General features: G+C 43.4%; 2 protein-coding genes across 22 annotated transcripts in view; one reads left to right on the forward strand and one right to left on the reverse strand.

Moving 5' to 3' along the window:
- The first annotated feature begins 17176 nt into the window (after positions 1-17176).
- On the forward strand, positions 17177-199032 carry MECOM (MDS1 and EVI1 complex locus). Of its 12 annotated transcripts, none has more exons than XM_042042215.1 (16): positions 17177-17523; positions 152206-152340; positions 162618-162720; positions 164497-164713; positions 167770-167917; positions 168943-169099; positions 174485-175847; positions 177956-178043; positions 180891-180917; positions 187990-188156; positions 189496-189573; positions 191321-191490; positions 192590-192734; positions 195446-195682; positions 196234-196420; positions 197355-199032. In XM_042042215.1, exons 3-16 carry the CDS (start codon positions 162672-162674, stop codon positions 197487-197489), a joined length of 3168 nt encoding a protein of 1055 aa, XP_041898149.1. In that variant the 5' UTR covers positions 17177-17523; positions 152206-152340; positions 162618-162671; the 3' UTR covers positions 197490-199032. The 12 variants fall into 12 exon arrangements, with proteins under 12 accessions (XP_041898149.1, XP_041898150.1, XP_041898151.1 ...); XM_042042216.1 differs by having other exon boundaries at positions 168946-169099; XM_042042210.1 differs by lacking the exon at positions 17177-17523 and adding an exon at positions 150065-150177.
- A 36437-nt stretch (positions 199033-235469) lies between these two features.
- LOC121670956 (multiple epidermal growth factor-like domains protein 6) overlaps positions 235470-288358 on the reverse strand; it is a 192580-nt gene continuing 139691 nt past the window's right edge. For 2 of the 10 annotated variants that reach the window (XM_042041961.1, XM_042041960.1), the window contains 27 exons: positions 287497-287619; positions 286511-286633; positions 285409-285561; positions 282985-283116; positions 280328-280456; positions 280008-280136; positions 278766-278900; positions 277644-277778; positions 277076-277201; positions 276649-276780; positions 275621-275749; positions 270897-271025; positions 264932-265060; positions 259724-259852; positions 257995-258123; positions 257371-257496; positions 256260-256388; positions 255962-256090; positions 253429-253560; positions 248361-248489; positions 247363-247488; positions 246812-246940; positions 244488-244616; positions 244065-244193; positions 243275-243400; positions 240595-240723; positions 235470-240199 (listed from right to left, as the gene is read on the reverse strand). In XM_042041961.1, the coding sequence (XP_041897895.1) occupies positions 240120-240199; positions 240595-240723; positions 243275-243400; positions 244065-244193; positions 244488-244616; positions 246812-246940; positions 247363-247488; positions 248361-248489; positions 253429-253560; positions 255962-256090; positions 256260-256388; positions 257371-257496; positions 257995-258123; positions 259724-259852; positions 264932-265060; positions 270897-271025; positions 275621-275749; positions 276649-276780; positions 277076-277201; positions 277644-277778; positions 278766-278900; positions 280008-280136; positions 280328-280456; positions 282985-283116; positions 285409-285561; positions 286511-286633; positions 287497-287619 (3455 nt within the window). In that variant the 3' untranslated portion in view covers positions 235470-240119. Of the gene's footprint in view, positions 240200-240594; positions 240813-243274; positions 243401-244064; positions 244194-244487; positions 244617-246782; positions 246941-247362; positions 247489-248360; positions 248490-253428; positions 253561-255961; positions 256091-256259; positions 256389-257370; positions 257497-257994; positions 258124-259723; positions 259853-264931; positions 265061-270896; positions 271026-275620; positions 275750-276648; positions 276781-277075; positions 277202-277643; positions 277779-278765; positions 278901-280007; positions 280137-280327; positions 280457-282984; positions 283117-285408; positions 285562-286510; positions 286634-287496; positions 287620-288358 lie in introns of those variants that run through there. The other 8 variants (XM_042041962.1, XM_042041965.1, XM_042041963.1 and 5 more) reach the window with 8 other exon arrangements.

Consider the following 288358-nt stretch of genomic DNA (forward strand, 5'->3'; position numbering starts at 1 on the left):
CGCAGTATTTAATCTAATCAGAGAAAACTTCCTCATCCCATTATTTGGGCAATTTTGGGGTGGGGGAGTGGTTGTTTTCATTTGGGTTTTATGATTTATACTCCATTTTTACGGCATGTTTGTTCAGGAGGAGGATTTTTCATTGCTTGCCTTTGTAGTGATTGTTTTGTACTTTCTTGGGACAAACCCGGCTCTTTTGAAGGTCTGTGTGCTTACGTGCAAAATATTGGCAGATCTCTGAGGCTCAGGAATGCAGTGGAAACCGTAGTGCATCCTGTGCTTTGATTTCTGCAAATCTCCTTGTGTTGGTCATGGTTATGAAGCTGAGTTTCTTGCTTCTAGCTCTTAATCTACCTTAACTTCTACGATCATTTTTATTCATATTATGTTTCTCCATACACACTGTGTGCTGATTCAGTTCTAGTCTGGACTGGGTTAAATTAGCCCTGCTGTAAATGCTACTGATGGTTCCTGATAATCAGGGAAAATTACAAAAGGTTTGCTGGTTTGGTTGTCCAGTTTGAGGCAGCTGCGTGGATTTCTGGACTCCTGCCATGGGCAGGATAGGTGCTCAGCACCTTAGGGAGCCAGGGAGAAAAGGAAATTGAAGATTTGCCCATACATATATAAAATATGTCCTGGGCATGTTCTTTTCAGGGAGCAGTGGGACAAAGGTGTCTTTGTGGGTTGTGCGCTCTGTTTGTCTCCTTGAGCTTGTGTGTTTAACTCCCTAAGAATAAAATGGCTTTACTTGCATGAATAAAAATTAGATTTAAGTGACAAACCTCTTGTCAATAGGCATGAAGATTTTATGGTTCAATCTTTGGTTTTCCTGCTACCAATGATAATCTGCACCACCCTTCTCGATGTGTTTGTCAGCAGAGTGCACACAGCAGCTCAGCTGGTCTGGAACTGTGTTTTATGTAGCTTGTTGGGATTAGAGAAAAAGAGGATGGTAATACTTGGAGCTGCATGGATTTCATCTGATCTGGTTGCATCTTCAGACATAAAATTTAAAAGCAGCCATACTGCTAAAATCAAAAAAAATTTACCACTTCTTGTTGTTGTTGTTTTTGAGGAGTTTCAGGGAGTCTTTAATTAAGTGTTTGGGCTTGGTTTGTTTGTTTTTTGCTGTTCTGTGTAGACCAGGTTAATTTGTCTAAACTCTTTTTTCTGTTTATTTTTACAGTTGCTTCTCTTCTAAGTGTTAATTTGGGAGTTTGCATCTTGTTTGTTTTCCAGTTGTATGAACAACTTCATCTTGTTTTTTGTGTTATATTCAAAGGAAGTGGAAAAGATTAAAATAATGTTGTGCCACTGAAAATAATACAAACTTTGAGCTCTGTGATGTCTGTGCTGTATCATCAGGTGGGTCTTTTGCACTAGGAGAAACAGCATTTGCAAAAACCAATATCCAGCAGGAATCCTTCCGGGGGTTAATACTTTGAGTTTTGTCATCCTTCATCCCTGCTTTCCCATGCAATATGTCAATGTGCAAATTTTGGCAAAAGCACAATAATGCACTCAAAATTCATGAGTTAAACTCCCCCCAAACACATACTTTTTAAGGAAATCCTACAGTGTTCTACAATGAGCGTTTTTGTGTACAGCAAATCCCTCCCACCACGTGGGTACTTTAGGAATTCTCTCTTTCTCCCCCACTCCCATCAGACTCTGATACTTCAAACTTCTTAATTTTATTAATCTCATGGAGTCTGTCAACCTCTGGCAGTGGTGATAAGAACAGGACACTGGATGTTCTCATTCCAACAGGGATGCATTGGTCCCCTCTTCTGCAATGAGTGCCTTCAAAAACCCGTCTCTTATTGCTGGCATACTCTTGCTGATTTTGGCTTTCTCAGGCAACCTCCAGGTTAGGTACTAGTTATCTAGGATGTTTACATCACTTACAGTGACCATTTGGTGCATTTTTTTCCCCCAGGAAATAAGTTGTGACGTATCTGTAAGCATCTATTCTCTCCATTGCCATCCCACATCCCTCTGATCGTTGTGTTAACACCGCTCCTCGGGATGCGCCAGCATCATAGGCCTCCTAATTTGTTGCATTTGTATTTTTTTTTAAATAGTCTCTTTGTGGATATTAAATAGCGAGCAGATGTCTATCAGAATATGTGCTTTATAGGCACTCATTTGTTTGACAGAACTTTGAGGAGTGGATACGCGTTGCCTAGTAGCTTTTATTTTTGACTCATTCATTTTAACAAATCAGAAGTTGAAAAAAAGCTGACCCTAAAAGATTTAAATATAGAAGTCCACCAAAATTATAATTTAGATTACAAATCATTGTGTTAGCCAGTCATTCCCTGCCCCTTATTCATTTTGGACTTATACAGTTGGACAATCTCTCCTTAAACACACTTGTGTACATGTGCTGAGTGAACAGCAAGTGCACCACCGGTCCCTAAAATGGTCACCCTGAATTAAACCTGGCTGTTTCACATCGGATGGCCTTTTGGCCACTAATTTCAGTAGCTGTGGACAAAGTCCTTCTAGTTTGGCTGAAATCCAATGTCTTGATTTTGCCCAGAGTGCTGCTGTTGTCTGAACCGAAACCTCTTTTGCTCGAGCATCTGAGTCTGGATGAAACTTTTTATATTTTAATGGCCTTTAAACTAAATTTGCCAAATTACTTCCTCATATCAAAACTATTTTTTTTTAAATTTTGGCTGTTACTGGATGACACCACAGAAAATCTGCTTTAAAGCAGGGCAGAATCACAGAGGGGAGCTCTTATCAATATATTTCCCCAGCGAGAGACTTATGTGGTATTTCTGGAATCAATAGGAGATTTTTCATTGATTTCAAGAGGAATACCTTGCTTTAAAAGAGGAATCAGACAAATCCCCTCTTCTCTGTAAACTTGATATATGACACAGGATGTGCAGCTTTCTCTGGTGCTTCCCAAGTTCGTAATTTGTATTTCACCCTCATGCCACTTTGTGAATTTATTGGCAGCCAGAAGCACTCCATCGGGATTACAGAGTTTTGCCTACCTTTTGGTGGATGTAACACTCTTTAAAAACAGTGTTTAGTTATTTTTAGTTAAGAGCCATGTGGGTGGGTTTGGTACCAGCCTGCCACCAGAGCAAAGTCAGATTTTTAAGAGACTAGAATCCATCAAAACTCTGCTAGCACTTCCATGGGTGGGGGGATATTCGGTTAAATAGATGTTTATCTGGGAAAGTCATCATCTGGCTAGCAGCATGCTGAATGTTTCTAAGCAGCTAACTTATGTATACTAAACAAATTTGGTTTGGCTGCAGCTAGAGCTGCCCTGTGGAAATTCTCAACATACATTTGTTTGATTGAGCTGTCATTTTCAGTTGATCTGCTGATGATCTGTGTCACTTTGTTTAAATGTCCTGGTGGTTTTTTTCTTTTTTAATACAGTGCAAAACCAGTCTGCTTTCTGTGATGGATTAAATTGAGGTGAAATTTGAGAGTTACTCCTGTTTTTGATTTCTGTGCCCTGAGACAGGTGGGCTGGAATGACAAAGAACTTCACACACAAACACATTAAAACTAAAATGGAGTGGATGCCCTTATGATTTAAAACATCCGTAGATGTGTCAACTACCAAATGCTCCTGTTCAAAGTAGTTGCTGGGATTTGCACTTTAAACAACAAATGGTTTTTATTTGCTCTGTCCCTCTCAGCTAAAATACCTGGACAAAATGCACGTTGAACCCTTTTTCTCCTGCAAAATTCCCTCTGGGTACGTAAGTGTTGGGGTTTTGGCCTCGGTGAGACAACACAAGGTTAATCCTGAGATGAAGACCCTGGTGGGCAGCAGGGGATGGAAATGGGCTCTCCAGCACAGTGGAGTCTAGCAGGCCAGTCTGGGAACTGGGCAGCATCTCTGGTGGTCTCAGCCCTGGAGATGTCCTTTCTGCAGGCACTTTCTAAGAGACCAAAGCTCCTTTCAGACCACAGCACTTGGTTCAGGTCTTTTGGATTTCGGGAACTATTGCTCAAGCTTTGGGCTATCGGTTGTGCTCCCTCAGGCTTGGTTCAAGTGAGATTCTGGTGCTTCCACTGATTTTGGGGAGGAGTGGTGTTGGCTTCAAGAGGGAAAGCAGGATAATGAGATGCAAGGTGCGGCACTGCTCTGAGCAGAGTTCCTTGGAGAGGAATCCCATAGCCAGGCTCATCCTGGTGCTTGGCCCCTAACTTCCCCTCCTCCAGCTGACCTTTCCACAGTCCAGAGCCCTCATTACAATGCACCTTTTCTCCATACCAAACATGTGCTCTTTGTGCAAGGCTCACCACATTTCAGCCTTTGCTCTAGAGCTCTTGGAAGGGTCACTTTGCTCATCTCCAGCTTTTCCCATGTGGGCTGTGGGCCATACATGAACTGCAGCTCTCTGGAGAGGAACCAAGGGGTGAAAAGCCCAGACAAATTGCTTGTTTTCCAAACACGTCACTGATTTGTTTTGTGATCATGGGTTAGTTCTGTTCACCTATGTGGCTGTGGTCAGCAAGATGGAGACATTAATTGCTTCTGAGAGCTCTTTCAACACCTTCTCATGACAATGGTTGGATTTTTTTTCCTCTGATGTGCCTAGATTTGTGCATGGCTCTACCAAACTTGCTGAACTGAGGTTCACTGGAGTGTGGAGAAGGTCAGCTAAGTTGCCAGTTTGATGCTTGCTTTGAAAAGTGCTCTAGGAAGAGCTGCTTTTATTTGACTTGAGTTTCTAATGAGCTTACCAGGGAAAACTTCAAAATGAAATTTGTTCCTTCCACTTCCTCACCCTGGAAGTGTCTTCTGTGAGCAGCAAATTGTATCACTGCAATTCTCTCTTTCCTGGTAGAGACATAGGTGCTACAATAAAGGGTATCTAACACAAGATCTCTTTCATGACCACTTACGACTCTGTGAAGAGTAATGGTGTAGCCTGAGAATTTCTGAGCATTTTTGGCTCTAATTTTGACAGAAGGAATTCAAGCCACTTTCTGAACAATTTCAGGAAAAGCCACATTATTTTCCTGACATAAACCCTCAGCTTCTCGAGCCATTTTTTCTCAAGGACTCCATCACTTCTATGATTTAGGATGTGTCTCTGTGTTTATATATAAATTATATTACATATACATGTTGTATATATACATCCTTGTCATTATAAACACTACTTAAATCCATGTCTGTAAACATAAATAGATATATAGTTAAGTACTCTTTATAACAGAGGATTAGTCCACAGTGACATAATAGGTAGAATTAAAGTATATAACAACCGCCTGTTAGTTTGAGTCTGAAGGGTCCTGTGAGATCCTTGGGGATGGAGAGCACTGCCTGGGCCAAGGTCTCTAATGGCATGGCATCCAATTACATGAAGGCTGAATTTACTCCATTAAGAACTATGTATTTATTTAAGCTGTCATATATCAGCCTGCACATGAAAACAATAGAGCTTGTGCAGATTGCCAGTTTGGAAATGGGGGAAAAAAAAAAGAAAAAGATTATTTTTCAAATTTTCTTCCAAGTTATTGGGATGAACCAGAAGCTTTCAGAGAGCTGATTTATTGCTCTCTCCGCTCCCCAGGACCCCTCTGATTCTCCAAGATCAACAGCTTCAGAGAAAGCAATACAAGGTGTACGGAACAAAGAGGGAAATAAATTACATTAGCAGTTAACTTTCTTTACAGTTAATATATATTAATAAATATCTACAAAACATTTGAGGCTTTGACCAGGAAGCCATGTAAAATAAACTATAGTCCCACTCTTTTTTTTTTTTTTTTTTTTTTCCTTTTTTCTAAAGTCAAAATAGATCTAACTGATGTTAACTGTTTCACAGCAGGGGTCTCGTTCTGGTTTCACACTGGTGTCACTGTTGATTTTGGAGGGGGGATGTGATCAGAATAAGGACTGTCACTCCTCCCGCCTTCCAACAGGCTACTGGTGCTACGGGAACACTTGGCATTTCCATACTGTCCTGCTTTGCATCTTCAAAGCACTGGGGAGAGATGAGCTATTCACCGTGGAGCTCATCTGAGGCAAATGAGATAATATGATCCGTGGAAGAAATGGGAAACCCAAGAGGGAATCGGGGAATTTGTTACTGGATATGTTTGCAAAAGCAGCTGAGTGTGTAATGTCAGAGCTACCCGCTCCCAGTATAAGCAAAGACTCTGTGGTTTGATGGACCAGAGAGGTGAGAGCCCAGGAGGTCTTTCCTGTTAGTCCTACGTGTGCTGAAATATCTTCTCGATCTTTTTCTAACTAGCTGGACTTGGAAAACTCTGGGCTTTGCTGGCCAAAAACTCCCCAGTGGTTTCTGTGTCTGTAATATCTGTCTGTGGAGCTTTGGCTTGCATGGAGCTCCCCAAACATGTGAGACATGGGCAGTCTCTTGGTCCTCGAGAGATGCAGTGGAAATTTTCCCTGTGAGTTCAGCAATGCAGATGGATGTTATCCATTTTTCTCATTTTCCTCCAGAGAAGAGGGAAAAGGGGTGAACAGAGTGAGGTGTTGCTCTGTGTCCAAGTGAAGGGAGTAGCAAAGGGCTTTTGGCTGAGGTTGAAAATAAATATTAAAGAGAGAATAGGCAGCTCCCAGCATCGACTGTGGACCCACCAGCATGGGAGAGAGGCAGGAGTGGAAAGCTCTTAGATAGTGTTGGAAACTTCCAAGCACTGAGCCACGGAGAACTCACCCTTTAGAGATGTGCTAGGTAAAAATACAGCCAGATGAACACCCTTGGAGGAGTTTCCAAATTACATGAGGAACAATTTTATAGGAAAGAGGTGACAGCATCCTGGATTTCTGCAAAGAGTTTTCTTTTTAAAACAAGTCTCCTGATTGCTCAGCAAAACTCAAAGCTCTAATATTAGGAGTCTGGGATTTTTTTTTCTGTAACTTCTCTGAATGTTTTCCTTTTTCATGATTTTTTTGGTAATAACATGGGAAAGAAAATGAAACAGCTCTGAGAAAAGGAGGGGAAGGGAAAGAAGTGGGGGAAAAGAGGAGAGGAAATGAAGGATTTTCAGGGGAAAGCTAACTTCTGTTTTGCAAGCACCTTCCTGCAGCAGAGGATGCAGACAGGGCATGGGGAGGGAGCTGTGGGCACTGGCACTGAGGCAGTGCAGCATGTTAAGCTGAGCTGAAGCACATGAAGCCTGTGATGATGGAAGAGCTGGGCCCTCATTTTATCTCTGTATAGATGTCTTGGCTGCAAAAAGCCTGGTGTTTCCCCTTGTCCTCTTATACAAAGGCCAAGAAAAATAATTGCTACAGATCCTTGTAGCTCCTCATGCTCATGTATGCCACGCTTCCCAGAAAAATAAACTATCTCTAGAAAGGTAACAGAGAATTTAGCTGTACTTTATGGGTGTAGTTTCCTTTTGCCTCCCTCCTTGTCTAAAGTCATCCTACCATGGAGTTTGGGGCTTACTGTAGGGCAACAAATTGTTATTTCTCAGTTGTACTTGGATGCCTGCAGTAAATTCTGTCAGTTCCATGGGCAAACCTTATCTGCATCACCACTGAAAGGATCATTTTGGTAAACTCAGACAAAAGTCCCACTGACATTAAGATAAATCCTGTTTGCTGGGACAGACCAACCTTCTGAAATGGGGCAGGAAACACAAACACATTTTGTCAGCCATGAATATTTTGTTGAGATTAAAAGTTAATTAGTGTTTATTTAGAGTATGTGGCTGGCACAGGTAGAACTTGGTTTGTTAGAAAAAATTGTGGAATTGCTCTGAGGAACGGGCAGTGTCTGGAACAAATTGGTGGTGGAGATAATGTAGATAAACCCAATTCAGAATGTCTTTTTTTTTAATCTGGAAAAAAATGAAACAAAGATTCTTGCACTCTGAAAATGTGTGGTGTTTTGAGTGACATAGCAATGAGAAGAAATTGTGAAAGTGTGCCAGCCAAGGCCCTGGGTTTCATGGAGACAAACGGGAAAAAATTTTCATTCAAATTTCACAGTAATGCCACCCAAAACAGCACTGTCATACAGGAATAAGTGTGTACACACATACAATGAAATTTTCCCAAAGGTTTTTTGTAAAAAATAGAAAATAGAGTGGATATAAACATGTACTGATGGCCCAGAATGCTGCAGAATACACCTGCACACCTGACATGAAGTATAGTTGCTCTTGAGATTCATGATTTTCCAATCAGCTAAGTATGTCCTGCCTGTTGCTGGGTGACCTTCTGCTGAAAATTCGCTTGCAGGAAAAATTGTGGCCTTGTATCTCCTCAGAAACAAATGCTGGAAGCCAGTCTTGCCAGACCTTGAGTTTTTGAAGTGGACAGTATTGTAGGATTAATTATCCGATACTTTTCCTGATTAGTGTATTTGTTATGAGTACTTCTGTTAGTGTTTCAAGGACTTAACTACAGTGTTTCACAGTGTCACTCGAGTATAATTAATAGTCTTTCACTGTAATTGCATAATTAAAAAGCTGTCTGCCTGCTGGTGCGAAACTCTGCTCTACAGCAGCTTGGTTTTCCAAAAGCAGCTCCCCAAAAGTCCATCCCTCCCTGGAATACCTGGGCATAGCTCAGGACCAGATACACCCTTCTCTGATAATTCCTCAGCTCTTGCTCTTTTATCTCCAGAACTTTGGGAATGTCCTGTGTAAGGCCAGGAGTTGGACTTGCTGATCCTTGTGGGTCCCTTCCAACTCAGCATATTCTGAGCTGCCTTCTCCCTTTTGGTCCCTGTTCCCTGTTCTTCCCAGGTGGAGTGCAGGCTCTTTGGGGTTCAGGCATTGCAGGTCCCCTCCCCAGTGTCTTCCACAGGGCCTTTTTGCCCTGGTGGTGTGACTGTACATGAGAGAGGGGATGGGGTTGCTGAGCCATCACTGGTTCATTCTTTTTAAGCTATTGGTGCTTAGAGTGAGAATTGTTCAGCTTCTCAAAGCAGATGGATGGATGTTTGCAGGCTAGTGCTGAAGTGCCTGCTGGCAGGAAGGGGTTAAATTCCTTTTTATTCATAATGTGCTTTTGAAACAAAACTTCATGACCTGGCTTTTTTTCCCCCGTCCTTTTTTTTTTTGTCTTCAAGTGATTACACTTTGCCGCATTATAAGGGAGCGAATGCATTTGTGTCTCGGGACCGTACTCTACCAGATACTGACATGTTCAACATCTCCTGTGGCTTAGCAAACACATCAGGGATGTGGACCTCCCTCTGTTTTCTCATTATGCCAAATAATGAAATGTGGAAATAATTCTAATCCTTTCTTCTGGTTGTGCTGTACCTCTGAAAATATGATAAACTCAATCCAATTAAAAGTCATTACCTCTACAAGGCTCAGTCTGTATCTATAACCTTTGTTTTATAATTCACTCTGTTATCTGTCTTCATTATAATTTGGTGGAATAGTCATCTTTTACTACTGCTTTTTGTTGGAAAGAGGCATGTGCTTTCCAGTGCTGCTTTGTGACACATCTCAGGTTAAAACAGTAAAGGTCCACTAACGAGTAAAAAGAAGTTCAGTCACACTGATTTATTACGTCGAGACAAAGTTTCATTTGTGTTGATTATAATACTATAGGTTTAAGTAATTGTTTTGGTTTAAAAACGTTCTTTTACAGCAATAGTTTTTCACTGTGGCAGGGACTGTTAAAGTGCATTACCTATTCTGTCTTACCCCAGCTGATACAGATTTAGTTAAATTTTGTTCCTAATCGGTATTTGCTGTGTACAAGTGGCTGATCTCACTAATTTACGTTTAACCTCCCTGTCCTTAGTTTTGTCCTGAGCTGGTTGGCTTTTTGTGCCATGTCAGTGTGAGAATATATGTCGTGTTTACTATTATGGCAATCAAACAATGAACAAAAGCTGGTTCTCCTAATCCATTTTTCCTCCCTTAGCGGTGACCAGTACTCAGGGCTAAAAGTTTCAAGGCAGATTTTTTTTTTTTTTCCCCTTGGGTCTACTCCATATAGAGAATCATGAAGGACATTAATGAATATGTGTTAGCTGCTGTAGCTCCCCTCAGTTGAAATATCTTACCAAGATACAAATTTAAGCTATTAGTTAGAATTTCAGCATGCTTTAGGCTGCCTCCCAGCCAGTGTGGATCTCTCCAGACTCCTTGCTAGCTGCAGATCGGGCTCTCAGTATATCAAATCCTACAGCTGGCATTTCCCTCTTCTCTTACCCCCCACTCTGTGTAACCCAGAAAAGGTTTTGAAAGTCAAATATATATTTATTCCATTGAGGAAACTTTATCAACCAGCACCGAAGTTTATTGGCACTAGCTAGTGATATAATGGGTAGTTTAAACCCTGCTAACTGCAAATAATTTTTCAGCGGTGTTTATGATTGCAATAGGCTCTAACAGACCAGAAGTACAGATAACATAAATATTTCTACCAGAGATGATTGTACTGGAACTATAAATAAAATTAGACTTAACTTGTAAATAAATTCAGTGCGTGCCAGCCAACATTTATAAACCTTTGTTGCTGTGTGTAGTGCAGTAATTTGTATGGAAAAGTGCACAGGAACACAAGCAGCCAAATCTTACTTTTCACTTATGCAGGTGCAACATTACCTGCACATCAAGGAGGGCAGCTCCTGTGCAAATGAAAGTAGAATTTGACCCACAGTCTCTCAGTACTGGACCCTAATTAAAAGCCAGCGTCTGGTCCCCATCAGATGCTTTTGACTGTGTTACTCAATTAGACATGAATGACACTAGACAGAGCACCAAATGCTACTAGTTATTGTAGGGGCTGATGGTGAGAATTGCCAGACACCACAGGCAGGTCCCTATACAGTTACTATATTATAACTTTACTGGTCTAGTACCAACACTTGGCAATGCTGAAATTATCCTCTCTTAAAGACCTGATGCTCTAGACTATGTTTAGCTTCTTTTCTCACTTGCCTGTGGACGGATTTCTCCCGAGCGCTTGGTGCTCATCAGGAGCTCCCTTCTGCTTCCAGTATGAGCCTCTTATTTCAGGGTTGTTTTCTGCAGACACTATGATTTGAGAAGCAAAACTGCTTCCCATGCAGGAAAGGTTTTAAATGTGAATTGTCTGCACTGGTCTTACTGATGTGCACCTTGCTATGAGGCACAGCCTGAAGCCACCCAAACTCCTCGGCATGGGGTGCTCCAGAGGTGACCCTGGCTGAGCTCCCTTTGCATTTCACGTAGATCCTGCTGCCCACGGTGCAGCACCATGAGTAGTTGGTGATTTATGTACTTCAGCCCCAAAGCCGTGCTTGGGCTGCCTTGAGCCGCCTTTTTCTCCAGCCTTTGTCTGTGCAGCTTTTCCTACAACTCCCTCTTCTGCCAGCAAGCAGAAGGGTTTGCTCGCTGTGGCTCAAGGCTGAGGTGTGGGATCTTTGCTGGGAGAATGCCCTCTGAGATCAGCAGTGTCACAAGCATGAAGGGAAAGCTGAAATCTGGGCACCACATTTCCCTCTCATTTTGTTATATTAGTGTCAATCCGAAGAAATTTGAGTAATTTTGGTTAACTCTAGGACAGACACTGATCTCTTTTATTCTTTGGTGGAAGTCTAAAGTAATTACTTTAGATTTAACAGTTGTGTAAGAGAAATCAGAGTCCGGCCTTTGGGGCCACCACACGGGTTCTTTGGTCCCCCTTGCTCTCACTGCATGAGCGTGGTTTTTGGGATTGGACCTTTTGAGTGAGTTTTGGACAGCTTTGGTTTTCTCATGCTTGTGTTAAGGTCAAGTAATACAAATATGCAAAATCCCCATGTGTTTGAAGGCTAATGGTTGTGAGAGTATTCTTGCTTGGTAATTGAAGTAATGATTCAGAACAGATTCAAGTGCTGTGTTTATCTCTAAATGTGCTTGTAATCTCTTTTGTTGTACAATGGAACTTGCTATTTGTAAAACAGTGTTTCCCTCCCGTGTTTTATGATTTTCACCTAACTGGGAATTACTAGCACTAGTCTGGTTAGAATCTAATCTCACTTGATTAAGTCTGTCTGATGCTTTTCACAATGGGGTCCTGCCCAGGGGTACCAGGCTGTGTTACAATACAAATAATAATAAATAACTGCCAATAGGTCCAGCTCCACAGAACAGTTCTGTGAAAAGGGAGTGGCACAAACCAGTTTCAGGTACGTTGACTGATAAAGTGTTCAAGTGGAGTAATGTAGCCCTTGGCTGGAGTCCTTCCAGTGCCTGGAGATAGTAACCCAATCTCTGAATGTTTCTAAAGCTAAGGATCCTTCTTTACGTCTCCTCTGGCCCCCTCTGAGTTGTGCCTACCTTGTGTGGACAGTCAGATGGCTCCCATTTTGTTCAACACTGGCTAAGAGATCCTTTTGAAGCTAGTGGGTTTTCTTCTCTTAATTTGCTGCTTTTCTTGACCTCCTGTGTTCTAGACTGATGTGGATGTGTTTTGTAATCAATCAGTCTCTGCCTGTAACAGGTTTTTTTTTGTTTAATAGTTGTTCAAACAGAAATTCAGATAAAGGTGTCCATTTGTATGCAACAGGAAATGCCTGTCTCCTTTTCAGATATCCCTGTAAATACTCCAGGCTGATTTCCTCTACAATGAAAGGTAATACTAGGTCAAACAAATATAAATGCTCACTGGTCTCTTTCAAAGATCTGATTTAGAAGTTTGTGGTACGTTCATGTCCACCCTCGCCTCCTGCAGGAGAAGGGATTAATTCACCCGATCCTACCATGTTCCCAAAAGCCTTCATTAAAAAATTGCCTGCATCCTTGCTGAAGGTTTGTACAACGCATGGTCTATAGAGCTAGTGGAGCTCAAAGCTCCTGGCATGAGATGGAATTCTCCTATCAGGCAGAGTTACATCCTCAGGGTGTCTAATCTTTGGGACCAGAGGTCATCTCACCCTTGAGAAGCTGCAGGCATGAAACTGTGTGGCTCTTCTCACTGCAAAGCACCACTTCGACATTTATCTCAGCTCTTGATTTATCCCGCTCAGAAGGTGGTGGCATTCTGAATTAGGCTCTCTAGATGCCTTTGTTTTCAGCCTGCCTCTTTCCTCCGGAGTAATCCTGTTTATGATTAAATCAGTGGTGGCCACGTGCACAAATCCAAGTGCAGAGAGCTGCATTTATGTGCTAGAGTGTTTATCAGTCAATAGTCGCTCTGGGAATGTATCTCCTTAGGCACAAACAGCCTGGGGAAAGGAAGAACAGGAATTCTCTATGGATATGTTTGTTTGTTACAACTGGCTTTGGCTGTGGAGATCTGGGTGCAGATGGGATCCCAGGAAGACTTTGTGTGAAGTTTGAGTTTAAGGCTGCCCTGAAACACAGATAAGTGCAACAGCCAGCATGTCTGCTTACCGTGAGGTGCCATGGTGTGTCATTTCTGCTGCAGCCAGGTACAGCCCCACTGAGCATGAGGCCCATTGTGCCTCTGACAGCAGCATGAGTTGTGCTCAATCTCTGCCTTGGTCGTTAGTGCCTCTTACCTAATTGCTCTTGGAGAGGAAAACTGGGCTGAACTAAGAAACATTCTAATGGAAGGAAGTCCTCTCCTCCTCCCAAGCATGTACAGAAGGCCTCTCGGTCTTGGAATGACCCCAGGCCCCGGAGCTACAACAGGAGCTTTGGCACGTTGCTCTCCCGTCCTCGTCAGGCACATCCCCAGCACACGGCCACGTGGGCTCTTTCCTGCTGGTGGGCAAGGTTGTGACAAAAGTGCAAACACAGGTGTCCACCCTGGTCTTTTAGTAGCAATTAACCTTTACTCTTGGGTTTCCTTTGAAGCTTGCTCATGTTTTTATTGTAAAATAGTGGTGAAGAATTTTATGGAGACTAATATCCAGCTTCCACATAACCTAATCTCATCTGTTCCGTTATCAGGGGCCTCATTTTTTATTTCATCCCATTTCTGGTGGGGATAATTAGTGGAATTTAAAGACGCTATCTTGAATTTCAAAACTGGAGTGCTATCTGTGTGAATGATTTGCAGTTCACTGTGAAATGATGCTTATCAGCACAGTCCCTGTGTCTAATTCTAATCTTGCAAAGGTTTTCTATCAGTCAATATCCTACAGTTTTGCTGGAATTCCCTCTGATCCCTGTGGGTGCAAATTTTAAGAAGAATAGTCATACACCCTTTGAAAATTAGGACCAGAACCTTGGTTCATCTACATTGGTTTTAATAGAGCTGCTTCTATTATTAATTTCACTAATATGTCTTAATGGTCTTCCCATCTCTTGGTCAGTCATAATTCGACTCTGTGTCTATTTTGAGGTTTAAAAATATATTTTTTGCTAGAATACATTGCCATTTTAGGCAAAGGACTATTTCAGTAGTCCATTTTACCCACACGTAGGGCTTTGGGGCATAGAGGCATATTATATTTTCCAGAGCTTTCAAGCTGAAAGCCTGTGTTTAACGATGACATCGGGTGTGGCTGCTGGAAATCAAAGGAGGCACAATAGACCCAGCAAACGGACTTGTCTCCCTGCCAGGCTTCCAGAGGCCAATTTATCAGCTGCAGGTTTGACCCTATATGGCTAAAAACGAGCGTAGCCAGAATGACTGAGATAAGTATAACTGAGGCCTTTGAGTCTGTGAGAGAGAAATTAAACTGGACTGTCCCTGGGGAAGATGAAACATCTGTAAAGCTGTGCTTGCTAAATGTTTAAGGCTCAGCTTGTGCTGGCTTGTGGGCAGGCACTGCTGGCAAGTGGAGCTGAGGAAGGTGACCCTTTGGGACAGACACAGAGCAGGTCATCGCTTGCTGTGACTTAAATTATTTGGCTGAGATACCTTGTTATTTTGTGAAGGAGAGTTGACTATGGGGCACAGCCTTGGTTTTATGGGATACTGCTTGGCAGGACAGGGACAACAGCAGTGACTGTGTGAGATGGGCTTTTTAAGGAGTTTGAGTGTCAGGCACCCAGCTGTCATGGAAAATCAGTGGGATTTAGATGCCTGAAGTTTTTAGCCCTGCCACCCCCCTTCCAGTGAGCCATGTGCTTATCATCATCCAGATCACTTTCCTTGTGTGATTTCTCTTCCTGTACCCCATGTGTATACATGGGTTAGGGTTTTTTTTTTAAACCCCCGTTTCAAAAACAGCTGAAGTCTTTTAGGCAGGACTGCAATCTAAACAGTTGGGGGAAGGCATCTGAAAGGGAGCATGCCTGCCCCATGGTGCACGCAGCATTGCTGCTGGCCTGTGAAGTCAGGGAGAACATTCAAGTCTTGGGGGATGCTCAGGAGGTGTGGATGGACCTCTGTCACCTGTCCCACCATGCTGGAGCAGGACTGTGTTTGGGGGCAGCAGCAGTGCCATGGTTGCTGAAGCAGTTGTCTCAGTGCAGGGCAAAGTGGGTGGTGGCATCCAGGTGGAGCTGTGTCTCTATCCTTTCCATGCCCTCTTTCCTGTCCTTTGGAGCCCAAGATAAGGGGTGCTGTGGGCAGGAAGGTATGGCATGGGCTCATAAGTGGTAGGCACAGAGCAAGCTCTCTGCACCAGCACTTTCATGAGCCCTTGAGCATCATTGCCAAAGTCAGCTATGATAGGTAGGTGTTCTGAACCATAACCAGTGGAAAATCCCTCTCTGTGTCCTTCTCAGTGAAATGGTGGAGTCAGTCAAGATTTTCTACTTCAGAAAGCCAGATATTAGGAAAGTGACAAATTAATCAATATGGGGTTCAGTTGTTAAAGTGCAGGCAGATTCTGCCAAACTGGAGGCTGAGGGAACGGGTAGTTGAACCTTCTTGTGACATGTATGAGGTCATAGCCAGTGCCACATAAAAGAAAGAAAAACAGTTCATGGCTGTGAATAAATTGCTCACAGATGAAGAATCCAGTTTGCCAGTCCTGTGATGGGAGCAATCTATTCCAATGATTTGTTATGTCCCAGTGTTTGTCTTAGGCAGTACCAGAAGCATGAAAGTACAGATATAAAACCGTGAGATAATATGTAACAAAGATGTGAGAGACAATGGGCTATGACCAGTTTCCAGTGGAAAAGGCATACGGTGCTAATCTACCATGGATAGTTTCTTAAATGAGCAAGAAATTGAAAGAATATTTTAAAGTTTCCTGTTTCTTCACTGAAACAGAGTCATTCTGAAAGCCAAGCCCAGTGTAACACTTTTGTTTCTGGGTCAACCATATTATGCAAATATCTTCAAGCTCAGGTTTTAAATACCTGATCTCTCAATTTCAGTCCTTGGAGTGCAGTATTCCCACCTCTTATTTATGTTTGAATTAAGTGGAATGAGTTCTGGTGTGTATAAAAACCCAATAACATTAATAAGTTTAATGGATATAAATTGTCAAGGTGATTTTTTTGGTTAGTTTTGCTGTTTTGCTCCTTTTGCATGTATTGTTGGGTTGAGCACGGTATTGCTGGTGCAGCTAAAGCCCTTGCTGAAGTAACTCAGCATTACTGACTAAAAAGAATTTATAATTAGTCTTACATTTTAGGCTGTCAAAAATAGTGAGTTTTTCCTTTTTTTGTCTTTTTTTTTTTTTTTTTTTTTTTTTTTTTTGTTGGCTAAGCCCCAGAGACGAAGGATTTTTTTTTTTAATGTGTTTTGGATCTGCCCCAGGATTTTTTGCAACTGTAAGAGGAGAAGGTTCATGTTCTCCATAAGGTGCTGTTTGGATCCTGAACTTATTTCAGACCATTGCATTTCTTGGAGGTCAATGGTAAGACACTGATTTACATCAACTGAAGCTCTTGCCAAGAGTTGTGTGGTAGGCTGGATCCTTTCTCCAAAGACTAATTGGAGGCCATCAAACTTAATTTTGACTACTTTAGGTTCAATCTGTCTCTCCGAAAGACCAGTGAAGCTTTCCTGCTTTTCACTTCTCTTAGATTTCAGTTGTAACATATAATGCTGGCTTTCAATTGTAATTTCAAAGCGTGTGCGAGGCACAGCGCTGTATCCAGACCCGACTGGACAATGGGGCGTGCCTGCCTTTACATCTGTCTGCAATTCCCTCGCCTGTGCTCAGTGATGCAAACCACTTTTGATGTCAAGAATATTGAGAAACACTGTGTTACCCCCAGGCCTACACTAGAGAAAAGGCTCAGCTCTGTCCACACTGAGGCTCTGCAGCAGGATTAGTGATTGATGAGGTCTCCCAAAGTGTCCCTTCTATTCCATGTGCAGGCTGAAAGGGTTTCATGTGCAGACTCTGTCAGAGTGTTTCAAATCCTACTGTTTGGCTTTCTTTTCCAGGTGATGAGTGTTTGTACGAGAGCTTTCCAGAACTTCCCTTGCGGGAAGCGCCAGAAACTGATGGAGAGACTGCAAATGTCCAGTGTCCAACATCCATCAGCATCCAAGAGCCGTCATCTCCGGCAACCTCCAGTGAAGCTTTCACACCCAAGGAGAGCTCTCCTTACAAGGCTCCAATATACATTCCTGATGACATTCCCATTCCTTCAGAGTTTGAGCTCCGAGAATCCAACATTCCTGGAGCAGGATTAGGGATATGGACCAAAAGGAAGATTGAAGCAGGGGAAAAATTTGGCCCTTTTGTAGGAGAGCAGCGGCCACACCTGAAAGATCCCAGTTACGGTTGGGAGGTAAGATGCTGTACGTTCTTTCGGTCTGTTGAGTTCTTGTGTATCTGTAAACACAGAAATATTTGCAGAATTTGAGTCTTATCCTGTGGCAGCCAAAGCATATTTATGTGCACAAACTGCTTTGGGGCCTTTTGGGGTTTTCTGGATAGAGATGACTGTAAATTGAAAAAGAAAAAAAGTCAAATTAATATTGCTCTTCATGCATGAAATCTGTCTGGGTGGATATTGGCAGGTGATGCTTCTTTTGAGGAAAGTGAGGAAAAGTTGTGTTGTTGGAACATTTCTATACCATTTTTAATCAGGTCTTGGATGGTCCTGCATTATGTCTCTGGTTGAGGGATTTGCAAAATCGCTGCATAATAGGTTTGAAATTAAACTGGGTGCTGCTTTCAGGGTTGTGAATTGCCATGTTCTGTCAACAAATACCAAAATAGCCCTAAAATCCGGTGTTGTGTGGCTAAAATTGCTATTGAACAACCTTGTGCTACTAGAGGCTTCAAAAGCTGGGGGGTTGATCCTGCTTCCATTTAACTTAATGGGAATTTTGCCATTCTTTTGGTGAAGCAGGTTTGGATGCTGGTGTCATACCCAGCACACACAGTGGTGTGGTTCATATTACTTCTGCAGATGCTTTGGGAAATGCTGCTTTTCATGAAGGAGCTCGTGGACTCCTTTGGCAAGTAGAGGTGTTGGATCTTGCTTTCTCTGCCTTCAGGAGCAACATTTTCCTCACTGTGTTATCACTGTGGATCTGTCTGAGCTCCTGGTCCATGGTCAGGTCAGGGATTCAAACATCAAGTGGTGTTGCTGTTGTGTTATGATGTAACAAATGTTCCTGTATGGTTTTATTCATTGTTTTAACAATGTGCTGTAGGAACAGAGCACAATCTTGGCTTTCCATCTGTACGTTTCCTTTGGCTTCTGATAAGGGGAGCTGTGCAGGGTTTGCATGGCTCTCCAGGGGCATGGCTGACCTCTGGAGAGATGGGAGTTCATTTTCCCAGGAAAAATGGAGTTTCACTGTGGAGCAGAGCCTTGCAGATATGGTGGAAAATGGAAACTTGATTTGCTCTTAACTATCCATAAACACTAGGGCAGTTCACTCCGAACTTTCCATCCAGCTGTTTAAACTCTTGTGAGACCTGTGACAATGTGACAGAATAGTGTCAGGAGAAGTCATAGACTTGGCAGCACTCTCCTGAGTTAGCAGACTGTGATGCAATATAATTGCTGGTGAGAAATCTTTATTATTTGAAAAAGGCACCAGGAAACCATAAAATCTGACCTTTAACCACACCACAATTAAGCTCAAATATTGATAGCAGAAATTAAAGCAAAACTGTTGATACATGGCTGTACTTGCAGGTTTAACATATTCTAAAATTTTAGGGTATTTTAGACTGGACACTCAAGTGGAGTAGGGAAGGATAACCTAACTAAGACTGAGGGAAACCCACCTAGATTTTCACACCCTTAGATGCTGGCAATATGCTATGATATTAGAGACTGGTTTTCCTGCTTGAAATATTTAAGATTTTGGGGTCTGTGATATCCAGACAAGAAATGAATATCTTGATAGTGCTGGAAGCCCAGCTGGCAGCCTGAATCCCTTTCCAGCTGCAGGACTTGTACCATTTGAATAGTGTTATTTATTTGGGACAGCTGGGGCAAGCTATTGAAAAGTATTGGAGCAAAATCACACAAAATCAACAGTCAAGTCCTGCTGCAATTTGGTCACTCACCCAGAAGTATTCTGTGATGCTCAGAGGAACTTGAAACTGAATACTTTTCCAAGTGAATTAAATACATTTACTGTTGTTGAAGGGAGACAAAGAAATGCTGGTTACCAGAGTTTGCACAGTGAGTAAAATGGCACATAGTGATGGTTAGGGCTAGAGGAGGGATGTGGAGGAACCTGGTAGTGCTGGAGATGACTTTACTGATGCACCTTCCACCCCAGATGCTCATCATCACACTCCTCAGGAATCCACCACGTCCTTGGCTCATGTTTTCGATATTAAAGGGGGAAAGAAGCTGATACTGGTATGTGGGCTCAGGCAGTGCTAAAGGCAGCGTGGGATGGTGAGCGAAAGTATAATTTATTGAGGTTTAAGTATGGTCTTGGGAATCTAAGTGATTATGGTACTGTTGTTTTCTGCTTAAATGGGCACTTTTGGGCAACAAGGTGTATGTCCAGCCAGGTGCCAACAAATGGGAATTCATTCTGCTGTTGCTAATAATCCAGGTGAAATTTCATTTAAATCTTAAATGGAGGAAGGATAAAACCAAAGATTCTGTGTGGTGCTGGGTGCAGGTTTTAGGTGACCTTGTAGTATGAGAGGTTTTAAAATCTTTCCATAATGATACTTGTTTGATGAGCGAATTGCATTGATGTGGAATGTGGCACAGTACTCTCTTATGTTTGATTACCTGTAATTCCTAGAATAATTCATGGTACTATGGAGGTCAGCTGTGTCTGGTGGCTTCAGAAGGAGGGATGTCCCAACCTGTTCATGCTGCTCCTGGTCCCACAGGCCAAAGAAAGTGTTTTGCTATGTCCAGGCTCACTCATTTCTTCACCTCTTGTGTGTAGTTCTCCAAGAAATACATAGTGGGGTTGCACCATTGCTACTATTTGTGTACTTACCTCTTGAGTAGATTCCCCTGTGGCGGCAGAGAGAATGATCAAGTTATTGGAAAAACAAATATTTTCATTTTATCTGAGTTTAAGGTAGAATGCTGAATGTCCAATAGTGTTTGGCTTTCAAAGATGATGGAGGATTTTTTTGAGGAAAACATAAACATTGAAATAGTTTTGGTAGGAAAGATGAACAACTTCCTCAGCCTTTTTCTGATACTGCATATATTATCCATTCTGTCACAAAACATTTGCTCCTTTTTTCCAATTGTTTAGGATTGCTAGGCAGTCTACAGTCTTACACTAGAAAATTTTAACCCCAAACCCTACATTCACATTGGAAAGAAGAGTTTACAGTTTACACGCAAATTTGGACTGTAACTACATTTTTGGAAAGGACATTTTTATTCCCTTGCAAAGGGTTATCATAGTTTTGGGTATTTAGAGCTGTGGGACACTTCTGACTTCCAGTTTTTGTGGCATCCATCTGAGTTGATACTGGGATTAGCCTGTGGCAATTGGGAGAGAAGTGGAAGCTGGAGGAACTGCTGCTGTTAAATTCTGCAGCCAGGCAGTAGACGATAAAGAAAAATTTTCTGCAGGAGACTGAGGAATTTCATGGAGCCTGTTCCAAAGTTCCCCTATAGCAAGACTCCCTATGGGATCAATACAGAGTTCTGTCAGAGCAAGTCCAGGAAAACAATGTCTATTGTGTCCATTTATACAGTTCAACCATAAAACACACTCTGGGACAAAGAGAATTTGTTGTGATATCGTCGTGCTCGGGTCATGATTAGAGTGCTGTAGATCAGTTTAAATGAAAAGCCATAAATTTGAATTTTATCTCATTTTGTGGGGCTGGAGCTGAGCATTATCTAATCAGGTATTGGTTAGCTAAAGTACAAATCGAACAGGGGGTCACCGGACAAGGGGAAAGGTCGAGCTTTTTTGCAGTTTGTCACTGGGGTTTTAGTATTTGCCGGCAGCCCGAATATCCGAGGGGGTCGGGAGGCTGCTGCTCGGTGCTTGTTGGAAAAGGGAAAATTGACTGCTGCTTAATCAACAAAGAAAACAAGCTTTTAAGGGATGGCAGTAATTTTTTTCAAACAAAAGCAAGGGAACACAAATTTAGTGATTTCATCATGGTTCATGCCCTGCTATGAAAAACAACTGGGAGAGTATTTCAAAGCAAGCCTTTGAGTGGGTCGCCAAAGCACACGCACCTACCTTCGACCAGGGGACGGCCAATATCCAAATTCAGGTCTCTTGCTGCTCTAGCAAACTCAAAGTCTCATTCATAAGAACAAATTCTTCACAGCTCTTTTGATCCTAAACTTTTATTTCTTTACTAGGAGGGCAAAACCAGGAGCAATAAACTCCAATAAATCAAACCTGTCACAGAAGTAAAAAAATAGTTTAGAGCTTTATAAAGCAGCATATAATCTGTTTATAGAGCAGAGTATATTTTCCTGTCATGCCAGTGAGGCTGAAAAACAACTCATATTTGGTAGAGTATGCTTGAGCTGATGCTATTACTTCTAAATGGAAATTAGGAGGCCATTTGGCTCTTTATTTATGTCTCCTCTAACATTTTTCATGTGAGTCCTTGGAGAAAACTGCAAAGCTTCCTAAAAAATTGTTCTGGAGTGCAAGTTTCCCACTAGTTTGTAGGGACTGAATTAGCTGCAGTTTGAAGCTTTAATTCTGCACTCTTTTCCTGTCTTTTGGCACTTTTAAAAATTAAATTTATTTGAGATTCTGGGATCTAGGTGTACCATATATTGCTATGAAAATTAAATAATACCTTTAAAAAAAAAAAGTATAGGCTTTTAGAGATGAAATCTAATATATATGCTCCCAAATCTGGGTTGTAGCACCTAAACCAATAGCTTGGTTTTCTTAGCTTCCAAAAACTTCTACTGCAATCAGTGGGAGTTACTGACCAATTCCTATGTACAGATGTTAGCCCCTGCTTTTGGGTCCTCCGTTGGAAAAATCTACGCCAGAATGTTGAAAGCAGGATTTTTTGATTGTTGTTTGTTCTGTTTTTAATACAAACAGAACAAAAAGTCTTGTTTTCTAAATAACTTCATGTGGAATTCACACATCTTAAAACTTGAGTTAAGCTACTCTTAAAAAACAGTGACAGTGTTGAGGGAAATAACTCCCTCGTAGTCAGGAAAATCACTCTGGGAGACAGCAGCAGATAATGGGTTTTTTTGAGAAAGGAAAAATAGAAGGAACAAAGACTTCATCACTTGTGAATATTATTCTTTGGGATATGGAGTGTGTCCTAGTGTTAAATAAAAAACCTCTTGATTTTCTGCTGTTGTCTGACACTTTCACACTGCCACTGGTCTGTGACTTTTACAGACTAAATCTTGGCTTTTTCTTGAATTGTTTTCAACAGCATTAACGTGCAAAACAGCACCACACTCAGCCAGGTGGTTAGAAAGCAGGGAAGTATAATACAGATTCCTTGCCTATATTTTCTCCTTGCATATGGATTTCAGCAGTATAGAGACTCCAGGGATTTTTGCAAAATTATTATTGAAGCAAAAGCAGAAACAAGGATGTGGGTTATTCTGTTATTTGGAATTAAAAAGGAATGATTTGTTTTATAGTGGGAGGTGGGACTGCTTTTTGATCAATACAAGACCAACCTAGTCTTGCAGAGAGCGTGTTCTCCCCCAGATCAACCGATCATCCACTGCTGGCAGCTGCAGGTGGGGGTGACATCCTTACCTTGTCTTCAGCACATAGGTGATGTTTTATCCCATTTGGAGCTCAGCTTTGCAAGGCATAGAGCACTCTGGCTGAGATCCAATAAAGCACTTAGGCGCAAGCTTATCATCAACAGGATTACCCAGGTGTTTGAGTTAAGCACGTGCTTAGCTGCCGTGTTAAGCTCTCTGTAAGGGACACGGTGTTCGGTGCACACGGGATGCAGTTCATGCCGAATGTCTTGCATTCACACACTCACTGGGGTGAGTGTGCATGAGGGTGCTTGAGATGGCCCCTCCAGAGCTGTGTACAAAAAGGACATTGCTGCAAGGGTTACCAGTCTGAATTCTTCTGTTGTTTGCATCTGGGTCTTGTGGTGAGGCTGTGCCCGAGTCAGACACTGCTGCAGCAATAGGAGACCTGTGGCAATGCAGGCAGATGCTGCTTCATGAGCAGAGCATTGCCTTCAGAGTGGATGTCAGCACCATACCCCAGCCAGCTCCCTGGGCTTATCACCAGCTTTCTGCCTGCCTGGAGAACACAGGGTTTATAATTGCAAATGAGCAAATATTAGGTCCTTGAATAGCAAGATATGAGCAGGTGGACTTGTCATTCCGTTTGAATTAAATGTATTGACAGAAAAGGGGATCTGCTGGTCCTTTGGGTTGTTTCTTGTGGATGGAAGAGGGTGAGGACAAGAGGGATCATTCAGTGTTGGTCTGTGTTGTCTTTCTTTACTATTCCCTACTTCCACTCTTCAATTCCTCTAATTCTTTGATTGATATGATTAAGCAGTCTTGCATGGGGTTGGTGGGATGTGATGCTTTGTTCTTTTGGATAAAGACCACAACCTTCTCTTGGTCAGGCAAAGCTGCTGCATGCTTGAAGGGGAGCGCAAGATCTGCAAAGCTCCCTCCTGGGCCGGCCAGGGAAGCTGCTCTCAGAAAACCTTCAGATCAATATCACACAAGGGAGCTGAGGGGCTGCAGTGGGTGCTGGAAGGGAGGTGCCACTCACCCCTGTCCTGAGCCAGCTCTGGCACTGTGGCTGTGCTCATGGGACTGGTGAGTCTCTGAGCCAACCCAAGATCAACGTGGCAACAGCATCAGGAGGAGGTTTTTAGCCAGTGCAGGAGGCTGAGCAGCTGTTGTCATGGCACAGCTGTAAAATCTCACAAAAGCTTTTGTCTCAATGAAACCTGGAATGGTTTGTGTAGAATGGACTATTTCTCCACCCACAGTGGATGCTCCACCATGTCCTTGACCTTGAGGGCAGGAAATTGCACATTCCATGGCATGGTCTAAAGCCACAGAAACCTCTCTGTAGGTCTGTGTGTGTATTGCCCACAAAGCCACTGAGGTTTTAATTTAATCAGGAGGAGCATTAACTCCTGAGGGAAGCAGAGTGAAACCATAAGGGTCAAGTGGACTCAGAAGTAGGAAGGGGAGAAGGAAGTTTTGTTACCTTCTTTGGAGCAGAACCAAGAGGATGTTTCAGGAATTTGTAGTTCTCTTCAGAACAAAGAGATTTTTATTTATTTAAACACCACCAAGGTAAGTTTTGAGTTCAGTAACATTCTGTCCAAGCAGGTAAGAGCATTAAATTAATAGAGACAAAAGCTGCCGCTGGACTAGATTTGAGATTATCAAATTACAAAGAAAAATAAATGAGATATGCCAGACTTCCTTTTAGAAGACAAAACTGGTAAATTGAATTTAGCCATTAAGAAAGACAACATCAGAAAGAAAAATAAAAAATATTAAACTGAAGAGAATAATAATTGCATCTAATAGAACTGACAAACAATCATATTTCTTCCCATTAAATAAATATGTTATAAAAAATTTATTATGAAATGCCACATTATGCAAGCCAGGATTCAAAGATGAGTTCTTTGCATTAAGTACAGTAGATGCCATTAAGGAAAACAGTCAATATGTCACTAAGCCACGGCCTGTAAAATTAAATTGATTTGGTAAATGTAAGTAAGATAGATCTGTTTGCTTTCATCATCAATTTTGAGAGGGTGAACAGGTGATGTCACCAACCTGGGAGCGATAAAGATGCAGGACCATCTGGAAAGCTTTGTGATGGATGGGCAACTGCTTTTGGATAGTGACAGTGCTGTGGTACTTTGTCACTTGGGATGCAGTACTTAATAACTTTTCAATACCATCATAATAAATTTCACTGCCTTATTAATATAGAAATGGTGAGTTATTACTGTGATGGCTATTGTAAATAACAAGAGATGCAGCTGTCAGAAGCTGATTGTTTGGGCATGTTTCTTTAAGCAACACAGTTGACTTGGGATAATCAGTGTATGTCTGTATCAGCAGAGTTTATTGCTCTTGTCAAAAGAAAAAGCGGCATTATTCAAAAATTATATGAAGTCCATAATAAACAAGTTTAATATATTATCAGACTTTTCCTATAAGTTTCCTAACATGGAACAATAAATCACTTTTAATAATGCCTTTCTATGTACAATAATATCCTTATGCTGTAATAATGTCCTTTCCTAACTATTCACCAAACAGAACTTCTGAAAAAACATAAAGGCATCTCGCACTCATCAGAACACTTACAAAATTAAATCTCTCTATTTCATTAAAAGGCTTCTTCTGATATAAAGCTGATGGGCTCTAGCTGTGTCTTTCTTTTTTCTGTTTTAATTGAACAGATGTAGTTAAAAGTAATCTACAACAAAGAAATACAGACAAAATTATAACCATGTGTCCCTAAACACTGGCAGGAAAGAGCATCTGTGGGTGTTTTATGAAAGCCCAGCACTGCTCCGTGACATTGCTGCTAATGTCATCGGGCTGAGGACTGGAGAGAAACAAAATGCATAGATAGCTGTTAGCAGAAGATGAATTACCAGATCAATCATTTAGCACCATTCAGAGTATTACACCATTGTTCCCTGGGAAGATAATTAAATCAATGATGTCTTTCTTATTTGTGTAAAGAGCCACGAACTTGTAAAGAATATCCAAACCTCCTCAAACATATTATTGCTGGATTTTTTTTTTTTTGTCTAAAATCCTACTGACTTTGCCTTTCAGGCTCTAGCTTTGTCCCTCTTTTCAATTAAATGTCTCTCCACCATTTCTATGACTGCTGAAAAGAGAGCCAGCAGTCTATTAACAGGCAATAAAGTTCAGGAAGCCTAAGACTAGTTTCTTGGGTCAGAGGTGAAAATTGCATACTAAATGAAACAAAGGTGTGTCTTGATGGCTCAACAAGCACTGGAGAGACGAGCATACATGTGGGCAGGAGAAGATGGTCCTCATTAAACAGAAGCAAATGAACACAGGATTTGGGGTATGGCAAGATGCTTATTAACCCAGCTGAATGCATGCACTTCAGAGGACACAGCATTGAGGTTTGATGTTTAACAATAGCATTGCAGTCTGGGCACTTGGTCTAATAAAGACATCACAAAATTTGAGCAACCAAAGAGAAGCCCAAATTTTGTTTGCTAGAACCTGCAGCTCAGGATGTGTTCGTCAGGCACATACAGAAGTATACTTATTTGGAAGCAAAAAAAGAAAGCAGTAATTGGCTAACAGGGTATTCCTACCCCAGAGAGCATTAATATGGAGCTTTATTGTTGTGACAGCCCTCATGTTTCCTGGCTGAATGGTAGGTGGCACACACGGGAGTGAGGACAGAGGTTGTCATAATCCTGCCTGACTTTGTGATCGCACAAACTTTGGCGCATACAATACTCATTAGTTCAGGAAAGAAATACAAATGTTAAGTGGCCCTTCCTTTTAAAGCATAGACCTCGTGTTTAGTGTGGAAAGACGTAAAAGAGCCCACAAAAAGCATAACATTTCATCAGGTGAAGCCTATGGCGTAAAGGGCTCTGGTGTATAGTGGGTTTCCCAAAGTGTTGTTCTTAGTCTTAACTTGATGAAGTGTATTGGCAGCACACACAGAGTGGGCTGGGCTGGAAGCTCGGCGTGGAGCTGCTCAGGATTTCCAAAAGGAACCTTCCTATCTTCTTGAAATGGCCTCATGTGGCTGATGGGCTTTCCACGAGTGTAGCTATTTGCTACACGGGTGTTTTACTAAAAAATAAATCTGAGTATTAATGTTTTTTAAGAGATTTGTGGTCACAGTATTTCAAAACCATGGTAGTAATGTTGATTTTGTGCAAAAAAAATGTGAAACTCTCCTGGAGGGGAAAATGGAAGTTTGGAGATGGGAAAGTTTCAGCATCACTGCATTTACAGAAAATATCCTGTAAAGGTGGATTATAAGTACTGATATAGTGTTAACCTTCAAATAAGGCAAAATTTGCTTGCAAACACAGAAAAAGTGATTTTTCTTTCTAGTCTTAACTTGGCACCCACTTGTTTGGAATATCTACGTGTGTAGGCAGCCAAATGAGCCGTTAGCAAGGAGGAGAGAAAACGATTTTTCAGTCTTTCTTTAATGCTAAACCCAGAAATGACCCCACCAAACCCTCTGTACCTGCAGAGCAAAATGCTGTTGATGGCTGGGCTGAGCAGTGATGTGTTCAGTGCCTTGCCTTTGAAACACACCTCCTCTCTTGCACAGAGAGCAGTATTTTGCCATTTCCCCCCTAGTTCAGATGATGTGAAGGAGGCCTTTTTTATTATTTGTTTGTAGATCTCTGGTCTCAAATTGCATTTTAGTCTACCTGCTGACCCTGGGCTGTGCCCTTCTCTTTACTTCCTTCATCCCTGTTCTCCTTCTCTCATAACTTGTGCTGCTGTTCTCCATGTTGTTCCAAAACCTTGGAGTCAGCTGGAATCCTTGTTCAGCCTTGTGAAAAACTTCCTTTTTCCTGGCTTCTTCCATTTTTTTGTGAGACCCATCTCCCTCTGCCCTTTATATCTGGCCCTCATCTTCCTCAGTTTATTTTTCAGTGGGGCAGTGCCATAATGGCATCCAGCACTGGCTGTGCATGTGGTTTGCTGACCAGGCTCTGTCTGCCTTTTAGTGCCTGAGCATATTTTAGTTTTCTACCATATCTTTTCCTTTCTCAGCTCTCCTCATGTCAAAATCTCAGTGTTCCTCAGTTCTTTTAGTATTGGGACTTTACTTTTGCTGTGGACACAGTCTGCTCATTCCTTCCCACAAACTCTTCCCTCTGCTTGAAACACCACCAGTCCCACTCTTGGCAAAGCAGCTCAATCCCTACCAGTATGGACCCTCGCTATTCCCTTTTGGAAGCTGATTTTCTCAAGTCACCTCACCAATTCGATGGCTGGCATTGTTGCAAAAAAGGCAACATCTTAACTTCCCTCATTAAAGCCATTTTCCCTCACACTAATGCAAACAGGGATGAATAAAACATGTTTCAGGCAGATTTCACAATAGTTTAAATAATTATTAGAAGATTATGGCTTTAACAGAAGTTTCTGTGTGTAAAGAAACCCTCGTGGTAGGTATTTAGCTCAGGGAGAGTGACTTGTTTGGCATTTTCATTCAAATACTTTTGTGCTTCTCTGGCATTTTTAAGACTGGACTATCTGATCCCACCACCCATGACAACAATGCAGAAGTAGAAAACGAAAATTCTGGTTTTCAGCCCCAGCATTCCTGAATAAAATTTAGCTGATTGCAACAGTATCATTTTGGGTGTGATTTTTAGTGGGTTTGAGCTTGAATGGGTTTAGAATAGGTGCTTGAGCAGCTTTTGTCCCCATGCTAATGCCCCTGCAGCAGTGGGAGTCAGGAGGAGTGAAATGATGACCTGAAATAGCAGATGGCTCCAAACAGAGTTGGATTAATGTGAAATGGGGCCCTGGTCCCATCCAGCCAGGAAAGCTTCAGTCAGCCTGGAGGCTCCCGTGCCCCATCCCACCCAACATCCCCACAATCAAATCCAACACCACCGAGCCCCTGGTCCTTCTGCAGCACAGAAATCCCCCAAATGGTCTCCAGCAGCCCTGACAGCACCATGAGCCCTGTGCCATGCTGAACACAAAGCAACAGAGGGATTAAACCCCAATTTGCCCGTATTTTGATGGGCTTTGTAGAATTTTTTACATGTAACTTATACATTTGATGTGTTTGGAAAGGCTCAGTAGTACTGTTCCTCCTCCTGTGATATTGCCAGGCTTGCTCTGTAATGCTGAAGAAGAAAAAAAAAACGGCCTTAGTGTTGGGAATTATAAATAATTTGATGCAACAGGTTTAAGTTACCATTTTTGTGGTGAAAAGAAAAGCTTAGCATGATCCAGATTTTCCTTGGTTTCCTCCCATTCTGCTGAGAAGCAGAGGTATTCACATTTCTTTGTCTAACAGTTTTATAATGTCTTAAGAGATTAACAGTGAGCATGAATGAGGGGCTGAGGATTAGACGACAAAAAGCCCGAGCCGTCCACTACCTTGTTTGCACATTTTACATTTTTCAGCATTGCCGAGCGAGTATAGAAACTAAGGAAAGATAATAAGGACCAGAGTCCCAAAAGTGTTTAGTGATTCAAAAAAATTCAGATGCCATGTCAGAACTGACAGAATGATGGAGCATTATGTGGCAGGACCCACTTTTTTGTCTTAGGGTAAGCTCTCGCCCTGAGTGAATGCAGATGTTATCGCAGGATCCCAGACAGACAGTCAGTGAAATGTGACAAGCTGTCAGCAAAGTTACACTACGTTGAGTTTGCTAAAATATCCCAAAGCTTTATATATGGCCTTTTTTTTATTATTATTATTTTATATATATATATACATATAAAACTGTTAGCTCAATCAGTTGGGAGGTTAAAAAAAAAGAGAAAGGATGAAAAAAGAAATGGTTACAGTAATCTTTCCAGTCGGGAATCCTTTGAATGGTTCAGACGTGGCTGTAAAATTTTTTTGAGTAGGGGGAAAATGATTATCTGAAGTATTTGGAAGGTTACATTGGCATCAGTGAGATTTGTGAAGGCAAAGCGCAGGGTAAGGCTGTTAACCACATGTCATACTGTGTCAGTCATTCCCCGAATGATTTGGGTATTTACCCCTGTGAAATGCTTAGTCAAATCAGTAATAGCAGCCAGCAGAAGTAAACCTTACCCGTGCTCAGCTTGGTTTTCTCTTTAGCAGGGTATCAGCTTCAAAACGGGGGAGTTATAAGCAATTATAATTCCTTTACTGTTTTTTTTTTTTTAAACCTCAAAATTAGACGCAAACAAGCTGGTAAAATTGCAAACTGAATAGTAAAAAGGATGTCAAGTGAACTGATTAAAACATGCTCCAAAAATAAAAATATATGTCAGGGCAAATCAATGCAAATGATCTGAATTCAGATGCTCTGAAGTCATAATGAGGCTCAGAAAATGACTTTTGTTTTGAATTTTTGGCCTTTGAGAGATATTTGATTTGTAAATATTGTAACAAGATATAAGCTTTTAAAATTTTGTGTAGAAAAAGAAGGGCCCCGTTCTCCATAATCCAAAATATTTAACTTTCAAGGAATGTGCAGGGAAGTGATGTGCTCGCCGTTTTCTTCTTTTAATACTTCATTATGTAGAAAATAAAAATATAATCTGGGAAAGTCAAATATTTTTACACATGCAACTGATTTTCACTGTTGAATTAGGACTGACTCAGATTCAAGCTTTTACATAATTAGAGGACAGGGAGCCTAAAATACTGATGTTTTCAATTTATTTCACAGCTTTATTTTAAAGGTATATTTCCTCATACAGGCGAGTAGATTTTGATTTGAAAATACTAAAGTAAATTGCATATCTCTTTTGTAAGTAATTATATTTATCACTCAGAGAAACCCCTTAATAGTCTCTATTCTTGTCTTATTACTGTTAACTTAAGCCTAAATTTAATGAGAAGGCTGTTTATAGTGGCACAAACTAATATATTTGCTAGAATAGGAGTTGCAGTACGTTTGTTCTCCTGGAAGTAGAGCAGAATAATGCGTGTGATTTATAATCAATTTAGGTCTGCTTTGGAATAAGATGATCTTACATTATTTGTTTCCATACAGCAAAAATATTAATTTACTTCTAGAGGCAGGGGAGAAAGGGAAACGTAGGCAGCCACAATTTAGTGCAATTTGTGTTACAACAAAATATATTACCAGCCAACACAACAACCTTCCGGACTGGGAAAAATGGGATGCAAAGACACTTAGGAGATAACATCTCCCATAGTGTTTTTGCAAAAAAAAACCCAACAAACCCTCGAAGTAAACAATCCAACTAAATTATGCATATGGAGGAAATGATTGAGAATATGTTTAGCTGGTAATCGCACTCACGCCGAAGTTTTAAATTTCATCTGTCTGCTCAGATCTATTGTGATCCATTAAGTGGCTTCCTTTTTTTCCGACAAATTGAATGCTGCAACTGCAAGGAGCTCTTTTGTTCTTTTAATTCAGTCAGCATGGAAATGATTTTCTCATTTCAGGCCCTTTTCTGTCCTCTCTTCATTGTGTCAATAAAATAGAGTTGTGCAGAGCTGCTCTAATCAGCTTAGAGTGCTAATTCATTGCACTGGGATGCTATCTGGGTCCGGCTACAGGTGGGCACTATAAGGGGTCAGTCTCCAGGGGAGTCTAATTGTGTCTCTCTTGGGTCTTGTTTGTGGAATAACTCAAATCTCAAACCCTGGCTTAAGAAAGGAAGGGAAAATGCACAAACAGCGGCATGCAGGGGCACAAACCGTCTCTAGATCCACCACTCGGTCTCAAAGTTTTTTCTGTTTTGACACTGGGGAAGGGAATGCTTTAGTTCAGAGGAAAAAAGATTGATAAAAAACTTTGTAGATCAAATATAAATTTGTGAAGGAATGTGGTCATTTTGAGATACAGGTGTGCAAGAGGGAAAGGAATGCTTTGGTGCTGGCGAGGGGTTTTGGGGGAGCCTTGCCTCTAAATTTTTGAGGCTTTCAAAAGGCTAACTAAAACCTAGAAAATATTGAAATTACAAATCCCCTCTGCATGTGCCAGTGGTGGTCTTGAGCAAGCTTTTTGCCAGGTATAAGGGCATGTGGACTGTGAGGGATTCTGCCCAGCCCTGAGGAGCCCAGGGAATCCTCAGGCAAGCGAGGCAGTGACCCTGGGTGCCCCAGTCCCACTTCAGTGCCTGATCCCCATGGCAGCCCTGTCCTCCCAGTGTGGAGGGGCTGTGCTAGCAGCAGGAGGTGATGCTTTCTGCTGGAGACTTCGTGTTTTATGTTGGGTTATGTCAGAGAACAGATTGGGAATGACCAAGAGAGGATCAGTGCAAGGGGAAGGGAAACCTCATGTTTGTCTTCTGCCCCAATATCACGCAGTTTGGCCTCGGAACTGTCCCTGACACACGACAAGCCGGCTACAGGCTTTGCTGGTTTGGTTTTGGTTTTTTTACTAGATGTATTTGTGTTTACTGCTAACCACAAAAAAAATCTGAGAAGAGACACTGATGGGGAAAAGGAGAGGGGAATGCCCAGTGAATCTCCTGTTTCTTGCCACCTTGTCCCAGGGTGGGGGTGCGGGAGCATCTCCCCTGGGCTGTGTCCTTGGCTCTGCCAGTTCTGCATCTCTAGGACAGCCCTGGCACCTCTTTCATCAAGTACTGATCAGAAACTGCCCAAATTTCCCAGACAGACATGCTAGATGCTGCCAAATATCTTCCTGAAGCAAGGCCAGCAACCCCAGCACAGCTCTGCTCCCAGCAATTGCTATGCAAGCCAGCAGAGATGTACATAGATGAGTTATAGGTCTCCTACCAAAAATTTCTCAGTGTCTTAAGGATGGCAGAGCAGCCCTGGCACATCCCCTGGCTGGGGAGGAAGGGCATGGCTCATGGCAGAGCAGCCAGTGACTCTGCAGAAAGAAAAATGCAGTAAAAGTGCTAAAGAAAACTGAACAAATCATAAATTTCCTTAATAGTGCAGCAAGAGGTGAAAAGCTGTTTATTTGGACAGCATTTTGCTTTTAAATTAGCATGAAGATTTTCCCACAGAATGCATTTCCCTTGCCCATAATTGTTCATTCGAAAAAAAAAAAATGGGCACTTCTTGGAATTACTTAAAAAATCTCAGTTCTGAAAAAAAATATTGGGTTCCTCCCAGACCCTTTTTCTCCTCTGTGTGGCTGAGGTTCTCCATGGTTTGTGTGGGGGAAAAGTGGGCAGGTCATGGCTGTGGCACATGGCCCTGGGGCAAGAGCAGGTCCTCTCCTGGAGCACAGCGGGTTTGAGGAACGGGGATGTGAAAAAGTCTCCCAAAAGCTGGTGCTTTTCCTACAGAGAAGCAGTGCTGGCTCAGAAATACAAAATGAGCTCTGCAGGGCATCAAAGCCTCATCCTTGGCTACTTCCATGACTGCAGTCCTCCTTCACTCCTAACTCAGCCTGAGTTTGGGCAGGACTGTTCCCCACTGGTGGATTTCCTATGGGAGATGTTGATCTATTGTGGTTTTGTGGCAGAGCCGCCACCGTGAAAATTAATTAACATACCTGAAGACACCCCTGAGCAGGAAATCATAGTGCTGCTCTGTGATTCAGGGGTGAATAGGATCTCTCTATTATCAAAAACTCCATCAGGGAAGAGGAAATTAAGTTCCTAATTAGACAGTGTCCAAAGGAAGAAGTGAGGCATTGAAGAGATGAAGAAAATTGAGAGGTAGCTGATGCCCGTATCAGGCTAATGATAGAAAAGGAAATAGTAGAGCTTGAAAGGTCGCTGACCTTATTAGGCTTGGAGAAAAGTAGTAGATCTTCAAAAGCTTTCACCTATGATAGGTTGACAATGTGTGAAGTTCTCAAGATGGTCAGAGAGGAAAGACAGCCCAGAAAGAGCATGGGAACAAATTAGGTAGATTACAGTGAACTGCAGAGATACAGCATGAAAAGCATATTTGGAAAAGAGACGAATTCAAAGGAGAAACAGCCAGAAATGTTTCATTTCTTGGTGAGATCTATTTTCACTACGAGTACAGGATTTTCTTTCCCACTTAGTAGTTTCATTTTTTTTACCATCAATTAAACTCAGTAATGATTCCTCACCGGGTTTAACATTTCCCTAATAAAGTCTTTGCTTTCTGCTAAACTGAAATATTTCAGTGGTAGCCAACTCTGAATATTAACTTCAGTGAGATGAAGATAGTGTGTTGCTAATAATAACTTCAGCATTAGTTTTTGAATATAAGAACACTTAGTGAAAGTATTTTAGATCCCTTAGTGGCAAGAGACTTTTACCTTGGTATACCAAACCTGGCCAGCTGCAAGAATTTTAAAGGCTGTTACAGGCTATTTTCTCAGTAGGTAAAAACTCCCTGGCTCTTTAAATGAGATATTACAAGAAACAAGTCTATAGCAAGTCAAATGAAATGCCCCTAAAGCCTGCCTCCTCCCAGCCTCTCTTCCTGCAGCAGTTTCGTGCTGTCCGTAGGTGATTTCTCGGAGCCAGCAAGGCCTGATTAAAATCCTCCCTGCTGGTTCATGTACAAACATGGCTTTGAGTTTAGAAGTAAAGTTGCTTCTCTGTCTTTCTGGTAAATGCTTAAGTTTTCTTGTTCCGACCGTTGGTATGAAAGGGGGAGAAGGAATGCAAAGAAGAGGAAATTAAAAATACAGCACTGCACATTTTTCATGCAACAGGACCAGTCCATTTACAATGTAACATAACAGCAGTTTTTCAATCAAAATAAATGAGGACAAATTCTCTGCTGGTAAAAGTAGATGTAGCACCATGACTTTCCCTTAGTGTAAGCAGAGCGCGATCCACTCCAACATAATAAACTCAATGTAAAGACAGAGCATGAAAAAACCTGAATTTTTTCTTTTGCTGGGAGCAATTTTAATGGCTTTTTTTTTTAAAGCTATGTGAATAACAGGCCTGTTTTTAAGTAAACTCCTTGTATTATGAAATTAAACCCCCCCTTGCAGACAAATGCTACCATGTGGCATTTGACAACTAAGACAAAGATGCTTCCTGAATTTAAAGCTAACACTTTTATCATCAGAAGGAAAAAGAGACTTGAGTGCACTTCCTATCTTTTTCTGGAGTTTGTGGTCCCTTCCTGAAGCAGAACCACCTTGAAGGACTCCAGCCTGGAGGCCAGAAGTGTTGCTGTACCCGTGGCCAGGAGCACAGCACGTACCTGCTTCCCTTGGAGGGCTCTGTGGAACAGATTCCGGGTGCTCAAGATCCCGGAGATGGGGAAGGGCTGCCATCCCTGATTAGATGTGGTTTGTAATGGTAGCGTCCTGTTTTCACTCACCACGGTAGAACATTTCTACCGGGCTAACAAGGCATGGGGTAATGAGAAACATGCCAAGTTTAAGGGAAAGAAGAGTCGAACCTTCGTACAGGAAACAAATGTGATCAATTACCCCAAGTGCAGAGCTCACAGATACCTTATCTTAAGACTCCTTAAAATAAGAACTTGATTGTTTCCAAATGTGTCTAAGAAGTTAGTGATAGAAGCACATTAATGCGGGAGACACGGGAAATTTTATTACCTCCAAAAATTGTCATTATTACTTGCGTCTAAAGATATGGAGGAATCAACACAACTGTCTAACACAAGATCGTGGCAATAAATCCACAACTCCCGGGGCATGTGCAGGCTGTATGTAGAAGCAGATTTTCAGCACTATATTATTGCAGTCATTAAGCCATATTTCAAAATCTACCAGTATTTATCACAACATGAAAACCCTCTTTTGTAGTTTCCTTTTTGGTTTGGTTTGGTTTTGTTGGCATTGGACTTGCTTCTTTTCTTCAAATATATTAAAGAAGTTTTGCTGGTTGACTACTCTCTTTGTAGGTGCTACACCATCTGTAGAAAGCTACTGAGCTTGGGCTGATACTGGAGATCATTAGCTGAAATATCTGACAAACAGGGTGTTTTCTAAAAATGCATTAGGAGCAGGGAGAAATGTGCAATGGCCAGCTCATACTGAGGTATGAGCTTTGACCTGAAGATATGTGACTCTCTCCAACATTTATTTTGTAAATCTGGAATGCTTAAGACAGGAATATATTGTTTTTCATGGAAGTGCTACTGTAGGTAGGGACATCACCCATGGATGAATTAAGAGGAGAAGGGAAGCCACTGCAGAAAATCTAACGTGCTCTTCCCATGCTTGCAATTCCCTTTGGCATCAGCAGGAGTTGTGTGCAAGATCTGATGAAGTATATGACCTAGAAATCACAATTCTGTTAGAGTAACTCTCTGAGATGAACATGATACCTTGTGTGGGTGCATTTACACAGGCTGAGACCTCGTCTCCAGAGCAAGGCAGTTTTGCCAGTGGTTTTAACAGGAGTAATACCAGCCTCTTGCATTTCTACCCACAATGGTATTCCTCAGGAAAGCAGTTTAAAAGCTGGGCTCTCAGGACTGATGCACCAGGAGAAAAAATCAAAATACAGTGTTAGTGGGTTTTGTCAGTAAGGAGTCCAGATTGGATTTCAAAGGTGTCTGTTCTCTTATACATCCACACCTGATCCACCTTTGCATAACGTGTACTGAAATGAGGGCTGGAACATTTAAGTTGTGCTAGACATCTCTTGACATAGGTGTTGCTGTGTGAAGGGTGTTATTGCATCATTCAGCAGGGGCTTGTTTCCTTTAAAACCTGTTTGCCTCTCTCCTGGCATCATCTTTAGCATGGTATTCTGTTTGGTGTTGTTGTTTCATGTTGACTTTTTCATGTTGACATGAAAAAGTAAGTTGTTTTAACATTCATGCACATTTGCTAATTCCAACAGAATGAAGTGTTCATCACGAAGAGTTGTTTAGGTGCAGCTAAACCCTTCAGACATGCTTATTACAGTGATGCATGTTACAGGTGGGCATTTCTGGGGACAGCACTAAAATGTTTAAAAAAGAAGTTTCAGGCATTCGCCTGGAATTATATTCAATACCAACCTGTTATAGTTTATTAAAGTTCTGCACTTTAGCCTGGAGACATTTGCCAGTACAAAAGTAATGGCTGCTTTAACATCCGTGTACAAAAGTGGAATTTAAGAGATTAACTTGCATTTGACCTACTTCAGCTCTCCTGGTAATGAGGGATGCAGAGGCACAGAATTAATTTCTCTCAATTTGTGGCTCTCAGGGGTGCTGCTAAGTTTGAGAGTGCTTGAATTTTAAGAGTCTCCTGGTGTGTTGAGAAGGTTTTGTTACTGCACAGAGTTCTGTTAGCGGCAGGGACTGAAGTGCCAGTTTTATCTATCTGATTAATAGCCTGATGGAGTTCTAGTGTATCTTTGAAAGAAAAAACCATATTTTCTCTCCCACTTGAAGGGCATTTTTTCTTACATACCCTGATTCTCTTTCACCTCCCAGTAACAGCTCGAAACAGCCAATGGACTGAGAAATGTCTGCTGGGCCTAACTTTGTCTGCAGCTCTCACACCAGACTTGTCTCACCTTTCCAATAATCTGGGCTTTAGTCAAGATCTGTTGAACCTTTGCTGTGTGTGATATTAATAGGCTGCTTCTAGCAGGATGTACAACTCTGGGTGATATTATTCGGACTGATGTGATTTTAAAAGTCAGCAAATGACTGTGCGATTATTACTCCAGTGCTGCATCTTTACCTCAGCATTAATGCACCCGAAGAGATTTTTGGCGAAGCAATTTATACTCTCATGAAATTGGCTGTAACTACTGAATGTACAATGTGTCCTTTTCTCCCCGAGTTTGAAAGGTCTGGCTTAGTTCCTTATCAATACACTTCATCCCTCCTCTTCCTCTTCAAATAAGTTCTGTTCAGTGGAAGCTTTCTTTGTGCAGGATCTATTCCGACAGGATGTGGTTTATTCCAAGCTCACTGCAGTTTATCAAGGAAATAAACAGACAAAGCAATAAGATGGGTAGGTACCAACCTGTATCAAATATACTTTTGGTATAGGATGATAAAGAGAAAAGATTTCTAAAGCTTTTAAAGTAATTTTTTATTGATTTATCACATGGGTATGGTGGTATTGAGAGTTTATCTTTCCTAGAAATTTTTAAATAAAGGCTACTTCTGCTTCTCTGAGATCTCCAATAAAATTATAGCACAGGGGAGTCTGGAGAGAGAAATTCATGGGAAAATTTACCAATAAGCACAATATTAGGCACCTTCCACTTAACAGCAAAAATCTATATTATTAACTGTGGTGAAAGAAAACATAAATGTTTGTGTCTCATAACATATGTAAGGGAACCAACAGATGTGCCAGAACCCATATCAACATGTGCAATGCCCTTCTCCTGGAATGCAGTTGTATTGTGCAACATGACCCTATCAATTTAATAGAGACTAACTGTCCTCAGCTCCTTTTGTGGAAGTTCACAAAGCCTTTGCCAGGTTTCGGTGTCAGATCCTCCTCCCCAAAACCTGTGAAACACAGCTTCCCTTTGGGGCTGTGATCTGTCAACAAACTGGTTCTAGTGGCTTTTTTTCAGCAAGCCTGGCCTGACCAGTGCTTCTCCCTTAAGGAAAGGGCTGATATTTTTATTTCCAGGCTTAGAAATTCAACATTGCTGAATTCAAGAGGTTTTATACGGAGAGCTCTTCTGCAGGCCTTCCTGTACTGGGAGGCACACAGACATACCTCGATGCAGTTGCTTTTGATGTGTGTTTTCAGAAAGTCATGAAGGAGTTTCTTGGCTTTTCAAGAGGCAAAAAAAATTTGACCATTTTGATGCTTTACTTTTAAAACATAAACTAGTGTTTCTGGGATGAGTTTTTAAAACAAGTGTCAAGACTGCCTATTTCAACTCTGCAGAAGCATACCTTGCTATGACGTGCTTTCTTGATTTTGTGGAAATTTTTAAAGATTATGTATTAAAGTTTTGTAAAAAAAAAAAAAAACCTTGAAATTTTTTTATTTTAAATGTGTCTTACTCTTCTTTCATCTGGTGGAAAGCTTTAGTCATTGCCATGCATGCTTCAGTGAAAAGCAACAGGGCCAGTGCCCAACCCACTGTACAGAGTTAATGTCCTGCAATTTTTCCCTGCTCCTGAGAGTCGGAGGGAGTTTCCAGCTCCACTTTTCCTAGCAGCTGCCAACGTTGTCAGCACTGATCTGTCAGAAAGGATTTTTCCTGGCAAAACTTTGAAGCTCCTTTCTGACATCCCCAACAAACTAATTGTTGTCTCCTGCCTCTGAGAGCCCTCTGAAGTCCCAATGAGTTAGTGTCTTCTCAAGAGATGAGAAAGGGGACTCACAAAATCAATTTATCAGGCTATTACGCATTGTCATCAGCCAAAACAAAAACCTGCTAAAGACAGGAGAAAAAGAAGGAGAAATGGGTCTCTGAGAAAAGGTTACAGAACATCCATCTTCTCTCCTCTTCCGATTGTTTCCTTTCTTTACCCATTTTCATACCCATTTCCCTCCACTAAAAGACACTTTATGACAAGCATTGTAATCTCTTTAGACCGGGGGGAACCTCTTCTTTAGGACCAAATCTTTGCAAGGCGTGAGTGACAGCGGGAAGGGGTCCAATTGCCACTGAAGACACTTCGGCAATAAATCATCCACCCTGGCATCAAGTGGCTGGACTCGTCCACGCTTCCCGATGGCCACCAGCTCCTGGCGGTGACAAAACATCCATTGTCAGCGCCCAGCAGCCCCATTCCCTCCTTCTCCCTGCCGAGGTTTTAACTTCACCCAGGGCATAAGAAACAGATTATCGTGTTGGCAAAGAAAAAGGGGGAAATTCTGCCACGGGTGGGAGAGGGGACACGCGAAAACGACGCTATGGCCACGTACTTCTGTAAGCTCAAAACAATAGTGGAGAGTGGAAAAGTGCCGTCAGGGCTTTATTGGTAATTACTAAACTGTCTTTTGAAAGCCTCCAGCCCAGACAGTGATTTTGCTGGTGTGTTTTAAAGACTTTCCATTTCCAGGTGACCTCTGGTGCTGTGGTTACTCTTTAACCAAGGCAAGGCAGTGATTGGAGGTGTGTGCTGTTCTGAGCACAACAGCTCTTCACCAGACAGAACAATCTTAAGGAGGAAATACTGGATGGAAAAATAAGTGCTTCTCACCCAGATAGAAAGATTGGAGCATGTTTTGGATTCTTTCAGGCCAAACCCAAAGATCTTTGCATTGTCAAGTTATCACACCGAATACCATCACTTTTTTATCATTCGCAGTTAAATTGCCATGAGGGGAGCTAAAAAAATGCACCTGGTTTGTCCCACTGAGGGGTCTGTGCACTGCTGTTGCATAAAAGACATTTGCAGATAAGTTGTAATCAGCTCAGAGTTACATATTAACCGATGAATTATGGTAAAGAGGGGAATAAAAGACTGTAGTGGATGAGTCTTTAAATCTGAAGCCCCTCAGAAGGTCACCAAAGGATAAGAGTAGCAGAATATTTATCACAGCTGCATTTTTATCCTTATTGATTTTCCCCTCAGTGTCATTGGGGTGTTTTCTTTAAAGAAATGAGCTGGACAACACTAACCATTTATTAATTATTGTTGATGCTTGGAAAAATGACCCCTTCTCTCAGGAATGCTCCTCAGCTTGGTGCACTTGCTAAATGCAATGCAAGAGAGGAACTTGACTCTGGAAATTTAAATAATGAATTAGTTAACGTGCCATTGACCCCCTTAATCTGTTGTGGCAAGTGGAAACCTATGTGCATTTGTTTCTCTATGTGCTGTTGTTCTGTGTGTCCCTGTTCTCAATGATAAGATCCATTTTGGGGTATGAGAATGCAATAGATATTAAAAAAAATAAATGTCTGGAGCTCCATATTCAGGCAGACATGACTTTCATTATCATAAGAAATATAGAGATTATATCATCCTTCCAAATATCAACTAGCCTGGAGGTGAATAGTTTTTGTTGAGTGAGTGAGTAAAACATCATTAGTTTTTTCATGATCACCATGGGAAAAGCTGACAAGCAGATTTTTCTGTTGGCTGTTATATTTTTGTGACAATTTTGTAAGGCTGTGTTATACAGTTCTCCACATAATGAAACTCCTTTGTAGTTTAGTAACAAGGAAAAAATATTATTCCTTTTCTTTTTAACTGTAAATTGATTAGGCTTCTCTGAACCTGGCAAAAGTAACCAGCACACTCTGTTTTAACATTTTGAATTATTTAATGAAAAGCCTTTAAGGTCTTTGGATTCACAGTCAAATCGCTACAGAGAGTAAATGAGATGAAGGTTTTTCTAGGCTCCATGACAGGTCTATCCCATTTCATCATCTTAACTAAAAAATAATCCTATCTAACTTGAAATCCACAGCAGCTGTAAGTAGAAAATAAATCCAAACCGCAGCTCAGACTTGTAACCTAACAGCCATCATAAATAATCAGAATCTATTTGAAGGTGGAAGATGGGACATTAGAAGCTATTTACACTACTAGAGTGATGCCATTGATCAGTAAGAGCAACCCGTAGATAAGACTCATATGATGTCATGGTTATTTATGATGGGAACTGACAGTAAAGCTACTATAGAACTTTCTTCCCGACAGCTTCATTCATTTCTGTTTGTGATGCATTTTGCTGTTAAAGAAGCAATCAATAGCAAAATTGTGGTGATAAAAGTTATTACTGGTTAAATATGTGAAAAATATGCCTGTGTGTGTATACGTATATAATGCCAACTATGAAAACATTAAAAAATTAAGTCAGCAGCATTTATTTGATATTTTTTAGTACCAATGTACAGTGGAGCCATTTTGTGTTCTTTGATGGTGCACAGGTACCACAGTCTGATTTATTTTCTAATCTCATCAAACTTACTGTGACCATGAGAAATGCAGCGTTGCAAAGATTTAACGTAACGTTATGGGTTCTCTGCAGTTTGCCTTATGGCTCACAGCATGTTGGTGCAGTTCAAAGAGGAGAAAAAAGCCCTTTCAAACCAGTGTCAGGCTTGGGATTCTGCTGTTTGTGTCCAGCATTACCTGTCTGCATCCAGTAATTAAGAGGGTTTTAGCAGCAAGCAAAGACCTGCACCAGGTCCAGTATGCATGCATGAAAATGCCAATTTTATTGCCTGTTTAACAAAAAAAGAAAGGCAAGAAACAATTCTTTTCTTCTTATGCTCTTGGTAGGAGATGGATAATAAAATAAAGGTGAGATCAAGGCTGAGTTAATTTTCCCTATTGAAGAACTGATAAAAAATACATATGGCTTCAAAATTACCCTTATTGAGTCTAATTTATAAAATTCTTCACTAAGCTTATTTTCCTGTCTATAGATTAAATCTATCTAAGATTTAATCTTCCATGATATGAATCCCTAACCCCAGAGGAACAGGCTTATCTTTTAAACAATCCAGGCTCTATTTTGTAAAGTTCCTTTATGTATATGGTTGTACGTACCCAGCAGGTCAAAGGCAGTGCTTCCCCAGACCATTGTTGGCCTGGAACAATAAATATTAGACTTAATTTAAATGGGTCAGAGTTCATTCCCATCCACTGCCCAACTATATGGGAAAACCGTCTGGTCAGTCACTTAATTGAGACAGAAATAGTCAGTGTCAACAAACTGCTGAGGAAATAAAATGTATGTTTGATGGAGCTTCTTCTAAGCCATGACAAACTGACCTCTGATGTTACACACGTGTCTCTCTACAATGTGTAGAAAACAGTGGGGTTTTTTGAGCTTTGCACTTTGCACCTTGGAATGTGGTTATCCAGTTAAGTAGTGACGTACCTCTTGGTGGGATTTCTTTTTTTTTATGTGATGAAGAAATACGGCCCTTATCAATATTTCACACATTTCAGAGGTAATAATACCTCTATGACTTCACACTGTTCTCCCCATATGGTCCCCAGGTTGCACTCAGGAAATGTTATTACAAGACTTTCTGTCGAGTTTTGTGGAAGGATGGGTTTCTGCACCTGGCTGGGAGCGGGGGGGGTTGCACTGGAATTTCAGCTGCTCCCTGATGGCTGCTGATTGTCACCTACAGGGGAACAGCAGACTGCTCAAATGAGGGAGGACAGCTGGGTGGATCACAGACATTATGTAGGAAACAGGGCAAGCCTTCATTTCAGGGGAGCTTAAGGCTGGTGCTGTATTAAAACCATCCCCGGGAAAAGTGATTTGGGATGGCACAAAATGTTTTCCAGTGGCACTTTGCCTAAAGTGTCATGACTGGGCAAATTGCCTGGAATTTGGAATTCTCTCTTTGGAAAATGAGGGTAGCGCTTTTTTCTCTTACAGCATCTTCCAGCTAATGTTTCCAGGGCACTTTACAGATATTCTATTTCCCACCATCAAAGTGTTGTCATCAGCATTTGCAGTATTTAAATGTATAGCAGCGAAAGAAACAGAACGTAAAGGGATTAAAATGACTGGTTTCAAACTTGCTACCTAAGGGTGTTAGGTTTATAAACTCTATTTCTCTATTTTTCCGTGTCTGAGCAGGCAGCCCAATTCTCAGCGCTGCTCAGCAGCCCCCATTGACTGCAGAAATTATGGGGTGGATAAGTTTGCCTCTTTTGTTTTCAGTGTTTCAGAATGTGCTCGACTCCAGCTGTGTTAGGTATTTTTTGGGTTATTTATGCCCAACAACAGTCATATGTTAATGACCCATCTGTGCTTTGAAGCCAACATGTCTCTGAGGTGAACTGGGTGACAATGGAGGCTGCTTTTGGGGTGTTAAATATGTGCTGATTGTGTCAGAAGGAAACACAAGGATACACCTTCATCCACAGGCTTTTGTCACTTGTGAGGGTGGCAGATAGAAGCACTGTCATGCAAAGGAAGTGGTCAAACCTGCAGCACCAGAGGGTCTCAGTCCCAAAGATTTTACTCTTGCATCCAAGCTGTACTAGTTATTATTAAATTTTTACTTGGATTTTCTCTAGTCACTAACAAGGCAGTCCTGTTAAATACAATCAATTCAGTAGAAAATTGCTCCAGTCGTGTTATTCCAAGTGGATCGGAGTAGAGAGGAATTACCTACCTCTTAAAGGAAAAGAAGAAAAACCTAAAAGCTTTTTTGTATTTGTATTAAAGCTGGATATAGGTCGTGCAAGCTCATCCTTCCTAGCTGAACACTGAAATTCTCCACTGACCTGGATAATCACCTCCTTTGGAAACAAATGAGCTGCTCCTGTGTGATTATAAACACACTTTACAACAGTTTTAAGATAAAAACACCCTATCTCCCATCTCCTTTGCAGGCAATAGCGCAAGTCCCTTGAGCTCAAGTTCTCAGAAGTTGCCACCAAGTTCTTCCATGTGATGTTTTTTAGCAGAGCCAAGTATCCGACTCCTGCAGGGACTGTAACCCAGAGCTGCCGGGGTCAGACCACTGGCCAAGTCAGCTCGTGCTGGCTAGAGAAATAAATCCCACTAAAGGAGGTTGCATCTAAAAATGTACCTCTTGTACATATGTTTTTTCATCTGTAATCAAAGAACGCATTAGGGTCTTGGGGTTTTTGCATGATTGACTGAATTAATAATGTAAAAATTGATTGAAGTATAAGTTCTTAGCGAGAACATGCCATGTAAGAAGGGGTCTATTCTTCATTTTGAAGACAAATGTGTCATAGATCGCTTCAGTTTATAAAAATGCCTTTTTCATCATTTGGAATGCTCCAAATTTCTAGTGGAACTCATGCTAGGGCTGATTTTGGGAGCCGCTGCTGGCACGAGCACTGCTGAACGAAGGGCACACCTTGCACAGCAGCACCAGATCCTGGATCCAGGATCCTGGATCCAGATGTGAGCTGTTCCACTCCCTTCGCTGAAAAACACTGCTTAAAAAGGCAGGAAAGCTCTGAATGCTTAATATAAAAAAATTAAAAAGTTGCCTTTGTCAGCATTTATTATTAGTAGACCACGTTGTCTATTATATTGCAGCATATAGGTTGTGGCCCCTGAGCTCACATCACCTTTATTCTTGGGAAAGACCACTCTAGGTTAAAATCTCTCTAAATTACTTAGCCCCAGTCTGAGTAAGGGCTTCCATGGCACCCTCTGTTCCTTTTTTTATTCTGTTACATTTGCCCTCAAGTTTTCTTGCTTTCTTAACTACACCCATATCTTTGAATAGGAGGAACCCCAATATAACACAGATAAGCTGCAAACAAAGATCTCTGCAGCTCAGGGAATTTGACCCAGAAGCCTATTTATCTGTGGATGTTTCTGCTGCTCCTGCAGTCAGGAATTTGCCCCTGCAGATTGGTGCTAACAAATGCAGTTGCCCAGGGTGCCCCATTTGCACACACATATGCATCTATCCAGATGCTTGAAACACATTTTCCTTTTAACAGTGTGTTGATGAATGATGATGGTGTATTTTGACATATTGAGGAGGGCGAATTTTTTCTTACGTGAAACAATTGGGAGAAATGAAAGTGAAATGTAAATGCTGGACAAAATAGTTAGAGGAACCTGGCTGGGAGGTGGTCCTTGCTCAGAAAGGTGCTTTGAAGGCAGAAGGTGTGCAGAACACTCCTCCCGGGGGCTGCAGGAGCCTCAGCACCAGCCAACATCCTCCAGAGATCATCAGTGCACCTTCCCTTCTGCACGAGCTGCTGCACTGCCTGGAGACCTGACTGACAGCCAGGAAAGTTGATAATTAATATGAAGGGTTGGTTGATGCAATGTACCTGTTTGCTGCTTTATCTCCCTAAGCCTTGTCTGCAGGTGGTGGCCAGTCAAGTAAGTGCAGGTTCCCAAACGCTGCATCTGTGTCTGAGCTCAGCAAAATGAGCACTTTAAGGAACTTGAAGCAATTTTTACTTCTGCTTGTTCTACTCTTGGGTCAAGACACTAATTCTAATACCTCACACTGTTTCCCTTTCCTGCCTACATTAGACTGCATTAATCTTTTCAAACTTTGGAGAGTTTTTCGCAAGGCTACACTTCCAACACTAATTTTTTTCCGAATTTTGCCTTCCTCAGTTTCCCTAAATTGCAGAAATTGAAAGATTATGAAGAATGCAAAATCCTCCTATAGAAGATGCAGCCATAAGGAAAAATCTGGGTTACATTGGAGTCCTTTTCAGATGCATTTTAAGCCATCTCTACAGTTTGTGTAAATTACACACACAATATGGGCATGTGAATGCATTAAATATGCTCTCATAGGTTTGCCTGTCATATCATAAAAGCAGCAATAAAATACTGAGAGTATATTATACTTATTAATGTATGTTTATAATATACAATCATTAATCACAAAATACTAATAACGGACTTTTTTATCGTGCTGAGGCAAAACTTGCCAGCCCTGACTGTTATGGTTGACTTTACAACCACCTGCCTGTCAGCTCTAAACACGGTGCAGGGAATATTTCATGGGGAAAATGCAAGGTCCCTAAAACATCTGGTTGTAAACCTGCAGTAGGGTCTGGAGCAATAATAAACTTGTGATGGATGAGTCACGTGAAGCTTCCTTCACCGAAAAAGCTGTTGCATTTCAGGCTTATTCTTCTCTAATAAAAGACTTTCAGGACCTGGACAATAGCTGGAGCTTTCCCCTTATTCTCAGGGGTGAATGGCAGCATGGGCAGGGCACAGCTCTGCACTGGGGCACAGGAGATGTCCTGCTTTCCCAGAGCCATGGGATGAGATTGTTCCCAGCCTCATGCTCATCCCAGGGCCACTCTCATGGCTCCAGGTGAGACTGAGACTTGTGCAGGAGCAGGAATCCCCCCTCCAGCTCCTCCCATACCTGCCAGCCCTTTGCATTTGCTAAAGGCTTCCTCCTGGACGGGGACAGAGACCTGCCCTTAGATTTGGTGGTTGCTGCCCCACAGCCCATTTTCCCTCTTTTTCATCCTCAGGGGTGACCACAGTGCTGGAGGGTGGATGAGGATTTTCCTTTGGGTGCCACCCAACCCCTGCTGACTCTGCTGGGAGCAGACCCCAGAGCTGTGGGCTGGGGATTTACCTCTGGGATGGTATTGTTAAGCTGCTGATTTATTAATTCAGATTCCATTTCTCTCCAACTGGCCTTGGATTCACAGGATTTTTATCTGTTTGAGAGTCAGATTCTGTGAAAACACCTCAAGGAACACATCTTACAGCCAAGTGGAGAGTTTTCCCATAGCCATGTGTTTCCTATGTAAATGTGTGGTGACCTTGGAGCCATCTAAATCCCTGTGCACATCTCACTTGCCCACTGGTGCTTTTTTTTTTTACTTTTTTTTTTTTTTTTGGATGAATCAGGAGCAAAATCAAAAGCCTCTTTGAGGATTACTGAAAAGGAATTCCACATGTGTTAGTGTGTGTGCACAGCCCATTTATTTCAGAGCCCAATCTCACTAAAATCAAAAGAATATAATCTGAATATACTTTTAAAAGATTAAAACCCCAAAAGATGAAACTGGAAAACCTTTTGAGTTTTTATAAGAGACAAACAATTTATGTGGTCCATCATGTGCATTTTCAGACCAGCATTTTTAGAATAACAAGACAGAACTGGAGTTCCATCATGGATTACAGACCTCAAAAAGATACAGCAGTCCAAGCAAAATTACTGAGGGAGAACATGCAATTATCCAGTATCAGTATGGATCTGTTGAACTGGCTGTGCTATTTTCTAGAGGTATAATGCTCTTTTCTGATAATGAATTTTCTTCTCACAGCTAGATGTACTGCTCTGATATCACTGAGAATATTTCTACTGCCTGAGTTTGGAACAGGACACCTGTGTTGGTAGAAAATGCCTAATGTGCTTTAACCACTTCTCCCTCAATGTCCAACAGATTTACAAGGACCAATGGGGTGGTGACAACCCAGTTGTTTGGCAGAGTAGGTGACCCATCTCTCTCAACAATCAGGCAAGTTGCTATTCGCAAAAATCTCCGTCATGCTGGGATGGTCTCACATATGTAGCAGCACCACAAACACTGTTACTTCCAGAGAATACTTTTTTTCCCCAAGTATTGAGCAAGATTATGACCCAGAGTGAGTCAGCACATGGAAGTGTGATAGGGACGCTCCCAAGGACGCCCTGGAGTCAAGGTAAAGGTTAGTGGAACAGACTTACATTGTCATTCCCATCTGAGACAAGGGTTTTATCTGTGTAAACCACATCTTATTGCTCCTCATTAAGCATCACCGCTTTGGTTGGAAATCATTTTATCATATCTACAGATAATGCAAACACTGCCGCACCTTTCCCAGAAACATCACCTTCCTGGAGTTGGCTGCATTCTCCTTGCCAGATGAGCAAATTCAAGTGTCTGCTGCAAAGCTGATTGCCTGCATGCAAATAATCCCAACCAAGTGCTGCCCAATCTGCATTTGGAAATTATTATTTTATTATTAACAAACATGAAGGTTGAAAAATTCGTTTAGATAAGTCTGTTCTTCTGGGTTAGTCAATCTTCAAGCCAGGAAACACCATCACTGGTCTAATGGTGTTTTATGATTTCCTGAAGCACCCTCTTATCACAGTTATAGTTTGTGAAAGACACTGGACTTTCTACCTTCTGATATAAAAAGGATAATGTCTATTCAGTGCAAGCCTCAGCCTGTTTAAACTAGGTAGAAGCAGCACATCATCTGCCCATCTACTTTTTCCCTATTGTTTGAATTTTGGAAGCATGTATCAAGCTTTTCTCAATGAATATAAGAAAGTTTCTGCACTTTGTGTGACCCTGCTGAACTCTGCAACACTGACTTCTCAACACCCCTGCTGAAAAAAGCCACTAATCTTACAAACTATCTCTTTGTTGTCTCTTGCTTTTTCCCAGCCCCTCCTTCCAATCTTACCCAGCCAGTTGAGCTGCACTTTTCACCTCCTCTGTTGACATGAAATGAAGTAATCACATTTATTTGAATATTCACTACAGATCTTGTCATCATCTCAGTTTATTAGCCAAGAAGATAGTGTTTCAAGAGCAAGTCTTAAAACTTTACAACATGGATCCACTCAGTCGCTAAAAGCAAAATAAGTGAATTAAAACCTCAATTCATTAAGCAAATAAATGTCATGTAGACACACCACTGAAATCAAGCCATGAAAGCTAATGAGCCTGCAAAACAGAAGGACAGAGCCTGGAAAAGGTCCTAAAGCCATCTCCAAGGAATCCCAGGTAGCTCTGTTAGGATGCTGCCACAGCAGAGCCTGGTTCGCTCATCCACCGCAGGGAAATGGGGAAATCCACAGGCATGAAGGAGAGCACTTCCAGCTACAGGCAAAAAAGGTTGGGAAATATATGTTACCTGTTTAAGCACACATGGATGTAAAAAAATTAAACACAAAGAAATAGCTACTGCTTTTGGGGTGCAGTGAGTGCTGTGCAATGGTTTATAAATTTTCTGTTTCCACTGCCATGTTACTGACCTTGGGATGTAAAAATCACTTACTGAAGTACTCACCTAAATACACAAAAAAGAGAGACAGATATAGAATGTTAATTCTTCCCTTGTTGTACAGGCAAAATACATGATATACACGTTATACATAGCACAGTCTGTGGACTTTAATTTCTACAAATAATTTACAATCTACACAGGAAATGTTGGATCCTATCTTTGGATGAAATATTGCTAACTCTCTCTGCCAGACCCATTCACTCCAGCAGCACATCTGCACTGAATGAAGACTACCCTGAGAGAAGATGGAATTTAGAGAAAGCAAGAGAAAACCAAATTTTAAACACCTTTGGAAGAGCACAGGGTCATGACCTTGATTTGTATCTGTTCTGAGGACAGAGGAGTCAGTCTTTAAGTCTGTCACTAAAGCACTTTCTTCAATTTTTAAATTTACTGGGGAGTTGTTAAGATAAGGACAGGGAGCATGATGAGAGGCAGGGCCCATTCCCCTAATAAAAGAAGTGAGAGTGTCTTTCCAGCTGCTGTGTTTGTAATATTTACACAAGACCTGAGTAGAATTTGAATCTAGAAGATCATTTCTGGAGCTTCCAAGGGGGGCCAAAACACATCTTTTAAATAAAGACTGGTGGAATCAAGCCATCAGGATCCAGAGACTAGGGAAGATTAAGGATGCCATGCACCTCCCCAGAAAGAGGATAAAAAAATTTAGAAACTTTATAAAAGTTTAGTTGAATAGTTCACACTGTAGATCTGAAATACAGCAGTAATAATGATGCTATGACAATAGTGAGAACTCAGTTAAGTGGGTCGCTCTGGACTGTGGGACCAACTCTAAAATTCCCCTTTTCACTTACCCAGTCTTCAAATTTCTCATGAGCCCAGCATAGTGATTGAGTGGCGTAGCTCTGCTGTCTAAACCTGAGTGTTTAGGCTGCTTTAACATGATCCCTTTTGCTCTTGGTTTTTCAAAATCAAAAGGGAAGTTTGAAATGCTGTCCCTCTCTCTAAGACAGCAATTTCAATTTCAAGGGAGTTTTTATTCTGGGTAATGTACAGAATAAATGCTTTTGAAGCATGGTCTTGTTTTTCCAATTTACAAACAAGCAAAATGAACCATTGTTTTAACAGTGCTGAGTAATTCTAAACACAAGGAGATTATTTCTGCAGTTTCTTGTTCCATCAAATGAGTGTTAAGGGTTAACAGTTCCCCTGCATGTAACTGACAGTGGTAATATTCTCCTTAGTCCAAAGCGGAAGAAGAGGGGAGTTGCTTGTTGTTATAAAAGCAGGGAATTTCTGGATCTTAGTAAAATAAACCAGGACTTTGTTTCTTGAGGTAATTATTCTCTGGAGAGAGTATAGGAAAGATGGAGGCAATTAGGAGTGACCTTGCATCACTGGATTGTTGAGAACTTCTGGATCAGTGGCTGATATTTTCATAACTCCATTTAAGCAAAGCTTTTTTAAGCTGTTCTTGCCACCACTAGAGAAAACAGAGCATTTAATGGCTGGTCTGGAGCCTGCTGGCATTCAGGCTCTCACCATGTGCTTGTGGGGCAAAGTGGGGAGCTGGGAGGAGCACAAGGAGGTTGGGATGAGCACAGGAACAGCTCTCAGGGGCCACAGTTGCCCCACAGGGAGAGGGAGATGAGCTTCTGCATAGTCCTACCCTGCACAGGGCATCTTTTTTGGGTGCTTATCCCACCCCAGGCTCTGCTAAGGCAAAGCTGTGCAGGTTGTTGTGTCCCTTGGGTGGCCGAGGTCGCCCCGTTTACTGGAACAGCCAGGAGAAATAAACCTGGGAAGGAGAAACAAACCTGGGAACACTTTTCTGTGACCTCCACCTAACCCCTTTTAAGTAGACATTTGTGTTCTGGTGGGTATTTTTTTTGTCCTTCTGAAAACTGTCTTTTGAGTGTTATCATTTAAGAAGCGTGTTTAACTTTTATGTGTGAAGTTGGCAATGAATTACTATAAAGCAAATAAAACTGTCCTAGCAGCCTGAAAGTGGTGATATAGCAGATAGCATTCACACCCTCATCTTTGTATTCCCTTCCTTCAAGGATATCAGTAGGCAAACAAGGCTGAGTCTCTAATATGTTTAATAAAGGAGCAATTTCTTAAGTTTCCTGACCCAGCTGTGGCAAAGGTAATGCACTCGTCCCATTGCTCTGCTCCAGACTCATTCCCTGGGGATGGTGGGATGCAACCCCTCTCGCCCCTAAGAGCCAGGTTTTGGACCACTGATTTGGGAGCTCTTTTCTGACTGATGAATAAAATCCCCAAAATAACCAGCAAGTTGTAGCCCAGTAGTGCGAGCAGCTTCAGCAACATGAACACACCTTTCTGCAGCGTTTCTCAACTACTGTCACTTTTGTAATGTGATACTGTCAGAGCCCAGGGGAGTCAAATGAAATCTGTGTCCCTGGATGGCAGATGCATGTAAGGACCTAGCTCTGTATCACATACTGCTGCAGAGGAGGTTACTGTGCAAAAAGGCATGCAAATTTTTTTCATAGCTTTCATGTTGTTTGGTTTGTTTGATGTTCTTCTAGCTCTGGCAGACTGCAGCAAATGGTTTTCTCTCACAGAGGCCACCACCTTTTGAATGATATAAAGGAGTTGCTCTGTTCTCCTGAGTTGTTTTTCTGCTATATATTTACTTAACAATCTCATTTTCTGAAGAGTTGTTGAAAGAACAGGAGTTTGTAAATTATACAGCACTAAGCAGTGGATACTGTCCATGGCTTTGAGCCCAGACACTGTCAAATGCTTCTCCTCATTCTGGCTGGTTTGAGAAAATCATTGCAAATTACAGAAGTATCAACATTTTTTTTAATATTATTTAAATATTTTGTTTCTTTGTTTTTGCTTAGTATATTCTTTCTTCCCTCCCTAGCTGGCAGTCAGTGTTCAGGAGGGGTTGGAACTGGGTTGTTGCACATATGGAAGTGAACATCTGTGGTCTCAATTATTGAAAAACTAGAAAGTTTAAAAATAAAAATAAAATGAATGTTAGATCTCCAAGCTCACTCTCTTGCTATTTGTTTTCTTTGTGCATTAGAAGTAAAAATGCCTTCTGTCATAATAATAATTCTCTGCACTATTATCCCGGGATCTCAAATTACTGGATACACATAGAAGTGTTATGTTTTCTAACACGCTTACAAAATTAAGTCTTATCCCCCCCTTCCCACTTTCCAGATGGGAAAACTTTGCTACAGAAATGAATGCACTTAATGCCATACAGACACTTCCAGAGAAACTGGAGAGAAAGCCGCCACCCTTCCCTGCTCCCACAGGACGGGATCTTCCGTCCCAGCTCCGGATGCTGGGAGCAGGGCTGTGATGCCCTGGGGAGCGCTAGGTCAGGGATGGTGGCTCTGCTGTGGAGCTGGGTGACAGGGTCCGGCCCTGCCGAGGGCTGAGCTGGCACAGGGACGTGTTTGGGGCTCTGTGTGTGTGTGGTGTTTCCCTCCTGCGGTCCTCCCGCCTGGCCAGCCCCGCGGGCTCGGCCCCAGCCTGCGCCATCTGGAGCATCTTCGAAAATTGCTTCGGACATCTCGCTATGAATCATACCTGGATCCTGTTTCTGCCAGCGGAAATCACGGCAGGGAAATCAGTCTGTGCTTCTGGAGTTGTGGCTGGGCTCCGAGGGTGCAGGAGCCAGCCCGGGCTGTTTGCTCAGGGCTGCACGAGCCGCGTTTGGGGCACAGGCGCGCTCATTTTGTCCTCGTCCGCATCCTGGGCTATCAGCCTGTGCATCTCTGCACTGCCATTTATGAGAATTAATGGTGCTTCTTTCTGTTTAGGTAAACACTTTATCCGTCTGAGATGGAAGGTTTCTCAGCTTTCCACTTGGTTTACAGATATATAACTTAAAAGTTCCATTATTGTGCGTGTTGCTGCGGACTTTTCTGAACTGAAGCCATTGTATACAATATATCCCCAGCTCTTCTTTCACTGTATAATGTTAGAACAATCCATCATCTGCGTGACAAAGATTTTTCTTTATTTTTCTTTTTACATTCTTGATGCAAAGCTGGGAAATTTCCTTCCACTAACAGGCATAACTGAATGTAACGTCCCTCCACCAAAGCTTTCTGTGGCACTGAGCATACATCTCTGTCTACAGCTATTTAATTATATAATGATCCTTTCCACCAAACCACTCCAAGTAAAGAGCAGGAGTAATGCATACATCAGTGGCAGTGAGTACTCATTGATAAGGAGATTTGATTTTGTAGAAGAAATAAGTAATTTATTGTGTTTGTAGTTGTTACTTTTATAGATCATAAATTAGTTCACATGCTGGCAGAAAAAAATCCTTACCAGCTAGGTGCTTATAAATAAGTTTTACTGAAACAGGGTATTTTTAGGTCTACTCCAGTAAAACTTTCAAGCACATGCCTGAACAACCTGCTCCAGACACTGAGTTCAGTGCTAAGGCCAGGCTCACACTCAGTATTCCCACTGACCTGCTCTGCCACAGGCACAGTTTCCCTCCAGAAAATAAATTATTAATAAAATCTCTTCCTTTAGGACTATCTTGGTGGTGAGCTGGCCTGGTTGTGCTGGCTCTGGGTCAGTGCCTGTGAGTCACTTGTGAGCTGGTGACACCAGTCTTGTGTCTCTCCTCCCTGGCAGGGTTACCCACTCACCTGCAAACTGAAAAACCCCTGAGTTTTCCCCCTGGAAACTCCACCAACAGGCACAGATCCACTCAATGCATAACAGGGACGTGGTTAACATTTTTGGGTGTGGGAATGATGAGGAGCCTCTGGTCCAGGGCTAGGGAGAAACAGGGGCAAGTGCAGAGCTCTGATTAATGCCTTGGGCTGGGGCCTGACTAACCTGGCCCTGATTAATGACATCCTGTGTGTGCCTGAGTCACAGAGCTCTGTGCCTCACCTCCTTGGGATGCTGAGGATAACACCTGCCCTGCTGGGCCACTCTGTGATCACCAAGGCTTGGGAGAAATGGCTCAGAGATCCTCAGGAGGAAGCAGTCCCACAGATGTGAGGTGTCTTTATTGGTAACAATAAAAGGGTTTTATCATTTCCTCGTGCTGAGTTGATATGGGCAGAGCACAAAGTCACACTGGTCTTTTTCTAATGAGTAAGTGGTGCAATTTATAATAGCCCCATAAAGATAGTCTTCCTCACCCACATTAAAGTATTTTGCAAAGTAATCATAACCACACTTGCAACTGATTCCACTTCTCTATCAGGTAATGATAAAGTAACCTTCAGTCTCACTTTCTGCTTTTTGATGTGATTACAGGTAGAAACACAGGAGTTAAGCTCAGATTTCAGTGCATTTTCCAGCTCAGACCTAAAACTCTGCAGATCTAATATCCTCTCTACTTCATACAAAGCATCCTCGGTCCCGTACTTGGTGTGGGGAGGAGATGCTATAATTTGCTTTAAATCATATTTGGAATTTTGTTTACTTAATCAAATTTACTTGTGAATGCAGACCAGTGTTTCAAGGGGATTGCTTTTGTACCTGCTGTTATGAAAGTCAGCAGAAAAATATTGTTCTTGGCTACTGTCCTGATTAACCCAGACATTTTAATGTGTGTTATGATAGGTCATTTGATGGATAGTCACCTGTACCCTGTGATCAGCTCCGAGCTGGCTGCCGGGGCTGAACTTTAGCAGCTAGGTGTCATAATTTCCCATCTTTTGCTTGATTAATGTTTCCTTTTGAGATCTAAAGGGAAAGTGTCTGGAGAGATCTTTCTCCATTTACTATCCAGTCTGCGTTAGTGGGAAAGAACTGCAGGGGCTTTTCAGTGAAAAGATCCCGTGAAAAATATAGAGTGGAGAATCTTTGTGTGTTGGTAGCTTTCCTCCTGGTTTGTAGAAAGGGAGCCTTGCAGGGTTTGTGTGCTCAGAGCAACTCTAGCATGCACCTTGCCCTTGTGTGTACATTTGGGTTAAAGTTCTGTGAGTGAAACACTGCATGGCGATGCCTGAGCTACTGCAGGTTCTGAAAGGGGCTGGGAATGATCCTTGGGAATTATTTGGGAGCGACAGAAGAGTTTAAAAAGACAGGAGAGTTTAAAAACTCATCCAAAGGGCAATTGTCATCTTTTATATTCTTCAGTATTATTTTCTATAATTTTAGGCGATCCTAATATTTTCCATGGACTTCTGCTAGGTAACTCCTTCCTGATTCCATTGCTCCTGGATTCCAGAGGACTTTTCCATTCTCCTAGCTCAGACTCTGAGTAAGGAATGCAACATCCTCAGGGCTCTTTGCCTTAGATCAGTGGATCCTGATGCCACTACTTTCAGCAGTGTGTTCAGACACCTCTCTGTTCCTCTCACCTTAAATAAATCCTTGATTTTCACAGTATAATAAAATTTCTTAATAGTCACAAGCTCTCACTGATCACCACTCAATAGCACAGATGTCTGCAAATAAAGCAGGTGTTTGGGCACCCATATTAAAGCCAAACAAGCAAATGCAGATCTTTTCAGATCTCAGGTTAGTTATTGAGGTTTTCATCCATGTCCACCAGCAATGAAACAAGTGGAATATTATCGGCAGGAAGCAGCAGGGGTATAAAAAAATGCTAATTCTAGCTTAAAGTATGTATGCAAGCCCATTGAGCTTTAAACAGTTTGGCTGGAGGCTTTGAATTCAGATCTCTGAGTCAGAGTTAAAATCTGAAGTCTGAAGTGTTGGTTCATTAAAATGAGAGGGTGGAAAAAAGGCCTCTTGTAACAGGTGAGCTGAAACAAGAACAAAGGGACTATAAAAAGAGCCAGGTGAAACACTGAGGAGATAAGGAATGATCTTCCTGTGCATTCACTGCCATAACTGAAAGGATATATATATTTTTTTAATAGGTTGGGCAAGAAATGATACTCAACCCTCTTCCACAAGTACGGTGCTAATCATCTCTTCCTGACCCTGGGAGAATCATCTCCCGCCGTTCAGTAGGCTTGGCTTGAGACTTGAATTACTCTTGTAAACCCTTTTAATTTGTTCAAGAGTTTATAGCTCTGTCATAAACACTGCTCCCAAGCTGCTGTTCCCCCAGTAAGATCCTGTACAATATTCCTTACAAAAGCTGCCAGTATTTTCTTCCTTCGTGAGGCTTTGAGTATTTTCACCTGTTTGCACGGTGGAGCTGATGCATGGATCTGGAGCCAGCCCTGCTCTGTACCACACCTGGATGCGGTGGCTTGAGCCCTGATTGCACAAGGATGGGCTGAGTTTCCAGAGCCACATTGCTCAGTGTTGCAGGTAAGATAATGCCTGGTTTTAATTAAAAAATACAGCCTTTGGGGCAGGAATATTTGGAAGTGTGTGAGCAGAGGGCTTTCCAAAGGCACTTTCACAGACAAAATGCTGCCCTTTCTCTGTCTAATTCTTAGGAGAGTTTTTATCCCCCATTAGTTCCTCCCTTGGAGAATCAGGTCCCATCAGAGCACGTGGTTGGTGACAAGGGCCTTGTGGGCATACGGCAGTGCTGGGTCTCACAGCAGTGGGGAGGAAGAAAGGAAGAAATTCAGGGAGGCAGTTGCTGGAAGGGGAGGCAGTGCCACAAAACCGTTAAAACTTTATTGGCAGTGAAGCAGGATTGTTTGGGAAGGGGGATGGAAGGCTCCATGTGATTCATAGGACTTGAACGCTGTTGTCTGTTCATCTGGTCGCATTATCTGTGCCTTCATCTGGCCGAGAGAAGAGGTGTGCTGCAGGGTACAGGGGCAGGCTGTGTGCCATCGTCCTTGGGCTATCTCATATCCCTCTCTGTGAGATCTTGTGACAATTCATATTACCGTGAGTCATTGTTTCTTTAAAGCTCATTACTGGCAAGGGCTCGTAGCGACACCCCGAAGTGGCATTGTGTTATCTATGCTTAACAGGGCTATTAATGTCTGTCACCACTGAAGTGTCATCCAGCAGAAATGTAATTCTGGGTTTCGGGTGCTGAGTTGCAGAGGTATGTTCAGCCTTTGTGTCCAGCCAGGCTGAAACTCAGCACTGTCAAGTGGTGTCTCAGCTTACCACGTCGGTATTAAAAGGTTTTGGTTGCACTCTAATACATCTGTATAGTCGTGTCAGGGCCAGGAAGGATTGAGGAATGTTCTTCAGAAATCAGTTCTCAGGTCATATGAGTACCAAATCTTTGCTTAACAAAATCGACCATGGTCATCTCTGCTGCTTCTTTGTTTGAAGTTTTAGTCTATAGTTCTGTATTACTGGAAAAATGAGTGTCACAATGCCTGGAGCTTCACAGGCCTCTCTTCCACCATGGGCATGATGGGAGAAGAGGTTTGTCAATGTGCCATCATCATAGGGATACACTCAAAACCACTCCTCAGTGCTTGCAGGAGCACGGCCTGCCCTTTACCCAATTCCTCACTTCCTGTTTCCTTCTTTCCCCCAACATTTCCCAGCACCCAGACACTCTCTAACAAATTACTCATGGGTCATTGTATTACGATTTTCCACCTGAATTAGGATTTTCTTAGGCTCCGTCCATCAAGCATTTGATTCCTCTAGAGTACAGATAGAATAAAATTAGTCTGCCATTGCAGAAGAGGGAGTGACCTGCACATTTCTCTTCTAAACACCATCATCTTAATAGATCCACACACCTCCAGCCCTCCTGCCAAGGGTCCCAGGAAGGGGACTACAGCACTTGAGAGGCACCAGCTTCCCAGAACGACCTCAGCAGAAGGTCTTGCTCGAACCAAGGCACAGTTGGGCAGCTGCAGCTTGGGAAAGTTTCTGCGTTCTTGCCTCTTTTTCAATAACTATAAACTATTTTCACACCTCTGCCCAGACTTCTTTCACACTTCTGCCTACATATTTCTCTGCTTTTTACCATTGCCTCCAACACATGCCTCTGAAAACACCTTAGACTGGTCGTAATTCTAGAACACTGATACTTATCAACATAGCATTTGTTTTTCTTTGCAATCTTCTTTGAATCCAGAGCAAATTTTCTTTTTCTTTCTTTCTTTATTTTTTTTTAAAGGTCTGGTGTATGGCTAAAGACAATAAACTTGCCCAAATATTTGCTGTCAGAAAAGATATTCTGGCATTGACTGCCTTTTCTCATGTTCACACAACAGAAATAGAAAAAACAGCGAGTAGATAACACACATTAGTACAGCAGTTACCTTTGCATTTACCCTCAACTTTTTTATTTTCATGTGTAGGTATTTTGCCTTCTAAAGCAATTAAAGGTGGGAAAGCATGATAAGGCTTTTTTGTCACCAATAATGGGATATTTTTCTAGCAGAAACTTGGGGCCTTTTGCTAAACCCCTGAGGCGATTGTTCTGGTGGATTTAGAGGTTTTCTTGGTTTCATGTAGGGTTAGGATATCCAAGTGCCATCTACAATAACTTCCTTGTTCTTCTGTAATTTTCCTTTGGCGTGTGTTTGATACCAGCAGGCTTGTCCATTCCCATCTGCTCTGTATTGGTTTTATGCAAATTCTCTCTCATCCCTCTACAAGTCCTTTCAAGTTAAATTATTGCTTCCTCATGCCCGCTTATATTACTTGTAATTCCTGCACAGTGACCTGCTAGCCACCCATATATTGGGCACAAAAGGCATAATCTGTGTGAATCAGATATCTCTTATCTCATCCCTGTTTGCATTATACATTCCCCTCACAATACGCTTTTTCCACAATGCTCATCCATTTAATGCCCAAATACCTGAGGTCTCTTATTTCTGTCCAACATGCTCGTTGGATTACTCATGGGGAGCTGATGAGCAGGGAGATAAAAAGACTTTCTGTAGGTGGTACAAGGATCTGTGTCCTGGCCAGAAAAGAAAATAGCTGCTGGAGTCCCAGCTCTGTGATTTCACTGGGTTTAACAGGAAAACTCTCCCTCTCAGTACAGTTGTTCCCTGCAGCAGCCCTCTTTTGGGTGTAAAGCCAGCCCATCACTGCAGTGGGAGCAGATGACCTTTTCTGTATGAAGTTCTCTATTTTATCTCCTACAGAAATCCTAAAGCAGATTTTTTTTTTTGTTGTTTTCTCTTTGTGGTAAGAATATCTCCTAAAGCTTGCTTTAGATTTCAATAGTATAATGCTGGTTTGCCTTGAAAAAGTTTAGATGGCCTTGAAAGATTGTGTTAAAAATTGTGGTATTCTGGCCTGTACAGATTTGAGCAACTGTGGAGACACCAGGGGGAGAGCAGGGTTTGCTGTCAGGTTAATTTACTGAATGTTGCTGCTCTTAGATCTGCAAAATCTGTTCTCTTATTAAGTTTAATGAACAAGAGCAAGTACCAAAGGTAGAAATAGCTTATTTTAATCATAAAGTTTTGTTAATCACTTGGTTGTATTTGTTACAGGATAGGAGAAAAAAATTAATCTGTGGCATAAAAGATGTATTATATAAATGCACCATATCAAATAATTTCTTCCACTTAAATTTTCAGAGAAATATACTTGCCATGTTTTGTTACATTGCTTTTTTGTTGGACTATTTTATAAATTTGATTGCTTCTAAGAACATTACTGTTGATGTCAAAAGAAAAGCCATGGGCAGTCTAGATTTGGTATCAGTACTACTAATGCTTAAATTACCAGAAAAAGGAAAATATAGGAATTTATTTAACTACTTTGGTGCCCAACAAAAGACAGTCTGCTACTATGTCAAACACACTGTGTGCTCTTTAATACCCTGGCTGATCATAAATGCAGTTTTAGGCTTCAAAGAAGGGCCACCACATTTTAGAACCAGAAATATGCCATTAACCACAGGGCCATTTCCAGAATTTTGCTTCCACTCTTGGTTATTATCAAGAGATATGGATGTACACAGGAGCTTACCCCAGATGTTATTCATGGGCATAGAGTTTCTAAGGTGAATGGCTCTGATTTTTTTTTCTTGTAATGGTGTAAATTTGAAGTATTCTCACAGAGCAGAAATGCAAAAATTGTAATATTAAGCAAAATATCAGATGCAAAATTTGATAATGTTTCCTTCTGGCGTTAGTATCCCTGCCTTTAGGAGTTCCAGTACTGTAATATAGAAATAAATAAGGCAAGGATGATTCTGACTTAATATTCTTTTCCTGTCTGAATTCTGTAACAGAGTTGCAGACTTGCCCTCGCTTCTCAGCTACCTCTGTGTAGATGGAGCATTCAGTAAATATGCTCAAGATATATGGACTGCAATTAAAACAGCCTGTAAGAATGTAAGAGCCTAATGGTCTAATTTTTCAATTATGTCAATGTCTGTGGGAATTGAGGCTGTGCTTATTATCTTCCAGAAGGCACCTTCCAGACAGCGGGGCCCGAGTCAGACAGGAATCTGGGTTTGCAGGAAGCACAGATTCAGCTCCAGAGACAGCATTTTAATGTGAGTGCTGCAGTGTGCCCTGTCCCATTGGGAAGGGCAGCACACATAATGCTCACAGCACATGCAAAATTCACCTCTCGTGCCTCTCAGCAGCCAGTTTCTAGATCAGGTTTTGGCCCTTTTTTTCCAAGAGAAGGTAGCATCTGGATTAACCAGCGTAAATTTGTGAGACTCCACATAAGTGTAGAAAGGGAGGGTGGTTTTGGATACAGAAGGCAAGGCCATGAGACGTGTACAAGAGATTCCCCACTTTGCTACCCACCAGGCCCAAGCTGTTGGTCACCTACAGTCCACCCCAGCTCTCCGTGTGTCATCTCAGGGCTTCAGGTTCCCTACAAACCTCCCTCCATCCCCTACAGGGTGTTAGCCCGGGGCAGCACCAGAGGCATGGAAACCAGTCTGGTGCATGTCTGGGACAGTGGGGAAAGCACAGTGTTCTTGTGTCACTGTTTGGCACATATGGTCCTTACACATCTCTGAGGGGCAGAATAGCTTGGAGGGAGAAACTTCTGTCTTGTCCTCATATAGCCTGACTTTTCCAAGGCTGAGTGTTTCCCCTAAAGCTGGTCATACAGGATTGGTGTCAAAGGGGTGTTCAGATGTTTGGGGCTGATAAAAAGCAGTTTGCCAGCATTCAGAGCATTCAGAGTCCATGTTCAAATTAAAAAAGAGACCAGCAATGTTAAAATAGTTGAGGTACAAAAAGAAAAAGGAAAAACCTCCTTGGTTATCTATGATAACAGTATTGTTTTCATTTTTTATTATCTTGCTTGTTACATGCCAATGAGAAACAACCACAGATCGTCAATAAGGTTTTTAATTGCAAAGATTTCCTGTGACGTGAGTGTTAACGAATGTCAAGACAATAACACAAAAGACATTACTTGTTTAATGATTGATAGAACAAGAAAAGCACGAGGTCTTTTGCAGGATAAATGACTACTGTTCTGTGTTCCTTTACATTAGCAGTATCAACACTTAGATCACATGGCAGGAGATAATGGTCCAGGAGATAAAGTACAGAATCACAGTCTGTTATACAATAACAGACACAGTAATGATAATTAATGTGCATTTCTTTGGCAATTCTCATAGTTGTTAGTGCTGAGCCAGGCGGACCAGCACTTTTGACTGAAGTGGGAGCAGGATGGGGTGCTTGATTGGTCCCAGAGTTTTGGACTTTTGCTCTGCTGAAAAGAAGTCAGACCTTTAATGCTTTTCTTATCAGATGGTTTAAGTGGACAGTCACGTATGTAGCAGATTTTGTGTGTTCTAATAGTAATGCACCTTAAATGCCCAGACCTGTATGACTGGAAAAAAGGGTGTTAGAACACAGAGTGTGATGGGAGACTCAAAATAATCTCTTGGACTTTGGCCAGGAAGGATCAACATCATGACACCCACTGAAGGCTCATCATTTTTCTCTTCACTAATAAACACATAAGATGGGGGCTTTCACAGAAAATAAAAAAAAGAGGAAAATTCTGGCCAAGGCCTCCTTCACAGTCAGAAAGTAACAGGGAAGATTGGACAAAATCCGGTTTGTCTGAGCAACATTTCACAGTGTGGGCAGCAGGCCCTTGCAAGTTTTTGGGTATGAACTCCATGGAAAAGTTGTACAGCTTTGGTTTGGTTTATATGGTTTCTGACACACCAAGTTTTGTGGGACAATACACACTTGGCAACTTTTTACCACTTTGCACCACAAGGTTTTGAGAGCCCCTGGAGCTCTGCCGAGTGAGCAACTGTCTCCAAATATGTGCTAAATCCGAGAAAGCCTTCATGGTGAAAATTAGTTCATGGTTTGGCAAAATGTTTGGGGAGTCAGAAAAATATTTGGATGGAACCTGTATGGTTTAGTTATTGGCCTTGAACCACAAGTCAATGGAGCTGCACATGGCCTTTGGTTTCCGAATGTGGCACTGGATAATGTTTCCTCGTTTTTGAGAGCTGTGCTGGTTTGCAGCTACCAGTGTTGACATGGAGCTGCTGCTTGAAAGCTGCACTGGTAAAACTGTACGTGTTTCTTCCAAAACAAGAATGTTATTCAAATTAATGATATAGTTTACAATGTTTTAAAATATTCTCTTGAACTAGATCATCTCAACTTACTCCAGGTTAAAAATTCCTGAGGTTATAAAAATCCCTTTGTTACTGTTGCAAGTAGGATCACGTTTGTCAGCTTTGAAGTAAATTGTGCAACTGGTTTTTGTCCTCTGAAAGCCCACCAAAGCTGTGTTTGAGCTTTACTCAAGTAAAGTATACACAGCCTTGTGCCATTTGGCTTCTTTTAGAAAAGGCATCTTCCAAAGAGTCTGTCAATAACCAGTTTGACCCACGAGTCTGCGTTTCCAGGTGTCCCTGCCCCAGGTAATGTGGTGTGGGTCTGGAGAGGTGGTCAGAGGCTCTTGGACAGCCTGAAGGGGGATATAGGGAGCCCTGAATGGGCTGGGTTCAGATTTTGCTCCTCTGGGGTACAAGACCTTCTCCACTATCCTGCTAAGCTGGTTTTGGACAATGCTACACCATTAAAACTTTCCCAATCCTGGCTGTGCGTCCTCCTCTCCATCCCCTGTGAGTTTTGAAGTTTCAGAGCTCAACCCCACTTTGGAAGTGACTGAACTGTGTCAGGAGCAGCTTGTGTTGAAGGCAGGAAGCAGAATAACAACTTAAAGAGGTTTGGGGTGTTTTTTCAATGTTAGACTTGTTTAGCTGTGATGCCAGGGAGTGCAGCAGAGCATGGAAATTGTGAGCGAGTGTCTCCTGGGGGCCTGGGCTGTGCTCTGTCCTGCTGCCTGGTCCTCAGCCAGGCTTCCCCATCTCCTTGTTGACCTTCCAAGAGAGCCTCAGAGAGGCTGCTTGCATCAAGTGAGAGTCATTAATGTGAGCCCATCTGTGCATTTTATTTAAACAAGTTAGCAGTCACTCAAAAAATTCTGGTAGCCTTTTCAAGCGGCTCTGCAGAGTCTACACAAATGCAAGTGTCTACCTGGGAGGTGTGCACTCAGAAAGAGTCTGGAAAAAGGGCAATGTAAAACAAATGACTGAAAAAAATTGGCTTTAAACTGTTCCTTCAAAAATACTTTGATTTAGACTTTGTTTTGGCTGTTCTGCTATGAAGTACTGCAGAGGTAACCCCTTAAAAACATGGGGGCAAAAAAAGCCCCAAACTTTAAGAGAACTCTAAGAGCTTGTGTACCCCTACATAAAGCCCTGCACAAGATATTCTGAATTTCACTTTTCTAAATTGCCTTCTAGTCAATTTTAACCCTCCATGCTTTGATCTCCATCCTGCAGACCAAGTAGTTTTTACGTCTCTTTTTCACTCGCAGCCTCAGGATGGGTGATTGGTGGGTAAGGGAACTTCTACCTGTCACTTCCAATTTTAGGATCAGGACCTGGATTCAGGAAATCACTTAAACATGTGCCTGTCTTGCAGCAAAAATTTCCTTGTGTGGTGGTGCCCTCCCAAAAGATGTCCTCCTCTGTCTCCCCAAGTACCAAATGCTTGAAATTTGGCCAACCCAGGGGAGTTGCTTCTTCCCTTGCACCATGAGAGGATCAGACCCCTGAGAGCCCAGAGACTCAACCCCATTGACTTCCCGCTGCCCTTCCCAGGGAATAAAGGTTGGGAGAGCAGAGCACCCTCCAGGCGTTTCTGTTGCCCCCTCTCCGGAACAGCGCCCGCCGCTTTCCTTGTGGGAGCATGTTGAGGCATTAATGAAATGCACAAAGCAAAGAGGCTCATCCATATAAATGGGTGATTTAAATAATGAGGAAAGAGGAAGAATGTGGTTCAGTGTCAGTACTGATTAATTAGGGCATAAAATAAATAACCCTCCTAACAACATTGGCTGCTTCCACTATAACTTACTCTATTAGCGGGTGATGGAGTTAATACAAGTGACAGTGTAATTACAGGTTCGTTAACTGCCCTGTTATGATGTTTGCCTAATTTTAGGGGATGGACCTATTTACATGCTCACATTTTCCTATTGCAAAGAAACCCACAGCAAAGGGCTGGTAAAAGTTGGTTGGTAATCCTGCAGTTTCACCGCTTGTCAGGCACAGTTTTTCTGCTCCCCCCTTTGTGGAAGTCAACCACGCCGATGCCAAAAGCCTGGAATAATTCCCCTGTGTGCTTGTTTGATGTCACAGCTGAGGTCAGGGCTGGGTATTGTGCTCTTGCGAGTACGCACGGTTATCTAACGTGTGGCCGCACAATGAAACGATGAACAGATGTGAACAGTGAGTTTTTGACATCTTAGCTCCTTTGTATGGAAGTTTTATTGAAATGTTTTGCCTGTTAACTCTATGAGTGTCAGGCAAAAGCAAGAAAATATATACCAGGATTTACAGGGTTTTGGAGTGGATTTTTAAACCCAGCATTGCTGCACAGCAAATAACTGCTGAGGTAACAAGCCATTTACATTTAATACTTTCATGGCTGCTGGCCAATGCTTCCACAGCTTGCAGTATGGATCACAAATTTCTCACAGAAAGAGAACAAATGCAAAGTTAGATCTCCTAAATTATAATGCATTGCAACCCAAACTTCCCATTAACAGAAGCCTTCAAACACGACATCAAATCCTTAGTTTGTTTAATGGCTCTGTGAAAGCCCTGAAGCTATTCTGAAATATTTTTAGCAGTTGGTCAGTGCTTCTCATTTTTTTCCTGTGGGGTGGGAGGAAGGGGGATGAGGAAATCAGAAAATTTTCCCATATCACGAAGATGTGGCAGTGGTATTGATATGATACACTTAAATTCTCTTTAGGTCAGCTGAAAATGAGATCTGTAAATGGGAGTTTGTACAGCCTTAACTACAGGTGATGCTGCCAAAGCCACATACAATATTATTGTGCAGGGCTTGTATAAGGGCCAGTACCTAAATAATTAGTCTACTTCCCAGGTTATTGTGATTTTTTTTCTAAATATTTCTTTTTTCAATATTATCTAAAATACATTGCAACCTCATCGTGCCTCAGTTTCTCTGCTTTTGAGTTATTTAATGCCTCCAAAATGCTCTAGGATTTGTGGTAAAACATCCAAATGCTATACATTGTCATTGCAAGAGCATCAAAGTTTGATCCTTCAAAATTCAAGGCAAATATCCATATTTCTATTTCAGTGCAAGTTATAGCATTATCCTTTTTTTGCAGTAAGTCACTTTTTTATGTGTTATAGCAAGTCACTTTGAATTCAAATATAAAATGAGGCCATCCATCATGTTAGCAATTTAATTACCTCGGTATATATTTTTTCAGAAAAAAAACAAACCCCAAACACAACAAACCACCTCTATTATTTGTTGTGTGTATATATCTTATTACAGATTCATTGCCTGAGGACAGGCAGGGCTGTCAGAAGGGCAGTCCTTGTGGTTAGAAATGCCAAGATGGGGAGCAGATAAGACATGAAGTCCTTGTGCCTCCTGTTTGGGTCCGCTCCGCTCCGTGTTTGCTTGGGGCCTTACCTGTTAGATTCCCTGTAATCTTTGTTGCAACAGTGAAATGATGCCTTGTAAAGCAATGAAGCGTGACAGGGATATTGAAAGGGTCGAATGAGGTAGAAATGTGATATTTTCTATCTTCTGCGGGCCCAGGAAATAGGAGTCTGGCTGCTGAGCTGGGGTTGGGCATTCACCGTTGCTTTCGTGGCAAGAAAGTTGTGAGATTTATTGTTTGGTGCTTACAGAAGAGACAAAGTAAGCAATGCCCGTGATTTATCTAATTGTTTAACCATCTGGTTTCACTGCGACTGAAGATTAGGCATTAAGGGAACTGGGAAACTACAAATGGCAAGGCAGGGTGGGGACAAGGGCCTTTATTTATTAAACTTTTCCTGGTAAAACTGTGGTGTTCTTCAGTGGTAGATACAACTTTCATTATTTGCACTTTTTTCCTTTTTTAAAAGGTCAGATAATTTCATGGCCAAGAGAATATAGAGTAAGAAAAGCTCATATGAGAAGTGTAGTGAAATGACATGTTTTAGGGCATGAGTGGATCCAAGAGTTGGCGTGGAAAAGGAGATGCCACTGCCATGCCCACCTCTCATAGCACACAAGTTATTTATATTTGTTTAGCTAGAACAGATAAGGGACATCATGTTCAACAATATATGTGATATTAAGAAAGACTCTGGTCCCACTTAGGTAGCCCCAGGATGGGCTATTTTTGGCATTGAGCTGTTTTTCTAATTTTTAACACATTTTCCACAACAAAAACTGGTGGAAACAAAATCTTGCCACTGTCCTAGAGGACATTTTTCCTCTAGGTGCTTGAGTGGGAGCTGAGCTTGTGTCACATGTAAACGGGTGCATAGGTAGGACTTGGCTGAGTTAGCCAAGCCATTGAGTAAATCCTCAAAGCTAAAGATAAATAACTTTTTCTGTGAAAGAGGAAAGACTGAGATTTCCCAGTTATATCCCTTGAAGAAAACATCTTGAAGATGAGCATCTTTAGTAGGTCTTGAAGGAAACAGGGAAGAACACACATGTGAGATGACTTAAGTGGAAGAAATAGAAGGATAATATTTAAAAAGGACACAACTCAATCACTTTAATTCTCTTGGGCAGAAATCCACCCTGTGGTACAGATGAGACCAGATACTCTTTCATTCCCCCCGTTGTCCAACATCCATCTTCATTAGGAGTTTTGCCCTACCAGGGTCCAAAGATCTCAGAGTTTTGATTAGTTTCAGCTGGGCTTGAGCATCAAACCTGAAAAACAGTTATTTTGTCTGCACATGTTACTTTTCCATTAGCAAAGGCACATCCTACAAATAAAGTCTTCGGGGAGGTTTAAAACTGGCCTGCAACAGCAAGAAGAGAGAAACAAGCTGGCTTGCTTTATAGGAAAGACTACACAGGTATCGACCCCAGAAAATTTGTCAAGTCAACACCTAATGATGGCTTAGCTGCTGGGCTTGGCCATGCAATATTTAGATCAGGCTCTGTTTTTTTACACCTTGGTTTTTCACATATGGAGCCCGAATGAGTGAGGAGAAACAGAAGCGCCGTGTGAGCGTTTCTCCCCGGGATCTGGCATAGCTCTGCTGAAGTTTGGCCATAAACTCTTTAGACTGCCAGGTCTCTGGGGAAGGCTGGGGCGAGCGTCCCCACATCTGTCATTGGCTGTTAAAAACCAATCCTCCCGGAGCTTGTAAAGCCCCACTGGTGAAGGCAGAAGACTTTCCAGAGACAGGATGCTCATCACAGGCAGTAGGCGGTGTAGAGCCCAGGGTGGGTGGGCAGACCGGTCCCAGCAGTGGGATGGTCACTCTTAGTCCAGGGCACTGGGAGCAGCCAATAAATAGCTGGTTCCTAAGCAGGAAGGTGCAGCCTCGAGGCAAAAACCAATGTCCAGCCTGGAGCTGTTGATGATTCTCCTGCTTGAGAAAGGAAGTTGTTTTCTATCAGAAAATATGGATTCATTAACCCCAAGAGGTTTTCATGAGAATATTCTCCTTGCATTGAGGCTTCCCTTTGGAAATGTGTCTCAGGTTGGGTGTGGTGGTCATAGGCACAGAAAATGTGACTACCCTATGGGGTGAGTGTGTCTGCAGAGTGCCAGACCTCAGCTGAGCTGGTATTACCTTTCCATGAGCCAACTTCATCTTGGTCAGGCGTTTGATCCAGAGCAGGGAGTTAAACCCAGCTCTTGCATATCCCAACGCATGTCCGGACCACCACTGTCTGAACACACCTACTCTCTCCTTGAGGTCTTGGTCTCATGTGGGAGAAAGACTAGAAATAATAGGAAATTCCAAAAATTGGTTGACAAATATGAGCATGGAAGTTTTTCATTTTCGGCACGTGGCTTCACAGCCACCTGAGTCACTGAAGGCATGAAAAGACAAGGTGGTTCCATTCCCCTTCCAGGCCTTTTGATTCATGAGAAGCAAAATGTGCATCAGGTGCTATTTGTCGGTTTTCTTCTGAAAGAAGGTGACTATGCAGATACCAGGGAATATCTGGTACTTCATCCACACAGCACCTGATGGAGATATTGTTTCACTGTAGGGAAAATCATTGAGAAATCTTCCAACAGAGCACCAGTGATTTGTGGGACAGTGTCTATACTTCCACACGTTTAATGGGAAATTTGAAGCAACTTATTTAAAAATTAACATTTGTTTTCTGTTTTCCCATTTTGTTTCTCCAGTGTCAGCATATTTCTTGTTTTGAGATATATATATATATATCATAGAATCATTTGTTTATGCTAAATAGAACTTTGTAATGCAACAATTTTTCTCTTAACATTTTTCAGGCTTTGAAATACAAACTAAAAGTGAATGGACTTAACCTAAGAAAGTTTAAATATTAAAAGAAATATTGACTTATGTGTTTAACTGTCTCTGAATCCAGGATTTTTTCCTGAGTATTTCTTTCAATGGAAGCACTGGCCTTTTAGCTTTCAGCTCCAATTTAGAGGTTTTTTCCTGAAAATTGAAATTTCCCCTTTCTACGCAGCTCTGGCAATTATATAAACTGGGATTTCCAGGGTATGAAAGAGTTTCATAGGCAGCTGAAACACAAGGAAATATTGTGGTAGAGTTAAGAACTGAACCTAAGTTTATCTTAATCCCAGTCCAGTGACTAAGGCAGAGGGATTTTAACATTTCTTCTCCTTGAGATCACAGATAGTGCCAAGAGCTGGATGGGAGCTTTTACTGAGTGTAAGAATAGATGCTCATGAAAGGTGTTACTGATGTTGTTTTAGTAAAACATAAAATCTGAGCCGTGCTCCCTGCCAGGCTGATGGGGTGGACTCTGTCAAGGTTTTCTGGGCTGTGCTGCAGGCTGGGAGGTTGGGCTGGGAAAGCCGCGCCGGCTGGATGCAATCCAGGGAGGAACTCCGCTCAGAGCACAGCCAAGGCTGGAGAACTCCTTCCACCTCCTTTAAAGTCAGAGCAGGCCAGAGCTGGAGCGCTCCACTGAGCTAACAGGGAAATGGGATTTTGGGGAGGTTCTCCAGCAGTTTGGGGGGCACTTGAGGGGCCCTGGGTCTAGGAAGCTGTCTGCAGAGGCTCCTGGTCAACAAAGCAGATGAATCACTACAGCAAACCTGCTGGTTCATGGGTACATTCCTCATCCCTCTGGAGCTGTGTGCGTTCTGGATGCATTCGAGCCAAATCCAGGATTTTCAGCTTTTTTCAAGGGTGCCTGAGTAAAATGCAATAGTCTGAGCAGTGCAGTCACATGGGATAGCTGCTTCTGCCCTTTTGTCTTGTGAGTGTACTAATAAATCAGATTCAGTGCAAGCCAGTATTTGAGTTGGCTATTTGAGTACCCAGTAGTAGTTTTTAAGCCAGGCTGATTGTCAGCATCTCTGCCTGAATGGAATGCTGCAGTATTAAAACTGGGCAATTTTGATACTTGGGCAAAATATGTGGGTGCATTTACAAACACTGTCATTTTTTTTAATGACAGCCCTTTGGAGGGCAGTGGAGAGGGAGGATCTATCATTTGTTTTTCTTTTGGATAATGTCAAAGAGAAAGAAACATGCTGCTTGTTTAAGCTGACAACTCACAGGTTTAGCATTTGAGTCAGGCAAATTTGTACAGTGTGTTTTTGAAACCAAGGAAGTATTAATCTTACCCCATTTATGCAGTGATCCAAAAACAAATATAGCTTTTGTAGCCAAAAATTAAGGCAGGCTTTTCCAACTCTCAGTTGTGACTGTTTCAGATTCAGTATCAGACATACAAAACATCCCATTATTTTTTACAGATTAAAAAAATAAAAGAAGAAAAAGAAAAGTTAAAGGAGAAAGTAGCATGTCTGTATTTTCCTTTCTCACGCAGAAAGCAGGGAAACACACTGGGCTGAAATCTCATCAGAGAGAATGTGAGGTACCATTGCTAACAAAATGACAACTATTTGATATTAAGGTTTTATAAAAATGACTTTAAAAAAGAGTTTGAGTTCAAGGTGGGAAGTTCACTAATAGGTCTGAAGCAAACATGCTCCTGATTACACCCCATTAAGAAGGTGGAATGCAGCGAGTGCTGCTTCCCCTGAGGAAGCCCCAGCACACGCGATGTGGAGGCTGCAGCCAGCCCAGCAGACGATGCCAGACCCGCTGACCCTGGGAAGCTTGCAGTATATTTTCAAAGATAATGTGTCTTATGGGCTTCAGTGGCAGGGAGGGGAAGAGGGACTTCACTGCATGGATTTCGAAAGGGTCTGGAATAAGATCAGTTAATTGTGTGCTTTGTTCTGGGATGCATTTGTTCATCTCTAATAACATGTTAAAAACTCAGAAGTGTCTTAAGCTCTGCTGTATTTTGGCATGCTCATTTGTTCCACGGCTGCCTTGTGCACATCCAAGGCAATGATCCTGTTCCAAGTGGTTTCTGGTGAGGCAGAGCTGTACGATTCCTTTGAATCATAACATGAGTCTGGTATGAGTCTTGTTGTGATGTGTCCCTGTCTGTGGAATATGAGAAATTTCTTCATTATTTTTCATCAGACAACCCCATGGAAAATAAAGTTCACGTGGCGAAACTGCAGAGGCAGAGTGAGGTGATATTCCAGGGACACTGTACATGCTGTGCCTGTTGGCCTGTATGCCCAGGGAGAGAAATGCATCACTAGCTGGTGATTAACCATCCCTGGAGGTGGCTGGGAAACCTGCACATGCTGGTTGGGAGGTAGGACGAAGGCAAGGAAAGCTTGGGCATCTTATCAGAAATCACACCACTAATGCCATCAGCATTTCTTGGGAAGGCTGGGTTATAACTCAGCTTGTGTTTGTACCTACGCCAGCCATCCCAGGGGGTGCGGATTTTAAATGCACACACATTTCATTCTGCATGACAACACCTTGAAACGTAGGTTAGTTAAGACAAACCGCCGTCAATTAAGTTTATTGGATGATGTCAGTGATGTAGGTGATATATATATATACATAATCATGGATTTAGAAAAAGGCCCACTCATCTCTGGATCTGCAAACAGTTTGTCAATAACAGGAGAAAATTTACAGTGACAGTCAGTGTGATTTTGCAATATGCAAAATGGACTTAATTATCAGCATGAGAAATCACTGCATGAAGAGTAAGGATTTTGATTTGTGCTTTTGTTCTTTGTTTTGAAAAAACACCATCTGCCAATAGCAGAATTATTTTCAAAGCCATTTCCTATGGACGTGCTAGAAAGAGAGCCATGTACTGCCCTTCGGCTGGAGCTGGTGGTCCCTAGCAAGGTGCACACAGAAGCAGCCATGCCTGGTCTGTTGGACTTTAATTATAATCAGACACCAGGTAGTTGCATTTTCCCTGATGTTATTTTTTGCCAGTGGTAGATGATGTTGCTAACAGCTGGCACTGAATTTTCATAGCATTTTATTTAATTGCAAGCTGTGAGCAGAGACAACGAAGAGTAAAGGAATGAAGACTTCAGACACTATCCCAAATTATGTGGATGTTCTGGCTTTGGTAATTCAGTTTTGAATTTCTGAAGGAAATAATTAAATTGTTATCTTCACAGTCTGAAAATTATTATTCTTAGATCTCAGTGTGTAATTCCTTCTGCTTTGGACTACAAATGTACTTGTGACTTTTTCGCCTCAGGTGTCTTCAGCTCAAATTAAAGCCAAAAAGATTGCATTAGCATTCTTGTCTTCCACAGCCTTCCAATGGGACCAAAAATGACACTGGCTTTCAAAAAGAATATGATTCAAACTCATATGAGGTTAAATAGATTTCAGTGTGACCAAGATATGTATTAGGTATTATAAGGGGTATAAGTTTAATTAATGACATCTGTAATTGTTAGAATATTTTTATAATTATTACTAACAGCTAAAATATTAGAAAGCAAGAGCAATGACCTTAGCCCCAATGCAGGATTTGCAGTGTAAGCCACTGGGTACCCTGAGGGATGTCCCATCCACTTTCACACTTAGAAATAAGGATCTGGTTTGCTCACTCAGTTGGAGTGGTTGGAATGCAGGATTTAGCCCTTCAGTTTTCTCTTCTTCACCCCTTCTGTTTTTCCCCTCGGCAGGGTGGGGGAAGGCAGCTTCAGCGTGTTGGGGATTATCTAAGGGCTCAGGCATAGTACTGAAGTGTGCTCTCTAGGAATGATTTCATATTTGATCAGCCTCTCAAGATGGGTTTCAAATCCAATATTGATGCATTTTTTTCCCAGAATTGTAAGTTGTTTGACAATTCCTGGGAGCGACTCTTGTAAGGGCTTAGCCCCCTATTTGCTTATACAAGTAAACAATTGCAATAACAACGTCAGTAACTTCCAAATCCCTACTTCTTAGTATATTAAGTTGATCCAAACTGAGCACTGCCCCTTTCTCTTTCAGGCTAGTAATGCGGGATTTGTGTGTTGGATTTTGAAGCTATGTCCATGCTTTTAGCAAGCCTGACCGTCTCCCTTCAGTGTGTTACAATTCCTTTACTATTTGTTCTAATGTCCTCTCCTCAGCTTGACTTACACAAGTCTGTGCTTGGATCTGGCTAATGGTAATTGATCCAAATGAAATTAAATTGGAGAAAAGCCATTGCTTATGAAGAAAGATCTGTGTGACTTCGGCTGGACTGATGGGTTCTCAAATCCTCGATTTTTCTTACAACCACTTCTTCCATAATATCATCCCAATTTACCAAATCAGGTCTTAAATTATCTCCTCTGCTTCTGATCCAATGACTTTTGGAGTTTATTTTCATTTTTCCAGTTGTTTTGCTCCTTTCTTGGCAGTCATGTTCCAGCTACAGCCTTGTTCATGGGGCAAAGGTGCCTAATATTACACGTACTGCACGCTTCTTCCATTGGGGCAGCTGTAATTTGCACTGATGATGCTTATTTTTTGCACAAAGTAATTTGTATTCTTGCAGGGGTTTTTCAATACTGATGGAGAAAGGAGCTTCAGTATCTCAGATGCATGTTTTGACATATGTTTTCTTACAAAGTGATCTGTGGTTCAGAAACAGGCTATCCTTGTGGGTCAAGAGCTGTTGCTTTAACTAGTGCTCATGCCTTGTATTCATGAGAGGCTGTAATTGATTCCCATCTCTTTTATGGAATAGTCCTATTTTCTCGCTGAATAGATGCTTCTGGTTCTTTTAAAGGCAGCATTCATCTCAATCAGCTCACTGTTGCTTTTTCACTACTGTCACCCAAGGAGGAGCCCCACCAACCTCCTCCTCCCCACTTCAAATCCTAGCATTCAAATATTAATTTTCTTGTCTGGGTAGAACTCCAGACTCGTGGAAGAGCTTCTCCCCAACCAAGCAAGAAAAATACCAAAGGCTTTGAGATTTAAGATAAAATACTAAAAGTTGGTACCTGTGCTTTAAAGTGTCTTTGAAATATGTGCAATTTTTGGGGAGGAAGCTGAAGATGAGCTAAGCTGAGGGATTTCCAGAGGCTGTACCTAATAACATGGACTTGTGCTGCAGCCTCAGAGCTTAACACTGTAAAACTGCAGAATAAAAGGGCTAATAGAAAAAGTTAAGTGCAAACTGGGTAAAATAAGGGGAGATCAGTGTTTGTAACCTGCCATGAAGAGAGCATTCAGTCTCTTTGTTCTCCTCTTGCATTTTGGAAATCTATAGGTACCTGGGCTTCATGCCCACAGGATCCATAGTGAATAAAGCTGCATGTTGGGAATAAAAATCCCCAGTTCACATCTAGGAGGTGTGGGTTTCCCCTCATTGCAGCATCTCTAAATACTGCAAAAAATATATAGGTTGGCATTGGTTATTTATTTTTACTGTTTTCTACCAAAAAAGAAATTAAATGTTCCTTTGGCCACCTTTCTGCAGTCACTGACTTTTGGCACCTTCTTTGGAGCTTATGGGACAACTTGTTTCATAAAAATTTACTCAATGGGGATAGATACAGGCACAATGTGGCATTAAAACAAGCTGCTTTTATCAGGGAACGAGAATGTCTTAAGATTTCTACTTTATCTCATCATGACATGTAACTCCATAGTGGAGAAGGCCAGGAGCAATAAGAATGAGAAACCAGAGCCCTGAAAAATGCTTGCCAGGAAACCTGCAGTCCCATGGAAAGTGCTGCCTGTTGAAGGCAGCTGTCTAGGCTGAGGTTTGCAAACTTTTTGCACTAGTCTAAGCTCAATTTTCAGTAAAATCTGGCCTGATTCATCATTTCAAATCAAAGCCAGGTGGGATTTCATGTGATTGCAGGTGAGATCCACTGGCCTCTCAAGGGTTTTGCTTCCTGAGCTGAGGCAATGGAACCCTCTGCCAGGTAATGCTGGTTTGGCTTTTTTTTTTTTCCCATGGGCTCCTGCAAATTGACACTGGCACAGTTTGTGTGAGGATAAGGTTTTGGTGTGTCTGGAGGGCAAATTTCACTAGAGCAATGTTGTGTGACAACCGACCTGATGTTCTCCCTCACTGTGGGGCCTCAGCCCCAAAGCTGGTGTGATACCCAGGGCGTGTGTTATAGCCTAGTGTGATATAATCTGTGAAAGGGCCTTAAATCTGATATAACTGCAATTAAATTCTTCCATAGTGGGCATGCCATAATCCCATCATAATTGCCAGCATGGGTTAGTAGCACTGCTCATACGGCACATAAACAGCAGAAAATGCATGCTCCAATGGGTTTTCCTTTTTCCCCTTCATATTGGCCTGATAAAGTAATAGGCAATTAGGAATAGTTCAAAATTCCCTTGGAATTTACCATTTAATTAAGATACTCATATTAAATAGCCCCAGGCCACCAGCATGTGCACCAAATCCTCAGGCTCTCACTGCCTCCCTTCCCAAGCTCCTCCATTTCCTTGGAATTTGGCTGGAAGTTTGGACACTGGAGGCCCCAAGCTCTGTTTTTAAGACATTTTTCAAAGGGTTCATGGCATTTTGTAGCACTGGTTTTAGTGTAGAGGTAAACAAGTTGGTCACACACTCCTGTGTTAAAACAAATCGATGCCCTATATCACGCTGTTTACGTTATCACCAGGGTGGAAGGTTGGAGAGGTGGGAATGGTTAGGGAGCAGAGGAGGAGGGAGAGTGAGATGTTGAAGACTCAGGTGAGTTGAATTTCCAGTGAAAATACCTCTTTGACCTGATGGATACAATCTTATCTTCTGAATAGATTAATTCATGAAGGACCTGATTCCACCTTCATTTTGCTTACAGCTCTCACTGATGTCATTTAAACACACATTCCTAGGGACAGGCAGGATATATGTGCCAGGATTTAAAAATCCGTAAGGATCATTAAAGAGCAGAGTTAAAATATTCATTTGCCCATGAATGGCACACAAAGACATTAAGCCTTTGATGCCTTTAGGCTTCTCCAAGAGAATCAGGGATTAAAGTAGATTCCACAAATAAACAAATAAATAATCTCAGTAATGTCTCCATACTAACGTGTTCAGACTCAGTTGAACTGTTCACCACTAGAAATATGTATCTTGACCGAGGTTGATCCTCCTGCTGAAACCATGTTGGGGTAAACAGTTTTTGTAAAGTTTAAGATTTATGTAAGAAAGGCAATCAATAAATGCCAGGCTGTGGGAAAACCACGTCAGCTTTCCTGCAGTGGAACAGCTACTGTGGACTTCAAACTCCCCTGGCTGCTGGCAGTGGGAATCCACCTGTACCAGACTATTTGCCCACGATTTTATGGGGTTGGCTGTCACAAACCTTCCACACACTTCAAAAGGTACGGCTTTACCTTGGTACTCTTTGTCCCAGAAAGGGTTTACAAGCTGACTTTAGCAAGCTCATGCTATTTCTGGTGCGTTGTCTTAGAGTTGCTCAGACACAATTGAGAGCTGGGTAATTGTTTTATGGGTTACTTGGCAAATCCAGGCATATTTTTTTAGCATAAATACGCCGATAAGTGAGAACTACTGAGATGGTACCAGAGTTCTGTGCATCTCCCCAGTTCAGTGCTTTGCCACATAATCTCTGATAGAATAAGAAGGATCTTTGACATCATACTGTATGTTTAAACTAGCATCCTGCATCAGTCACCGAATTCCTTAAAATAATCAGTTGGGGGTCAGACAACTGCTTTAATAAATGTTCTTGAAATGCCAGTTGGTCTGTAAACAGCACTAAATGATATGACAGAAAATGTAGCAGCTCAGTGGAGAGATGGTGTGTGTCTGTTCTTGATATATGCTTGGCAGATAATGACAGAAAATTGGATGTACCTTTTGTAGACTTTGATAGTTCGTAAATCTATTCAGCAAGGTAAGTTCCATCATTAACCTTTAATCTTTTAGAAGCAAGCTGGCTGGAATCTATTTACTTTAACTAGCTTGTTCACTGATAATGCATGATTTTTAAATGTCCTTTTGTGCATTCCTTAGCTGAAGAAAAACACAGCTGTGTGTGAGACAAATTCTATTTATTTTCTCGTTAAGAAAAGTACAAGAAGATAGTATCATTTGAAAGCTAATAATAAAGAACTACTAAAGAACGCCCTTCATCTGTTTGCTCTGCCACTTTACGAAGGCTTTCCAAACAGTCTTTTCAGCTGTATTAATAAGGAAAGATATCTTAAAAGTCAAAGGAAGACAAAGTTAATGCATTTATAGAAGTACCATTTCAGATAACATTTTACCTGAGTGTTTAGATTAGTTAAATATTAGAAAGGTAGGGATAATAGCGTTGTTTGTATTCATAAATGTGGAAAGTTGCATTTTCAGGGCAGTGAAGTGTAAGGCATATCAAAGGTTTATCATCCTGGAATGTGTGGGGAGCTGTGTGCCCATCCACACCGGGAGGCTGCGGGGTGCTCCCTCCTGCGCTCGCTCACCAAAACCCACTGAAGATCACGAATGCTTTGGTTTAGATTTGTAAATACCTTTCTTCTCAGTTTTGTTCATAGTTAAATGTTGGAAATTAGGAATACCACTAGTTAACTACCTTCCTGGGCCTAGTGAAGCAGTGCAAGCACCGAGGGAGATTCACTGATGCAGCAAGGAAAATGAGACCAGGAAAAGTCTGGCCGTTCTTAGGGCTTTCTGCAAACCCCATTTGTAGGACAACACCTTCTCTGCTGTAAACAAGATATGAAACAAACATCCACAAAGCAGCCTGGAAACAGCCAGCACACAAACATCCCTCCAGGCACACACAGGCATTCACACACGTGTCACACACAGCCCTGCCAGTCCAGCCACAGGGCTGTGTGTGTATGGCAGGGGGATGGAGGAGACATGGCCTGCACCTGCATGGGCACATTTGGGCACATCGAGCTCCTCTGGCATTGCCATCTCCCCTCTGCTCATCCAAACCTGAGGACAAGCCCACAGCCTTGCAGAACTGACCAGTGGAAATAGCCCACGTGCAAACTTCTTGCACAGGGGTGCAACAATCCTGCCAGCAATCCCAGCCACTCTTTTTCATCTCGTTACCATCCTCACAGGCAGATCTTCAAATATATGTGTTGAAATGATCTGACAATAATGGCCCTGGCTAAAATATGATGTTGTTTTGACTGAATGTGGTTTAAACTGCCATCTGCTGGCTCGTACTTTTCAGGGCCAATATTAAAAACAATGTTCCCTCTTACAGTAACCCTCATTCATATGAAAATAAAGCAGGCTGAGTAATGCCTTCCCTCCTGCAATGCGCAGCTGAAAATTGCACCGAGGAATACAAATGTTGCCTAGTGCAAAGACAAATCCCAGTGTTTCTAGGTAGATTCCTCAGGGATTTGTTTCCTCAGTTTTTGTTCAATTTACACCCAGAAGAGAAGTTTTAGTTGCAGATGCACGTGTGCAACTTCCCCCAAGTAAATGAGATGTGCACATACACATGGTGAGTTCAGATAGTTGCTCACGGGTTTCTTTGCCTATAAAAGCAGCTTCCTGGATATTACCTGGGACTTTTACCAGAGCAGGAACCAAAGATGGCCTAACTCATTCTATTCAAAGTTACATAACAAAGTTTTGCTTTTTTCCCCCCCCTTTCCTAGACTGTGAGAGAAAACACCAACTATTTGGCTTGAAATCTGGCAGCTACTTGCAAAGGAGGAGTTTGATACCTATATAGCTGCTTTGAATTATTTTCCCATTGGTTTTCTTCTAAAGCTTTTGAAACATCACGGTGTCACTGTCACTTGTTGCTCAGAGGTGTTGGCAGGATCCCTGGAGGACATGAGTAGTGATGGGGTGATGTGCAGGACCATGACGTGAGCTCCGGCTGACTGTCCCTGCCGGGAATGGAACAGGATGCTTGGCTGGAGGGTGGAGGGATCCAGTGGCAGAGGATGTTACTGTCTTGTGTCTCTCCGCTCCCCAGAAATTAAAAAAAAAAAAAAAAAAAAAATCCGTAAGCAGAGAAAGAAAAGGGAGAAATGGAATGTTTCGCAGGTTAAAAGCAACAGAACTTGTTCTGCAGGTTTGGGGAATATTGTGTATCCTTGAGAGAATAGCAGGGAGAAGGATGAGCATTGGGCTAAGAGGCAGGATAGGCCAGATCTGCCAACACCAGCAAGGACCTCATTTGCAGAGTCCTTCATCAAGCCCGGTAAACCTTGCCTCGTTTGTTGTAGAATCATAAAATGGTTTGGGTTGGAAGGGCCTTTAAAGATCATCTCGATCCAACCCCCTGCCAGGGCAGGACAGCTTCCACTAGAGGAGGTTGCTCAGAAGCCCATCCAGCCTGGCCCTGAACACTTCCAGGGGTGGGGCATCCACAATTTCTCTGACTGCTCTGTGCCAGGGCCTCACTGCCCTCACAGAGAAGAATTTTTTTCTATTCATGGTGGCAAAGTGAACTCGCAGCACTGTGGGCTAGCACAGGTGCATCCTGCAGCCTGGGTGATGTTTGACCCCACTCCCACCAGCAGGTGCAGGGCTGTCCCACACCCCAGCACACCAGCACGTGGCACATGGGCACCTCCAAGGCCACAAGAAAACCCTCCAGGTCCAGCACTGCTGGCTTCTCTTGTTGGCTGATGCAGTCAGGACAATCCAGAAGGGAATTTTAAACCACATTTCACCCGGGGGATCTCAAGGTGCTTTGCAAACATTGAGTCACTAATTCCCCCAAGTGCCCCTTTGAAGCTGGCAGGTATTGGGGGAGCAGAAGAGGGAACAGAGGCAGCTGTGCAGCTGCTGGGGCAGAGGAATGCAGTGACGACATCGATGACATGACTAATTTATTTAGCAAACTGAGTTTAGCATGGTAATGAGGATGTATTTGCCATCATCCCATCATTCATCGGATTTATGAGGCTCTTTAGGCAATGAGCACTGCTGTGACTAAGTTTAGTTTGATTTGTTTAATTAATTCATCTAATTCATTTTGACTGAAGAAAACCCTGTAAGATTGCTTTGCAGATTAGAGAGACCCCAGTGCTATAAATGTGTGTGTATCTACCCATGTGCATCTATTTATCTATAGAGAGACACGTGGCTAGGGCTGTCTATGACTATAAAGTGCACTAAGGTTTTATATTTTACTGTAAATCAAATTGGTACATAAACTTCTTGGTTTTGGCTCCATAAATATTAGTGTACATGGTCTAATCTAGACTGTTTCAAGTTTAAGCATAGGTTTTTTGGTAGCATTCCTGTTCTTTTTTTGGGTATAATTCACCATCCATAATACTCAGCAAAGCAATATGAAAACATTCAGGTTTTGTGTCCCATGAGGAGTAAATGACAATGCTGATCCTGGTACCAGAAACACAGTGTGGCAGAGTTCTGGCATCACTCTGTAGTGAGGCCAAAGGGACCTCTGGAGCCCACAGTCTCCAAGGACTGGGGATCGCTCTGGGGTCTGCTTTGACAACATTTCTCCAAATATCTCCCTGAGGGTGAGGCAGGCTGTGCCTGCAGCCTTGTGCCCAGTGCTGGGCAGCTCAGAGGAGCATCCTGATCTCCTGTGGACACTCCCAGGAGGTAGCTGGGGGCAGGATGTTCCTCTGGCCTTGCTGGGCACTGAGGACGTGACACAGTAAAATCATAGAGAGCACCAAAAGCAGCAGAGGGTGGATGGTGCAGTCATGTCCTTCCCACTGCACCTTTTACACTGGTGCCTTTTTCCATCTCTGCTTGCTCATCTCTGGGACCACTGGTGCATTGGGGTACACTGGTTTTCCCAGCATGGCTACAGCTCTCAGCAGCCTCTTTCCTTCAGCTCTGAGTAGTTAAAATAGTAGTTAGGGCGTAAGATGATTTGAAACACAAGGATTTTAAACATGTTTTGGTGTTTGGAGGCTGAATGCACACCTGTAGTTTCTTCAGATATTTTAGCCAATAAGATGTTGCCTTTCTACTTCATGTTCAGGCCTGAATTTTCTTTTTTTTCCCCCCCACACTTCTTTTCTTTTTTGCCCTTCCCCCTCACTTTTCATCTCAGCATATCCCTAAATACATAATCTGGTGCTCAGGAGCATCCCATGAGTTTACAACAAGCCTCTGATGTTGTGGAATCCAGAACCAATGAGTGGATCACGCCAATCCATAAATGTCTTCTTATTTCTAGTGTGACTAATATTGCTAATATTTTTCTTTGTCTCCGGAACTTTAGGGTACTGCCTGGGGGAGAACAGGGCTTCATTGTACCAAGTTTAAACCAGGTGCCAACACCAGCAGTCTGGGTTTGTGCCACTGCTGGTCACTGCTTGTACAGTGGAAGCTTCTGCAGACCCCAAGCAGAAATGAAAGCTCAGCTTGTTTGTTGCTGTACAAAATCCAGTGCCCTTAGAGTTTACAATTTCTGTCACATCTCTTTTCAAGTGAATTTTAAAAATTTGCATGTGAATTATTGAATTCATCCTCAGCAAAGGTGAAGGAAATGAAAGTAAAGTTCTGGTGAAAAAGCATCGTCTTGACTTCTCTCTGATGCCAAATATTTAAACAGAGACAAGAAGAAAAATTTCCACTCGCAGTCTCATGTGCTGGTTTAAATCAATCCTGTGCTTATACATATTTTGAGTTTGTCTTCTCAGCAACCAGCCTCCATCTGCAGTGTTGAAACATTTCACCTGTTCCAAATCAGACAGACACAAGTGGGGAAACGATCGCCAAAAAACTTGTGCCAAGGCCTCTCTGCAGCCCATGGATTTACCTGGCCACTGCCTGTGGCAGCAGTGCAGATGCATGATGCAGGTTTTACAGGAAAATCTGTTCATGGGAACTCAAAAAGCAGATTCTGTTTGGGTTGTCACTCAGCACAGAGTGTCAGTAGCTCCTTTAACAGCAGATCTCTGCCCTGCTTGTAGCCTTTAGCCGAGTAAGCATATGGAGCCTGATAAAGAAATCAGTCTCCAAGCCATGCAGGATGCTCTAAGAGGCAGCCAGCAGTGAGGAGTTGGAGGTATAATCTTCACAGATTTAACCAAGAACTATGACACTATTTGCAACCAAGGTGCACAGCCAAAAAATATTTGCCAGAGTGCCAATGTGCATTCCCTAGTGGGTAATCAGAAAATGAGAACAACCTGTCAAAGATTAGCTCAATTTCTAAAGCAAGCACAAGACAGTCTGATTTTGTTTATGCAAAAGAGGCATCTAATTACCACTCAGGTTTGGGTTTCAGAGTCAGTTATTTGGAGCTTTTGAGTTATATGTACACTCGTTATCAGCATGGGGTTACAAAGCACGGCAGATTCCAGCCAAGGTGGGTTTAACTCCACCAGAGCCCAGCACAGCATCTCCCAGGCTGGTGTCTGTCTCCCCCTGACATCAACACCAGCTTTACAGAAAGCAGCTGCTAATGCTCATAGGTTTGAGGGATTCGGTAAAACTGGTTTTCATTACCATGTTTATTTTATGAGATACATAGTATATTCTGATGAGGGCTTCTGGTAGTAAATCTTCAGGTTTTGGTTTGGCTTGTTTCTTTGTCTGCTGTGATAAGGCTCCAGGAGAAAGCTTTTCCCTGGATCTTGCAGGGGGATGGGGAAAGAGGAGGCAGCTCAGGGACAGGGGGCAGAGCAGGGGTTGGTCCTCAGCAGCATTTGCAACTCAAATGTGACCCCCCCCCGAGATGCTAACAGGGATTTACATCCTTAAACCCACACTGGGAGTGGAGTTGTGTGCTTAGGAGCCACGTGAAAATTCAATCCTGCCTTAGAAATACCCCTATGCCTGCTGTGAGTGTCACATGTGTCTGTGGGTGACACAAGCTCCCTGTGATGGGCATCTCTTGCCATCACATGGTTTTTAGTGGCTGATGGCAACACATCACTTCCAATAGCAGGCCAGCAGTGAAGGATGATGCTTTTATGACCTAGAGAATGAAAATGTGTTATTTTTGTGTTATTTGATACTCTCCTGTACATTTAGGATGGCGTTAGGTGAAGTGTGAATGTCCCTTGGGTGTCTGAAGGGGAACCCTCCCATTTACTGGTGGTACACTTGGGTTTTTACCTGGTCCCTGTCAGTGTGCAGCTACACTGAGGGGTCATACACCTGCTGACAGATCTTTTTTCACTAAGTCACTCTTCTGGTTTTCTCCTCAAACCCTTGTGTAAAGCAAAACAGGGCTGATGGAACGGCCATAGGGAACACGCCCCTTGCTAGGAAGGGACTTATGCCATCATCAGCAGGGTGATGGCAGCTGTCATCCCTGATGCTCCAAATCCTTCCAGGCGCCAAAATCTTTGGGTGAAAAGCAGGTTTTTCTGCAGGACACTCCAGCTTTGTTGACATTTTGGCACAGGGTGACTCACAAGCCCTCAGCAAAGGGAGGTGCTGAGGGTGCCAAGTGGATGCTTCTTCTCACAAGCAATTAGAGAAGTTACTAAATCATATCACAAGCCTAAAAATTTTTGTGAAGAGAAATTGGGGTAACTCTTGCTTGTTGTGAGAACATAGAAATGAGTCTCATTTCCACAGCAGTGGCAGACCCCATTATAAACAGAAAATTAGTGGAGGTATCTTCTTCTGCTGTATAAATCTTGGGTTCCTCCTTATCTTTATGCATAGTCCAAAAACCTTGGAAAGATTGTAAATGTAGGTGACTGTCCTGGGCAGCAGTTTGTGAGGGAATGAAAGCCTTCCATCACAGTGACAGCCCTGGGAGAGCAGCAATGCCCAAACTTTTGGAAGCTGATAGTTTGGACAGGATGACCTCCCCCATCACTGGAGATGGCTGTGTCTAAGTGGTCTCTGTCTGGAAAGAGGGGAAAATACGAGAGAGGAAGATCTGACTACAGACTTCTCTCTCTCCCCTTGCTTATTTTGTTGCTATTAAAGGCACCCAAGGTAGGATGAAATTCTGCCTCTCAAAAGCTTGTCCAGCAGTGGGAGTGTCACTCCCTTCACACCGATGCCCTCTGATCACGTCACAGTCCAGCAGAAAGCAAAGTGAGATTCCACCTTTGCAGGACAAATTTTGCAGTGTGACAGCAGGAAAATGATTTAGCTTTTACTGCAGGATCTACTTCTGCTGTGGCATTTGTGCCCAAGCTGTGATGCCCTCAACTTGCCAAAGGGACTTTGCTCTGTCCCTTCCAGAGCAGCCACTGCCTGCAGCTCAGCCCGTGAGGGTGGGGGGACCAAGGATGTCCCATTCCCCCAGCTGTGGGTGGTGGGAGGTTCCTCTGCCAGCATCCCCGAGCTGGGCTGAGACAGCACTGCAGCCAGGCTGCTCCTTACAAGGCTAAACCTATCACCTCCATGAAACATCTCCTCCTGCCAGAGCCAGCCCAGGCACTGGAATCTATGTGCTTGTCACCAGAGCTTTTGCACATAACAATACGATGCATTGCAACTGCGTTATAAGAACCATAAAAAATCCTGGCACGCATAACACATTCACTTCATATAAATATTTCCAAAAAAATTCAGTGATTGAAGACTCAAATCATATCGCAGTGCAGTCTTGTTTATTCCATAACATTATTTTTATTGCAGGATGACTTATACATAACCTTGAATTTCAAGTTCAGTAGAACAGACAAAGTATTTGTTTAGAGGGCAGGACGATTAGAACCATTTTTTTCCCTGTTTGAATTGGATAAAATTGTAATATATCCTTTACGTCACAGTAGCACCCTAGTGGTTATCATATTGCATGAGTTACATGAGTTTTCAGTGAACATTATACAGTATATACTACTTTCAGTAAATAGACCAGTCATGCTCATAGTTACATGGAAAACTCCAGGAAATTTGTGATGACATTCCCTGCAGGTTAGTAATTCTACCCATTATTTATACTGGTTTGATTTGAGCTTTAAAATAATCTGGTGAAATTAGATAAGGATCAACATTCTGCAAAACTTTTATTTCAAACAACTCCAGAAATAGTTTAGGCTAAATATTTGGGATTTATTGAATTCTAAGATCAAGTAAGTAGTCCTCATACCTTTGATACAACAGATTAAAAAAAAATCACCCCAAGCTCTTTGAGTAACATAATTGCTGATTTTTATGTTGATTTTTTTTTTTAATGTCCTTCTGCATCATTAAAAATACCATAAATGTAGAGTAAAATTTTTTTTCTAAGTGGGTTGGGAAGTGAAGTTCTCTGGGACCAAATCCTTACTAATCCCTCACTGTGTGCTCTGTGCCTGACCAGCATAACATACAGCAACATTTGTTCTGCAGCCCATCCTCAGCGAGCCACCACCTGCCCAAGTAACCATTACAAATGGTATTAAATAACCCCTGCTCCAGCATGACCAGAGACCACCCAGCATTCATGTAGCAACTTCTCAGCCTCAGGTTTTATTGCCCACCCGGAGCTCCCGGTGCTCCCATGGGACCCACCTGCGGCACCCACGGGCATCACCTAAAATTGTCCCAGGTCAGAGTTTGTGCACAGGATACAGGCACTTCCCATTATTCAGTGAATCCACCAGAGATTTTGCACGAGGCAACAGTTAAAGAACACTGTGCACTTAACACATGTCTGAGCATGTCCATCCTGATTTTGCAGAGCTCTTAAGTATCTGCTCAAATTGATGCATATACTTAAGCTTATCCCTGTAGAGTTAAGCATGAAAAGTATGTATTTAACCTTAAACATATGCTTAAATGCTTTGCTGAATGAAGAACATAAGGCCTAATCCAGTGATCATTTAAACCAGTATCCCATTATGTCGGTGGCTGCCATGTGCGTCCATTCACCGAATGAATACTGGAGACAGATGAAGGAAAAGGAGCAGATAGATCAGTGTTTTGTTGGTATGGACCCCTCTATATGCAAAAATCTTACATTTTGAAATATTCTTCTCAGGGCATTTTAAAAGGACAGGCAGTGTCAATTTTTTTTTCTGCATTGCTAATATTCCTGAATTTTTTATCAGGTTTTTCTGGTGTCTTACTCTACGTGGCCTCTGCATTCCTACACACAGCATCTCAGTTCTCTTTAAGAAAATAGCCTGTCTCACTGTGGAAGAAACTATTTGTTAGCCCTGCAGATGTCTCATGGTGTGTGGTTTACTGACAACTCTGGCTGAAGCAGGTGACTTTCCAACTGGAAAAAAGGAGAAGAGAACCCTTATTGCCACTTCTGCCTCCGTGCAAAGCTGAGCTCCTCCACCTGCCTGGGGGCTGCAGTGGGCACATGTGGGGATTTCAGTTTGCCAGGGCAGTCCTTGAGTCATATTTGCTGTGACCTGTGGGTTTCTTAATGGATACACAGAGTTTTTCCTTGCTGGTGTCTACCTTAGTCTTCCCCACCCCTGCTGCCCTGAGCCTGGGGAGTGGTCCCGTGCCCCAAGTGTCCTGCACATCCCTGCCAGCCCCTTGTGCAACCCCAGACATGTGGAGACCCTGCACATTGATCCCCTCATCAGCACCAGCATAAAGTCATAAGAAAAGGCTCAACTCCTGTCCAGCTGAAAACCTACCCATCCATCCATCCATCCATCCGTCCATCCCATATCTCAGGTAACACCAGTAGCAGGTCCCAATGAAAATGTTTTAGGGATTAGGTGAGGTTGGAGTGACCCTTCCTTTGAAACACTATTTTGGTTTCCAGTGATCCAAGACAGAGGTGACACCTTTCATTACAGCCCTGGGTGGACTTTAGGTCCATTAACTTGCCTAATTGTGCCTCTTGGCTGATTTCTACTCAAGCTTCCCGTTGTGCCCTAGTGCACCCCAGAGCTGCAATCCCTAATCCTGATGTATTTGCTGTGGGCGGTGCCAGGTCTGTCATTGTGCCATCACACACCAGCAACCAGGGCAGGGGCACTTATCCCCTTCTAATCCTCCTCTCCTCCTCCCATGCAGAGGGTAAAGCAGCCTCAAGGGACCTCGATCATCTTGTAAAATAAGGTTGCTTATAGATGTGCCCCTTTATCAAGGGCTTTGGCACTTACAGACAAAAGGAAGCTACTGTGTGTTATTGTTTGTTGATTGAGCTGATTGGTCAATACTCAGCTACCAACACCCTGTGATTCACAGAATTTGGCTGCAAGTGGTAGAGTAAGGGAAGAAAAAGCTTTTTTTGGCTTTTTTTCCTCTTCTGTAATTGTCACCAACAGCTGAGTCCCTAACTGAGGGAGGTTGGCAAAATCTCCCTGATTCATTGGAAATAGCCAGAGGGGGATCATATTTATGTGTGTTTGTAATTTAAATAAATTTTTTAAAAAATCCTCAGCATTTTATAACTTATATGCTAATGCTATAGGAAATAGGACAAGAATGTATAGCTTTGTATAAGTAGAAGCTTCTGTTAATTTTCAAACCTCCCAGAGCCTTTCTTTTGCTAAAGAGAGATAAACCACGTTTTGTTTAGCTTGACAAAGTCGTTCACTCCCAGGCTGGGAAGCTGTACGCCAGCTTTCAGCCTGAAGTGGCTTTTTGTGGCTGAGCTGGAAACCCTTTAAAAAGGTTTGTAATGGAAATGCTGACAAACAGCACGAAAAGTGGCACTAAGTGAGCAGCGCTACGATATTTCCAACTTTCTAGGAAGTTCATAGACAGCAAGTGGTGAGTTAGGCTGCCTGGAAATAGACTTTTAGCAATCCTGGCTCTCGTTTTCCTCCAGTGCATGAGCAGAATTTCAAGTTCAAAGGTAGGAGCTGGAGTCGGAGCTGTGGTGTTGCCCCGGCGTGGGGTCTGGCCCCATCCCCAGCCTGGCACAGTCACTCCAAGACATGCCACCACTCCAGCTCACTCCCCAGACCTGTGAAATCAGGTTCATATTTCTGTGTCTCTCACAGGACTACCTGTTGTAGCTTTTATACCAGCTCTCTAAAACCTTCCAATGATGTTTAATTTACTGTTTTATTTCTTGGCAAGAAGCAGCTTTGTACTCTTAATTGTCCTTGATTGAACACTGTCTTTTATGTTGGGTACATTTTAGCCTGTGACATACATGTTAATTATTTAATATACAGATTACCACTGAGCACATCATTTTATAAAGTAAGAAGAGTCTCTTGGTGAATAATGGTGCTAATCTACATAGACATGTCACTAAATATTTAGAGGGGAGGATACCAGGTTGCGCAATATGGATATTGTGGGTTAGGATGTGCACAGTAGGATGCTTTTACTGCCACTAAAGTCAATATTAGGTCTCATAGGTTTTACTGGGAAGAGACATGAATTTTTAAAATTTCCCATTAAGAGCCCAATCCTGCTACCCCTGCTCACATATGAAATCCCATTGATATCAGGGAGTCTATTTGCCTGATTAAGGACTAATTCTGTGAATAAGGATTTGCAGGAAGTGGCCTTATCTCCTCTGCATACCACAGATCCTGCTCTCTAAAAGTGTTTGCTGTAAGCGCTTATCGTTTATGTAAGTGCCCTTCAATGGACATTTATATAATGGGGTAAATATTTAAAAAGTTGTGCAGCGCTTTAGCTATGCAGGGCTAAAGGACATGAGTACTCCTGGCTGGAGCATCAGGCACCTTTTCCCCAAGTGCCAGGAATTATAAAAGGGAAACCTGTGATTGCAGCAAGGTTTGGGAAACACGGTGCCGTGCAAGAAAGATCAAGGTATTTGCGTTTTTAAGTGGGATTCGTTAGGACATAAAATCCATCTCTGCTGAAAACCCAGGTAAAGCCAACTCAGAAATAATGTTGTTGCTTCATAGTAAAAGTTCTGCTGTAACTTGGCTTTCTGGCGAGCTGTCAAGTGAAACTTCAGCCATATAAATAATGGTGTTTCAAAAGGAAATGAAGAGGGTGAAATGTTTTGAGGAGATGGCAAACCCTGAGTAGTGTGTCTTTCCCTGGAATATAGATATGCCATTATTTACAACCATTACTGGAAAAACACATGCAGTGGCTAAGAGGTTTGTTGGGTTTTTTTTTAATTTGACTAAACTCTTTTGCATTGTTTCTTCATCATCAGCAGAAACTACAGTTACCAAATTAATGAAAACCAAGTGATGCCTTTGAAGAATTTTTAAATGAACCTTAACCGCTGCCTACGGCGACTCACTCAAAGTGAAGGAAAAAAAAAATAAATAAAATAAAATTAAGGTGAACTAGCCACTGTTACTAAGAGTCAATTGACAGAAGGCATGGGTCATTAATTTTGTGTCCTTTGTTTTGTCAGTTTGTTTTCGTGAGGCCTGGTAGAGAAAGTAAAACCAGTCAAGCTGAAAATTGTCTGCTCTGTAGCTTATTTCCCCTCCCAGCATGCCCTGACCCAGGGGAGCGGCTGCGGGGCCATGGCCCTCCTGCCCCTCCTGGCCCACATCCCCATGGCAGGAGGGGTTTGTTAGCAGAATGTTAATTCTGCCCCAGCTCAGCTTTAATCATGTGCAGGTTCTGGACGTTGGGAGGAATGAAATGTCCCCCCGTGCTCAGTAACTTCACTGAGGGAAAAAGACCCTGCGGTGCTTTTGGCCTTGGAGTAAACTCTGACCGAAAGTCAGAAGGAAAAAAAAGCCGTGACCAAAGGCAAAAAGAAATGTATTGCTAATTTTCAAACATCCTCACAATATTCCTCAGCCTTTTTCTCCTCTGCCTGTGCATCTTTCCCACTCGTCTCCCCTGGGTGCCCGTGTGGGGCTGGGATGCTGCAGGTGAGGACCTTGGTGCCCCAGCACTTGGGTGGGATCTCTTCTGTCACCAATACCCCAGAAAACCTCTGTGAGGCTGAACTCTTATATATTTACATAAATCCTGGATATCTTCACTGAATAATCACAGCTAGTCCTGTTTTACACAGATAGGAATGTTTAACTCTCTGATTGTGGTGGGTCCTACAGCTGACACAGGCCTCATCCCTGCACGGTCCATCCACAGAGGAATGCCTTGCTCTGCCATAGCTTTCCCCTTAAAACACAAGAAGAGTTGGTGGCATTCAAAGAAAGCAAGTATTACACATTTACTACCAAATCCCATAAAATTAGCAGTGAAAACACTTTTCTTTCTGTGCCAGAGATGCAGGAGGTGATAGGTAGACATCGGATACATGAGGCAGATGCTCGTTGTTTTGCTTTTCACATCAAGTGCACCCACGTGAGACCCTCCAGCGTGACCACTCATTTCCGTGGCCGCCCAGCTGAACCCACATAATCTCTCCCCGAGATGTAAAAGATAAATGTGAACCTTTGGTACATGATTATGCCAAATTAACTTGTTCCCCTGTGCCTGTAAGGTTTAGGTGGATAATTGGATTCCTCTTTGTTTTTGGTTTGAAACAATCTTTTCTGTCATTAGGCTCGTTGCCAGAAGTGGGTGTTTGTGGCTGGGTGTTATTGCAAGGGCTGAGGGCCAGTGTGCTCATAAACAGAGAAGTGACATAATGTCTTTGGTATAATGAGACAGCTTAATGCAAAGCACTGCAGGAATTAGGGGACACGCTTCAAGAATGGAAATGAAACGTATGGAAAATGTACTGTTAGTGCTCTGTCAAAAAGACACTAGAAAAAAACACCACCTATTTGATTAAACACTCTGGGAATAAGTTGTATTAAGAAAAATGATTGCTTTAGCTCCATTATCTTAACGTTCATTGGAAATAAATTTCCATTAATTGAGTAGCCTTTAAACCAACAGTTAAAATTGATTTTGACACATGCCAAATCCTCACAGTTTCTGGCGTTATCTCCTAGATTCTGGATGTTGGTAGGAATGTGCTGAAAAGGTCTCTTCCTGTTGAGAGATGGCTAACTTTTGTTGTTGTTGTATAATTTACCATCGGTGTTGCTTAATATTTGTTTTTAAGAGACCAAAGCAGTTTGCTGAATCACTTTCATGGTTCATTAAAGCAAAAGTTGCAGCTTCTGTTCTGACTGCCCAGATAACATTTTCAGATAAACACAATTTCCTGGAGTTTGTGCTTTTTTTGTGCTTGTTTTGTTTTGTTTTGTTTTCTCCTAGGTCAAGCCCAGAACCTTTACCTTATGAAACAGATTACGCTTTCCAAATATTGTATGTTAAGTGTGTGTTGTTGCTTGTTATCTATAAATCAGATGCAGAGTCTTAATACCCAAGAATGTTCCGTTAACTCTAAAGAGAAACGTTCACTTTTATATAGGAAAAAAGTCTTGGCAGACAAGTTGGAAGTACCAGATGGAATAGGTTGTGCCACACGGATTATAAGATTTCCCCCCTCCTCCCTTCTTATTGATGTCTTAAATTGAACATGTTCCATCTGTCTGCTCTCAATAATGAAGAGTAACTTTTTTTTTTTTATTGTAAAGGTAACAAATTCCATATAGAATAAATTAATTCAAGCATGTAATGAAATGTGCTAGGAGTGTGTGTGTTGGAATTACGTGTAGAAATCTAATATAGTTCGTAAACTGCAGCAGGTAAGACTGGTGGCAGAATTGACAGCTACTCAGGGAAGGGCAGGTAAAAATTCCTGTTAAAAACGATGCCAGGAGAAGTTCGCAGTAAGAGCCTCAGGATCTCACAGGATGAGAAATTCAGTTGTGCCACCAGAGTTTACTCGATTTAATAGTGCTTGGATAAGGGGCTTTCAGTCGTGTCAGGTCTTCTTCCAGCATGAAGGGTCTGTGAGTAGGTAGAAATGTGGTGTTTTACCTGTGTCAAGACCCCTTTGTGCTTCTGAAGGAAACAGAAGAGAGTGTCCATTAGGCTCCAGTTCCCCCTGCATCTCCTGCAGAGGTTGAACATTGCGCTGTTAGACCAAAAGCACTTTTAATTTCTCCTCACTGGAAAAAATCCAAAGGATATAAACTTAAAGCAAACTCAAGTGCACTGTACGGTGAAGCAAAAACAAAGTAACCTTTTAATGCGGTGATGAGCTGTTGGGCTTCAGACTGATATGTTTGGTTTGAGATAAATCCCTGCTCCTGCTCGAGGCTGCATTTTACTTTCTCTTCTTTACTCTGTAGTGGCTTGAGATAAAGGCACTGTGCCCTTTTTGCACATGTTTCTATAAATAGAGAATTAAATACAGAGCTTTAAATACTAAAACAGGCACACTTTTCTGTTAAAAGTTGATTTTATTTTCATCTGAACACACAAATATATGTATTTTTTTTCTTGTATCAATGAATTTTAAAAGGTTGGCTCTTTAAACTTTTGGGAACAGTTGGTTTTGATTTTGGATGTAATAATCTTTTCTTTCTGTGACAGGGGTTTTTATCTGGAATTGGAAATTACTCTTTCTTTACTTACAGATAATTGTTGCAGACCGAACTTGTTAAAGTCAAAACAAACAACTCAGTTCTTTATTACATGCTTATGTGCTTAGTCACCGACTTTATATTAGATTCTGCAAATGGTACAATTTATGCAGTGACATGTCGGAGACTTAATGTTGTAATTTTCCTGTTCCTAATGGAGAATTAAGGACCCGGAGAAGCTCGGAGGTTCACATGCGCAGAATCCCTACTGCTCGGGTGCAGAGGTCTCGCAAAAATTTAGTAAGTGAGAAGGAGAACAAAGATCCTTAGTCGGGGGGGAAAAAAAATTGGATAGCCTGTGGCTGAGAAGCTGATTGGGACAGGTAGGCACAGTGGGGCGCTGGATAATGAGGCACATGGCAAATGTGATGCACAGATGTGAAGCCAACTGTAGCTTTGGTTCCAGGAGCCGCGCATGCCACAGCGCTGCGCCTCGGGGCTATGTCTACACCAGAACATTTGGAGCAGTAAACGACGGGCAACATTAGGTTCAAATTAATCTATTACTCCAGAGCTGTGAAATGTTGGTTGCTTGTTGCGGAATTACATTGCCTCTGGGTGAAATGTTTTAGGGAGATTTTAATGCATGCTCATGGCTCGCAGAGCAGATTAAGAGGAGAAAGGGAAATTAGAAGGGTTAGGAGGGCTGTTGAGGTGCACATTTCTGGTTAAAGTATATGAAAAGGGTATTACATATTTCACAAACAGGCCTGCTCTCCTGTTGGCCACCTGCTGGGACTGAAATATCCTATGCCATAATGAAGGCAGGTTTGCAGAAGCCTTGTAAATAGTTTAGAAAGCAGATAAAGCCAACGTTGGCCTTTCCGGAAAATTTGGCACCACAGAACGTTTCTTCTATCCCACTCCAGGATCCCTAAAACCCTGACAAAGACAATGCCAAACTTCAGCTCTTAGCTATTTACCACTTCAGTTTTGACCACAATGCTAAATGACAGGTAGTCTCCTAAAGTTTCACAACACGTTATTAGGATTAAGTAATCAGATCCAAGCTGTTTTCCCCTGGTACCTAAGTGGTCCTGGCAGGCCCCTTTAAACAGAACCATGGTCCAAAAGGATGTGTATTCCAAGTTGTAGTGTAAGATATTCTAAATCCCCGTCAATTAAATAAACTTTATTAAATCGGCACAAACTGTTTGGAGCTATCTATAAAGAATATATCCTTTTACTATATTGTTGCTTTTCTTATAAAAAAACACTTAATTGAAATGCCTTAGAGCTGCCTGGCACAAAAGTCAATAAAAAGCCTAGAATAGAGTTTATAGGGGTTGTCTATGCACATAATTAAATCCTTCAGGCACTTTAAAACTCTGCAAAATAAATGGTTATGCAAGAATGGCCTGCTGAGAGAAGAAATGCTTGTATCAGCTTTAAGCAGCTGCTCTCTGCTCGGTGTTTCTGTGCTGGAATGAGAAAGCTATTAGAAGAGGGGACGACTGTAAGACCCATACAAATCATCTTTGTTACTGACACTTCAGGGAGTGCTTTATGGTGGCTGTCAAGCCCAATACAGAACTTGGGCCGTGCCTGCAAAAGTCAACCGGTGTTATTTGAAAAGGAGATGGTCGTGACAAAACCAACATCTCTGCCCAAATAATGTTGGGGGCCAGGATGGAGGGAGCTGAGGCAAGAGTTAATGCTGGCTGCAGCCAGGCACTGCCGGGCGAGCGTGCGGCTGAGGCCTGGGTCTGATGGAATAACAGAGGTTAATTGCTTGCAATGGTCTATTGCTGTAATAGGAGTAAAAGGGGAGGACTGTACTTAGATTTGATTTCACTGTTCTTTAGGGAATACAGATCGAGGGGGTGGGATTGTTATTAGGGGCAAAGGAAGTGGTGCTAAAAAAAGAAGAGTTTAATGAATGTAACCAATAGAAAAATTGTAGGTTTTTTTCTCCCTCTGGCCCTCAAAATTATGATAAATGATAGCACGAGGAAAAGATAACCTACCATGAGAGTAGGATCACCAAGGCCAAATACTAAAACTCCCAGCTGACTGCCCCATACACTGCAGCCTCTGTTCGTGTTTATTTTTTCTGCTCACTCTTGGTTTCGTCAATCAGTATGATAGACGATAACTCCTGACTAGAGCAGCCTGTGTCCTGCTCTCTCACGGTGGGTAGCATGTTGTGGTTGGCGCCGTGCAGTCGGAGGATCACCCGCATCAGAAGCATCAGGGGATGAGGTAGGGAGCAGTCTTCCAGCAGCCCTGCTCCTGGGAGAATAGCAGGCAGCGGTGTTATCAGCATGCAGCCACGCTGCCAAGAAAATGACCACACATTAGTAGCTTTGTTTGGGTAGAGTCTAGGGGGGATGTCGCTCGCAAAAATTGAGACGCTCTCTTTCTGTTAAATCATCCCGGTTGTGAGTGTTAAAAGATAGCTTGTTCAAAAAGAAACCATACGCGGCTTGCCCAAGGCGAGGCCACGACAAGGCTGTGGGAGCAGCTCGGAATTTGTAGCGCTGCAGTCTCGGGGGCAGACACACACCCGTCTGTCTCCAGAAAGCAACAGGTTTTCCTCTTGCTTCTGCACCGAATCGTCCTCTGCCCTGCCCGAGGGCGGCCTTGCCTTCCCTCCTTGCCATGCCTTTCCCAACGCCTCGCCTTGCTCCTGCTTTGCCCCTGCCTTGCCTTTCCTATGCCTTTCCAGGGAACCAGCAAAAAAGAAAATAGCCTTTGCTGGCTGCTGACATGTGAAGAGCTGCTTGCTAAGCCAACAGCTCATCAGATGGCTGGAATTTCCTGCGCCCGATCCGCGGATCGCTGGTGTTGTTTATCTCCTCTCTCAGCACCAATATTTGCCATGTGTGTTATCCTTGAAGGTTTTGCTCCTATTTTGCTAATAAAGGAAAAGAGAAAGTGTGTTTACTATTGCTGAAACCTCAGCTCTTTTGGGGGGTTTGGGTAGCGCCTCTGGGGCCATTTTATTTTGAGCTGAGCACCCCCTGCCTCCCCTCAGAGAAGGAAGTAGCCAATGTGAAATTCTTTTGATATCTTGTGATGTAGCAGTGGTCAAACATTTCCTGTTCAACATTTTTTCCAGTGTATTTGTGGTTCTTTTCCCAGGAACAAATGTCTCAGGATTTTGGTGGACTGGGCTTTACCAGGCACTTTGGGCAAGGCTGACAAACGCATCCACCTCGGAGCAGGGCAGCTGATGACACCACAGTCACTTGGAGCATCCAAATGGGCTTTTTAGGAAATAACCCCTCTGTGTACATTCCCACTCGGTGTAAATTTCTTAAATGAAACACATCTTTCCTCATTCTCACCGGCTTCTCCCTAATAAGTGCTGGTCTGTGTTGAGGTGAAATTTAACACTAGAATATTAGTTTTATTCCAGCTAATTATGTTACTGCTCATGAACCCTTGGATTTAGGGTTGGTCTGTTTCTAGTTATCCTGCCAAGTTTTTTACTTGACGGAGGGGGTCTGTTTCATACTACTTGGCCTCCCAACCTTTGTAACCCCTGGTTTCCTCTCTTTTCTGAATCACAAGTTTATGTTCTCCCCTTCTGTGAAAAGATTGAAAGCTTGCTCAAGCACAAACTGACCGAAAAGCAGCAGTAATTTTTAGTAGATCTTTTCTTAGCAAAACATTTTTGCTGAAAAATAAGGTAAATGCAGTTATGACTGCTGATAGAAAGGAATCCAACTATTAATAAAAAGCAGAGAGGGATTTTGAAACAGGGCTTCCACTGTTACAATGGAGACATTTTCTATTACTTTATTTAGTGCAACACCTGTGGCTGCTCACATTGCTCGTGGCTGAAACAGTCCAGGTCTACGTAGAAAAAAATACTGCGGTTTCATTAACTTATTTGTACTTTATGTCAGTGTTGTAGCGAGGACTGGGCTTGCAGGGACCAGGTTTGGGAGGGGGAGGGGGGCCAGGAGCAGAGCCAGTGTGTGGTGGATGGGACCTGGAAAACAGGGATCCTGTGGAGGGTGCATGGATGAACCCAAATCCACATGCCATGAGTGAGTGATCACTCGTGTGACCTACAGCTGGAGCTCTAATCAGAGGGGAAAGTGGGGCTAAAAGCACAGCAGATGATAGAAAACTGTTAGCTATCTGTGCACTCAGTTTGTCCCAAGAAATATCCTTGAATGATTAAACTTCCCTGGCTGAATCACTTCGTGCTCCTGCTTGCTGTAAAAGAGATGCTCACTGTTTTCCAAGGCAGATATTGCTGCTTAAATTGAATCGAAAATATGTGGTCTGAGTTTTGGCTGCTCCCTGTGTGCCCAGACCTCTGGCCTGCTCCTGCCACCCCTGATGCCACAGGAAGTCATCTGCTTTCCTCTGCCACTGGCATCCACCTCGCTCCTAAGGACAGTCAGGTTACCTCAGTAGGATGTAAGCAAATGGATGTATTTGCTAAATTTCATAGTTACATTTGCCATTAGGTTTTAGTCACTGACTTGCCAATGTTTATCTAGACTGTGGCTTTGAGCACTGTGTCTAAAAGGTGTAACTGTCCATTCTACATCAAATACTGCTGCAGAGGATCTGAATGGGGCATCTTCAGAGTCAGGCTATAAGAGGTGTGTGGGAATGTTTGTGCAACACAAACAAATTCTTTCATTTAAATACTGGGAGCAAGAGGAACTCAGGTGTATATCATGGCTGTTAGACTCTAATTGCTCTGAGCACAGGAGGACCAGCCAGGGGTGCTTTATTTGGGTTTGGATGAAAGTGGATTTCGAGCATATTCAGGAAGTTTTAAAAAGGCAAACAGGATTCAGGTGCTTACAGGCTTTAAATGGGCCTCATTGGACTCTCCTCTTGGTTTCCATAAAAGTTAACTATTGAGTTTTATCTTGGAAATAGAACGATGTGTCTAACAAAATAATTTACTTTCTGCTTGATAAATATGTAGACAGTAAAACACCACTGAGCTCGTCATTGAAATTAGGGGCAGGAAATGGGATTCCAGTCTTTTGACACTGCAGTGAAAGAGCTCCTGAATCCAAAGCGTGGGAAAAAGTTGATTCGTCTCTTTATTACTGTTTCTGTAGGCAAGATGAATTTTAACAAACAGGTTTAATCACAAGAAAATAATACAGACTTACTTGAGATAAATTAAAGCATGTCAAAAAATTATATATATCCAGTACTAAACTCAATTAATTGTCTTGACCGACATAATTTGGTGATGTGCGCTTCTTTTAGCTCGTATTTCAATATGAGTTTTATTAGCTTTTTATAGCCCTGCTCAATTTAAACCAGAACGTGCTGGGTCTTTCCCAGCCCTGGCTCCTCTGGGTCCAATTCTGTTTTTCTTCTTGAAGATCTGATTCTGCTCCCATTGTATTCAACGACAAAACCCCCAGTAAAGTCAGGAAACCAGCAGCCTTTATTCCCACTGAGGCCGGTGGGAAGCAGAGCTGGGTAGGAATTGCCAGGTTCTTCTGTTTTCTTAAACTAAACAATCCAGGATCCTTTGGTTCCCTCTCACAGATGGTCTGTCCAAGTAACCCTATTGTAAACCTGTTCCAGGCTGGATTTTGTTCTCCGTGGGTGACTCAGTCGCACGCGGTGTCCCTGAGAACACAGCAGTGTGTTGTGTAACACAGTGAATAATCCCTTGGCTTAATTTACAGAGATATGCTTTGGTCCTTATCGAGGTGTGCCTCCTTGATACCACACAGTCATCCCTAATCACCACTCCACGAGCCTTTCTCAGTCCTGAAGGGTGAAGGATGAGTTTCGGTTTTGTAACAGATCACTTGCTATTTCTATTACTAGATGTCAAACAACTTATACCCTTTTTGTTTACACAGCCCTACTCTCTGATAAAATCACTAATGAAAGGATTTAACAAGCACACAGGGAAAATTGCCCTATAGAAAATTCCATTAATAATCTTCCTTCAGCCCATACCCCTGGCCTTTTCCTCCCAACAACAACTCCTTGACATTTCCAGACAAGCTGGAAGATAACTGAAAATCATGTAACAGAAATCCTGCAATAAATGTAAGTGTTGCCTAGTCTTCAACATGGACTTGCAGATCCAAGTGTCCAGTAAGCCTATAGTGAAAGATTTTATAAGTGAGAAGAGACCTACCAGATCTGATTCCTCTTCCTGAGGAAGCAAAAAAGCCAGGAGGTTTCTCCAAAGGGACTAATGAAGATGAGCCTGCATTACTGGAAATGCAACATATATGCTTTATTACTTTGCAATGCGTTTTTATGAAAGTCACACAAAATCTGTTCACCCACAAGTGAGGTGCACTTTTTTGTTTTATGTGACATGCAAAATTGCACCTTAAAATTTGAAATCTTTTACTATAACTGAAGGAACGCAAAGTTTTGACCATTCTATCCAGTGGCTTTCTCTGCATAGTCTTTCTTCCCATGAATTTAAAATAGTTTGCTTCCAAAATGTAAAATCACAGTGAATTCAAGTAAAGTGACAGCATGCACTGGTTCATTACATTACGTGTCAGAGCAAATCAGAGGTCCCCCAGCTGGTTTTTGTTAGAGAGCTCCTCTGCGATGGCTTGGCAGATTGGCACTGCTCCTGTCTATCTCCCATGTCACCTTGCTTCCTACTCATGTGCAATTACACTCTGCATGTGAGCTGCTTTGGCCACTTGCTTGGCTTGAGGTCCCTGAAATACCAAAGAGAAGCTGCTTTGCTTTCAAGGCACCTGACGCCGAAACATTCTTAAATCTCTTTTAGATCCTTCTTCCAATCTCTGTCTTTACCAAGAAGAGAAAGGGGACAAAACGCATAGTTTGGGGCTTGCTCTGGGTTATAAGTTGTGCCTGCAATATTCATGTTATACATTTGAGGATTGTTGAAAAGAATTTGAATGTGCAAATAAACAAGGACCATTAAAACACCTGCACACTTCGAGGTTACTTGTGTATGAAGATGCATGTGCTGGAAGTTCCTATAAAGACCTCGTCCTTCTGTAAAGCTACCACCGACCCTGAAATTTCACCTTTACTGGTACTTCGTATAGGAGAATTATTTATGTTGCAATAAATGGATAACTTCACACAGCTGTAATCTTTGTTGCTGCTTCTGCTATCCCCTGTGCATGCCCTGCTCTGGATTTGGTACTGACAGAGCTGTTCTCAGCTGAGAGCACCATCTCAGCCAGCTGATTTACCAAGAGTTTCCTTATCATGCTCTGTCACACTGCAGTGACGGCTGAACGTCACTTTGTGTTTGAAGCCTTTAGGATTAGCGTTGGCAAGGAGGGGGAAAATGCCTCACGGGAGGCTTGCGGTGACAATTCAACACCTACAGTGAGAGGCTTCTGCTCATTTTGGTGATTTTATTTGGTAAGACCCTCCCAGAGCTTTGGAAGTCACGATATTTTGTACGGGTTAGTGGATGAGACTCATCTGTAGCGGAGTTGGAGACTGTGCGATCCCACATCCCTTTCCACTGCCATGCCTCAACACACAGGCACTGATATATGGTTGTGGCAACGTATGATGCACTTCCCACTGACGAGATGCCAGCCCTGGCTGGAACAAAGGGACATATGCAGGGGTGAAGCAGGATGCTGGGGCTGGGCTCCTGCTCCCCAGCCCCTTGGGCTTCATTTGGCGGCAGCGTCTCGCGGAGGCTTTGTTTATTTGTTCCACGATTACGTGTATGAGCTTCCAGAATTTATGAGATCAGAGGTCAAGTGAAAGGTCACAGTTCACAGGTCAAGTGAGAGGCTAAAATTTGTGAAACCAAGGAAATGACAGGACAGTGCCAAGTGAAAGGTCAAAAGTCAAGTGAAAGGTTCAGTGTGGATGAAAGTGAGCAGCCTGAGCGCCGGCCAGACCACACACCCAAGTGGATCCACACTGACATCCTCAGCATCAAAACGCAGCCGAAGTTTAACTCCCTGGCATAAACCAGGGCAGGAGATGGGCTGAGCAGGTGCCACTCAGATCAGGCTCCAGCGCTGGCTCTGGTGGTGCCCTTTGAGGGTAACTGAGGCTGATTCCATCTTAGGACTCAGACAGATATTGACAGAAATGAATTTTGAGCTTTTCTCACAAAATTTTCATCAGGATGGGACAAGTCAGAATTAGATCCTTGTTCTTGCCAGCAGTTCTAGATTTATTTCTCTAGGATGAGTCAGTGTTGGTTTGTCCTCCTCATTTCTTTTACTGTATTTACATGCAAAATCAGTCTTGTATGTATGTAGACAGATCAGTCAAGACCACTCTTCCACGTTTAAACCCTGTTGCATCAGAGAACAGTAATTACCATTTGTTTCTCATTTCAGCATGCTTCCCTAACAGCAGCTTGAGTCAGCAGGGCACACACTCACTGCAAGCTCCTGATTTGTGCATTAGGGATCTGTAATTGCATGTGCAAAGTTGTCTTACCTGCTTTATTTTTTTTTTTTTAATATAAAGCAGAAAAAAATTGATGCTGGTCAAGACATCAGTTTATCTAAAATTGTTTCTTTTAGCCTCAATGCTGTTTTGAGATGACTTTGTCCTGGGGAGTGTAAATGAGTGAAGAAATCCTGTGAGCTCAGAAAAAGAAAAAAATACAAGGAAAAATGATGTCACCCTTCCCTTCTTCCAGTTGTCCCTTTCTTCAAGAAGACTACAAACAAAGAGTGAAGCCTGTTTTTTAATGCAGGACATTACCTAATTAGTGGAACACAGTTAATATTGGCACACCTTCTAATGGTGTGAAGGATCATTGCAGTAATTAGGCTCCATATTAAAAAAAATTGAGAGGCCTCCTTTCCCTTCCTAAACTGCTTCCTTGCTTCATGATAAACCATGGTCCCCAGGCACACGATTCCTGGAATCTTCCATTTGTCTTCTGTTGAATTGCACCCCTGAGAAGGGGACTCATCTCCTGGTCAGAAAAAGAGAGGAAAACAACAGCTGGGACAGTAGGGGAATGCAAATCAGTGCTTTAGTTCCTTGAGTTGATAGTCCTCAAAATGCTTTATCTTGCCTACACCAGTTGCATCCTTTCTAGATTAAATTTCAGCCTCCCAGTGTTTGTCCAGCTTTCCACCCCCCTTCAGAAAAAGTGGGATGTGGAGTGAAACATTGTGTGCTTGATAAGGGAGATGTAGATCTTAAATGCCAACACGTCTACTCACAGGCTTCCTAGAAAAATGGGCATTTATGCTGATTCATAGCAACTGCAGAGAAGTTGGATGACCTCTGAAAATCCCTTCCAACCCACACCATTCTATGATTCTGCAAAAAAGAGGTTAAAAATTGCAAAAGGCCACCAGCTGGTCTTTGATTTACACCCAACTCCAGAGAAGGATTTAGATTCTGCAGTGCTGGGGTCTTCAACATCTAAACATCTGGCTCCAGCAATAGCTTTCCAGTAGCTGTGTAGAAGTGATCTACTCTGAGCAGTGTCCCACAGCCTCTGGACCCTCCCAGGTGCCCCCAGTTGGGGTCTGCAAAGCCAACCCATCTACATTCACCATCAGGGGCCACAATGACATGTGTGATACGTTAAAGCCCTCTCCTCTGCCTCCCAATGTTGGAGGATTAAGTTGCTTTAAAACCCTTTGATTATATTAATTTCACGTTTCTTCCATGGGGAATGCAGCCGTCTGCTGTCTGGAGTTCTCCCACTTCAAATTACATGGAATGTATTCTTAGGAGTCTTGTCTTGTTGGGAATTACAGTGAATCACAACACTGTTCTCATTTGCTGCACATTTGTTATCTGCCTTGCACGGTTCCCAGCAGTGTGGGGACAGTTTGTTGAGTGGCATGTTAATACCATTTATTTTTTTAAGCCTAACTAGGGGTATAAAATTCCTCGTCAAAATTCTGTCACGTTCTCTGGGCACTGGTAAATGAGTATCTCCTTACAACTGTTTTCTTTCTAACAGAGAAGCCTAAGCTGGTGTATACATGTAGGAGTGTTCAGTGCTCTCTGGGAAATGGGGCTGACAAAGAAACCTCTGAAGTCATCTGAGGCCAAATTCTTTCCACAGAAATCTGTATGTATGGGACCCACTGAACTTGCACATGTATATCTGAGGGCAGATTTTGACCCTAGGTAAGCAAACAGCTATGACCAACGAGCTGTTTACTTTTCCTAAGTTTTTGCCTTTCCTGATTATTAATATTACTCTCATAAATTTTTTTGAGCTACACTTTCAAAATGCAAGACTCCAGGCCCCAGAGGATGAAATACAGCAGCCCAATAACACAACCAGAGTCAGGCTCTAAAAGCCAGGAGTTTTTGAAAGACATGAACAACGTTTAGAGAGCTGGTTAATATTAATTCCTTTGGGAACTATAAGTCTGGCCATTAATAGGCTTAGAGTGATAAAAATGGCAATATGGTGTGCACGTATAGATGATATTGTCAAAAAGAGGCAATTAGTAACACTGAAAGCACATGCACATATGGTGAGCAGGTTGAAATGAGAAATACTGCCAGCAACACGATAACAGAGCTAATGGCAAAAGAAGAATGGAACAGTAGCACAATTTGTTCCTCAGCTAAACAGAGTGAAGATTTTTTCATCCAAACAGATTTTCTTTCTCATTCTCTCTGACTGTTGCTAAGGTCCCAAGTCAAGACATCAGACAAATGCTTCTTTTCTACCTTCCTACATGCATTTGACTGAGACTAGAGAATGTGATTATTTGCCTGAGAATCTCTCAGAAATTCGGGTTGAAAGCCACGATCTGAGTCTCTCTGGAGTCAGTAGAAATACTGCGAATGACATCCCAATCTGAAGCTTCCCCCCCACTCAGGTCTAACTTGTCAACTGTTTTAAATTGGCCCAATATTATGTTCCCTACCAACTCTTCTGATCTTGGCAGAGGAGTATTTGAGCCCAGACTCGCAGACTGACAGGCTCTGAGATAATGATTTCAGCGTGTGTCCAGCAGGTACTCAAGGACCGGAGGATGCTGTGCACAGAGCCCTCTCTGATGTTACAGATAATCGACTGACTTATCTCCCAAGTGCATCCAGTGCCTCGTACAGCTTCATCTTTATCTCATTATGCTCTTTTAGGGTTAAAAATGAGGGGTTTACAGGGCAGCTAAAATGCTCCCTGTATCCTTGGGTGGGGACAGTTATCATAAACACAGCCCTGCCAGCCTTTGAGCTGAGTGAGAGCTTTTGCATTTTGGCTTTGGAAAGGTACACACCTGTCACTCTAAAATGGAGCAGATGGGTTATAATCTTATCTGCTCTCCCTAGATTTGTTGTCAGAAGGAAGTGAGGTAAGGGCAAGTGGTAAATGCAATGAGGTTTATCTGTGCTGCAGGCCACAGTTTTCCCTCAATGCACTGACCGAAGAAATTGGTGAAGGGGAACATTTTGGCTTCCCCTGAACAATTGTGTTCTCAATTCTTATCTTATGTTGTTGAATAAATAATTGATATTATAGGACCAAAAGGCCCTGAAAACAAACTGGCCCATTTTACAGTTTCTTGTCATTTGAAACACTATTTTGATTACTTTTCTTATTCTCACTAGTATGCTTTGGCTTGTTCACTCCACTGACTGCTACTGAAAACCTCAGCATTTGTGAAATATTTTGGCAAACCAGTGCCTAAGATAGTGCCATTCTCCTCCTTTGTACAAACCTCATGAGAAAAACCCGTGCACCCCGTGCACCCCGTGCCAGTGCTGGCAAATAATGACTTTTCAGTAGCATGAACTTCTGCTCTGTCCTATTGCATTACTCTTCCTCTTCTTCCTACTAATTATTCAGAGTTTATTGCACAGATAGTAGAACTTGAATGGTATTAATATAATAAAAGGACTCCATAGTAGATATTTGCTCTTGCTGCTCTGCCTCTGGAATTGTCTGATTGTGCATGTGGTGAGAACTACTTGTGCTTTCCTTAGGAGTTTGTCTTCTAAAAATTGCGCACAACTTTAGAGATCTAGGCCTGATTATAGGGTAAGCAAAGGAAAGGATAATCACTCAAGCTTCAGTGGGCCTAATCACTCCCTGTGGAGTGATAATTACTGTCCTTCACCACACTTAGAACGCAGGCAGTGTCTGCTCTGTCATATAGCTTTACTTGCTTCCTACCCTCTATTAGAATATTAAATCCTCCAACTGGCAAAGCATTTTGACTCTCTAGGTTAAAAAAAAAAGAGAAAAATGCTGTCCATTGGAGCAGAGCACTGAGATATTCACTCAATAAAACCTGACACCTTATATATCACGCACTGAGAGAAGCATCAGGAAAGTTTCCAGCATGAAAACTACTGAAAGCTATGTCAAATATGGGCATTTATCATTTGTATATAGAAAACAGGAAATTATTTGGCCCATCTCATCCCAGATGGAATGTGGAAGACAAATCCAGGACAGCAGAGCATAATTATTTACAACTCAGCAAATGAAAACCTGCACACCACTACTGAAAGCAGGCCAGGAAATAAGTAAAATATCAAAATGATCTGAAAAGGAACAGAAGGTGCCAAAAGGTTGAGAGATTGTTAAAAATTGTCCTGCACTCAAGGGCTTCATAAAAAAATTGAGAAAGGATTGGAATAAGTTTGGGAGAATTAGAGGAAAATATAAACCTGTTTCCCATCTTGGCAATTGGAAAAGACTGGATTAAGTTGTAATTTGTATTTTTTTATCTACTGTAAATATTAAATATCTTATTAGTTTGTTTTATTTCTAATTTTTGTTGCACAAAAATGGTAGCAGTACCCCACAAGATAGGAATACTTGCACATTGGACATGATGATGCTCATATCCCAAGAATCTGCCATCTCTTAGTTTTGGGTCTAATCTAAGGGTCACTGGAGTCAAAAGGAGTCTTTCAGAGGGATTTGGATCAAACTCTTTTATTCTATGTTTATGTAATTACAGAGCTCTTATGGTGGGAGCAGTTCAATAATGGGCGAGCACAAGCCAAGGTCTTCACAAATTTTTTCTACTGCTTATTTAGAGAAGGTCTATCCCTCTCCAGTCCCAGCTCCACTTTTGGCATTTTGTTCCATCCTACAATATTTAGGTTGTCTGATTTCTCCAGATCCTGCAGAATCAGTCTTCCAGCAGTTAAACCTGGCTCCCAAGAAAATGCTGATTGTGGTTTGCTCATAGCACGCTTTGGAAAGGGAGCAAATAGCAAAACTGAGCTGGTGTGTGACAAAAATGTCAATTATGCTTTCCAAAAATCCCACAGCCGAGATGAAGTCTTTATATGGCACGATGGGAGAGGTGTCACCTCACTAGGATGTAAATAAGGTTGCTGATATGAGCAGATGTGGAGTAATCCTGGAGATTTTCATGCTTGAGTTAGGAACTGAAAACCTATGAAAAGGTTCAGGGTGGGATTCATCTTTTGTAAGAAAGGCAGTGAGAACTGTTAGGAAACACACCAAAAGTTTTAAAAATGGATGCCTAAAGTTGGGCTCCTATGCCTGCTTTTAGAGTTCTGAAATAGTTTGTTTTGATTTAAAAGAATGTTGGCACTGGGGATCAACATGTCCAGTTAGGAACCCTTCCCACTACATTTTAATGAAAAACGAAAACTTAGAAACTAGATGATGTCTTTCACAAAGAGGCATCTTTAAAAGAAAGACTTACTCAGCAAAGCAACTGCTGGAGCTGCAAAATGACCTTAGGAATCCACATATTGCAAGTAAATATTTATTGCCGTTAAATCGTTGGCCCCGAAAGCGAGCGTTCATATTCTGGCGAAACCATGTGGAAACTGAGTTCATGCACATGTTGTCAGCCATGGGCCCTGCACCACATCATCAATCTGAGATAAGTATTTGGGAGGAAGAGGCTGGGTGTGTGGGGAGGCTGCGCGCTCAGCCCTGCGGCGTGAAGGGGAAGATCATGTAGTAACAGAGAAATAGAGAGGGTGTTGTGAAAAACAAGCCACTGAGCTCCAGCAGCAGGGAGATGTGTAGTAAAGTTTCTCTTCTTTTTCTACCCACCATGAAAGAGCTGCTGCAACAATGATAAATATTTTTTTTTTGTACAAACATCTGTTTTCACGGCACCCACTGTAACACTTCAATGAGCACGTCCTCCTCTGAAGGAGCAACATCTCCTGAAACTTCAGTTGTTTCCTCACCACCTTTTCCCTTGTTATTCACACACTTATAAGATATCCTGTTAGTTCTGTCATTAATTGATAAGCTTCACATATGTATTATACGTGTCTTTAAAAGTGTAATAGAGTTTTTGAAGTCATTTCATCCGACTGTGAGACTGTTGATTGCCATCTCTTAATGAGCAGCTGGAAGAACTGATACCACTGTCAAAATCAGTGAGTGCAAGATTTAAAAAATAAAAAATAGAAAGGGAGGGGGAAGAATTGGACTAAGATTACCTTGAACTTTTTGAGTTTCTTTAAAATTTTTAGTAATGAATTAAAATTTAGTAATGAATTAAAGCAGAGGCTGCAGTTTTATCAAAGCCAAAAATATATCCCCGAAGTACTAAATTGCCTTTGTTCTGAGTTAAAGCAATTTGTTATGTTATCTAGAAAAAAAGAGAGCCATTTTGGTAGGAGATTATGTAGAACATGCATTTACTGTTTAAGGGGTTTAAAAGATGGTGGCTTTGGGCTCCAGTCTGAGGAAAATGGAAGAGGACAGTCTTGTATTTCCCCTTATGTAACAATTGTAGTACATTTAGGAATTGCAATTTATGTTTCATGGAAGTGCTAGGGCTGAAGCCAAGTCAAGCACTCCAATCAGAATCAAGATCTGTGCACATGGGCAGCACTTTCTCTGTGCAGTTCAAACCTCTTTGATGTTTATGGTGGACTCAACTGAGTGAATGGGGGTTACAATATTAAATGAGAAGCTGAGTTTTCCTGCACTACTACTGCTGCTTTTTCATTTCTGGCTGGTGTTGTGACCATGTACTAATTTCCATGGGTATCTGTTCTCTATCATTAGTAAGTCTTTCTGGTGTTTTAATACCCATTTCCCATGAATGCCTCATCAAAATTAGTATTTTAAAAACTGTATTTTCTTGACGAAAAATCATTATTATTTGCTCATACAAAACCTATTAAGGATCCCTTACATGGCAGACCACTGCTAGGAGAAGAAAGGGATTTTTCCTGAGCTACCGCAGCTGAAGTATTTGTACAATTGTTCCTAATCTGTTGGTGTGTAATCTGCTATTTGCTGTGGCTCTTTCCTCCATCAGCCTGAGTTATTAACACTGCCTGTTGGCCAAGGCAAACACTATTCCAAACATCTCTGGAGGCCTCGTTCAGGCTTTTCTAACTTGTCCATTTTGGAATTGAGACTTTTAAATAGTTTAATCTAACACAAAATAATAGGAGTGAAAGAGCTTGCCCTTGTTTCAGTGAGAACTGAGTCTGGCCCTAACCCCATACAATAACTATTTCCTGGTTTTCTTAACAAGGGCCTTGCTGGTTGCCCCCCATGATCAATATTTGCTGCAAGGAAGGAGTTCAGGGCTGGAAAGTTGCAATCTGAGATGATGTATTCATTGCCATTGTGATTGGTTAGGGATAAAAGCTGGTGGAAAACAAAATCCTTTTGAGTCTTAACTACAGTGCTGAACACTATAATTATTTTAAAAAATACATATCCTGACTCTGCTCAGAAGCCTGTTTGCTATAATTCACCCCTGTGTTAATAGCCTCCTAACATATATGAATGTATGCTAAAATGGGTTTTAAACTACTAGATTTATGGCTTGGCAGACTGGTAAATGCACAATTATAGTTCATAATAGGTAGGTATCTGCTGTCCATTGATTTTTCTCTTGTTCTATTTCCTCCCAGAGTGATGTCATTAGACATTACAGGGATGACTAATATTCCCAAGGAATGACATTCACGTGCCAGAATGCCACATGTCGGCGTTCCCATACGGGCTCCGGCACCTTCCACCATAAGATGGCAAAAACGCCCTAAGAATTCCTGCTGCAGCAAAGCCTCAGCCTTGCCAGATCTGGGGTGGATTGGCAGCGCAGAGACAATTCAGCTAGGGGGAAAAAAAAAAGAGATGAAACCACAAAAGCTGTTTAGGAGCTCTGGATATCTTTCTAATCAGATCGCTGGGAGTGCGTTTGGACTTGTATCTATTCATTCAGTGGTGACGGAAGTAAAGGAACTATCCAGTGAGCTATCTGGTTTTCCCAGAATTGTTTGTACTGCTGACCTTTGTATCTGCTCATTTATCCTAATTGTTTTTAGCTGTTTGAGGAAGAATCTCAGATGAGAAAAGCAACTCGGTATGTATCAGAGATCCTATCTGCTGCAACTTTTGTTTTAATTTAAAGCAGACCCAGCATCATTTTGTGCATCAGTTGCGTAGCACCAAAAGCATGAATTTGTTGTGGGATTTTTTAATAAAATCACAGGCCCAAGACAGAGGTCCCTGGACACAGGGAGTGTGAGCTGGGGGTGGGGTTGCTTAGACTCCTCTTGCCCAAACGCATTTCCTGATGTTCCCTGGCTGGGACAGCTTTTGATGTGGTACTTTGTTGCAGGAGAGTGGGGAGCACCATTATGGGGAGGCGGCCAAGCTGGCTTAGTCAGCTTTGCCTGAGTCCAGGATAGGGGAAATGCACTGCCAGACTGTTATAGCGGGAAATCTGGCTCTTGATATCCATAAAACTCCCTCTCCAAGTGGAATTTCCCAGATTAAATGAGAATATTGAGTTTTCTCTGTATGCTTTGTATGAAATTGAAGTTGGGCTGGCTTTACCTCTTCCGGGGGATGTATTAAATCTATAATAGCCGTGTTTTTCTTCCTCCTTCCATCCAATCCCCCATCTCTTGGAAGGGAGTGGGAGGCTTGTGACATAGACAAAGTGTTTGCTGATGACTACTAGAAAAGAATCTGGGTTATCCAGTAAACATGCCCCAAACTTTCAACTCATAGGGAGCTTAGGTTCAAACAGTAGCTCCGACTACTGCACGGCAGTTATGGAGCAAAATAGCAGAGTGATATGCAAAAGCTCACACTAAGTATATCACTTTGCTTCAGAATTCCTGCATTTACTGCTAATGCAAGGAATAGCCTTTGAACTCTAATCTGGTGTCTCCGGAGTGGTTCATAACCAAAGGCACTTCTTTCATCGTAACAGGGTGACAGTGATCCAGACTTGCAGAGCATTTGGTACAGTCCTAAAGCAAGATAATAAAGCAGATAATACTGTAGGCTTTCCATTTCTGAGCATACCAGCCCTTCGCAGAGACGTTGCAGGGATCCTGCCTCGCAACTTCCTCCTGACACAAAGAACTATTGGTGTCATTGTCTTGCATGAAGAAATATGAATATCACTGTCTTGTAAACAAGGAAAAACAAAACAAGGCATTTTTCCCCTCAGTTTGTGAATTAAGCCACCGGCAGAAGTATTTCTTCAGATTTTTTGAAGGCAAGGCAGCACTAGAGAGTAAAGTGTATGTTTTAACACTGCTGCAAAGCCATCACCTGTAAGGATTAATTTACCTGTTTAAACTACCAATTATCCTGTGGTTATAGTCACCAGGGGTGATCATTAAGCAAGATATTTATCTTAACCACCTAGATTCTAGGCAAGCTGTATGTTCCTAATACTTAGTTGACTTCACCTTGAAGTATCATAAAATATTATGACATGATCTGTTTTTTTCTTTCCATAAGAAATACAGTTCCATCTCCACTTGTAAAATGTTTGTTTGCCCTGGTTCAGGTAGGAGAGGTCTCATCTTTCTCTTGGCGGTCCACTGGAATATTCGGCTTCCAGTGTCCAGGGTCTGCAGAGGTCCACCCTGGTGTGACCCTGGTGTAACCCTGTGCTCACTCAACCTGGGGAAAATATTGAGATTTTAGAGTTCTACAAGATACCTCAGTTTAGTTTTATACACCACCAGCAGTTTTTCCTCATCCCTTTAAAGGGGTGCGTCGTTTCTGCTTTCATTGAAAAAATTTTGTGACCTCACTGTTTAGTTGGGTAAGACAAAATTCCTCCATAATAATATTAATTTTTTATTCAGTTTTTATGGTCCCTCAATTTGATTATGAAGACAATAATGTAATTTGAAAAACCTTCCTTTTTTATTTCAGCTTCAGCAGTGCTGCTAAACGTGGTTGTAGATAAATGACCACAGGAAAACTTCACAAAATTACTGTTTACACATAATCTGACAATGAGCCATAATTTGATTGCTAAAAAAACCATTTTGTGTACCTCTGCCCCTATTCTGCTGGATAATGAAAATTTATATCTATGTTTCAGACATCTGGGGAGGATGTGACAGCTTTGGGGCTGAATGAAAGATTATGCCACAGTGACCCCTGTCAGCATTTCCTCACGGACCGGTTACCCGAAACCCAGCAGCATTTAGGCTACTTCTTTTTCCTTCTACTCTTCCTTTTCTCATCTTTTTTTTTTTTTTAATTGTTTTTCTCCTTCTCTTTTTGTTTTTCTCTTTCTCTTTTTTTCTCTTTCTTCTCTGACTTTTTCTCCTCTTTATTTTTTTTCCTCATTCTCTGTCTTTTCCATCTTTTTATTTATTTACTTTTTTTTTTATTTTCTCTTTTCTTGTGTTGTTTTGGTTTTTTTTTTTCCACCAGAGCAGTCTCTTATTTTATTTTGGAAGGTTAATGACACTGTAAATCTAATAGGCCATTTTAGTGCCATCATGTGGGTATTAAAAGTCATGTGACTGGTCAGGATCCCATATGGAGTGTTTTGGGGTTGTCTTGCATAGGAATGGCAAGGCTCTTTTATGGCTGTAAGAGCTGGGTATGTTTTCAATTACTTCCTAGGACAGATCTGCTTTGAAATTAATTTGAAGTCTTTGCCTATGGTTGTGTTTGCCACTTCTCTCAGATTATCCTTAGTAAACACTCATGTATCAAATTCACCTTTGATTCTCTCTAGAGATAATCTGTTCTGTTTAATTTATTTATGCCTCAGGACTCAGAATAAACATTTCTTTGGGCTTGAGGTGCACAAATGGATCAGAAAAGGAGGATTTTCCCAAAGTCAGTGTATTCCTCTGCCTGTCTCAGCACACGCTCCTTGTGCTCTATTTTCTGTCCCCAGATCAATGCACTTCCCACGTGCCACTATGGGAACATCCATTAAAGACCCCAGTGCTTCCCAGTTGCACTGGTGGAGATGTTTAAAGTCTTATGGGTTGTTACATGGGCTTGGAAGGCAGGGGGGAAATCACACAGGTGGGAAACAGGCAGAAAAATGGCAGGTAGAGGGTACTGAGAGCATCCTGTGGAGGGAGAGGAGGTCTGAAGAGCCTGTTGGGATCAGCTGTGAGTCCTCGTTTGGTGCAGATAAGTGTAGACCCAGGTTTGCTCTCGTGTGCACAAAATACATCCAGTTGTTTCCAAGAACAGACAGATTTTAATGAGGGATTTGGGTGCCAAGGCTCACCTTCAAAATTTGTGTTTCCCTCTTTTCAGTGACAAAATATTGAGACAATAGAGGTTTTAGATGTGTTGTGTTCGTTTGATTCACAGACCTGTTCAAAAGTGGGGGCTTTTCTTCATAAATATCCGTTTTGTTAAATCACTCTGTCTGCCACAAAAATTTCCACTAAGCCCCACCAAAATTTGTTTACTTTGGGAGGAGATTCTCCTAAAGCATAAGGATGATATAGAGTTCAAAAATGTGAATGATGTGGTAATGAAGAGAACTCCCTCATGCCTCGTACACTTGGATATTTCAAAGAGCAGTGACTGTATCACTTCCCATGGATGTGGCTCCAGGAAATGAATAATGCTCAGGAATGGTCAGAGATGAGCCTGCAAAGATTCACCCATCTCCTTCCCTCCTTTGCTTCTCCCCTTCCACCTTGCATTCATTATTCTAAAATGTGTTTTTCTGTGGGAAAGAGGAGTTTGGAGCCTGGGGAGTGGGATGGTTTCGAGGCCCTGTGAGCATTCCCACTGTTCCTTCGATCTCTGTTGTTTCCTATTTAAGTGGGTAGGTGCACAACGGATGCACTGCAGATCCAAAGGAGAGTTAACTCCAGATCTCAAATATTCCTCATCCAGGGACTTCTGCCTCACCTTTCCCTAAGGGACCTACCTAACCTATTTGGGAGTTTATTCGGCAAACCTGCTGCTTGGAAGAGACAATTTGTCTGTAATATGCCAAATCTTTTTTCAGTCTCTTGCAACCTCCTGTGACCCCAAAGGGAGACAAGCCCAAGCTGGTTCCACCATCTGGGTGAACTCATCCATCAGGGAAGCCAGAATGAATGTCCTGCTGCCCACACAGCTCAAGGTGCCTCCTGAAAGGCTGGCTTTAAGTTCAGCCAACATCAATGAATGGCAAAGGTCCTCATCCCGTGCTTATCAGGTCTCCAGCGGAGTGTCCCATGGCTCCCAGGGGACCACACAGACGGATTTCCTTTCCAGAAAAAACAAAGAGCGGAGACATGGGACATGTCCTGAGTCTCCCTGATATACTGCAGGATCACCCACATTAGACACAGCCAAATAGCTCCTCAGCAGGACACACACTCCAAAATAAGAGACCTGATGGCCTCAGGTTTTATGGAAGAAGGGACAACACTGCCTTTGCTGGCAGCCTCTGGAGTGGCTCTGGCTCAGCATCACTGTAACAATGCCACCTCTTCTGTTTGCTGTCCTCACTTCTCCTGAGCAGCTCTTGGCATCTGCTTTTCATGCTCACTCCTCATCACTTGCCTGGAAGCTGCTGCTTCTACCTCCAGAAGGTCCAAAAATTACAGTGTGTGCACTGGAAATGAACATCCAGGTCATGGTGCTCTTTTGCTTTGAACCTACCCCCTACCTACCTTGATCCTGCCCACAACTGGTCCTGCAGAGACACATATTGCACTGTTGTGGTGGTTCTGCAGTGCAAACACTGCAAATGCTCCAGTCTTTTTCGTGGTGTGTAATGTTTAAACCTTGATCTGATGTTTTTTCTATCAAGTACATGATATCTGTACTTTTCCAGCAGTGAGAGCAATGGTATCTCTTCACTTAAGCTTCCTAAAATCTTTTTAGCAGATAGAAGTTCCAAGAAAAAGGACAAGTGTCAGCAGTAATCGGTACCTTCCCATATACCACACCTGTGACCTAAAAAAATTAGCACTATCTGTCATAAAACCAGTGTATTCGAATGCTCGTTTGTCGTTTTCTTTTAAAGCTTTTATTTCTGCAATCTCTGTCAGAATGAATATCCCTCACTTTCACATTCACAGCCTGTGGTACCAAATTTCATCTTAGCATGACTTAAAATATTCACACTATCAGGTCCATAAGCATTACATCCACATTTTTTTGGGGAGGAAAAAATATCCAAGTTATAAACCATAGAAAAATAGGGCTTGTAATGAAAATGCTGACAGCACATTAACTGTCACTGGGCACTGCTATAAACAAGTGTTATGTTCATGTGCAGGAGAGAAAATCCATGCAGGGCTAGGCTTTACCAACTTTGGGGACCAGCAGTGCACAATTACACAACATATTTATTTGTTTTTCCTGAAAAGACGCAGCACTGCGGTACTGCATGGTAATATGTTGCTAATTACCTAGTGCTCCACTGTAATGGTGACTGGCTCTCTGGATGCCTCGATTTCCAAATTGGAATTTGGAAAGCCATCTGAAAATGAGAGAAAACAAATTCTAAAGGGCATTTAATTGCTCTCCTAAACTGCAGAACAATTAATTGTTCTGTAAGCAGTAATCCATTCCTCACTTTCATTTCTAAGTCAGCTCTGACAATTTGTTTTGCACCGGGAACCTGGCATAATAGGCAGTACTAAATGTTTTAACTGTGCCTGTAAATTTGAACCTGTCATTTTAAACTTTTCTTATTGCTAATTTTATGATTGAGAAGGGAGTTTCTGCTCCTTTGCCAAGTGCTTAAGCCTAGGAATTCCTGGGGTGCTCTGAGGGCTCTTGAAGTCAGCCCCTGCCAAGGCCAGGCCTGCTAACCCTGTAAACATCCCTCAGTTTTTGGGGAAGCCTCCTCATGCATCCACCCTCCTGTGGTGGCCAGCAGAAGGTTGGGTTGATGTTGGGCTGAGAGCAGATGCGAGGTTCCCCCAGTCCTGCAGCTGGTTTCACAGCTGGGGCTCTGTGGGATGTTTCCAGTGCAGCCAGTACCATCTCCTGGCTGCATATTTTGGGGCAAACATCTGCTGGGAAAGGTGGTGGTTGCCTTTGTGTGTGAGCCTGGCCTGGAGAGCAAAACCATTTACAAACAGATCATTTCCATTTTGGATTGTCACAGCTGGCAGCAGGAGGAGGAATTTTAGTGAATCAAACAGCCACTCAGAGGAAAAGCTCATATTAAACAACACAAGGTGCATGGGGCAGTTGAGTAATTCTGTATTTACATGAACGTTGCAGCAAATGCCCTGTAATAACAACTCTTTTTTTTTTTTTTTTGAGCTCTTTAGGTTTTGTGTTATGAGAAAGTATGAAACATAAATCACACAGAGCTACTTCTGGCCTTAAGCCTTCAGGATGCATTTGTTTGAAATCAAGAGCCAAATTCCCTGGATCGGAGTAAACTGTTAGGTGCCAACTGGGGCGAAATGCCAGCCTTTGAACTCCTGCACATTATGGCTGATGTGATCCATATGCAGGACTTGAGTCGTGCTCCAAAGTGGTTTCTTTTAATTGATTTAGCAAATTAACAATATTAGGCCTTCTGTAGGATAGAAAATACATTACTCACCATGCCCTTATATTACCCTGAAAGGAAATCTATTGTTCTTTTGTAATGAAATGGTATCACAAGGCAAAAAAAAAAGGTAGCAGTAGCAGGTAAAAGGAATCACATTCAGCTGTCAAGCATGTTTAATGAGGAATTTTAATTATGAGGCTGGAAATCAATGGGCATAACTTTAGCAATGAAGTCTTAAAGGGAAACTAAATTGCTTTCTATCTTGCAAAGTTTACTGAAGCAGCTTGAGTGGCTGCCAACCATCATTGTTCTGAGAAAAGGAACTTGAGGAAATTGCAAGTCACACAGTGGTGTTTATTGTAGGCATATTCAACAACAAAAAAAGGGAGGATTTCCATGGATTCATGTTTAATGGGTTCTTCCTAACTGATTCATCTCTGCCTTATAATCCTTTAGAACTCTTGGTTTCACGTACTGTATAAAACCTGTTTTTAGGAGAGCACTGAGGAAAGGTTGCACTGAAAACTGATAATTTATAATTCGTAGAGGATAAAGATCATCTTATTTGTTCCTTATTCCTGGAGAACGTGGACTGTGAGGAACAGCACGGCACAAATACTATGTGCAGTGAGAACCTAAACCTGCAAACCCAGAGCTGATATAAACAAATGGTACTCAGGTCTCCATAGTGTTTCCTAACCAGGAGCTGTGATGTTGTCTTCAGGATGTTCCTGTAAAGTCTTTTTGGTGTTTCCAGTGCAACTGAAACTTCTGTAGTTTTGTAACTGCACTGTGTTTTGTTTAAGCTAAGCTCAGCATGTAGGGCTAAATCCAGTGGCTACTGGAAAATGTACCCCAACATGCATCTCGACATGACATGTGAAGCTGGGCTCAACCTCACAGCACAAAAACAAGCTCAGCCCTATCTCCAGCTCTTTCTGGAGAAACTATAGGGCAGAATTAAGCCAAAATGCTTTAGAGTACCACAAGTGGTGGTTTCGGAAAGCCACGTTTCCGTCTCTGTTTTAGGCATACCTTGGTTTCTTATTAAGCTCTGAGAGCTGGAGTTTCTCAGCACTGAGTCCTTGCTCCTGTCGCTGGTTGCTTCTCCTGCTTCTTGGGGGTGCTGCATTGCTCCCCTCTGTGGTTTGAGTCAAGGCACATCTCTGACGGCCCCACTGTCCCTCGGAGCCCTCCCACCACATGGGCACCCAACATTTCAGTGCCCATGCTTGGGAATTAATGGCCTGAATTAACATTTGGACATTGCAGCAACTGTGTTCAACAAACCCTTAATGCAGGTAGGGGGGAAGTACTTTTGAAACCAATCTAGTTGCCATTCCATAGGAAATCCAAGTCATAGATCACAGTTATTGGTATTTTAAAAGTGGCAGTGCCTGTTAAAGGCTGGCTATTCCCTAGAATATAGAGGTATTTGGGGCTGCAGTGGAGACACTTTGGCAGCAGAGTGGAAGCTCTGAGCGCACCTGCCAATGCTCTGCCTGGCCTAACTGCTATCAGTCTCTCACTTTCATGAGTCTGAAATTCATGTAGCCCCAAAAGAAAGATAAATAAGAACAAGTCACTTTTCACCCTCCAGACACAGGCAAAGAAAATGATTTCAAATAAAATATATCATCTCAAGCAGGGGCAGATGAAATAGTTTTCTACTAAAGTTGTTCTCCCAGTTGACAGAACAAATTACCGAATCTCCTCCACTGGATATCTTAAGTATCTTTCCTAAAATCATAATTACATTCAACTCTTTGGCAAAAATACTGATTTCTGTGTTTGTGGTATTTAGTGATGCCTGAAAGTCTTCATGGTGAAAGATAAGAGTAGCATGTGAGCTTCAGAGGAGCATTTTGTTCTGTTCCCTGAGGAATAAGAGGACCTCCTTCCCTCTCATCATTACCAAAAGCATCACTTCCAGCAGTCCTCCAATGAGCAAATTTCCCAAATGAATTGGCTGGTTTAGCCTTGGTGTCCATAGCAGGGGACTAATTTTATTAAGGTCCACAGCATAACATGCAATTCAAACAACAGAAGGATTCCTGGGCAGTTCAAAGCTTTCCTTCACCCCTTTTACTTTAAGGCAATTTAGGGTCGTGTGTTTATGGTGCACGTATTTGGCTTCCTCTGTCTCTTGTGGGAACCACTCATCCTGACTGCCAGTATATTTTTGATAAAATTGAGGTAGAGATGAAGCAGACTATATTCCACAAGAAATCTCACCCACTGTATCTATAAATTCTCGCTCTCATCTCCTGTGAGTGTTGAATGAGCCTTCAGGTGTCCGGTGCTATTTCTCTTATGGTGCTCCAAGAGGCCACATGAGATTGAGCGTGGGCTGCAAAGCCCAGGAAATTTTACTGTGGTCAAAAATAAAGTAAATCCTGCTCACCTCTCCCGTGCCTTCACCCTTCAAAGGGAAGTGTGTTTTTTCATCACTGATGCATTTTATACTCCCGTATTTATAGTGAATATAGGCATTCATGTTGCTTCAAAGAAAAGATCTTTCCTTTGAAAATATTGAGATAGGATGTTTTCAAGTATATGTGGCGTTTTCTTGGTCATATTGGGCAGCAAACCATTGATGTGTACATAGCAGACATCCAAGCCAGACTCAAACATCTATATGTGTAGGAGCTGGGGACCAAGTGAGGAAAGGAAAAGAGAGCTCCTGACGGAGGTGTAAGAGTAGAATTGTTTTTTAAACATATTTTCAATTGCTGAAGGAATATTTGTTGCTAAATATTCACATGCCAAGTGATGTGTAAGTCTGTAAGCTCATTTTAATGTCAGCTGTGGGGCCTGTTACTACATTTTTCCTGGATCATTCCAGTCTTCTGTGCACAGCCAGGGGCTGCTGTGGAAATACCATGGTCAGTATGGTGCATGTACACAGCCAAATACCAAGTCATTGGGTCAAGGACTGCTTCTCCTAAGGGTTTAGTAACTTTGTTGTCTTTTCACAGCATTTCTCAACCTCTCTGTTGCTTGTACTCCCACAGAAATATATCTTTTGTATGGCTAGACCTTTATTTTCCAGTGTATTCACTTGTTGATGAGTCTATTCTGTGTCTATTCTGCCCTTCTTGAAAATTCTGCTGAAATCCACAAAATCCATTCCAGCCCATGCCATCCACCAAAATCCTCATCAATTTTTCAACGAATTTCTTATGCTATCAGAGCCTTAATATATGAGATGATCCCAGCGTTGTGTCAGAGGAAAACCTTTTGAGCAGCGGATGGATGTACAGTGCGGTGCGGCGTATAAATCATTTTCAAATTAGTATTCTGTACATCTGGAGAAGAGTACATTTGTGTGCCTGCATAAATTGCCTGCGAACACATTTCAAAACCCTACGCTTAATCTTTGCAATGAACATTTCAAAAAGTAAATTAATATCTTCAAGGCGAAGAAATACAGTATATTAAGCAGAAGCCTACTGGAAACTGTATAGTTAAGAATCTGTCAGCCTTTCCACTATAGGCTCTGTTTTTTGAGGGCTTTATAACTCAGTTATAAAATTTCACACTGGGCTAAAGGTTGGCACGTATCGCCTCAGTTTGGCAGGGTGACATTTTATTAGCTCTGAAGGAGTTTTGGATCCCACGTCAATGGGATATTATTTTAAACCACAGAAATGAAGTTTAAATAACTTGGGGTATGGTTGAGTTGTAGGAAGGTGAGACAAGCAGGACTGAGGCCCGAAGTGATGCTGTAGACTCACAGAGAGGTGACACCAGAGGTGCCAGGGTTGAGGTCGGGATTGCGCGTCAGCCGCAGCGCCAAATTTCTTTCCTTTTGTCCCTTTCCCTTAATGCGCCTTTAATTCACATCTTTATGGTTAAATGTATATTGTGCTGAGGTTACAGGTCTAGTTGGTGGTTTATAAATTAGGTTAATTAACATTACAATAGTACTTTCTGAGTGTGGGAGTATGTTTGTGGGTGGATATGTGTGTGTGCAGACAAGAGCGCTCCTTGGAAACAGAAACAGGATTAAAGTGTCTGTGGGAATTGTAAATTTATTGTGTAAATAGCTTTATGATTTGTTGTGTGTTTGGATTAATGCAATATATATCCATTTTAAACATTGATCTTTAAGCGAGTAATGTAATAAATCTGAATATTCCTTCAAATTACTGTTTACACTGGCCGTGCTATAGATTAAAAGAGACAGTTGCCTTTATAAATTTAGTTGCAGGGTACACGGGTGTGTATAAATACTTCTGTTTCCAATTATACCAAACAATGATGATAAACTGTTGTGAGTTGTCCAGACAATTGTACACAGCCTGAGTCACGAGGAGGGATGATGCCAGGCAGTGACCGATGCACACATGGCACAGGGGGTGGGGGGGAGCTATTGTTTAGGCCAGGAAATGTGTAAATAGGCACCTAGAATAAATTCTATGAACGTACTGAAATGAAGATACAGTTCCTTCCCAGCTGTAATGCTTCTAAAAGGGGGAACTGTGTCAACTCACCAAAATACGGAAACATGGTTGTTTGTTTTTTATTTACAGCAATTTTTATGGTTTGTAGAAGGTGTTCAGGAAAATGAATTCGGTACCCTTGGCTTTTGGTTGCTTTTGGTTTTCCATATCCAATGCTGCTGATGGTGCTGGTTTTCATGCTCTGTATTATTGAATAGACTTAATTAGACAGTGATACCAAACACTGTGGCTTTAAACGTGGTGTTAAGACAAGCCAGAGTTCATAGGCATGGATTTGCATTTAAAGAAATAAATACATGGGCTTAGTTTTAATTTTGGTCTTCAAAGAGAAATTCTGTGGCCACCAGAAGCTCTCTGAAGAGACAACTGGCCCTCAGACAGTGGCCAAGGTGGTCTATGCCCAAGGGGCAAGTCTTTTCCCAGGCAAGTTCTTGCCTTCCTGGTTCACTGATCAGCTGTACCACAGCTGGGGGATGTGGCTGCCTGGCCTGTCCTGGTTTGGATTAATACGTTTGGAGTGGTACAGCTGAGGGAACCACTTAGTCTTGCTGCAGATGTCCTACGGTGACTTCTTAAGTGCACAAAGCTTCCAAACCGTCCACCAAAAATCCAGATTCCTAAAAAATGTTCCTTCTTCAGACGTGGCAGGGAAGAGTTTTGTGCTCTTTAAAAAAAGGAAGAAGAGTTTATGTTTTCTGAAGAGTTTATGTTTTTCCACAACTCAGGGTTCTCTTACACCGAAATCCATGCCTTGTATGAACGCTGGAGAAGAGCTGACCTATCTGGCAGCACCTGGGGAGGGGATGCCCTTGTCAAACTGATGGGTTACATTGATGAGAGCTGGCCAGACCTTAAATTAATCAAATTATGCAGTTTTAAAACTCAGGAAGGAGTGATCACAATTTGGCCCTCTTCCTTCTTTTTCCTTCTTTGTTATCCCTCCTCTTTCACATGATTATTTCTAAGAGCAACAAACAAAAAGTGATCATGATAAATTATAGGAAGCTGTCAGCCGTAGTAATTAATATGTAATTATCAATAAACAATTTAACCACAAAAACTTGGATCCCACCTACCACTTGTCAACAATAAAGTCATGGAGGCTCCACAGGCCACTGGACAAACAGTCCACGGGGAGCAGGGCCGGCGCTGTTAGTGCAAATAAACAACCCTGTGCCGGGAGGCTAAACAAAAGCACAGCACAGAGTGACCGCGGGGAAGCGGGGAAGAAAAGGCTCCCTCGGCAGAAAGAAACAACAAAAAATCCAACAGTAGCTACAGTTTGAAGAGCCAGCCTCAAACCACTCGCTGTTTATTGCAGCCCCAAATAAGAATCCCATAAACAGCAGTCAAAGACCAGTGTTTGGTGTCTTAAAAAGAAAAAAAAATCTCTTTGAAAGTGGGAAAAGAAAAGGCGTTTTGGGGGAAGTAAGAGCTGGAGGGAGAGAAAACATTGTTATGTCAACTGGTTAACTACAACAGATGCCTGTTTGTGCTGTGTCCAAATTGAATCTCTGTTTTTGTGGTACTGAGGGAGGAGGAGATGTGTGGGGCAACCAGGTGTGTGCCAAAAGGGCCTCTCAGATGTGCATGCAGATGTGCTTGGCCAAACATCCTTCCATCCTCTCCCTTGGGAATAAGGAGAGGTTTCTTAGGTGACTTCCAGTGGGACAAACCATCCCCTTCTTCATGTGCATATCACTTTTTTCTCTTTTTTAAACTTAAATATGACCATGAGGATCTTGGAGTAATGACAGCCCTTGCTCACACCACTGTATTTGCTAATGATCTTCACCTTACATTCCTACATTGGGACTAAGGCCAATTTTCTGTTGAAGGGAGTCAGATAAGGACAGCAGAATGAATTAAGAGTATATTGAACACGAAGTAAGTTTTTTGTGAGTGAGCATAACATCAGAAACTAGTGTAATGAAATTGAGCGCTTGGATTTGGGGGTTTTACAAATTGACATCATAATCTTTGGTAGAAACGCATTACTTACATGTTAACTTTTATGTTAGACTCTTGGCATGTGCCAATCTTTAATTTTTCACTCAATAAGCCATGTCCTGGCATCCTCCTGGAATTCATGTATTTAGAGAGTCATGATGGGTTAATGTGGAGCCTTTGTTGTCTTCCACTCCAAGAAAGCCCCCAGTCTGTCCTGACAATCACATCTCATCTGTGCTGACAAGCTCCCTACCAGCCCCACCGTACCCCACCCCACAGACGTGCTGCCCAGCCACTTCTGAGCCTGCCTTAGATGCTGCAATGTGTCTGCCTGCTTTTCCTTTAGATTGTCCAGTGCCTGCTGGTTTTCCTGAGGTTCTTCAGTCGCTGCTGCATTTTCTGAGATTTTCTTAGATTTTCTTAATTCCAATTTTTTTGGAGAATTCTAGATCTTCTAACAAACCCTCATGCTGTGTCCCCCAGTAACTTAAAAGTAATTAAGCAAAAAGTAACGATTTTGGACATCTATCATTTAATTTGAAATTACATATGGATTTAATGGAGGGGGAGGAAAAAGTGCTTTGAGAGATTAGTTCTTAAATTTTGATTTAAGAACTGAGTTATTAGCTGAAATAATATGAAGCGGGGTTGCTTTTTTGACCTTTCTAAAGTCTAGCCTAGTCAATTATTACAGCAGAGCAGGGAACCAGAGAACAGCTTTGAATCAGTCAGACCCAAACTGATTTAAGTTTGCATGGGGTCGAATAAGACATTAGTTAAAAATAACTAATGTATTCTTTGACCTCTATAATGAGAAAGGACATTTACAGGTTTTTCACTATACATCTGATCCTGTTTATTTCCTTTTGTGATTTAAAGATGCACTGGACATTCTTGCAGAGGTCTAGATAATGCAATTATTATTTTTTTAAGTTTCCTGCTCCAGGTTTTCTTTCAGTTGTGCATTTTGACCATCAGTTTATATCATGGTTATATTTTGAGGCAAGATTGAATAAGAAAGACAGCCACAGATCCCAGTGTTTGAAGGAGCAGGATCACTAGGGTTCCCACCTCCCTGCAACCTGCCTTAAGAGAAAAATCCAAGTTAGTGCTGATAAATCTGATTTATCATTGTTTTCCAGAATTAGGCAGGAACTAGGGCTGGGAGACTCCTTCCCTCTGAGACCTTAAATATCTTGCCCTTCTCCTGTCTCTGAGCACCTCTGTGTTGAGGTGAGAGGGGAACCTAACTCACAACTGTGTGAGCTGGGAAGGCAGCTAAGGGCAGATCAGTTCCATGTACAGTAAGGAGAGAAATTTTTTGCAAAATATAGGTTGAAAAGGGAAAAAAATAAAGCAGGAAAAAGAGCAAGGGGTGGAGACGTGGAGAATGGAAAAGGAAACAAGAGGGAAAGAAAGGGGAAAGGAGCATTGATGGCAAAGCAAACTCAACTGTACAGAAAGTTTTATGCTAGTTGAAAAGGTCACAACTTTGGTTATGTCTTCAGGCTTCAGGTCTTCCTGAGGACAAGAAGAGAAAACAAAAGTTGTTTCCATTTTTTAATGTAGATATCTCTCATTTCTGCTCCCAAATAATTCTCACTTGGCTGCCAGACTATGCTGCTCTGGTTTGGCCCTTCGCTGTGCAGGGGCTTGGTAGCCCTGATTTATGCATCTGCCTTTTCATGTTGTATAACCTGAGAAGATGCCTTTATAACTGGTTCCTTCAGTGCTGTAAAGGAAACATTAGTATGTCAAGTTTCCAGAGAGTTTAAAATAGGCCAGCTGGCTGCTTGGAGTGCACAGCTTGAAATGGTCACTTCCATTTTCAGCTGAGCAGCGCTGCCGTCAGGAGGAGCATTGATTAAATTGACCACAGTCCAAGGCTGGTAGAGAGCATAACACAAAGTGACTTCTCCCCAGAGCAAGCAGAAGATTTGTGATGTACACAGGGATAGAGTATGATCTTTTCTTCCCCCTCTGTACTGCAGTGTTTATTTTAAAATACTATTTTTTCATAACAGAAGAAGCCTTAGTTTTACATTAAATTTCCTCAGCAATTTAGGTTATATTTCATTGCTTGCATCCAGCTTCACACATAAATGTTTAGCAATATAGATAGCCAGTGTCCTCCTAAGTTTTCAGGAATAAAGGCTGCTCATATGAGGAAGGTTTTGTGAGATTAACAAACACCATAGACTCATGGAATGTTTGGGGTTGGAAAGGACCTTAAAGATCATCTAGTCCCTGTGAACAAGGACACCTTCCACTAGACCAGGTTGCTCAGAGCCCCATCCAACCTGGCCCTGAATTTTTCTAGGCTTTGTTTCACTGAGGAGAGGGTTCCCACACTTATTTCTATTCAGTCAAAAGTCTTCCATGTTGTTTTCTTTCCTTATCTCCAGTGGATCTTTTCAAAGGGATGTATCCCAGCCAATGGAAGTCAATGAGTAAGGAATTTATCTGCAAGGTCTGTTGGTCCCATTGCCTCTGTGCAGCACCTAGAGCAGCAAAATTCCAAACCAGCAAGGTTTTAGACCCATCAGGTCCCATTGAAAATCCCTGAGGAATGTAGGGTTTTTACCACACTAGAAAAAAAAAAAAAAAAATCAGAAAGATGTTGTGAAGAAAAAAATATTATCAGTGTAACAACACCCAAGGAAGGGGGGGAACTCCATGGGGTAAATGCTCTTCCATGTGCTTCAGGAGCATCCCTGTGGATGGAGGACACCCACCAAGAGCAGGAGATATCTGAGGATCCTTTCTCTTGGGGTAAAACAATGGTCCCAGGGCTTCCTCCAGCCCTGCAGCAGAACAAAACTGCTGAGTGAGAAGGGATAGTAGCAGACCTGGCTAATGAGCATGTCTTCACGATTTCCCCACACTTTGCACCTGAAATACTATTTATTACCTCTAGTTATCTCCCAAATCCAACTAAATTGCCGTGTTTCTTCCCGATCCCTCGTTGCACATTGGTTCTGGTTTGGGTTTTATTTTTTTTCAGTTATGTTTGCAAGGCTCTCTTGCAGCCTGAAAACAAGGGGGTGTTTTGGAAGCACAACACCTTTGCACTTACTGTGGATGGATCAGTAATCTTCTATAATCAGAAATAGGTATAATTGTGCGTCTCTGGAAAAGGAGCTTAACTGTCAAAGGATTAAGCCACATCCTGATCAATGCAAGTGCCTTCCTAGAAAACAGGCAGGGAAAGATTTCCTGTAGTTAGCCGCAATGAGGGAGAGGAACTTTAAAAACAACTCTCTATTTGATAACTACAGAAATCTAGCTAAGTCTTAGGGATTTAGCCAGGGAACATATTGGTTCCAGCAGACTATGGTAAAGTTAATTAAGGATGATTAATGGAGCATTTTCCTTCCAATGATATCTGTGACAGAACAAAGCTGTCTGAGGCTTGTCAAGCAGAATTTGAGTTGAATGAGTATTTATGTGATCAAATCTGAAGGGCTGCCTCTTGACAGAGCAAGGATTCATCAATCAATTGCGCTGGCTTGCAGTGGTGGGAAATTGGTCTATCAGCATAGCTCTGCTCCCATCCCCCATTTTTTCATTCAATCATCCCTCAGGCTACAATGCATCTTTAGCTTTTACCTCTGACCACCTTAAGGGCTATCAGAGAAAAGTAAAAGCAAGAGCTAAAATATCTATTATAGTGGTTATTTCTCAGCTGTACTCATAGAATTGATTTCTTTTAAGCAAAGGCCCGGGCACTGTAAAGCGATACAAGCCTGTTCAATGAATTAATTGGTTTTAATAGAAGTTTAGCTTTGAGCCTGAAGAATATATAGTGCTCTCTTACTAGAAAGTCTCCTATTAGGGAAACCACCTGCACAAAAGGCCCCAGTCCTCTCTTAATCCCACTGCCCTCATCATAATCACTTCATTTAAAAAGGCAAGATCCTTAATTTAAAAGGAAGGGGCACCACGTGTGCTTCAGTTTCTGCGCATTTCGTCATGTGTCAGTTCCTGGGAGGGGAATACTGGCTGCCTGCACTTGGCTGTGGGTTGCCCTTGCAGCCTTTGGATGCCTGGGATGTAAGTCATGCCAGGATTTGGGCAGACGAATGATGCCATTGTGGATATATCAATATCTTTGTTTAAGGAATGCCTCGGTTGCTTTCACTGCTGTAGGGATTAAATGGAGCTAACCACAAAAGATGTAAAATGACATATGTCTCATGGAAAACTCAGAGGAAGATAAGTCTTAGCCCTCCTCTGAATAAAATCGGGGTAGGTATCCTATTTATGACAGGAGGCACAGGTTTAGTTTTATTTTCTAACGCAGTTTAGAGACGGTTTTTTGTTTAACTGCTGAGTGTTCAAGCTTTGTTCTTCTGGGCACTCACCAAGCAAAATACAGAAGTGGTATTTAAAACCAAAATACCAAGATTGTCATCTCCATCATCAACCCCATAAAATGCTATCATTAGCCATCTAACCTACATTAGCCATCTACTGTCCAGTAATTTAAATTGTCCATCAGCTCAAAAAGAGCAGTATCTCCTGGGGGCAATTCACCCATTTTCTAGACAACTAGGGGAGGATGACGAGGGTTGCATTCAAGAGCCTGATCTCTCTCTAAGGGGAACTTGGGCTTCATACCCACCTTTGAAATGTGTAAAGCTTCCAGTAAAAATAAAATCCCTGAGAGTGGATTACTTTCTTCGGTGCAGTTGTAAGCTCAGTGGCATGTATCCCTCATCGGATTTACACACTAATCTTCCTTCTTAAGTTACTGGTAGAAATCAGGTTTCTAGGACTTTTATGAATTGGAAAATTGAAGTTTTGCCTGGTAATAATTTTGAGGTTTGGTACCTGCCTCAGCTAGGCCAGCTATAAATAAGGGAGGTTAAAGACAATGCTTCACTTCTTCCCCCAGACTTGTGCACTTTGCACAAAGAAGCACGGAGGAGAGCTCCAGTGTGCCTTGACCTATGGAAAAATGGCTCAGTCATGAGTTGTCTTTACTTTTTATACAGGTTTTCATCCAGGACTATTCCCCTGAGAACCAATATCTTCCCTGTGTATACAAATTTTATATAAATCCAAAGAGGTCTCTAAATGCAAATATGTCCTTTAGACGTTATTAGTTGTCCCAATATGATTATCGTTGAGAGCATTTCTTTCCATCAGTAGAGAATACTATTTCATATGTGCAAGCAAGCTTGGAAACCAAATGTCTAAATATTTAACCAATGTTATTTCAAAGAATTTCGTTATTTATCTTCTTTATGATTTATACTATCACATTCTCTGTCTGTAGTTGTGGTTTATCATAAGCAACCCATCTGCTGTAACAGCCAAATTGGAACATTCATATAAGATGCGTTCCGATATCATAAACATGACAAAAGATAGATTACATTTAGTCTTTCTCCATGTTTAACCAGTTTAATTTGTTTCCTATGCAGAAGAGGCTCTAAATTTACTTAATATATGTTAGCACTTAGGAACACAGTTAGGAACATGACTAGGGTCTTAACCTATTCGTAAATAAATGGGAAGCTTCCTGTCTGAGTAAAAGAAAGAGAGAGAATTTATGTCAAACAATCAGGAATTTAATACATAGTGCTCTATTAGGATGTCCAGTTTGTGTACATACTCTTAAGGCATGATTACGAATAACTTCACTTCTTATAAACAATGTGACTGAAGAAATTACTCACAGATACAACAAAAAGGGAAAGAAAGGTAGGAAGTTTTAGCTGCAGCCAATAAAGGAATTACTTTCCCTGAAAAGGTTAAAAACTCAGGCATTTATTTTTGTTGCCATAATATTTGTCTTTGCAGGTTTAGCTTTCCTAAGAATCCCAAAGAAGATGCTGCGTCGGGAAAGATTTTAGTGACCTGGGTTCAAAGTCATATCGTAGATCCAACATTTTCTCCGACAGCTTTGGTTTTAAAGTAACTCTAATGCTGGACCAAATCTGTGAAGTGACTGTCCATATTTATATCACTCTGGAGAGAGCTTTTAGTGATTACAGGGTTGATCCAGCAAGTTGTTGAATGCCTTCAACTTCTGTTGGCTTCAGCGGAAGGCAAGGGTGCTCAGTGCATGGGCGGGAGTGCTCAGCACCCTCAGGACCTGGCCCAATGGGGTTTTTCACATTGAAAGGTCAAGTAGAGGGCTTTGCATTTCAAGCTATAGAGTCATTCATTTTTCTCTCTTAAGGTAAAAACCATGTCATTGGAGAGTGTGTGATTAACTGTTAAGGAAACAATGTCCATAATGATATATAAAGGTGTTGCTTTCAAAAGTTGCAGTTGGATTTCTTCGGCGGTGTTAAATATATGGTGGTCCAACACCATGCAATTCACGAATGCTAAGAATAAATATAAGCTTATTTCTGTGATGGTGATTTACTACAGAGCAATTTTGAGCAAATATATTCACATTATAGGATATGAATAAAAATCAAACATAACTGAGCTGGTCTTTATGAGAATGAAGTGTCAGTACATTTGAAAATATGTGTAACGCCAAACTTTAATCATTTTACCAGCATGTTAATATTCCAGTTGATTATTCTGTGCTCCTCCTGAATGTTTAAGGTTTTGCTACTGATTTGTCTGCTGCAAGCATTGCATCTTCCAGGGCTATCTGGCACTTGGACTCTCTCACTTTGGGATCCTACTGGTCTGATTCAGTTTCATAAAAGAGCTTATCCTGTTGCAAAGTCCTTGCCTCCAAAGAACATTAACACAATAGAGTATAGAGAAAGGGAAAAATAATGGTGGAACTAACAAGTTGCATGTGTGCCTTCAGCAGCATCAGATTGGCTTTCATTGCACCTCTTCTCTGCTCATGTGATTTTCCTGGAATGCAGATCCCAAGGTGGAGACTCCATCTTCATGTCTGTGCATGTAGTATTTTATATAATCTCAGCACCAGGAAAAGTAATGGGGTTCTTATTGCAACGGCATTACACTTGCTCAGGTAGGAAGGTGGCACTGGGCTTGCTCGTATTATTAAGTTCATTACTCTCCTATGTGTACAAAATTTAAGGAATTATTTTTTTCAGTCTTTAGTCAAACATTTTTGGGGCCTCACCACAAGGACAGAAAAAGCCAGGAGACCTAGGTGGGGAATAAAGGGCACAGAGAGGGTTTTTGCCTTAGGATCTTTAAGTCCAAAAGAACATTAATGGATGCATATAAGAGAGGAGGTAACCAAGACTTGTCATCTTGACAGCAGCTGTAGCATACCAGGAGATTAATCCTTATGAATTCAAAGAGGAATTTGAAGGAGAGTTGAGAGGAAGCTGGTGAAATAGCTTTGGGGGTGCTTGCAGGGAAATCCTCCTCCGTCTAGAGGGCAGGGCTGGGGAAAATGCAGCATTTCAAGGGTTGCCTCTGCAGTCTTTATTTGGAAGGGGAGTTGACACTGTGTCCCTGCATGGGGATGGCACACACCAAAGTGCCCTGAAAGTGAAGTTTTTCCTTGAGGGGATGCATAGGAGAATGAGGTGATAGAGGAGTTCAGAGACATTAAAGAGCAAAGCAGTGGAATAAGGAAAGAGCAGCAGTATTTGTGATCTTGGTAGTTCTGGTCACATTACAACTACTGAGGCTTTTTTAAAATTCCATATAGCCAAAAAACATTGTATTGGTAATTAAAATTATGACAACAGTGCTAAAAACAGGTACATCCTACAGGACCTTTTAAAAAATGGACAGATAGACAGAAATGAAGCAGAAAGAAAAGAGGAACTATCTGGGAAGGCAGGAGTAAATTGTGACCACAAACCCCTGGCAGCCTGGTGCTGTTTATCCCAGCCTTGCTCTGCTTCCCTGGCTGATAACACAGCCCACCATATACCCGAGCATTGTTCTGACACTGAAAGATGAAGCGGATTTTTACGAGCCGTAACCCTCCACCACGTTTTCCCTTGCAACACCTATTGCCTCACTCTGGTCCCTTGATCCCACTTTCCTTCCCCTAAAACCAGTATGTTTATTGGGACCAGTGCAATGGAAATTCCACTTACTGTTTATATCTTAGGTTTCTCTTTCCTTCCTATATTTCCCTGGGAATTGGGGCAGTATGGATTCTTGCTCCACACCCATGGCTTCATCTTTGCCTTTTTTTTCTGAATAATTTTCCCCAACTGCATTTCCATGGAGCAGCTGTTTGTGTTTAAAAACCACCTGCACAAGTAGTTCTGTTTTCAGTGGAAGAAAATGTTGCTTGTAAAAGGAAAAAGCCCTAAGGTGTTGGAGTTTGCTGGGAGTTTTAATTCGATGCGTATTTTTTCCTACTGATTGATGAATGTTCGAAGTGCAACTTTAGCTCTTGATAACTAATGAAACTGGGTGGTACTAACAGTCACCGTCTGGCACAGTGATGTGTAGTTAAACTGAGCTCCTGTGAGGAAGGAGATTGGGTTTTGACCCAGAAGGAAAATCCTAGATCCCTAATTTTAGCAGAGGAGAGAGTGAGAGATGTTGAAAGAGAAGCAGAATCTTCACAGAGAGTGAAACGGCTGTGCAAAAGGCTGAACTCATGCATGGTTGGTCAAGGACTAAGAAAATGTGACACATGCAGAACACAAGATCTCCTAGGAAAGAAGGATGGGCACCAGGGGAAAATCTCACCTTCATTTAAAGCTCGTGGGAATTTTGGGGACTTTTTCTGAAGGGCTCCTGAAGTATAATGGGGAGCGATAACATTATTTCCCAGCCATGGCTAATCTCGAGGAGTTGAGGCTTATATTACACTCATATTGTGCTGGGTGTTTGTGAAGCCACCAAGTGCAGCCAGAAGTGGTCCTGAGCCCAGCCCAGCCCCGGGAAAGCTGTGTTTGCTCTCTCCAGGGGCCCTCCTTGGCCTTTCTCCTGCTGCTCCTAATGCCCTCCCACCTCTTACTCCTCTTCAATTCTCCTTGTTATGGCATGCTTTTACTTTAATTTCTTTCCAAGCGGTATTAATTCTTTAATTTCCAAAGAGCTAGCTGGACTGAGTACCCGAATCCTCTCCAGTTTCCCAAAAGGTTCCTGTGTGCTTAGTGCTGCCTCTGCTTGGCAGTGTGTGATGCTCACAGGAGAAGGAACCGTGTCAGGCCAACAGTAAATGGCAGCAAATTCTGGCTTTCAGCCCTGCTTGAGGCCATTAGATGATGATTTCTTGCTGCAAAGCTGGCACCAAACCTCTGCTGACCAGGGCTATAGTAGAAGGTCATTTATGTGTCCCAACCCAGGTGATGAAAACAGTAGCAGTGGGGGTGGTAGCAAGATAAGAAATAAATTGTACCAAGGTTTGAAGAGCTTTACACCATTATTAACAGATAGATAGATATATTTATGTATATTTTCAGATGTTTTAAGACTTAATGATAATACTGGTTCATTCTGCCATCAATTCCATCATAATTGAAGAAATTGCCAGAAGCCAGGCTGCGTGTCCTGGGAAAAAGTCTTCTGGAGCATAAAAAACTGATTCCTACCTCCACTGCCTCCCAGTCTTTCCTTCTCCCTACCTGCAGCTTTGTTGTCCATCGGTAGCAGTGCCTGTGTCCTCCAGCTGGGGTTTGAGTGGGATGGCGGGATGGTGGAGCCTTCTTTGTACCAGCCAGACTCCTTTGCAGTAAATTGGAGAAATCGGAGAGGTCTTGGCATACCATGACTTGTAAAGGCCTTGTAAATGGCTCGTGCAAAAAAATTTCCAAATGGAAACAGCACTGCGCCTTAAGTTTAAAGTAGTTTTGATAGGAAAGAGCGGTAAATATAAGCCTTTCCACCTCTGCGGGTATATTGTAAATGCCAGACAGTGGAAAACCAGTAAAGAAAAAAGCATCTGAAAGCAAAGACAGCACTTGGGAAGTTAGACTGGCTTTTTGGCTGTGCATGAGCTGAACCCAGCAGGCATTTCAGACACAAGTGGTTTTAGCATAAAGGCCGCTGCTGGGTGGTGTTTGGGAAACCACTTGGTGTTTTGCACTGGTGGAAGCTTCTCTTGCCATACAAATCCCATGGGAATCACCAGGGTCTGGCAGCCACTGTTGGTGTTTTTGGAGGGCTCTCTTAGCACAAAAGCAAAACATTCTTTTCTTGCTCAATGCATCTTCTCAGGCCCTAGAAACTGGGGAAGAGTTTGGCGGAAAGCATCCTGCTGAGTCCTGATCACTGTAACAAGCTGGAAAGCTCCACAAACTATTTAGGCATGAGGGTGGCACATTTGGGATGTGTGAGAGGGAAGGGAAAGTAACGCAGATGAGCTGTTCTTTGGTAGAGGTTGGATCTGGTTCGGGGGCAGTGTCAGGACCATGTCCATTGGGAGACTTGGCACCTTCCATCGCTCACCCGCAAACGCAGTTTGCAGCAGGCCAAGTGAGATTTAGAGCCATGAGGGCTCAAATTCATGTGATCAGGAATAGGAAGGCATCTGGAGCAGAACAAGGAGGTGGCAGGCCAGAAGTTTTGCAGAATGGCCAAAAGAAATGGGGTGTGGATGGGTCGGTAAGGGAAGGTGCTGCCATGTTCCCCTCCTGCTCCCCAGGTGCAGCTCATCCTTTCACAGCTGCTTGCCCCACCACAGGAGAAGCCAAATTGGACAGAGGAACTCTCAAAACCCAAACCTTAAGAAAGGCAATAGTTTCCTGCCAGATTATCTTCCTAACGTGGCTTCCCAGGATTTGAGATAAGCAATGAGCTGGCCCCATGGAGAAGCCAGGAGAGCTCCCCTTGCTTCTCTTGCTCTGAGGAGCAGGATCCTGAGGACCTCTCAAAGAATGTGAGCAGGTCCCAGCTTGTTCTCAGCAGGTGGTGAGTCTGCAGGTAAGGAAGAAATGTGCTGCAAATAAGGAAAGCCTCTCACACCTGAGTGGGTGAGGTGTTATTCACTCCATATAAAAGCCCAGAGAAGAAGAAATCCCTGTGAAAAACAAAGGTCCTGATACTGAGGCCTGGTGGCCAAACAACAAAGGGATCCCCAGCAGAGGAGCTCAGACTGTGATCACTATCCTCAGGGGAGGTGGCATCCGTCTCCTGACATGGACACTGTTGTATTTACCTAAAATCACAGAGCTGTAAAACCGGAGCTCAATGTTTGCAGGGTAAAGAAGTGACTTCACTGGGATGGGTTCCTTAACAGAGCTGAAAGAAAAGTGGGCAAATCCATCATTTCTCCTTTCTCAGCCTTTGTGTAGGTTATCTTTCTATCAGTATTCTGGTAATCTCAGAGCATCAGAACTTTGTTTGTGTAGATGCTGGTGCCCAAATGTGTCTGAATAGAATTTCAAATGTTATATTAAATTATAAATGTCACTGTTCACAATCGTAGTCAAGAGAAGCAGTTTAGCAAAACCTGCACAACCAAAATTTAAACAGGTTGTAAGAAACCACAGCAGTGTGGCTAGTTTGCTAAAGGAGGGTTATTTGCTGAAGAAATCACCATGCAATTCTTAATAACAACAACTGAGAGTGTGGTTGCATGCATTTCATGAAAGAAGTGGAGAAAATGTTCTAGACAACCTTTTCATTGCTATTTTGGAGCACAAATTCAGTTTGTGAGAGCTTGCAAAATATCTGTTGTCATCTGCTCATGCAGAACTTCTCTGCAACACCTCTGCAGGCAGGTGCTCTAAGTGTATATATAAATTCATCTTCGTAGTGGCCACTGGTGCCACAACAAATGTCATTCCAAACAAACTCTCTGCTACAGGCTGTGTTGGAAATCATCATTTAACACATAATTCAAAGTACATCAGAGTGAATCTCACGCAACCTGACCGTAATAATTCCCTTCTCAAATAACTCTTTTTTTAACATTTTGACGTTAAGAGAATAGAGGCAAAGTCCTTTAAACACGTGGCTACTTCGATTTGGTACTGAGCATTGGGAAATGAGGGTTTATAGTGCAACAGCTAATTATTATTTGTCGTGTGAATTTCACAAAGTAAATCACAGTGTGTATACAAGAATTACACAGATAGCCTGTATGCTTGCTCATTTATTAAGATTCAGCTTGCTGGGCTCAAGAGGGCTGCCCAGGAGTAATCTTCTCTGCTCTCCCAGCCTGTGCAGGAGAAATCCAGAAGACTTGATCTCAAACCATTTGCCAACTTTCCCCCTGTGGTCAGTGAGGATGCATAACTTTCTTTTGATTAACACAATTAAATTCAGTGGGTCCTTTCAGCTGATTGAATTCATGCATGGCAAGTGGCTGTGCAGTTCCACGTAGCCGTTCAGGCGTTGCACGCAGAGCTGGTGTATTTTTGGAAGGGCTCCATGCCTTACCAGGAAAGTAGAGAGAAGCTTCTGAGAGATAACCCTCCCACCCTTCATCTTGATTTATAGTGCACATTATGATTTTGAATGGTATTTTCAATCAGGTAGGATAAGCTGTGACTGTCCTTTGTTTCCAGTCCATGCATTCAAGCTGGCTGTTTTCTATCTTGTCTTGGGCTCTTGCCCACCCCGCACAGCTCTCTAAGGTGTAAAACAAGAGAGCAATAACTCTTTGTAGCACCTACTATCCATCTAACCTACATTTTCATTCTTACTTTGGAGTCAAAGTTGCTTTAGATATAAATCAGTGCTCTGGGTTCAGTGTGTTCCTGTTCCAGCACTTCTGAAAGGGTGTGAACAGTTACATATTTATTCAGACTTGGGCCTTATAAAGTACATGGCTGCAGAGACAAATTCTTCTGGGTTGTTTGTTTTACAGCACTGTTAAATAGGGTGACTTTGGCAAATGCCAGCTGATGAGTTCAACTGTAAAATTATGGTAACATGACAGAAGAAACAGCAGAAGAAACAACAAAATTCAGGATGCTGAGCCAGGAGAACAGATCTGCCACCATCCTTCAGCCTGTGTTCTTCCATGACATTTTTATAATTTTATAAGCCCATTTTCCAACCCCACCTTTCCCTGTGACTTTCCCATTGTATGCAGTGGGAGTTCTGAGCAAATATCTGTTTTATAACATGTTTATCGCAAAGCAGTGTGGGCTGTACACCAAGTAATGTTCCTTCTCTGACGGCTAAACAAACACTTGAATTGTTGCCCTCTCTGTCCAAAAGGCAATCACGGCTCTTCTATTGCCCTCACTGGAGTCAGGATTTCATGATGGGAATATTTCATGTCTCTGCTCTTCACTTTGGGCGTGTTTCTGGTGACAGATCTCTCTGTATGATCCTGGTTGTCTTTGATCAAGCTGGCATCTTCAATATTGGCACGTCCCCAGCTGTGTAAGCATTGTCATTCCCCCTTCCCACAGTGCTCCTGGGGGTCATTGGCAGGGGGGCCAATCATCGTTCTGAGCCTCTTTGTGCCCCAGCCATGAGTGTCTCACATGGTGCTTTGGGGCAGGTGAACAAGGCCGGTATCAGACCAGCTCTGTAGCCTCCTGGGGACTACCCAGGAACAGCTAAATATATTTTTCCTAGTACATGACTTCACCATACCAGCAGTGAGATACCATCTTGCCCTTTGTGTTCAGGCTGGATGACATTTTCTCCTTTCCCAAGCGGCCCCGTCCCCGCTGGCAGGGAGGAGCGGCACAGCCCTCAGTCACTGCCCGGCAGCGTGCCCAGATCTCCCTGATAAGGGGCAGGGAGCTGGGAAACACCAGGCTGAGTTTCTGTTTTGGTGCTCAAGCTGGTCTCCATGCCATGTTCTGGATTTGAGCTTGGAGGGGAATATTTTTGAGTACTGCTTATGGAATAGCACTTGGCCTTGCTTTTCTTCCCTGGGAGCGTTGGGTAACAGGCATTCATGTCAATACTCATTTTTATTTGTTTTGCTCGTTACTAAGTGTGAACAAACATTCGGATCTGTGGATGTGTGTGGATGTATCCATGTGCTGTGCTTATCCCTCCACACACACGCACATGCTGCTGCTATAATTAGTTCTGCTTGGGAAGAGTGGCAGGAGGAAGGGTGAGCAGCTGGGTGCTGACACGACCTTCCCAGCCCTGCTTCAGAAAGGGTCTGAGGTCACTTGTGTCCTTCTGAATGCACCTTGTATCATCAGCTGATTTGCAGAGGTTAGTTTGAAAAGAACCTCACTTTGGGTATTTGCAAGGTTTTTGTTTTACAGTCTTCACCGCAAGGTCTGCAGCAAGGTCAGGTCTAACAGCTGGATTCACACCTGCATAGGCTGGGTCTTCTCAACAACAAGCTGGGCCTCCCTGTGCAACCTGGATGTGAAGTTTCTCTCATCTGAAGGCTCCATTTGTTGCTCAAATACTACATTTGCACAGAAAAACATCACAGAATTTAGTCTATGCATGGAGTTGGCATCTTATAACTCACAAATTTTGCAAGATCAAACACTTATTGAATGTAACTCCAAGCTGCCCAAAGACTCACCATTCCTGGCACAATATTTTTGTAGATGTTGATAATTAATGGAATTAAACAAATCAGATGCTATGTGAAGCAGTGATATACACGAGAAAAGAAGGGGCAGAAAATTCCCCAAATCATGAATTATTATTAATCATTAATTCTTAACAAATGCATGTGACAGGGGTATGACTGGCACCAGTACAGAGGCACCATTAAAAAAGAAGAGCATCATTTTAGGGTTGGAAAAAATAATTTGGGGGGAAGCCTTAAGCAGAATCTACCCATTTGTGGGGTTTAAAGAGTTTGGTTCACTTATTTACTTTGGATTTTCATGTTCACTTTCATCCCCTTTTGTACTTCCTTGGACAAAATCCAAACAGGCAGAGTAACTACAGAAAAGCTGTTCTCACCATAGGGAAATAATGTATTATGCTAATTCCAATTAAAGGAAATATCTTAAACTGCAAATATAGCCTTCAAGAGAGAAATGAAAAGTGTGGAAATTAACATTCTTGCCAGATTTCCAGCTCAGTTCTGCATACTCAGGGGGTTTGGGTTAGGCTCAGATAAGCATCCAAAATTTGGGGATGTTTATCCAAATGTTATTTCTGAACCTTCTAAGTTCACTCCTGACTAATCATAATGGAGTTAGTGGTAGCAGGATATGAATGTACAACATTTAGCTTAGAAATTGGCAGCTCCTCATCCTTTCACAGCTAGGAGCCTTTGACCAAATATCAACTCTGCTAACCAAAACAAAATAAAATAATGCCTTGACTTGGTCTTCTGCCATACCACCTTGTGCTACAGCCCTGAAAGACCTTCCAAGCAGGGCTGGGACAAGGCAGGTTTGGCTGGGGGACCTTCGTGGAAAATATTGATGTTACTGGAAGCATCCCCTATGATTCAGGAGGTGACACTTTCCCCGGGTCGGTGTTCAACCCATGTAATGGTTACATGCACAGAGTTGTCCTTTCAGATTTGGGAAGTTTCAGAGGACTGGTGGGTCATTAAATATCTTTTCTGAAAGGCTCATACACTAACTCCATGTTCACCCAAAGTACCAATGCAATCACCAACCCCACTACACGACCAATGAGTTCCTGGTGGGATATGGTTCTCTCACTTCCCTGTTCCATCCCTGGGCTGTCTGCCAATTCAGTCATGAGTGACATGAGCCCCCTATAGAGTTTACTGTTAGAAGTGTTTGGAATATTTTTTTCCAATGAAATGAGAGGAAGATGGCTGAGGATCATGAATTAACTCCTGAAGAAGCAGGTTTTTTTCTCTGTTTTTTGCCATCACATCCTTGGTCTTAAACACAGGGGAGGGGAGCTGCATCTTGCTGCCCTGCTACAGGCATCTCCCAACTTATTGTACCCTTTACCATACTTAGAAAGCCATAACATCAGCTAGAGAGATGCAGTAGATGTATCCTACATCCACCATCCTTCAAAACACCAACAGGCTACTCCCAAGACACTCACCAATCTCTTTTACCCATACATTTGATTTTAGTCGAAGGGTGTCACTCTAAGTAGTTGTATTTGAACGTTGAAATTCATGCCAGGAATAAATCCATCCAAGTGCAAATTCTTCCCTAGTGAAAAAGCACCAAAATGCTCGGTGAAGTTATATCAGGAATGAATTTGACCACAAGAACTTGGATTGCAGGTAAAAAGTCAAGCCCCTAAAATCCCTTCTGATTTGCCTAGACTTACCTCTGAATTACAGAGGGTAAGTCTACAGGGTTGTAATAGAAGACATCCCATTGAAAGTTCTAGTTTAAAGAGAGAAAAGTCTGTCATTGAGAGAAATAACAGATGTCATAAAAACATGGTAAGGAACGTTCAAAATATATTTGAATATAGTCTTTAAGCTGATGGATTTTTTAAAAGTTCAATGATTACTCGGTCCAGATCTGTTGTGAAATACATTTATGAAACGTGGCTGGTATTCTTGCTATTTCCCTTGCATCTTCCTCCTGAAACCACTAGAAATAGTCCCTCACTTTCTACCAGACCCTCTATTAACAAGTAGCATAGATGTTCTACTGCGGAAGATTTTGACAGTTTAAACTAAGCACCTGTTTCCATCTAATGTACGTTTGGCAGGATGGTGTATGTTTGGTGTAGCTCCTGCCACTCAGATATCAATTTTTTCTTCATTAGGCCAATAAATTAGTGAACTACACCGTGCTCTAAAACTCGCATCCATCACCCATCACATTCACTCTTTTTTTGTGTGTTTGTGGTTGCCTTCTCCTTCCAAGTGAAATGAGCAACTTGAATTTGAAGTGGGTGCCTGGGTTAGAAAGTGGATTTTGTGTGTGTGTTTGTGCTATAACATCAATGATCACAGCAGCTGCATCAGGAGCATTTTAGCATCCAGCAGGATGAAACTTTGTGGGGGGATCTCTGCCCAATAAATTCAGTACTTATCGCTATCGATGTCATCAACATGTAACCAAGGATATTTAGAAGGAACGGAGAAAATATCAATAATCTGAATTGCCTGGTGCTTGTAGAAATTGTTCTTGCAAGTCATCGTTGTAGCTGGTTTTGGTTTTAGAAAAAGCAGAAACGGCAGACAAACTGTTCCAAATGGTCATGAAGACGTGATGGGCTTCTGTAATTTCAGGGAAAAAAATCGGAAAATCAATGTAACATATGACTGTTGATAGCTGCAAGAGGAACAAATGCTTTCCATCCTGAAACACTTCGTACCATCAGTGTTTCAACAGCTCCTATTTAGACATTAAAAAGAAGACATTTTTTATTATGATTTCTGCCTTGGGCTCTGATCAGCAATGTAGAAAAAAGCAAGCAGGAGCGTATGGTTGCTTATCCTTCCTTCTTGTTTCCTTTTACTCTTAAGTTCTTGAAAGGTCGTAAAATAGAGAAATAAAAAAGCCACTGAAGTGTAGTTTTGTTAACTTTATCTTCTGAACATTAAACATTGTTTCAAATTTCTTACGGTACATAAAATGTTTTGCCTTGCTGTATCATGTGTACAGAACTTCAAAAAGTAAATGCGACAGCTCAGAAAATGTAATGGATGTGTAATAACAGCTCTTTAGATCTCCTGTTTTTAGCATAGCATCTTTTTGTTCCCAAAGGTGCTTTTAACATGATATCTAAAGCTATTTATGAAGTCATTTATTTTTGCATGGTGATAGGTCCTATTTTGTAATTAGCCCATGCTTCTATCTTGCTGGAGTGTGTGAGCCCCCCTGAAATGTTTAGTCTTCATCAATCCTTTTTGTTTCTCTTCCAAAGGCATCCACCCTAATAACTCCCATTTCACGGGTGCAGTACATCCCAGCTCCCTTCAGCACCTTCTACAAAAACATTTGGAAATCATTGCATAAGAACAGAGCTCAGTTCTTTTTGTTGGGCATTTTCAACATGAAGAAGTTTTTCCTGTTTCCCTTAAATTCATTCACCACATGAGTTTCAGCAAATGGTTTTTAACCACATTTGCCTCACATCCTGTCACCGCCTGCCACCATGGTGCTGCAAAAGGGCTGCCAGCAGCAGGCACATCACTGGAGACCTGGGTTGCCCCACTGAGCTGGAGTTTGGGCAGACCTGAATTACTAAATCATGATTTAGTCTATTTGGGGCATCTCATGTGTCCAGACATAATTTGTTGTGATGCAAACTGGCGTGACGCAGTGGGAACAGTGGCAGCGCTGACGCTCGTTAATCTGCTGTCATTTGCATATATGCAATGCAGTGAGGTTAACAGGATTTCCCTGACGCCCTGTCAGTGGCAGCAATGGGGTTGGTTTCCTCCAGTGTGTCGAGTGGGTCGCTGTTAATCAGTCACCATTGCACTTTTTGTGCCAGCTCCTCTGTTCAATCTGCTGCTGTGTCCATGGGAGCAGCTGTAGAGGTAGACTTCAGGTGCCAGCATGGGTTCAAAAAAGCTCCAAGGTTAAAAAGAATTAATTTTAACATTCTGTGTAAAGTTCTGTCCCCCTCATGTCTTCATAAGCCAGCACAGAGGGAAGTTTGAAGGCATGGCCACTGGGTAAGAAACACGCGTCTGTACTCGGTCTCTTGGGGTGGCAAAGCCTCCAGGGAAAGTTGGGGACTGGCTCCACATCCAACAGGGCCAGTGAGGCCATGGCATTAGGAAAGGAGGTTTATGAACTTTATCCTCATGCATCAACAACGCTGGGTACCCTGTGGCAGCTCTTAGTGTATAAAATTCCTTGGAATATGACCAAGTGCGTGCCCACTAACACTGGATGCAGGGGCAAAAGGGGTGGTTGAGGTGGGACCCTCCTCAAGTGCCTTGTAAGCATCAGGAAGCTTGGAAGCAAAGTTATGGAGAAAAGCTTGATAAATAAGATGATGTGAAACTGAATCACTGCATAGAGATGAATCAAAATTATAAAATCAATAGGTATCGATCTGTATATATCACACAAATAACTGTGCCTGAAGAGGTGCCCAGATTTAACATGCTGATTATACAGCAGTCAGTGGAAATAACTTGAGCTCTGAAGACCTATTACATTTTAGTTGTTCGGTGTTGCAGCTGAAGCTGATAAAATCTTAGCTGAGGTATTTTTAAAATTTTTACCTGCTTGAAGTTCTTGGTAACAAGTATATTTAATCAACAAACCAGAACCGAAGAACAGATTTTTGGCTTACAAAATACTCTTGAGCCATCTAAAGCTGGAGTCCAAACACTACAAATTCTTCTAAAAATATACACCTTTCATTTTAAGTTCCATTTGCTTTTACTACTGGCCTCACTCACACAAGCCAAGGTCACTGCACTTCAGATGTGTCTGCTGGACACTTGGCTACTGACTGGAGTTGCAATGAATCACCTGGAACAACGTCCTCCATGGTCACCAAACTCTGTGGCTGGTTGGAAATCAGGTCAAGGTTTTGGTTATATCCTATTCATATAAACCCCATTTACATCTTATTCTTTTTGTACCCCTTAAACTGGTGGAGGTGCACTCTATCAGAAGGAACAGGATTTACTGGAGTTTTGGGGTTTTTGGTCAGTACTTGCCTCTGGCATTGACCTTCCTCCCTCTTTCTCATCAGTGAATGCATTAAGGAAGGATGTGCTTTACTCAGTGTGGAGAGTAGTTATTATTATTATTGCTTTCTTCAAGGTTATCAACATGTTCTTTGTCCCCACGTTTTGTCTCCTAAACTCAGGGTAAATACAAACCTAACAGATGTGTAAAAAGGCTTCAGATCAAGTTACTTGTCATACATGGGCAGGCACAGGCTGAATCCACTGCAGAATTACTTTCCATCTTTATTCATGGATTGAGAATGTTCATTTTCCTTTGCTGGATTAGATTTGCTGCGTAGATTTCTGGGCATATAAATGATATTTTGGAATGAAACCCTCACATTTTATAAATCATTCAAACCAATTCAGTTTCTTCTTTCCGTAGAAGTATTTCCTGGTCCACAGCAACCTCGATCTAAACCTAGTGTTTTCAGTTTCAGACAAAATTCAAGGATTAATTTAGAGAATTAAATAATAAAGTAATTCTGAAGTGCTAATGAGCACTCATAACTCCCACTTTCATCTTTTATAGCACTGTTAAATGTGCCACAAGCTCTAGGGAAAATTGTGCTCATTCATATCGTGACAGATATTCCTTCTTTATCACCCAAGCTGACAGATGTCCTTCGTGCAACACACAACTGGCTCAAGCTTCTGTTCACAGTGCCTGGCAGGACAGCTTCTAGATGCCATTTATTTGTGGAGGGCTCACAAATACAGCACTAAAGTACTGTGCTCCAGCCCTCTGGTCCTGGAGCTGAAGGCAGCGGGAGGATCCAGGACTGACTTTTGTTGGGAGCTGGAGCAGCTCCTCCATCTACAGCCCTGGAGCAGCCAAGGTCTGGTCTGAGTGTCCTGTCTGACCCCCCGAGTGACAGGAATCTTGTGTGGAAATGGTGCTCTGCCTGGGCTTGATCAACATTTCTGGCCACCAGTTCAGCCCCAAGGTAGACAATGCTCTCACGTCAGTGCTGTGTTGAGGACGTGGAGCTGTTGGTGCTTCCCTGGGGAATATGTGACCACCCTGATCTCACTATGACTCCTTGAAAAGCCCCCAAAGATGACCATCCTCCTCAGCTAAAACATCCTACAACAGCTCCTTAACCTAGTGGCTCTCCTGCTTTGTCCCATGTGAGGATTCCAGCACATTCCAGAGAAGCATAAGGAAAGAAATGATCTTTAGTGCTGTATTTACTATACTGGATTCCCAGCAAGACAGATCATGCAGCTTCAGAAATCTTTCCTGGTGGAAAGACATCTGTTCTTCACACATTGCCTTGTTTTGCTTCTATGGACCCAAAAAATTGCAATTTTTCCTGAGCACATGCCCATTCCCTGCTGCTTTTTGCAACCACTTAGTGAGGTTTAGGAGTGCACAGTGGAGAAGCTGGGGCAGTCTCTCCCCCTCTGCCTGGTGGGGATCATGATCCATCTTAGGCTCAGCACTTGCATGATTGCTGGGGGACTCCTAGCAACAAGACTTGACATCATGAACTCCGTTTCACATTTCTGCCACAAAAGTCAAAGGCAGAGTTTGACATACACTCCCCAAAACTGTTTCTATAGGAGGAGCTTTCATGGCACCAATCAGCACAATGTGTTTACGTTTAAAGATCTGTTCCAAAGCATCAGCTGCTCATTTCCAAGGCTAAAATATTTTCCTAGCTAAAAAAGGGAGATAAAGTAGAATTTCTGCTACAGATGAACCATATTAAAGCATGCAGACCTGTTTTAACTGGCAGTGACCAAGCAGACTCTCACTATTTATCCATGAGAAGCTGTAAGCACCAGCAGGCAGAGAGGAATTTCTGTTCATTGCAGTCAAAGAAAAGGAATAAAATACAACTTCTCAGTGAATGAAAGTTATGTCAAAATATTGCATGAGAATCTGCCACTGATTTTCTCCATGAGCAGAGCTCCATATTCCATCTGTGAAAATAAATTGGTAATCTTCCCATCTGGCACAATTTTTATCCCATCCATGCCAACTGTAAGCTTTTCAGGACAGAGTCTCATGCTTATTATTTTTCTACCCACAAAGGGTCCCAGTTTCCACTGGGTCCTCTAGGTGCTGCTGTAATGCTAATAATACTAATACTCATAATTCTGCTGGTGGCAAATTTAGCCCAACATTTTAGGCTTAAATAAATCTTAGGTTTTCCATTCTATATGGAAAAAAAAATGGTTATAAAATAGCCTCCATCCTCCTTTGAATTCTGCAGGTCATTTTGCATCTGCAAAACTCAGCTTATGGATTGATATGCATCTTATATGTTGTATCTTGGGAATGTTTTCTCTATGAATCTCACACAAAATCTGCAGTATGACTTGTGGATAAAAAAAAAAGAAAAGCAGAAAAAAATGCCTGAAGCTGTACCACTCACCTCTCTCCTCCTTCACAGGTATGCCCAACTGCTGCTTTTTTTTTTCCTTCCACGCTTTGTTTTATCAGTATGGTGCTAAATTACCAAGTTTGAAATTTCTTCAGCAAATAAGGGATGCATGCCAGAACACAAGTGCCCCGAGGGATCTGAGTCTTAGGGGAAAAAGCCCTTAATCTCCAAGTTTATAGGTAGCAGCACTTTCCTGAAATTGGAAAATGTTCAACTCATTTATGAAAGAAATCCGCCACAAGGATACGCTGATGTTCACAGCTATTTCATTAATAACCCATTGTGATCCATGGGTTATAGGACAGGTTTATTTGGACATCTGCATCAAATATATTCTCCCCCCTCCCTTCCCCAAATTTTCCTGATGAGCAAAATCTTTTTACAGCAAACCAGGTAGCTCTCAGGGTAAGATTTTTCCAAATGCATCAGGCACCTTTGCCCATGTGTGACTAATTTATGTGGAGTAGCACTTCTGCACGCCCAGGTGGGCTGCTGTGCACGCACCGGGCCAGTTAAGCATTTACTGCTCAGGACCCTGAGCACAGCCAGGGTGGGGGACATGAAGGGCTCTGCCTGCCCATGGTGGGGAGCCTGAGTCACTCACAGGGCACCATGGCCCGAATACTTTATGGCATAATCCCAGGGAGATTGCCCAAGTATGGGATAAGGATCAACTTTGCATGTTCCTCCACCAGCTGAATAAATTAACATTCCTGAATTTCAGTCCCTGGATTTATCTACCAAGCATGACTTGAACCGTTGACGGGGATTTTAACCTATTTATAGTTTCATAACAAGCCCATAACAAAAAAATCTCCCTCTCCTACCCACATGTAAATAATGTTTAACGCTACTGTCAGGGTTTGGCAAGGCAGTGATGTTTTGGAGGCACCGTGCTTCCTCAGCCTGCCTTTAGCAGGGCATCTCTCTACTTGCAGGCAAGTGCCTTGCAATAGGAGGAGGATTAATCATTGCTGTTAGAGCCTTTTCTTTACTCCACAACCTTTTCTTCCCGGGGATGATGAGTTAATTCAGCTGGAACAATGTTAGTTCATCAAGTTTTGTGGTTTATCTGAAAATCGAATGGCAGTAATCTCATATGGCAACTGATTTAATGCCCATTTAGTTCAGGTTTTAGACAACTCTGGTCGATGATCACAATGGGTTTAATATGAAACATAGGAGGGATGAAACTGTAACATTGGTGCTTTCAGTCAGGTTTTCTTCCCTGCTGTAGAGCTGGTTGTGTTGGCTGTGTGCACGTGTGTTTCTGTGTGTAGGATGTGCATCCACTTCTTCCGAACCTCCCATAGAACCATCCACACAGGTGACACTTAAAATAGCAAATGCAAACCTGAAAATTTTAACATGAGTGTTTGACTTTTTATTGGGTGATAAATTGCTTCTTACTCTTATAAAGTCCACAGGTGTTTATGCCTACTCTCGCACGCCTAGTTAAAACTTTGGCTACAACAGGAATGCTTTGAAAATAGCCAGTCACTCCTAAAATTTATTATTAAAATAGAATTAGCTGTTATGCATCACATTAATTCTTGCTGTGTAAAGTTCTGTTGTTTAACCCCTTCAGTCTCCTTTGGCCTGGCATTTTCCCTGCTTCCACATTTTCTTCTCCATCCTTTTGGCTTGCAAATTCAGTTTTCAGATCAGGGATAGTGCCTAAACCCAAATGGTTCCCCAGGACTTGCTGCCACACACCCTCCTTGCATGGCTCTTCACATGCCATGAGGGCTCTGGGACTGGAAGTAGTCTTCCAAAGCAGGTCCTCAGATTATTTGTCAAATGAGAAGGCTTGAAAATTAAAACATTGGAAGAAATGGAAGGTTAATTGAACCTTGTTGAATTCTTATGCACATACAAAGGAAGTCTGCAAAATCCTTGTACTGTGCTTCCTACCTCCTGGATACTCAGGGATTATTTCCTAGGGATCTTCCATTTTTAGGGCAGCTTCTGCCAAAAGTTGTGTTTTCAGGCAGCGAAGCAGAAGCTACATCATGTGGGAGCCTCTGGCCACCCCATGTGGAGCCTCTGTTGGCTTCATGGGTCCCACTGCTCCGTTTCCAGATGAGCATATTGTGGGAAAGCAGGAGTGAGTACAAACATTAAGGATTTACTCAGTTCTATTTCAACAAGGATGAATAAGAGAGCGATAAAAAGCCCTGAAAACAGGAGCATTTTTGGTCATATTGGTAGGATTTGGAGGGCCATGCTCAAGGTCTTTCACTCTCTGGATGGTTAAGAAAGAAAAGAGCCTTCCAGGCTGCCCAGCACACGGGAAAATGCAGAACAAGGGCATCGCCAATGGAATTTCCCAGATTCTCCAGGATTTTGGCTTCCTTTCAAAACACGAGAAGGTGAAGCACAGGAAAATACAGCTTCTGAGTGGACAGGTCTGACAAGTCAGCCTTGCCTTGCCCTGCCCTGGCTCTCATAGGTGCTAAGACAAGCTGGCTAATATGCGTTTCTCCCTGGATTTTTACCATAGCCAAACTCATGCCAGATTCATCCGGCAGGGACTGTCTCACCCTGTGGGTACAGTAACCTCGAGTGTGAAAATGGCCCAGGCTGGATTTGGAGGCTTGCAGACTCTTCTGTAATGGAAGTAATGAACACTCCAGAGGAAAACAGCAACAGTCCTCAGCATCCAGTGCCACAGCACGTGCCTTGGCAGGGAAAGCTAGGGAAAGGCTTGGAGAGGAAAGCATTGCAAGGAGTGTGCTCACAGCAGGGGGGTGGACATGTAGCACTGCATCCCTCAGCACCAAATTTTGGGGGGTGCTGCAAGGGCCATGGTTTGTTTGAAGCACGGCAAACATCTTGTCCTGCCATGAGGAAGGGTGTCTACAGGATTTCCTCCCCAGACAGGAGTAAAATCTTCCAGAAAACTCCTTCCCACCAGGCAGCCCCTGCTCGAGGAGTGTGGGTACCACCAGCTGTGATGGCACCCACACCCACCCTCGCCTTTAAGATGTGATGGAGATGCTGGCACACTTGGGTACAGGACATGAGGGCACTGGTCTGCTGGGATCACTCACACCAGGATGAGAATACAGGGTTGGGCTGTCAAGCTCAGATCGGGATATGAAGGAACATGCTATTATCGAGCTCAGATTTTAATGGGAGAGAAAAAGTAGAGCTTTTCTGCTCAGTATTTGGGTAGTTTGGCTTCTGCCAGTAGCAGCCGTGTGCTGTTACAGACCATAAGAGGGGGTGCAGCACTGCTTTTGGGAGCACAGGGATGGCTTCACCCACACCTGGACCCCAACATTGCCAGGGACACTCATGTGTCTCTACCGTGTATCCACCCTGCGTCGGCACTGTGCATTCCCAATGGATTGTGCTGTGATTGCTCAGCAGTCGCGGAGAGCAGACCAACATATTCTCTGCCTCTGTGCACGGCTGGGGCTGCATGTGCTCCGCAGCTCCCCAAGCACAGCTCTGTCCCCACAGGAATGGCAGAGGTCCTTCAACTTTTTTATTGCCTGCACATGCACCACTGTAATATTTTTGCAAGGATGCAGGGTCGGGTTTTTTTTCCCTGAAGGCAGTTGGTATTTTTGGGGGGGGGTGGGGGGTGGGGTGTGTGTTTTTCTGCACACCCTTCATTTCACACTGGCAAATGTCCCGCTCTGCCTGGCTATGGTAGGGGATGGGGGGAGGTCAGCTGTGGGGTCCCTGACTCAGCTGGAGGTTCCAGGCTTTGCTGCCAAAAGGAGACCCCCTCCACTGGTGGGGTGAGCTCCAGGGATCCCTGGAGCCCTGCACTGCCCCGGGGAAGGGGGTGCAGGGCACAGCACTGATCCCCCTGCATCCCACAGCCAGGCTGGGGGGAGGAAACCCACCCTCCAGCAGTGCCGGCAAAGCCAGTCTGACCCGAGCAAATGAAAATAATCAAAAGTAATTAGAAGCGTGCTGGACTGCTCCTCAGAGATCTGTGCGAGAGAATAAACATGCCGGAGCCCTCCGAGCCACTGCAAAGGCCCATGTCTGAGCTGTTAGGTGCCCTGACCTTGTCCACATAAAGACGTGATTTATGAAGTGCAGGGCACAGCAGCAGGGCTTCTGTCTTCTCCAGGAGAACCAAATTACTGAGGTGGAGATTAACATGCTTTCAGTTGGGCTCATTTCCAGACCAAGGGAAATTTCTTATTTACATTTTTTTACCTTTAATTTTCTCCTCCTCGCCCTCACTTGCCTTTTGGGCTGGGAGGGATGAGCCGGGCAGCATGTGAGGGCAGGAGGGGCAGCAGGGACAGGGCACCGACGTGGGGGGCACTGCGATGCTCACCCCACTCCTTCATCAATGGCTGGAAATTATCTGACTCTTCCCCCTGAAATCAGCAGCAACACTTGTGTTTTCACCTGATTTTATTTTTTTTCCAGGTTGATATCCACAACACGGGGTGGGAGGAATTGACATGCAGAAACTGTGTTGCCTTTCATTCCTGTTGTTGTTTCCCAGGTCTGTCCTGGAGCATTTGGATATGTCAGAAAGCCATTGTTTTCTGTACGCTTGTTTCGCTTTGCTTTTCCTTTCTCTCTCCACATTAATGCACTCACCCAGTGTTTCAAACACTACCGCAGTGTTAGTCAGGATGCTCAATGTTGTGTTTAGTCACCTTGAGGTATATAACATTAAACCCCACTCACAAAGGTGGTTGTGGAGTGGCTTGTCTACAAACAGAAGGATAATATTAAGCCTAATATGAACATTTACGATATTTAAAAAATCACTAGTGACCTGTCTGATTTTCCCCCATTGTCCTCAGCAGCGTTTGGCCCCAGGAAGCCCATTAAACGTGGACAGTGCCGTTATTTCATCTGGCTGTGGCCGAGCTACTTTGCTTTGCTTTAATGATGTGCTGGAATGCACGATGCCCATAGGGTCTCCATTAGAAGAACTTTTACTTCTGGGACGACCATGAAGTTAAAGGCTTAAAAGAGGCATCAGTTTACAGCCTGGTGGGAATTACTAGCAGACTGGAGTGCTAACTCCTGACTGCTCCACTAATAGAGCAACTTGTTTTAAATAAACGATTGCCAACGGGGCCTTGTGGAAATATTTGGGCCTCTTGAAGCGCCCACCGAACCGTCCGAGGGGAGAGGGGAAAGGCGGCAAGAGATGTTTAGAAGATTGTCGCATGAAAGAAGAAACACATCGACGTGTGTTGATGTGTGTATCCACATCCCCGGGTCGGGATGTTGGAGGTCCCGACCGGCGGGCTGTTCCTTGACCCTCCGCGCCTCCCAGCCGCGAACCCCTCCGGCTCGGGGACATGAGGCTTCCTCCCCCTCCTTCTCCTCTGGCCGCGCTGGGTTACAGCCGAACCGCTGGGAGCGCTGCATGAAGGGGAACTATCAAAAAAGGGGTTTTCCCCCCCAAAAGGGGAGAGGCGGCCCCGCTCCCGCTGAGGGCGCGTCCCGCGGTGTCCCGGCGGCGAGCGCCACCCAGCGGCGGCGGGCGGCGCGGCGGCCGAGCCCGGGTGCGGGTGCGGGCCGGCCCCGCTCGGCTCCGCCGCGCTCCGCTGGTACCGGGAGCCCCTTTTGTTTACCCACCGGCGTTTCCTCCCTTTGTGGCACGGCCGAGGGGGAGGGAAGGGGGGCTCCGGCTCCCTATCGGGGGCTCTGATCAGGCCGATGGGCTCGAGCAATCAGTTTCCCAGATTACTTGTATTTAATACACAATGCATCATAAAGCAAATCCCTCATCCTGACAGGGAGAAAATAGAACAGCTCATAGCGCGAGCCGGGCCAATTTATGGCTAAATTAAAAAAAAAAAATAAAGCAAAAAAAAAAAAAAAAAAAAAAAAAAAAGGGGGAGAGAGGAAAAAAAAAAAAAAAAGAAGGGAAAAAAATCCCCAACAATGGGGAGCGGAGGGAGGGCAGGAACCCACGGCCCCGCACACCGGGCGGGCGCCGGTTCCCAGGCCCGGGCGCTCTGGGAATCTCCCACCGGGTTTTTTGAGGTTATTGACAAAGGAATTTTTTTTTCTTTTCTTTTTTTTTTTTTTTTTTTTTTTTTTTTTTTTCTCTCATACCTACCACCCGGGGGTGGGGTTTTTTTTTTTTGGGTTTTTTTTTTTTTTTCCCCATCTCTCTCCCCTCGGACAATAGCCATTATCTGAGCTAACAGGTCAATGTCACAGATAACGGGCCGCTGAGACGAATCCATCAGCATCTCCTGTCACCCGGATTCTCGCCCTCCCCCCCGCTCTCCTTCCCCGGCCCCTCTTGGCCCCCCAGGGAAGAAAAATTCACTTTTAGTCTGAAAAATACATCTGCACTTAAAAAAAAAAAAAAAAAAAAAAGTGGGTGGCACTTCTGGATGGTGCAATAAAAGATACAGCTCAGCCCTCTTAATTTTTTTTTCCCCTGCCCTCTTCCAAAAGCACGTATACGAGGATCTCGCCGTAGTGAGCCCGGGCTGTTCCAAACTTTGCGGACGTTTGCGGCTTTGCGGCGCGGTTGGATTTCGGGTCCGCTTGTAGCGCCGGGAGAGCCCCGAGCCGGGGGGGCTGCGCTGCCCCGCGGGAGGGAGAGGGAGCGGGCCCGGCCCCGCCGCCCCAGCCGGCAGGTAGAGCCCGGCCTCCCGCCGCTCCATTCATGGGATTCGTTACCAAAGAAATAAAGGGGAAAAAAAAAAAGAATCGTTTAGGAAGCGCCGGCAAACGGGGAGGTGGTTCAGCGGCACCAAACGGGGTCGTCGCGAAATTGGCCGGGAAAAAAAAGAAAAAAAAGAAGTTGCATTTCATCAAAAATCGTTATTAATAACCAGAGTGACGCGATGACGGGAACAATTGGGGTAACGCGCCGGGCGCGCCGGCTCCCGGAGCGGCGGGAGCAGCCGTCGAGGCGAGCACGGCGCGGCTCCCGCTCGCCGCAGCCCCCGCTGCGGGGCGGCCGCGACGGCCGCTCCGGGCTATGGGCACCGGGGCGAGCGGCGACGGCGAATAAATAGAGGCGAGCGGCGAGGGCCCGAGGCACAGCGCACCGCCGGCCCCGGGCGGGGGATGCGTCCGGGGGGGGCTGGCGGGGGCAGCCCCCGCGGGCTGCCGGTGAGCCCCCGCGGCGGGGCCGCTCCTCCGCGACCTGGCGGTGACCCCCGGGCGCGGGGCCGCTGTCGCTTTAAGCGCGCCGGGAGCGCCGCCGCCGCCGCCCCGGACGGGGGGGCCGGGGAGGAGGGGGGGTGGAAAGGCGGCCGGAGCGGCCGGGGCTGCCCCGCTTTAAAGAGACAGTGCCCGAAAGGGGAGCGGCGGGAGGGCACGGCCCGACGGGGTGGGCGGGGAGGGGGGGCGGAGAGGGCCGCGCCGGGCCGGGCCGGGCCGGGCGCTGCCCCGGGGTGCGGCGGGGAAGCAGCGCCGCGGGCAGGCTGCGGGCGTGGGGAGGGGGAGAGCCGCCCGCCCGTCCGCCCTCCCACGCGCACTCACTTTTCTCCCATCCCCGGCGGAGAAGTGAAAGAAGTTTGTTTTGTTGAGCGGTGCGTGGTGGGGTTTGTTGTTGTTATTTTTCTTTTTCCTTTTTTTTCCCCCTTTCCTTTCCCTGAAGAGGCTTGTGTGAGTTTGGGGTGGGTTTTTTTTTTCCCCCCTTCCTCCCCCTTCCCCGATAACTTTTTTCGCGCACACTCCCCCCCAAAGCCAGCCGATAAGACCAGGAGGGGCCGAAAGGGGACGGTGATGGCGAGCCGGCAGGAACCCGCCGAGCTCCGCCGCCGCTGAGCCCTCCGGGGCCGGCAGCTCCCGCCCGGGCCCCGCCGCCCCCCGCACATGGTGGAGCGCCCCGCGCCGCGTCCGCCGCTGCCCCGGACCCCGACGGCCGCGGCCTCCGCTCGTGTTTAACGCCGAGATGTTGCTTCCAGCCGCCTGAAGGATATTTGTCCCTGTCCCCCCTCCCTGTCCCCGCGGGCTCCTGGCGACACAAGGTAAGAGCGGCGAGCGCGGCGGCGGCGCTGCCACGGCCCCGCGGGACGGGGCCGCTTTGCCCCGTCAGTGCCGCCGCGCCGCCGGCCCCGGGGCAGACCCCAGACGCCGGGGAGTGCGGGTTGAGGCCCCCTTCCCTCCTTGGGGGTTTCTCTGAAAGGCAAAATTAAACATCCCGTTCCCAAGAGCAGCCGGAGGTGCGGGCGGCGGGGCAGCGTGCGCGCCCGCGGGGGCCGATCTCGCCTGGCGCGGCCGCGGGGCGCGTGGGTCTGCGGGGTTTGGGTGCCTCCGGACCGGGGTTGAGGTTTTCCACCGTCTTGTTTGGAGGTGGGGGGAAGAGCCGGCTGCGGCGCGGCGATGCTCGGCAGCCCCGTGGGCTGCGCGCACCCACCGCACCCCCCACCCCACGGCCGGGCCCGATCCCGGCCCCGGGGGGCGCGGGGGTGACCGGGGCAGCCCCCGTGGGGACAGCGCGTCCCGCGGGGCGCGTTCAGGGACCGCCGAGAGCCCTAGCAGGGACTTTCGTGGGCTCCCGGTGACCGGGCACCGGCAGCGCCGGCCCGGCCGCGGCTCCACGCGCTCCCCAGCGGGGCACAGCCTCCCTCGCCCTTCGCCTTTCGTTTGGGGCGTTTAAGGTTGTTTCCTTTATTTTGCTGGTGAAATGGGGTGGCTGCTGCCGGTGCCAAGCCGAAGAAGTTAAAATTTAGCAGTCAGCTCCCTGGGATGCTGTGGGAAGTTTGGGATAGGCCGATGGTAGAGCTTGCAGGTAATGATATTCAGTCCGCTGTAATGATTAGTAATTTGTCATAATATTAGAATAGAACATCGTCTTTAGCTTGTCCACGAGCAGTCTCATTATATTTGTTTATTGTCTGCATAATTGGAACTATTTATTGGTGTGTATTGAATACTGCCACGGTTTGCATGAGTGTTTACATTGTTTTTCATTTATTCTCTTTATTTTGACATAAGGAGTTCTATTATTTGCTTCGATTAAGGGGAGGGATTTAAGTGTTGCACAGGACTGTTCGGGAAGTGTAATATTAAAACAAGATAAATAACTCTGCTAACCAGATAAAGTTTGGTTCAGAGCAACAAATATGAAAATTCTAAATGAGTGCTGCAATCAATGTAAATCCTGAAACAAAACAGAAACCTTAAATGAAGCCAACACCATCGATTTTAATATTTTTTGTTATATTCCTGTCAGAGTCCTATTTAATTAAAATCATAATTTCAAACGTAGTCATTGATGAATGCATAGAAAATCAGGTCCCTCTTAAATTAACATAGTGTTTCATTGCAATAATTAGACAACATTTTGATTACATGTAAATATTTGCCAAGACATTTTTCAGAACATTTATTGTCTTTTTATTATTGTGTATACATTCTGACAGTTTCCAAAAAAAATCTCAGCAGGGAAACATACTTGTGAATAAACACACTATTATTGTTACTATTATTACTATTACTATTATTATTATTAATGTTATTCACTTCTTTATCTGGAAACCTGTGATTTATCTTTTGATTAGAATACTCAGCCAGCAACAGAAAGATTTACTCTTTCGTATTCTTTTTTTTAGATCTTGGATGAGTTTTGCAATGTGAAGTTCTGCATAGATGCCAGTCAACCAGATGTAGGAAACTGGCTCAAATATATCAAGTTTGCTGGATGCTACAATCAGCACAACCTTGTTGCATGTCAAATAAACGATCAGGTACGTGGTGTTCACGTTCTGGACTTACTTTTTTAAGGAACTTTAAGGTGTCAATGGCAAAAAAAACCCCCCAGCAATTCACAACAGCTTTTGGCCTGTTTGCTGTTATGGCAAAAGATAAGGTACAGATGGGAAATGCAGAATGGAATAATTTCGATTTTGGGCGACAGAAAATACAGATTTTCTTTTTTCCATATTGTTGTTCAATTCATAAATGATTTTTTTTTGTCTAATATCTGATAAAATTCAGGATTGCTGTCTAAGGGATACAAAGCCATTACGTGTTGATTTTGAATTAGGAGCATTTTCTGGCTCCTGTTGCAGTCCACTTGGATTGCTATGTTAAATCGTTGGGTTGGTTGGAAGCTGTAACGTGAATTTAATGGAAAGAGTGGAGGAGAGGACACAAAAGTGATAATGTTACTAGTGCATGTGGGGGGCTTTGGATTCGAATGCACACGTGCATGGATATTATTGTGCCTTCCCATACACTTTGCTGGAACTCGTAGTACTTACATGCTGAATCAGGGTCTTCGGTCGTTTTCTTTTTATTTTCATTTATTGCACTTAAATCCACTCTTTGTTGGGCTGAAACATTATTTATCTTTGTGTTTTGGAAAAAGGGCTGGGATAGGCAGAGGAAGAATGCAGTGAAGCATTTTGTTTTCAATTATGCTGATGAGTTATTAGGTGTTTTCTAAATCAGGGTTTGCTTTTGTCTGTGGATAACACAGGCCATTATGAAATATTTTAATGGGCAAAGTTAGGTTGAGGAAGCTTTGCTTCTTTAAAGTATCTGAAATAGTGAAGCAACAACTGATTGTGAATTCTTGTTTCCAATTTAAACTTCGCTACCTGCAACGTAGGATTCAATTCATTTAATCAGTGTTTCATTTTTCACCACTTAATTAACTGCATCAGGTGAATGTTAAAGATTACCTTTAGCTGATTTAATTGCCTTGACAGTATTGAAAGAAGAATCACAACCAGACACAAAGCTTCAATTAGAAATCATTCTTTCTAATCAAATTCCTTACGTGTAGGAAATGAATGTGAGGGAGCCTACTATTTCCAGCCTAGTGCTACGTATTTCACTCGTGTGAGATAGCTGATTAAAACTGGGTTAAATAAATTTCTCAGAAACTACGAGAGAAGATCTTTTCAATTTCCAACTTCTACAGTTCAGCCCTGAGCACATAGAGCATAGAACGAGCCAGCAGACCAAGAGATAATTTCTTTTTTATACAGCAGCTGGTTTAACTAAAGAAACCATGAGGGTTATTAGTAAAAGCAAGTTACGTTTTCCAAGTTGAAATACGCTTTGTGCTGAAAAGCAATGAATTCTTGCCATGCAGAGCATTTATGGAACAGTGATAGGAAAAGGAAACTATGTAGATTAATTGAAGCACCAAATTCAAATATTTTACATAGAGCAGGAGCTGGTGTAGGTAGGAAAGATCAGAAGTGGAATCACATGCATTGGTCAAAGCAACTTACTGTCCTTGGGTCGGTGTTGGAGATCTGGAGCTGAAAGTGCAGGCGAGGCTGACCCATCAGCATCTCCCTCTGAACGCAGACAAACACCCGCGCTTTGACGTTTTTGGAAGGAAAGCTATGGCGCTTTTAACTTTCTCTTTTTTTAGTGTTTACATTTCTGACATTTGGTAATGGTGGCTGTACTGCTGCCAATAATTCCCTTCATTCACTGGAGACTTGTTATTTATTTTGCACAGTATCATGCTGTTCATAATTCCATATTTTTATAGCTTTTTGTTGCTGAGATTTGCAAATTAAGATTTGGTTGTCTTTCAAGTAGCATGTTGTGATCTGGGTGCTGTCAGCAAGAGATTGTTGTTCATTTGGCCCTCTGGAAATGCTGCACATTTACCCACAAATCGTCCGCGTACTCCAACGTTTTATGACCAGAGCCTAAAAAGTTAATGCTAAAAATGTGCTCTCGAATCTTAAAGCAAGAAAGTCTCTCTAACAGCTCCTCCTTCTGCTTTCTTCTGGCACAAGCTCACCAGAGGTAATATAAAATATAATGGGAAGGCAAACTGGGAAATGGACGTTACATGGCCAAAAGTGTGCGTGTACGAGGAGTGACAAATACAAGTCAGGGCTGAGTGTGCACATATAGACTGTGTGGGGCTGCCTGGGGTCACTCGGCCTCAATAGCTCCTGGCAAAATGGGGGAAAAAAAGAAAAAGAAGGGAATAAAAAGGGAAAATAAAAATATGGTGAAACTGAGGATGTGTGTCAGTGGTTGTAGCTAGAGCTGGAGGGCAGAGGCGATGCAGCCCAGCTGGTACAGGACACCCCAGCTCAGCTGGAGCCACAGCCAGTGCTGGCTGCAGGTGTGGGGGGCACCCCAGTTCTTCCTGCCTCCCCCAGGAACACAAAGCACCTCAGTAACCCTGGTTGCACAGGGAGCATCTGCACTGCAGAGACACCTCTCACTCCCGAGCCACAGACACTCGATCAGCAGTAATTGTTCACCTCTAATTGCTTCAACTTATCTGTAAAATTCACAAGCAAACATTGGGCTGTACCTGAGAAGGTAAAAGATCCTGCCAGGGCTCCCAGCCTCATGCTGCCCACAAGTTTATACTACTAAATTCAAGCTTGACTGACAGACAGGTATGGTTCCCAGACTGCTCGAGGCAGGATTGAGATGAACTCAGGACGGTGTGTAATCTGGTTGCTCTGCTATGTTCTACCTGCTGTATTTAACTAAAAGAGGGAAAGAAAAACACTTTTTTGTCATTTTCTCTCTTAGAGTTTTTTCAGAGACATACCACCCCACCCCCTGACTCACGGCTGAGGTTAGGTTTCATCACTTAGGATCAACTTTACAAAAGGCCTGGGCTCTTTCTTATGACTGTATAAATGAGCTTTGCTGAGATGAACAGCTTGATAATGGTGGGATGCAGTCAAAACATGCATGCTGGATGCAACTCATGTTTCATTTGATTGCAGCTGGAGTAGGGTTTAAAAGCATTTTTTTACTTATTTTTTTTAAATTTTAAATGAGATTGATCTAGGACTTCTTTTTGCTGTCTTACTATTATCTCCTGTCATACCCAATCTAACCTGAACATAAGTAATTTTAGGTGTATATCAATAATAAAATTCCACAAGCAGGGCACTCAGTTTTTTTCTTTTCCCCAATGAGACTACAGTGTGTGCAGAGCTGCAGAGAGTCTTGTCACTGTTCTTGCCCTGGAATGTGTTTTTTTCAGCTCAGAGTCAATTTAGGATTCTAGAGCAGTTTCTGCTAACTTGGATGACTCCTCTCTGTTATCATTAAATATCTATTGGTTCAACTTTTTAATGACTGCAGAATGATTGGCTCTGTTAGGGTTTCTGGCAGCGCTGTCAACCCAGTAAAAGCGTTATTTTTAAAGATGTATGTTAATGAAAGTGCAGTTGCAAATCCAGCAGTGACTATGGTAGTGGCATGGCCAGGGGCTGTCACACATTCCAGGCTGAGATCACGGTCACCTTCAAACTACAATTTTTTTTTTTTTTTTTAACTTTTTTATTTTTAGAAACAATGTTGGTAGCTGTGGAAGTTAAAACCCCTGAATACTGTTTTTATCTTGCTCATTGCTTGCAGAGTTCTGACAGTGATACAGCCACATAGTGCTGTGAAACTGCCCTGAGCTTCCAGGTCTCTTTCCCCTCAAAAAAGCAGCTCTTGAAGAGTCTCCTTGGTTTATCCATGGAAAACTCAAGAGTTACTCAAGATCACTTTACTGAGGTTTTAGATTGCTGTGCGTGCTGAAAGAGGTTTTTGGTGGGTTTTTATGTGTTTGTTTTGTTTCCTTGCCTTATACTCAAGTACATGCCACTGCAAAGGGAGCAAAACCAGTTGTATCACACTCTTAACAACGTGCCCGATGTCAGTGATATAAACTTACAGGAGTGAACCTGCTGCTGTAGGTTCCACCAGATCTGATCCCACCTTACACGTTTTACAAACTTTTTTAATCTGCAGGCACAGCTTCATGTTTCAGGTTTTACGGCTGCGGCCCCCTGTCCACGGCGGGCAGGGGCTCCTTGCACAGCCACCTGCAAAAGTTGTGTATTTAAGGAATAGTTTTGAGGCTTTGTTGTCAGAGAGTGAAATTAAGGTTTTGGCTGTTGTGGGTCGGGAGGGCACGCACACGCTGAGCTCATACGGGGCCCTGTTCTGCCATGATTCTTCCTATGAGTTGTTGGTTATTAAGCAAATAAAGCTTAATCCAGGTCCCACTGAAAATCTGTCTCCAGTGGAGCAGGGATGTTTTAGCTTGGGGCTGGTGGAATGAGGAGCTGCTGCTCAGTGGTGATTTTCCACTTGCTGCAGTTAGAGCTGAGGCTGTGGGTGAAATTCCTGCCTGGGCTTTATGACTGCCTGTGTTATCTAGAATTTGATGCACTGGTGGTGTTACCACTCTCAGCATTGGACTGTCCTGATGTGACCTGAAATAAACTGTTTAGAACCAAACCTAGCAAATAGTTGTTGCCGTTTCTGTAAAGTGATGAGGTTCTTGTTGATGATTCATGGTTAATAAAAGTGATAAGGCGTTTTTTGTGATGAGGGCTGTCAAATCCTACTCACCTGCTTGTTAAAGTATAGAGAATTATGGACAGCCACAGAGCCAGGACAAGACCGCACCTTGCTTGACATTGGTGTGGTTCATTAATGGAGTTTCATGGGTGTTAGAGGACAGCTGAGTGATTAGCTCAGCTCAGGAGAACAGGTGGGTGAGAGAAGTTGGGGTCTGGTGTTAGTGGTCGGTGACCCCCAAGGAAGAGGTTCTGCAGGACCAGAGCAGCTCAGATGAACCAGGGCTTTCACAGAAGCTGAAATTCACCAACAGTGGAAGACCTGAGTGGCACTGGGGAGGGAGGTGGCCTGCAACCCCCCAAGATGCTGTAAAGGGTGCCCTGCAGAGAGGCATCCTGCAGTTCCCTTCTTATGTTGGGGAGAGGAGGCACCTTTTGCCTCAGAAGGTGGAAAAATGGGGACTCCTGGAGCATCCTTACTCCAGCCCTTCCTGCATGGAGATTTTGGGGCATTCTGGAAGTGAAGAAGGAAAGGATTCACAGCCCTGGTGGGAAGGGGGAAGGGGAGCATCCTCTCTCCCCACCGGGCTCCCACTCGTGCCCCTGCAGCCCCTTGCACGCAGTGACTTGCTGAGTTTCACCTCTGGATTTTTGCTGAAGTTTTCTTTGGGCCCAGTACAGCTCCCAGGCAGGACTCCTCTACCTTAGCTCTTGAAAAAACTCCAGTTCATTTCAATTTATCATTTGCCCGAGTATAGCAAAAAGAACCTGGCTCAGGTTTCATCACACAGCTCTCCAGCTGCAATGGTTGTTCATCATGGGAGCTAAAATTGAAGCTATATTGTTTGGACCTTTTTCTTTCTTGTTTTTTCCCTTCAAACTCCTGATTATGGCTTGTTGTGAAGTTGTGTGTCTGTTTGTCCTTCTCATTTTTCTGGCGGGCATAATTCCTGATTTTGATGGAGTTCCTTGGACGTAATGCTCATTATTACTCTTGGACATTTAATTTGTTTCACTTTTCAAGCGAGTTCCACTCTTGCTCTGAAGCAGTGTGGAGGTGGATGCCAGCTGGCAGCATGCACGCTGCCTCTTGGGGCACATTCCCCAAAGGAACTGGGAGATGAGGCTGCCTTGCGTGGGGTGGATGTACCCATGGAATGTGATCCACTGAGTGCTGGATGTGGGTGCTGGTGGGGCTCGCCAGGGAGCAATGGGGTCTTCTATTCCATCCCACCATCCCAAGCAGAGTGGGTCCTCCTGCTTGCACCGGTGTGGGGCAGGACAGAATCGCTGGGTGCATCCCCTGTGGTGGGAGCTGTGAGATCAGCATGTGGCCTGGGGGTTAAAGTACAAATTGCACCGACTTGGAGCAGCACTTCTCACCTGCCCTAAAAATCTGAATTTCCCAGACAGTTCTGGGGCATGTGTGATGTTTTCCAAAGCTTTAGGCAGGAATAAAGGGTTTAGTTAGATGCAGCTAACACAGCTCCTCTTTGGGGCACGACAAACGTGTGCATGGCAGTTCCTGCCTCCGCTCGCACTCAATGACGGAGTTGTCGCTTTTCCCCCCAAAACTTTAACTTCAGTTAACCCCTCGTGGTTCTGGGGGATGCTGATGGGTGCGGAGGGGGGTCCAGGCAGGGTGGTGTGGGGCTGGCAGGGGCAGAGGGATGGCTGGGGTGCTTCAAAGCACACGGGCTCAGCGGCCGAGCGCGGCCCCAGCCGAGCTCGCGGGGAGTGCGTTTTGCTATTATTTCAATTATTACAACTTCCTGAATAGGTCGAAGGTCGTTCATAATTCACGCTTCTGTCATCTTTACACATGCCAAATGCAGTCTATTAAGCATAAATAAAATTTCAAGTGCCTGACCAGGAAAAGTAAACTGGGATTCATAACAATGAGGCCTTATTCATCCATTTAAAAGTACATTGTGTGTGTTCCTTTTTTTCCCCCCTCCCCTTTCCCTTTATGGCTTTGCAGTTTGGGAGCTTTTATTTCTGCTCGGTAGCACAGATCTCTGACCTGCAGTGTGGGCAGGCACAGAGCGCTGATGAGCCAGGCCTCCCCCAGCTTCTCCCCACCTTGGACCCCCTGAACTTTGAAAGTGTTTCCAGACCTGAATCCGATTTTGCTCTTCCTACATAAACTGCAGTCACACACCGCTGATCCCAGGGCATGTGAAATGTGCATCTGGACTTTGCTTTTTTTCCCCCCCCCCTCCTCTGGTTGTTCCTCTCTGTGCAGAAGCTCTTCCTATACTTGATCTCAAGGCAGACCAGTGCAGGTTAACCCAAAAAAGCTGGTTAATGGAACAGGCTCAGTCAGCTGGAGAAGTGATAGCCAGAAAATTGAAACCTTTCACTAACTACAGTAGAGTCAGGACTGTGGCCCAGAAATCTTCAAGCTTTGCAATTGAAAAATCCACTTATTTTATGTTAACGTTTCCTAATACAAAAAATACTGCCTGTGGTAGAGGTACTGTTGCAAAACACGGGCAGCCCAGGGTTGGCATGCAGAGCTGGGGGGAATTTGTGAGATTCCTCATCTGGGGGTTTCAGGACTCCCTCACTCCCTGCCCTCAGTCAGCTGCTGCTGCTGCCTCAAAATTCAGGTAATGTGGTTCATTTCAATAGTTGGATTCTTGCTTTTTCCCAAACAGGATAATTCCACAAGGTTTTAGGTGGGAAGAGTGAGAAAAAAAAGCTCTTCATGGGAAGTAATAAGGACAGCTCTTAAAATCAGAATAAATTTACCTGCACGATCATTTTGGCTTAAACTTCAATATGTTTTATTTTAGATTCTCACTGAAATGCAGATTGATGTATAAACTGTTAATGCAGGTGAATTTTTTCCGTACATATAGAAATTTTAAAAACTGTTTTTAATAATAATTAAAGTTAGTATTCCAATAATGCGAAAATGCCAGATCAGGAAATCTGTTACTTGGCCTTTGTTTTGGAGAAAGTTAGGTCTGAGATGCAAAATAAAGAAACATTACTCGACTTAAAACTTGGAGTTTTTTGAAACACCCATCTTGTCTCCCTGCTGAGGGACAGAGAGGCTGGCCAGCCTGTTTCTGATAGGCAGTTGGATCATCTCTGCTATTTTTAAATAGCAATGCAGACAAGACAACTCACTGCAGAGTCTGCTCCCTGTTCAGGGATGTGTCCCACAGCTGCAGGAAAGATGCTGCATCGTCCTGGGCTTCCCCAAGAGAAATGATGCTCCCCAGCACAGCGCTTGTGAACAAGACCTTCTTTATGCCCCAGTCCATGTGTCCTCACTTTGCAATGAGAGGTGAAAAGGTCTATCCAAGCACCTTTGATGGGACAGGGAAAATAGCAGAGAAGGCTTCGCTGTGGTTCTTGTTCACTCATTGGTGTGGATGCACCACCGACCAGGGAAGAACAGCTGTGTTTACCTGACTGGGACACAAAACCTAGGAGCAGAAGCAAGTCCTGGGCAGAGCAGAGGCTTTGGCACAGTCCCTCTGGGATGGTGGAAGTCCTTCCCGGCTGTGTGGTGGTCCTGCTCCTGCTTCCACCCCAACAGGGAGGTCTGCAGAAGTCTCTTCAGTCAGTGTGTATATATCATTATTCCACACATTATTTTCACCCCAAACCAGCCAGCAACTGGGTTGATCTTCCACAGATCCGACTGCAGCTTCCCTTTTAGATATGCAGAAGCCATTATACTTCGAAATTAAAAATCTATTTTTCAATACATTCATCATACAAAATGGAAAACCAAGCATTGCTTGCAGCAAATATTCACTGGATGTGACACTGTCATCAGCTTTATTTGCAGGAGGTAAAAGCTAGCTTCATTTAAATTTAAGTTTTGGCCTTTGATGAGATGAACTGTGTTGCCTCAGCGCAGCCCCAGCACACTGAAGCCCACCAGGAAGCCCTGCATCCTTTGGCACCAACAGTGGCATTGGATCCAGAGTGGATTGTGGTACCAGACATTTGCCTGGCTGCATGAGGAGTTATACATAGGGAAGTGCCATGGCTCTCTTGGCCTCCAAAATACTCCGTGGAGTCTGAAATCCCTTCGACAAGAGATACAAATGGGAAGCCCAAGCAGCCCAGGCTGGTGGTTCGATGAGGGTGGTGTGGGAGAGGAGGGAGGGTGGATCACACTGCCCATAAACTCCTTCTCCTGGTTTTTATGGGGAAAATTGGCCACAAGCAGGGGTTTGTGGCACTGGTACCTTGCACCTGATGTGTTTTGCGGGCACTTCTGTCACCTGGTGAGGGGTGAGCATCGGGGTGTGGGATGAGAGGCCCCGGCAGCCTGCACTGCTGCTCTCTGCACTGTTCTCTGGAGCGGCTTTTGGGACAAACTGAAGAAAAAAAACCCTAAATCTGAGGAAATGCATCCAAATTCGATATTTTTAGGTATTTAGCCCATATCCGTGGGCACAGCTTGCGCAGGCAGAAAGGATTAGGCTGTACGGCCACCTCCTGGAGGACATCGGTATGTGCTGGCTGCCGGTGGGTGACGGTCTGTGTGTGCCTGGGCAAGGAAAGCACCCACCATGGTTGACAGTCCACGTGCGACCGGGAAGGGAAAGCACCCACAAACCTCCAGACACCTGTCCCTACCTGTAACAAACTCGTCTATGTGACTTTGAGCACCGGAGGTGATTTGCTGCCTCTCTCCCCATGCACTGCAATGAGTGCTGAGAGTTAAGAGTTTGGGAGCAAACCCTTTAAAAATACGTTAGTCTGAGAAAATGCAAAGGCATCATTTTTTAGCATAGGAAACATAGCTGTCATGTGGTTTTGTTTAACAAGGCTCGAGGAAGTTACTAATATTTATTTGAGCTGCTTCGTGGAGCTTTTTAGTGCTCTTCACATTTCCTGCTGAGACAGAAAGCAGCCAGATGGATTTTGGGAATTTCCTCTCAGGAGAGGCTTGTAGTGCTGGCGTGCGCTTCCTCTGGTTCATGGACCCAAGGGAGGGTGTCCCCTTTGCCCACCCCCACAGTCTCCTGTCTCCCCCAAGGGCTCCTTCCCCAGGAGCATCACATGTATGACAGGACGAGTGTCACTGGCCAGGGCCACCACCAGCAGCTTTGGCTGCTCACGGTGTTTCTTCATCCAGGACTGATTTTTCCCTTGGTTTCCATTTGAAGCTAAGGAGTAGCCAGGTGCACTGGTTCTTACAAGCTTCTCTCCTCACAGCTTTTTGGACTGTGTAGACAGTTGGAACAGGGGGCTGGATGCCTATGGCTTAACCAGCAGCATCTCCTCATGTCTGCTTTAGAATTATAGAAACATTAGGGTTGGAAAAGACACCTAAGATAATCGAGTCCAAGCATTAAAGTTACTTTAGTACCTTTTCCCAGTGCAACAGGAATTCCCTCGCTCACAAGGATCACTCAGGGATGTGTTTTATGGCTGCTCTGTACACGGGTTTGGTATAACTCAGCAGACAAGCTGCTGGTGATATCTGCAGTCATCACACAGCTCAGTTTGCAGCAGAGGCTGTTGAAAGCAGTTGTCCTTTTTATCCTCACAGAGCCCAAAACACAACAGCTTTGGGGCTGGAAGGAGCAGACCTGCCATGGTCAGTCAGCTCTTCTCCAGCAGTAGCATCATGAGCGGGCAGGCTCTGGCCACGAAGTCTGCAACACTCACCATCAGTGCTTGATGCTTCTTTGCCTGTTGTGGTGCTTAGCTTGCTTTTTCTTTCTGTTGGTTTTTTTTTTTCCCAGATATTCTACAGAGTGGTAGCAGATATTGAACCAGGAGAGGAGCTCCTACTGTTCATGAAGAGTGAAGATTATTCACATGAGACAATGGCTCCGGACATCCACGGTTAGCCTCTTCTTACTCTTTCATCTGACAGAAAGTATCACTGAAATTAACCCAAAATATAGGGACATTTTTCTTCTGTTGAAATCTGGGATTGCTTCACTGCAGCCGGGGAGGAGAGCTGGACTGTGGTTGTATTTGTCCATCTTCTGCCCTTCTGTTTCTGATTGGAACTTGATGGTTTTGTGGAAGTGCAAAAGAAGAGCAATGGTCTGTGTCCTTATCTCAAGAGTGTGCTGGTCCTGCAGGACACATATGGACCCTGGTTATAGGTTATTTCTTTGTCATTTAGCCAAACAGCTGTGACCTTGAAAAGAGGAGATCTCAGGTTGTCAATCTTGCTGTCACCTGTGAGGGCATCTCAGCCATTCTTACTCTTCACACTTGTGCTTTACTCATCCCACACACAGATTCTTCATCTGAAGCTCCTGAGTTGTTGCTCGGATTTGTCCCCCAATCTCCAAAATCTCCTTTAGCTGTGCTGCCTGTTGGACAAGGGGTTATAGCCACCGTGGGAACTGGGTGTGGGATATCTGCTTGATGCCCAGCAGGTTGCAGTTTATGCCATCAGGGACATTCTGCAAATTCTCAGGGATTCAGGGACAGGGCACAGGGGTTTCCCAGTCTCTACTTTCTTATAACTGCTTGTATATTTAAAGAAGTATTTCTTGTTTTCTTAAGAAAAAAGTGGGGATTATACATTCGTTCCCATTTGGTTTTGTGTTTGGGGTTTTTTTCCCCCCAGTGGTAAATTTGTTTAGTTATTGCTGAGGGTGTCCCCCTTTCCAGCACACTGTTCTCCCTGCCTAGTCCCCATGGTCAAGTAGCTATTGTATAAATGACACCAGAGGAAATCTCTGCAGTCACATGCAGGATCACGTCCCACAGGGCAGATTTAGAAGCAGGCTGAGCCAAAGTGTTGCTCGTGGACAGCCAAGAACAGAGCCCCATGACACTTCCTCTGGATCAGCTCAACTGTCAAGTAGCAACCAAGAACATACATTGGGGATTCCAGCCAGACTCCTCAGTGCCTTTCTGACTCAGAGCCCCAGGGCATTTATATCTGGAACCAAACCAGGGTGTCTGGCTCCTTGTATGGACCAAGGGCAGAAAATGCAGCAGAAAAAGAACATTGTGGGATGCTCTTCTCCAAGTTTGTTTTTTGGGGATTTTCTTCAACTAATCTATTCTTTTGCAGGAATTGCTAATTAAGGGAATGTAGTACTCACTCTGAAGTAACACTTTACTGATATTCTGCACTTTTAAGTAAGAAATTATGACCGATTTTATGGAATTTAAAGGAAAGAATTTAACTTCATGAGTCTGTGGCTTACTTTGAACAGGGCTGGGTGCTGCAGAAAGACTGTGATGAAAATGAAAAGGCTTTTAAAGACTCTAAACACCCTTTTGGCTATTTTAGATGCTGGTGTTTGTGTCTGAGTCAGTCCCTTTCATTCAGAAATGCAGAGTCTGGCAGCCTCTGCTGGACATCCATGTTAGACCCTATATAATTCCCTTTAGGATGGTATTTAAATACACTGACTTTTGTCCTATGCCAGTGTCAGGGATCTCTGTTGGATGTCACCCAGGCAGTTAACATGGAATTAAAACATTATTATAAAGTGTTCTTAGGAATCCTTCTTTCTTTTGAGGTTCTTCTCTTTTTTACTGAAGAGCAATTGGTTTAACCACGCCATCAACCAACTTCTGATGCAGTGGTGGTTAAAAATGAGTGAAAACTGAAGTGGTGTCCCTGTGCCCAACCCCTTTGTGTTGCAGAGGAGCGCCAGTACCGCTGTGAGGACTGTGACCAGCTCTTTGAGTCCAAGGCTGAGCTGGTCGACCACCAGAAGTTCCCCTGCAGCACACCTCACTCCGCCTTCTCCATGGTGGAGGAGGACTTCCAGAAGAAGCTTGAGAATGAGAATGACCTTCAGGACGTGCATGAAATCCAGGAGTGTAAAGAGTGTGACCAAGTCTTCCCAGACTTACAAAGGTAGGAGGAGGTGCTTAAAATGTGATTGAATGGAGCAAATTCTGTGATGGCTTCAGATGGATCAGGCGGGGCATCAGAACCTGATACATTCACCTTCTACAGAAACCAAAGGTGAAGATGAGCAGGATTTCTATGCCAGCTGGTGTTTTATGGTATAAAAAGAAATAGAGTCTAAATAAATCAGAAGTTTGGTCCTTGTGCGTGAAGTCTTTAGTGAGGACCTTAGATTAAGAGCTGGATCTTTTGCTAATCACATCTGTAGCTGGCATGAATTGGGCTGGTTGCACTGAAATCACAGGAGTGGTTCTGCTTCACATCAACTAAGGTCTGGGTTCCTTAATCTTAGAAATAATTTGGAACATCTCTGAGTGTTGTTCACTGATGTCACCAATTTTGTCTTTGCAAACAAGCCATTTTAGTTAGAGGTGGGTTCTAGATGTTAATAAATATGTCTACATGTTAACATTTATGTTTAGCCATATGGTCATGAAACACCAGCGTTTGGTATTTTCTTAAGTTTATCTCTCTGTTAAAACAGATAGACCTCTGTGCAAACGTATCCAAAATACACATAGAATGTAAATAGTGCAACTTTCCTGTCACTATAGTTTCTGTGATTACTTAAAATACAATATTGTAGTGCAGATTAACAGCAACTTGCTGGAAGATATTGAGAGTACACAGGAATTTTTGCAGCACATCCCTCAGAGGTTCACATCTCGGTGATTTCTTGACCTGGGGAAGGATAACCTCAACCGATATTTGATAGTTGTGTTGAGATACCTCAATAGCAAAGTCCTGGGCCAGATCCTCTGCTGAGATGGGGCAGTGCCTTTCATAGGAAGCTGGTTGATAGCCAGGATCTCTTGCTTTCAGAGTCTTAGCACCATTCCCACACTCCCATTGTGTCTTCTTTTTTCTCCGTGTTGTGTGGGCACAATCAAAGTGACTGTGAACTTCCCTTTTTCAGCACAGCAATGCGTGAATGTTAATAATCATATGCCACTTAGAAGCTGACTTGTCAATTTGGAATATTTTGTATGTTCCACAGAAATCCTCACTAGTCCATGATCCAGGGCGTCATGGTGTCTGTTGGAGGTTAGCACGGTTTTCTGCATACCCAGAGTTAGTCCCTTTGGATAATTGCTCCTGGATGCTCCAGGTGCTGGTTCTGCAAGATGGAGCCCTCTCTCCCAAAACAGAGCTGTTCCTTCACTCCTCTCACTGGAGCAGTTACCCCTGCATCATGTGGGGTGTCTCAGATCAGTGAGTGATCCTTGCACTTGGGCAAAACTAACGACACTGAAATTAAAACATGATGTGCCAAACATCACTCCCCACATAGGTCACCCTGCTGAGCAGGAATTTGTGCAGGCACAAGGTCTTGTTCACCAGCAGCTGTTGGGCAGTGTGTGGCTCCACATGTCTGATTTTCAGTCTGAGGGATTGATTCCAAGGGGCTGATGGAGGCAGATCAAGTCAGAAGGATTTCCAGCAGCTTGGGTGAGGCAGGACTCTGGTCTGCGAGGTTTTTGCATGTTGGGAGTTATTCAGTGTTAAAGTTCTTTTCTCCCTGCGAATGAGAGGATGATATCTAACATATGGGAATCATTGAGGAAATGTAAATTTAGCTTAAAATATTAAATATTGAAGAGAAAGGGCAGAAAACAAAGAACAAGTCATCATAAATAGATGGGCAGTACTGTGAGAGCATGAAAAATGAGAGTGAATGCAGCCGTTCTCTGAACTTCTGAATTATTGAAAGGCTCATACACCACACAGACAGTTCAAAAAAAGTGCCAAAGTGTTCAGATTATATAAAACAAAAGGCCCAAATGAGCCATGCTTGAGGGTGTGAGTAATTACATGGAGAACTAGCTGAGCAGGAGCATGGGGGAGTTGGGTCCAGGAGTGCCTGGTGCTGATGGCTGGTCACAGAGCCACGGCAGAGTCCGGGAGCTGGTGCCACAGCCAGGGACAAGAATCTCTCCAGGTCTTATGGCAAATTTGTTTACGTGATGGAGAGTCAATTGTTATAAAAGTGTTAGGAGGAGAAGCCAGGATTCTTTTTTTCCCCCCAAAGGAGGAAGAGGGGTCGAAGTAGGAGCATCTGCAGAGTGAAAGCATTACCATTGCCTGTGGCTGAGAATGGAGGTTGCTGTTTGGGCTACACAACCCAAACAGGGCTGTAACCCCAGCAGGTTTTGTCACTGATTCAGCAGAGACCGGTGGGAACTTCATGTGAGAACAGTTTGGGCATTCCAAGCTAAAATTCCCACTTTCCCATGGGTTTTCTGTGAATCCACTCTTGCATTATGTAGTGATCTTCCCTCAAGCAGTGGTGTGAGTTACGACTCTGTATGTGACCAAGCAATACAGGTTTTTAAAAAAGCATAATTGCTACAAATGGATGGTAAAAATTTGGAGACAAAAGCTAATTTAAAGATATGCAACAGAAATTAGGTGGACACTGAATACCCTAATAATAAACTGAATGAACCACTAAGAAATGAATAAACAACCCCGAAACTGCACACAGTTAATAATAATCATCAAGAATAACTTCAGTTGTTGTGTACCTTATCTAGAAGCTTCTTAAACCCATCCTGTCCTACTCCAGAGGAGTGATTCCTCATCTACTCCTGCTGTAAGAAAAATTGACTCCCATCAAAGGAGTGGATTTATAGCAGGTGGTGGCATCCAAGGTGTGTTTAGAGGGAAAATCATAAGGTAGAAATAATTCAGACTGCAGGGAAGAATTACCAGAGTGAAATACTGAGAGATGTATGAAATAATCTCCTTGGGGAGCGATGGCAGCAGCATCTCCTGGAGCATTTGTAAGTGGCCTGGCAAAACATGAGAGGATGTGTTATTCTGGTGGGGAGCAGGAGGTTCTGCCTCCTGGCTGGGGTGAGCCAGGACTCAGAGGACTTACTTCTGTCAGGATTGGGCCTTGGGGGCTTTTCAATTTTTTTCTTTTGGCTGTAACTATGTACTCTGCTCTCTCCTCTTCCTATAAACCCACATCTCACTGAGCCCTGCTCCTGTTTCCACAGCCTGGAGAAGCACATGCTGTCGCACAGTGAGGAGAGGGAGTACAAGTGTGACCAGTGCCCCAAAGCTTTTAACTGGAAGTCCAACTTGATACGTCACCAAATGTCGCACGACAGCGGGAAGCACTACGAGTGTGAGAACTGTGCCAAGGTACAGTGACTTTGTAGGATGCCTGGCACTTCTTGTGCTGCTGGATGCAGGGGGGCAGGAAGAGGGGATGCCCCAGGCTGGGATGCAGGAGGGTGTAGGGCTTCTGCCATGCTCCAGATGGTTTCTCAAGGATTTTCACTTCTACTTTGAAAATACATTATTTTTCTTTCCCTTTTGATTTGGAAATGGCTGTGGAGTTTGAAATGGGCCCTGATGCAGGATGCTGAGCATCCTTGAGCTCAGGGCTTCGCTCCTTGTGGGCTGTAAGAGGGTCAATTAGGGGCAAGAACCCCCAGGGAAATGCAGGCCAGAGGATTCCCTAGGCTGTGTGCCAGCTGCTGTGACCAGAAGCTTCAGGACTCTACTGCAATATAAATCAAAAATAAGGAATAGCAATGCACCCCAGCTGCACTAAGTGAGCACAACTTTCATCTCTAAAGCATCTCCATAACTTCCCAGCATCTGGGCTTGCTGAGTGGATTATTTGCATAGGATGTGGTGCTCTGCATTGCTTTTTATCAGATTCCCAAAGCTTGGCCCTTTTGCATGAGGACTTACTTGGTTTTAGGTAGATTTGCTGCAATAATGGGAATTTCATATTGAGCTGACACTTATAAGATGTAACCAAGCCCTGGTTTCTAGCACTGGGTTGTGTACAGGATTACTTGCTGTCACACACTCAGGTGTCAGTATAAAGTATTTCTGTTGCAGTAATGCTTAGAGGTTTCAAGCAGCCCCATTTTCACTCATTTCCTATGAAGTTCTTGACCTCAAATGTGCAATTCTAACAGCAAAGTCAAATGCATCTGCTGCAAAGGGGTTAAAAGTTCCACCCAATACTTGGCTGATCCTGGGAAACTGAGGCCCCATCCTGCAGGCACAGCTCCCTTTGCTGGCCATTAGCGAGGGTTTTAATCTTAGAACACTCCCAAAAATAGCTCCAAGGTTTGAATTTTAAAAGACTCTTGTAATAACTGGCTTCTTCCGCAGTCAAGTTTCTTGGTTAATCAGTACTCATTTCCTAGCAGGTTTTCACGGACCCCAGCAACCTTCAGAGGCACATTCGTTCCCAGCATGTGGGGGCTCGTGCTCACGCTTGTCCAGAGTGTGGCAAAACCTTTGCCACTTCTTCAGGCCTCAAACAGCATAAACACATCCACAGCAGTGTCAAACCTTTTATATGTAAGTCTTCAACTAAACGTCTTTGATTAAGTGTTGTTTCTCTTGCCGTAAAGCAGCTCAGTCTGGAAGCAGGAGGTTGTGTTCTGCTCCCTTTGAATTTCCCACCCGTGTCACAAGGGCTGTGAGTTACTAAATGAGTTCTGGGTAATTTGTGGTCCAATGCAAGGAGTTATTTTCATGTGGTTTTCCTTTTCAGACAGACACTGTGTGCTGTATAAATGTACCTGTTGTCCCAGGGATGTTTTTCCACGCACAGATGCAAAGTGAGGAGTGGGATTTAGCCAGAAGGAGCCGTGCCAGGCTTGGTGGCTGCAGCCTCATTGCTCTGCACCATGCTGAGCTGGCTGCCCTCCTCCTGCTTTAGGAGTAGATTTTGGGCTGCAGAGTCTCCAAAGCAGATGCCATGACTTTTGCTGGAGTTGGAAAGCAAATCTCAGAGGCAGTGAGATTCATCTTGCCACCTTCTTTGAGGCTCCTCTGTATGCCCCAAGTTTAAGGACTGAGTTGAGCTGTTAGATCTTCACTAACAGCTTTTCCAGCAATAAAACTTGCCATGGATGTAAGCCTGGCTCTGTACTGGGCTTAAATGGGATCCTCAGCACCTCATGGGTTGTGTTTTCTGCTGAGCCAGATGCTTCTTGGGAAGGGTACAGGTTGCTTTCCCTCCCTTTCATTGGGAAACAGAGGCAGAAAACATTTTAAAATATTGTTCTTTGTAGTGCTGCTCTCCCCCACAGCCTTTTCAGGCACTTGCTGTGACTTGAAAGGTACCATGACCATCTCCCCTACTTGTCTGCTAAACCTCTTAATCTTCTGCTGCTCTCAACAATAACTTACCAAAATACCTGCACCACACCTGTGAAAAGTATTGGCCACAAGCTAATATATTTCCTCAAGAGAAGGAGTATAGGCAAAACTCATTTGTGCAAAATCTGTAACCTGCCATTGGGTGAGTAATACTTTTGGTTTCGACTCCTTCAATGAGAAAAGGTTTAAATAGGTCCAGAATTAAATATCACTAATACTTTTGAAAGCTGATTGCAGATTAAATGATTACACTTAATTAGAAAAGTAACTTCTGGTTAGTTAGGGAGTCTTTAGGTAGGCCTATTGCAACACCCTACATAAAAGTGTCTAAGTGGAACCTCTTGTGAATGCAATAATCTCTCCAATGCTCTTTGTTTCTATTTTTTCTGATAAATCAAAACAACAACTGGTATTCTTCACACGTACAGTGTGAAGGATGAAACCCCATGGAGCAACCTATGGATAACAGCCGTGTAATTGCAGAACAAAAGGGTTTGGAGACCACATGTTTGGTTGGCTTTGCCGAGGCACGAGAGGGAGGTAGGGTCACCTAGAGCAGATATCTGCTTTCCACCAGAAGGCCACACACCATGATTTACTCATACCAGTGTGTTTATGGCAACTGTCTCTTATTACAGTGCGCCGCCCAAGCTTGAGCAAAAACTCACCAACACCAAGGTAATTACTCACTGCCTTCGCAAAATCTCCAGCCTCCCCAAATAGAAACCACATGCCATAATAGACTGAACATATTCTAAATAGTACTTATAGTAATTTTTTTAATAAGCAGAAAATATGCAAACGTAACTGGTGGCTAATTTGGGGTCCAGAGACAATCACTGTGCAGAGTGTGCGTAGGCACGAGATTCATTTTTTGCAGTTTGTGAGCCAGATTGGGAGTTTGTGTTAAACCTGGGGTCTGTAGAGCAGTAAAAGCTGCAAAGAGGGAAGCTTCTCTTACAACTTAGTTGCTTTAAAAGTACGGCAGTGAGATTTAAAGGGTGTAATAAGGTGTAACAGGAGAAATCAAACACAGCTTCTGTTGCTTTCATACATGGAAACAATTAAAGTGGATAACCATCCCCCCTCTACTAAAGTCTAAATCTTGTGATGAAAAGCAGGTAGATCTTACAACACAGATTTATCTGAGGAGCCCTGGCTCTTGGGAATATCCATGGAGGTGTCACAGTCAGTTTAGACACAGAGTCTCCTCCAGAATCCTCGTGGCATTGGATGTGCCCGTCACTGATGCAGTGATACACCCAGGCTTCGGGTGACAGTCCCCAAGAGGAAGAAGACTAATCCAGGGAGCAAGGGCTTCCACCTGGGCACAAAATTTCTTTACCAGCCCTTAGAGCCTGTGGATTAAGTAGAATGCCTGTTGAATGCAAGAGGCACCCTAAGCAAGCAGCACGTCATTAAATAGTTTTAAATCATTTCAATGCTCGAAAAGGTAAATTGTTGGTACAGCTGTTAATTGTTTGCTGAGATTATAATAATAAATATTTATGTATTTTAGTGGTATTCCCATTACTGGTTGAATTCAGTTTAAAAACTGAGACAAAATAAATTTAGTCAAATTATTAATTTGCATCTCCCTTAATAGCCTGTAAGGATATCTTAAAAATTTTAGTGCATATTTTTGCTTTTCTCCAGAGTAGAATATTTCTTGATTCTGTTGACTTTGGAATATATTAACGGAGAATAATAGTTTAATAATGTACCACTGTTCTTTAAGGGAGAACTTCCCAGACTTTAGGAAGACCTAATCTGTGCCAATACCCCTCTTTTCAGTCCTTTGCCACTTCAGCCTACATGATCAAAGCCTTATCTTTAATAAAGCCACGTGAATAAGAAGCTGGCCCTCAACGCAACCTGGTAGAAGAGCAAATGTTCATAAAACATGATTTCTTTTTAATTCTACATTAGCCTATCCTTGGAAATGCATGCATTTGAGATTTTTTTTTTTCTGGAAAAATATGTGTGGTCTATCCTTCTTTACACATGGAGAGGAGTTGATCCATAATATCCAAGATGGAGCTTGTGTGAACCTGTGGATGTGACACTCGAGTCACCATTTGGGTCAGTTTAATTTTGGTTTCTGTGGTCAATGTGATGGGAGTGGGGGGAAATTACTGTGTGAAGCCTCAGCAGTGAAGGTAAGGGGGCTTGATTCTGTACCCTGGAGTGTGGAGGTGGGAACAGAAATCTTATGCCTGCTATTAGGTTAAAAATTGGAGAAAATAGCAGAAAAATCGGAGCTTCATAACTGCAGAAACGAATGATAAATAATTCTATATCAAATAAAAAATACATGTATGTTAAATAGGCAAATAAAATATTTTTTAAAAGGACAAAAACTACTTAACAGGAGAAAATCGAGCATTTTCAAGGAACTAGAATAATCTCTCCTCATCCTTCTTGTCTCTCTTATTTCCTTCTCTTCCATATTTTTTCCTCTTTATTTTTCGCTTTATTTTTGATTTTCTCTCTCTTCTTTCTTGCCTTTCCTCGTGAATGAAGATTTCCAGCAGGAACAGTAACTGATACACAGAAACAAACCTTCTTCCTGAATTACTGCACTGCATATTTCCTGTGTTTGGGTCCAATCCTGCACCCTTTACCCCACGAATTGTCCCGGGGATGTCAGAGTGGGATGTGAATGGGGAAAAACGGGTGGATGGGGCAGGATCAGGCCCGGGAACAATAGGAGCATTGTTGGTGAGATATGGAGCAGGCTGCTGAAGAGGTAAACAGTTAGGAGATGACAACAAGTGGTGGAGTTTCTCAAGGGCAGGGATTTGGAGGAGCAGGAAGGTTAGCGCAGGCCCCGGTGCGAGTGGAAGTTAGAGGACGTGATTGTAGTTCATGGGAACCAAGAGTGCAGGATGGGATACATTCAATTCAGTTTCCTCTGCAGGCTTAAAATAGAGCCATTGTAAATTATGTCAGACTGTCTCAAATCATGAAAATGATTGTTAAAAAGGAAGGCCTCAGAATACACAATGTGTATTGTTGTGGGGCTTTGATGTGTGAAAGATGAGAGTTTATGATATAACACAAATTAAATAAAAATAAAGTGGCCACATGCTTTTTCCTGACTGGAAAAAAAAAAAAGAAAAAAAGGATTTATTGCAGAGGGATAGCAGTGCCTGCTGGTAATGCTGCTGCCTTGTTTTTAAACAAGTCTGGAGCTGATACTGTTAGAAGCAAGGTAGTGCAGAGGTACAGACAAATTTTGGCATAATGAAGAGCACAAGACACAGCACAGCCTTGGGACTTGCCCGATGATCCTGCTCATCCAAAGGACGCCGAGAAGGGACATAAGAAGGCACTGGGGAACTATGCATTGCTCTCTTCCAAACCCCACTTTAACTTACAGGCTCATAACTTGGGTGCTGCCCCAATTTGCTCCCTAAGGTTTGTAGCAGCCAGAAAATCAGGAGCCTGCAAAATCCGGTTTGCTTCAGTGACGTGATTGACTCTGTAGTGTCTCACTCTGCACCACCGGGAGCACTTCCAGCCTCCTGCTACTGTGGAAGGTTGCTGGAAGCTGAGCTCCGACGTGCAGAGTGTCACAGGCTAGATCAGGCCCTGACCTCAAGGTAGATCTGCTCCCCTGTGTGTCCCCAGGCTTTCTCCAAATGCTGCATTTGTGAGCCTGAAATTGTTCTCATCCCAGAGGTGTTTGAAAGGAAATTCATCAGGTTCTTACTGAGCATCAGATGTGCAAATAAAGACAGCTTCATTCCTGAAGGAAATTATTGTTGAAATATGTTCTGTCTTGTCATGTACAACAGGCAAATAAGCAATATTAAGGCTAGGAAAGTTTTTAAGATGTGGAATTTAGAGTTACAGCATCCCAGGCACCTTCAAGGACTGTATGCATTGCATGAATGGAAATGCATTGGACATATGAGAGTACTGAGGTTTTCCATGTTCTAGCCTGGACTTTTGTGAGATTAAATTTTTCATTGTAAGTGGGGGAAAAAAAAGTTTGTTACATATATACGTGGAAATAGGAAATACCTGGTTGTCTCCTCCTTCACCTCTTTCCTATTCTTGCAGAGTGAAAGCTCTGTGAGGCAGCTCCATCTCTGTCTGGTCCTGCAAATATTTATTTTAATGATTCATTCCCACGTGGGAATAGTGACATAAATGGATGCCATTTGAAGACACCTGTGCTCTCACACAGGAGCACCGTGGGTTCACGCGGGGTCACAGCACCGGCTCGGGGCTCGTGGGGAGTTCTGGGGGCTAACGCAACATGGAGTAACGGTACCAAATGTGCAACACTGTGCAACGCAAAGAGCAAACGAGGAGAGTGTGTCTTGTAGTGATTCCACACCTTTTCTGCTTGGTTGGAGTGGGTTTTGGTGCTGTCCTCTGACATTTGTCTGCTCGGATGTCTTGCTCTGGAGAATACAGTTGCTTTTGTACATGTGTGCACCCAGACCTCTCCCTATGGCTTCCTCATGGACATTTGGCGGGTAAAATATGGTGTTATTTGCACAGCTTTGAGGGTGGGGGCAATTACCACAAAGCCTGAGATGTGTTGTTGTTGTTGTTTACATACAGGTGAGGTCTGCCATAAATCCTATACTCAGTTTTCAAACCTTTGTCGTCATAAGCGCATGCATGCTGATTGCAGAACCCAAATCAAGTGCAAAGACTGTGGACAAATGTTCAGCACTACGTCTTCCTTAAATAAACACAGGAGATTTTGTGAGGGCAAGAACCATTTTGCAGCAGGAGGATTTTTTGGCCAAGGCATTTCTCTTCCTGGAACCCCAGCTATGGATAAAACGTCCATGGTTAATATGAATCATGCAAATCCGGGCCTTGCTGACTATTTTGGAGCCAATAGGCATCCTGCTGGTCTTACCTTTCCAACAGCTCCTGGATTTTCTTTTAGCTTCCCTGGTCTGTTTCCTTCAGGCTTGTACCACAGGCCACCTTTGCTACCTACTAGTTCTCCTGTTAAAGGACTTCCGAGCACAGATCAGACAAACAAAAGCCAAAGTCCCCTCATGACAAATCCTCAGATACTGCCAGCCACCCAGGATATTTTGAAGGCACTAAATAAACAACCATCAGTAGGGGAGAATAAGCCAGTGGAGCTTCAACCAGAAGGGTCCTCTGAAGAGAGGCCGCATGAGAAACTCAGTGACCAGTCAGAGAGTAGTGACCTTGACCTTGACGATGTCAGTACCCCCAGTGGCAGTGACCTGGAAACCACCTCGGGCTCTGATCTGGAAAGTGACATTGAAAGTGAGAAAGAGAAATTTAAAGAAAATGGTAAAATGTTCAAAGACAAAGTAAGCTCTCTGCAGAGCCTGGCGTCAATAAATAATAAGAAAGACCACAGCAATCATTCCATTTTCTCACCATCCTTAGAGGAGCAGACTGCGGTGTCAGGAGCGGTGAATGATTCTATAAAGGCTATTGCTTCTATTGCTGAAAAGTACTTTGGTTCAACAGGACTTGTGGGGCTGCAAGACAAAAAAGTCGGAGCCTTACCTTACCCTTCCATGTTTCCCCTCCCGTTTTTTCCAGCATTCTCTCAATCAATGTATCCATTTCCTGATAGAGACTTGAGACCGTTACCCTTGAAAGTGGAGCCCCAATCACCCAGTGAAATAAAGAAGATCCCAAAGGGAAGCTCTGAGTCTCCCTTTGACCTCACCATAAAACGTAAGGAGGAGAAGCCTCTTACTCCCATCCCCTCAAAGCCAGCAGCCCCCTCTGCATCCAGCCAGGACCAGCCGCTGGATCTCAGCATGGGCAGCCGAAGCCGAGCCAGCAGCACAAAACAAGCCGAGCCTCGGAAAAACCACGTCTTTGGAGACAAGAAAGGAGGAGACCTCGAGCAAAGGAAATCTTCGGAGTCCTCTTTGCAGCACGCCAGGCCCACCCCGTTCTTTATGGATCCCATTTACAGGTAACAGACTCTGCTGCCTTTCAGCATCCTTTGGTACAGGCAGCGAGGTCTGCCAGGGCTGCCACCCTGTCCCTCTCCCAGTGTCCCTGGGGGTGCCATCCCAGCTGCTCCAAGTGAGCCATGGGGCCGGTAATGCTGCAATTAGCAAGCCCTCGTTGCCATGAGTCATTAGTTTAACCTGCATAGCTTGACATGCAGAGGTTGAATATATTCTCTTACCTATAAATGAGTTGGCTACAGTATTGAATGTTGTTTATTTGATGTGTATTTGATGTCACTTGTTTGCCTGAAATTCATTTTCTTCCAAAACTCTGCCCACTCTGACTTCCCCTGGAGGTGACAGTGCCTCTCCCAGGGTATCCCTTCTACTCCACCTTGCTAGTTCCTCTTGAATTCAAGAGGAGTGTCTCATAAGTACAACAAAGAAGCACATTGGACCTAAAGTGTATTAAAAATACGGAAATTGAGAATGATTTCTGCCCTTTTTTACCATCATTTGAGTACTGGATTGATTTCTGCAGGCATTTCATTCATAGAATTGAAGGCAGAGCATCCTTGTGTGTACAAAGCCTCACCAGTGGGCTCCTTAGTCATAGAATCATCACAGAAAGGCTTGGGTTGGAAGGGGCCTTAAAGCTCATCTCATTCCAACCCCCTGCCATGGGCAGGGACACCTTCCACTATCCCAGGCTGTGCAGATCCCCGTCCACGATCTACCTTGTAAAACCAGTGGGAGCCTCATTGTTGGCTTTGACAGGTGCACACTGTCAGTGAGCTGAGGTTTTAAAAAACAGTGGTAAAATCCAGACCTCCTGGTGTTTCCCAGCAGAGCTGAGATGGATCTCACTGGGATCTGAATTTCACCTGCATCCTGTGTGTCAGCCCCCCTTTTCCCTTCCTGCTCTTATATCTGTAACCAGTCAAAGTCACATATCTAAATTAGTTTAGAGAAATATTAGCCATAAAAGTATTTGTCTGTAATATAAAGGACTGATTTTACAGCTTCTTGTTAAAACAAAAAAATGTAAATTATGGTAATTTATTACTTTATCTGAAAAAGAAATGCTGTGGGCAAAGTTTTTGGAGAATGCTGGTGCATAAGACAACAAGTCTGCATTATGAAGAAACAGGCTATGATGCTATTTAGTGAGATGGTTTTATTCATGCCAGATTGATATCTGTGTTAGACCATAAGTTTTCTTTGAATCATATTCACTTAAAATGCCTGAAGCAGCTGAAATAATGATCCATGTTTTATGGCCCTGCATTGCCAACTAATTAAATTGCATTGCAAACTCCCCTGCCCAGGGCAGAGGGGTTGAAACTAGATGATCTTTAGGGTCCCTTTCAACCCAAACCATTCTGTGAGCCTACATTTCTGTGATTTTAATGACTTCTGTACAAATTCTGGCAGCGCAGCACGAGGTCAGTTATTACTGAGCCTTCCTTTGCCATGAGTTACATCTACATATGGACAACATGATCCATCCATGAAACCATGCACATCAGTAACAGAAAAAACAAAAGCCTCAAGTTTCCACGCTGTTTCTGAATTATCCATGCTGGGTTTTGCTGCCATGAGTGAATTGCAGTTTTTGTTGCTGGCACCTCAGATTCAGTGTGTTCCTACAAGCCCACCTTTGTTGCCCTGCTTGTCCTTGGCTGTGCACAGGGGGAGGTTTCCAGGGTGGTGGCTGTGATGTCATGTGTGGACAGATGGCAAGGGACCCGTTGCTCAAGGCTCTGTTGCCTTGAATTTCTCTTGTCTTAGTGAAGAGCACACTCAGTTGCCTTATTTCTTTATAAAAATGCTTGGTAGTTAGTCATTGGTTCCTATTATAATTGTTATTAATCTTTTGAAATGGGATTATTCCCTATATATATAAATGGTATAATAATCTACTTTAATGGTGATTCCCAGCCCCACCCTGGCAGTAATGAGCTGTGTGTGGGAATTGAGACTTGAGTGTCCTCCCTTATCTTTTACTGTTATCTCCTAGAAACAAATTGTTTGATGTGTAATTGCCTGGTTTAAACCTGAGTAGCTGTATGATTATTAATATCTGAGACTGATTCATCACAAGCAAATCTAATTTTAACATTTACAGAGTAGAAAAAAGAAAGCTAACTGACCCACTGGAAGCTTTAAAAGAGAAATACTTGAGACCTTCCCCAGGATTCTTGTTTCATCCACAAGTAAGTATTTTGGGAATTTTGATGTTGTAAACAAGCCTGTTGATGCTTCAAAGCAGGTGCAGAGAAATGAATGCAGTCTTAGTCATTTTTGGATTTCCTAAACCACACAGTTTTTGCTGGACCATTGTGGTGGAAAAGCGTAAGCATTGTTCTGAGCTTCTTGATGTTTTGCAGATGAAACAACATGTTTTGATTATAGAGGAAGCCAGATTCAAACTGAATGTGTCTTTTAGAACCATTTTCCTCCAAAACTATACTGTAGCCACCAACATTTGCAGCCACTCATGTCTCCTGTGCTCTGAGTGAGGAGAGTCTGTATTGTCTACGAGGAGTCGATGCAGATTCAAATAAGGCCAGCAAAGCTGAGTGTCCAAGTTTAAAAGGGATTTTATTTTGTTTAAGGACTCCCATAAAAGAGATGAAAGTGTCCACCTGATGTTTCTAAGCCTCATAGTGTAAATGCTCCATGGGTTTTGGTAGCTGCTGTGGGCTGCAGTGTGTGTAGGATCCCTACTCCTCCATTCCTGCAGACAGTTTATAAACTCTGGGCTGCTCGCTTGTTCATAGGTCACAATCCTGGATGAAAAGCATTTAGGAGGGTGTCCTTAAAACAGTGTAAAAACTGTGATGTGTTTGTAGTATGGGAAGAGGATCTGTGTGCAAACTATGCGTTGCTTTTCTCCACCAGCACCGCACCCTCATTTTGGCTTCCTCCTCCTTGCTCCAGGAGATTCTGCTAAAAATTTTGGTTAAATCTTACACCCGAAATAAAATGCTCTGTGGTATTTACAGATTTGAACCCCTTGCTGACTGTGGGCTGTTTCATCTTAGTAATGACACCCTCTACACATCCTGTATTTTAAGCACACAACCATGAGCTGCTGTCTCTGTTCAGGTTCCTCTGAATTCCTGGGCAAAACACCCCAATAATCTTCCAGCACTTGCTTTTTTTTTTTTTTCCCCAATGAAATCCTAAATTGTTATGTCCTAACTTGCATGGATTATATTCTGAAATATGGGACTTCTGGAGAACTGGGAAGAGAAGCTGATGGTATACATGGTTGCAGATGCACAAAAACACCCCATTCCAATTTCTGAACAAAGTGTTGGATCTAAGTATGAAAGTATTTTGTAGTATTTACATGCTGTAAGTATTTATGGCATTCTGTAAGTATTTATAAGCATTAAATAAGAATTTAAGATGTATTAAAATCACTGAGAATTTATGTGCAAGATTTAATAGCAGCTTAACACCTCCTGCTAAGTTACCTTAAATAAGGTAAATAAGGTAAATTTGCTCAAGTGGCAAAATAAAAAGTGAAAATTCCCCAAAGATGAGCCAATGTGCTTTTTGTTCCTGCTGTAAAACAGACTGGTTCCTCTCCATCTAGTTAGTGATTCTGTTAGAGCAGCTAAGGAGCTGTAAATTATCAGTAAATTATTTAAATGAGGACATTTTAGATACTGCATTGATGGAAAAAGCAGTATCGTTTTGCTTAGTGCACTCTAGATGTTCAGAAGCTGTAACTCAGGGTAGTTAAGTGCAGGTGGATTTGGGGGTTCTGAAGGTGTTGCTGCAGGTTGGACTGATGCCAGTGGTAGGTAGAGTGGTCAGTGGGTAGGAAAGGGGCTGCTGGGGTAAAATTCACTGTTTGGAGTTTGGCTGTGGTGGGCAGGAAAGGAGTTGGATATTTTTCTATGTAGCGTTGTGTGACTGAGTTACCTGCGGGACTGGGAATCAGGCAAGGATATGGGGATGAAATGGAGACATTGGGCATTTCCCTGTTAATGGGAATGATGTCAGGATTCCACCTTCATGTTTTGTCCTAGAGAGTTGGTTGAATCTCTTGCTGGTGCCCAAGGAAGGTCCCAGTGCTGTCACCAAGTCCATCAGTGTGAGGAGGAGGTGTCGGATGCCACCTCCCCATGGCAGGGCCAGCCCAGGTGGGGCAGAGAAGCCCCCCAGGGGAAGGAGGGAGGCTGGCTGTGCAGAGCCCCCTCCTCCACATTTCTCACTGTGCAACAGGATAAAAAATCCACGGCAAAGCCTGGCTTTGGTTTTATCACTTACCTGAGTGAGAGGGATACGTCTTTAACTTGGTGTGAGCTGGATCGATACAGAGGTCAGGAGTGTAACAGGCACTAAGGAACATTGTAAAAGAAAACCAAAGCACCAGCACACGTCCTGTCAAAAAAGTAAATGTCAAAATGTTTTCTTGCAAACTTTAATAGAACAGAAAGGAGCCTCCTGTTTGCAAAGGCAGAATCTGGCTCGGTATTTATAGAGGACTGGGGAACAGCTTCCAGAAAAGCTGTTTTTCCTTTATAGTCCTGTTCACCCCTGTAAAAGTACAGGTGGGGAGTGCTCCACAAGTTTTCATTTTCTACTTGCAGGATTTAAATTATCTACAAAATTATTGTTCATGTCCTAAAAGCTTGTGTTTCTGTTGTTGAATTTATTCCTGAAAATTGCTGTCTCGTGGAGCAAGAATTTATTATTTTTTAACTGGATAATATGACAGCAAGCACATGGATCTTTAAAAAGGTTTCTGAAATAAGACTTAAAGACATAAACCCTGAAGTCCTTATCCTATACCTGGCTGGGAAAAATTCCTCCCAGTGCCAGTGGCCCAAAAGCTATGAAAGTTAGATAAGTTGATGGCGTTTCACAATAATTTGCCATTACAACGATTGTATTTTTTAGGAAGAGAACACCCCTCTCCAACAAATCATTCAGAATAACATTTTAATTAGTATCTTTAAATAAAATCTTATTAAGTAGATTGATTGCAATAAGGATTCCAATGCAGGAATAATGTGTTGTTTTTGTTTCAATTTTGCTCCCAGTTCCAATTGCCTGATCAAAGAATTTGGGTAAGTTCATTGCTTATATTTTTGATTTAATCACTGTGAAATAAATTGCATAAGAAAAATATAATATGAAAGATAACTTATCACTCAATTACGGAGCATGCCACTCTTTCCTACAGGGTCTTGTAGCTGTAGCAGATAAATATGCTCTTATGTCAAATTGGCTTTATTTTTACGTACCTGATCCTGGTGGTTTTGTTTGGTGAAGGCAATGGGAGCTTTACCTGAGTGAGGGTTGCAGAATGCAATCTTTGTTTATATGTGACTGAAGTTGTTCCAAACCGTTTCCTTCAGAGATTGCAGTGAAATTTTCAGGCTGAAATCTTGTTAGATTGCAATAGTTAATAAATATTTAATCTGCATTAAAATACAGAGCCTCAGAGGATTTAATGTTTCTCTCTCACTTGACTTTGGTGGGAGTTAGTCACTTTAATAGTCACTTTAATAGCTCTGAAATTTTGAGCCTAATTGCTCATTGCAGTGCTTAAAGCAGAAATAAAACACCCATTTATTTGCTGTGTTTAGGTCAAATTTGTCCTCTGTGTATACTTACATCATCCTCCTTACATGAACAGGAATTGTGCTTTTAGTGAGTGTACTGTGGGATAAATTTGGGCTTTCTCTTCTATTTTTATAAAACCTTGCTTTTAATACATCTAAATTGTTCATGAGAAGAAAAAAAAAAAAAGAACCACAGCAACTGCTTTTGCAGATGCAACTCCAGTAACGCCGTGTTCTGCTCTCGCACTGCTGGCTCCTCAGCTGCAGCGCCGAAACCATAAATACTTACCCCAGAGTTTCCCAACCTTCGGGCTTTGGAGGGGAGAGCTGGAGCCAGGAGGCAGTGGCTGGGATCCTGACTCACTCCTGCTCATCTCTCTCACTGCGAGCTGGACTCATTTCACCAGGCAAAGCCAGAATTCTGCAAGCCGAGCTCTGAGATCTTCTCATGCTCCTCCGCACGTGCGTCCCTGCACGGGGCTGCTGCGGGAGCCCCTGGAGGTGCTGCCCCTGCAGATGGGCTCTGAGCCCTGCCCTCTGCTCTGTGCCCTCTTTGGCACACTTCTAGAGCAGTGATGGACCTTTGCTCTGTGTGCACATGTAGATTTTAATCCCACTTTCTTCCTGGGAAGTGCTGGCTTAAGCAGCTGCAAAGATGCTCTGGGAGCCTGAGCTGGAAGGAGCTGAGCAGGCATCGAAGGACTGCTGTGAGCACCCAGAGGTGCTGCAGGAGCTCAGCAAGCAGGAGGTGGGGTTGGATGCCAGACTTGAAGAGCACAGGAAGTGGTTCCCGAATATTTTCTTTGGGCAGTTCTGTGTAGGACATGAAGGGGCCGTAGTAGGATTTGTGATTTGGCCCAGGCACCCTTAATCCTCTGCTCTCAGAAAAGCGGCTCTGCTTCAGCAAGTTTGGGAAGTTGAAAAACCCAGTGCAGTCTGTTTCTTCTGATTTCCTTGACTTTGGCTTGGTCCTCAAATTTCCATCATCCTGCTCCTTTGTGAGTGTATGTCTCCTGGCCATGCTCATGCTATGAGCAGCTCCAGCAGAAATAGATGTTTAAAACGTGAAGGGACTGAGCAGGATGCTGATTCATGGATGAATCTCCACCTTGAGAGATTTGGTTATGTCACACAAGCCTTTCCATCTCAATTCCCAGTTGCATGTGCCATATATTCCAAGATTATTTGAGATTGTTTTTTCTTGTTTGGAAGGTGCCTTATGGTACAAATCAATGGGCAACACCTTCTCTTGAATGGATCAGGAGTAATTTGATGTATTTATTCCATTTTGGTCCCATCAGGAGAAGGTTGCTTAAAGAGGTTCTGTAATTATAGGCAGGCATTATTTGCTTTATGGAGAACCATTGTAAATAATTAAAACAATTTTACAAATAAATGAAAAGGAATTTGGTGAGTGCATTAACAAAGCTTTTATTTTACTGGGCTTATTTTTAGGACATGATCCATTCTGTTAACTGAGCTTAATCCCCACCAACTACATTCATACAAATCAAGTTATTCTGGAACCAAACTGCAGATCAGCAGGAGTTTCTCGCTACTGCTTCGTAAAGTTCAGCCACGTGTGATGGGTCTCTTGAACGTGAATATAACTCAGCCAAGTTCCAGGGCTAGATGTCCAAATACACACAGTTTCAAGACAACATGATTCACAAATTGCAGTTTTTAGAGGCAACATTACAGCTTCAGATGGGAGAGGGAGAAATAATGAGCTTTAGTAGTTGGATTTTGAAGAGTTCCCCAAATAACAGTAGTAAAAATAGAAAGCAAACACTTGAACAGTTTTTTTTCCCATGAGGTCTGGCCATAAAGTCAGTTGTTTTTGTGATAGCAGCAATGAAGGAGTCACGTTTGTAAAACATGAGGTCATGTAATTCATGACATTTTCTGCGAGATTATTTCATATCATCAGGTTATTCTTAAAAAGCAGCAACAGCAAACGTTTGCTTTATTTATGCCACTTTTTCTTGGGTGGGTTAATAAATTTTAAGACAAATGTTCAGGGCCCCTGCTGATGGTATCTTGCCCTCTGAAATGTTTATAAATACTTGTTTTAGCCGATTATGGTAATGTCTGCATTTTTGAGTCGGAGCTGGGGAATTGTGACTGCACATTAGTTTGCGTCAGTCGGAGGTTAATAGCCTCTCAGGGAGGTGGGGGAAAGCTGCTTCCTTTTCCAGACATCTGGACACAGATAGAATCAACAACTCTTATATATGTAAATCAAAAGTTACTGTTCTATATAAAACACTGTCATTCACTGATCGCAGATTAGGAGCGCCCGTGACTTGTCCATAAGGCAATAGCTGTATGTAAAATATGTAATAGGATCTTCTCCCTCTCCTGCCTCCTCGGAGAGCTTTCTCCATGGGCATGGCAATTACACTAATCCCATCCTCGGGGCAAGCAGTGCTTTTCCCCCCGTGCCCCATTCAGGGATCACCACAGCACTTGGGTGTTGGGTTGGGGTGCAGAACCCCCTGAAAGCACAGCTGGTGGCTTTAGCCACACACCTGCCTCCCTGCTGGTCCCAGGGACTGTCACTGGAGAGATGAGGTGACCATGAGCACCCACCCAACCCCTCAGGACAGACACTCTCACCAACACCTCCCTCGAGGAGTTTGGTGAACTGAGGACCGGTAGCACCTCCACAACCAACAGAGCCCCTATAGAGGCAGGTCTGGCCTTGCTATCAGCAGTAACAGTGTTTGGAAGGAAGAAGAGCTACTTCAGTTGTGTTTCAGCTGGAAGGGAGACTTGCATTGTGGAAGAAGGAAAGTCATCTCCTGGGTTAATATTTAGTCATAAAAAAAAAAAAGAAGGGGGGAAAGGGTAAGAACAGAATAGTGTTTTTTACAATCATTGAAGATTACCAGTTGGTGTCACTGGGCCCTGGACTGTGGCATATGTCTGTAAAGGCCATAGGAAGAAGGGGGATCAGGCAGAGAGTGGAGTTTGTGACTGTCTACTGTGAGTAGCCAAATCCAGAGCTGATGATGAAGATTTTGCAGGAGATTCAGAGAAAGCTGAGTCACCAGGATTGAAACGGCAATGAAAGTCAATGTCAGTAAATACCCAATAATACCGAGGGGAAATTGTGACTTTTAACTCCTGTCATTTAGGAAAAAGATCTTGAAGTTGGTAGTCTTATGAAAATATCACCTCTGTGCTTAGCAGAAAGGAATTGAAAACATCATTATGTTATACTGCCTTCAGGTCTTGAATGCAGCTGAAGTTCCTCTCGAAAAGGCCATAGTAGAATTAGAAAAGACACAGAAAAGTGCAACAATGATGATCAGAGGTAGGGAACAGCTTCCATTCAAAAAGTGACTAAGTAGATTTTGATTTTTTCAGCTGGGAAAAAAATGCCCAAGGGAGCTGTGCCCCAGCTCTGTGAGCCCATGAATGGTGAGCAGAACCTGAATGAGGAATGGTTATTCATTAGTGATAACAATACAAAAAAAAAAAAAAAAACACAAAAAATATCAGGCAAGAGGCTTAAAAGGAACAAAAGTGAATATCTTTTCATAGGCACCTAATTAAATTGGTGAACTCTCCTTGACAAAAATATAAACGAGTCTGAAAAGGTTCAGCCAAGTGAATGGGAGCAGCAGCCGATGGACGTTCGATGTTGTAACTGAGATGCAGCCTCCAGTTAATGCTTTTCCACCTCCCTGTGCTGGTGTGTGACAGTGGGGAGATCTGTCCCTTGCCCACCCTCCTGTGTGTCCCCTGGAGCCACTGCTTGGCACTGGTACCAGCTTCCAAAAACACAAGTTTCCAGTTTACGATTCCTGCTTGATTTTGGTGTCTGAGTTAGTCCTCAATGCAAAACCCCCAGATTTCTTACTGCTCAGCTGGTATTTTGCAAGCAGACTGGTGAGCAGGGGCTGTCTGCCTGCACTGGAGGTGATGGACAGCATGTTGTGATCAGGGCTGCAGGACTTCATGGGCTGTAAAATGCCCCCACAGCCCAGGAACCCATCTCACGATAGGGATTTGCATCCTGAAGGCTCTGAGCACCAACACACTCCAGGACTTCTTAAGAAAATGCCCCAGTTTTGGTTCTTGGGAGCCCTACCTCCAGCAGATAGTGCCAGCTATAATTATCCTGATAGCAGTGGAGTGACAGTGCCTCGGATCAGCAAAGCTGTGAGGCCAAACACTTCCCACTGGTGCTGGTGCAGTTCTTGAAAAACATCAATCATACCAGGTCACCACATAAGTCAGGCTTTTAAAAAAAAAAGCAAAACTGGCAAAGCAGCAAGCACAATAGTCATTCCTATGGTGAGAAACATATTTTTAGAAAGAGAGTAATACTTTAAAATAATTGGAAGTGCTCGTGCTTCCTCTGGATGAGGGATTTAAGACTAGGTGCTGATTTCATACCTATTTTGGGACTGATGTAATCCTGGAGGCAGAGTTGGAGGTAGGGCTGATCTGCTTCGCTGTGCATTAAACAAGGGTCTGTCTCAGTTTCTACTCTGCAAAATCCTGGAAATAAGAACTGGAAAAAAAAAATCAGCATGACTAAGCCATTTTAAATGTAAAGGGGAAAATAGTTGCTTTAATATATTACTGGCAGGGACCATGTGCATGAGAAATTGTGATCCAAAAATGATTTAAACCCACTAGATAATGAAATGGACTTGAATATTAAATATACATAAATAAAACATTTATTATACTTCTCAGTACCCTTATTATTCTTCACCATAAATATGTGATACCATAACCCATGCACTGTCATGTCACTGCTAATCAGCCCGAAGGCCAAAGGGCATTTTTCATTCAAACCATTTATTTTCAGCAGTTGTAAAATAGATGAGTGAATTTTTGTGGGGAACAATTAGAAGAAATTAAAGGCAGTGGGACGACTACTTTGAAAGCTTTAAGAATCAATTCCAACTAAAGGAGAAGATGAAGTCGTATAAAAAGAAATATATGGTAATGTTGAGGTGTATGGGTTGATAATGACATCTTGGTGCCGAGATAGAATTACCTCCTCTCCCAGCAGCATCATCATTACATATCTCATGCCTGTGATCAGTACACGTCAAAATCCTTCATATTGACAAACGTGCTGTCCACTTGCATCTGTGGAGAATGTTTTAGCAGCTGAGTGATTATGAATCAAACCCCAGAGCTTACAGCCCTTACTGCCTTGCAATGCTTTCACATTTGTTGCCTGACAAGTAAATGTATCTTGACTTCCCTCTGAGATTTTTTATTTTTTTCCACCGTGTTTGATGAAAGACATTTGGCAAATTGGCAGTGGTACCCTGTACGTTGCAATTTGTACTCAGCATTAGGAATCTGAGCATGAAATGAGAGGGCAGGCTACAGGCTAAAGGGAAAAAAACGAGGCAGCCCAAAGGCAGAGCTAACCAGCATGGAAATAGTCATTCCAGGAGACAATCATGTCGTTCTGCCAATGAAAATAAATAAACCTGCAAAAAATGCCCAGTTCTTCCAAATAAAATTTCAGTTTTACAACAATCAGAGCAACCTCTTATGGATTTTGAAGAACAGTCTGTGGAGGTGTTCCAGCTGAGAAGGGTTCAGCATCTTGTCTTTCATATAATTTGCTTCTTCATCACAAGCAAGATCTTGCACAGGGCTCATGCTGTGGGTTTTGTGCTTGGTAGGTGAGAGCTTGGCTTTCTTTTCTTTCATTTGTTTGTGGTGTTATGGAGAGGTGGATGGTTATTCTCACCTGTCAGTAGGCTCAGGAGCATTCTTGAACTCTTCAAGTGGCAATGTTTGAGGTTTTGGAGGGGCTTTCCTTGGTCTGTTCCAGACACCTTAAAGGAAACTGTTCTCCAGAAATTATTTAATCCCCACTCCCTGCAAATTGCAGACAGCTAATCAAGAGTGGAAACATCCCAAAGCACAAAGGATTTACAAGCAACTAAAGGTAGAGCAGGAATATTAAGAGGTGAAGAAATAGGATAGACATCTAACAGGCAACGTGAATACAGAGCACCAAACCCACCAAAGCTTAATTTCTTCTGTGTTTATCTAATGGTCTTTGGCTATGATGGGCTAGAACACTGGGCTTCATGATTGGATGTGGCTGGGACATTGATGGAGCCTCTTTGGAACTGGATTGTTGGAGCCCTTGGTTGAGCTAGAGTGTTCATAATCTTTCCACTGTGATAAGTGTCCTCTGCAAGTCCTTAAAAAAAACAAACAAACAAACAAAAAAATCCAAACCAAAAAACTAGACATTCAGTTATTATTTCTGTTCATTTGGTAAAAAATGTTCAATGATTTCGGTAGATGGGATGCATAGACTTGAAGGCACACAACCACAGAGCATGACTACAAAACCTGGAATTTTGTAGAAGCTGGGGCTTAAAAGTAAGAAGAAATGAACACTGGCTGATTATTACCCTCATGCCCCATAATTTTTGAGACTGCAGCTCTACACTGGCCTTTTCCCCTTTTTTCCTTTCACTTACCAGTGGATGTTCTTGTATTTTGGGTTCCCGGTGGGGGCAGAAATCCGAGGGGGTGTTTACCTTGGTGGGCTCTGTGCTCTCTCCTGCTGCAGGTGTCAGCTATAGAGAACATGGCTGAAAAGCTGGAGAGCTTCAGCGCCCTGAAGCCGGAGGCCAGCGAGCTGATCCAGTCGGTGCCGTCCATGTTCAACTTCCGCGCGCCGCCCAGCGCCCTCCCCGAGACCCTGCTGCGCAAGGGCAAGGAGCGCTACACCTGCAGGTAGCCCCAGGGCCACCCCACGCTGCCCTCCCCAAGCCCCCCCCTGCTCAGACATCCCACAGCGAGCTTTTCAGACCTCTCCGTGCCCAACGTGGAAAGCGTTTCCCTTTGGGGTTCCTATTTATTAGATTATTGGTGTTACGAAGCAAAGAGCTCTCCCTGTATCGTAGCAGCTTGATAAATGAGGTGCAAACTGTTACATAAACAATTCCTTTTTTTCCAAATTTTCTCATCACTTTCATATATAAAAGTGTGCTTTCATTATTGATTTTTTTGATCGTAAACTACAGACGTGTTTTCTCTCAGGCTTCTGGTTTTAATATCCAAAGGGATCAGTGATAAAATACATGACTTATTAGGACTTGTGTGTACAGACTTAAAAAAAAAGCCCACAATGAAGATAGTCATTGAATATGCACCCAAAATGAATGGGAGCTTTGTCAAGGAGAGTGGAATTAGCTGTGTGGGTATTTTGAAGGCTTATACATCACGTTGTGAAAAAATAAATGGGATGTTAAAAGTGAAGGGATGCAATCTTCAAAGTCATCATGTGGAGCAGCCACCACCCTCATTCATTTAAGAGAGCACTGTGTGTGTGCTCTGCCCTCATGCAAAAATGGGCTCAATGTCCTTAACAGCATGGGCCAATTATAAACTGAATATTAATGTGTTGCTTGAACAAAGGGGGAGAACTCACGATAATTTTTTTTTTTTGTTGTTGGCCATTATTTTTCCTGTGACATACTATTGAGTTTGGAGAATGGTTTTTAAATTGCACTGTTTAGGTCTCTATATCATCTCCAGAACGTGCAGGCATTTGACACTGGCATATCGGTTTATCTGATCTTTTTGAAAACATGTCACCTTCTTTCAAGACATGTTGTTATAGAAACATACCTTGATGGATTAGGTCTTTGAGTCTTGTCTGCTCTGATCCCATTCAATGCACAGAACGGTGTCACATTTGCTGACACATAGAATTGGTTGAAAGGTTTGAAATTTGCTTACACAGAGGCAGAAATCCAAGGCTTTAATAACAGATTCTCTTGATTCCAAATCTGAATGATGCTGATAATCACCCAGTGGGCTTAGAACCTTGGGGTGATCTTTAAAACTGGTTTTTCATATACCCCCTTACTTCTGCACAAGCAAAGCTGGTTGGTGCCAGCAGTTCCAGTCCCACTCTTGTGTGTGTTGATCCCTTATATTTGCTGAATGCTTTTCTTGAGATGTTGTTGCACCAAAGCAATGCCAGTAGGACCATATGGTGATGATTCCAATTGGGCTGTACGAAGCCACTGAAGGTTGTGTTGTCTCATCAAACATTTTCTTATCACAGATACTGTGGCAAGATTTTCCCAAGATCTGCAAACCTGACCCGTCACCTGAGGACGCACACTGGAGAGCAGCCCTATAGGTACCACACCCCTCACCCCTGTCTGTGCTGTGGTCAAGCTTTGAGGTCCCTTCCAGTGCAGATGTTTTCTGTGATTCTGTGAAAAAAGCTGGGGAATTCAACATCCTTGCTGGACCAGCTCCAGCCCTTCCTCCTTAGCTTTGGACCCACCGTTGCATTTTGGTCTCAGAGTTTTGTGCATTAGGTGCTGATCCTCGATGTTGAAGATGCAGAAAGGGGGAAGGTTTAGGTCTTAGTGAAATTCTTTTGGCTGGGGCAGCTTCCCAGCACAATCCCCAGGTTTGCCTTTGCTGGCAGCAGGGCTGGCACTGCTGAACCAGTGTGATTGAGTGCTCAGTAGGGCTCTTGGATGTATTCTCCCTTGCAAGAATGTTTTTTTCTTGGAGTTCTGCGGTGTTATTTGCAGCCTAAAATTGGGTGATTTGTCAGTCATCTGATCACTGAAAGATCCCGGTTGCAAAGGCATTACTGTATTTATTTGTTCCCTGCCTAATCTGGATTCTTTCTGAGATCTGCTTAACCAAAACCCATGTGGGTGTACTCTCCTGTTGATAAGAATGTGTGTGTGTTACTGAATCCAGGACAGTCACATGCAGAAATGTGTATAAAGCTTCACCTTATTGAAAATGAAAGGCTAATTTAAACTGGAAAGAGGCCAGTTCATGTTCCAGTAAAACAAATGCACAGATTTCTGCATTTTATGAGCTGTAAAGAGCAGAGTAAGCTCATTGTTTGTGAGGAAACAATATGTTTTTTGCATCTAGTCTCTTTGGGAAATGAGATTCACATCTAATTTTATTGTAGGAAGGTCTTGATGTATATTATACCCGTCCAATGCATAAAAGCCACAAGCAATTAGTAGCATAATGGGCGATTTCAGCACTAAAAAAAATTTGACATCATTGACAAGCGTAAGAGAGGCACAGGAGAAGTAAAAGATTGAAAAACTGAAGTGGTGAAGACTCTTGGCTAGTTGCCAGCCAGAGAATTTGGAATAGTTATAGTATGACTTAGTAATGGCTTAAAGAGCAATACAGTAAAGGCTTTAGGGACTCCAAATCGCTACACAGTATGAAAATTGATGCCTCTGGTACCAGAGTGATAGACTAAACTACTCACATTGGCACAGTATTAAAGGTTGGGATTGTTTATTGCTGGTTTTTGCAAGATAACCAAATTTCCTCTGGGATTAGCAATCAAGCAAGCTAATTCCTCGAGAAAAGATTTAATCACACAGTATAATTTAGAATAGGAAAAGAAATAGCCCTTTTTACCTTATTTGAGCATTAGAAGAGATCTGTTTCATGTTTTTTCCAAAAGTGTTTAATTGTATTGTATTGGCAGCACATGAAACAATAGAGTTATTGCTCTACTGTTTTCAAACTTCCCAACTTTGCATGCAACAATTTTAAAAACATGGGACTCAATTACCATAGCTAATTTGATGCCATTAGCTCAGAAATATTATGCTTATTCCTAGAGGCAGTATTTAAAATATAAAGTCTAATGTGAATTAAAGCTGAAAACCCCAACATAGAAGTTATGTCTCCATTCCAAGAGCACAGGTCTCCACTTAATCAGCCAAAATTTGTCTATTTCAGAGAGGATTGTGCCTCAGTAGGGAACAAAGAACTGTGGTTGGGTGCTGAGACTGAGCCCAGAAGGCTCTTCATGTATCGTAGGATAAATCTTATGTATCCAGCTATTAACAAACTCTTTCCTACCCACTTGTTTTGTTTTTTTTTAGATGCAAATACTGTGACAGATCCTTTAGCATATCCTCTAACCTGCAGAGACATGTGCGTAACATCCACAATAAAGAGAAGCCATTCAAGTGTCACTTGTGTGACAGGTGTTTTGGTCAACAAACCAATCTTGACAGACATCTAAAAAAGCACGAGAACGGGAACATGTCTGGTATGTTATGTCTTTTCCCTCCTGTCTTTTCCCTCCCCAGCCTGCCCCATGTCCCATGTGCAGGGACTGCCCATTCCCTGTCAGCGCTGCCGAGTGTCCACAGGCACACGCTGCTCCGACGGGTGGGGGGTTGCAAAATATGTAAGTGCCTAAGCTCTGCTGACATTGAAAGTGCTTTGAAAATCCCAGCATAAACCCTCCCCTTGTATAACTTAAGACCACTGGAAGATGTCTTTTCTTTTGGTTTTCATTAAGCCAACCCATAGCGTTTTGAGAACAGACTGGGAAAATTGGTTTAATCCCATCTCCGCAATCCCTTGGCTCTCAATAGGAGTCCTAGATTTAGAGTCTCGGGGGGCTCTCTAAAAGATTTTCCTGGCACCTTCTGAAATATTCCCACTGTCAGGAGCTGAAAAGCTCTAGCTATTATGGAGCTAATGGTGCCTCTCAAACCCCAAAGCAAATTGGTCACCACACAGCAGCAGCACAGGCAGTGGCAGGAGGGGATGTCATTGGGCTGGTTTGGGTATCTGCAGGGTTTAATGAAAACCCTCTCTGCAGTCCTTTCAGTCTGCATTTTGCCTCACTGGAAATAACCAGGGGCATGCAGTGAATGCAGAGCTGTCCCTTCCCCAGCGCTCAGAGAAAGGTGTCTGACACTGGTCTCTCAGTGCTAATGAATCTGGGTGATTATGTCAATGACAACTCCATATTTTGAATAAATCTGCATAATTAATAGATAAAAATTAAGTTCTGTTTGCTCAGTTCAGCCATTGGTCTAAGAAAGACAGTTATCAATGGACAATCTTGGAATCACAGGGAACAAGAGGGAGATGTTGAAATAGAGACATGGCAAAAGTGATGATAAACCATGGAAAGGGGCACCCAGCATGCAACCAGTTGTTTTTGCTGGAAATCATCCTTGCCCGTGAATAATTACTGATTACTGGTTTTATGGCCAAAAGCTGATGGTTCACACTGACCAACTTTCTGGCTCTCACCCATTTTTTAACCAGAGTTTCAGTTTAATTTTGATTTAAATGGTTAAATATAGAAAATGTAAAGGACCAGCAACAAACATCGTATGTTTTGCTTTAAGGTACTGCAACGTCTTCACCTCACTCAGAACTGGAAAGCACAGGGGCAATCCTAGATGACAAGGAAGACTCTTACTTCACAGAAATTAGGAATTTTATTGGAAACAGCAACCACAACAATCAATCCCCCCGAAACTCAGAGGAGAGGTGAGTTGTGTCTGATCTGCCTTCAAAAGGTGCCCACTGCTCCTTTTCCAGGTCTGCAGACCTGATAGTTCACTTTTGATTATGTCTGGAGCCAGAGTTATTTTAGAATCTGGCTGCTTCAGTGGCCACCTTGGTGTCTTAGGAATAGAAATGTGTTGATTCCCTCCCCACTGTGTATGAAGATGTTCCAAGTGGCAGATGCTGGACAAGAGATTCCATCTGTGAACACATTTCTTCTTGTATCTGGAGCTCTCAGTTTCAGGCTCCCACCATTGATTTAAGTTTGCTGAAAAATTCCTTCTCTTTACATTCACAGCAGAGCAGGTGAATTCTACATCCTGTGGCTAAATGTATGGAGCCGTAGGATTTAAGTGCAATTTAAATGTGTAATCAATAAAGTAGACCAAGCTGAACGTCCTTTCCCGTAAGTAACTCAATCCCAAGAAAGATGCTGAGTAGCCAAAAGCCCGTGAGGCTGCGGGTGGGCGTTGGGAGTCCACAGTGCTCCAGCATGTGAGAGAGCTTTTTCTACTAAGATTTATTAAGTATATGGGTGTTTGAATTCTTCTGAACTAACAGAAGAGAGACCACTTTTAAATATTTTCAGTTAACAAAAGTACAGCTAAGCAGAAAAGGCTGTAGGATGGAGCCCCACATATTTCTTTGGGATTGGTGTTGCATTATGCATTATTTTCCCTTTTGAATTGGCATTACATTATCAACATCAAAAAATTCTTACTGCTGGTGACAAACTTTGCTGTCTCCTCAATTTCTAGATGCCTTTGTGAAGGGATAAAAAGGGTGGACACAACACAATTTCCACAAAAGTATTGGATTAAGTGATTACATGCATATTCAAATTTCATTCCATCTTGATTGGCAATGAGGGCTTGGGATTTTTAACTTGCACATCTGGTCTCAACATGTCCTCTGACAGGAAGTCAGCAAAGTGGAAAGGTTGCTGGGTTGTGCAGTGTTTCCTTTCTAAATTTGGCACTTCAGACTGCTCTTGACGGATATTTTATCCCTGGCAAATTGCTGCATTTGAAAGCATAATTAGAGAATCTGTTTTCTTAATCACATGGCTTTTGTTACTTTGGTTGTAGTCCATCTCCCTTTCATTCCTAGCAGCCTCAATTGAGCGTAACAAGCAAGTTAGCAGCCCAAACTGCACTCAACAATTTCTTATTTCTGCCTATTTAAATAAAAGATGATAAAGAGATATTTCTCTGATGATCTTAGAGGGAGGTGGCTGCTTCAGCCCTCCCTGTTCTGCACAACCTCAGATTTTTTGATACTGCTCTAAAGACAGACTGTTCCCTTGAGCATTTTTTTCAATGCAATACTAAACTCATGGCAGTCAGCTGGAATTTGCTTGGAAAACAGATGAAACTCTAATATGTTTAGGAAAATGATGCTGTTATTGTGGCAGAAACAAGCTTTGCTCCTCAGAAACTCCATCTGTTACAGCAGAAAGTCAAATGTTAAATACCAACAAGGCTGATGGCTCACCTTATCTTGCTCCACCATTGGGTATATCCCATATTGTCCCACACAGTTTGAAGCACACGGAGTCTAAAGCAAACTGCGTGTGGACAATAAGGTTTCCATTTTTATAACTGTATTCCTGGAAGAGTTAAGGACCTTTTGCACAATGAGAACAATAGATGAATCAAGGCCTCTGTGCTACGTGACGTGGTGGGGGCAGATACAGTGGTAGCATGAATTTTGGGGGGGGGCTCCACTGGGTGCAGCTCATTCACATCCCTGTGTCTGTGGTTGGGCATTCGTTGGCGCCGCGGTGCCAAATTTCTTTACTTCGCATTTGATATGATGGACACAATGCAGCTCCAGATGCTCTGAATCCTACAGGGTTGAGACCATTACCAAACAGCCCCTACTTCAGCGTGGGTATTATGTCCTTGATAAAAATCCTGTAGGAAGTAGTTAAGAGAAGTCATTGTGTGAGAGCAAAGGGCAGCGTAATAACAGCGCGTAGACCAAATGGTTTTCCATGTGGGTATTGCTGTAATTACTCATTTAATAAGAATAAATACACTTAAATTGCCATATGACCTTTCTTTTCATTGCTTTTTACCCTTCAAATCAGTCAATAACCCAGTTCAGCACGGAGGCGATATTGCAGACCACTCTTCAGGTCTCCAGCTGAAGTCTCTTAGGTTCCCATGTAGGAAATCCATACATTCAGTGAAGCAGTATGGCTTCCAAAGGGAGGGTAGTGTGCTAAATTAATTATGCATGTAATTTTGACTTTAAAACTCTGAACGCAATATTGGATGTTGTTTTTGTTAAAAATGCCAGATCCGATTTTCAGAGTTTCTTGGCCCTTACAGCTTCTGTTAAAAGGCAGTGAGTTGTTTTGCCCAGACTACATGTATGATTGGAAACTTGAGATGTAATAATGCATGAGAAAATCTGGAATGGTTATCTGAACATGCCTCTGTTAGAACAGTAGTTTTAGCAGGATAACAGGAAAATCCCATGGTGATGGTGCTGTAACGTCCCACTGATTTCTGAGTGCAATTTTCTCCAGTGCTAATTTTCTGTGAAGCTAAGCAAGATATGAAATACAGAAATCACTTTATTCTGCTGGGACAGATGCTTTTCAGATCTGTCTCCAAGAGTCTGCCGATGAGGAGCTTTCATATCTGATTTGTGTTTATAGCTTGGGTTTGTTTTGGTACTTTCAGAATGAATGGCAGCCACTTTAAGGATGAAAAAGCCATGGTAGCCAGCCAGAACTCGGATCTGTTGGATGATGAGGAGGCAGAAGATGAAGTAATGATGGATGAAGAAGACGAAGAGAGCGAAATGGCAGGGAAAGCAGTGAAAGAGCCCGTGACAAGTGACATGCATGAGGGCACTCCCGAGGAGGATTATGAGGAAACGAGTACTTTGGACATGAACTGCAAAGCTTCCCCTGGCAGGTTGGTTCCTTCCGAGTATTGGTGTGCCCGATAGGCGGAATAAAAACAATAAACCATACAAGAGTGCCAGCACCAAACCGGTGCCGTGGGAACCGGTCCGGAGCAGCTGCTTCCCACTTACAATAGCAACGTGCGTCTGTGTTTGGGTCAACACTAGCCCTGCTTTCAGCCTCTTCATGCAGTCTGGAGCCCTTGATAGCAAAATTGACTGTGCTTGGGGAGCTATTGTGAGGTTCTGGGTGAGACAGGAAGCAGGGTGAGACAGTTCCATGGGAGAGACGTTATCTGCTCCGTGAACCGTCCTGCATCTCTCATAATGCCCTTGCGGAAGGCTGTGGAGACACCATGAGAGAGACAAACTCCCTCCCCCACTCAACTGCCCTTTCTTTAGAACAGAAAAGGGAATTCTTTTTATTTCAGGATCACCACTCCATAAGGCAAGGTGGCTTATTAAAGTGAAAAAGGGAGAAATTGCTCAGATGTGTAAATCTGAGAAGATGAGGGAATGCAGAGAGAGTTATTTAATTAAAACCTCCTTGGTGTTTTTGTAGGTATAAAGAAGAGGAGTATAGTAAGACTGGACTTTCGGCTTTGGACCACATAAGGCACTTCACAGATAGCCTCAAAATGAGGAAAATGGAAGAAAATCAATACAGTGAAGCTGAATTGGCAGCTTTCAATGCTTCCCAGCTGCCAGAGGACCTCAAGCAACCATTGTACAGGAAATCCAAATCCCAGGTAAAAGCTTAACTCGGTTAAAATGTTATTGTCACCAAATACCCACAGGATTAAGCTGTTAGTGTGTGGCAGGCAGGGTTGTTCCAGCTTTGTCAGACAGGGCTGTTCTCCATGTCCATAAACCTCAGCCTGACCTGACATCCCACTGCACCCCACAGACATGATAGGGTGCTCTGGTCCCTGAGAACGGAGGATTTCCATACTTTTTTCTTACTTTTTTTGCTATTATTGTTCTGCCTGGTGGCCACAGAAATGCCATGGTAAGAACTAGTCCCACTCTGCTGACACTGATGCTGTGGAGTTTATCTGCAGCCTCACAGGGATGTGACTTGATTTTCTGGCTGGCTTAGCTTTTTGGCATTTTTTTCCAGACTGTTGGATGGTACCACCTCTAGGTCCTCAGCATGTTTTACAAACAGCAATAACTGAAATGGTATCCTCATGCTATTTCTTGCAGTTTTCTAAACAATAATTAATTAAAATGGGTTTTTTTAGCCCCTTTGAAAGATTCCTGTTTTAAAAACTGCAGAATATGCATGTATGAAAGGTCAGCAAAGGATACTGTTATATTTGGTGAAATACAGGACGAGACAAGGGATAATATGATTCCTCCGCCTCTTGAAAAGAGCCTCCTGTGCCAAGAGTCTGAAGGCAAAGGAGACTTTGGGACCTTGTCTACTATCAAAGGTTTCTCTGAGCTTTGTAAAACCAGATGAAAGCAGAAATTATTATTACTGCTAGTGAGTCAAAAGTGTTAGTGAAAGGGTTGACAGTGGTTTCACCTAAAGCATTTTGTTGGGGGGTTTTTTAACTAAGTTGAGACCAGTGGCTGTAGCCTGACTGCTGCCCTGACCACACAGGGGTGGCACGGGTCCAAGCTCAGAACCCCGCCACGGGAGCGTGACCTCTTTGTCCTTCTTCTGTCCCTGTGCAGGCCTATGCCATGATGCTGTCTCTCTCCGACAAGGACTCCCTTCATTCTGCATCCCACAGTTCTCCCAACATGTGGCACAGTATGGCGAGAGCCGCCGCGGAATCCAGCGCCATCCAGTCCATCAGTCACGTATGACAGTGCGGAGTCTTACCGAGGATGGGACCAAGTCCAAACCAGTAGCATGGCTCTTTCATATATGACTATTTAAAAGACTGCTGAGCAGAATGCCTTATAAATCTGCAGGGTCACTCATTTAAAGTCCGGTGACCTTAAACTGAATAATTTTAAAAAAGAAAGAAACTATTTATTCTCAATATTTTGTTTTGCACAGCAAAGGCAGCTGCTGACTTCTGGAGGATCAATGCGACTTAAAAAAAAAACAAAAAAAAAGGTTTCAGTGGATTATGTAAACGGGGCTGGGAAAAAGTGTCTTCCAGTTCACCCGGCTTTGAGGGGCAGGGGCAGAAGGGTTAAGACTGCATTGATACACACATGGGCACTCCTTTAAAGTAGGAACTGAATTGATTTTCTTTTTGTATAAGATAGTTTGACACAGGATTGGGAACAGTTGCTTTTATGTACAAATCTCTTCATTAAAGCTTTATGCATTTTAGCCCTTCAAAGAAAGAAAATAGTTCTATCAAATGCACACTATCCATTGTAAATGTAGAATGAAGTAACAGGGAATATTTTGTTCTCTCCGTAATTCTTTTGCCTTCTCAACTGCATTGTTAAAAAAAAAGGAAAAACAAGGAGAAAAAAATGACAGAAAAAGAAAGAACTCTGAGAAACAATACATAAGAGGCTTGTGTATATTGTAAACTATGAATGTTCACTACTCCAAGAAGCTAAATCATCCAGATAAATCCGTGAAAGCACCACGTTCATTGACAACACCACTAGTTCGAATCATTGTAAGGAGATTTTTAATTTTCGACAATCATGTCACTATTTTGTTGTATTGTTTCCTTTCCCCTTACCCTCTTAATTTCTCCTTTGTGTTGTGTGTACTATGTATTTATTTGTTGGCAAACGATTGTTTGTTGATTACAATAGCACTGTTCCTGTAACAAACAGCACTGCTCCAGTCCCCGACTGCGTTACGATGTAAGGCACCCATGTACTTCCAAAAAAGTGAGGTGAACTGATCTGTGTATATGGGAGTGCAAAACAGTGTTTGAAATTTTCTTACATTCCTCTTTTATTTTATTTTTTTGCCTTTTAATGAACTAAATAACTAATAGATGCGACTTAGTTTTGTTCAGTTTTTTTTTTGTAATACAGTAAATTGATTCGATTGTATAAACAGTTATAATTTCTTCATGAAAGCATGATTCTTCTGATTAAAAAAACTGTACCCAATATTTTATGCTGGTTGTCTGCGAGCTTGTGTGATGTTATGTTCATGTTAATCCTATTTGTAAGATGAAGTGTTCCAAATTTATGTTTTAAAAAAATAAATAAATAACGGAAGGTATTCAGTTATTTTTGGGGGTTTTTTTTGCCTTTAGTGAGGGACCAGATTTATTTTTCTTTTTGTTTATAATCTCATTTTGAAATAATCGGCAAGTTGAGGTACTTTCTTTAAATGCTTTGTACAATGTAACTGTTACGCATTTCAGTACATTACTATGGGAGGATCAACTTAAAAAAAATAATAAAGGACTACAAAACTGAAGGGATCTATTTCCTTTTGTCTTGGTTTTGTCTGAGTCGGGGCAAAAAAGGCACATTTCCTCTGCAGTCTGGGGAGCAAAGATGGATCTGTGGGGTCGTGAGGGCAACCAGAGGATGAGGCACTGGGAGGTGTCTTGGACTTGGCCATGAAATGTGGGACACGAGCCAGAGCCTCTCAATAGACCGACTGTTGGAGGGGTTTAGTTAAGTCCTTTAAGTTTCCAAACACTACCTTGGAAAAGAGGGATATTTAGGTCATTTCACAGAAGAGGTTGGTGCAGTGTCACCTTCAAAGGCATTTGTGGAGCCCTGAGTTTGAGCTTTGCCCGCCTGCTGCTTGTGGGGACAACACTGGAAAGCACTGGCTTGGCTGGTGCATAGTGAAATATTCACTCACCAGAGTGATCAAAATCCATGGCTGAGAAGCTAAATGAGCGTCCAGCTGCAAAAAATGAGGCTTCTAGAGTCTAAAAGGAAAAAAAGAAAGCATTTTAGTTTGTGTTTGTTGTACCTGTCCAGCATATTTGGGGAATGATCCTTTGTCCTCCTCTTGAACATCAATGGTGGTAATAATTCAGATCCTTTTTGTTCGCTTCAGAGGTCACAGACTCACTGATAAGAATCCATCCCCTATTGGATAAAAAAGTGGGTTTAGTGTCACAGTGTGCACAGTTAGCTGTTGTGTATCTGTTATTAGATAATATTGACTACAAACCTGAATACCTTTCCTTCTGATGGCTTGTCTTAAACTGAAATTTTCAATTTCATGATAAAAACTGTCAGCAGCAGTAACCTTGAGAAAAAAGCGATTGTGACAAGTTTGGGTCACTAGAAACCCTTGATGTGTTGTCTAGGAGGAATTTGCCTTCACAGAAACATACTGAGCCAGTTTTGACAGTGTTGTATTGAATTGTATCTAACCCTTAACTCCACAAATATCATCACAAATATCATCCATCTCATTCCAAATGAATGCCATGAGAGCTGTGAGACCAATTCCTCTGGTCAGGTGATGCCAGACCCCATAAAAAGACTGTGTCCATGTTTCCATGGATCTACCAGTCCATGGTATCATCTCTGTGGCTTTTCCTAAATCAAGTATCTCCAGTTTTTTAGATATTCACCCCTGTCTCTCTGCGTCCAATGTTATTTTAGAAGTTGTCTGGTATTGACAGGACATGAACTGACTTGCAAAAAAGAGTTAAGTCTGGGGAGTATTTCAGAGTCTCAGGGGCTCTGTGGTGTGACTTGAAGTGTTCCAAACACAGCTGATTTACCGGAAGGTGATCACCTGACCAAAATCTCTAACTCAGATGAGTAAAATGAATCACTGAGAATGGTGACTACACCCAAATTGGCACATTTTGCCTTTTTATAAATGCAGGCTTCCTTCCCTGCCTCAAATACTGCTTCTTACTGAAAATCTTTCACCTCAAAGGACAGTGCTCAAATTACACCACTGCCATTTGCTCACAGGTAACTTGGACACTTTTCTCCCACTTCTCATCACTTTCCTTGAAAATTTTGGGGTTTATGACTCATACTATCAAATGTTTCCAGAAATGGAACAGATCTCTGCCTGCCCAGACTCAGGCAAAGGCCTTTACCCTGTGACTTTATTCTGGAGAAAGAAAATACTTGTAAAATTGTTGTGGTTATAAACCTGCTGAGCAATGAATGGGGTTCACCAGTAATTCCTTGGAACTGTAAAGCTGTCTATATCCAGGGGAAAGCTCTGTGATGTATAAACAGTGAGCAAGGCTGCAGCTTGGCACTTGCAAGTTGTCTTTGTTGGATTTGTTCCAAGTTCAGCTCTGCTGGACCCCCCGAACAAGATCTTTGCCCCCTTTTCTATGTGTAATCCCTTTTAATCATTTTGGAAGCTTTAACTGGGTGTTTTCCGGCTTTCCCACCCCTTGTGTGCACCTGCATGGCCATGGCTCGGGGTAGAGCTGTCTCCATTCCAGCCAGGGGCACTGCTAGAAAGGAACAACCCGGTACAGGACCATGAATCCCACAGAAACACTCGTGGAAATGCCACTGAATTCCTGGGGGGATGATGATGAACGTGGCAGGGTCGCCACCAGACACCAGCATGCTCAGCCAGGTGTGAACATTCTGGTACCCCCAGCAGAATGAGCAGAGGGTCCCCACCCCTGGAAAGCCCTTCCCAGAGACCTGAGCCCAGGAACCGCCTGTTTCAGAGGCACCATGCAGGGACAAACAGACTCACAGAGTGGTTAAGGTGGGAAGGAATCACTGGAGATCATCTGGTCCAGCCTCCCTGCTCCAGCAGGTCCTCTCAAGCACATTACCCAGGATTGTGTCCACATGGATCCTGAGTGTCTCCAGGGAAGGAGACTGCATCACCTCTCCAGGCAGCCTGTTCCAGGGCCCAGCCACCCGCACAGTGAAGTTTTCCTCGTGTTCAGGTGGAGTGTTCTGTTGCCATCTCCTGCCCCCGTTGCCTCTCGTCCTACTGCTCTGACCCTCAAGAAGATCCTGGCTCCATCCTCCTGCTGCGCCCCGCGTGCAGCTGGATTGCCCTGCCCACATCCCAGCCCACACCCACCTGCAGGAGCAGCAGGATGATGAGCAGCTCCAAGGGGTGCAACGGGACCATGGGGGACACAGGAAGATCCCGCCATGGGAGGTGGGAGCATCCAAGTGTAGCAGACCTGGGTCTGTGGAACGCTGTGTGATGGTTCCCTGCAGCCCAGGGCTTTTCCACCAGCATTTCCACCTGGGTCCAGCCCTGTGAGTAGCCCCAGAGGAGCGCAGGTATTTCCACCCCGTCAGACAAAGCGAAAAAATCTGAACTGTTGTTCCTGTCAAACTGAACTGACTCCAAGCAAAGTTCAGTCCTCCTGTGGTGTTGGGTTGCTTCAGTCAGACTGCACCTGCCACCTCCACACACAATAAATGGGCTATGGCTGCAATTTTATTGCTGTTTTACAACTAACAGTAAACACATGTCTTTATTCAACAGTTCCTTGGAAATGCCATTCCCTAATAACTTCACCGTTGTTTGCTAATAATAAACACGCAACTTGACTTTCAATAGGAGCTGGGTTTATCCGGGTTTATGCCCAGGAGAGCTGCTTCTCTATGATTTCAGACTTGAAAATGAGAGCAAGTTCTGTCAAAGCTTATTTGACAGCTGATATAACAACCCTGGAGTGTCCTCTTCCACCCAAAAGCCATCACGCAAGGATGAACAAAAATATGCTTTGCATAAAACTACATAAAGAAGCAGGAAATTAAAAATTAAGAAACAGAGAGTGGCAGAGAGCAGGGGAAGGTTCTGGCTTCTGTGAAAACACCTCTTACAGAATTTCCCTTTCTCCTGATTTGTTTTACTGGGCGTAAGGTTTATTCTCTTTTAGAAGTGGAAAAGAATTAATTTAGTGTTCTGGAAGTTGTGAAAGGAAGAATTATGGAAGAACTGATCAGTTCAGGTGAGAAGAAAAGCAATAGATCGTGTCAAATAGGCTACACTCGGGTGACTCAGAGTGGGGCAGAAGGCAGGCAGGATCTTCTGAAACTCACAAATAACAGCAACAGGTTAAATAGCAGTGCAGGGCAGGAAGTCTTGGACATCAGGAAAACCTCAAATAGCAAGAATGTTCTGATTGTTAAATTCTTGTGTGATACCTCACACAGGAGCTTTGTAAAGCTTACTATAAAGACTACCGATATAGCAAAACAAAGGGATTTTTCAGCAATAGAAAATTCTGGGATGTCCCCTTTCAATCTCCCGCCCTTGATTTTCCTCTGGATTAGCCTCGGCTGAAGGCAAGAATACACTGCGTGTGAAATTAAGTTATACCCATTCTACATTCAGGGAAAAATCCAGTCCGGGTTTCCCCCCATTCCGTATTCTGGGAAAAATCCAGTCTGGGCTTTCCCCATTCTGTACTCCAGAAATAATCCAGTCCGGGTTTTCCCCCATTCCATATTTCAGGGAAAATCCAGTCTGGGTTTTCCCCCATTCTGTACTTTGGGAAAAATCCAGTCCAGGTTTTCCCCCATTTCGTATTTCAGGGAGAATCCAGTCCGTGTTTTCCCCCATTCCATACTCCAGAAAAAACCCAATCCGGGTTTTCCCCCATGCTGTACTCCAGGAAAAACTCCAGTCCGGGTTTTCTCCCATTCCGTATTTCATGGAAAACCCAGTCTGGGTTTTCCCCCATGCCGGGCTCCTTGAGCCGAGCTCAGGGTTAGTTCAGCCTGCCCATGCCCAGCTCTGCTCCCCATCAGGGAGCCACTGCCACCCCCCCATCCCATCCCTGGGCTGATTTTCCCATTGGTTGCCTGGAACTTGGCATTTTCTTGTCAAAATATCCCACCCAGCAGCACTGCCCATGGGGTTTCGTGAGCAGAGAGGACAAAAAGTATTTCTGTAATATCACAAGTCCATTACCATGACCTTGATTTTCATCGCCTTTTCTCAGTGCCAGTGCTGTTCACCCAGAGGAATATCTGAAGGGCAAACCCAGATTAGATTACTCATCTCATCCCCCAATAAACAAGGAAAACTGGATAATTTTTGTCTTTGTGTCATACCCTGCCCTATGGACTGCACAGGTGCACTTGTCCAGATGCAAACAGATTGCTGAGTGAGGATTGATGTTTCTGACTTTCTGCTACAGTGATTTCCTATTTTTTTTTTAAGGAAAAACAAAAGTCAATACTTTTCAAAAATCCCGTCAGCTTATTTCAGCATCATCCTGCTGTTCACCCCACTGTGGTACTTTTCTGTAAGTCAACAAATCATTCCCATGTGATCCAACAGCCTTCCTAGATGGAGCTGCACATTACCCTCTCAATTCCTATCTACAGAACCTAACAAAGCCCCAGCATGACAAGATGATTAATCAATATTTCACCCTGGCCCAGCTCCTCAATACCCCCGCGGGTCCCAGTCACCATTCCCGTGTCAGCTGCTGTTTCCAACGGGTACATTTGTGGAGTAATGGGAGGGGAAGTTATTATAAAAGCATTTGCAGGGCTGCTTTTGCTCAGCTATTCAGTTTGGGCCGTTACTCCATGCATGTCTTGAACTTTAAAACTTTCTGTCAGGTCTCTCATATGCAGAGACTCACTGTGAGCTCCTGGATGGCTCCGCTGCACTCTCCACCTTCCAGCTATATTTAGTCCCAGTTGTGGTTTTGTTGGTCACTCGTAGAGTGGTGTGGAAAAGTTAGTTTTAAAGATGCTTCCAGTAATGATTTAAACAAAACAAAGGTAGCCAGAAGCAAACAGAAACCCCTTTTTCCATGTCAAAGCCCACATTCCTTGCCAGGACTCCAGTTTGCAGGAAAATGTATTCTGCAGCCTGGCCAAAACCAGGCTCTCTCCCATCCATTGACTGGCTCTGTAGGTCTGTGAGTATACCTAGTCTGGGGCTGGCAAGAGCCAAATTAATTCAACTTCTGTTTCTGTACAGAAAATGGTGCCAGCTTTACGAAAGGCTCAACTCAAGTTCAGATTCTGTTAGTGAAGTCTGGGGAGATGGTGAATATCAAATAAAAAGTAAAAAATAAGTACTATATTCCTCTTCTTTTCCATTTTTTCCCCCTGGTTCAGACTCATTTGCTGCTAGAGGAAAACAATTTTCAGCAAAATTATCCCAGAATTTAGATTTTAATCAGACAAACGTTTAGACAATCCCTGGAAAGAGGCCCCACGGCCACATAGTGATCCAGGAACTCATGGTACATCTTGCAAGCTTTTATCCCAAAACCTCTGCCTAAACTTTGCTTGGGAATGGCTGCCCCCCTAGGTATGAACATAAACCAGACCGAACACAGATTCTTCTGCAGGTTGGAAGCAGAGCCTCCTTTTTTTGATCCAAGAGGGTGCACATTTTAATGGCAGTTGAAGCTATTTATATCTATAAATCCATTTGGAGAAGTTTGGGGAACCTTTTATTATGAAAGGTGCTGTGGAAATAAAAAAGTACTGTGGTACAATGAGCTTTAGCAGTATCTGCTCTGGCTGGCTGAGCGGGGGGTCTGAGAGAAGGCACCTCCAGCAGGCGCCCGCCTTTTCCCTGCTTTATTTTAATACTAATTAATTCCAGAAAGGCCAAAGAAAGTTGATGAAATGCTACACTTCTAAGAAAAAGTTTTGCCCAAGAGTCTTCAGGCTGGCCTCCCAGCTTGGGAGGGTCTAGTGGGAGAAGAGGGTTAGTGATGATTTTGATGTTTAAATTATCAGTAATTAAGAAGTTGATTTTCAGGGATTGAAGAAAATTTTAAACAGCTGCTTCTTTCGGGCCTTTTACTCCTCATTTTCATTAACATGTGCTAAGGCAATCTGGAAAATATATTTAGATCCATATTATGCTATGTCAAGACCTCAGCATCTGTACCTTGGGGCAGATACATGTGAGATAGCCGAGGGTAGATGTGCCAGCGAGCACATGTGGAAGCGTTCAATTTGTAATATGATTAGAGCCCCAACACAAAGCCCGCTTGATACCTGTGGCAGATTTGTTTCATGGTAAGCACAAAAAATTCTCCAAAATCATGTCATGTTTCACATCACCAGCCAACTCAAACTGGAGAAGTAGCGCTTTAATTCCCGGGGAATCTCTTTCAACAGGCGCGTGTCAGGCCCAATTAAGGTCGAGGCGGGCTCGCGCTAATTGGGGTGAGGTATGCAGTGGTGTAAGGCGGTCCTGCAGCAAAGCAGCCCCTTTGTCCAGGCCACACCAGCCCGTCTGTCTTCCCGAGGGTGGCTGGCGAAGGAACTCCTGCTAGAAAATCGCCTGGAAAAGTTCACAAGAGGAGTGAGAGATTTCAGCAGTGGATAAGAGAGCTCGGGGTGCTCAGCTGCAGCTCAGTGTGGGGTCTCCTGCATTAGCTACCATCACAGGAGAGAAAGGTGGTGAGCTGCCTTCTCCACACACAAAATGTAAACCTGACATCAGCATCCTCCAAGGATCCTCTCTTGTCTCATCCACACATCTCTCTCCACTCCCAAAATAAAAAGAGTTTTTTTAACATCTGAAGTGCTGGTACACTAGAATAAAAATATTAAAATTAAGGCATGAGCTGAGATGTTGAAATTAATTTAAGCATTCAGCCTCTCCTGAATTTCAGAGGGATTTGTGGGAAAATCCCAGCAGACTCAGTATCAGGTCATCCACAACCCAAATGAAAGCAAAACATTGGAGGACAAAACCTAATGATCTACATTCAAAACTGATTCCTATAAATATTTTAAGGATTTTGATCCTTCTAATTAAGGAACCAAGTGTTTTACTGTACCCAACTCTTTCATAGAGGCATACAATAGTGTGGACTAGAGTGGACCTCTAAAGGCCATCTAGTTCCAACCCCTCTGCCCCCTGCAATGGGCAGGGGCTCCTTCCATAGACTGGCCTTGAACACTTCCAGGGATGGGGCAGCCACAGCTTCTCTGGGAAACCAGAGGGCCTCACCACCCTCACTGTAAAAAATTCTTCTTTATGTCTAGTCTAAATCTGTATTTTAGTTTAAAACCATCACTCCTTGTCCAGTTGAACAGGCCCCATTAGAGCCTGTCCCTGCCCCCTGTGCCTGCAGGGCCTGTTGGGCACCAGTCTGGTGGGTCTTCTCTTGAATTCATCTCTTGTCTGAGCAGGGCTAGGAATCATTTCTAGCACCCAGCCTTGGGCTTGTATCTTAAGGGAGGATGATCTTTGCCACCCTTGGACTAATGTGAAGTCCCAGCATGCTGACGTGTGCCTACCCTTCCTCAGGAGGGACTCCCAGAGGTGTCGAGTCCAGTCATCTGCAGCCACACTGGTGTAATAAGAGTTTGGTTCAGAAAGATCCACAGCCCCTCTGTTCCATGTAACCACAAGCCACAAAACACTTTTCAATCCACCATAACGAAGGAGAGACCTTTATTACATTTAGACTTGATTCCCTGGTACTCACTGGAAGCAGTTCTGCTGTTTTTATTACTTAAGAGCTATTAAAACCTTAACCACTGCATGGAGCAACTCCCTCCAGCTTTACACTCATCCATAAAATCTTTGAATGGGAGATCAAGAACTACTTCTTGGACCTAACACCCCATCAGCTGAAGAGTGCCAGAGTCAGGTCTGAATTTGTCCCTGCCCTGGCTGAGCATAGGAACCAGTCTGAGAGGTGCTGAAGGGCAGGAGCATGGCTTGTAGCTGATTTTTTCCCCATGTTTTTCTTTCCTGCCTGTAAGAAAGGACAGGGAATGGGATGCCAGTGACCTCTTCTTACCCTCGTGCCTGCCATAAGCCAAGATTTGAACATGCCACCCTCTATTAGATTAGGAAACAGCAAAGTTGGAGAGAAAACCACTGTGTGAAGAACAAAGTAGAGCAGGAACAGAGACTGGGGTAAATCCCACCCAAAAAAACCCCACGACTAAAATCTTGAATGACCTTAAACTTGGCATGGTGCTGCGGGAAAAAAGCAGATATTGATAACCAGCAGGATGGCACAGAGGCATTGACCAGCTCAGTTGTCTCTCCAAAAAAAATCCTTCTGAAGCACAAGTGCAAGAGCAAAACAACCTGACATGGTGTAAGGGAAATGGCACCAGCCAGAACCTGCTATAAGGGAACTCCCTATGCTGCTCTTTATGTTGCCCAGATACTGGTGGGGTGTAACACAGAAGGCAGCTCAAAGCCTTTCATTATTTTCAGGGTTTTTTATTATAGAGTCAAAAAATCTGGCTTTCTCAGCTCGCCGCTATTCCAAAGTATAACTTACTCCTCCTCCACTCTGCCTTTTAATATTTCCTCTTTGGAAAATATCAGGAGTCTCAGCAGGGTGTGGGTTTCTGCTCTAATACAGCTCTGCCAGGGGTGAGCAAGGCTGGGATGCCTTAGGGCAACACTTTGCCCTTGGAAAATATATTCTAGCTACAGTCCCCGCGGAACAACAAGGGAAAATAAAAAGAAGCATTTTCCCAAAACCTGAGGAACCAGCCTTGTAAATTATCCATTTGTAATGTTTCTTCATTTCAGCTGAAACAATGATCCCAGTACATTTTCTTTTAAACTTTGTCTCCCAGTCCAAGTGGCCACCTACTTTGTTGTCCAAATTTCTCGTGCAGTTCGAATCTTACAATGTGTAATCTCAGTAGGGTTATCAGTTATGTCATGCATTATACAGCCTCCAATCAGCGTAGTGGGAAACAACATTTTCATTTAATACCAGGAGAAACAGTGGAAGTCAGCGATTGATACCAACACAATGATGGGAAAAAGTGTCCAGAGGTGCTACTCACATAATCTCACTTTACAACATCTTGAAAATTCAATAGAAAGGACTTTGCTAACAATACCAGAATGACATACCACTGATTATTGTTCCTAAAGCTCTTAACAATAAGAAAGCTCTCTAAATATATCTCAACAGAAAACATATAACAGTTTGTTTCTCTTTTTTTTTTTTTCTTTGCAAAGCACATAGCATTAGTCAACAATTGTTGTGTGGCGTGAGCCCATTAGTGCTGTTGGCTGGTAATGTTCTGGGAAATGAGCTCTTGAAAGATCTTTTTTTCTTTTTAAAACATGCCTAACAATTGTATCTTAAAACAATCCTGGATCAGCAAACTGCAAGGACCCACTCTAACTTATTTTCTTAAGCCTGACAAAAGAACTAACTCCCCTTGCACTTCACTCGCTCGCTTCAAAATTCTGCCGTGAGAAGTAAATTTTAGCTCAGAGCAGAAATGAGAACCTCTTTAAAGATCAACTTCCTGGTCTGTCTTTCCCTAGCAGCCCATCCTCAGCGTAATGTGACTTTCAGAAATGCAGTTAAGTTGAATTTTAAATACACTATAATATTTCCCTCAGAAAGAAACTGGAAACAGGCATATTTACTTCTAAACCCACACTTTAGGGGATTAACTAGAAACCACTTAGCAGTCAGTGTCTACTACAGAAGAGCCCTGAAAGTAATTAATTTCTCTGCATCCTCCAAGAGCAGTACCCACCTTTGGGGCCATTCCTGCTGACCCCAAAGCACATAAATGAAGACAAATATGGGAATAAAACCCTTCTTTTGCATTACAGCATTGAGCCCCTTGCTATGTTTCATCACTGTGTCACTGTACAATGCTTTCAGGGTGTATGGTCTTCCAGAAACTTGTTGGTGAAGATTAAATAATAATTTAAATCCTTTGATATGGTTTATATTTCCAAGCCAAACTTAACCCTTACATGTCTTGCAGATCTTCACTGCGTTTATATCCCCAAAAGGCCAATGAAAGATCCCTAAAAATCATTAGCTGAAGTAAACATTGAATCACATTACAGAGTCAACAAGGAAGAATTTTTGAATGAAATAAATGTGTCGTGGCTGAAGATATTGAGTGAAATATCCACTGGATTTTCTTTTATTGTGTGCCCTTAATCTCTCTGTTTATTATTGAAGTGGTTAATAAGCAATTCCTAAAACTGATCCAGAAGGTGTTTTTAGCAGCCTGACTGTCAGCCCATGCCATCCAATATGTTTTCCACCAGCCTTTTGCAACCCTAGCTCAGTTTCACCTTAAACACTTTTTGGAATGATTATTTTTGTTCGCTGAACTTAGACATCAGTTGTAGAGATTCAGTTAAGATTTGTTTGCAGTCGATATAAACAACTTCTGCTGGGTACAACAGGAGGAAAAATTTCAACTTTTGAAAACATTTTAGGATGATCAAATGAAGGGAGTGAGAAAACAGTGAAAATTTAACTTGAGCACTGGCTGCTTGGCACTGCTTTTCCTGCGGTACCACCACACAGTGGCTGTTATGGCCTGTCAGTAACCCCAAATCTATTTAGAGAAATAGATCCGTTATGTACTTCACTTGGAGAATTTTTTTCGCTGCCCCAGCAAGCACTATGGGTGTCCTTCAAAGCACCTTCTACTACATTTCATAGCACCTGGTTATTGAACCAACCATCTGATCTCTCTCAGTTGAGTATATTGACATAAACCTTTTTATTAAGTACTAAATATTAAGTGTTTATTAAGTATCAAGCAAGAATTTGTTTTCTTACCATTTCTCTAATATTTAAGTGTAGACTTAATTAGTGGAATTCCTCCACAGGGTAACCTGAATGAAGGCTCTGCTGAATTAGGGGCTGACTCCCTAAGGCAGGGCTGGAAATATCCCCAGGCTTAAAGTGGTTTCAAACACATTTTGCTGCTTTTCACTCCTTCCTGATTTTATGTACTCAAAATACTCATAAATTGCATATAATAATAGGTACTTACATATAAGTATTGTATTTAATTGTGTATATATTAATGCCATTTGGAGAACGTGCTCACCATGAGGATAGAGCAGCCACGATGGCTGTGAGAAACGCTGGGAATGAGGAGGTGACTTCAAACTCCACCTGGCTGAAAGGTGAGGGGGTTCACCACCAGTCCTGTGTGGGCTGTATGTGTCCTGTCCCAGGGTCAGTACAGGTCAGCGATGGCAGAGCTGCTGGTTGGTGGTGGTGGTGCTTGGTTTTGAAGTCGTCATAGGAAACTGCTTGAATGGCTGGAGCCAGAGCGTCTCTGCGAGGGGCTGCCAAAGAGAAAAAAACACACACAGGGCTGTACTGGCGGTTAATTACTTTGTTGTTTTTTGACTTTACTTTTTTGTTTATTGTTGGGGTTTTTTTTATCTCTGTTGTAAGGCTCCAACTTGACAGTATCAGGGAAGAGGGCTGGTGCTGCTGCAAACGCGCCCCATTGGGAGCTCAGCGCCTTTGAGGACGCGGGGCAAAGCACTAAAATCTCTTTACAGACTCTTCGGTCTTAGGCACCCTCTCCCTCCTTTCCTCCTCCTCCTTCTCCCAAGAGAAAACTTTCCCAAACCCAGTCCTGGGAGTAAAGTTTCTGCCCCAAGTGATGGAGCCCCATCTCAGGGACACCCCACAGCTGAAACCAAAGAGCCAAAGCCCCTTTGCTGAGGACACTCACTATGCCACGCAGGGCATTGCCCCTGTCCTATGGAGGACACTGACCCCAGCCTTGCTCAAGCGCAGCCAGGACACATCTGGAGGTGTGCAAGGCTCTGGCAGCAGGTTGGGATCAAGCCTCGGACATCCCAGCTCTGGGCCGGGCACGCTGCCCCAGACTCACGCCCGGGAGTTGCTCTTACATGCCTGTGAAAATATGTACCCCAGTAACCACACAAGTAAACATGTGCCTCGTGAACTACATGATTCATATGTATCTGAGGTTTCAGGGGATTGCTGCGTTTTTTAAATACTATCCATGTTTGAAAATATTATCCAGGAACATAAATAATTTTCTATTATTTATATTTGTGTTCCTTTCTTGGTAGTTCACCCCAAACCTCACAGTGAAAACTGGCATAAGCTCTTTGAAAACAAGGGTTTGAGTTTATAACCAAGAGTGCTGGGAGTGCTGCAATTCTTCACAGGAGCATCAGGAGTGGTAGGACTCGATGATTTTAGAGGTCTTTTCCAACCTAAATGATTCTATGATTCGATGGAACGTGCCCTGGCGGGGACAGCAGCAGGCAAGAGACCCCCACAGGCCCCCTCCCCGTGCCTGCTTGTCCACACAACATTTCTTGTCTCTATCAATGTATCTAACATGTGAGAAATAAAGTGTGGAAAACTTATTTCAGCTGCATTTCATGGGGCAGGCGCTTTGATCAGCCAATGCCTGAGTATTATTCAGCGCACAGGAAAATGGACAACTTAACTTTTAGACTTTTAGGTACAGAGCTGCCGCCGTGAAAGGGCTGTCGATGTTGCCAGCAGTCATTAGGCAGCCTTTGGCTTCAAACAAGAATATCCTAAGCCAGGGGACAAACTCCCCCATCCCCTGCTCCGGGGCAACATCCACAGCCTCCTCCCCATCCACGCACCAACCCATGGCTAAACCTCGCAGCGACTCCAAACAAGTAGCACGGGTTTAGTCAACCCCGGCTTGCATTCCTAACTCCAGTTTGGTTTGAAGAGCGCAAGGCGAGCAGGGAGCTGCTCGCAGGGTTTCTCGGAGCGGTGCGGGTGATTCCTGTCCTCCCCGGCGCAGCCGGAGCCCTCCAGCCCTAATTGCCGGCTGCTCTCTCGTGGCTGCGCGGGGAAGTGCGCACGGTCCCCCCGCTCAGACCACGCTTCTTCAAAACAAATCAAAGCAAAGGGCCTGTCGCCAGCTGCAAATAAGGCTGCGTGTCTGTAAAGTCCCCTGTAAGAGGACTTTTTTACAGCCCAGCACCTCAGCTCCTTTCTGTGAAGCAAATGCAGTTTTTCACCTAACTGTTGCCTAATTTGAGAAGCCGAGAAACACCCAGGAGCTAATCAAGGGCAGAGGTACCAATTTTGACGTCTTTTTGCTGGCAGTGTCTCTCTTTTAGCTGGTAGGTACTGCAAGGATTTTGGAATTCAGCTTTACCTTTTTTTTCAGTATATGTTAGTCTTTGGAGCAGAACGCATGAGCCAGACCTGAGCAGTGCGGAAAGGCTGTCTTGATTCATTGCACTCATATGATTTTGGCTGCAGTAAATTCACTCTCCTGCTACAGGGTGCAATTTGAGGGTTTATTGAATACTGGCACAACCAGAGGGGAATCATCAAAGTGGAGATAATTGCAGGGCTCTCGTTGCTTCCGCTGTCATTGCTTTACCAGCTATTGTCTCGCTGCTCGGGAGAGCATGGCCAAAGACCTCTCATATGAAATAAAATAGTAAAAAAAAGTCAATTTTATCCCTTCTTCTATTTCTTTTCCTTGTGGTAGGACTTACTCTTATGTGTGATTCTTTACAGTCTCCAGGAAGTTTTCGGTTTCTTCTCCTATTTCACTATCCCTTTATTCAGCGCTGTCTCTGAAAAACATTATACAAGATCCCGTCCTTTTTTTATTGTTAGCACCCAAACTCTTGGCCCCTTCCTGTTTGAGGTGGAAACCTAACACGTCTTCTCCAGCAGCAGGAGTTTGGCCTGTGGAATCCCTGGAGAAGCTTTCTGTTCACCTCAGCAAGCACCAGACCGACCGGGAGAGTGTCTTCTCCCCGCAGCCTTCCCCTGCTATTTGTCTTCCCTGCTCTCCCTCTACTTCAATTCCCCTAAAAATCGCCTGGAGATCATTGGGCCAGTTCAGCAAAGACAACTGCTCCATCACAGCCGAAATCTGAGCTCGCACATATGGTTGAAGTTAAGCTAAGGTCTTCTTCCCAGAAATGCTTTGTGAAGTTCTTCTCCAGGCAAGTCTTTTCCAGTAAGATAGTGTCTCCTCGCCTGCTATTTTGCTTAGTCTCGCTTTCTTTTATCTTCCTTGTCGAACTTAAATGTCACCATTCACTACTAGCAGATGTGGTTTGGGATTCCTACATTCTTTTATGCCTTTATTTCAGTGCTTTCATCACATCTTCTCTTTCAGCTAGGTGAATCAAAGGCCTTTCCATAGTCCAGTCAATGCGAGCTATACATGATGGCTTGTTTTATTTGGCAATCTTCTCCAGAATGTGATTCATTGTCTGCAGGTGATTCATAGTTAGGAAATTACTTCTGAACCCTGCCAGTGCTTGTGGTTGATTAAAGTTCAGAAGTCCCTGTAGTCTGTTCACCAGTGCTTTTTTGTGAACTCAAATATTTGTGTGCAGTAAAGAACAGTAAAAAGTGGATGTGCTACTGACATGAGCAATTTACTTGAATGTTTGCATCTTTAGAAAGTTCTACCAAAATCTCTAGAACTGGCATGAAACTGTTTCACAATGTCTGACTAAATGAATCACGTTTTACAAATAAATATCTGTCAAATCGTTCAATTACTCGAGATCCAGTCATTAAGCAATAAAATAAAGCAGTAAATAGGAGACATCTGCTGCAAAGTGCTACAGAAACATAAGCATCTTTCTCAAGTTACCTTCTTTGCATTTTGGTATAATGATTCACCAACAATGTCTTAGGGCAATCAAACATCAGAAAATTGTCACCACAAAACAATACTGGCATGGCATGGTACCTTACCCAAATACATCTCAGTGGAGGCTACCTAGGAACTGATCAGCTGAAGTGCTGCAGCATTATTGGGTGAGCTCAGATGCTTCAGGGTACTGAAAACTTGAAAGAAATATAGCATTGGAAGTCATTGCTTCTGATCTTGAATTGATTTTTTTAAAGATGTAAATGCTGCCCTTCTTTTGAAAGATAATATTTCCCACAATGGCTGAGAGAGAACCCAACTTTCTCTTTACATCAAAGGTGCCTTACATCAGAAGTGCTTGTAGGAATAGTATTAAAACTCAAGGCATGGATGGTCAAGGGGCTTGAAAACTGACTCTCTAAGGACCTCCTGCTCAAATCCATTGCAGTGAGAACTGAATCCCAAAGGTTGGCAACTTCCAGGGAGCTGTTGTCAGACCAAAGTGGGGATAACAGCTCATGTCAGTCAGGTACATCCGCATCTGAACTGCCTCTTTCCCCAGAAGGATAAGGAGCGTTTTGGCAGCATCATCCTACACTGTTGACCCAGAAAATGGTATTTCCAAGAATACAAATCAATTCAAGTACCTTTTTGAAAGGCACTCAGATAACAGCAAATTTATGGACTTGTAGCCTCTTCACTTTGCTTTTGGGCAGCTTGGACTCATTGCTTCATGACAAGTGTTGGTTTGCAGAGCAGTGCTTGGTCTGCATTTCTTTGAGAAAGAAAATATTTTAAAAACTTATCTTGATAGTTATAGAATTTCATATGAAAGATACATTTTTCCTGCCAAAAGATTCTTACAATTCTCAAGCAGGACTTCAAAACTGGTAGAGTTGGACTGACATTGCATATTTTACTGGTAATGGAGCATAGTAAAAACAGAAATGGAAAGAATAATCAAGTACCCAAAGCTGCATTATCACAGAAGTATCAGCTCCTTTCAGACCTTTTCCTGTATAACTTTTCAGCACCAGCAGCTCTACCTATAGTTTGGCTCATGGATTATGTTTAAAAATTAAATTGTGTGTATTAAACCCATACCTAGGAAGGTTTCTGTGTTTAATTCAAAATTCTTCTCTAAACAAACTCTGTAACTTCTCCATGCTTCAGGTTACCACAGTTTCTCTGTACATATCTCCAAATGGAGATGGTTTTTGCCAAAACTGAGGTTTTAAATATCTATTTAGTGACTTCAGTTACTTTCCACGGTTCTCACAAGCATAAGAAGCTCCAGCAAGTGCAGTGTCTTTTAAGACTTCTCCCACTGTGTTTGTTCAGACAAATATTTCTGCTGAGTTCAATTCCTCCCAGGGAAATTTACATTGGAGAAGAAATGGTTAAAAAAACTCCCCCAGGATTTGACTGAGCATAAGTGTCAGCAATTTAGTAAGAACATTGGGCATCGTGAAGTTTAAAATTGGATTAAAAAAAAAAATCCATAAAACAGGAGGTTAAGGTCTCAGTTTTCCATCTCATCCAAGAAACTGGGTCTAGTATAATTTAAATAAAGTTGTTAAACAAGTAGGAGCTGAATGCTTGACTTAGAGGACATAGAAATGCTCCTGCTCAGGGGAGGCTTTCCAAAAGCCATCAGCTCCTTTCTGCCAGCTGCCACATGCATTTTCAGGTCTTACTGGCTCAGCAAGACTCCAGGTTAGATTTTCCTGCTGAGATCAGCCAAAAACGCTCCTCTTTTATAAAAAACTACAAGCAATGACAATGAATTTGGCATTTTCTTCATCAACAGTGTTCAGCTTTGAATTCCTGCCTCATTTAACCAAAGATATTTGGCTTGGTTGCTGTTCCCCTTTGACAGTTTAGATATCGGTGCACTTCGCCTCCATGAAAACATGTGCTTTTTATTTTAGGCTATGCAAAACTATGTCAAGATGGTAGGGAAAATATATCCCTCTGCATCCCAGGATAAAAAGGATGGCAGTCGATTCAAATTTGTGTCCACTCTTCCATGACAAGTGCATGCACATCTAGCTGATAAATGTGTTTATTTCCAGTGCCCCTCTACAGTTCAGATGTCAAGAGAAGGACAAACTCCACCATGAGTGGCAGAAGGACTTCCAGGAGGAGCCATGCCTCTGGCTGATCTATTCCTGGACTATATTTTTAATTAACTTGAAAATGTCCAAAACAACAAATGTGTCTTTCAAGCAGAACTCAGAAGATAAAGAACACAAAGCAATGAAACACAAAACTAGCGTGGTTTTGCTCTTTTTCCTGAAGGAAAAAGAAGTGCTTTTATAAAACTCCAGTGCTCCCAGTCATGATGTGCAGACTCAGCACACGTGGGGGAGAGAGAGGAGGTGGAAAGATGCCTTTTTGAAATAAACCCCCCTGGGTGCCACACTCGATTCCACACACGGAGAAGACAAGTGCTGCTGGATCCAGTGTCCACATGCATTCCTGGCTGTCCAGCCATCACAAAATGGTGGGGAAGGAGGTTATAACAGCATCAGGAGTTGGCCGGTCCCATGGGACGTTTTTAGGACATATAAAACAAATTTAAAACAAACAGTGAGAACAAAGCACTAACATGGTGAGAGCCCTTCTTGAAAGCCTGAAGAGGCTCCTTGGAAACAACAACTCTTTGGAATCATTTACAAATGCCGCCCCATCTGTAAACACAAGAAACATCCTTAATGTAAACAGCGCTCCTCGCTCTGGAAGTGCGAGGAGAAATGAACAGGAAGCAGGGCAGCAGAAGGAGGAATAAATCAGTGACAGACTTTCATGAAACAAGACATCTTGGTCCTTGCACTTATACACACACACCAAAATCGCTTATTAAGTCCACATGGATCCAGTGAACTCTTTGGAAAAGAGAGCCTAAAGAGAAGAGGAACATGAAAGGAGCATCTAGAAACAGATGGGACATAAGGTTTTCAATAAACCTGAACATAGATGGGGATCTCACATAGCGGCAGCTAAACTGCCTCGTGCTGTGAGCCCATCAAATTTCACAGGCTTTACAACATTGGACTGACTCTGTACATGGGGATGAGAATTTGCAGAGGATAAATCCAGCCAGTTATGTGGGGCTGATGAGCTGTGTGGTTCAGCTGTAAGGATGTTTCCTCCAGGAGAATGCAAGGTCCCCTTGTAGAGCATTGCCGGAATCAGCAGCTTCTCAATGGGATTTGCCAATGTATCTTGCCTGGTCCATGGTTAATTAAAGGATCGTACAATTCCCTTTCCTGTTCTGTGTTCGTGCCAGAAATTCTTGTTCTAAGCCTGGATCTGGATCTCACTTTGAAATAAAATTTTTAAAGAATCCCCAGTGTCTGGTAGTATTCCATAGTTATTATTTGTGTTATAGGAAGACCAACAGATCCAAAAATAAGACTAGAGCCAATATGGTCATCTCTGCACCAATATAGTGTACTACTTCTGATCTTGGAGAACTTACAAAAATAGACAGAAATTGACAGAAATTCAAGCACAGGTAGTTAGGAATGCAGAGAATAAACTCTTGGTTCCATGATATTCCCCATATTGTCTTCTCCAAATGCCTGCTCATCCTAGGCCTTCTAGCACCTCCTCATGACCACCAGAGATTGCTTTTTTCATCAAGAGCTGCTGTGATACTGATGAATACAAATACTTCCTGGGAGAGAGAAGAATGACTGCAGAGAGAAGATGCCCCCAGGTGAGATCAGATTTCCCATTAAAAAGCTCTGTGTGTCTTCAGTTCTGACATGACTCTAAGAGCCACCAATTAAATGTGACACAGCAGATAATACAAATCTATAGTTATCTCTAATATGTAACAGTGCCTACAACATAATTACCTGAATCACATTCACCCTCACTCTGAGGCTGGCGATTCACAATCCATCATTCCACCGACCTCCATCAAGAGCTTGAAAAAAGGTACCTTTGAAGAAAATTTGAATTTTACAAGAACGCTCTATTAGACTACGGATTAAGACAGGAAATTAGTACCTAGGGTCAAATCCTTTTGGTACTATTCACATTGGAAAGGGGCTCCCTGATTTATATCTCTATAAATATTATCTGCTCACCAGGTGCCAGCTGCCAATGTGGGGCAGGGCTGGACTGTGTAGCTGTAAATCAGGAGAGGACATGGTGCATCCTCTGCATCCAATGACTCCACGGGTTGGGGTGACCTCCCTGGGGATGTGGGGGGAGGTGTGGACTGCAAGACAAGATCTTTCATATTGGGGTCCAGGGAATTCAGGGCAGAAAAACGAGGTCAGAAATGAGCATCACGGGCACAGAAGGTGGGACACATGTCAACACACTTCTATAGATTGTCTCTGCCATTTAGATCCACAGAGCACACATATTAAGGGATACCCCAGTAATTTGCTGCTATTCCTTTAAGCAGAAGCAGCAGCCACCTGCATGACTTGGGGCAGCATTTATGTAAAGGACTCCAAGCACACCTTATCCTTTATATATTATATAAATCAGACTGTGCTCAGGAAGATGAACCTTCTCCTGACTTTATCAGACATTATCATCCCTTACCATGAAGTCCTGACTCACAGATTGCATTGGTCCTGCCTTTCCATCACTTTCTGTACCATGAAGTCAGTCCCTTGTAATGAACAAGGGATGAGCATGCTGTTGGGCAGCTCCTCCTTCTCCAAAAGCTCTTCAAGACCCACCTCATAATCCCATGTCTTTTTGGGACACAAAGTGATATCAGTGATTCCATCACTGCTATTCACCGTGCAGTCCTGACCCATCTGGAAGGGAAGAGATGATGATAAAGCAAATTTCCCCACATGCAAACCAGAGCTGAGATCCTGCCATGAGGAAACCCCAGCAGAACTGGAGCTTTGTTCACCACGCCACCTTTAAGACTTCAGTTTGTGAAGTGCCTTGGGTAAGTCAGACTCAGCAGTGCCCTGCCATTGGCAGAATGAACAGAAATCGCTTGCTTTACACTTCCAAAAAAGGTCTGTGCTGGTTAAGCTCAAGAATATTTTTAACAAAAGATGGCACAGCAGAAATATTTCAAATAGGAATTCTGTATCATTATATATGGAGTTATTTTTCAAGTCCAAGTGTGAGCAGGATTTATGGTAAGATTGCGCCTTCAACTCTTGCTACCACAAATGCTGGTCCTACCCAGTCATTAAGTACTGGGTTTTTGGAAGCACTAAGAGCCTTTCATAGTAAATAAATATAAGTATCCTCAATTTACTATTGGAGAAACAAAGACAGAAAGCAAAGACTTTAGATCTTCCTGAGATCCCAGTCTGTGAAATGTCCATGCTGGAAAACCGCAATGCTCAGGAAAAAAATGATACAGGATCTAAGAAAGCTTCAACTGTTTTATAGAAACATTTACACACATCAAAACATTTCATCCCAGGCCACTGCCACTGCAGGTAGCTGCTAATTAAAATCTGCTGTGCTGGGGCTACTGTCTCTAAAACTCTGGCCAGCATATGTTTTATTTCTCTTCTTTTTTATGTTTCTATGTTGTTTGTTTAGTTTCTGAGCTTGTCTGATGATATTTTCAAAATTCAGTTTTATGTTTAAAGATTAAGTTTAATAAGCTTGTACAATATATAAGAAGATTATAATTTATTATTCAAAAAGTTTCCTGACAAGATGTCTACAAGAAACATGACCCAAACCACACCGCCTTGTAATAATACCTCTTAAAAATTCCTGACCTCCCACTAAACACTCCTGCAGACTTCCCTGCTTCAGTCCTTGCTGAATATCTCATATGTGTCCCCTCTAACGTTACACGGGAGGAAATGAAACGGGAAAGTCATCAGCTCAGACTGACAAACGAGGGCAATTATCCACCACCATGTTATTTTCTCTTAGTATTGACAAAAAGCGCTTTTTCTGGCAGTGAAGGACTGGGGGCTCATGAAAATACTTTTGGATCCCCTGTGACACTTGATGCATCTTTCCTTTTCTTGTAAGTGGGCCACTGAGAATATGGTGCCCTGGAAAAGGAGAGAGGGTGAGGGCTGGTCCTGTGCTTAGAGGGCACAGGGAGTGCAGGTGTGAGGAATACAGGTATGAGAGGTCGAGGTGTGAGAAGTAAAAGCAAAACCATGAGGGATGCCCCTTCTGACAGGGGTTTGGTGCTCACATAACCACCCCCAGGCTCAGCCCAGGGGTGATACTGCCTCTGCCTGCCCCCAGAATCACTTCCAAGGATCTCCTTCACGTCCCAGCCCTGCTCCTGCACACTGTGTTCACTAGGACAGGGCTTTTCCCACTGGCAGGTGATACTCCAGGCTGAGGGCAGTGTGTCCTCTCCCAGTGGTTTCCATGTGCCCAGTGACCTGCCTGCCTCCTTTCCCTGCATTATACTACAAGGATGGACACCTTTTTGCCATCAGCACTGTGTCCCCACAACTGCAGGTGACAACCAGGCTGGGCATGGGGTTGGTATTTTATTGACACAGCTGTTTGACAGTTTGTGGTTTGCACTATTGCAGATTTCATATTTGCTAAAACCATATTTGCTTGCTTTTCTAGCTGGAGAATACCTTTTATTCCTATTTTTTTCTTTTTGGTTTTTTTTTTATTCCTTGTGATAGGGCTTGGGAGCACTGCTATAAGAGAGCTTTGTGTGAGCTTGGTCCACATGCCAACAGCTACTCACCATCACTAATAGGTAAAACTACTCAGGGATTTTAAAACTTTTAACAAGACCTTGTCTAGACTGGTATTTAGTGGCAGTACAATTAAATCATATTGCAGAAGAAAAAAAGAAAAAGAGATTAAATTATTTTAATTACCTTTTGAAGCCACTTCTTCCCTGTAGAGGTCAGACCTTGATTTAAATTGGTGCACATCAGGTGTTGCTCCACTGATGTAGCAGCAGTGTGAAGGTTAAAGGGATCATGTGTTTGTCTATAAGACAGGCCAAAGACTGGCCTATAACACAGCTGTATTTGCAATAAATCTGTTCTTTTTTTTCCTTGCTACAAACTTTGCCAAAGGAGTCCCTCAGCATGGGGCTGTCACTCAGGATTCATGTGAAATGTCCAGGATGCAGATACTGAGCATAAACTTCCTGGGATGCATGGATGTTTTCCATGCCTGTTTCCCATGGGCATCTCCTCGCCCTTTTGTGCCACCCTGCTCTGTGCACCCTCAGTGTGGAGTGAAGACCAACCATGTCCAGAGTGGGCAGTGGCTGGTCCATATTTATTTCTCCCATATTATCCCATTTATTGTTTCTCCACCATGCTCGGGTGGATGGCGTTGCTTTGCTCCTTGGGCTTTTCCAGCCCTCCCTTCCGCATCAGATGCATCTCCAGTGCCTGATAATCTTTTCCGAGACAATTAAACCTTCATTTGTTGCTTCCTTGCAACTCCAGATTTTAAAACTATACACTTTCTTTTTTTTTTCTGTTAGGTTAGGATTGCTTCCAACTTCCAATCCCCAATTTAGATTACACGCTCAGAAACTAACTCCAAACATTTACTGCGTTTGAAGGTCACAGTGCTATTGATTGATTTCCAGTTATAATGTATGTTGTCCTAACATGAGTTAAAAACATTCTGGGCTAAATCCAAAAATGCTGGGATCAAAGCATCTGGACTTGTTGCTTTCATGTTTGGCACATAAAGGGGCTGGCAGTCACCAATGTGGTCTTGGCTGGGCTATAGTTGTTTTCATTCTCTGATGTGAAACAGTTGGGAATCACAGACCCTCCAACAGTTATAGTGGACTAAATAAAAATTGGCTTAATAACCTGCCAAGCATTTGAAAGTGCCAGTCTCCGGAGTTTTTCACAACTTATTGGCTATGGCATGTTTTTCTTTTCATTTCTCTCGTGTTTTTTTTCTTCCTCTCTCTCCCTCTTTTTTTTTTTTTTTTTAAGAAAGAATTTTCTGCAAAATTAGACCTTCAGTTGGGTATTTGAAATAGGTAAAGTCTTCATCTCATCAGACTCAATTTATCATCTTTGATCTGACTTCACTCATTCCTTTGGCTGCTCCATCTGATTTTATAATTTAAAAAAAACCCCAACATTTTTGCTATCAAACTTATCACATAAGAAAATAAACAAGGGCAAATTTCTTGGCTAGCCTGTCTTAAAGATATCCCAGCACTGCATCTGCATGTCAGCTTTTCACTTTCAAATTCACTTTAAACAGATTATTCCTAAAGTTTTTTCATTAGTCTCCCTAAAAGTTTTCTATTTATATTTGCTGTTTATAAAATCGCATCCAGAGGCCGTTGTGCAACGCGCTGCACAGAGTCAAAAGCCATCAAGCCCTTGAGACAAACAATGGAAACACTTCACAGATGGGAGCTGTTGTACAGATGGAAGATGGGGGCAGTAGGGACATGGAGGTTGGAGAGAGGAAGAATTATGGATGTTGGCCATGGTTGCGAAAGAAGCCAGTGGCAGAGCCAGCCACTTAACCCACATTCCCATCCAATTGCTTCCCTACTAATTAATTTTCCTCTCTCATCCTTTGAGAAGGCACATTACAATTTTTACCCCCTTCTCTCATGTTTCTAACAAAATAAAGTGCTGGCGATTGAAAAATCAAATTCTTCATGAACGTCACGCATTTTTTCAGTCACTTTGGCTAATTTCTAGGAGCTTTGCATTGCCCTTGGGAGCAAAGCTGCAGATCCAGCATGGGGGCTGCCCCTGGCGAGAGCAGCACCAGGAAGGTCACTGCTTCCAAAGTTAAAGAGCTGCTTCTGTTATTTCCAGCCAGACAATGGCACTTGGCTGCACGCTGGGTTGAAGTTTATGCTCAGACAAGTTTTAGTGCAGTCTATCGGTCAGAGAGAGCAGTGCTGCTCCTCCTGCTTCCCACTCTTGACAGCTAATCCGCAGGAAAAGGGAATTTATTGTGGCCCCATCAATGGTTCAGGCCTGCACTAGACCTTGGCGTCCAAGACTGATGCCCTCAATGCTCTTTGCCCATCCCTGCATGGCTTCAGCAAAAATCTCTCGAGGGACCACGTGCTGCAAATCCCTTTTCTGCTGCCCAAGCTGAGTTGAGATTCTTTGGATTTAAGCAAGTGATATCAGAGCAAAAAATAGGAGGAGGAAAAGGACAGTTTGATCCTTGACCTCTGCAGGAGAAGCAGGGTCTTCTCTGACTGATTTTTAAACAGACCATTTTCAATATCTCCATGAGGCTTCCAATCAGGTCTTGGACAGTAAAACTTGGATTGAAGAGAGGCTAAAACCAGCTAAAACTAATGTTTTAGAGACAGTCAGGACATGAGGGATGAAGTGTTAAAGCAAAGAGATGATTTCAGTTCTGGCACCTTTGGCAAGGCTAAATATCTCTTTAGGACTTGTAGTAAAGAAAAAAATGAATGTTCCACTAAGAAAACCAACACTCAGCATAAAAAACACATTTACCATTAATATGTAGACTAGAGCCATCTAAAAGCAAGATTACCTTATAGTAAAATGAATATAAATTTGGCTTGCTAAAGTATTTTGAGGACTTTTTCTGTGTTCAGGTGAAACATTATCAATTGCTGCTGTGTGTGGCTGTATTTATACAGTTTGCTTTTCATATCACCATTAGAAAAACCTGTGCACATTCTTTCCATATAAAATAATTTTGTAAAATAACTTAGTCCAACAGTTACACCTAGTCTGAGTATCAAAGATTTTTTTTTTTAATTTTTAATGTTTTGATTATAAGTGGGTAAATGAGCATATGTGCAATTATATTTTGGGTGCAATATCTTCAGCCGCCACATTTTGGCATTTTATTTTATTAGCTAAAAGCTCACATATGGTTTCCATGTTTCCAATCTGGCTTTAAGGATGCAATGGCTGAATTAAGCAATGTTTCTCCTCACTCCAATTCCCTTAGATATACTTAAAAAGTCCATTCAGATTATAAAAAAAGTAAATTAAGGTTTATAATATTCAGAAGGTGGCCCATGGTAGTGAATAATACAGTGCTATCTTGTAAGTCCCCTTGCACCCTGCAGAAACTGTTAAAAGCCAAGTTTCATAGTTTAAAATATTAAATCACTCTACGATCCTGTGGGGTAGAGTCGTGACTGAATCCCTGTATATTTATTTTATGAACAACCATGCCACTGTATCAGCATGAGAACCCCCAGATGATGGGTCACCCCACATGGCCACTGGGATTTGCAGGTCCTTCAGCAGCTCCCCACCTTGGACCTGGGGGATTTGGGGAGGATTTTGAGAGTCCTCATTCAACACAGTCTGACAAAGTCTAGAAAAACGACCTGGAGGAAAGAGCTCAGGGTCACTTGATGTGTAGCCATGAGAGTGGTCAACAGGAGCTGAGCAGTGGATGGGACTGGGAGAGGGGCACAGCTCCAGGGGGGTTGTGGAAAGGGAATGAGCAGCTCTGTATCCTGTGGGGTTTGTGGCAGAGGTGGTGTGGCTCGGACGTCAGGCAGCGCTTCCCAGCCGCAGAGGTTGTGAATCCCTAAATGCAAAGAGGGAAATCAGCGAGTCCCTTGGGAGGAGGTTTGCAATAACTGCGCAGGCAAACACACGTCAGGGATGGTCTTGGCCTCGGTGCAGCAGCTTGGCTGACTGACCTCCCAGGTCCCAGCCAACCCCTCATTTCTGTGAGCTCATCAAAACACATCCAGCATGTCTGGGAGCATGGGAATGCGGGACTTCTCTGCTGAAGTGGTGCAAAAGTAAATCAGATCCAGGATATCCCTCTTTTATCGTAGAATCCTGGAATGGTTTGAATTGCAGGGGGGCCTTTAAGACCATCTCATTCCACCCCCTGCCATGGGCAGGGACACCTTCCACTGTCCCAGGTTGCTCCAAGCCCCATCCAACCTGGCCTTGGACACTGCCAGGGATGGGGCAACCACAGCCTCTCTGGGCACCCTGTGCCAGTGCCTCACCAACCATCCTAACACAGACTTACATCTCCAGATCTTCAAGTTTCTATCTAAATTAATCAAAATCCAGCAAAACATGCAAGTTTGAACATAACCCATATCCATAGGTACAGTTAAGTATGGGATTAAACAGTTTTCTGAATGGGGTCCCTATGTTACTAAGGATTGGCTGTTAGTCTTGGCTCTTTTTTTCAGCCAAATTGAGATGGGAAAAGGTTTTCACACTAGGATGAAGCCAAGCATTTTTTCTCTCCCTTTCTCTGTCTTTTTTTCTACCTTTTTCTCTCCAACAGAACAAGATAGATGCCTGACAACTGTTTCTATCTTGCTAATATCCTGGAATCTGGGCCTTTGGCTGTGGAAAATTCAAGACTAAGTTGCTGCTCAGATATGTTCAGCTGAAGGTTGTAATCCCAGTTCTCACATATGCAAGCTCTCCTGACCACTGGGATGTTTAAACCAGGACAGTTCTTATGATTTGGGTAAAACACAGAGTAAGAAGGGGAAACAGTGTAAGGGTCTAAATTAATTTGATTTTTCACAGGGTTTTGGTGTTGACAAATTTCTAAGACTTTGTTTTAGTTGAAGTGTCCTAATCAACTCTAAAAATTCAACCGATATTTTAAAGGGTGACCATTATTTTTTTCCATTCTTTGGAGATATCAAACTACCATAACTTTGCCTGGAGTCATGGAGAAGGAGGTGACCTCAGCTTCTCTGAAAATCAGCTGTAAGTATACCATGTTTGTGAACAGAATTACTGTCTGTGATCAGTGTTAAAAATGTAGACCTTGGATGTCTTCCCTCTTTAGTACCAGTGAAATGAACTAATCAAAACATCGAGAGCTCAGAGAACAAGTGAATATTGTGTTGGAAATTCCACTCAGTGCCTGGACTGGTCCTCATGGACACACAATCTGCAAGATCAAGAGATGCTTCAGCCCTTCTGCTGACACTTGAAAAAGAACATTATAAGGTTTAAGGAGGAAAGCAAATTAATGGAAACATCCGCTTAAAAGGACCGTTTCCAATCACTGGTACTCCATTCATTACAGGCCTGAGTGGTTCCAGAGACAACAGAAAACTATGCATTGTTGCAATGCCAAGAACAAGAGACGCAATATGGATGTTGTGTTGCTTCTCACTCATGGCAATCTGAATGTTTTCATGCCCTTCCCATCTCGCCTGGCGCATTCATCAGCCAGGAAGTTGCTGCCACTGTCCCCCTCGTGACCAAATGGGAGGCAGGGCTGGTGTTTCAGGGCCCTTCCAGCCAGACACAGTTGGGTTGGGGCGCTGGCACTGCAGCTGTGTTGCTTGCACAGCCCCAGGAGCAATATAAGCCAGACACTGGGCAGGAGTTCTGCCTGATGCATTGTCAAGCTAAAAACCTTTTATGGGAGGCAAAGTTTTTTATGGGAGGTAAAAGCACAGCAGTCATTTAATTAACAATACCTCAAAGTCTTCAGAGAACCACATGGCTGAAGTTTTCCCAAGGCCACTGTGATAACTTGTTAAAATTTGGTGAATGCAATTTAATCTTAGCTCCACCAGCCATTTCCCCAGCATCCCTGCGGCGTGGCAGTGACATTACGGCACGGACTCTCCAGCATGGTGAGGGTTTGAAAATGTCACCATATGTTACAGATATCTCAAGAGCACATGGAAAAACTTCATCTCGAGGCCTGGCAAGGCACACACAGTAATACAGGGCTTTTTCAGAAAGTGAAGCAGCAGCCTTCCAGCAGAGCTTGCTTTCAACCCACATCTAACAGAGGGGAGGGTGCACCATTTCTGATTAGTACCTAAGGAATCTGTACTCAAAATACTCACCAGGTAAGGCAGAAATAACCCTACAATGTCCAATATTACCTGCACTGAGGTCAGCAGGCCATAACCAGGAGCAGGACATCGAGTGCCACAGCCCAGTGTGAAGTCCATTGCAGTCTACTGGAGTCACCAGCTTCCGCTGAGTTTGATGAAGCCAGAATGGGTTAAGAAATGGGTATGTGTGGTGAAATTGTGCAACTTGTATTGTTTTGGCACTACATATAGTCTAAACTAACAACCTTGGCCAAGATAGGCTTTTTTTTTTTTTTTTTAATCTTTCCTTTTAGGCCTCTTGTAATTTAATCTTACCCAAAATTTATGGAAAGAATACATACCCTCTTTATGCCAATCAGTGAGGATTAGTCCTTGCAAAGACTGTTTCTTCCGTGCTATTTTGCATCTTGGTGCAGTTTTAGGTCTCTTAAATGTAAAAATAAACAAACATCCATACATCTGGGAGCAGATTTCCAAGCAGAGCCCAGCGCCAGCTTTTTTCCTTTTCTGAGTGCTCAGCACCCACGACGGGGCCAGTTCAGCTAAACCAGGGCCAGGTTTCCATAGGAACATGGCGATCTGGAGGCTCCCATCGTGACAAATATGCGCAGATTCATCGTTTAACTCATCCTCCCACCCAGGAACGATAAAATGACACAGTGCTGCAGCAGCAGCAACATCAGCTATCGATAACAACAGCAACGACCCTGTGACGGACACATTAACAGCTGGGAGGAATGTTGGCCGTGCAGGGCGATTGCTCAAGTCCCCAGTGCAGACCTGAGTGTTTGCTTATGTTCCTGCTTGGCAAGATACGGCACTGTGGAGATACTGGTTAGTGCTTGGGTAAGAGAATCATTTCTGACATGCCACTGATTCCTCAGAACAGAAGAAAACCATTGGGAAGGGAGATACGGCGCTGGTAACTGCTCTTCCTTGCTGATTTACTGGGCCTACCCCTGATTTATGAAGTGCAACTCTGGACAGGATGTTGCCAGTTGAGGCTGTGTATTGCGTGTCAGCTGCAGGATTTAGGGATGACCCCTGTCCTGCAGGGAAAGGCTCTACACTGGACAGGGGATGATCTGAGCAGGTGTTTTCCATCTCCAGCTTCCGTGGCAGGTCGAGTTATTCAGTCTGACAACTGCCAAGTGCATGTTTAATTGGATAGGACAGAGAGCTGGGTGAGCAAAGCAGGGAAGCCTTGCCCTTATTCATACAAACAGCCTGATGAATTTCCTTCTGCTACAGTCCTTCCTTATTTTGCGTTTCCTTTCCACAAACATTTGAGTGAACCGAATTCAGGGAAAAGCAATTCCATGGTCTCATGAGAAAGAGTCATTGGAAATCATTTCTGCACACCAGAATACTTGGGCTTGTAATCAGGGGACAATAACCTCATGTACCAGAGAAGCCACGTGACGATGTGTGTCTGATCTATATCTGAATAAGCACAGAATCAGAGAATCATTTAAGCTGGAAAAGCCATCTGAGACCATTGAATCCAACCATTAACCCAGCACTGCCAAGGCCACCACCAGCCATGTCCTTAAGCATCACCTTTGCATATTGTTGGAACAATTCCAGGCGTGGTGATTCCACCACTGCCCTGCACAGCCTGTTCCAATGCCTGACCATCCTTTTGGAGAAGATGTTTTCCCTAATATCCAAGCAAGACCTCCCCTGGCACAACTTGAGACCATTTCTTCTTGTCATATCACTCATTACCTGGAAGAAAACACCACTCCCCACCTGGGTTCAACCTCCTGTCATGGAGTTGTAGAAAGTTATAATGTCCCTCTGATCCTCCTCCACACTAAACAACCCTTGCAGGTAGATTCCACTATCAAATGAAGGAGTGGTGAACAGTCACACAAAAATATTTATTCGTTGAGAAAATAGTGAGAAAAAAAAAAGAATAGCAATTGCACGGATCATCTTCTTTGCAAGAAATCATACAGCATGTTGGGAACAACTTTCAATGTGTGTGACTGCTTTGCACGCCACGTCTTTTTCGTAAGAGTTTTTTTCCAACATCATAAAAAAACCCCCAACCAAACCCCCACAGTTATTTGCTCACTGTTTGTAACACTCCGCAACTTTAAAAATTCTTCCTCCCCAGTGCAAACATACTTTCTCAGAGAGGCAGGAGCTCAGCCCCGCTAAGATGCTTAAGAGGAGGTCAAGAGAAAAGTCATTTACCAGGGGAATCTCTCTCAGCCCTTAACACATTTTTATTGCTACCTATGCACACAGTGTTCTCTCAGAGGCTAGATGAATAAATATGCCTCTTTTGAGCAAACATTTATAATGCTATTTGAACACGGGGGAAAAACAGCTTCAGAGTAAAAATGATACTCACACCATGTTTACATTTTTTTTTCCAAGCTGCAGTTAAAATGAAACTATCCAGACAGACATTCAGCATGAGGCTCGGGAAAGCATGTTTCTTTTGGCCCCTTTCACTACAGAATTTCACCTAAAAATGAAATACAAAAGACTGGGGTTTGGGGGGGAGAAATACAAAAGAAAGATTTGTTTGTAGATGAATTACCCTGTGGAAATTCATCCAAGAACATCAGTGTAATTGCTCATTAATAACAGAGTTGGAAGATACTTAAAAATGTTTCTCTTCCTTTGAACTTTCTGAAGCCAAACGGAGTCCCTGAGCTGGTGATGTACTTGTGCATGGACCTCACTTGGAATGAAGGGGTGCCCCTTTCCTCTTCCTCCACCCCCAAAACCCAGCAGATAAGGCTCTAATCTGCTTTGCGGCACTCTGGGCTCAGCCCTCAGTGGCAGATCTGCCCCTAGGCAAGGAACTTTCTCATTTTCACCTCTTTGCCCCCAAATTTTAAGTTCCTGAGGTCAGGGAGCAGCTCTCATTTTACCAGATGATGGAGGAATGAGCTGGACCTCTGGACACTATCCCAGAAGCATTCCTAATGCAGTTTGAAGAGGACTCCTCACACACTAAAAGTTAAGGAGCTCTGAAGGGCTTTCCTGGCCGGGACTGGAAGAGAGTAATTAGCCCCTGTAAGGATCCCCGTTCTCCAAGCTGCGAGGAACTTCAAATCCCACTGACTTCACTGGCACTTCAGGGCACTCAGCACCTTCCAAGAGTAATTCCTCAAGCAGGGAGAGGTCTAGAAACATATATATTAGAGCACTTTACATCTTCAGCTGCAGCAGGGCTTTTTCTGGTGAGCTTGACAAAGGACAGATTATATATTATGCCATAAACTTCAGCAATCTAAGAATTCTGAAAATACCCCGTTCTATTACTCTCCTTGCTTTGACATGAAATATTAAACACCGCTTACCAAAGTGATGTTATTGAACACAGATGTCTGCTATCACATTCAAATTGTTCAAGTCAATCTAGGTTTATGTATTTTCTTTACTTAAGCGTTTGTATAAACCCAAGTGTGCCCTGACAGTAATGATTTCACAATATACTATATTCAATTAAGGAGACAAATATGCATTTACATTTTTACTGAACTTGTTACACACACACAGGCTCCAGCTCCAACTTATTTTTGACATCTGGTGGAAAATAAAGGAATAGAAAGGGTGCCACCTACTGAGTCACTCAAACATTTTTGGAGGCCAAAAAATATCATGCAAATTACCAATATGCTCGTTCCAGTTAAAAATAAACAAACCCTCAGGCTATATTTATAAGCCTGTGGGAAGATAGCCATAGGGAGTGTTCTGGTTATCAAATCAGTGACTGGAGCTCTTACCAAGGTGTAGGAGACTCCAGTCCAGCTCCCCCTTGACTCTCAGCAGGTTTGAATCCAGCTATTCCTCTGGAAAACCCAAGAAAAATGAATCTGTGTCGTGGCAGTCCATGAATTTTTTTGGCAAGCGATGGATGTCACTACCCATGGGAATCCAGCAGCGTGGCACCCTCACCAGGAACCGCTCCGTGGGACCCGTGTCGTTGAGCAGCCCGACAGGAACTGGGAAGGTTTGCTGTCAAGTAGCTCATACACTCTATCAGGCAGATGAAATTTAGGCAGATATCTAAATTTACAAGCTGAAAAGGTATATCAAGGCTCAAGAATGAAGACAGGCTCTCAGTACCACTTCAAAGCCAATGTTCCTTTCTGACATCCATCAAGGCACAGCCTTGTCTTTAAGATCCTGCAGAGTGAGGCAGAAATATTGAAGGTGGTGTGCCAGTGCTGCAGTTTCCTCACTTGGGGAGGACAAACTATCAAAATAAGCTTCAATGTTGCCTTGGTATCAGGCAGAGAAGCTGAAATTCATGGGGTTTTTTTCAGTTGTAAAGGTCAGCCTGGTCAGCTTTGACCTCCACAAGAGGAAGCCAAGCAAGAGCTCTCTAAATACACCTCGAGGCACGAAGATCCCACCTCTGGTAAATCATGAGTTTGTACCTGGTCTGAAGCCAGTGACAAAGCAACACCTTTGTGGGGGTGGGCAATTACAAGCAATCCCTCCTGACCGGCCACCAACACCGCTCTCCTTCATTCCCTAGTGCAGCCTCTGTACAGAAAAGTTGGGATGTGCCTGCCATGAGTAATTTGTGGCTTAGCTTCCTTCCACAAAAGATGAAAATCATGTTGATTTTCTTGGGAAAAGTTGTAGTTATGACTGACAGATCCCCAGCTTTTTATTCTTCCTGATTGCACACAGAGCAGGGGGAGATACTACCTGATGTCAGGTGTGCCCAGTGTCAGGGGAATGGCATGAAAAGCACAAGTCTGGGGGTTTTTTCATCTCTAATGAAGTGTGTCAGCTTTGGGTCTGAAAAAAAATAGATTAAAAAGCACAGACTCACAAGTCCAGGCAAATAAATAATGACAAGTTAAGATTTTAAATACTACTATAAGGTACTGATGTTAATTTTTTTTAGTTAGTTTTTCATTGTTGGCCGCCTTCTCTTCCCCAGTGTTGGTTCAGAAAGGAACCCAAGGGTGAGCTGGACACACCCTATTAATCCCTCTCTGCCAGGTGCAAGCTCAGCTCACTGAGCCCTCACCAGACCTGCAGATGTGCAGCTGTATCTTGGTCTTGGCACATGCAGACAGACCAGAGGTTTCCACAGCTATTGTGTATTTAATATCTGCCAGTTTCTTGTGCTGGGGACTGGCACAGCAATTAAATACTTGGGAAAATAATTGTGAAACATTAACAGGTCCTTATTGTTAACAGGTATTTCTGGAAGAGATTCCTTCAGGGCAACTTGGACAAGGCACCCGGTGGAGCTGCCAGTGGCATTTTTTCCCAGAGGGACCTTCAAACCCTCTTGTGTGGGGCTTTGCTTTGCTGGCAGCAGAGGCAGGAAGAAACTCAGTTTTCAACATCCTCCTTTATGCCTACTCAAAGTAAAACATTAATTTATTGGTCATGATGCTTTTCACATCTCCCCTGCCTTGGCACGTGATGCAGGGGCTGAAGCACCATTTATGTACTCGAGATAACAACGGCTGCAGATCCATCCCTTCTCCAGCTCCTGAACGGTCCCAGGGGCTGCTTTCTGCTTGCACAAACCCTCACTGAGACATGCATTAAAATGGATTTCTACTGCTGAAATCATTCTTTCCCGAGTGTTTGCAGGCAGTTTTTGATTTTTCTCGAAGGAGGCAGCCCTGTCTCTCCAGAGGACCCTGTGTGGCATTGGGGTTTTTTACACATTAAAAAAAAAAGGTTAAAAAAGCCAAGGTTTTTGGTTTTGGTGTCTTTTTTTTTTTCTTATTTTAAGCTAGAAATCAAAAGTAAGAGAAAATCCATTGCAAATTCAAATACTGATGCACCAAGTCACACATGCTGTTATCTCTTGTCGAGAGCACATTATCAAAGCAGTGACACTGAACTACCAAATCAATCCTCAAAGCTTCCCAAGGGAAGGAAATCCCCAGCTAACTACGTGGAGCAAAAGACTTTGCAACAAGAAACCAAACCCACCCAGCCCCCACCAACACTCCTTTCAAAGATGTAAAGATTTCCAGGTGCTTGACATCCACGTTAACTTTTTAAGTAATAAAACTTGAGGAGAGGATTCCCGTTGGATCAGAAGAGAGACTTTGCTACAACAATAGCCGTGCTGGCAAACTGACTCCTTTCAACACATTCTTGAGTTTGTATTTTAAGTGGTTTTGCCACATTGGCAGCCAAAAATAACTATTTTCTGATCAAATTCACTGGTTCTTGTAAAATATTTTAACACGCTAACTATGACCGTGAGCAGTCCTAATAGTCCTTCAAGCTGCCTGTTCAAACCTCTTACTTTTGAGAGGGTGAAGGGCTCCACAAAAGGCTGGAGCAGAGTCATGCCATCCGTGGCTGCTGTTCCTGCAGCATTCCCACCCCTCATTACCTAGGGATACAGCCCATATTTAATGGGATGCTCTTTGCTGCTCTGTATTTCATATATACCCTTAATGTTAATTAAGAGCAGCCCTCCCCTGTGCCTGGTAGTGCAAAGCCAAGATCCACAAGAGCTACCACAGCTGAAATGTCAGGGAAAAGGGGAAAAAATCAAATGGACAGGCAAGAATTACCCCACAGTCTCTCCTTGCACCGATCTCGCTCTTTGATGATGATGTACAGCAAGAAATCTTAATGTGGGTCTTACAGGATAAATAAGTAATTTAAGACCTGGACTTCTGGCTGAAAAAAGCCTCCTCCAGCTGCAAAAATTAGAGAATTTTCATTAAGTCACTTTGTAAGTAATTCATGACACTTTAAGACTTACCAAATAACAAAGAAATGACAGGCTGGTTTCTCCTAAATGGGAACAGGGCAGAATCAGAGGGACATGGAGCATTTCCACCCCAAACGTGGCTCCACTTACCCAGCCAACATGAGCCCAGTTCACAGTGCTGCTCCCACACTGGGAAGCCTCCACAGCCACCTCCAAAGCAGGGGACAGAGCTGAGAAAAGCCCTGGATTTCTGGATGAACCAAGGACATGCAGGCAGAAAGAAAACACAAAGTACAGAACCTACTGCAAAAGGCAAAGCTGTTACTTTTGTACTACTTTTGGTAGGAGGTCAGTGAGGTCACCTGAGCAGGTGGATCTCAGTTACTGTGGACCAACACGGTGGTCTTGGATAACAGACCTTAAATTAATTAATTAATTATCCTTGGGCCCTTGGAATCACTAGAGGGAGAAGGGAGCACATGCCTTAAACCAGGATGTTACATCTGGACGGGAAAAAACTCCCAGTAGATGATGGCATGAAGCATTTAAGCATTAACTATAATATCTACACCACATGCAGCTTCTCAAGATGTTTTGCTGTCATCAGCTTAGTAAAAGATAAAGATTTATAGGGCTATTACTAAAAAGGAAGCTAGATACTGCCAAATGGCACGGACAGTTAGATGACTACTTGCTGACATCTTTATTCATATATAAAATAACACAACTGAGTTGTGTTTTTTTAACTACCATGCTTGAAGGAATCAACAAAGCAATGCCTTATCATACAGCGCTTTTAACTCATTTTTAAACCATTCACAGGGTTTTGGATGGTTGTTTTTATTGCATGCATACAGAATATTCTATTAGCACCCTGTGAACTTCCAGGGCTGATTAAATAAGAGATAAGCAGTGCTGGCTGCAAATAGGGATAATGATTTCTGAAGATGCTGAGGGACCAAGCCATGGAACAGAGCTCCCTGGATACACTCACAAGGTCACCCTGGTCCCATATACTTCAGATATTAGGAAAAAACCCTTTACTGTGAGGGTGGTGAGGCACTGGCACAGGGTGCCCAGAGAAGTTGTAGCTGCCCCACACCTAGTTGGAAATAGATGGTTTTTAAGGTCCCTTCCAACCCAAACCATTCCATGATTTATAAACATTTCAAGTGCTGCAGAGGCATGGATTTTTAAAGGTTTAAAACACAGATCAATGCTAACTCTGCAGAGGTTGAGAATATTACAGTTTAATATTCCATGTCTAGTTTTTGATCAGCTTTTAACAGCAATCTGAGAGGTTAATAGCAATAACATCTTCTTTGAATAGCTTAAATATGGCTACTAATAAAGAAATTACTGGGTAAGTTGTAAGGATTATGGAATTATTTTTAGAATGTATGTCAAAAAGATGACAAACCAAATGAACTTAATTATTCTGTTTCTTGTTGAAAACTGCAGGAAGAGTGAAGTAAATCACGCAAGACAGAACCCTGCAGTATTACACAGTTCAATTCAAACTCCTTGCCCTGAAATTTAAAAAGGAATCCAAGCCTGCTCTCCCAGAAAGCAGCAAGCCAGAGCTGTCCACTTTTTCTGACAGCTCGATCTACCATTCTCCCTTTGTTACACATTTTGAATTCAATTTAGCCTGCTACTTCCAATTAACCAGCACACTCTTGTTGCATTATTTGGCATTAGGCAGGCACATGTGTTCCTTCAGCCCCTGCCAATGTGAGAAGACAATACCCTGAAGGTGAACCAGGCAAGCTGTTGGCAGAACTGGGCTCTGGGAATGCCCAAGCAGGCGATGGGAGGCTGCAGGTGTGTGGTTTCAAATGCCTTCGAAGTGCTCTGTCCCAAGTCTTCCTGAAATGTTACACTGCATAACCATCCTCTTCCAGCAAGATTTATGCTGTGTTTTGAATATTTCTAATACTCTGGAGTGTGAGTGCCAGAAAGCTCTATTTGTCAGGCTCGGACACTGGCCAGGTTGCCCTGGTCAGGGATCATACACAAACTCATTTGGGCACAGGCCATTCTTTATTCTATACAAACTCCTAAAAGCAGGAGTGTGATTTCAGCCTGTTTGCTCTGAATGTGAAATAGTTCAGTAGAATAAAGTTTCCTCCACAACATAAGCCCATTGCTTCAAGACTAGCAATAAGGGAAAAACAAGAACAAGTTTTAATCACATGTTTATATAAAAAAACATCAGCATCCTTTCACTACAACATGTCTACAACAGAAAGCACAGTACAGATCTGAGATACATCCCACACATTCCTTGAAGAGGGGTTACAAATTCACAGAGACATAATATTGCTATGCAAGTGCTCATTAAAAGCAATAAAAAGAACAGAATGAACAACTTATGCTCTACAAGGCTGAGATTTGGTGTTTACTGCTGGAAATTGCTTTACAGTGTCAGAATTTAAAGCTGTGACCTTGTAAAAGGATTACTGAACACAGTTGCAGCCCGTGCACGGAGCTGCTCTCTCAGCCACAGGCCAACCTGAAGGAAAAGTCCTTCAAAAACTGATGACTGAGAAGGTTTCTAGTCTAAAGACAAAAATATTAACATGAGGATGGGAGGATGGAGGTTCCATGGTCCACCAGCACTCTCAAAGGTTGTTCCTAAGCTTTACTTTGCTCTGGTAAGAAGCTAAATTCTAACAGAGTCGCTGTTTGATCTGCACAATGAAGCCACGATGGCTCCCAAATGGGTCTTTGCCTCTTCTGGGAAGGACATAAAGGTATTATTTCCATGTTTGTCCCGTTGGCAACTCCTGACACTATGCTGGTTATTACTTACACAAACAGAAACCTGCAGCCAATCAAAATAATATGGTTGGCAAGGAATCTGGGCAAACTTTAATAGCTATGGTTCTTCAACATAAAAAGGATAAAAGTAGAATAATAATTTTTGGCAGGGGAAGCGGGGAATTTTTAAAATTCTGATTGTTTTCCTATGAGGATAGTGTTAGTGAAGTCTAACTTAAAACATGTTGTCCTGGTTTCATGAATTCTCAGCGAGTGAGATTCTGCTGGGCCCACTGAGTTACACTCAACTCCTTCCCACTCAGACTGAAGTTATATCTGGAATACACAAGGTAAGAGAGGGGGATTTGGCACAAGAACTGCATGGCTGAAATAATTCCAATGTCTTTCTGAAAGGAGTTATCTGCACGTGCAAGCGTGTTACAGAGGAATACACAGAGCGCTCTCTTCAAGGAAGTGTAATTAACTTCAGCCTCCTGGGAAATGGGGAGCCAGCAAAGGCCTTCACCAAGAAGAACATGGACATCAATTTAACTATAAACCCCATTTTCACTGAATTTTTCACTTTCATTTTCAACAGGCCCCAGTGCTGTGGTCAGGACTGTATCAGCCTGACATTCTTTCACTGGAATCTGATGAAGCAAATAAGCAGAGTTGTACTAATTTAGTAGCAACTACACTCACCTGCCACAAAATCTTAACCTCTGGAAAAGCTGATTTAGTCAGTTTTCCATTTAAAAATTCCATCCTGTCTAATAAAGACTATTTTGTAGGCAAAGAATTAGGTAAATGTGTTAAACCGTAGTAAGGAGCAGAATCAAAACATTAATATCACAAACAAGCAAACTCCCTTAATTAATAGTTAATAATGTAAAGCTGTGGCTCTTCTAGAAAACAAAATCCTGTAACATTTTCTCTGCCTTATGAAAAAGAGCCAAGATAAGACATTTCAGCTACCCCAATCAAAATTCATCTCTTAATGTTTTTGAAATCTCTAATTCTGATTTTTACCTATATATGACTGTACTTCATTTTGAAACAGAAGTCATGCAGAACCACAAATCAGAATAGTCTGTTTGATGGCACTGAAGTGAATTTCTTCCCCCAAGGTAATAACAAAAAGAAGCCAAGAAGCATTTCGAATATTGCATATGTAGTGGTTTGTATGAAGTGGCACTTTTTGATTTAAAAAAAAGTTTGTTGAAAAATTTCCCAAAGCAGATCTACTTGGGCCTCTAATTCATTGGCTCAGGCTCAGTATCAGTCACTTAAAATATGTGTTTCATCATGTACCTAAAATCGTGACATCCTTTAAAAACACTTAATACAAAAATCTTTTATTTCCTTATACTACATATTTACAATTCTGTTATCAAGGTACTGTGGAAAATGTAAACAAGTATACACAGGTGTAAATAATATGGCTTGAGAAAGGTTTCCCCTCAGATTAGCTGCTCAAATCACATGCCAGTCTACAAAAATAAGAGAAAAACAGTACATTTGATACATTCTGCTGTCTGACAGCAGTGTAAAGGGTTTTATGCATGAGCTGCTGAGTAACCACACCACTCTCTGGGCAGCTGTCCATGAACTGGAATGTCTGATGTCTGGAATGTGGCCAGTAGAGAGTCACTGAGGTAATGGGGTGTCTTCAGAAGAGAAGACCAAGGCTGTAGCCAACTACCCCATGGGGGCTGTGGGGGAGAGGAAGCCAAAGGCTCCTCAGAGATTCACACTGAAAGGATGAAAAGCAGTGGATCAAAGATGAAACTCAGGAAATTCTGATTAGAAACCATGGAAAAAAAAAAAGATCATGAAATCTTCACTGGGACAGGTTCAAAGTGGTGGTGGGATCTCCATCCTTGGAGATATTCAGAACTCAGTGGGATGTATCTCTGGAATTTGACTTGAACAATGAATCTCTGACCCATTTGACTCTGAAGCTGACCAGGCTTTCACAGGAAACTTGGACCTTCAGAGGTTTTCTACAACTTTACTCACTCAGTGATTCTACAAAAAGTCTTGAGTACAGTGTGACACTTGCACTACTTTGTAGTTTGGCTCTGCAGTGAATACGGAGTTACAATCAAAATATGTCAACTGCTCAACTGGAATTGTTCTTCTCCAGCAGTTGCTAAGATTGTATCTCATTGTCTCACAGGAGATTGACCTTACAGGTTCCAGTTCAGTGAAATTGCCCCAAGTTCACATAATTGTAGGATCAGACCCAGGCCTCACACCTCCAAAAGAACATTTGAAATGTCACTGCCTTGCTGAGAGTCACACGCTTCTGGGACCATAACTTTGCCACATTTACATTGAATGAACTTTCCAGTGACATTCATTGAGCTCTACAGAAGAAATTAAAAGGGATCAGCATCAGCCCCAGTGATTTTCTGGCTGAAAGCACAGTTAGTTAATTAATTTTGACACATTCACAAATACATTTACTTTCAACACCTATGAAGTGATGAATAACAACAATAAGACTTCCACGAAGCTTGGAAAACACCTCCCAAATCTGTATTGCTTCACATAGATCACAGCTTGAAATTAACTCCCAGAGGAGCAAGTGCCCCTTGCTTTGGCCTGGACAGTTACTGACTGCAGATGTGTTTAAGAGCTGAGACAAACTGTGGGGGAGAATTGTTACCTCACCTTCCCATCCAACCCCCTGGATCCTGCTTCACCAACTCATCCCTTACCCAACCACAACAACAAACATCTCTACAAATCCCAAGTTACCATCAATTATTGTCGTTTTGTCTCTTGCAAGACAAAAACCTGCTCTTGGAAAGCTGCAGTTTGTTCTGGTGGGTGAATGGAGTGTCAGCACAAGAGCTGGAACTGCCCATACTCTGTGTCTATCATGGTCCTGACACCCCTTCTTAAGTGCACTTTTGATACAGTCAGAATCAAGTGGTTACTATATAGATTTTCTCACTCCTAACCTAAAGAGAGGTATAAAAAGGCACTGTGAAATCTTTTAGCCTGGCTAACTCAGAGCATTAAAATACAGAACATAAACTTGTTTATAATAACACAGTTCTATATCAAAGGAAAACCAGTCTAAACAGACAAAATAGCACCAAAATGTCTTTGTCCTACAAAGTGGCCACCAGCAGCTGTTGAATGGTATCAGGACTGTTGCAAGATGACTTTAGAAAAAAAAAAGGCTCAATAAAACCACAAAATCCAGAGAGATTATCTTTAAGCATCTCTCCTTGCTTACTACCTGCTTTCTCCATTCAAGATAAAACCTTTTCTGCATTAGCAGATACTGTTTGATGAGAAGCGCTGCACAGTTTGACAAACCACTGAGAAATTCATCTGGTAAGATGTGAGAACATGGAATGCCAGGGGAGTCTGGCAGATGACACCAGGCTCTTTGGAAGGCAGATTCAGACAGAGACCTTCCAATCAGTCAAACCACACCAGAAATGCAGAAGATGCTCTTAAATAAATTAACAACTTATTGAGGACTGTGGCAGATTCTTCTTCAGCTGCAAGTTCAAAATTAAACTTTGTGCTTCTCTCGAACACACAGTGTTATTCAAAGAGGAATTAACTTGATGAATCCCTCTAGTTTCTGTGCAATGTGATTTTGCAGTGTATCTGTAGAAGCGTCATGATCTGTGGAACACTCTTTGAACTTGGTGCTGGTTGTCAAGTGGCTTTAGAAAGTCCCTGATACAAAGCGTGGCTCATTCCATGGTGATGTGTTACATGCTGCTTACCCTGATACTCTTTGGAGCTGGTCTGATTAAAAACATGTCCAGGCTTTCAAGCAATGGATTATATTAATATCAGAAAGAATGTCCAGAGTAGATTAATGGAGGGGCAAGAGGCTAGGAATGAGCACATGAAACAGATTCAACTTTTTAAAAGGATCCAGCTACTAAATGGCCTCTGTAGTCTTCCATGAGAAGTGTGAATATTTCAGTACAATTCAACCTGAATTGAATAACTGTTTTCATATCCAAATTCAAATACCGTCTGTGCATATAAAACAGTTCATTTATTAGTCCAAATGTTACTGTTGTAGAGCTCTTGGAAAAATACTCCCTCTTTCTTGAGTTTGTTCTTCATAAAAGGAAAGCTTTGGAGGGCCACCTAGAGAATTAAGTAGAAACATGGTTTCAGGTCCATATAACCTAATACTGAAATATTATATAGATTATACAATTTACACTTAAATAATTCAATAAATGGTAGTCTTGAAAAGAAGGTAGAGGAGGGAGTTACAGCAGCCTCCTCACAGAGGCAGAGAGCAGGCAAAACAGCAAAACACCTCCAAATCAGAAGGTTCCCAAAAGTTTTTCCTAAACGGAAGGAGTTGTGATTAGCTACAAGTGAGAGGAGACTTGCCCTCAGTATTGTATTTCACTAAGAAGAGAAATTATCCAAATGATCCAATGGGTTGACACTCCCATCCAAACCGAGCACCTCCACAGGCCCCATGTGTTTTACTCTGCCAGGAAAGGCTGCACCCTCCCCAGCCCAGTTACCTTCTCTGCAGGTTGGCCCCATCCAGGAGGCTGGGCAGGCACAGTTCCCATTGTAGGGATTGCAGCGGGATCTGCCGGCACACTGGCACCGCAGGGAGCAGCCGGGGCCGTACCGGTCTGGCCTGCACTCTGCAAGGACAGGAGGGTTTGGGAGAGGGGGAACACTGCCTGGTAGTCTCCCTCTTCTGTGGATCAGGAAGCTGCTTAGACACCTACATCTGTTAGCATTAAAACATGACATTTTGGAAAGTGCGGCAGCCGTCAAGTTTCGTCTGCCACATGCTCTGCCCAAGCTGCAGCCCAGCTGTCCTGAAGAGGTTCCCAGAATGGAAATCATTACTGGTGTAAAAACAGGGGCCGACAGCCCAACAGGGAACATCTTGGGATCTGCTCAGGAAAGTTGCTGTCAGCATCCTGGATCCACACTATCTCCTGCCCCTGTCTCTCCTGCATGGCTGGGCTGTCAGTGTGTGCTGGCCAAGAGCCTTCCCTCACAGAATGTGACACTAAGAATTAATCCATTTTATAGATAGTCATGTCTTGCTCTGATTGCACAATTCTGCTGCCTCCTGGCAAATCAAACTCACAAAAAAATCTCACTTCCAAATGCAAATATGTTTCATACCTAGGCTGCTAAATCCTCACTGCAATTTTTTATGCATCAGAGGACGGGCAGGAAAGGAAAGTGAGCAGCAGGGTCACAAGGCAGGGTGTAAAACACTGAGAAAACAATAGCCCTCTCTCCCTCACCTCGCTGGAAAACCCTGTAACCAGGGAATTTGCTTTCTCCCACGAACACCCTCGGGTAAATAAAGTCCTGCTGAGCCCTGCATCAGCTGCAGCCCCAGCACATGGGAGAACTCGCCCCGTGCGCTCCGAGCTTGGCCTTTTCAATTAGGAAATGTTATGAGAAAAGGTCTCCCCAAACACCTCTGGACCTGATTTTAATTTATGTAATACCACATTTTCATGTTAATAACAATGTGTATTTAAGACATCTGTTTGAAAGTCTGCAATGTTAATTTACTACAGAAAAAGAACGCCCATAAAAGTCTGTTATATTCTCTCTCTTTTTTTTTTTTTTAATTAACATTTTGCCTGTTTAATGGGTGCTTTACCAGAGTTCAAATTAAAATCAGGCCTTTTATCTTTATGGCTGCTGCACAGTCACAGCTGCTCACAGTTATATCACAGATGAACTGAGCCTAATTGAAAATAAAAATGCAAATAAAACCTACCCCATAACAGCTTTTCATGGATGGGGGCTACCCTAGCTGATTTAAGAAACATAAAAATGACTCCCAGAGTTTGCAAGGAGGAAAACCTCAATTCCCATTTTTGGTGCTGAGCTTCCCCCTTGCGTTCCACTTCTGCCTAAAATTTTCCTGGAAGGGCCCATGGACACCCAGTGCTGTGTGGCCAGTGAGGGTGGCTCATGTCCCCACTGGAACAGTGCTGCAGACTGGGAGCTTCATCTCCTGACCACAGGACAGTGCACAGAGGGAATCAAATGCTTTTCCATTGTAGTTTGTTTTGGAGGTTGCACTAAGGCTTAAGCTCACAGCAATGTGTATTAATAACAGCCTGTTCAGATCTACTTCCTGCCCCATCCTAGAACAAAAGCAGAAATAATATTCCCCCATTGTTCCAGGGGCTCAGGAGGATTCTGGCTCCTGGTGTAAAGCTCCACAGTGGCACATGGATGTTCACTCCTTTTACCTTGTTTGTCACAGCACTGGGCTCACAAATGTCTTCTGACACTCAGTTAAACCACTGCAATTCCTTCTACTCCGGTGATTACCCAGAAACTGCTCCACCATAATCACAGAATCCTAGAAAAGCCTGGGTTAGAAGGGACCTTTAAACTCATCTGGTTCCAAACATGGGCACAGGACACTTTTCACCAGACCAGGTTGCTCCCAGCCTGATCCAACCTGGCCCTGAACTATGATCAGAGTCAGAACTGTGACCAGAGACTGGCTCAGGAATCTGCCACTGCTGCCTCTCAATCCTGCACCCACCCCATCAGGGTACAGCACTGGAGATGGTTTTCCCCACAGGAAAAATTTATCACCTATTTTTATATCCCTGTTACAGAAGAATTCTGCTCCTGTGGGCCAACACACAGCCCAAGTGCCTGTGCTGAAAAGTGGGAATTACATTTGGGTTAAAAGTTCCTGGGCTGCTGCTGAAGCCCAGGGGCAGGCACAGCTGCTGTAGCTCCACTCCCCCCACCTGTAGGGATTCCATCCTGCTTCCAGAGGAAGCAAATCCAGAGCTGGATATACATTTGCATTGGATTGAAAAGGGTCACAAATGTCTGTGTGACAAACCAGACACTGGAGCCCTTGGTGCCCATCTGCACCCTCTGCAGTATTCCCCACTACATTTGCAAAACTTCTTGGTCATTCTTCCCCAGCCTGTGTTCTCCAAAACTCAAGGCCAATGACATTTTACAGCTGACCCGTGAACAGTTTTCCTATCAGTGTATCAATTTAAATATTGATTAAATCAAGAGGTACAAGCCTGCTGATAAAGGTGTCGATAACCCCAAAGAGCAATTTTCTACAAACAATGTGTTCTTGAACACCAGCAAATGTCCTTTTACAGTTATTCTGAGACCAATAGGTCAGAGTGGTTTAACTATTCACAGTCCAGCCCTTAAAAATATCTCCCTTACCGATGTCACATTTGTCTCCAGTCTTCCCAGGTGGGCAAAGGCACTTCCCAGTCTCTGGATCACAAGGAGCACCTCCACAGTCACACTGATGCTGGCACCTCTCACCAAACCAGCCCCTGTCACAGCCTGACAGCAAGAGAACCCTTTAGATGCACATTTGAATGGCAAGATGTACATTAAACCCAGAGTTTTCCCAGGATGTCTCAGAGGAAAGCTCATAAACTCTCTGCTGAAGTCAGTGTAAATGCCAAGCTTAATGAAGAATAAAACATAGTGGAATGGGCATAATATTTATGTGAGTTCTCCTTCTGTTGGGGTCGTCTAATCGAACTTCTCAAAGGTATCTGTAAATCTGTCCCAGAAATGTAGCTGGCACTTATTTTTATTTTTAATTAGAACTCTCTAGAAGACCTCTCCATAACACTCGACAGGTCTAACATGCACCTATTTAATAATCTTATTTGGAGTTTTAGAAGCAAATGTAGAATCAGTAAAAGGGACTTCTTTTTAATAAATGGCATGTGGAACTCATTGCTGCAAGACATCATGGAGACCAGGGCTTTCACTGTATTAATCAGAACCAGATTAGTTAATTTATAAGGGAATGGGAACACCCAGCTGTACAACAGGAAATCCGCCCCAAATTCAATGTTTCAGGATATTCATTAAGCCCAAAATATAGAAGAAGTGGCTCCCAACAACTATTTCAGTAATTATATGAGGTTTTTTGAGCTCTGTTTTCGGTTTTGTTTTTCTGCTTTTGGTTTTGCCATCAGAGGGGCACCAGTACCTTTTTCACAGTGAACACCGTGATAACCCAAAGGACAAAGGCACTGTCCTGTCACTGCATCACAGCTCGCTCCATTTTTACAGGCACAGGTGTGAAGACAGCCCAGCCCATAAAATCCAAGGGGGCACCCTGAAAAAGGAAGTATAAAGTGAAGAAGGTTCATGAAGAAAATCATACACACCATTAAAGTCCTCTGTATTCTCTGTGACGTTCCCTGGCAGCCAACAAAAAATGACATTTACCCTTAACTCTAATAATGCCATGGGCTTTTAAACTTGTACCACCCAGCATCAGAGACATGCAAGATCTGGAAGCAGCTGGGTGATCTGGGACATCCCCAGAATTTTAACTGAACCAGGAGGTGTTTCTTGACTACTCTGAAGCCCCAAACCTGTGACAATCACCCCGAGTGCCTCCACTTACTGTGCTCACAGGAGTGGCCGTAGAAGCCCTCGGGGCAGTGGCAGCACCCTGTGAACCTGTCACAGGTGCCATTGTGCTGGCACAGGCAGTCCAAGGAGCAGCCAGCCCCATACTTCCCTGGGAGACATTCTGCTGGCAGGACATGGACAGAAAAACAGACAAACAATCAAACAGTCACTGACCTCACCCAGAAAAGCTTGTTTGTGATAGATTGCATTGCTGAGAAACGATGCCTGGAGAACAGTTTGCAGACCCAAGAATATTTGTTATGGAGACACAGGGTTTCTGCACAACTGTCATGCATTTACATACTCTGGTGAGAAATCTTTTGTTATATAGATGTTTGAACAGTGATTTCCTCATACTTTTAACAGTCTGCCTTATTCAATTTGTCTCTTCACAGACTCGATGCTGAACCTGCACCACGTGTTGTAAAGCCATGTAGTGCATGGCATAAACTTTATTTTCTTTTTTTTTCTTTATCTACAGCAATATTTTCTTTTAGGCACTTAAAAAGTGTGAAAGAAAACATGAAGTTTTTCCTCCTCTGTGTTATCATTGGAGTTCACACTATTTGAATTCCCAATAAAACCAGGAGGATCTTTTTCACACATAGCAACAGTCTTTCCATGTATAATGAGCTATCTGCTTTTACAGAACTAAACACGTCTCAAATTACTGAAAGCCAACTCATGCAGAAGGGACTGTGCCAATATAATTAACCTCAGCATCATCTCTGAATAAGTTAACTTCCTACTACTGGGATAATTTGAATCTGGGCAGACAAACTTAAACGAGCGTGGCCGTCCAAATAATCAGATTGAGAACTCTGCAAATGCCAGACAGGATCTTCCAGGGACATCATATCTAATCTCTATTAAAAGGATGCCTGATTAGCTGTCTTTGATTTCCAGTCACAACACACTCGAGCCCACACTGCTGTTGAGATCAAGACTCCATTTTCCAGTAATTTCACTCCCTCTGTCAAAAAATAAATAGTGAAGCTCTTTCTAGTAACACAACACACAGTCCCTTATGTGATGTGTGCATGTCTGCCCCCATGCTCCACTCCAGAGACGTTTTATCTACGAGACACACCCACAATCCACTACTCCATGTGGTGTGGGGACACCTGCACCATCCTGCTGAGGCTCAGCAGCCCCAACACAGACTGTGGGTGACTACAGAGATTTTCAGGAACAGACAAATGGAGATGAACACAGGTGGCCTTTGCAACACCAGGTCAGCCAGATACTGGTAAACTGCAAAAGTTTTAGAGCCTGTCCACAGAGAACATTCACCGTCCACTGAACCCTCACAGGATTCACACTGTGAGTAGCTGCATCTTTCCCTTCCTCCCTGCTCCTCCTCTGCACACAGATGCACGGTGGGGCTCTGAGTCTCCTCAGGTGCAGAGTGAAAAAACTGAGTCTCAGAATGCTGCTAGAAGTGTCATTTCTAGAGGACACTTTTACATAGGGACACTCTCCTGTAACAACCAGTTCTTGGTAAAGATACATACGGAGTTTGAGGTGAATATTCTACAGGTGTCAGGGACAGAAGTGCTGTAAATGAGGGCCTGGGAGGGTGTTGGGGAGCTTGAACCATGGCAGCTATGACTGAATGATGATTTTTGTCTTGAATGTGAACTCAGAACTAACTACTTACATTTCATACCAATGAACTTGTGGTTTCCTGAACATTTAAGTCCATAACTATACAGATACCTCTTATCTACAGAGAGAAAAGGGAACACAGAAATGCAGAATGGTTTTTGGAGATGGACAGGACAGCTGTGGGAAGAGACTACTCTGGGCTATCAGGAGGGATTCTGGAGGAACATATGAGCTTATTCTGTTAGTGTGCTTTGCCTTGTGTAAAGGACAGCTGTCATGCAGAAGTAAGGGTAAGACAGCAGGACAATCTCAACTGCTTCAGACAGATGTTGTCAGAACATCTGGAAGTCAAAACATGGCAAGTTCAACTCCAGTCCTGAGTCAAATGGAAGAGAAGAACACAACCAGTGATAAGGAAGACATAGGCTTCTGCTCCTCTGAGGATCACAAGGAACAAGACAAAATCCAACATTCCTATGAACAAAAGAACACAGAAGGACAGGAGAAGAAATAACAGAGTGAAGAAGAAATAAGGAGTGTGCAAGGGAATTCATGAGCAGGACTTGTGAGGAAACTGTCTTTGAAAAAAGACCTGAAGCTCTAACTAGGAGCAGTTCTGAAACTGTCTGTCCTTGTCTGTGGATGGTGGGGACACTGCAAACCCCAGCTTGAGTGTACAGATCCACTGCCATCGAAGCAGGAAATCACCTTTCTCACAGGATCTTCCCGTCCAGCCGAGCCCGCAGGTGCAGTTGCCATCCACGTGGTCACAGATGCCACCATTCTGACACGTGCATGTCAGGTGGCAGTTGGGGCCATATTGTCCCTGGGGACACACTACAGAGAATTAACAAAGTTTGAAAAAACCCAAAAATCAGCACCCCAAGAAAAGGATGAAGGTGACAGGGAATAAACACAAACACATGCACCCCACATGTATCCCAAGTGACTGGTGTCTCCCTAGGGTAGTGGGACACTACTCCATGATTATTATCAGTTTCACCCAAAGACTCTGTCCTGACATATCTCCTCAGCTTCCTGGAGAACGCAGTGCCCTGGCACTGAGGGTGGCAGGGAGGTGTGGGCAGGATTAGGCTGGGTGATGGAGCGGGGAGGGACAGAGCACCCCAAACTGCAGCATTCTCAACAAAAGGCCCTGGGGAATGTGGCTGTGAACAATGTTTGGCACTGAGTGTTATCCGCTGGGTGTTTGAAGCGTGTCACCCACTGGTGAGGTGACCTGGGTCCCGCTCTGTTACCTTGCTGACAGGCAGGTCCCGTGTGGCCGGGGGCACAGGTGCACTTGCCAGTCCGGGGGTCACACCGACCTTTGCCACAGGCACAGAACTGGGCACAGTCCTTCCCATATCGGCTCTCAGGGCAAGCTGAAGGGAACACAGGATCTGTTAAACGCCTGGCGTATCCAATGCCAGTTTTCATTTTTAACTTAGCCACAATCTTAGGGATAGAGCTGGCTTTGTTTATATTCCACCCAATGCGCTTCAAAGCAACAACTACGAAGCCAAAACCCACCCAAAGACACAACTGCTTTACCTTCTGAGACTACTTGAGGTTATAAATACAGTCCATGATTTCACATGGACTATTTACTGTCTTTCCTATCAGAGAAATGAATATATAACTGAAATATCAGCTGCTCACCCTTCCAGCTTAAAACATCTTTCCTTCCTTAATATCGATGCTGCCCAACACCAAAGAGTAAAGCTATGGGCAACAGAACACTCAAACATTGCCTTTCTGTGAATAAGGTGAAGAGAACTTCACAGAGACCAGAGTTTTGGAAGCAGCACAGAAATTCAGCCACAGCATTTAGCTCTGAAGCAGAGAAGTAACAGCAGGGTTGCCATGGAGTCTTTACCAGTTTTGCCATGACAAAACTTGATCTTTTTCCCATTTATTGAAACTAATGGCACCATAGTGTGAAGCAAAATATTGAGATAATTTCTCAACCTCGAAATTTTGGACAGGAAGAAGGAACTTGAGCAATTCATGCTGAGCTGGCTCTAGAAATAAATTTGGGCAAGCAGGTTGTAATCCTGGGATGAGTGTCCTTGCTTCTATGCATGCAGAAGAGAGGGAAAATATTTTGCAAGAGATTTTTTACATAGCTGGAATCCTGATTTACAATTCAAGGAAGAGGTAGCTGGGATCTGTCTGTTTTTCTACTGACAAGCTCTTATGCAAATGACTCTCCTTGCTGTGTTTTGACAGAAGCAGAACATGAATGTTGGCTTACTTTTGCTGCAGTTGGCTCCGATGAAACCGGGAGCGCAATCACACGTTCCCGACACAGGGTCACAGTGGCCTTCGTTCATGCATTTACAGGCATTTTGGCAGTTTGAACCGTAAGTGCCTTTTGGACACCCTGTTTTAAAAGAAAAACACCCAGCAATTAGGTTAGGTTGCTACTGGGCCCATTGTATTTCATGTCATAAACACTTTGTTGCTTTCAGTTGAAGTTTGGTTTTCATTTTCTAGTATTATTCACTTCCAGAGGGTCAGGAGTAAGCATTGAGGAGCAGATGGCTGCTTTGGACAATGTGGCCCTTGGGACAGCACTAGTTGTAATGTCAAACCCCTGGAGAGCTGGACTGAGTGCTGCTGCTCCTGGCTCTGTGCTCCCCCCTTCCCCACATGTGACAGAAGCAAGAAAAGCAAGCCCTGTTCTACAGAGATTTTCCTCTTGGGATTTCTGTTCTAAATGAACCTATTTCCTCTTTCCCTCTTAGACAGAAGGAGAGATTGGGTCATTCTCCCTCTTCCTTTGGGCAGCAGCCATCTGGTTTGCCCAAGACAGTGAGAAGCTGTGAGCCACCTCTGCCTCTTTTAGCAGCTGTTTTATGGGTATGGGGCAGGTCACGTCTCCTAAAAATGTGTAAGTTGGAGAAAGTTTGCTTCCTCTATAATCTACTCCTTCCCAAACTGGAGCTGGCATTGTTAGTGGTTGCCCTGAGAGGTCGTGGATTCCCCATCCCTGGAAGTGTCCAAGGCCAGACTGGAAGGGCGTGGAGCAACCTTGGATAGTGGAAGGTGTCCCTGCCCGTGGCAGGGGCTAGAGCTGGATGAACTTTAAGTTCCCTTCCAGCCCTGTGGACGGAAGACCAGGAAAATGTGCACAGGACAGCAACACAGAATTTCAGAAGACACCTTCTCAGAAGATAGATACAGGAGGAACATTATTGAAATGCAAAGCCAGAAAATTCTCTCAGGGAAAAAAAGCAGCTGTATTTTCTAAGAACCAGAAGAATCACTACGCCCAGATGAATTGCTGGGCCAGTGTTACGTGGCAACAAACTGTCCATGGAGAGGTTTTCCAGGTGGTAGTGAGGATTTCTGGTTTTTTGCTGGACAGCTAAAGTTCAAGGAGAATTGAACAAGAGATCAGGAAGATGTAAATGCATTTGCCACGTTTGGCTTACGTCTTCAGGATGATCTTTAGAGCGATGGAGGTTGGAACTGAGGGAAAGAGCTGGGCAGAGCTGCTGGGCATATGCACCACTGAACCTCCAGTGTGCCACCACTGAACTCTGGAGATGCAGGTTATTCTCCTAATTTTCCAGTGTGCTGGAAGAAGGAGTAGCTGGTGCTTGAGCAGCATGATCATCATCCAACAGTTCCACTTGTGCTACTACCTCTAGATGCCATTTCTTTGCTCGTCCCTTCCTTCTCTTCCCTGGCAGAAGGAAAGTCTATGGCTACTTTGGAAACTGGTTGAAAATATATTTGCTCATGTCTCCAAGCAACAGATCCCCTGCAATCTGTGCATAAATAACTTCACGTATTTTCTCTTTCCTAAAGGCATGAAAGCACGGCCTGAGTGGCTGGAGAAATCTCTGGCTTTTCTGAACTATTCAATAGCAAGGGAGAGCTTATGGGGAAGCTTTGAAGGGGTGCCTTTTAAAATAAAACTGAATGCTGGCTTCTGCTCAAACCAGGATAGCAGATCATCAGGACTAAACAGATACACACTTTTATAACATGCAAATACTCTCCCCCAGCCCTCCTCAACCACAGATTCTCCTCAGTGAATGCTCTGTCATCCGTGCTTCCATCTGCCAGGATGCAAAATCTCTTTCACGTGCAAGCCCTGGCATCAAGGAGGACCCCTGCTTCATTCCCACCAAGACTTGAAGTTAAGGACTCATCCAAAGTCAATGATTTAATTTCTCTACGTGAGCTTCTCTTTTCCTCCTCCTTTTCCTTTCGGTTATCATTTGGATTTTTCCCTTTTTTTAAATTCTGTCTCCCAGACTCCCAAAGATGCTGCTTCTCCCTGGAAAAGCTATCAGAGTTATTCCTTAGCTCAAGGCTAGCAGTAGCTGCTCCGTTACTGAAAGGGATGCAGTATTTCCCTCCTTACCAAATTATTTGCCCTTGCAGTATTCCCTGTATTTTGATTCGAGAAAGAGCAGCACAGGCAGGGCAAGTTCAGCTGCTGCAACGTGCACAGGATCAGTAACAGGGCCACCTCATCTGTTAGTACTTTGCAGAAGAATTTTGATGCAGATAACAAGGGCAATTTGCACCATGTCTCACCAGTTCAGTAGGCTCTGCCTTTGTAAAGAGGGCTATTCTTGCACCACCAGTTATCTCATAAAGACATTTTCTAATTTAACAGTTTCCTGTGCTTCTGACTTAAGTTTTTTCTGCGAACAAAAGAGTGGCAGCCAGATTTCCACCTCATTTCCTGATTTTACTTCTGCTTTGAGTGGGTTTGTCATGACCAAGAGCTCCTAAATCTTTTCATAGCAATTGCACACACGGAGGCTTTTCTGACCAATGCTCTTCATTGCACTGTCAAATAATCCCTTCTGACACATCCTGTCACCTAAGCTTGAGGTGAAGCTGGTGAGATCTTTCTGGCTCTGGGTGCCCCCAGACCAGTCAATGTCACAGAAACATAACATAATTTTTTTTTAAATCATTTCACCACCACTTATTGCTTTTTATTCATTTTAACAAGTCGATCTGCCCATCCACCAAGTTATGGACAAGTGATGGGAACATTATTGCTAGTTTGTCTGCTTCTTCTGGACCCTGCCAAGAGACTGTTTCAGCTCCTCACTCCAAAATTTGAGAACATGAAAGCCCCGTTGCTCTTGGCTCCTGGAAATTTGACTTCCCAGCCAACTACACCTTTTATAGATACTTTCTTGAACCTTTTTTCACTGTACTATAAATATAGCATCAGTTGCCAGAAACTGTTTCCAGCAGCATCCAACCACATGTTGACTGGACCAGAGCCCGTTTGGGAGCGGCTCCCTGTGCTGGTTTTAATATTCTATCGAGAGCTTCTTCACCCTGGAGCAGCCCCAGCTTTCCCTGCAGTGAGGACAGCAGGAACTTGGAGTATCCCCACCGAAGTCACGCGAGCTATCCTTGGTTTTCAGTCAGCCATTTCAGAATCAGGCCCACAATCTCTCCCTCCACCGATCTAAACCTAAAAATAACTCACTTTTAACTGTTTTCCTTCTATTTTTGTGTTTGTCAATGCAATGCTCAGAGTGGCACAGGGGACAACAGGAAAAACACCAACACAGATGAGTATTTTTCTCTTTCTGTGAACTTCCACCATTCCATTATTCCTCCAATAAATATCTAACAAACTTGTGTTTAAGAATTTGCGGCATATTTTTGGAATCTCAAGAGTACAAAACACCATGAAATCTCAAATCTCATACTCTATAGGTTTAATGCCAGCTACACAGAAATCCATGGCAAAAATCCCCCCTGAATGCAGCAAAACACAGATTTTATTTCGCAATCAATCTTTTTATATCTCTTCTATCAGAGCTTCAGTGTAATTGTTAATGCTTTAAACTTTAAAATTCTGAAATAAAACCTGAAGTATCTAAGTAAGTTCGAGGACATTTACTGTAACTACAGAGATTTAGTGCTACACACACAGGTAATGACTACTGAGAAATTGCTACATAAAAGTAATAGGCTGACCATGATTAAGTCTTTTTAAATGATCCTGTTAAATAGCTGATCTCCACTACTGCTCTACTATAACATTTATTATAATCTAATGCATAATGGATCCAGATGGCTCCAGCCCTGATGTTGAAGGCAAGATTTCGATCTCACTCACAGCAAAAACTGATGCACAAAGGAGGACAGAATCAATCCTTTGTATTTTATTTATAATTTATATTTTAAAGAATAGCTTGTGATGACGTGATGGCAATACAGAGGCCCATCTCTAAAGCGAGTCTTTCTTCTATTTCTGCTCAAGAAATAAAACACTGGTTTAACTCTTACTAGGGCTGCACATGTTACAGCTGGCTTTTGTATCCAAACTGTCACCCCAAAAAGCAATTCAGCCAAACAGAGCTGTGCTGGATTCCCAAAAAAGGGAAATCAGCACTTGCCAAAAAGAGAAAACCTGAGCAAGAAAGACAACAGCTTTTTTTTTTTTTTTTCCCCATTTTCTTTCTCCTCAAAATGAGACTATTACAAGCCAGGGAGTAAAACCAAAATTAAAGTTGTAAATAAAAAGGTAATTAACTGTCTCCTTTATTGGCTGCTTTGGTGTGTGTTTCTTATCAGTTGCCACATTCCAACAGAAACAACTTTACAGACATCCTAAAATACCGGCATGAGCCATGTGGATCTGGGAATATTTTTTATGATGGAGCATTGGGCCAGTTGGCATTTTGTCCTCTACACTAGTCACCATTTTTCAATCCAGAGTAACAGTTGGTTTAATTTGATTGTTCCTCAGAAGGCTCTGCAACTGAAAGGACTTTATGAATCACTTGGATTTATTGCCAATTTCAGCTTGTTGTTTTCTCATAACCATTTGTCCTTACTTGAGCACGCAGAGATTTCGGGAAGTATTTTGGACTTGGTATTTGGAAATGAGAGAGCTGCGCAATATCCAGGTGTAGCTGGGAGATGCAAATGCACAGAATGATCTTGAAATTCTTTAGCGTGGCATGAAATTGGAAAGAATTTAGCTGGTTGTCCTGGGGTGACAATTTGGGGGTTTTATAAATTAATTTGAACAATTGAATTCATTACATTTTTGAATTAACACTATTAATGAACTTTTTTAGAAAATGTTTTAAAAATTTAATTCCTTGCAATAATACAACTACTACTTTTAGTGTAAATTTACCCACCCTGTGCTTACTTCTTATACCATAACTTACTTGTAACACCATGACTTTTATACTACAATTAACCTCTACTTCTCTCAGTCACCGCTGTACTGACACAGATGAACCCAAAGCACCAGCAGATGCTCCTGCAGGACTCAGCCCTCTGCCAGAACAGCAGCAACCCCCAAGAATACTCACGGAGGTGGCAGAGGGGCCCGTGGTAGCCCGGGCTGCAGGAGCAGTGGCCGGTGACAGGGTGACATTTCTGATTCTCAGCTGAGCACTGGCACACCCCGTGACAGTCCTGCCCATACGTGCCTGGTGGACAAGCTTTGGGAGGAAGAAATGCAAACCAATAAATTAAATTTGTCTTGGTAAATATAGCACTCAAACAAAGAGCGGGCTGAAATCTATTAAATAAAATCCCTGCCTACGGAATGACGCTCTCCTCCGGGACTTTGGATTTATTACATTTACTTGGGGGTTACTTGACTGCTTGATTTTGTTTTGTTCAGTCAATTTGTGCCCAACTGTCAAGGGCCAGATACAATTTTCTTGTCACTAGAAAAAAAATCATAGGGAAATGTCAGGTAAAATTGACTAAAATAACAGTATAATTCCCAGGGGACCCGGATAAAGACATTCTGCCTTTTGCAGAGAGTTTGAACTTGCAAAGCTGCTGCGACATCAACATCTCCACAGGTTTCACTCTGCCTGCTGACAGCTACATTGCCTGCAGGTTTTGGACCTTCCACATTGTAGTGGTTTGGTCCAAAATACTCATTACTGTTTATCTGCTGTGAGATAAGAATTAGGAGAAATGCAAAACAGGCACCAAACTTGAAAGAATATGAAGAAGTTTATTAACAGACCTAAAAGAAGAAAAAAATTATACCACCTTCAGAACTCTCCTCCTCCCCCCACCTTCCTCCCTTCTCCCACTGACGATGTGAAAAGACAACCCTTAAGATGTTCAGTCTGTTTACCACTTCCATAATAACCTTGTTCAGTCCATTTAGAAAGAGAAGTCTCTTCTTGCTCATGCTATGAAAACATTATCACAACGAGACAGCCGCCCACTTCCAAATATTGTTCAGTCCATTTAGGAAGAGGAGTCTCTCTGCCTGCGTGTGAGTCCTTTCCCCCGACTTGCAGCTTTTCCCGCAACTGCCTTCGAGGGTCCACTCTTGAAGTTTTTTGGGGTACAATTTTAAGGTTGAGCCGTTCAGAAACAAAAACAGAGGCCCTTCTCCTTCCCTGGGAGCAAAGGGTCTTCATCATCTTCATCTTTAGGACTATCTCTGGGAGCATCTCTAGGAACTGAGGTTTTCTCCTTTCCCATTTGGAGCAAAAGTCCTCATCTGGTTCATCTCTACGGACTGAGGTTTTCTCCTTTCCCGTTTGGAGCAAAAGTCCTCATCTGGTTCATCTCTCCCTGTCCAAACTTCTCATGAAATTACAGCTGCGTCAGCATCTGCCTATCTCAGCGCAGGTGCTTTTGCTCACGAGTTGAACACTCCACCCCCCATATCTTCATGAAATTACAACAGGATACTCTGATATATCATAGCTTCACAACAGAATTTCAGCTTTAAGCATCTCCTCTCTCTCTTCCCTCAGGTTTTCAGCTCTTCATAGCAATAAAAGGGTTACTCTCACCTCGGCCTTGCAGCTTTGCAGCTGGAATGTTGAATTTTTCTTATCGCAGTGGAGAGGGGGGAGAGCCGAGCCGCTCCGGCTGCCCACGGCAAGGCAGTGGGGGGGGGTTCCACGGCTGGAACAGGTCCATGGCTTCATGATGGCCGTGGCCCGGCCCGGCCTGGCCCAAGCAGGGCCTGGCCGGGCCCGCTGGCCCCCACACGGGGCCCGCAGCCACCTGTGCCAGCGCCAGAAACGAGAGAGAGCTTGGGGGGGAGTTTGCCTATTCTTAAATGTGGATCACAGAGGTGATCACAACTTTAAGTGGCTAAGAGAATTGTCCATATTCAAACTGGCCAGCTGATAGGTTCTATCAGTTCCCAGAGGAAACTGTAAGCACCCCTTAGCAAGGACGTCCCTTCCGGGACTATGCTTGCTAACCTATGACACACATTTAATTCCTACATCTCATTTCCATTCAGCTGCCCTGGTTGTGGGTCAGCATTCAGAGTCCTTTGGTGGAGGGTGTGGGACATCGATGTCAATCCTTTCAATTCTTATTTATTGCTGGTTCTCTTTTTGCTAAAGCAGGGCTCAGGCAAAGTTTTGTAGGGAGGAACGAAGTCAGGGTGCTGCAGCTGGGGTCAGAGAAGGAGCCTGCTTCCAAAGACATCTCTGGGGGACCAAACTCCATGCTAAGCAAAGCCAAATAATGTTCTTTCCCTTCTGAGAGCAGGAATAGACGGCCTCTCACAGGGGCAAGGCCACCAAAAGCTGAGCTGCTGCTTTACTGACAGCACAGTGCTGGCTGTGGGCAGGGGCCGAGCACCAGTGGCACATCCTCAACCTATCTGGGTCCAGTTCAGGCCCTGGCTGCTCCCTGCAAACCCCAGGAGCTGAAACTGTGCCTGGCACGGAGCTCAGAGCTGGCCAAACCACTTGGGTGAGGGACAAGCAGCCCTCAGCCATCCTCCCTCCTGTCAGATTGTCATCCCCTCCCTCTTCGGGCATCACACCATCATGTTTTTATTCAAGACATCAATTTACTAACTAATTGACAAGGGAAGTATTTGTGTTGTGGTAACAAACTTACTCTTCTCGCAGCCGTGGCCGGCGAACCCCGGGGGACATCCGCAGGCGCCCGTCAGGTGGTGGCAGGGCCTTCCCGGGGGACAGCGGCACCGCTGGGCACATCCCGCTCCGTAGCGGCCCGGCAGGCAGGCTGGGGGGACACCAACCCTGTCAGGGCCAGCAGGACAGGACAAAGCCACCCCCTCCACGGACCCGCTGCACCCATCCCCGCCAGGTATGTGAAAGCACCCGGCCGTGACCGAGAGCTCTGGATTTGGGGGGAACGCGCGCACCGACCTGAGCAGCCTCCCCTCACTCACGTTTGTCACAGTGCCTCCCTCGCCACCCCCTCTGGCAGTGACACGCTCCGGTCTGGGGGTGGCAGGACCGGCCGTGGGCGCAGTCACACCGCTCCTCGCAGCGCTGGCCGAAAAATCCCGGCGGGCAGGCTGGGGGTAAGCAGAGAGAGACACATTCTACCTGCTGCGGGGGGAGCAGCTCCACTGGCAATCCAAGGATCCTTCTTGCCTGAGCTCCTGCTCAGGAGTACACTTAGCAGACTACGTGGCCAGAAAGTATCAGTGAAGGAGAAGATATTAAAAGTATTAAAAGCATTTAACGCTGACTGCTAATGAGCCTGCACAGGAAAGTTTGCAATGGTGTAGCCACAGCTGGAGTACAAATCCAGATGGGGTCCACAGAGAGGGTGATGCTGTTTGCTTTGACACAACTACGCACCCAGGGACAGCTGTTTGAACAGGGGGAACTATGCCCACAAACTGCTTCCACCTCCCGAGTCCCTGCAAAGTGACCAAAGAGAAAGGGAGGTGGGCACTGAGAAGGCTTTACAGGTCGCAGTGGTGGCTGAGGCTTTGAGAGTCCTCAGTGCCTCAGGAGACCTCAGAAAGCTGCTTGTGGCTTGGTAAAAGCACAGCACCTCAGTGGTTGAGCTGAAAGCATGTTTTTAGTCACCTGTGTGTGAGAACTAGTCCCCATTTCAGGGATTCAGAGGGCTCTAAGCATGCCAAACAGCTGTGTCAAATCTGGGTCATGTGCAAGATCTGTACATCTGAACTATCACAGTCCAGTTTGCTGAGCTGCCCTCAGTGACCCACAGACACTCAGCAGCAGGTGGCTGATCTGGCAAATTCTCCTTAAAACTCCCTCACTTCCATGTGTTCTTCCTTGTGTGCATAAGGTAGAGAAATACCTTCATTTTCTTAGCAGGCAGGGAACAGAGGTAGGAGGAGATAAAATGATTTGGACAAGGGCACGGTTGGGCAGAGACCTGCCTGTGGGTCTGAGCTGGGGTGAGAGGGCATAAATCATAATTGGCCTGCAGAACACTGGAAAATTACGATACAAACCAGAAAACAGGCAGGAACTGGCTGGTGGTTAAAATGAAGGATTTGCAGAAGGAGCTGCCCTTACCAACATCGCAGCGGTCCCCAGTCCAGCCAGCGCGGCACAAGCACTTCCCTGAGGGCACATCACACACCCCGTGGTGGCAGCTGCAGTTCTGCTCACAGCCCTCTCCGAACTGCCCGTCCCCACACTCTGAAATGGGATGGGGGAGACTGATGGGGAACCAGGCTGGAGCAACCCCAGCAGGAACTCCCTCATGTCTCTGCAATATGATGAGCCACCTAAACTGGGCCTAAAAACCTTCAGTGAAGGAAATTTTGAAGCCTCCCTTGGCAAAATTCTCTAGAAACACATCATTTTCCTCTTTTAAGTATTTCTTTTTTTCTCTTTAAATGGAGACCATTACCTATCTTCCCTGTTCCCAAGGGGCAGAGAATGGCTTATTCCTCTCCCCTGCCCAGCAAGTTTCCACCACCACGGATATGTTCAAGTCTCATGTCTCCCCTCAGTCTTCTCACTTCTGACTAAACAACCCCAGCTTTTTCAACCTCTCCCCACCTGGTGTTTTCCATTGTTCCGCCTCCTTTTTCCTCTGGGCTGTCTCAAACCAGACCCCACCATAACTGGGGATTTCCTTGCAGAGTGACTGAACCGAGGCGCTGGAGAGGTGGAGGAGGTGGGGAGACTCACCCAGCTCACAGGCTGTCCCCGTCCAGCCCTGGGGACACCGGCACTCGCCGCTCACAGGGTCACAGGTGGCCTGGCCGTGGCACAGGCAGCGCTGCAGGCAGCCGGCTCCGTGCCACCCCGGAGGACAGGCTGCGAAGGGAGGCAGGGAAAACCTTCCGTGAGGAAGTGCAGGAGAAGGACACAGGCTCAACACCACCTCTCCCATCTCACAGCCCTTGTCGCCCTGGAGGATGCTGTGGGAGGTACAACCAGCAGAAATGGGGACATGACTGATAAGGAATTACTCCAACCAATGTACAACTGGTGTGGCAACAAAATAGGTGATGAAGTGAACTAGTGACCCACCAGACAACCTTGAGACTTTCTGTTTGTACCTACAAAATCCGTTTTTTTGGTTCCTTCCAGCTTTCTCAACACCGGGGAGCGCAGTTCTTGATTTCCCTGTTCCCAGAATTTCTTTTTACAGTCCTTTTAAAATCACAGCTCCTTCTCTAATGGATCCTGCTGCCCACAGCTGCCTGACATTTCACCATTTACCTAATTTTAATTAAGCAAGTTTATTAATTCCCATCACAACCAGTTCCTATGGATAGAACCCAATTTTTTGGCAAAAAACTACACACCTCTGCCATGTGCCAGAGTGAAACCTCTTGAAGACAGTAACAGGAGCAAGCTCTCACTTTGGAAAAGCATAGGCACCAGAGGATGATTCCCCCAGCCTCACACAATTATTCTACCTCCTCACTTCAAAGAGAAAAGAAACCCCCAAACATAAATTTGAAAAGGCGTGTTTGAAACAGATTTTGTAACTTTTGCTTTGGTTTTGTATTTGTGGCCTGTGGACAAAACAGAAAAATTTAGGTCATGCCTAACATGTCATCAAGAACAGTTTGGTGCCTTCCCAATTTTTAAATCCTTCATGGAAAGACCTCTTCATATCAAGTTTTAAAAGGGGAAAGCACTAAATTTATATATTACTCTACCTGTGCCAGCTTCCATCCCCTTTCCCTAACAATCCTCTTGGGATGCTGAAGAGCAGCCTCTGAGTGCAGGTGCTGACTCCAAATCCCAGCTCACACAGGAGCACCCACAGCAGCATTCCCAGCTCCATGGTACTCCTGACACCCCAGGGACCTCATGGGGAAGGCACAGAACAAGGAGCCTTCTGCAACAGGGATGGACAGACTTTTCCTAGTGCCTAGGATGCACGGATTAGGATGTGCAGTGCAACCACAGTGCAGCCTTTCTTTGCCAGCCTCTTCTCAAGGCTCTCTGTTTGAGCCACATGTCTGGCTCTGATAGCCAAGGCTGCAAGGCTCGATGCCTTTCACATGTTCTGGATTTAGGCTCTGTCTGGAACAGCGCAAGGTAATGCCAAGGATCAGTCTGGTGCATGGGACAGTAAAGCAGCCCAGAGAAAAGAAACAGAGCTGCATTTCAGCATCATAATTGGGAGTTTTATGGACCTTTTCTCCCTTCATCAGCCCTCAAAATCAGCTCTCTTTCCAGTTTATGGCTGTTTCACCCTCCTGCCCTGTGCACACCGGGATCCTACATCACGATGTCACGGATTAATTTAATGGACCAGCTCACGTCACTGTGGATACAAACCCAATGACAACACAGGGCAATGAGCTGAGAGTTAAAACACCACTGAGCTTTCCCCAAACACAGTTTTACTTTTCCCTCCTATAATCCATAGGCAGGGGGTTTGAATTTCTGACTGTACCTTCTTGGCAGGTGGCTCCTTTCCAGCCTGGGCTACAAAGGCACGTCCCGGTTACGTGGTGACAGAGAGCTCCGTTGTGACAGTGACAAGTGCTCCTGCAGCCCGGCCCATAGCTGTTCTCCTGGCAGGCTGCAGTGAGAGAATTTCATAAAACCATCAGGAAGCATCCAAGGAGGCACTGCACAGAGCAAACTCGAGACACAAGCCAGTGCCAGGGAAATCAGGTTGGAGCTGTGCTCCGATGACACTTTTCACATCATAAGGGTGCCTAAGTCCACATAAAATCATAAAGGCTGGAAAAGATCTCCAAGATCATCAGTCCAACCTTTGGCCTAATACCTTCCTGATCCTTAAACCAAATCACAAAGTGCTGTGTCTACTCATTCTTTGAACACTTCAGGGAATGGTGACTTCACCATTCCTGGAAATATATATAAATATATATATATATATACACACACACACATAAATATACAAACCCCCAAATATTAACCACGTCTGACTCTAGATAGAGTAATAGAATCATTAGGTTTGAAAAGACCTTTAAGATCATCAAGTCCAACTGTTAACTCAGCACTGCCAAGTCCACCACAATATCAGCCAATACATGAACTGCAAAAGGTATTTTGAAAAAAAATGTTCTGCCAATTAAGACCACATAGACTGGAACTGCTCTGCAACACTCGCAGTTTAGAGATAATGTGTCTTATGAAAGCTTAACATAATAATGTGGCTTAAAAATATGAATCACAGCCCTTTCTGATGAGGTTTCTATCGAGGGGCTGGATCACAGGGGGTGATGGATCAGCTGCCAGCCCCTGCTCTGCAGAATGTCTTTGTGCTAAACTAATGGTCCAGCAGAACCACCAGCCTGACAACCCCAGTATTTATTTGCATCCTGGTAAGAGAACTGACAACTTCATTGTTTTCAGTGTTCATTTTTCACAGCTGGATGCCTCTGCTCACCCAGACTCTCATTCTTTGGTCAGAGAGGGGTGATATTTTCAATGAGTTTGGTTAAGCAGCTGGCTCCCAGGTGAAAACTTAATGCAGTCATCTTGCAAGCAAACGCTCCTCTTTCAGTGCTGCTGCCCGTGAAAAATGGCAGTGATAAAATTCCTGCAGTCTCCCTTGCACTGGAGATTTGGATAGCTCTGAATGGTGGAAAACAGACAGGTCTGCTACCCTGCTTTCTTCAGTTATCATCCAAAATAATACAAAGAGGGTTGATGGAGCTGGATCGCCTCCTTGCACAGTTTTTGTTCTGCATTGCAGGGGCTCCTGTCAGAGCCTCTCATCCCTGTAGCACTTCTGGCGTGCACCGGAGACGCAAAAAAAGCCTGGATCCCTGATCCAGGAGAGTGTCCTGCACTCGCTGAATGTGACATCTTCCAGGTTTCACAGCCAAACAGTGAATTTTTACCCAAACTTCTCTGCCTTTCAGGGTGTCAGTGAACATGATGTAGTACTCTGGGAGAACAAGTCCCTGGGGACAGAAGGGAGGTGTGAAACCACCTTGATCTTGGAGGTGAACTTGGCTGACAGTCTCTGACCCATTCTCAGCCCTTTTCTCCCCATCTGAGGGCTTCCAGCTCCCCAGCCTGGTTCTCAGACACCATTTCTCCCAGGACCTCTTTTCCACAGTGCTCTTTCTTGTCATCGCTTGGACCCTGTCCACATTGAAACCACAAGAAAGAGCAGGAGCTCAGTCCCATCACAGCTAAAAGTTTGTTCTGCAAATGAAGCTTGGATGCCAAGTAAAAAGTTCAGCACATCCTACAGAGCTCTGGCTCAGTTTTTGGGAGCAGAACTAAGTATTTCCACAATACAGACCAGAACTATAGCACAACCCAGCCAAAGGAAAAACCAGCTCATCACCAGATCCCCTAACTTGTTACCAGTGGTTTGTGTGAGGTTTTTGGAGTATGTGTGCAAAGCTCTTGTTACACTTACCAAAAAGACAATAGTGTTTCAGTGAAAATTCTGGTAAGAAAGCAGAAATTTCTGGAGAAGAAAATTTTGACTATTCTACTGGGTAGATACAAATGGGTTTTTTTAAAGTACTTTTCTGAAGATTAAGAAAAAAAGTGATATATTGAAGCTACTTCATGAAGTTCCACAACTGAACGCACAAATATCCGTGGGCCTTTTCTTTTTTCTTCATGATGAGAGAAAAGGAAAGACTTAATCCAAAGGTTTAAATTAGCAGACTTTTTCCTGGTTCAAAATTTTCCTCTTCGTGTCCTTCTTCTGCAAGATGAGGATTTATTTGTTTGCAGTCTTTAAAATCCCTTTTTGCATGCAGAGTAAGGAACACATGAAACTGGAGACTTCTCTTCCAGACTAGAAGTCAACAGCCATCAACAGTGCCCAGGAGCACAGGCAAATGATGGGCTCTCATGCTCTATAGGGTGTCCAGTAGCTTTGTTTTCAAGCAACTTCTGTGGATTATTCCCCACAAAATGAAGCTTTAGCTTTTAAAGAACAGGGAATTTGCAAGTCAAGTGCTCACACACCATGAAATGTCAAACCCCTGTTACCAGTGCCTCTGGCAGAGCCAATCTTTCTGTAGTCACTTATTTTTCAAACTAGCATGGTCTCTTTTTTACCACAAGGAACCACTTCAGTGAAGATTCTGCTGAGCCCCAACAGCTTCAGAAAGAGGCATGTTTAGTACTGACAGAATTAAGGCAAAATTCAGATGTTGAATTGTGCACATCTGCTACAGACCATATGCAACATGAGATTTTTGGAGGGTTTGGTTGGGTTTTTTTAAGTTTGCAAACTTTGGATGAATTTGCAGTGAATCCTAGCAGGGTTTGGGCTGGAAGGGATCCTAAAGATCATCAAGTTCCAACTCCCCTGTCATGAACAGGGATGCCACTACTAGATGAGGTTGCTCCTCCCATCTAACCTGGCCTTGAACACTTACAGGGAGCAAGTATCCAGAAAGGAAGATTACATCTCTATCACAAAGAAATGCCAAATGCCAGGTCCTCACTTCTGTGTCACAGAACTCAGTGAAAGAGTTTATTTAGAAAAAAGAAAAAAAAAGAATAGGCAGCATACTTTTCCTAAGCCTCTTTCTTGGAAACCTAAAACACCTCAGGTGGACACTCAAAAAAATCCCCAAATAAAATCTCCGAGCACAAACTGAAGCTCAGGCAGAGCTTGCTTGGCAGATTTCACCCCAGATTAACATAATTCATTTTCAAACAACTGAAACCCATGGTCTGGTAATGGAAAGCATTAGGCAGCTCCAACAAAAGGCATCACTGTCCGTATTGCCTGTAATTAGATAGCAGAGTATAAAACACACTGCATGGCTGGCTTAGGATCAATTCAAATCCCATGATGCCAAAATTATTCCTCAATATCCTCCAGCACATTGCCTGCAATCTGATTACTTCCACACGAGTGCTGTCCTTCCAGCTGCTGGAGCTGGCGGGTCCCAGGAACAGGCAAGGTGAATATTAAACACCCCGGGAGGATGGGGAGTGCTGAGCTCCCACCCTTACTCTGAGCAGCTTTGGAGCAGTGTGGATGAGTTGTAAAATCATGATGAAGATCCCTCACTTAGCCAAGAGAAAAGGAGGAGACACCCTGCACTGGTAACTGACCTCTCACTCACAGAGGCCTCGGAGGCTTTGGCACCTTCACCAGCAGGAGGAATAAATCAGCCCAGCACAAAGCTCTAATGGCTCTGGCACAAGATAATAAATAGGGTTTTTTTTTTCCTAATGTGAGTAGAGGGGGGCACCAGGGGCCATGGACAAGGAGCTGCATTTCTTAATTGAATTTAATGAAATATGTAACAAAGTTTCCCATCCCTAATGCTAAGGACTGGGGAAGGGGCAAGGTGATACATTGCCAACGCTGTGGCTCGACAGGAAAAATGGGCTGTGACCAATAAGCAAACCCTGCCCTGCTCAGAAGCATCTTTTCTGATCTGTGGGATGGCTGTGTGGCTCTGGTCTGCTTTTATTCTCTGGTCACTCCATTTATCTACACTGAAAGGGTGTATTACCACCAGCATCTTCAGATGGTAGAAGATGGAGAGCCAAGTGTTCCTATGGGAGGGCACGAGGAGGCAAAAAGGACTGCAGTGGTGGGATGTTAGGGAAAATGTCTAAAACTGGGAAGATTCAGCAGAACTGACCCACCTGTAAACAAAAGAGCAGGGGACTTTGCAGGAGAAGCCTTCTCAGAAGATGGGCTGTGTTGAGTGGTGGGGGCAAATGAGGGAAAAATATTATGAAGAACAAGCACTGCCCTCAAACAGGGCTGATGTTAAAATAGGGTGTGGCCAGAGGACAGAATTGTCTCAATACAAGCCAGATTTCTCTCTATTTTCTAAATTAAACCACTTTTCTGTTGCAGAAAGCCACAAGCTATGGATTAAAGAAGTGTTCCCTAACAGAGCTGGCTCATTGTGAAGCAGCACTGGAGCTCAGCTCTACACCTCAGCCCTGCAGACAGCACTCATATTTTCAAAAGGAAGCTTAGACCATGACATCATCCTAAAGGAAAACAAGGAAGTTGAGAAGCTAAAACCTGAAAATCTTAAAAAAACCCCTACTTATTTGCTAAACTTTGCAAATAGGCTCAGTGATCTCCAGATGTAATGCCATGCAGCTAAAGAAAATAACCTAATTTCCCATGAAATGTAGTGAAAATTTTCTCAGACTAGCCAATTTTATATATGTATACACACAAGCATTTGTTAGCTTAAAAATTGTGGGATAATCCATACTTGTGAACATCTAGGAAGCTGACAATTATTTTAAAACAAATAAATTTTCTAATAATAATTTAAAAAACTATTTTGTCACACTCAAATAACAAAATAGTCCCAGCTCTGATTTTTCCACTTTGCACATTTGTAATCTGTCACTTTGTAATTGATAATTAGAGGAGATACACCAGAAACAGATACACAACATTTAATCTCTTAATGCCACACAAAAATGAAAAGCAGAGAGCTGTCATACGGCAGGAGGCAGCTCTGCTATTTAAAACCTGATGCTCATCATGTTTGACGAGTTAAAAAACAAACAACAAAAAAAGAGCTGATGATTTTACAGAAGTCACCAAAAATTGTTCCCTTTTTTGGCATCACTGGGAAGGAACGTGACCTATCTAAAAGTGTACCCTGGCAGGGCATCAGCCCGCAGTGCCAGGGGAGGTTTGGGGGTTTGGTGTACGTACGCTGCTCGCAGGTCTCTCCCAGCCAGCCCGGCAGGCAGCGGCACGAGCCCAGCACGTGGTCACAGCCAGCAGCATTCTTGCACTTGCACACCTGGTGGCAGTCAACCCCAAAGAATCCATCTGGACAAGCTGCAAATGCAAAACATTTCTTTTTAGCACAGTTCCTGCTTTTTTTTTTTTTTTTTTTTGCATAAACTCCATCTGGTCTTTTCAAGAGATTCTTAAGAACCGGAGTTGCTTCAAGGGTTAAGCCTGCCCAGTTCTGATATGTGCATCTTGGAAAAATGTGACCCTTTTACACAAGTAACAGATTTCTGCACAGGAGAACAGGGCTGAGAACACTGAAAAGCCATAAAACAAGTGAGAGAATGGAGCTGGGCTCACACAAACTGTTACTTGTGCCTCTGTAATGGACAGAGGAAATAATTCAACATAATGCAAGACTTCAGGGCCATCCCTGCTGACCTCCCTCCCTTTGAAAATGCAAAACTTCTGCTCCCATTTACTGTCCTGACACTTTTCTAAAGATCCTTTAACAGTGAACCTAAGCCACAGTGGTGCAGTTCAGTGCTGAAATGAAAAACTGGCTAAGTGAATGAGTAGAGAAAACCGAGGCAAATTAAACATCACAAAACAATCCCAGGGAGCTGAAGGAGCTCTGCACCTACATCTGGGAGACATAAGGAAGAGCAGCCCCATGGATCCAATTTTTATCTGTACCAGCGCTGACAGCAGTGAAAATAATGACCAGTGCTTGTCAGTGGGCCACATCATACCCCAAATGCTGCATTACAAGAACACTAAGGCTGCTATGCAGAGTTTAAAAATATATTCTCTATGTAGCCTTAATTTAACCTCTGTGTGTGTGCTTAGATTATGTAAGTGCAGATACTATGTCACACAGTACAGTATATTATGTTACACTAAGTAATAACAAATCTATAGATACACAACTGTACATCATTCTTCCCACAGAATCCCTGAATCAACCTCAGGATTGATGGTGCTCGTGAAATAAGCAGTAGTTCAGTAAAACTTATCTCTCTGTCCTCTTGTTCAATATAAACTTATATTTAAAATCCAACCTTTACACTTCTACCATGAAATCAGAACGACTGGATTCCCAAGAGAATCTCATCGTGATTATCATCATACCATATACACTGACCAACAACCCTCCACACTAATTCCACAGCTCTCTACCAGGTCAGAGTAACACTGGTGCCATCGAAGAATGGGTTAGGTTGAAAGGGACCCTAATGATCATCTGCCATCAACCCTCCTGCCATGGACAAGGACACCTTTCACTAGACCAGGTTGCTCCCAAGCCCTGTTCAACCTGGCATTGAACATTTCCAGTGAGTTTTCCATGTGCATCTTCCACTGTTGGACTCTTCTGTCCCTTTTCTTGCCCTGGGGCTTCTTCATGCCCAGGCTTTTTGTCCCAGTCTATCACACTGCCTCTTCCACAGACACAAATTCAGTTCAACCGTGTGCACTGCTGTCTGCTTTGGCTACAAGTGGAGGAAATTCTGTGTCCGTAGTTTTAGGAAAACCTGGACTATCATCCAGCGACAGTGTAAAACACTGAACATCTGCTTTGGCTGCTCTACTGCTCAGCTTGTGACTACACACAGTTGTTTCATCCACCCAAAATCAAAAGCCTGCTCTTCCCTTCTGTCCAAGCCTGTCCCTTCCCCAGCCTGTCCAAGCTGCAGCTTCTTCCCTGGCACACGAGAGGTTTCAGGCTTGCTGCCCTTCCCAGGTTTGTGCTGCCTCAGGAAAACAGAAATGGGGCTTCACACCCATAGAACACCGTAACACATCCATCAGCCTCTGCTCAGTGCTCCCCAGGAGAGAGCTGATACCAATGCACAAGGAAGAGCCACCAGGGTGAGGTTCATCTGTTATTCCCCATTTACCTGCTTCAGTAGCAGGTATGGCACAGCACAAGCACGGGCTCCTCCTGCTGAGCCCTCAGTGACTTTAAGGGCTGACAAAGTTCTTTGAAACAGGGACTGCACAGCCTTGTCAGCTATTCCTCAACACGCACTGTGCTCATTTTCTCCTTTTATCTCAGCAAAACAGCAATCTTGCTGGGCTCTCTTATGGTAATGATTAACTGCTGAAATCCCCAGGGAAGGGTCCAGTCCGTCCATCCCCTGGCAGTGCTGATCCCACAGCAGGTCAGATGCAAAAGCCAAGCTCTGTGCTCCAAAAGGGTGGTATGTTGTTGTTATTAATGGATCAATTAATAAATATACACTAGGAATGGTGTGAGACTCCTGGTGCCTCCACTTAGTGGACTAATTGTCTGGCATTTTGGGATATTCGGACAGATGAACCAGTGAACTGGATAACTGTTGGCCTGATCCCAAAACTGGACACAAGCCTTGGGTCATACAGCACATACCAGAGAGCAGCGGGGAAGGGAATTAAACAAAATCACAGTGCAGGGAAGGCAATCACAGCCTTCAAAGTGGGAGCAGCAGATGCTCAGCACTCCACAGAATTAAATCAATTATAACAAGTGCCTCCCCAAGCAGGAGTGGAGCAGCCCTGGTTCAAGACAGGGTGTCCCAGCTCACTTGGCACATCTGTAACAAAGCTGTGAGTGTGGCTGCAGAACACAGGCACACCTGGATTCCTCTGGGTTTGCCAGGAGCCCATGGCTCAGGCTTCTTGCATGGCAGATTTTTACATTTAGCTGGGAGTAAGCATTGATGTATTTTTCCATTTATCACAATAATGACCGGTTTTGGGGTTGGGATTTTTTTATTTGGGGTTTTTTTGCCTTGCCTGTTTAGCTGGAATTGCATTCTAACCACAGCCCTGCAGCAGTGGGTGAATACAGAAGCATCTTTTCTGGAGATGATGATACTTTGGCTATCTGTACTTGAACAGGACAGAAAGGACTTACAAAGCCACCTTTGCTGTGACCCCTGCCTTTGCAGAGCCCAGGAATGCAGAGGCATTGACTTCTGCTCCAGTCCAGGAACAGCCAGAACTCCCCGTGTCCCTCTGGTACCCCCTGCCCAAGCACACACCATTCTCCACTCAGATATGGAAGCTGGCTAGTGGCTCTGCTAGCAGCATCCACCAAAAATGATTTATTTTCCTTTGATAATGCAAGACCTTGTGAAGAAATACACATTATTTCATCAGTGTTCTGCTTGTATCACTTGCTGCTTTCAAGAAAATCCAAAGGAAGCCTTTCCTAGATTGCTCTCACAGACTGAAATAATTTCTTTGTAGATTATTTTGTTTTCAGCCTTATTTGCAACCGTTAGCTACTCTGCAAATGAAACAGTTTTGCTGCTTTTGAAACTCCTTTGAAAGAGTCACAAGATTCACATGGTTCATTTTCACAAAGCACTGAGCAGGGCTGAAAGATGGAGCAGGCATGTACCACCTTCAGAAACGACTTATTTTCTTTCAGAGAGTGCCTTGATAGCTTTATTCTTACCCATCATTATTCCATGTGACCACAGCACAACTGCAGAGGCAACAGTACCACTGAGCAGTGCCAGATGAAGAGCAGCTGATCAAAGGTGACTCAGGGCAGAGCAGAACTGAGATGCTGATGGACAGACAAAAGTCCTTTGAAGAGTGTGAGGTCTTTTGTCAGCATCCTGTGGCTCAGAGCACAGAAGTTCAGTCAGCTCTTGAATAATTCACAGCAAGGTCTCATGAACCAGCAGCCCTGGAGCAGAAGTGTCTCCTGCTATGGCTGAGCTTGGAAACTGTCCCATGCTGGTGGGTGACAATGATGATGAAGATGGTGTGGCTTTGGCTGTTATCTGTATTCCTGACAGATAATATATATAGATTGAGACTCAGCAAGCACTACGATTATATTAACAATTCCAATAAATATTAATAGGAGATTATGGAAATTTGTGGCAAATAAGCTTGGAAATGGCCACTGAAGTGGTGTTTTGCAACAGGGGCTGGTACTTAAACTTATAAAACCCTACTTCATACTGAGGGCAGCAAATTAATGAAAAGAAATAGCAGCTTCCCACCAAAATGGGAAGAAATTTTCCCCAAATGAAAACAAACAATACCGAAGGCAAATTTTGGGATTTCTGCAGTCTCAGCTTGAATCTGGATCCCGTGCTGCCCCAGTGCAAAGCACCAAAAGCAATGACAGCAGGTTCAAACACCGTCGCTGTGCAGGGGTGATATTAATCACTAATATTAACCAAAATCAGATTTTATAAGGGACTGTGTTCTCCTAGGACTTTGAACTTAGGCTGCAAAAGTCTCCATTTCAACATTTCTGTGATGATGGAGAAGTCCTTCCCAGCCACGAGCTGAGGCATCAGCAGGATGTTTGAAGTCCAAAGCAACTCTACAGCGCCAGGGCTCGATCTGAATTTCTGCCTGCAAGGCACAGAGCCTGGCCAATGTGGGTGGATTGCCAAGAGGACAGCAAAAAGCACATCCCTGCCAGAAGGAAACCCTGCCAGTCTCCCAGTCACTCGAAACAGAAGCTCTACAGCTCCTCCGAGAGAAGGTGCCAAGAAGGTTCTACCAAGGGCAAACCACCCACATGTTTTCCTCCCTTGGCATCTTTTGGAAGCTGCCAAACTGTTCTGGTTGAAATTTTCTAAGTTAAAAGGTAGCCCAGGTCAGCTGACAGCAAACACTCTGCCTTCTTGAGAGAAAACATGGAGAAAATGGTGTTCTACAAAGTGCTAAATTCCACTCTCCCTGACACAATCTTTTTTCAGGAATTAAAAAAAGATAAAAATGTCCAACATGACTGATTTGGAAGCTTTGGGTTTTTTTTGTCCCCAATAGAATCACCCAGTCTTCTCCCTATTCCTCACACCTACTCTGGAAAAGGATGTTTAGCCTCTTTGTTGCCATTTTAATTCCTGCTGGAATGAAGAGATTTACACAACAACACAGATAACTGCCTCGTTTTTTTGTACGGTAAAAATACAATAATTAAAAAAACCCCATAGATTTAGGAAAACATATTTCAGCTAAATTATATTATAAGGGATACAGTGGAGATATCACGATTTACAAGGTCCAATTTGCAGCAGAACCTTGGAAAGAATATTTATTTTATGTAATAGTGCCTGGTAAGAAGGAGAGCGAAGCAACAACAAGCAATATCAACTCCAGTTGGTGGGTGCCTTGCTACATTCGTGGTCAGGCTGTGGAGCATCTCCCTTCCCATGAGAGGGCAGCAGCTGCCTGCGAGTGCTGCCTCTTCCCTCCATCCTCGCTGCTGGAACTGGCTGATAAAGCTGCTTTCTATCCAAAACAGTTGTGACTTCGGTTCAAGTACCATGTTTTGCAGAATCTTCACTCAGCTACACTTAACTTTCACAGTGCCTGAATGACTCTGTGCTGTTTCTGCTGTATTTTTAATACAAAAAAATCAGGAAAATGATGCACCATGACAGCAACCTCCTGTGATAATGCCACAGACCTGACTCACCATAACGCAGCTAAGGAATCCAGTCCAACCTCTCCAACACTTTTCCAAATGACAAGGTAATAGAAGATGCTCTGTTGGATTTATTTAAGTTATAAGTGCATCTGTTCTTAAAGACTTCCACGAGGATGATGCACACATCCATGTTTTTCTCTAAATCGTTTCAGGGAAGCACCAGAAACAAGCAAGTGTAAGGCTGAACAAGCATCTCCTTGCTCAGCGCTCAAATAGTGGGACTCTGCTTAAAAAGAGTCCTCATGAAGATGTGATATAGCAGAAGCCTTAAGCATATATCTAATTTTAACCATGCTAAAACACATGCCTGACATTTGGCACCCAGCACGATGCTTTGCGGAGTTAGGAGGGGAGCTCACATTTCGGTATCGGCTTCCAATTAAGTTCAGTGGTTCATTTAGATCCAACACTGTAAACTGTAAAACCAGCTCTCTGAATTAAAATCAAAACAAATTCTCCATGAATCCAGAAGGGACCAGGGGGGAGCAGCAGTACCTCTTTCACAAAAGGTTCCTGTCCAGCCCGCCGCGCAAGTGCAGGCTCCGCTGACGTGGTCGCAGGCAGCTCCGTTCTGGCACTGGCAGCTGGACTCACAGCTCGGGCCAAAGCTCCCCTCGGGGCACCCTGCAGCAGAGGAATCACAACCAGATGATGGGTTCATGCCAGAGCAGCTCAGGACCAATGAGGAATTTTTAGATACATGGGAAATCTAACTATTTCCAAAAGAATCAAGGCATAATGGTAACAACTTAAAAACAACGAGATATGAGTGTTCCCCTTGAGGTTCAGGTAAGCTGGGCTACATTTAAGATCTATTTTAGAAAAATTCCAGAGTGTTGAAAGACTAAATTCTGCACAGAAAACTAACATCTGCTATTGCAAAGCCTGAGATTTTACAGGTTCTGCCTGATGACACTTTGCCCACTGGTCTTGAGTCGCTTATGTGCACATCTCCTCTGGGACTTTATCAACTGGGAGGGGAGAAGCTCCTCTGTTCCCCTGTAAATCCTCTTCCCTCAGAAAGCTGGAGAAAATATGAAATGTGTTGGTTGCCTTCACAAAGCTCCAAATCGAATGCTGCACACTTTACTTTCATGCTCTGCTTTGAAAAATTCAAGCGAAAACGTTACATCTGGGGGACAGATTAACAATTACATTTCCACAGCAGTTAATGTGAAGAGTTTTAAAAGATTTGCATGGTACTCGCCATCAGAAGAAAGAAAACATTTGAGAATGAAAATAATTTCTTCCAGGATTATAGGAAAATCAATTAAGAACAGGGCCAGATGCCTAATTCACATTGGATATTTTGGACAGGCTGAAACACAGAGATAGACTTGGCTAAACACAGTATTACAGGGCCTCCACTCATGTTTGAAGGTCTCGTGAACATCCCTTTAAATGAGTTATGGAGATTACTGCCAGATCTCTTCTAGAAGCATATGATTTTAGCATTTACATCAACAGAGTGGTTTTCAGGCAATCTGGAAAGAATCAGAGAGAGCAGAAAACAAGGGTTCTCAAAGACATCTCCATGTCTGGAATAGAGGGGTGGGTTTGGTGTTGTCTGTTTGGTGCTGTGGGTGGGCAGTGACTGGAGCTGGCGTGAATTCAGGTGCTCCTGCAGCTCAGTGACTCTGCCAACTGTGTGTCTTATAGAGAAGTCAGGATGGGAGACGGGAGAAGAGCAAAGTACCTTAAGTATTTCTTTGCTTTCAAAGAGTCAAAAAATGGGACATTGTTTAAATCTGAGTACGTTTGAACCTATTTTTTTGCACTTACAGGTGACATCCCTTCCTCTTCCCAAAGCTGCAGACCACTGTTCAACAAATAAATACACAGAAGAGCACTTGTGCCTTAAAAGTCCCTTAAAAGCTGGATCCTTCTCCATGTTTCCTTTTCAGCTGAAATTTCAGTCAGAGGATCTGTGCAAGGGAAATGGTGCTGCAGTGCAGCAAGAGGTGTGGGGCCCTCCACAGAGCTCCCTTCAGGTCCACGGTGTTTAGCCTGGAGCTGAGGCTTTTCAAGGTGATGGCAAAGGGTCAGAGCACTTCACAAATGATTTCACAGTCCACAGCACAGAAAATCTGCCACTGCTCCATCAGGCACAGGCTGCTGTGATGCGTGTCAGGAGCCAGCCACCCTGCCAGAGAAACTGAGCTCCTGCCACGGGAAGGAGCCCAACCTGCAGGGAGAGTGTAGGGATGTTTGGGGAGCAGAGGAGATATCCAGGGATAGTGAAGATCTCACCTCCAAGGCAGCATGAAATTATGGGAAGAATTGTGGTTTTCATAATCTTGCACGTACACACACACACACACATATATATGTGCATTTTTATACATATATATACACACACACTAAAGACGGTAAAAAGCAGACTAGATGAAACAGAAAACCCACAGAAAGAACTTTAGGGATTGCCAGATGTTTTGTCAGTGGCGATGGCTTCACTGATTCCCTTCCCAGTGAAGATTACAAGCAGCTATTTGGCCACTCTATGTCTGCAGAGATGCTATTTTGAGAGAGATCAAGAGCAAAAGAGAAGCGGAGCTGGCAGCTCCTTCTCTGGGAGCTGGTCCTCTCGACACACTGTCCTTCCATTCCCTCTGTGCCAACAGCAACAAGGGCTGCAAGATCAACTTTCCAGGCTTTCTTGTCTTAGGTCACGGTTCCAGATTAATTGTTTTGACATTTCTGTATGACACCAGCAGTTAATCCTGCCCACGCTGCTGAGACTCTGGTAGCTACATCTGTGCTACTGTAAGATTGTTAGACTTGTAGATAAAATGTTTATTTTATCTAACAACATCGACAGAATCAATAACAATAGTAATAATAATAATAATAATAATAATAATAGCAGCTTAACTATGCAACTTACTGCCACAAGATGAAGTAGATTCCAAATGCTTGCATGAAATGAAAAAGAAAACAGGCACATTAATTGGAAAAGAAAAAATCAAGTTGCATTAAATATAGAGCTACTGCTTCTGTCTCAAGAAGCTCCTGAATGAGAAATTGATGATACCTGGGGAGGCATATCAGGAATTTACTATAATCCTGTTTTCATATGCTTGAAGCATCTGCTGTTGACCTCAGTTAGAGCTGAATGTCAAGGTGAGGTCATGGGCCTCTGATAAGACCATCGAACATTTTTGTTGTTAATAAATACAGGACTCCAAAAATTCCTGGTTTTTCTTCTTTTATGTACATGTGAAGTATTTCTATATGCCTGACCTTTCACAGAGATTTACGAAGGCATAGTGCTGCCCTAAAACTGAATAAATCAAACCAATATGGAAACTCTTTATGCCGCAACCCAAATATACATCAATCCCATCCCTCACACGAGATCCTACCGTTAAAAATAGCTGCTGGGTCCAAAACAAGGCTGAAAATACCTTTTCTGGAAATCGAATTAGGGAAAGCATCTAACCCTGCTGCAACCCGAGAGCGCCGCGCCGGGCGGAGCAGGGGCGGAAGAGCCTGAGAGCGTTCCTGGGGGGAACGATCAGGAAAACACAACTTGCAGAGCTGGGGTTTGGAAGCTCCTCGTGCTGGGGAGGCGGGCACTCAGGGAGCTGGCAGGGCTCCCTGGTGAATCCCAGCTGGCAGGAGCAGGTGCCTGTGGTGGGGTCACAGGAACAGGAGTGGGCACAGCCCCGGCCCCAGCGGCCGCTGCTGCAGGCTGGATGGAAAACGGGGTCACATCCAGCACCATCCCCAAACCCCACTTCACTTCTACATCAGAGGACACAAAATACACAAAATGGTACCAGACTAAACCCCCAGCTGCAGCACAGGCGCAATTCATGGAAATAAAGACCATTTTTGTTGGTCTGTTTCAGCTGGATGCAGGCAGATATTATCCCACGCACATGAAAACTAATCAATCCACACCCGTCAGTCACAAATCTATAATTTCATGGAAATAAAGTATCAGCTATTGACTCACTCAATGAAAATCTGCATAACCAGAACAGTTAATGGGTAAAACCAGACAGATTTGGGAGCACCCTCCATGCTTTCCCCAAAATACTGGGAAATTCAGCATGGACACAAAGGAATCTCACAATGTTTGGTAAAGCAACTTACTGCTTTCATCCTAAAATCACATAGCACTGACACAATTACGACAATGTACCACAGCATCTCCTTTCTTTCGAGTAAGGATGAAGATGAAAGTGCCAACTAGGGCAACAGAAACCTGGTTTTGGGGTTGGGAATCTGTTTAATGCCCAGTCTGCAATAGGTGGAAGAGCTGCCTTACTGAGATACCTCTGCAAAACAGTTTTTCTCAGATCTTATGTCGAATAGAAGTAAAAGCTTTCCTTTGTCATGGTCTCTCAATTCTCTAGACAGCCCAGGGAGTCATGAAAGGCCATCTCAGTGGCTCTACACACTACCAACTGGTTTGATTTTTAAAATATGCATATTGATGGAAACTTCAGATTTTCCCAGCATTTTCTTCAGTACAGAGCCTGAGAAGTCAGGTGCAAAACTTGCTGCTGTCAACACTGCCAATTAAATGATTTTATGTGTTTAAGACCAAGTTTAGAAAAAGGCTTGTCTTCTGTTGGCTTTTTGCAAGAGGCATCACAATGAATCAAGCAGAAGAGATGTGTCACAGGAAAAGGAAGGAATCAAGCAGGATGGCTTCACATTTATATGGTGCCATCCAAATAGGGCAAATCTACTCTCTCACACAGCCACCAATATGGAGAGCGATGCTAAAGTCAACAGAAGGATGCTCTGCTCTTCCAGAGAACAGAATTTCTCACAGCATTTATATTCCCAAGTTAAAAAGTGACCTTTAGACACACGACTCTACACGCCACTCAGTTGTTGAATAAATCTCCCCCAAACAAAATGAGAAATGGAGAATTAATCTCAAAACTAATCTGCACTGAAAATGAAAAACAAAACTGTCTGTCAGTCAAAATGCTGACGGGACAGATGGTATTGGGCAAAGGGATCCATAGTGTTGAAATAAGAGCTTATATCAATACTTTGCGCTTCATCAGCCATCTATTTCAATGCTTTGAACCTGGATAATTAAGGATTATAACCACCCAGGCTGCGCAAACCCACAAACACACCATTTCAGAAGCAGTAAGATTAGCAAAACTATATTAAAAAACTGTAATAAACTAAGAGCAAACAGAGCTGCTTCCTCCACGTGCAGTCCCTGGGAGATCCCACATGCCCTGACTTACTGTGCTTGCAGTCGTGGCCAGTCCAGCCCGGGGGACACGAGCACTGCCCGCTGACGTGGTGACACTGAGCGCTGCTGCCACAGCTGCACAGCGACAGGCAGCTCAGTCCATAGTGCCCATCGGGGCAGGCTGCAAACAGAGACACACTGGGACTTCACTCAGGTCACAACTCAGCCACAGAATGATCTTCTCAATCAGACAGCAACAGCTCACCCTCTAAAACAGGCTTTAGCTGAATCCAGGAATCAAAATGGCAACGTGAAAGAAATACCTGGGATCTGCGCCCTGGGTGTCTGGGCCTGAGTTCTGGAATGTGGGAGTAACTTCAGTGATTTTTGGGTACTCCTGTGCATCAGGCTGTTTCCTCAGAGGAGGAAAAGGTGCTGGGCAAACCTTCCTCAAAAGCCATTTTGTGACTAACAAGAATTAAAAATGTGCCCCCACTGAGGTCTTGCACAAAGCAGGGCTGTCCCTGAGAGCCCATCTGTGCAGCACAACAGCCAAACTCGAGCAGCCTTTTAACACCCAGAGGCTGGAAGAGCAGCACAGAACAGCTCCTTGAGTGTATTCCCATGGCCTCTGGCTGCAGGGACAGCACTGATACTGCTCCTTCAGCTTCAGTATTGTTTAATCCTGAATTATATACACCAAGGAGTGCTGCTGCAAACACAACCCAGGAGTGATGCCACATGGGCCAGCTGGTCACACCTCTTGCCAAACAGCCAGGATTACACCACCAGTGTTGTGGCTGTTAAACACTGCATTTCCAAGTACAGATTGCCATAAATTAGGTCTAATGATAACATCCATTTGGGATGCAGTTTAGCTGGTCACGTGGTTTTATCTGCAATCTCCCTCCCATAAATAATGTCAAATCCAACCTGGGGAATTCCCGAAGATGAAGGGCACTTCTCAGATCAGCATGTTTTCTCTCACAAAAGAGTAAAAAGGCAGAAATCAAACCATAACCTGAATTTTCAATCTGGGGGGAATTTCTTTTCATGAGGAAGGCTGGTGCAAGGACTTACTGGCAGAGCAGGCTGGCCCAGTGTAGCCAGGGGGACAGTCACAGGCTCCAGTTTCCCTGTTGCACTGTCCCCCGTTGGCACAGGGCTCGCAGGAGTTCTGGCAGTCTGGTCCCCACTGGCCATCTGGGCAATCTGGAGCAAAAGCACATGAAGTGTAACCAGTGTCATTTTCTGTTTCAGGACAGTTTTAGATTTCTGCTGTTACCCTAAAGAATTAAAAAATAACAGCAAAACTGAGCTGTAATATTATCTCTATAGACCTACAGGCCTGTCAGCCCTGCCATTAAACTGCAGCACACAAGAACACAGCTAGAGAGAGACCAAAGGCTCTCTTCCAATTTCTACCACAGTGTGTCTGTTTATTGGTTTGGGAAACAGCAAAATTCTACTTCTTATCACATCTTCCAAAGCCAGGCACCTCACACACCTTGCTCACACGTAGCACCAGTCTTCCCAGCTGGGCAAACACACTGCCCTGTCTTCGGATCACACGGTGCTCCTCCACAGCTGCACTTCTGCCTGCAGCCTATCCCAAAGCTGCCAGGCAGACAAGCTGGACAAAAACCCCAAAGACATGGTTAGAAGCATTCTGAAGACATAGGGAGGCACCACGGCCACCAATTTTAAACTGAGCTGTGCTGGTAGAAGTGATCAATGTTAGCATTAGTGCCTGAGCAACTGGTGGTCTGTAATTAACTGCAACAGAGCCCTGGAAAATCTGAGCCTGAAGCTTTGAAAGCAACTATTGTTAGCTGGACAAACGTTAGTTTGGGTAACTGGCCTCAGCCTTGTGCCTCGACCTTTGCAGAGAGGGAGAGAGAGAGACAGCATTTGCCAGGCTCCAAATATCAGTTTGGTTCCAGTGAGGAACTGCCAACTCGTATCAACAACAAGGGCATCTTTTCTCTGCAACTTCTATATCTGAACCTAAGTTTCCTGAATAAGCTTTCCCATCCAAAGTGTATCTCCCAGGGAAACATGCAGTGAGTACCTACACAAATGGCATTTTTCTCCATGAAACCCAGCTGGACAAGGATGTTTGCAGGCTCCTGTCTCAGGATCACACAGAACATCAGGAGGACAGCTGCACCTCAGTTTGCAACCAGCCCCATAAAACCCCGGGGTGCACTCTAGAAATAGAAGCAGACACAGAACATGTATAAGAAAACAGAAAAGTTAAGAAAAGTGAACAAAAATCAGAAAGTAATTTGGCAGAAACTTGCAGAGAATATATTACAATGTACATTTTGGAGGTGTTGCTGAAGTGTACTTTGTACACACTTACTTTTCAAAGAGGTTACTGCTTAAATATAAACCAGAAACAGAGTGGCAGAATGCTTAAGGTTTTAATTCGAATATTTGAGGATATATTAAATTAAATCCATTATAGAATTCTCTTCTTATGTGTATGTAAGTTCTGCTGCTCTCTGCCTTGGTGCAAAGCCAGTGCTGGACAAGGCATGCTCCCTAACAGAAATGAGCCCATCACCAAGAATGATAAAAATATTAAATACTGTCATTATTGTTCTCCACCAAACCCACCAGAACTACTGTCCTAAATCCAACACAGTCCCACCTGCTCAGAGAAAAATCTGAAGGGAGAATCTTTATTGTTATACTCCACTGCTGTCTGGAAAGGGCTACTGAGACATGCAAACATGAATATGGGATAGAATTCTCTTTGAACTACCCCCAAAAACTACAAAGAATAAGTTGAATTCAAAGAGCTGCAAATCTGAAGGAAAAGCAGCATTACTGAACCTGTTTACAAATCACCTTGCTGCCATAAAACACAGATTTTGCCACTTATTTACTGTCTGTGTGGAAAAAGCACAGAACAAAAACAAAGCCTCACACAATCTTTGTTATTTAGGGTTGTATTAGAATTCAGGTTCTGGATTTCTGTTGCCACTTGATCAGGCTAAAAGTCTTGCAATTCTTAAGCTCTACTCCCCTCGATGTCCCTGCAACCCTAGCAGGGTTAAAACTCCACAAAATCATTAGTAGGATATGAATATGTGAGTAGCAGCAGCCAAACACAGCAGATGGGTGGAAGAATGAGAAATTACTAGGACAAAGGCACAAGCAGACGTGGGGAAGCTGGCTGTGTGTGATACCTTTCTGACACTTTTTGCCGTGATATCCAGGCTGGCAGGTGCAGGAGCCGTTCCTGGGGCTGCACTCCAGCGTGTGCTCCTTCACACACTGACACTCCTCCGAGCAGCCCGCGCCGAAGGCCCACCTGGGACAGGCTGCAGCCACAAGAAAAGGAAGCATCAGCTCTGTGATTATGTAGGAGCTGGTTGAAATTGCACACTGCTGCAGAATGCAGCTGCTGCAAGAAGCAAAACCTGTGTTTCATTTCCAGCAAGTACATCTCCATTCCTACGGCAGTGCTGGTTCACATGTGGGTGGGTGAAAAAAGAGTTTACATGATTCCTGTGTTAGGGCATTCACTTCATGTCAAGCAGAAACATTTCAAAGCAAACTCAGCTCATTTTCTGAATGAAAAAACACTTGAATGCACCCCAAGACAAAAGCTTTTGTAATAAAACCCCAAACAAAATAAAACACGGAAGATTTTCAATCTTGTACAAATTCTACAAACAAAACCAGTAAGTACAAAGAAACTCGATCATCTATTTTGCAAAGTTCTTGTTTTAATTCCTTTTATTCCCTCTAATGTCTGATTCTCATCCTGCCCCAGCCAGCCCTGCTCCCCAGCTCCCACTCCAACTCATCAGCAGTCACTAACCAGCTCCAACCAGATTCTGACCTCAGCAATAACCCAAATGCTGACCTGTCCACCCCACCTATAACCCTCACCTTTGAGCATCAGTAAATTTCAGTCCTTATGGCAAAGATTAATCACCAGAGGAAAAGATTAATGAAGCTTCTGGGGCTTCCTGACACAAATCAGAAGTCTTGCCCTCCTGCTACTCCCAGCCCATTGCAGAACGCAAAGTCTTGCTCATTTTATCACAGAATGGTTTGGGTTGGAAGGCACCTTAAAGCCCATTTTTTTCCACCTTCTACCATGGGCAGGGACACCTTCCACTATCCCAGGCTGCTCCAAGCCCCGTCCAACCCGGCCTTGGACACTTCCAGGTATCCACAGGCAGCCAGAGCTTCTCTGGGCACCCTGTGCCAGGGCCTTCCCACCCTCCCAGCAGAGAACTTTTTTCTAACGTCTAAGCTAAATCATTACTGTTTTAGTAAATACTGTCCTATCACTGTCTGACTGTGCAAAAAGTCACTCTCCTTCCTTTTTGCCAGCCCTCTTTAAACAATGTGGAATCTTTCACAGACTGTTATGCTGTGCACACATTAAACAGATCCGAAAAACGCCGGGGACTTACTGAGGTGGCAGAAGCGGCCGTAGAGCCCGGGGTCACACAGGCAGGCTCCGTACAGTCTGTGGCAGTGGCCCTTGTTGGCACAGTTGCATGGCTTGTTACAGTTCTTCCCAAAGAAACCTTTCGGGCAACCTTTGGAGTGCACAAACACAGCAAGGCATCAGCTACCACAGGTCAAAGCTCCAACCCCAAAGTGGTTTGTGGTTGAGCCGGGGCTCTGCGCAGCCTCGCCAGCCACTGGCTTTTCTCACCCCGTTTTGCTCATTATTTAAAAGGAACAAGGGGAGAGAAGTGGTGAGCCTGAGGCAGAGATGGAGCCGTACCATCCTCGCAGAGCTGGCCCAGCACGCCGGGCGGGCAGTGGCACTGCCCCGTGCCGGGGTCACACGAGCCTCCGTTCTGGCACTTGCAGACACCGGCACATCCTCTGCCAAACGTCCCGGGGGGACAGGCTGTGGAGACAGCAGGGAGCATGAACACACCAAGAAATCCTTCCCCTCTGCTGCAAGGGAAGCAAAACAAGGCTTCGGTCATTGAGAAGGACAACAAGGCTGGTGAAGGTTCTGGGACACAAGTCCTGTGAGGAACAGCTGAGGGAGCTGGGGGTGTTCAGTATGGAGAACTCGTGGGAGACCTCATCACTCCCTACAATTCCCTGAGAGGAGGGTGCAGTCAGGTGCAGGTCGGTTTCTTCTCCCAGGCAACCAGCAACAGGACAAGAGGACACAGCCTTAAGCTGCACCAGGGCAGGTTTAGGTTGGACATCAGGAGGAATTTCTTCACAGAAAGTTGACTGGGCATTGGAATGGGCTGCCTCGGGAAGTGGTGGAGTCACCATCCCTGCAGGTGTTTAAGAAAAGACTGGATGTGGCACTCAGTGCCATGGTCTGGTTGAGCAGGTGGTGTTGGGTCACAGGCTGGACTCAGTCTCAAAGGTCTTTTCCAGCCTAATTGATTCTGTGATTCTGTGAAAACTGAGCAAGGAGAGAGTCCTTTCAGTTGAGCAGGCTCTAAACAAAGTTATATTCTTCTATAAAGCAATGCACATCCACCTGATATTTACTAGAACATCTCAAAGGACGCTGAATTAACCAAGCTTGAGGAAGTACTGTCATGTATCCAACCCTCCCCTGCACATGCTCCCCTCCCCACAAAGCACAGCTCAAAAACCATTGCCTGTCAAGTCCAAAGTTTAAACAACGGAGCACAGCTTGGAATACTTGGAGATAAATATTTTAAACATTGTTTTTTCTCCCCCAAATACTATTATGAAAACAATATGTTGCTTTTCAAATGTAGTTTCTGAAATTCCCAAGGTGATCATGGCAGCAGTGGATCCACAACAGCAAAAACAAACTGTGAGATAAAGCCTTGCTCTGCTGTTTGCAGCCTGAGCTGGCTGAGTGAATACAGCTGCTGGAGTCATCTGACTTCATTGACATTTTATCAATGTACATTAAGAAAGTTGACATTTCACATCAATTTCCATTCGGCTTCTTTGGTGCATTATTAGAGAAATTTAGTTCCAGTTTTCTCCACTGTTTTAGCTTACCCTAAAACCTGCTTATCCTAAATCCATGAATTATGCTGTGTATTAAAAAAAGCAAGAGAAAAGAGTGAAAGCTATCACATATGACTAATTCATACAGATTAGGTATTGTATTTATCGCTTTCCATGCTGTCTTCATCAGACAGCAGGTTTAGCTCAATAACACAGGCCTATTAAAGTTCTTTAAATTCCAGAGGTGAATTCCATTAGATTATGTGCATGGATATCTACTGCAAATATACATCAGAAATGTTATTTATGAAATGAACCAAAGACTTTGGATACTGCCTTGAAATTTTTATAATCTATCCTGAACCACCAGCACAACAGGAATAGAAGTAAGAATATCCTAACTTGATACCTTGAACTCAGACAGACTGGAAATGATGATTTTAATCCTCCCCATTTCCTATTCTCTTAGCTGCTCCCAGTGTTTACAAACCAAACCCACCATCAGTTTCCCAAAATAACCACGGGCAGACTGTTGGTTTCAATCACTTGCTTGATTTTTCTACATTTCTGTCCACATGATGACATCTCTTGAACAATCTTGATGGCAATTAACCTGAAGAGTGCTGTCTACTGATGTCAAGTAATAAATTTTCATCGACTCTTTGTCTCACCAGTGACAGCAAAGACTTTCTGAGAATGATGGGCCATCATGTCACACACCACGAAATGGAGGGACCCATCTCAAACAGGAAATGTGCTGTATGATGTCTCAGACAAGAAGCAGACAAGTTTTGCCAAACTGCAGATGAAGAACAGCACATCAAGAAATCACCACTCTCTCTCCAATGGGTTTTGACACATACTTCTGAATCAGAAAGATCTTCTGCCAGGAAACAGGAGTAAGGAGAGTGAAAAGCTATTATAAAGGGCACTGACTTGGCAATAGAATTCTGAAAAATATGATTTCAAATACGAAAAATTAACTGTTCCAAGAAAGTGATGCTAATAATAAAAAGGGTAAGTAAAAAAAAAAAGGAAAATGTAAGAACAAAAATTTAAAAGGCAGCGTTGTGGGATGCTACAATGGGAAAACTCAAGTTCAGCATACATGTCCACCCAGACTGTCACACCAACTGCTGGGACAGACTTCTGAAAGTCACAGAGGCAAGCTGTGGAATGAAGCATGGCCGGCAAACTTTGGCAGCTTTTAGCAGCAGAGTGAACAGGAATGAACAACAACGAAATATTTAGGAGGGGGGGATGGTTCTGCCCTGACCTGCACCGGGGGGCCGGGCCCTCCATGAACCACGGCATCACCTACAGTTCCTATTTAATGCGTCCCAGCACAATAGATCGGACTGTGAGACAGCTGTGCTCCTTGGGGAGCTTCACAGATGAGAAGTACCAGAGCTTACCCCCATTCCCCAGCTGTACAGACCCTGCAGGAGGATCATTCCCCCTCCAAGCCCCTGTACTCACTCTCGTTGCAGGTGATGCCAGCCCAGCCGGGCGGGCAGACGCAGCCGCTGCGCTCGCTGTTGCAGTGGCCCCCGTGCAGACAATCCTCACACCTCAGGCTGCAGTCCTGGCCAAACGTGTCACCCAGGCACACTGACAGCAAAAAACCACACAGGGCTGAGTGAGCAGCCAGACAAAAACGCTCCTGCAAGCTCGTACCTATCGCTGGGCTGCAAACCCCGCCGGGTCAGCACAAAAGGCACAGTGAAATGGGCATTCCTGAATCTCCCTCCTCGCATTTTTGACTCTAAGGAAAAGGAAAGCTGGGTGTTCAGCTGGAATTTACTCCCCTAAATGCTGTAATTCTCCAGCGAAGAGCACTTCAAGCTACTTTTTAAAAGCAAGTGTTTTGCCTTCAGAAAAAGGAAATTTGCAGCTAATGCTTGATAACGCTGTATATAATTAGAAGCATTTACTGGGACTCCTCATCTTGCTAGGCTATCCCTGTTGTTTTATTGCAGTAAGTGGATGTGGTGCTATTTAAACAGGGTTCACTGATATTTTCAACCACCTAATTTGAGTGTTATTCTAGGGAAACAAAGCAAAATACACATCTATCACTTCCTTATTTCTTCATGGATATGAAGAGTTTTGTATAGGAAACCTGATATGAAAATGCATTTTTTCCCCTTTCCTTCCCCACCCCCCTTTTATCCCTTGCAACCTCATGTTCTCTTTGTTGAAACAGGCTTGGAAAATAAATGTGACTGTCTGATAAAATACTTCAGTGGCATTGAAGATTCCATCCATGCAGCTTTGTGCCTTCGAGGCTTTATGGCTGTGGCTGGAGGCTTTTTGGAAGGGGATTTTGAGCAGCACCTGAAAGTGAGCTGGCAATTTATTTCAGCCTACAGTAAGTCACAGGCTGGTCTCTTTTCACCAACAATTTTCTCTGTGAGGCAAGATTTCCTCTAGGTCTGAGCACCCAACTGTTCCCTTTTTTCTGTAGCTGAACAAATGCCCAAGCTTTCAGGGACATTCAGAATCCTAGTGCTCCTACTTGGAAGAGGGTACAAACTCATACTTCAGGAGAAGAATACAGATCACCATTAAAAACATCATGCTTTCACCTTAAAAAGTCATTCAAGCTATAGAAAATATTTAATTACTTGCACCACCTTACCATTAAAGTAGGCTTTTTTATAATACAGACAGCAGCCCAAAAATATGTCTGAAAGTATAAGCAATAAATTACTATTTGGGAGGTAAAAGAACTTACTAAACCATTTAAAGTGCCTTTCCTCCACCACCTTTTCCTACAAACCACTGCATGCTGCAAAGCTTGAACCTTAGAAGAAGTGCAGCTGCTCAGCTATGACTGATAACACCCAAATTTCTGTGGCTAAATATAAATAAAACATGCAAAAAATGGTCAATAAATATTTGATTGTGGTTTCTAGGCCTGATAATTTTGCCTGTGGTTATCTCATTTATCAGTTTCCCAGTTGGTTATCGGTGTTGTTGAGTCCGGCTGGATGCTGTGTGATTTGGGAGGGTCTTAACAGTTTTGTTCATAAAAGTAAGTTATCTTTTTATTAAAGTCAAGACCAGCTCCCGATTTTTGCCTGTAGGGCACAGTCCTCAGATGAGTAATTAGAGTTTATACAAAAATCACAGGACATATATAGGAAAAACAAGAAATCCTCCCTGGTGGCCCACCAGCACTCAGCACCAAAGCAAGCACAGGGTTTCACCTCATAATGCTCTTTAAAGTTGTGAACCTGCAGGTGGCAAAGACTGAATCATGCAAAGCCCAGGTGGGTGCAAAGCTGCTCTGCACCCCCTCCTGTGACAGTGGGTGCTCCTGTGCTGTTTGCCACCACTTGAGCTGAGCAATATGTGGATGGGTTGGGTGCTTTTCCTGGGGAACACACCCAAAACATCAAGGGAAACCTGAATCTTTGGAGGATTGTTTTTAACACAAATGAAATGCAAATATCTTAAACCAAAAGCCTCTGGTTGTTAAAAAAGGGTTTGTAAACAGGGACACACACTCCCAGCTCCAGGAGAAAGGGAGCATTTCCCAAGGGATTTAGTGCATCACAGTAACCCATGGTGTCCTCTCACCCCTGGGATGACGAGATCCCTCTGGCTGCTGCCCCTAGGGCTGTTTTCCAAGCAGCCCCCCAGCCACTGCTTGCTGTGCTGCTTACTTTTCCCCTGCCTCCCTCCCAACGCATCCAGGCAGCCTCCTGGCTCCTCAAACATGTCCCATTTGGGATGGAGCACATGGTAATGTCTCATCCCTGCTGGCACGGAGAGGGCAGGAAGCAGGATTAACGCTCATCCCTCCTGCTGATGCTCAGCCAGCCCAGCCCCAAATCCTCCCCCCGAGACGATGTCCCCAGCTTGCTGTGCTGGCTCAGGGCCCTGCTGGTCACTCACCGACCCTGTGCACCAGGGTGAGCTCTCCTCGGGGGTCTCCATCCTGGGCCAGGGCCCCGAGCGCGTAGCGGAGCAGCTGGGGGGGCCCTCGGAAGTGCAGCCCGGGGGCGCCGGCAAAGCCCGCTGCCTCCTCTGCATCCACCTCCTGCACACCTAGGGCAGCACAAACACAGCCCATCAGCACCCCAGCTGCCTCCACGGCACCTGCCTCTCATTTACACCCCCTGTTGCTATTACGATGCCATCAGGTTTTCCAGTCACACCTCTGGCCGGCAGTCCCAGCCCAGGCATTTTCTCATCTGTACTTACAGACTTTCTGCTATCCAAAAAAAAAACAGGCAAAAAAAATAAAAGAGAAAAGAGGGGAAAACTCCCCATCTTTCCTTTTCCTGGAAAAAAACTCTGCTCCTGGAGAATCAAAATTAAACGAGGAGATTCATTTTCCTCACTTGAAGTTTGAGATTATTTTTAGTTAATGAAGGTCATTACTCTTGCTCGTTTTGGAGATGACAAATAGAAAGTGAGGCTGGCTGTGCAATTTATTTTCAGAAACATTAAAATTTGAGCCTTAAACTGATGGGAAGTCAGCTGGCTTTCTTTTTGGTGTTGGTTAGAATATCAAACTCTGGCTTAAGGTTTAGCAGGTGCTAAACTTGGGTTATAAAACTGAGTTGCTCTGCTAAACTCTGGACTGGTTACACTGGCAGAAATCCAGAATAACGTCACTGACTAATGGAAAACTTGCCATGGTTGATCAAAGCAGAATCTGGCTACCTTTTTTTTTTTCCCCCCAGGATGTTAAACTTCACCAAATAGTGCAAGAAAAGTGTCAAAAGAGTATTTATTTCTAAATCAGGAGCTTTAGGTTTTCAAACATGTCCAGGGGATTTAAGTGTTCATCTGCCATTAATCTGTGGCAAAACCCATTACTGGAGGATGAACTTGGATCCACGCACTGCACGTAGCTCTACCCTGGCCACGTTCAGACATAGCTCAAGTTGGGCTCCCAAAATCCCAGGATCTGTGAAGATCCCAGCTCCAAAACCACTTTTTAAATCAGTGGGAAATGCTTAATGGCCCTCAAATTGTATTAATAACTCACCCACGCAGGCCCATCTGTTATCCCCAAGCCTGTAACCCTCCTTACAGGCACACTCGTACGAGCCCAGGGAATTCACACAGAAATGGTCACAGTTGCCATTATCCAGACGACATTCATCCACATCTAGAAAATCCAGATATAAATGGTGATTAGGAGCAAGTACTTCTGCTTGGAGAGCCCACGCTGTGCCCAGCTGCATCTGGCAAATTATTCTATACATAAGAGAACACAATTTTTCTTATGTGTTTTGGGGCTCTCCATTTCTCTCTGGTATTGGAGGTATGAAAACATTTCAGGGCAACAGGGAGTAGATTACTTCACTGATGTTTTTGTCTCGAGTGAAAACAGATGCTTGAAGCTGTTAAGCCCAGTTGATCCTTCAGTTATTTTGAGGGCTCTTCTTTTGTAGAAGGAGTGTTTAACACACATCAATATACAGTGTCCATGGAGAGAGGAGGGAAACTTTCTCTCTGCTGGCTCATCTCCACATCCCCACTTCCCCACTCTGGCTGCTGGGTTACTCCTGTATTCCAGCCTCACAAAGTGGAAATTACACATTTGCAAAACCTTATCAGCAAAGCTGACAAAGGGTCAGTGACTCTCATTAGGGCAGTGCCCACAAAGCCCTGCAAAAGGTTTTGACAGCATTTCTTCTACCCTGGGCTGTGATTAGACTGAGCCACTGATACCAAAAGACTTTTGACAAGGGCATGGAATGATGCAGGACAAGTGGGAATGGCTTTAAACTAAAAGGAAGAGGGTTTAGATTGGATATTAGGAGAGAACTTGTCCCTGTGAGGGTGATGACACCCCGGCTGCCCAGAGAAGCTGTGGCTGCCCCATCCCTAGAAGTGTTCCAGGCCATGTTGGATGGGGCTTGGAGTAACCTGGGATAGTGGAAGGTGTCCCTGCCCGTGGCAGGGGGTGGAATGAGATGACCTCTACGGTCCCTTGCAGCCCAGCCCATTCCCTGGCTCCGCACTCACCGTCGCAGGAGCAGCCGTCGGCGCTGAGCTGGAACCCCGCCTTGCAGGCGCACTCGTAGCCCCCCGCGTAGTTGATGCAGAACTGGGAGCAGCAGGACTCTCCAGTCTCACACTCGTCCACCTCTGCAAGGAAAGGGCAGCACATTCAGCCCTTGAGACACCCTGAGCTGCTGCCACAGCTCTGCTCAGAACTACTGTGCTGCAGCACTCACCACTTTACACCTTCCTCTTCCTTCAACCACATCAACACTGTCTGAATCCTGAATCCTGACAGCAGCTGCCTTCTGCCTTCTCCCATAGCAACCAGGACCCTCCATGTCCCGGGAGAGGCATCTCCTCCACAAGCCTGAGCTGCCATGAGGGGATTTACAAAACACCAGCTGGTCTCGCTGGTGACCAGGGACAGGACCTGAGGAACGGCTGGAGCTGTTTCAGGGTAGGTTTAGGTTGGATATCAGAAAAGGTTTTTTCCCCAGAGGGTGCTGGGGCACTGCCCAGGCTCCCCAGGGAATGGGCACGGCCCCGAGGCTGCCAGAGCTCCAGGAGGGTTTGGACAACACCCTTAGGGACGCCCAGGGTGGGATTGTTGGGGTGTCTGTGCAGGGACAGGAGCTGGACTGAATGATCCTTGTGTGTCCCTTCCAACTCAGGATATTATATGGTTCTATGAAAAGAGACAACAGCAAGGACCCACCAGCCCTCAAAAAATGTTCTGTTTAACAGTAACCTACATTTGACCACTGAGATTTCTTTATACTCAATCTTATTGAATGCAAACTAACAATGCTCTGATCCAACCAGGCATTTGCTGGACAGCAGCAGCCTGGAAGGTTCAACTGTAGTTTTTGGTAACTGATTTCCC

Source organism: Corvus kubaryi, unplaced genomic scaffold, assembly GCF_017639235.1.
Source record: "Corvus kubaryi isolate FWS band 111438036 unplaced genomic scaffold, C.kubaryi_AGA036_p1.0 37397, whole genome shotgun sequence".
Taxonomy (NCBI): Eukaryota; Metazoa; Chordata; class Aves; order Passeriformes; family Corvidae; genus Corvus; species Corvus kubaryi.

What these genes read in the sequence shown, in the direction of transcription:
- MECOM (XM_042042215.1), top strand. Translation starts at nt 162,672, where the DNA reads ATGAAGAGTGAAGATTATTCACATGAGACAATGGCTCCGGACATCCAC. An exon ending in ACTGGAGAGCAGCCCTATAG is followed by an intron (nt 189,574 to 191,320) that starts GTACCACACCCC and finishes GTTTTTTTTTAG; the next exon opens with ATGCAAATACTGTGACAGAT. An exon ending in CCCCGAAACTCAGAGGAGAG is followed by an intron (nt 192,735 to 195,445) that starts GTGAGTTGTGTC and finishes TGGTACTTTCAG; the next exon opens with AATGAATGGCAGCCACTTTA.